General features: G+C 41.4%; 14 protein-coding genes and 1 long non-coding RNA gene across 25 annotated transcripts in view; 9 read left to right on the forward strand and 6 right to left on the reverse strand.

The window, feature by feature from the left end:
• larp4aa (La ribonucleoprotein 4Aa) overlaps window positions 1-6,467 on the forward strand; it is a 12,910-nt gene extending 6,443 nt beyond the window's left edge. Inside the window, exons 11-17 of one of the 2 annotated variants that reach the window (XM_071476088.1) lie at window positions 302-343; window positions 2,312-2,548; window positions 2,675-2,729; window positions 2,835-2,993; window positions 3,106-3,245; window positions 3,354-3,558; window positions 3,890-6,467. In XM_071476088.1, the coding sequence (XP_071332189.1) occupies window positions 302-343; window positions 2,312-2,548; window positions 2,675-2,729; window positions 2,835-2,993; window positions 3,106-3,245; window positions 3,354-3,558; window positions 3,890-4,282 (1,231 nt within the window). In that variant the 3' untranslated portion in view covers window positions 4,283-6,467. The remainder of the gene's footprint in view (window positions 1-301; window positions 344-2,311; window positions 2,549-2,674; window positions 2,730-2,834; window positions 2,994-3,105; window positions 3,246-3,353; window positions 3,559-3,889) is intronic. The other variant, XM_071476089.1, reaches the window with a different exon arrangement.
• Window positions 6,468-7,574: 1,107 nt separating this feature from the next.
• asb8 (ankyrin repeat and SOCS box containing 8) lies at window positions 7,575-13,228 on the forward strand. 2 transcript variants are annotated; one of them, XR_011690826.1, is made up of 5 exons: window positions 7,575-7,805; window positions 9,348-9,524; window positions 9,617-9,721; window positions 11,087-12,038; window positions 12,090-13,228. XR_011690826.1 is itself a non-coding variant. In XM_071476091.1 (4 exons), the coding sequence occupies exons 2-4, from the start codon at window positions 9,396-9,398 to the stop codon at window positions 11,720-11,722; spliced, it is 870 nt and encodes a 289-aa protein (XP_071332192.1). In that variant the 5' UTR covers window positions 7,575-7,805; window positions 9,348-9,395; the 3' UTR covers window positions 11,723-13,228. The 2 variants fall into 2 exon arrangements, 1 of the variants encoding a protein (XP_071332192.1); XM_071476091.1 differs by having other exon boundaries at window positions 11,087-13,228.
• Window positions 13,229-17,511: 4,283 nt separating this feature from the next.
• atf7a (activating transcription factor 7a) lies at window positions 17,512-34,472 on the forward strand. Of its 4 annotated transcripts, XM_071476095.1 has the most exons (12): window positions 17,512-17,590; window positions 22,761-22,832; window positions 26,113-26,209; window positions 26,458-26,570; window positions 27,017-27,181; window positions 27,449-27,597; window positions 28,075-28,168; window positions 28,263-28,382; window positions 29,534-29,683; window positions 29,999-30,187; window positions 30,645-30,750; window positions 31,445-34,472. In XM_071476095.1, the coding sequence occupies exons 2-12, from the start codon at window positions 22,785-22,787 to the stop codon at window positions 31,675-31,677; spliced, it is 1,464 nt and encodes a 487-aa protein (XP_071332196.1). In that variant the 5' UTR covers window positions 17,512-17,590; window positions 22,761-22,784; the 3' UTR covers window positions 31,678-34,472. The 4 variants fall into 4 exon arrangements, with proteins under 4 accessions (XP_071332196.1, XP_071332198.1, XP_071332194.1 ...); XM_071476097.1 differs by lacking the exon at window positions 22,761-22,832 and having other exon boundaries at window positions 17,558-17,590; XM_071476093.1 differs by lacking the exon at window positions 17,512-17,590 and having other exon boundaries at window positions 22,719-22,832.
• A 2,164-nt stretch (window positions 34,473-36,636) lies between these two features.
• dip2ba (disco-interacting protein 2 homolog Ba) lies at window positions 36,637-79,484 on the forward strand. The gene is made up of 38 exons (XM_071476092.1): window positions 36,637-37,118; window positions 56,765-56,836; window positions 58,224-58,379; window positions 58,496-58,621; window positions 58,909-59,145; window positions 59,282-59,410; window positions 60,221-60,340; window positions 60,930-61,127; window positions 61,445-61,536; window positions 61,615-61,725; window positions 62,348-62,471; window positions 62,817-62,926; window positions 63,061-63,163; window positions 63,616-63,680; window positions 63,786-63,879; window positions 64,705-64,824; window positions 64,959-65,073; window positions 65,725-65,864; window positions 66,031-66,167; window positions 66,764-66,844; window positions 66,943-67,070; window positions 67,517-67,631; window positions 67,880-68,081; window positions 68,293-68,405; window positions 70,505-70,585; window positions 70,797-70,920; window positions 71,059-71,180; window positions 71,849-71,960; window positions 72,519-72,628; window positions 73,017-73,147; window positions 73,245-73,413; window positions 73,972-74,142; window positions 74,310-74,371; window positions 74,509-74,566; window positions 74,694-74,768; window positions 74,999-75,173; window positions 75,270-75,393; window positions 75,541-79,484. The coding sequence occupies exons 1-38, from the start codon at window positions 37,034-37,036 to the stop codon at window positions 75,791-75,793; spliced, it is 4,740 nt and encodes a 1,579-aa protein (XP_071332193.1). The 5' UTR covers window positions 36,637-37,033; the 3' UTR covers window positions 75,794-79,484.
• Window positions 79,485-81,593: 2,109 nt separating this feature from the next.
• On the reverse strand, window positions 81,594-87,784 carry LOC139620494 (transmembrane protease serine 11D). 2 transcript variants are annotated; one of them, XM_071476099.1, is made up of 5 exons: window positions 87,629-87,784; window positions 85,717-85,900; window positions 83,091-83,368; window positions 82,019-82,161; window positions 81,594-81,872 (listed from the first exon to the last, which is right to left on the reverse strand). In XM_071476099.1, the coding sequence occupies exons 1-5, from the start codon at window positions 87,768-87,770 to the stop codon at window positions 81,636-81,638; spliced, it is 984 nt and encodes a 327-aa protein (XP_071332200.1). In that variant the 5' UTR covers window positions 87,771-87,784; the 3' UTR covers window positions 81,594-81,635. The 2 variants fall into 2 exon arrangements, with proteins under 2 accessions (XP_071332200.1, XP_071332201.1); XM_071476100.1 differs by having other exon boundaries at window positions 87,672-87,749.
• A 150-nt stretch (window positions 87,785-87,934) lies between these two features.
• Window positions 87,935-134,584, forward strand: scn8aa (sodium channel, voltage gated, type VIII, alpha subunit a). The gene is made up of 28 exons (XM_071476098.1): window positions 87,935-88,777; window positions 89,237-89,286; window positions 92,676-93,009; window positions 97,895-98,013; window positions 100,072-100,161; window positions 100,871-100,999; window positions 101,880-101,971; window positions 105,674-105,895; window positions 106,178-106,241; window positions 106,409-106,550; window positions 108,483-108,689; window positions 108,780-109,061; window positions 110,031-110,345; window positions 111,911-112,046; window positions 112,283-112,521; window positions 113,740-113,913; window positions 114,117-114,473; window positions 114,598-115,071; window positions 115,776-115,893; window positions 116,684-116,838; window positions 117,389-117,562; window positions 122,066-122,188; window positions 126,993-127,277; window positions 127,637-127,690; window positions 128,299-128,436; window positions 128,537-128,641; window positions 128,786-129,056; window positions 129,178-134,584. Exons 3-28 carry the CDS (start codon window positions 92,731-92,733, stop codon window positions 130,335-130,337), a joined length of 5,904 nt encoding a protein of 1,967 aa, XP_071332199.1. The 5' UTR covers window positions 87,935-88,777; window positions 89,237-89,286; window positions 92,676-92,730; the 3' UTR covers window positions 130,338-134,584.
• A 2,582-nt stretch (window positions 134,585-137,166) lies between these two features.
• On the reverse strand, window positions 137,167-141,600 carry LOC139619931 (uncharacterized). Of its 2 annotated transcripts, XR_011690695.1 has the most exons (5): window positions 141,231-141,600; window positions 138,463-140,973; window positions 137,996-138,148; window positions 137,569-137,735; window positions 137,167-137,384 (listed from the first exon to the last, which is right to left on the reverse strand). It is a non-coding gene; the product is annotated as an uncharacterized lncRNA (long non-coding RNA). The 2 variants fall into 2 exon arrangements; XR_011690694.1 differs by having other exon boundaries at window positions 137,167-137,735.
• A 26,865-nt stretch (window positions 141,601-168,465) lies between these two features.
• Window positions 168,466-184,417, forward strand: fignl2 (fidgetin like 2). The gene is made up of 3 exons (XM_071476102.1): window positions 168,466-168,600; window positions 170,223-170,363; window positions 180,705-184,417. Exons 2-3 carry the CDS (start codon window positions 170,339-170,341, stop codon window positions 182,750-182,752), a joined length of 2,073 nt encoding a protein of 690 aa, XP_071332203.1. The 5' UTR covers window positions 168,466-168,600; window positions 170,223-170,338; the 3' UTR covers window positions 182,753-184,417.
• Window positions 184,418-190,335: 5,918 nt separating this feature from the next.
• On the forward strand, window positions 190,336-218,426 carry stat6 (signal transducer and activator of transcription 6, interleukin-4 induced). 2 transcript variants are annotated; one of them, XM_071476103.1, is made up of 20 exons: window positions 190,336-190,620; window positions 199,112-199,257; window positions 199,576-199,720; window positions 200,195-200,275; window positions 205,119-205,305; window positions 206,908-207,008; window positions 207,612-207,760; window positions 210,071-210,187; window positions 210,329-210,496; window positions 211,085-211,172; window positions 211,257-211,379; window positions 211,662-211,754; window positions 213,927-214,130; window positions 214,214-214,308; window positions 214,403-214,536; window positions 215,144-215,293; window positions 215,396-215,456; window positions 215,568-215,648; window positions 216,705-216,821; window positions 216,917-218,426. In XM_071476103.1, the coding sequence occupies exons 2-20, from the start codon at window positions 199,124-199,126 to the stop codon at window positions 216,975-216,977; spliced, it is 2,289 nt and encodes a 762-aa protein (XP_071332204.1). In that variant the 5' UTR covers window positions 190,336-190,620; window positions 199,112-199,123; the 3' UTR covers window positions 216,978-218,426. The 2 variants fall into 2 exon arrangements, with proteins under 2 accessions (XP_071332204.1, XP_071332205.1); XM_071476104.1 differs by having other exon boundaries at window positions 190,349-190,620; window positions 205,122-205,305.
• A 2,221-nt stretch (window positions 218,427-220,647) lies between these two features.
• mipa (major intrinsic protein of lens fiber a) lies at window positions 220,648-222,911 on the reverse strand. The gene is made up of 4 exons (XM_071476105.1): window positions 222,177-222,911; window positions 221,741-221,905; window positions 221,537-221,617; window positions 220,648-221,424 (listed from the first exon to the last, which is right to left on the reverse strand). The coding sequence occupies exons 1-4, from the start codon at window positions 222,534-222,536 to the stop codon at window positions 221,239-221,241; spliced, it is 792 nt and encodes a 263-aa protein (XP_071332206.1). The 5' UTR covers window positions 222,537-222,911; the 3' UTR covers window positions 220,648-221,238.
• Window positions 222,912-225,931: 3,020 nt separating this feature from the next.
• Window positions 225,932-230,095, reverse strand: ptges3a (prostaglandin E synthase 3a (cytosolic)). Its single transcript, XM_071476106.1, has 8 exons — window positions 229,910-230,095; window positions 228,843-228,956; window positions 228,285-228,354; window positions 228,096-228,194; window positions 227,712-227,801; window positions 227,564-227,620; window positions 227,432-227,459; window positions 225,932-226,897 (listed from the first exon to the last, which is right to left on the reverse strand). Coding segments are annotated over exons 1-8 (480 nt in total). The 5' UTR covers window positions 229,912-230,095; the 3' UTR covers window positions 225,932-226,877.
• Window positions 230,096-236,322: 6,227 nt separating this feature from the next.
• On the forward strand, window positions 236,323-242,696 carry dtx3 (deltex E3 ubiquitin ligase 3). Of its 2 annotated transcripts, XM_071476107.1 has the most exons (5): window positions 236,328-236,915; window positions 237,160-237,200; window positions 237,735-238,537; window positions 240,278-240,495; window positions 240,729-242,696. In XM_071476107.1, exons 2-5 carry the CDS (start codon window positions 237,188-237,190, stop codon window positions 240,802-240,804), a joined length of 1,110 nt encoding a protein of 369 aa, XP_071332208.1. In that variant the 5' UTR covers window positions 236,328-236,915; window positions 237,160-237,187; the 3' UTR covers window positions 240,805-242,696. The 2 variants fall into 2 exon arrangements, with proteins under 2 accessions (XP_071332209.1, XP_071332208.1); XM_071476108.1 differs by lacking the exon at window positions 237,160-237,200 and having other exon boundaries at window positions 236,323-236,915.
• A 1,822-nt stretch (window positions 242,697-244,518) lies between these two features.
• On the forward strand, window positions 244,519-249,921 carry LOC139620500 (probable E3 ubiquitin-protein ligase DTX3). Its single transcript, XM_071476110.1, has 3 exons — window positions 244,519-245,337; window positions 247,106-247,323; window positions 247,978-249,921. Exons 1-3 carry the CDS (start codon window positions 245,032-245,034, stop codon window positions 248,054-248,056), a joined length of 603 nt encoding a protein of 200 aa, XP_071332211.1. The 5' UTR covers window positions 244,519-245,031; the 3' UTR covers window positions 248,057-249,921.
• An 11,253-nt stretch (window positions 249,922-261,174) lies between these two features.
• rnd1b (Rho family GTPase 1b) lies at window positions 261,175-272,082 on the reverse strand. Its single transcript, XM_071476111.1, has 5 exons — window positions 271,834-272,082; window positions 271,223-271,310; window positions 265,025-265,134; window positions 264,768-264,902; window positions 261,175-264,199 (listed from the first exon to the last, which is right to left on the reverse strand). The coding sequence occupies exons 1-5, from the start codon at window positions 271,951-271,953 to the stop codon at window positions 263,954-263,956; spliced, it is 699 nt and encodes a 232-aa protein (XP_071332212.1). The 5' UTR covers window positions 271,954-272,082; the 3' UTR covers window positions 261,175-263,953.
• Window positions 272,083-275,643: 3,561 nt separating this feature from the next.
• LOC139620502 (voltage-dependent L-type calcium channel subunit beta-4-like) lies at window positions 275,644-284,809 on the reverse strand. Of its 2 annotated transcripts, XM_071476112.1 has the most exons (12): window positions 284,693-284,809; window positions 284,450-284,571; window positions 284,143-284,195; window positions 283,754-283,773; window positions 283,468-283,548; window positions 280,054-280,112; window positions 279,706-279,806; window positions 279,399-279,550; window positions 279,174-279,269; window positions 278,907-279,077; window positions 278,766-278,813; window positions 275,644-278,658 (listed from the first exon to the last, which is right to left on the reverse strand). In XM_071476112.1, the coding sequence occupies exons 2-11, from the start codon at window positions 284,482-284,484 to the stop codon at window positions 278,784-278,786; spliced, it is 798 nt and encodes a 265-aa protein (XP_071332213.1). In that variant the 5' UTR covers window positions 284,485-284,571; window positions 284,693-284,809; the 3' UTR covers window positions 275,644-278,658; window positions 278,766-278,783. The 2 variants fall into 2 exon arrangements, with proteins under 2 accessions (XP_071332213.1, XP_071332214.1); XM_071476113.1 differs by lacking the exons at window positions 283,754-283,773; window positions 284,693-284,809 and having other exon boundaries at window positions 284,450-284,533.
• Between the last annotated feature and the right edge of the window lie 2,258 nt (window positions 284,810-287,067).

Here is a 287,067-nt window from a genome sequence, read left to right on the forward strand (position 1 = left end):
TCCTTTTTATTAAATTCCTTCACTTCATATAAGTCTGGAGAGATGTGGATGTAAACTGCAACTTGACTGGTTGGCAGAGGCACATTTATTAATTTGAGGTTTGTTTTTTTTTTTTTTTAGTTTGCACCAAAGGCTAAGTTTGCTAAACATTTTCTAATTAGAATGTTTTACCACTGGTGTCATTGTTTGCATGAAGTTAAACATTGAACATCAAATCTTCTGCAATAAAGTTTTGTTTAAAGATAATGTAACCACACCAGGGAACTGTTCTTCACTCCCTGTCTTCTTACTGTCCCCACAGTGTTCCCCTCTATTCAAGAAAGAATGTAATAAATGCCTTCAGGTACTACTATTATACTGTACGATAAGCTTCATCGCTACCCTCATCTCTTACCATACTGCAGCGGCAAATGACTAAATCCATAACGGGGCCCATGCCTTCTGCCAGTCGGACTTTATTAGCCATAATCATTTTCATCACTGTGATAAATGTTTGTTGCCAGGTAATGGACATCCTGGATTTGTCATGTCATTTGATAAATGTAGGCTTGCCTACTAAATGACAGCAGCTGCTGTCTGATTCTGGGCAATTGGCTTTCTCCAGTTATCATCACCTTGGCTTCAAAATATCCTCTTTGCTTTTCCATTATTACATGTAACAGTTTCTCTCCATTACAACTAACCATCTACTGGATTTGTTCTTTGTTTTTATTCCCTTGTTTTACTGCTGCTTTCCTTGTCAGTGATTGTATTACCATGTGCCGTGTGTTATATGCCATAACAAAGAATTGCTGACAGTTTGAAGCTGGGTCTGTGTCGGCTGTTAAGCTTTAATCAGTATGCTGTAAATCTTGTAAAAAAAAAAAAAAAAACAAACACAAAAAACAGCTTCACAAAGTATTATCTCAGTGAAGTCAGACCTGATGATGAGATCATGATGCGCATAGAGGGAAACCAGGGAGTGTGGTGACTGGCTTTGGTTCTCTTTCTCCTCTTTATCTTTTTCTTTTATTTCTCTCTCCTTCATTCCTCTCTCTCATTCCCTTCCAAAGTCAGGTGCTTCACTCCCATCCCAATGAGCGTTCAGATTATGAGATCTGAGGGTCAAAGACTCGTGAGAAGATCAATCTATGTCAATCACAATTTTTTGACAAACAGTATCTGTCTCAAAGTTTCGTTAGTGGTTGATTGAGATAGCTAGTCTAGGTCTGTCGTCAGTTCTACTCAACGAGTTTATGATTGGTTGCAGATTATCAAACATACAGTACAGTCTGTTGACATTATAGTCTTCACGACTGCAACCAATCATGAGCACAAATGTAGTCCAAAACCCCTGCATGTCTACACATTTACCCTCAGGACACAGCATGCTGTCTCATCCCTCCTGCAAACAACCAAGTTTTCAATTGGTGCCACCAGTGTTTCCTTTAAACTCATTTAGCTGTTTCATCTGTTTTCACCTAAAATTGTTGAGGAACCCCCAAAATATATATATGAAAGATTTTAAAAAATATAGCAATTTGATTTTTTTAATAGGCTTATTACAGTCTGTTCTGGTTCCCATAACCACAGTGATTACACAAGCTCCACTTAAAGGACCATACAGTGGTTTAACATGTCATAACCTAATAAACTGGTTTTGGAAAACTGTGGTAGCCGCTGAACAATTTCTATAGCATTAAGATATTAAGAGTGTTCACACATATATTATTGAAAAGCATTAGGAAAGTAACCTAAAACATAATGTCAACATTTTGTGTGTTGTTGATACTCAGTTGGCAATTTATTAAGTACATCAAGCCAAAACAAATGCAGTCTAATGCGATAAATCCTCCACTTGTGAAGGTTATAATTTTCATTTTGTGTTGAAAAGGTTTCAGAGATGTTTATTAAACCTTATGATCAGTTTAGAGGCTGTAGCCTTTTGTGCTGTTGAATTATAGGTGCGTCTGTTATTTTGTCCACGCCCATTTATATCAATGAAGGTAAACTACATCCTCCAGAATTATCATACATTTGAATCAATATCTCTGAAACAATTTAAATTAAAAAAAAAACTAAACATTAAAAAATGTCAGGTAGTTATGGAAAGTATATGCATTTTTTTTTAGTCAATGGGCTTACGTGTGAAACCCACCAGTATGGTCAGTGTAGCACCTCCTGAAGTTTTATTCTGAAGTTCTAGAGGCCTAAATTATCCCCACAAGCAAAAGGCTGCACAGGAAACACTGGTAGCTAATATGTGATACACTTTTTTTTCTTTTTCTAAATACTGGCATTGCTCATCGTCACTTGTTCCCCACTGCAACAGAAACCATGTGAAGCCCCAGGTGAGGACAAACGAGGTGACCCCAGCGTCCATAACTCCTGTCGCCTTGGAGAGTCTGACTGGGCTGCGCAGCCCGCAGCCTCCTGCTCCCGTTGCCGCCACCACCACCACTAACCCAGTCCAGACCGTCTCTGACCTGAGCATGGCGTTCTCACATCTCTCCTCCTCTTCCTCCTCTTTGGACCCAAGTGATGACAGTGGCGTGTCTGGACGTGGAAGGTAAACCTGTTTTTGTCAATTTTAGTTACTGTCTGATTTGTGGCTGCTGCTCATGTTCTTGATTTGATCAGTGGCACTTGACTGATGTGGAGTTGCTGTTGATGGATACATTTAATTGCGTTTCAGACGGAGCACAACCTACAGAGGAACACGGAGGAGGCGAGAAGACGAACGGATTGCGGTAAATAGCACTTTCATGTTGTCAGAAAATCCTTGTTGTATCTAAAGCATGAACCATCATGTGATCTTTCTGTTTGTTGTTTCCATTTCCAATTTCCTTGATCAGAGGCCTGTACCGCTAGCAGAGGTCAAGGTTTCTCCACCCAAGTTTGACTTGGCTGCTACCAATTTCCCACCTCTTCCTGGCTGCGTGGTCAGTACACAGGGAGAGCCAGTGCTAGAAAACCGAATGTCAGATGTTGTACGCGGTTTGTACAGAGACAAGGTAAGAGTCCCCAGAGTAATCTTTGGGGTATATTGCACTGTAAGAGAGGAGGACCTCAGAAGAGATGGAATGTACATGGCCTCTTGTTTTTCTTTTTTTCTTTTTTTTTTAGACAGAACAGGCCAATAAAGAAGCCACTGTGAGTCAAGGTTCAGGCCAAGCCTCAGTTACAGAGGAGGCTGTGGCTGTCTCGAGTCCTGCCCTGCCAGCAGCAAAATCTGCTACACAACCACTTGGACCCTCAACCCCTGGGTATGACTTTTAAGTAAAGTAACAATTTAATTCATGATATTTAAGACCCAGGTGCTTGTATTAAACTTAGAATATTAACTTGTATGTCTGCAACTGTTGTTCTGACAGCAACACTCGTCAAGAGAAGAGGGTTGAACGGGCAGAGATCCCAGCTCCAAAAGCCACCCCACGTGCACCTGTCCAGACTACTGTCAACGCCTCCCCCTCCACACAGCCTGTGCCTAGCTCCAGGCCTCAGCCCTCTCCTGCCTCCACGCCAGCGACACCAAGCACGCCGGCCCCTGCTACAGCCACTATTCCCACCCCTGCACAGGTGAGAATCTGGTTCTTTGCAATGATAGCAGACAAAATCTGAGCACAGTTGTCCTGATGATGAGATCTTTTGCGCATAGAGGGAAGTGAGGTAGTGGACTGACTGGCTGTGGGTCTCTCCCTCCTCTCTATCTGTCACTCTCCTTCAGTGTTTCTGTCTTTCTTCTTTTCCTCTCTGACCTTTCCCACCACAAGTTTGGAACGTTCACTCCCACCCCAATGAGCGTCAAGATTATGAGATCTGAGGGTTTCACCAGAGGAAAAATGAATGTAAAAATGGGATTGCGTGCTACATCTTTAAAAATTGTGCTCTTTTTCCTGTCTCGGTTCAGGAGCCGCGAAAGCTCAGCTATGCAGAGGTGTGCCAACGACCACCCAAGGACCCACCCCCTGCAGCCCCTGCTCCAGCTTCCTCCAGCACCGCGTCGGGTCAGCCACTGCGCGAGTTGCGCGTGAACAAGGCTGAGGAGCCGGGCTCCAGCAGCGGTCCTGGAGACAAGCATGAGAAAAGCCACGACAGGGAGGGGGGATGGGAATGCAAGGAAAGCCGGCCCCCACGTGAACGTGACTCTCAAGGCTACTATCGCAGCAATGGCCCCAGAGGCACTGGGGGCCTCAAGTTCCGGGACCAGAGGCGCCCGCCTCCGGCCCGACGCAGCTCCCCCCAGGGAGGCTACAGGCACACTGGCAAAGAGCAGAATATCCCACCAGTATCGCCAAAGTAAAAACTTGATATGAATAGAAAAAAGATGTATGAATATATACATGGATATATATAATTATATAAAAATGAATAACATAAAAGCAACAACATTATGGTAGCCACCTTCCCCCCTGGAACTTGTCCAATGAAAAGCTTTTAAAACAACAATAAGACCGGGACATCCAGGACTAATGGGCAAAATGACACCTGAAGAACTTTGACGAGTGATTTGAAAAGGAAACAAAAATCTTGTTTTGGCCTCCAGCGTTATGCTTAACAGAATTTAAGTGCGATTTATCTGGAGGCCATCTCATTTATGCTCTGCTAGGGAGAGGTGGGATGCTGGGCCGCGTTAATGGCCCTCTACCTTTTTTGATTTTAAAGAATAGATGTTGGCCTGCAAGAACAATATGCACTAAGAAGAAAAGAACATGCATATTTGTCATGTACATATACAAAGATATCACTAACACGCAATGAGACATCAGTTTTTTTTTTGTTTTGTTTTTTTCGTGTGCTTAGGGTTGCAAGTATGACTGAAGGGTTGACTGATGTCTGTGTATGCATTGATTGTTAAACAAAATGATTGAAGTGTTACAGCGTGCTGTCGCACTGTTGTAATGAAATGGATGACTTTTGATTTTTACATCAGAGATTAAGAATCATTGTCCTGAAACTGGACAGTGTGGTCTTCTAATGTATATTAATGAAATGTGTTCTATGGTGGTATTTTGATCCTGGTTCATGATTGGCTACAGATGTAACAGTCAGATATCAGAAACCGTCGATGTACGCCGCAGTCAGATGTGTGGTTTTGTTTGAAGCCGAAATCCACTTTGGGGTGCTCACTGGCCTGTTAGCCACGGTGAATCCGCTAGCCTGGTCCAAAGTTTTTCATGTTAAGTTTTATCTTTGCTATCTATCTGAAATGTTTTGGGTGTACCCACTCCAATGGATTCAGATTATTGTCATGTTGATAATCAGTCAGGTTCTCTGTTTACATGTTTGTTTGGGTAGTAGGGTGACGTATTTCATGAGGAAAAAAAAAAAAAACGAGTAGGTTAATGGTAAGATTTGACTGTTCAGTGCGCCTGATGGTTTAGGTGAGGTTTGGCTTTTCTACATCATCACAGGATATCCAGGTTAAGCTTATATCTGTGAATTGTTCTTAACAATGGCATAGTGTCAAAAAAAAGAAATAGACTGAGGAGTGCTGTTAGTTAAGGATGATAGCTACATAATTTTTGGCAGCCAAGTCGTGGGTATAAAGAGAATTGGAACATTTTTCACGTGCTATGTGCCAGCTGCCTACGATCATAGTCTGCTAGAATAAAGTTTTGATTTTTATTGACGAGGTCTGCTAAATAAGGTAGTCTTGGGGAAACTTTTGGCCCAGTGAAACTGGATTTTGAAGAAGCTGTAGCAGTGTAGTTGCCTATGCTATATTATAATAACCCTTCACTAGAAACGTGTGTGGGAGAATGTAATTGTTCTAGTTCTGAATTTACAGAGGGAGGCTTTTGACAGCAGGTATCCACCAGATTGTTTTGTGCTTTTAGGGTGAGTTTGCTTTTTTTTTTTTTTTCTTTTTTCTTTTTTCTTTGTTTTTTTTTTTTGTTCTTTTTTTAATTTTTAAAAAACAAACAGGTTGACTTAGAATTTGAAGTTTGACTCACTGTATGTATTGCTTTTTAAATTTATTTATTTTAATTCTGATGCGCAAGGCTTTTCTCCCAATCTTGGTAGGCTGGTTTCCCCAAAGTTGTGTGAAATCGCATTGGCAAAATAAAATCACGCATATGACATTTATATACTGTTCGAGATGTCAGCTGAAAGAAAATACTTGATGCATTGACTTTGGGTTTAGTAATGCAGTAAACGAGTAACCAATCACTGGGGCTGTTAATTCTTTTTCATTAATGAGTATGAGCAGCTAGTGATTTAGTATAATTAAATAAATGCACTAACTTGTTTTAAAAAGAATCTTACTCATCAGTAAGGTGAAATCATTTTAGAAGCATATGGTTGATGTTGACAGGCTTGCAAATACCTACAGGAATTGCTTCCCCCCTCCATATGTTTGGGTTATTTTCTGTTAATTTGGGTTGGGGTGGCAAAAGGAAATATAGTAATGGATCAACCAAGTGTTTGAGACACAATCCTAGAACTGTATGAAATGTCACCAAAAATAAATTATTTTGATTTGGCTTTCCAGCGTCACATTTCTTTCTGCTGTCTTGTGTTTTGTGCATAGACAAAAGTAATGTGGGTTGTAGTGTCAGGTTGGATTCCAATGATCTCATTTTGAATGTAATTTCTGCCTCTGGTCTGCAGCCATGTGTGAGATGTGTTTGTATTATGCACACAATACCAAAAGAGACCTACAAAAAATGAAAGTCAGTAATGGATGTAATAAAGCAAAAGTGTAGTTTTGGGGCTCAAATTTGACAGCAGCATTTGGGTGTGGTTGGGTTTCTTAAATGTTGGTGCAGGCCAGGCTCTGGTATCTTTTTATTACTCCTTACTGTGGCTGGTGAAAGGCTCACTGGGGACCTGCCAAATTACATATATATTATCAGTCGTTGCTATTTTATAATTTATTTTTTTCTATCAATTGACTAACATTAAAAATGCAAGAGATAAAAAAATAGCATCCGGGTCATGATACCTAATGACTAAAACTGCCAAAACCAGGATGCAAGTGGATAATGAAGGTCTAGATGTGAGGGTGTGTGTCCAAGTTGACACAAGTTCACAGGAATCATTTAGGTTATTTATCAAGGAAAAAACTAACATGTTTCCAGCTTTTTGCTTCTCAAATGTGAGGATTCGCTGCTATTTTATGTGCAATGTTTTCCTGTAAATATCATATCTTTTGGATTTTCGGTGATAAATCGATCAATCTGATGATGTTCACCTCATCAGACAAGCTGGCCTTTGTCGCTCTTTTCTGATGATATGTGATCCATTATATATATACACACACACACACACATATATATATATAATAATGGACTGATGAATCGGTAATTCTGAAAGATAATGAAAAGGTAATAATCGATCAAAGCTAATCGTCCGCTGTCCCAGACTACATATAAAACTATAACTTTGATTTGATCATATCGTTGGGCTCGGCTGTCCACCAGGGGCTGTCTCCGCCTGACCCGTGAGTCTTATGTTAATTTGTGAAGCCGCTTGTCCGCGGTGTGTGTCTGCTCTCTGTCCTTTACATGGACATGAGCTGAAGGCATTCGTGGTATGTCGTGGATGCCTGCGGTGCTGCCATTACGTTACATGCCTAAATTTGGAAAGTGAGTCCACTTGGCAAAGACACACCTTCCAGGCTGAGATCGTAAAAGCCAGAACCGACACAAAAGTTAGCGCTGTCCGAAGCGACGGTCGACCGGTTGGGTTTAGATACTGAGGGACGGGGGCTCGAGGAAGAGGGCGTGGAAACGCCGGTGACGTTGTCTGTTTATGTCAAACGGACTAGCAAACAGTCAACACGGCAGCCTGTCAGACCTTCAAACCGTGGACCGAAAACGGTACGTTATCCCATTAGCATCGGTCATTTATCGATGGTGGTTGCGAAGGGCATTTCAAGGAGTGCTCACAAGTATTTGATAATGGATGTCATTTGATTTTTTTTCGCCTACGAGTGTCGACTGTCCCTTGCAAATCCACGCTAACCTTAGCTCGCTATCTAGCTAGCTAGCTTGGTGCTAGCAGCTGGTGAAAATGTAGCAAGGGAGCATTTTTCTTTCTCCTAAACCAGCCTGTCAGCGTCTGCTTGTCGGCCAAGTAGCTCTTGTGATTTGTGTATTATTGTTAATCTGTTATTTTCAAAAAGCTGTCACTTGGTTTTAAATGTACATCATTGTCGCATACCGTGTTTGGTTTCTTTTGTCATCGAGTATGTTCTTTCCAAGCGAGCTAACATTAGCTGTCAGTGTCAGTCATATGTTTACGTTCGGTTGTTTACATGGCAGTCAGCTCTTGGGCGTCTTCATGTGAGTAGCAACAGCAGAACAACGTTAGCAATCCGGTCTCAGGTAAACAACAGTACAAACATGCACTGTCAAGATAGCATGGTCGGATCTTAGCGTCCTGACAGTATTTCATTAATCCAACATGATTATGATAACAGCACTGGAAAATCGTTCATTTGCTTCAATCTACTAAGCCATTATTCATGATTGTCATCATACACTAATGTATGCAATTTGGATCCTAACATCAACATGTACTCTCGAAATCACGATCCTTACCCACCTCATATTATGTGAATTTGAAACATAGGTATATTAGTAATAAAACTCTATCACACAATCAGATAATTCTGGACCCCGAATATTTAATATCACTTGTCACATCAAACCTGATTATATGCCAGTTATGTGTCAGATAGATAGATAGATAGATAGATAGATACTTTATTTATCCCCAAGGGGAAATTCAGATATCCAGCAGCTCATTATAGAGACAGACATTCCTCCAGTCATAACCACAAAAAACTAAATAAATAGAGTAATAAAATAAAGTAAAAAAGGCACAGTCCATCTAGGTTGCAAGGGGGGGGGGGGGGGGGGGGGGGGGGGGCGGCGGCGGCGGCGGCGGCTGGTGTCACAGAGGGCGTTAAAGAGTCTAATTGCAGGGGGGACAAAGGACCTCTTGAACCGCTCAGATCTGCAGTGCAGTGAAATTAGCTGCCTGCCAGTGCTGCTCCTCTGCCCAGCCAGGAGGCTGTGGAGAGGGTGTCTACTGTAAAGTTATTCTTACATTCTTACATATTTTTACATTCTTACAAAAGGATTTCCATGTGCATATTTATATCTACATTTGGGAAAGTCATTAACTTTGCAACTTTGCTATTCTGTGTAAAGCAACCTGTAATAACGAAACAGTCGGGTTACAACCCCCACCCCCCACCCCCCCACCCCACTATCTAAGAAGAGGTCTAACTACCAAAAGTAATTAAAAACATTGGAGGTGCATTTCTGTGATTCATTTTATTCTGGTCATTTTTTCTTAATGCTGAGGAATCTCCATTGTGTCCCACACTTCTCATATTCCACCTTGTATTTCAGTGTGCTGTAGTGTCACCCCTGCCTGGGTGCCATGGTCCTCTGTTACACATGAGCTCTACTATGTGGTACATCATGCAAAGCATTCAAAGTAAATACTCCTTGTCTGAGCGGCTCATCCGCACCATCGCAGCCATCCGCTCATTCCCACATGACAATGTGGAGGATCTCATTCGTAAGGTAAGCACCTGCTCATCTCTTCATTTGACTTTACATAAATAAAATCTCCCAGTGTCAACGGTTTTATTGACATCATTTTCCCCATGTCTAAGGGAGCTGATGTGAACCGGATGCATGGCACACTTAAGCCCCTGCACTGTGCATGTATGGTCGCTGATGCTGACTGCGTGGAGCTGCTGTTGGAGAAGGGGGCAGAGGTACGTCACAGATGACTCCTATATACACGGAAGCATAAGATTTTAGATTAATCTTCTACGTTCCAGACAGCTGCTGTGCGATATGAAAATCTACATGCAGCGAGTTGAACCTTGCTTATGATACTTCAGGTGATCCATCACACTGACAATAATGCCCAGTTTTATTTTTGCCAAGGATATGTTGTCTTTGTTAGGCAATTCAGGTGTGAGCAAGAGCAGTCTTTAAAATTTTTCCTGTGGGTGTGGTCAAGATGAAATCTGAAATGGAGTAGTGGGTTGCCAAAAAATTGATGCAAATGCTGTGTTGTTTGAAAATCAAACATGGAATTTAATTTTTGAGATAATGACACTTCAAAACAGTTTTTGTATGTCATGGTTGCTGTTACAACACCCAATTCTCAAGTGTTAGATGTGTTAGATGAAAAACAGTCCTTGTTCATAACCTACGTCACAATGCAAGTGCAACTTTGATAAAAGTAAAGCTGAGCATGATGTTTGCTAAAGGAATCATCCGTCTCTGCATGTCGAGTGTCATACTGTGCTGTCATGGCACAAAACCAGTGGCTGTCTGAAAGGTAGGACATCACACTCATTCATCTTAATAATGCTAGCGATGGTTAATGCTGATAGCTGGCAGTAATAAAAACTGTGTTTCGTAGTTATTGGGTGAAAATGTGCAAAACCACCAGTATAGTTCTTTTTATGGTCAGTTCAACCAAATTAGAAAAACAGTTCTCAATTACCACTGATGAAATACAGCCTTACAGATAGATCTGGTTAAACCCGTCAAGAATTAGAGATATCCATCTTTCAGATTTCCACCTATTCTCAAATAGCAAGGACGTGAGTGGAATGTAGTGTGAGATACTCGCAGTGTGAAAAATTAAGTAAAAATTCAAATTAAAAAATAACATATCTTTCCAGAAACAGTGTCCCTGTTTCTTAAGATAATCACAGTGAACAGTTTTAATGGGGATTATATCTTTGGTAGAAAATAGGTCTTTGTAATTTGGGTCAACCAACTGAGAGGGCTCATGGCAATGCAATGATCAGCTCAATGATCAACGTAAGCAACACTAACGTTTTGGAATTTCTGACCTTGAAACTGGCTTTGCCAGTTTGTGTGGTATCTTGGTGCCCAGTAACCACACACTCAGCTCTATATACCACTTCACCCAGCCCTTTGCACTTTGTGCTGTTGCACATACAATATATGAACTAGAATAAGAAGTGTTCTTGGGGATGCTCAAACAGTCTGTAAGCGAAAGACCTCCCACTTTGCAGTAATCATTGTATTTGTACAGTTACAAAGTGTTGTTAACACTTTAGCTTATGGCCGCTTAATATATTGACTTTAATTAACAGGTGAATGCTTTGGATGGATACAACCGCACAGCACTGCACTATGCAGCAGAGAAGGATGAGAGCTGCGTGGAGCTGCTGTTGGAGTATGGGGCCCAGCCAAATGCCCTGGATGGCAATAAGGACACTCCACTTCACTGGGCCGCCTTCAAAGATAACCCAGAGTGTGTGAGGGCCTTGCTAGAGAGTGGGGCCTGTCCCAATGCCCGGGACTACAATAATGACACTCCTTTGAGTTGGGCAGCAATGAAAGGCAACCTGGAGAGTGTCAAAGTGCTATTAGACTACGGCGCCCAGGTCCATGTGACCAACCTTAAGGGCCAGACCCCTATCTCTCGACTGGTGGCTCTGTTGGCCCGGGGCCTGGGCACTGAACAGGAGGAGGAGTGCCTTGAGCTGCTGTGCCGCGCAGCAGGGCGGTTTGAGATCCGACGGGCTGACGGCACCCTTCCCAGGGAGCTGAATAAAGATCCCCAGCTGCTGGCGAGGCTGACCAACATGGTGGCTCAGGCTCCCACGCTGCGCGCTCTGGCACGCTGTGCTGTCCGGCAGAGTCTCGGAGTGCAGTTCCTTCCCACTGCTGTAAAAGAGCTTCCTTTACCAGAGACTATCAAAGACTATCTACTGCTGAGAGACTGAGGTGATGAAACCACTGGCTGCTCATTACAGCTCATCACACTGCATGTATTGGCAAGGAAGTGTCTCCAGTGAGTTGTAGGATAGTGTCTGTCAGTGGCCCTCACTTATTAAACCCTCTTGCAAATCAATACAGATTCATGCACCAGGAGGGCTGAACAGAACTCACCTTGTTTCTGTTTTAAATTATGTAGTTCACAACTTCTAAATGAGCAGTTATTTAAGTACAGATTGATAAATTTGATCAGTTTCAGCTGTAGGAGCAAACTTCCACCAGTGCATTGTCTTCATGTTTTTACTCCTGGCTTGTTAAAAGGAAGTCTTGGTGCAACAAAATTTTCTCACCCCACTTTGTATGAAGTACAGAAAGAAACTATAACATCAGGTTTATTCCTATGATTTTGGGCTTCATCATAGGACTTCATCTATATGAAGCTAAATGCATCCCATTGTTCAGCCTTTCTCTGTATGTTTACAGAGACTGAGTTCATCTTTGTAAGCTTATTTATTTTGTGTGCAAAATTCACAACGAGTATTGAATATTAAATTTTATAACCTAAATATCAAAAAAACTAATATGCTCTAATAGTTTGTCACAGATGATGAGGAAAATCTAGTCAAATATCGAGGTTGGTGGTAAAATGAGGATGTGCTCATTGGAAGATTAGGTTTAAAGATTAGATTCAGATTTCAGAACTTAAATTTATGAATGAGGGCTAGTGAGGAATAATGCAATCTGCCCAGAGGATGCCATTCCTGAAGTAGTGGTCAGGAGCGAGTGTCAAGTAGTTTTTTACGACAGTTGGAGTGGCCATCTTTCTCTGAGTGACATCCCAGTGAACTCACAGTGAAGTCCTTTTACCACTATACAATTTAACCCAACTGCATTTTGATGAGGGGAAAAAATTAAACACACTTTGACCAGAACAGAAAATAATAGTTTTATTTTTCACGTAGAGGCAACAAAGTTTCAGAATGTCATTGGATTCACAGATCGGTTTCACAAAATGTGGCAGGCACATTTATCCTGCCATCAATTTCATCACTGATAAAAGTGACATCAACATGCCTGCTATGATGTGTGATTTAGTATTTATTCGTGCTATGTTTTAATGAAGGCTGCAGTTGCAGTTGCCAAGGAGGAATAAAATGTTTTTTTTGTTGGTTTTCTTTTTTTTTTTTTTTATGATGTGTGTTTCCAGTCTTAACTTGCATTAGTTTGAGTTTTCAAGGGTGCTCACTGGTCCAACATTTTGCTGCATATGTTAAAAGATTATTTTAAATTAAGTGTTTAAATGTTAGAACCATGAAAAGGCATGATTACTAAGTTTTTGTCCTTGCTTGCAGAATGTACTTAAGTTTGTTATGGTATTTGTCTAAACTCTTACCATTTTGTTTGCTTGTTCTGGAGATCTGTAAAAATGAACCCCTTAGATCATGTCTTGTGTTCACCTGCAAAAGTGCTTTTTTCTTTGTCAACCTAATGAAAGTAAATGCCTTTATATTCCATTCATTTTTTCTCACCATTGTTATTTACAAAAATTGTGAAATCTTAAATTGTTTAAACCGACAGAATACATTTATCAAATCATAATTACTTTAAAAGTTGAACTATACAGTAGCAGGCTATGTAACCCTACTGAAACAGTTCGCTGTGTCACATTCACATTATTGGCCAGACTCATTTAGATTTTATTTGCAGAGTACTTTCTCACAGCAGATAGTGTTAGTGATAACATTAACAATGACTGTTATATTCAAGTGACAGTGAGGAGCATCCACATTACCAGGACCCTGAAACAAAAGCACCTCCTTTTGATTACCAACCAAGTTGTCCAGGCTCAATTTGGGATAAGAAGCTGACATGCATCTGTAAGGGAAATTTAGGAAATTTTTGGATGTCTACGAAACTCTGTCTGTGATATAATGATAAAAACACACGCTGCTTTGTCACAAAATTATACCCAAATGTAATTATCCCCCGGGTCTAAAATATGTTAATATTCAGCATGAATATTAACTTCATGCTAATATTCAGCCTGGATATTAACGTAGTGAAGAAAAGGCTAGACCGCGATGTGACTGTGTGAAACTGCATCTGTGGTCAGGACTGAATGCAGCTGTGATCTCTTAGTGCCTGTGTAATTACAGTTTTACTGCACTCATTAGACTGAATCACTGTCATTACAATGAGAGGCCCAGAGGAGCTCAAATATGAGAAGCCACATAATAGATGTAGAGTCAGAACTGTATCCTAGAGCTGTGAAAATAAATAGAAAGACTGCCCAGCTTACTTTCTGAAGAAAGTTCATGGCATTGGTTAGCAGTTTAAAGGAAATCTCAGGCACTCTGATTATAAGTTAAAAATTCTTTCGTCAGTCATGGTGCAATTTAAAATACTTGAAAGTGGTCATATGACAAGGGGACATGGCATGTGAGTCAGGTCCACTTTAAGAGACTACATACTAGAAACTAGTGCAGGCAAACATAGCAAAAGCTCCTGTATGATGGTATACAGATCAATACACAAACCACTCAAACCCTCAACAGTACTTGTCAGAAAGCTACAATATAAGCTATAATAACAATATAGAAGTCCTCAACAGCAATACAAAACTATATCAGCAGTAGATAAGATAACAGATGAGTACCTGTTTGTTTGTGTGAGTTATTTACATCGTCCATAAACTAATGTGTAAAGTTGGAAAAGATTTAGTGAGTCTCCTCTTTTGCCTCCCGCTTTTCTGCGTTCCATCAGTATGTATATCGAAAATGGCATATGGTGGAGGTAAATAGTGTGTGAAATAAACAAAATACTACTGTAAAAGAGATCAGTTACTTAAATCAAGAGATTGTACATAATGTACAAGACTTTCTAGACTATACTGAAAGCAGCATCTCCACCTTCCACTTGTTGAAATTTCTTGCTGCTCGCTTTTGTTATTTTGCAACATATTCGGAAGGTGGCTCAGCGATAGCGTTCAATGCCACTTATAATGAGTTTTCCTGGAGGTGAGTTTAGGTCCCTGTGAAGTTGGGGAGGCAAATAAAATGTTGCTAGGGTTTTGAGGCAGGAAGAAATCATGTTCTTTGTCTATAATCCATCTATTTTCAAAAGCTGAGTCCAACAAGTTTGTGCTTCATCAGTTGTAATCAGCTCAGAGTTGTTTCCAAACAATTTCAAATACAAGGACAAAAATCTGCTCTAAGCTCCTGATGAACTTGTGATACAAGAGGGGACAATAGGCTGTTTGGCAACTAAACAGATTTCTTTTGACACTGTATAAAGTGTATTTACTTTGTGGAAATTGGGGTGAACTAAATCTTCCAAGGAAAACAGTCAGAGAAATGTCTTATGGCATCTTTATATACATCTCTTAAAAGGAGTACAAACGCTAACTGAATCCCATTCAGTTCTCAAATCCTCCTCTGGGGGTCTCTCTAGCCTTGTCTCTGAATTCACATGAATTGGTTTTCACAACAGCCGCTGAATGAGATATTCAGTGTAATTTGTATATTTGTGGACAATTGTAGTGTTAGGTAACAATTGTTATGGATAAGATCAGCTGGCTCATCTTTAATAATTTATTCATTTTCAAACGTAAAACATGACTTTAATTGGCATGATCTCGTGTTCAACTATCGTATATGCGTTGGATATTTTGGCCTATTGTTTTAGGTTTGCACACGATGTTGCCATGTACCACCACAGTCAGGACGTTCACTTCCAGGGGGAGAGAATAGGGTGAGAATATCAGGAAGGAAACAAAAAAAGCATGAGAGGAAGACGCCGCCTTTATTCTCTGTGTTCATATGCTCATACAATAGTTTCAACAGTTTACTTTTTTCATGTGAACTGGGAAATTGCATGCAACAGTAGTTCGAAAAGGGATTCTAAGCGGAAAGAAAATAAATATGATCTTAATCACTTACTGTAAGTTGACAAAGACAGAAAAATAACTCACACAACATACATAACACATACATAATATTAATAAGAATGGACATAACTTAAAAGATTATAAGCTCCAAAACAAATTGATATAGCTTTAATTTCTTATTATGTTCTATAATACAACTGAAACAATTTGCATGGACAATCACTTGAAGAAATGGCACACTAATAATATCAGATTTTATGTGGAAGAATACATTTTAAAGTTTTATATGACAACTTCAACTGCTTATGAGTCTGTGAAGAAAAAAGATCAATATCAATATATAATATCTACATCACTGACAACATTTTCTTATTCTGTATGCACTCAACTGCTTTTTAATTCAAATACATGTTTTAGCACTGAGGTTGTTTTGTACTGGACTTAAATATATTTAAAGGTGTTTCTTACACTCTGCCCCCCTCATGTAAGCAAATGGGGAGGACAAAAAAATTAGAAATACCTCTCAATAAAAGGTAGTCTACAATGGTGGAACATACTCCACCTGAATATACTTGCACTTCACCCGAGTATTCATATTTTCTGTTACTTAATACTTCCACTCAACTACATTTCACAGGCAAATATTCAAATTAGCTCCACCTTTACCAGCTGCAACAATAAAGTGATGTAATTCATCAAAAATGATAATACAAATAGTTACATTATTCTGAGATGGGCCAAAATACATAACGATTTTGTTTGGTTCTTTAACTATATTTCATGCTAAAACATTCGTACTTTTACTTAAGTAAAATTTTCAGTGCAAAGTTTTTACTTGTAATAAGGTATTTCTACACACTGGTATTACAACTTTTACTTAAGTAACTAGTAATAAACATACATTTAGCTGGCACTTTATTAAGTACACCAGCTAAAACTAATGCAGCCTACTACAACCGTCCTGCAGTAAATCCTCCCTTCATGAAGGTTATAATGTTCGTTTTTCATTGAAACTGTTTCAGAGATTCAGCTATGACAATTTTGGAGGATGTGTGATGTTGTGGTGCTGTTTAACTGTATTTATTTATACAGAAATATGTTTTGCATACCCTCATTGATATAAATGAGGTAGACAAGATAATAGAAACATCTGTCAGTATAGCACATTACAATTCTGCAGACTCAAAAATGATCAAAATGGAGTCAACACTTTTTTTTTAAACATACCTGAACTGAACATCATAAGTATTATGAAGGTAGCATTTATTGCAGGACTGCATTAGTTTTAGCTTGGTGTATATTTGAATTTACATATTACTCACAGTGCCAACAAAAACTGAAAGATTGGTAAAGATAGATGGCCCTGCTGAGGTGGCCACTGAAACATAGTGTTATGTTCTGTATAATGTTGTAAAATCCCTGTGAAAACTTCACAGACAGTAATTACATTATGATGAAAAGACAAGGGGTGTAAGGCCTATATGTTGAGATTTCAATTGCCGACCTTTTAAGTGCTTTGACTCTAATGAAATGCATGTGTTTACTAATTTCTACAGGTGTGACAGTGTGTGTATGAAAAGGGGAAGGGGACACACTGAGACATATATGCTGGGCTCACATTATTTTGTTACTCCACTGAGACAGAGTTACATAATTTTGAAAGCGACAGAGCAATTGTAGATTTTGACACATCTGCCAAACGCTGAGGAGACACTCACTGGCGCACTTTTATCCAGTGTTTGGATTGGCCGAGGTAATACTTCATTGCAGCTCCAATCTCCTCAAGATAAAAAAAGAAAAAGAAAAACAAAGGAAAGTCGTTCAAATTGCTTCCGAAAATCAAATCTCTGCTCTCAATGTCTAGACCATGGTTTGAACGTCTAGCCACGATAACCGACGTGAACTCTCGCGATAATTCGACGTCGCCGAGGGGAGTGTCAAATTCCAAGAGAGAGGAGAGGAGAGGGGAGCCAGAGAGAGGGGCGCAAGGGTGAGTTTGTAAACACTTTATTACCCTTGAAATTCTCCATAGATATGTCGACTGCACTAAACTATGGCAAAGTAGCACTCGCTGCGACAGTTTTCAGTGTTTGTTATTGCTAAAACAACGCATCTATTTAATTGTCAAAACTGTTGTGGCAGCTACTGCGCTTCATTCGGACCCACTGTCTCGATTTGCACTCAAGTGTCAGTCCGCTAACCAACCAACTGCTAGCTTTTTCCTACTTTCTGATTGTGGTTACCCGTAATGTCTTTAAAATACACCGCTTCACTTCTGGTATAGTTAATTTTGTGTTAATTTGTGTTTGCTGTCACCGCAGAGACTGGTAGTGGCGCTGTTATTACTCACTTTGAACCTGCACTCGGCCTGTTGTTAACGCTAGCCACGCCAGCTAGCCATTAGTTTTGCGTGGATACAAAAAGTTGATTTCAGGTTTGTAACCAATAAGATTCTGCCAGTGGATGTTATTGACAGGGTCTAAAGCTTTGCATGCATTAGGTTCTGTTGAGTGGCGTGGTTATAGCCAATTGCTGAAAAGAAAAGGCGGTCTTGTTACGGGAAAAGGCAGGGCTAAGTGTGCCCGTACATAGCCAGAGGGTAATGGAGGCTAAGAAAAACCAACTTTTTCAAGCCAGGCAACGTTGTCTGGAAGAAGGAACTAAAGTGTGCAAGACTTTGGGATTTCAGCCTGACACTGACCTTCTTTACATGATTGAAACCATAGGGAAAATATTTGCCTGTCTGTTTTTTGGCGGTAGAATATAATAGGATGATAAAGTGGGTCTGTAAGGAGAGCCTCCAAAGAATGCAAAGTCTCAAGTAATAATGATATCCATAGTATTGCAATTCGAGCTGCTGAACGCCCTAGGATCCGCATCCCCATGCATGTCAACACCTTCGTTAGGAATGTAGGTCATGTTTTTGGCAGAGATGTACTTCATTCCATCACATAGAGAAGTGTTACTCTAGAGAAAACTGCAGTCTGTTTAGTCCAACCAAACATTTTGACCTACACTCATGACATGCATTTGACTGCAACTTAAATGTCATCACATTACTTACATGATGAATAAATCTAATCTTACATACACGCACACACACATACTGTATATAAGTCATCGAGATGTCAGTGATTTACAGTCTCTAATTTTATTATTGGCTTGTTAATTCAGTATTGGACTGATAATGCTGTTGAGCATTTAGTGTACAGACTTAGCAAAATTGTTGGTGATGTAGCACCAGAGGCTGTACTGGCTCTACTTTAGTTGAGAAGTTCAGATCAGCACAGTATTTTTGATTTAATTTTAGAAAACTGCCCTGGGTCCATCCTGTATTGTCCTGCATTGTCTGCTGGTTTGGCATGGGTTTAGCTTTTAGGCCTTGTTAGTTATGCAGATATGGATATAGGATTTCATTTGTTCCATTTACCAAATCTCATGTTCACTTTGCTTACATAAATACATATTGGCTGTTGCACACACCCAGCTACAGCCTAGATCTCTGGTCTCTAAAGCTCATAGCCCATATTTACAAAACCTCACCTGTGATCTAGCAAATGCCCATGATCCTTCACTTGACCAATTGCTGACTGCGTCTTTCTTTCTTTCTTTCTTTCTTTCTTTCTTTCTTTCTTTCTTTCACTATTTCACTCTCTACTTCCCCCTCCTTTCCTTTTTTTCCTTTTTGTGGGGTCTCCCCTACCCTCTGGCAATTCAAGCCTCAGATTCCAGAGTCATGGCTGCAGCATGAGCTATTAATACAGTTTGTTTAGTCAGTTTCCTAGCAGTCTGCATCAAACACTGGATGGCTGAGGCTGATTATAGCTGGGACTCGTTCCTCTACACCTGCTGAGTCGGAGAAATCCAAGTTAATGGTGGGACTTTGGCAGCAGCTCAATGAGAGGGACAGGAATTAGGGCACTTTGAGTGCTTCCATGTCACCTTGGATGAAAGGAGGCGAAAATAGGTGGACTTGATATCCATGTCTGTAATGAATATCAGTGACGTGCATCAGGACTAATGTAACTAGCAGACTGATATATTGTCTCTCACAGAGTTGAGGTCTGAATGAAGCAGAGAATTTTACAATGTGCTGTAAATTTTTACACGGTCAACTCATTAATTACTCTTGGAGTCTATTCTCAGTGAGACATATCTGACGATCAAAGTAGCAAATTAAGAGTATCTTTTCCCTCTGTACAGAGTTGCAGTTTTTGAAGATGTCCTTCAAGGTAGTTTTACCACAAAACCAAGAAATAGATTTTAAAGAAAAGACCTGAACAAATCTGTCTTAATCACGTTAAGATATTTGTTGGGGCAGCTATGAAAACAAATGATATTTTCCACCCTTGTCATCTGGAATTTATGGTGGACTCCCCCAAGATCAAATCCCACATTTCATGTTGGTGCCTGCCAGCCAAGTTAATGTCTAGCATGTCTTTAGTAAGATGTAAACTCTGAAATCTGTTCCCACTCCTCACACCAGATGTGTACATTTCCCCACACAGTCCACACCCTCGGTATAACGAACTAGACGGTGTATCTTGTTTGCGGACGCATCTCAGCCCAAATAGACTCAGTGGATTGGAAGCACTTTGCGAGGGCCCTGGCACCGATCTGTTGTCTTTCTCCAGAGCATGGGAGGTCTGTAAGAAATCAGACTGCTCTGCCACATTGGCCTTTTGATCTGTGCAGAGAGTTTGCTTGCAAACACGATGCAGGCCTCTTTCCTCATAAAGACATAGAGCTGAGGGACACATCGGTTAGGCCTGTTGCAGGCCCAGCGTCATGGGAGAGCGTCGTATTCCAGCACAAGGCTTCAGTAATCATGTGTTGGCTCAGGGGCAGCTGTCCTCAGCAGAGGGAGAAACAGAGGGAGGAAGGAGGAAAATGTACTGACTTCAACACTGGGAAAACTTTCAGACATTTATGCCTCGCCAACATAATGAATAATCTGTCCCACTCAATAATGTTAGGTTACATGCTCAACCCATGTAGTTGGTACAACAGATTAATATGGTCAGTAACTCAGTAATATTACAATACTAAACATGTTAAACTGAAATTGCTTTGCAGTTTGTGGAAGCTGTATATTGTTAGTCTGATAAAGCATTAGCAACTTTTCCAAATGAACATGATTGCACAAGCTTTACAAACAAAACAACGCAAAAGGACCGAGTTCTGGAGGTTGATCAAAAAAGACATCTAAGAAAGAAATTTTGAAGGGCTAGTATTAAATCATTAAGGTCAGCCACTATGCTTGCTCATACCTTTTAGCTGAGTCCTACTGAATATTGCAATAATCAGGCTTTTGTTTATTGAAAGGTTTCTACTTGTATACATAGCAAGGTCCTTGATGCATGTTGGTAGTTGCTGTACTGTCAGTGGGACAGCATTGTGTAATAGCAGCCAGACGTCACTTTGGGCCAGCCGAGAGTGCTAAAACATTAATGTTCCCCGTCCATCGCCATCCCTCCAATTCACTGATTTAAATTTAATGACCAAGTTATTTTTCTAAACTTCCCAGTTTGTCTTCACATGGAGTGTTGTTCAGCTGTGCAGAGCAGTGCAGGGTGGGGTGGTTTAGTGGAGTTGGGGATGGGGCTGAGGTGGGAGGAGGGGTTGTGTGGAGTTATTCTCCTCTGTGGAGACAGCTGATAGAAGCAGTAAGCCTCAAACAGCTTTAGTTTATGTCACTTCAGCTTCGGGCACAACAGGAGGAGAAACCAAACAGAAGCATGTGCATACTTAACTCTTGACAATAGCATGTACTCAGGAGGGGAGGGATCCAGTATTTGGTTTGTAGTCCTGTGGAAAGCTTTGGAAGTGTTTCCAGTACATTTGAATTTCCACCAGTGCTATCCATATATATCTCTAATTTTACAGTATTACCAAATATGTATGCTGTGTTAATACCACGCCAATAAAATCCTGAGAATAAACAACAACAGCCAATCAACAACATGCAAGCAACATGAAAAAGGAACTATTATACATTGATATATTTTAAAATAGTTATAATTTTTGATCATTTTTAAGGTTAATGTGACAGTTTATTTTGGCATAGATTTTAGATCATACGGACATGGCCTTGACAACAAAGTTTTTATTGTAATTGACCTCAGCAACCAGCCACCAAAGGTAGATGTCAGGAATACACTTAATTACATAATGATAAAACACAACATATCGTGTGAAATTGATGTAATTAAAATATAATAATAATAGCTTAAAGTTGTCTCAAGCTGCAGTAAAGCGGGTACCATTTTCTAAACTTGACTGTATGTATTTTTTTTTTTTTTTCTTACTGTCATTATTGATTAATACTTTTGAGTTTATAAAATGACAGAAACTTATGAAAACTGTCCAAAGTCCAATATGACGTTTTTAAATGTCTTGTTTTATCCGACCAACAGATCAAATCCCAAATATATTCAGTTAAATATGATGTAAAATTGAGAAAAACAGGAAATCTGCTGATTTTTGTCAACTAATTGTTGCAATTTTACAAGTCAACCACTCTTAGTTTCTATATTATTCTATGAAAACACCACCGGTCACTGGTCACCACAGGATGATAAGATCATTTTTTAGAGTGAACCAGGACAACAAGTACAAGTGAGGTACAGTATAAGGTCAGTGTTAGTGTGCCCATTTCAAGATATTTGTGCTGTTGATTCACATGAGAGTGTGAAGAGATTGTGCAGAGAGGGAAGCAGCTAAATCAGACAGACAGAGAGAGAGAGAGAGAGAGAGACTGAATGAGGGGTACAAGGGAAGAGGTTGGGGAGGTGCTGGTGAGGTGAGAGGAGGGAGTGGTAATGAGAGAAGGAGGGATTGGAAGTGAGGGAAAATGAGACAGGGAGAAGGAGAGGGAGATGTCTTTGTGTAAACGGTAGCTGTCGTCCTCTCTTGTAAGCAGCTCCTCATTGGCCAACCAGAAGCCCCCCTGTGTGAAGGAAGTATCACCAGGGAAACTTCGTCTCGCTGCCTCTGTGCGTGTTTTCCTTTTTGCCAGGGTTATTTTTAAATAGCATTCGGCTTCCTGCTCAGACTTAAGACTACAAGCCACAGCATCCCTGTTTTGTTGTTTTCAGGATTTTCCAGTTCACAAATCAAGAAAAGCCGCAGCAATGTTCTCATCTTATCCTCTCCCACAGTTACATTGCAAGCTCTTTGCAAAAATGGGGGACGACCGACCTTTTGTGTGCAATGCTCCTGGCTGTGGACAGGTAAGTGTTCTCTCTCCTTGCCATGGATTTCAGGTGTGTGCATATGTGTGTGGTATGGAGTATTTTTGCGTTTGTGCAAGCACTCTACAGTTGAGTTGTTGTAACTACTTATGATTGAATGTATTTTCCTTCTGAAAGAAAATTAATTGTAAGCAAAAGAAAAAAGATATTGTACTTTACACGATACTTCATTTACATACATTATTTATATGGAATAATAAAGCTTCATGTATATACAGTGAGAGAACCTGTTGACCCCGAAAAGAAAGACTTCCGGTCTGCTAAAACACCGATACTCATTGCCAGAATGACCTAACAAGCCGTGATTTACCCAGCACTCTTAATGATCATCACACCAATAGCACTGTAGTTAGCACGCTGTCTTGTGAGACAATGCTGTCTCCTTTAGCCATGACTCACTGGAAGCTCCAGTGAGTAATCAGAGCACAGTTATTGTTTCAACCTGTCACTGTTGACTTCTTGCGCCTGCAGACACAGGTTTGAGCCGCGGCAGTGACTCAGCTGAGTGCCAATAGTGCGCTCACATGCCAGTAACGTGGTGTGTTGTCGGGGCTTGGCCTGATAACACAACAAAGTAAAATAAGTGTGTTCTAGGACTCAAGATTATCCAACACAAGAAAAATCATGTCTAATGTTGTGCGCAATCAGCTATCTGATGCTGTGTCCAGTTGGGTGTGATATCCTTAGAGAGAAAGAGACAGAGAGAGAGAGAGAGAGACAGAGATAATCTCTTCTGGGCTTTGGAGGAAGAAAGTGTTTATGTGGTTAAGAAACATTTGTGATTCATAAGCCCACCTCTATTCTCTGATCAGAAGTGATCTGCACAAGCAGTTTGCGGTTTGAACAGCAGCCATGTAAAGCAGTTAAACATGCGTGTTTTGGATAAATAAATTATTTGTTTGGTTGTTTTCTCCTCAGAACATTATGGACACCAAGGGATGCCTTCCCTGATAGAAAAGGACATTTTGAGCTTCCTTCGACATGTTTCTGTGGTGTAAATACTCTGCATATTTCATTTGTCGACATCATTATTAATTTAGTTGACAGCTAAAGCAACAGAATCACATGGAAGCTTTTCAAGGCACAGTGACGATTGATGATGGTGCTGGTCTACAGCTGTGCCACTCTCACTAGCTTTGTTTGAGTGTCAAACCGTTGTATAAACAGGTCTGGGATTGTAGTATGGTGTGATTGTGCTCAGTGTTTGATTTTGCTTTCACAACACCACCTTACTTTAAGAAATATACACGTTTGTCTACAAAACCATTTTTTATAAATTTACAATAGAATTCCAGATGTTAAAGTCAGACTGCTTTTTTTTTTTACACTTGAGGGCAGCAGAATAAATGTCAAACACAAAACTGAAGTATTTTCATATATTTCCTCTCTTTTAGCTCTGTTTTGGTCTCTGCCAACTCCTGAGGGAAATATCTGCTCAAGCTGTTCAGTCCTCCACTATACTTATGAGACAGCGTTAGTAACTAATTTGTGTGTCTGCAGTTTGGTTCTGGGCAGTGTGTACAGTGGATTTATCAGATTTTATTCAATGAAAAAAAGCTGGAATCAGGGTTTTTGAGAGCAGCTGGACTGAACCGAAACAGTAAAGTTGTTGGCCAGAAAACCAAAACAAGGAAAGAGACGAAACTCTCTGTATAGATGAGGGAAGCTGCACAATCGGGTGATAGCTCTGTGCAAGTTTGTCACTATAGGCATTCCCTTTCATTATTATACACAGTTATTTTGATCCATTGGTTATGTTAAAACGTTGATAAGTGCAGCTTTTGATGTTGTTTAAACACCAGCTGCCAAACATTTACCCTAAATAAAATATAGTCTAAAATGGGCAAATTCTTGATTAAATTTTAAATTGTCTGATCACTACGACACTGACCAGACATTTGATTACAAACTTTTGGTACTTCATTGTTTTCAATACTACACATTATGACAGTTAGTTTATGTATTGTTATTCAACTTGTTTTTAAGTCTTGACTTTCATTTATGAATGTTTTTTGCCTTTAATAAAGTCATATTTGATGATGATTATTTGTGTACATTTAGACATGGAAAATCCTTTATGTTACAAGTACCTCATGTCCAAATGCCATTTTACTGCTGCCCTTTACAAGCAACAGTTGTCTACCAGGAAAGTCTGAATCATGCCCATAATAGAACAAGTATGATTGACTCCTGGCTTCGCTCAGGGTTTTCCTTTTGCCAAGTTAACAACAACAACAACAACAACAACAGCCCCCTATTATATGATGCAGAGTATTTACTGTGTGGGGCAGCGTAATCCTAGCTGCCAGTATCTCATACAGGGAGATTAGCTGTAGATAGTTTTCTCCACAAGACCCAGCCACCTTGTTCAGAGGAAAGAGACATGCAGTTGTATTGGTGATGCTGCCTGGTAGGGCTAAAAATAAGTCCCATGACACTTGACTGTGTTTCCACTTCACTCTCACGACTGAACTCGCAACTGCAACGCGGCACCCTAAAATAAGCTGCAGCGAATGGTGAATAGGCTGGTGCCAGAGCCAAGATTATTCCTCCTACGTCTCTGACTGATTCACCTCGCCACTTCTCCAAAGAAGAAGTGGCGTGTCTCAGAGGAGGGGATGGCTATCGATGTTCTCTTCTGATGGTCTGATTTGCCAGACCTCCTGTAGCTTCCACTGTTGCGTCCACCTGATATTAGGCAACAGAACACAGTCCAGTTTAGAGTTTTACCAAGACACAACATCCGCATGTTTTACACACCAACTAGCTTGACAACAATGAGCTTTCTTTCTTTGAAAACACATTAAACTTGAATTTGCAATTTGCATCATTTTTTTTTTTGACATTTTAAACCATTGCTCATTCCCTTCATTTCAGTGCTGCTAAAATTATTTCAGGTCTCATCCATACTAGCCTTCTTTCTTTTTCCAGATAATTCTAATTGGTTTGAGGATATTTGAGCCCTTATCCCGCAGCTATATGGGCCCATATATGGCTTTTAAGACATGAGGAATTGTACACCACAGATACAGTTTTCTTTGTGGTTTGTTCACATAATGTATATGGTATAGGCTGCATGTGTTGGGATACATCTCCAAGAGATTATCTGTCTCTGTCTGTGATTATTGCAATATGATATCTGGGTTAAGGCACTATAGGCTGCTTCTTGAGTTCACCAGGAAAAAATAGACAGTTACCTCCAGGCTAATTCATATAACATTCTTATCTTTCCTTTTATCTTCTTGCTCACTTGCTCCAGAGGTTTACCAATGAGGACCACTTGGCTGTACACAAACACAAGCATGAGATGACACTCAAATTTGGACCACCCAGGACTGACTCTGTCATAATTGCAGGTACTGTTTGTCTACAAGACAAACACTCAGCTTTACTCTTCCCCTTTGTTGCATATCCTCTCCTGGCATTCAGATGAAGACTGTTAAGCATACCTCAGTATCAACACTATTGGTACAATCTTAAAAAAAAAAAGAAAAAAAAAAGCGGCTCCAAAGGCACATTTATGACACGGGTTTCCATATTCAATGCTAAGTGTGAACTAAGTGTGAAAGTGTTACCTATAGTTATCTCTGTTCCCATTTGACAGACCAGACACCTACTCCCACCCGCTTCCTAAAGAACTGCGAGGAGGTTGGTCTGTTCAACGAGCTCGCCAGCTCCTTCGAACAAGATGATGATGAAAAGAGGGCCAAGAACTCTGTAAGAAAGAGGGGTTGATGAATTTGTCTCCGTTTTAATCTATGGTGTGTTTGTGTATGACTGCACGCGTCACTGTGTACAGGAACCAAGAAAATTTTCTGCAAAGACTCCCATGAAGTGAAAAATAATTTTTTACTTCCTTCTTTCTTGTGTTGATGTAGTCAAAATTATTGCTTGTAGAAATTCCTGCCTTGTGCACTTTGTCTGTGTGTCATGACAGTCTAAACTAACTATTGCAACACTTTGTTAGGATGAGTTTATTTCAAGTTTCAGTGTTTTATTGCAGTTAAAATGGTGTTTCATAAACTGATGCTGTGGTTGTTTGGTTTGTCTGATAAATGCCACTTCCTTTTTTTAATGGACTGTAGTCTATGAGACAGATATCTTTGATAAGTGGTGTGAAGTTACTCTCTGTATCTTTCTCTTACTTTATCTGTCCTTCTCAGCTGCCTGCTGCCAACCCTGTGGCTTTGGACATGAGCCTGCAGACGCCATCAGACATGAAGGTGAAGGAGGAGGCACCTGTAGAGGTCGATTCCTCACCCCCAGACAGCCCAGAATCTATCTCGGGACAGTCAGACAGCAGCAGAGAGCCTCTGGTTAAAGGAAAGGTAGGGCAGAATTGGGAGAAGGGGGAGTTGTATGAGTGTGTGAAGAAGAGGGTGGAACCTTAATGATTATGAAAGAGTATGGATCATTATACATGTCATTATGACTTTTGCATTAATACATTTTAAGGAAGTGAATCATGTCATCTTTTTTCTTAGAGATGTCATTCCTGTCATGTTAAAAAGCACAATTCTATTTTTTTTATTGCAAATGACTGTAACATGTGTTCCAACTGTTAAACATAACTTCCCACACCACTGATCTCGTAGGACACCCCCCCCAGGAGTTCAGCCCCCACACCGACTATTGTGCGTCCAGGTTCCCTCCCACTGCACTTGGGCTTTGATGCCCTTCAGCCCACCATGCCATCACCGACGTCTGTCATCACACAGGCACCACCCTCCAATCGTACTCTGGGGTGAGTAAAGCTCTATCAATATCTTTCATCCTTCATCCAACCCTAATTTGCCTCATGAAATTTCCATTAAGTAGTCTTAAACACACTGTATGAAAGTATCACATGTATATTCTTTATCTGCTGGTCCCAACACAGAGCTGAACCTATATGATGCTTATAAGTAACGCCATCATATTCTTTGTGGGTGCACAAATTGAAATATGTCAGTTGGTCTGTGCATATTTTAAACATTTTCCATTCATTAAACTGACACATGCTGGGTCTTTAAAAAACTTGTGTTTTTGACTTAAGTGAAATAAATTGTTTGTCTGCACAATTTGGACTAGTAATGATGGATGTAAGTGTAGGTGTTGAAGGGGATATGTTTTCCTAAATGGTGCTACTTATTATGTTACAGAAACTATGGAGTTATAAAATTGTCATTTCTGCAAACATGACTGAACCTCCTGTTCCTGTTGTCCCTCCTTGTCTGTGTAGTTCGCCAACCAGCCACTACCCCATGATGATGCTTCCCTCTGGTCAGGCAGTGCCTTTGCTCCCTGGTCCTGTACAGATGCCCTCTGTCATTAATGTGAGTTGTAATATACTGTATTTTAATTTCATAGCTAAGAAGTTGCTTCAAGTTGGTAATACATGTGTATTTGTGTATCGTATCTGGTCTCCAGCTGGCCCGACCTTTGTGCATGGTACCCAACATTCCTGGGATCCCTGGTCCTCCTCTGGGAGGCAGCAGCAGCGGGTCTAACTCCCCCTCTGGCTACAGCATCCACTCAGAGGCCAAGATGGTCAGCACTAGATTAGCTCTCTATTTTTATCTCTTTATCTGTTCTTTTTGTCTCCATCTTCACCCTCCGGCTTTCCTCTGTACTGACTTAGTTTGTTCATCATATGACTTTTTACTGCAGTTACTTTATTTAACCCTTACACCACAATAGCAATTTGTACCGAATTTATGATACTATACAGAGCTTTATACAAGGATTCCACTTTTCAACTGTATTGCTAATGAAAATTAGTGTGTTCATAGTTTATTGTAACACAACATATCAAATATGCACTTAATCATAGGTGACAATAAAAGCACAGTTATATCTTAGCACCAAATGATAATCGTTAGAAGGCTGATGTCCTTAAATGTGCTGTTTACAAGTTGTACGCCTTTAGAGCCACAGTCAGTTATTTTCCAAACATTGTTGACAACTGGCTGATGCTCCATATTACAAAGCAGCATCATCAACATCAAGCAACATCATCTGAAAATTATTCCAGGAATATGCAAAGCCTCCAGAGCTGAACCCAATACAAAAGAGTTGTGATAGAACAGGATATCACATGAATGTGCTGCTGAAAACAAGCTGGAACTGTTTGATGCTGTCAGGTCAGCATGGGCGAGGATCTCTGAGTTGGAGCACCTTTTTAACATCATTCCTCAGAGAATCCAGGCTTTTCTTGAGGGAAAGGGTGGGGCAACCTGGAAAACATGAGATGTTGCAGAAAACATAGTCAAATAGATTTATCCCATGTAAAATATGCATACAGAGCAGTCTGACTGCAGCAGAATTTCACAGCACAAATATTTGTCACTAGAAATGGTGACAAATATTTGTGCATGTATTGATGCATCTGCTGTGTAAGTGTGATTGACAACTTACTTGAGGTTGTATATAAGATAAGTAACCAAGTTATAGACCCAGGTAACTTTGCTGAAACTGTAAATGAGTTAATGGCTTAACATGGAAAAAAATGATTAACATGGAAAAAACTAGGTGCTATCACCATTGAATCTGACCAGTATCAGTGCTTTTTTTGCTTTTGCACTGCTATGTAGAGCCTTTTCTTTTTTACTGAAATACACTGTTTATACTCTTGGGCTGGGCTGTGTATTCTGGTTCCTGTGCTTTTTAATTATATTGGTCATGTAATTGTTCTCCTTAAGCGTCTGAAGGCTGCGCTGTCCCAGCAGAGCCCATCAGGACAGAGTATGGGGATCATGGCCATGGGCAGCAGCCCCATGGTGCCTCAGAAGGCAGAGCAGAGCCAGTTGCTTGTCCAACAGCCAGATGCTCCGTCACCTGCACAACCTCAGGTACACTGTGTTGTCTATATTTGAAGCCTTAACTGTAACATGACTTTAAAGTCAAGTACCAATGTGATTAAAACTTGGAAAGTTTAAGAAATACCCAAAAGTAACTGAGATAAAGCTTGTTTAATACGTGGCTTATCACCTGTCAGTTACAGAAAATGAGGCTTGTACTTCTTGTAGTGAGATGACTATGATGTGCTCTGACTAAAATGATGAAACTATGACTCAAACTTCCCTTTTCTTTCTCGTCTTACTTCCGCTCCCCTCCCGTCTGTCGGTTTCCTTCCCACCCCCCACCCCCCTCCTTCCCCCCTCTAGGTATCTCCAGCACAGCCTACAGGTGGGCGTCGGCGGCGGACAGCCGACGATGACCCAGATGAACGAAGGCAGCGCTTCCTTGAGAGGAATCGGGCTGCGGCATCGCGCTGCAGACAGAAACGCAAACTGTGGGTCAGCTCCCTAGAGAAGAAGGCTGAGGAGCTCAGCACCCTGAACGTCTCACTGTCGGTGAGTGGGCCTGGAGTGGGTGGGCGGAGATGAAATGTGGCCTGTGGGCAGCCTGTGTTAGTGTGTGCATAATAACACTGACTGTGCCCACTTGTCAGGTTTTCAACAATTCTTGGAAGTTTCAGATAGGCAACATCAATGTCAGGGAATATTGGGTAATTTTACATGAGTCGAAACTCTGGAACCCATTACAACTTATTTGACATCCTCGTTGTAATATTTAGGCTTGCAGATCATTTTAACACCATGTGCACACTTATCCACTGCCAATTTTACTTTAGTGGGAAACCAGAGCAATTCTTAGCTGGAAAACAACAATAACATTACATTGGGGGGGTATGAAAGCTCTGACTGTTGAAATTATGTGACCCAGCATTAACAATATTTTTTCTTTGGGTTTCACTGTATGTCTAACTAAGAAATGTAATTTAATCGACCTGATTTTCCATGCTGTCAGAACGAAGTGTCTCTGTTGCGGAACGAGGTGGCTCATTTGAAGCAGCTCCTGCTGGCCCACAAGGACTGTCCTGTTACTACCCTACAGAAGAAGACTGCCTACTTAGGTGAGCCCTGTGCAATAATGCCATGATTCTCACCTGGTGGTATTTAAAGTTACCGTATCTGTATGTAGGAATATGGGTGATGTACTGTTCTAAGCATTTAAAGTTACAGAAAACATTAAGTCCAGACTCCAGGATGGTATGGGTCTTTCAGTTAGATGTAATTAAAGCCAAGACAACAAATATATATTACTGCCATTTTATCATTTCTTAGTAAAAACTCATCCATTGCTGAGTTTCACAATATTCCAACAACCAAAACTCTATGCTACTTCCTATAATAAACTTTATTCGTTTGTTCGGTTTAAAACCCAGGAAAACCAGGAAAAAAAACGGAACAGCATTTACATTTTTACAGCAATTGATGACATATCTAAGAGCTGATAATAAGACAAAATACATAATTAAGACCTTTTAAGCAACAAATTCATGATTTTGAGTTTTCTGTACCTTAAAAGTTCTTTACCTTTGTTTAAATAATTATTCAGGATAGAGCTCTTAAATTTTGGACAGGGATATTTTGACTAAATTCAGCTATGTTTGTTGTTCAGCAGTCTCAATTTAACTGCTAAACAACAATCGTCACGTCCAAAAATTCAGTATGGAAGGTATGGAGGGAATTCAAGTTCAAAAGTTAAACGTGTTAGCAATTTCAGTATAAATCTGTACTTGTGTTGTCTCTTTTTTTTCTGTATAGCTGCAGAGGAGAGCATGAAAGACACCTCAGAGCCTACAGGTTCTCCTGCCCCGGTGATCCAGCACAGCTCTTTGGCGCCCAGCCCCTCTGCAGGGCAAAATGGCCTGAGCTCAAGGGCAGCAGCGGAGGCCATGGCTATGTCTGTGCTGGCAGGAATGGGCCAGCAGCAGAGGGCTGAGAGTGGACACTCTCACATTATCATGGCTGCACAGTCTCAATCTGCTGCCAGATGATGAGCAGTGCCACCACGGCCAAGACTTGGCTCATCACTGAGGGGCAAAAAAGAGCAGCGGACACCCCCCTCCCTCCCAGTTTCCCCAATCTAGAAGTCCAAATATCTCATCCTCTGCTTCTGTGTTCCTCCTCTGCTCTCTCTGACCCTCCTATGGAGCCATCATGCTGTGGCCTGGAGCTCAGCAGCAGCCTTCTGGGAATGGACTGAGACTTTTGAGAGAGCTTCCTGTTAACTTTGCCATAGACTACAGGGGCTGGACTCCCCCCCCCCGTTACCCCAACCCGCCATTTCCCTCTATGCCTCCTCGCTCATCTCTCCTCACCCTCAGTCAAAATGATTCTTCACTGGACTGTAGGACTGCATCGCTCTGAGTGTACTGCCGTAATGAACTTCCCATGTGGACACGTACCACACACGTGCACAGTTTGAAACACAGGTGTTGCATAAACTTTCTAGATCAAATAAGATAGCAAACAATACCCAGGACTGCACACTGTTTTCAGCAGGGAATAGTGCCTTGTGCTCCTCGACTTTTCAGCCATACACACACCCACACATGCCATCATAGCATAGGTCCCTATACACCCTCGTCTCCAAAGATGCAGTAGTTGTCTAGACTTCAGTGACTTAGATCTCAAATATTCACATAAACCTTTTGTAAATGGTTCCACCTCAAAGTGATCTCAACATGGACCCAAAACTTACCTCATTTACACCCCTTTATGATAAAAATTTATAAACTGTGTGTGTGATTGGCTCTGTGTGTATATATTTATGTACATCAGAACATAGCAGTTTGCCTACTCCTGATCTGATACATTAATATTTAGATTGTTAGCATGTGACTTTTTCTATTAGGGTGTTATGTTCTTGATACAGTATGTGCAGCTATATTTTTTTAACTAATTGGCACATCCTCAAAGAGTAGTTCACAGAACCAAAATACATTGGATTGTCCAAGACAGAGTAATATCCTAAAATCATTTTGTTTGAGCAATATTTTTTTCTGGCCTGAAGGGAATTTAACCTCTCCTTCTCCCTCTTATTTTTGTTTCCTCTAAAAGAGGCAGTTTTGCTGTTTATTGGTTTGTAAGTGGATGCCTTTTCCATTTTATCTGAGACTATTCTAGTGACTGTGTTTCTCTGTAACTGTTGTTTTCACACTTCTCAGGATGGTTGCACATCCTTGCTGCTCATTGGAAGTGCGATGAACCCTTAGTCTCTTTGCTCTTTACCAAACCTGAACGAAGCCATAATGACAACAAATAGGATCTCTGAATCTCCAAAGACCACCTGGTACTAGTTCTGGGGCAGGCAGTCAATAGCCGGACTGTTATTTTGTGATTCAGAGGTCACAATGACACAATCTACAGTATATCACTGCTTGATATTTGCACTTACACTGTCTCACACACAATGTCTGGTAATTTTGCCTTAAGATCACATTGGTGCCTCCGATATCCCCACTTAAAAACACGCAGATTTGCTCGTGTGAAAATCAATGGAGCCTTAGAAAAATATATATGTTAATTTTGCCATGGAAAACAATCAACGAGGAACAAAAAGATTTAATAGCTTGATTCCTCCAAGCCTTTAAAATTAAGAGTTAATTCAATCATTCGTCTCTTTTCAGTGACATCAAATGATACAACACTTGTCTGTCATCTGGTGGAAGGACACAGCAAAGACATCTCCACATGTAGGAAGAAGTTCAGATGTCTTTTAACTGTTTTTGAAAGGCTCCCATTCCTCATAAATCCCACCAACATATTTTACACAGATATCAGTCTATTTTTACATAAACACCTAAACAAGCGATTATGTCCCTGTATATTTTTCTCCCTCTTTCATCTGATCTTATATTTGCAAGATGTGATATTTCAAAAACAAGATATCTGTCCATTAACATAAGGGCATGTCTTTATGCACTAAAATAATAATGCAAGTTTATTGTTGCTTTGTATTTCTGTTCATTTAAGTTTTTGCAGTTCTATTGGTCTTTTTTTAAAATGGTATTTTTCTCTTATCTGTACTGTATACATAAATGGGAATTTGCTCAGCAACCTTAATACTTTTCACCTTTGACTGAACCTCTTGTCCTACAGTCTCAATGGCGAGCCCGGCATTTTGTTGTACCCTGTTGCTGGCGCTATATTTGGCTGGCAGTCCCTTATAGACGATTGTTCATATGAAATGAAAATTCAAACTATATTTAGCTTTCATATTTTCATGTAATTCATGTCATTGGCACCTTTTCTGTCATTACTTGTTTTCTTTTGTTGTGTGCTATTTTCAGCACTACACAACTTTTGTCATAACGCTTCTGATTGTACTGATGAATATAGAAACAATTTTCTGTTAAAACACGGATTTCTTTTTTGTTTGTTTGCTCTACAGAAAAATGTCATTAGTCCTTTTTCAAAAAGAGATTTTATCCCTTTTGTTATATCCTTTGAGATGAATTTGGTTGTCTTTTGATGGTCCTTGTCCTAACTTATTTTTACTTAATTGGTTAAATAACAATTGTCATCACAGTCTTCGGCATATTAATGTTCCCTAGAATTGTTATGAGAAGAGCAACTTAATGAAAAATGCAACGATGTGAAAGTTGCACAGTAGTGTTTTAATGGTTTTTCACACTCCCATTGTTGGACTAGATGATTTAAGAAAAAATTGTCCTTGTACTGTACATATCTGTACTATATGAATATATTTACTTTTCCATGCATGTCCAAGTGGAATACTATGAACACTTACAGTGCTGCAGTTTTAATTAAAGAAACTACATCTTAATGAATATGATATGGTTTTCTTTAAATTACATGCACAGTGACAAAATATGTTTTCTGTAATCTTGGTGACAAGTGGAGACTCGCACATCGTGCGCGGTAAAATGTGATATGAAAGGCAGTGTATTTAATATAACAATATACAGTATGTAAGAATACTGTACTGCTTTGTTTGTATCTGTCTGTAACCAGTCTTTCCTCAGTCTTGCATTCTGGTTCTTGCAATTGAATATTTGGTTCATGTACTTCTAAGTAAATTCTAAAATTCTTAAAACTTTATTTTAAGCAGGGCCATAGTTATTATTGAGGACACTGACGTCATGCCCTCTGTATTCGTCTGGGACTTTGGGGCATGTAGCAATGTTTCAGCATTTTAACCTTGGTCTTGGGAAATAACATTAACAGAAGATTAAGCAAAACATTGAACTTGGAAAAATATGAAAAGTACACATAATTAGATAATTTTGAGTACTTCCTGTCTAGTGTCACATCCAGAGTTTCTGAGCAGCTGAGGGGTGTGTTGAGGAGCTTGGACTTGGAAAAAATTCTTGTTACAGTGCTGCTGTGTTTTTTGTGCATTCAAGTACTTTTGGAAAGGCAAGACTGACAAAGTAGCCTACAATTATACCGTTATGTTCATGTTTGCTTTGAAGCTTGTTTTCCTTCTAAGACAATGCCCATGTTTCATGAACATGATCATAACTTTTTGTACGCAGCCTTTAATTGCAGAGTAGCTGGAATTGTGTATTTATTTTTATAATGGTTACAGTCAAGCACACGCCACACTGGCCTTTTGAAGGTGACCCAGAAGTAACTTACTCAGAGTTTTATTCTGAACTTGTACTTGAGTAGTTTTTTTCCAGCATAAGTATCCTTCCATGAATATGGGTACAATTTAAAGTCAAGTGCTTCCTCTCATGTAGGTTCACGGCCCACTGTGGGGCCCTGGGTCAAAAATTTGCTGAGGACCTCGACCCATTCTTCTGACACTGTGCACTGTATATGTAGCATGTTCCCTTGAAGTACCTATCAAATGCTGTGTACTTAGCAGCCCACTGAAACAATTATTGAAACCATTATTAATTGATTCACTGATTCTAGTTACTAGAAACTAGAGACATACTCGGTTTCAGCTCATTGTTTAGCTGTCTGGCCTGTAATTGAACCTTTTCAGTTCACTCTTACCACTTTCATAGTGTCATTTTTAGACACAGGCAAAGATCTAAAAACTCAGCGTACACTATCTGCTAACCACCAAACAGCAGACAGACTTTAGCAGCACTTAGCAGTTAAAGAGCAAGACATTTCCTTTAGGGGGTGGTAGAGACAAAAAGAAAGGCAGTTCTCGCAGGTGCAAAAATGTTCATCAATAGGTAATCTGGAACAAGCGATTTGTTGCCAGTTAATTTTCTGTTAATGAAGTAATCAATTTATCTAATAATTTCAGCTTGAGAGTACAAGGTTGGTTTCTGCGTGCGTGGGGCAATAATGAAACTGCCATGTATGCATGTAGGATACAGACAGACAGGTTATGACACAATAAGCCCCTGAGCACACAGATGTTGTTAATCAAAAATATTATTCAAATCACAATATGGCCAAGTGCAAGATCCAAATTGTGACTAAAATCACAACTGCAATATCTGCCAAAAATAATCACAATATGATTTTTTAATTTATTTTTTGCATATCCTCCTCTGAACCAAGTGAAAATGCCTGTTCCTGCGTTGCTCGGATAAGAACACAGGCCTGCCAAATGGCCTCTTAAAAACAACCCATACCATAATCTTTGTGGCCAGGATGCATCTATTTTTAGTTATTCTTGTGTATAGTGTTTTGTTTTGTTTTTTACTTGATTCGCATCGGTAGTTGTTTTGTATCTCTTGGTAGTCATTATGTGTTTTGTCTTATTTGTTTTTTGTTTCTTTGTCTCTTTGTCAGCGTTTTTTATTTATTTATTTATTTATTTATTTTTTAAAATCTCTTTGTATTTGCTTTGCTTCTGTTTTAAGATATTGTGTCCTTTTGTTGTTTCCTCTTTCTGGTTGTTTTGCATCTCTTTATAGTCATTTGATTGACTTTCCAAGGAGAGGGAGTCACTTCCTACAGAGGCACAGCCACGGGGGACCCCTGACCCTTGGGCCCCTGGGAACCATTCAGTAGTTCATCCATGCATGTACGGCGTGGGTCAGTAGAACAACACATCTTTAACGTGTCTGAGAGATGCCAGCTGGTTGAACACACGACGCACGGTATTCCCACGGTGGGTGTGTTTCAGCCTGTGGGACGCCAGAGGGAGCGCCAGTGTCGGCGTGACTTTCGGCGGAGGATGCGGTGAATTAACGCACAGGCGAGGTAAATGTAGTCACGTGACCGCTCGTTGCCGTTGGTGAGTTTCTCCCATTATGGCGGAGCGGCCGGCCGTGCGGATGGACTGTCTCTCCCACTCTGATGCCTGTTTCGTGTCTTGAGGGGAGGGCATTGTATTTATAATTTTTTTTTAACATTTCCCCGGCAACAGCCCGGGTTGTTTTCAACTAGACACTCGTGTTTATCGGCGGAGTCATGGCAGACCGCGGCGTGGATTTGTCCGCCCTGCCAAAAGAGGTTAGAGACCAGTTGGCGGAGTTGGATCTGGAGCTGTCTGAAGGTAAAGGAGGCGGGGAGGGAGAGGGGGCTGATGGTGGCGGGGAGGGGGGGGAGATGTTATAGCAGATTTTCAAGCTAGCTATGTCCCTCAGCTGTGGGAGCTAACCGGCAGCGATTGTCTCGGTGGTTGTCCTCCTGTTGTTCCGCTCTCGGTCCGGGGTAAATTGAATGGGAGCGCGCGTCAGGCTGTGCCACCTAGCTCGTTTTGTGCTAATACAGGATGTGGGAACATGAGCTAGCCGGGCATGACGAGCAGCATTGTACTGGATGGAAGAGAAAGGGCTTTCATCCTTACCCCCGTGTTTCCCTTATCTCAAACCACACAGTGGCTCATTTGAAGCAAAAAAAAAAAAAAAAAAAAACCCGTCGGTTTAAAGACGCGTTTCTGTGCCAGATCTCCTCCAATAGCAGTCTGGTCTGCCCTGACACACAGCCTGCTGATGGCCGGAGGCAAGGTCTGGCTATCAGTGCTTGACCCTTCCTCTGTCGCCGTGCTTATACTTAATTTATATATTATGGCTTGCGTTTTGACTTCATGTTGTCCTTTAACTTGGGGTTTAAGCTCAAGTTCCAGCTCAAAGAAATGTTTTATTGCAGTAAAACTGTGAGTCACTGTGACTGTAGTGCTGAGATGTAATGACAAGGCCTTCAGTCATGATCTGCTCCGGTGTCATATGAAGATACAGCCTGTTATAAATGACTGCCAGTAATCCTCAAACCTAGGGTATGACCTCGGTGAGGTTCACTGGAGCGATCAACAAGATGTGTGCAGGGCCTTGTGCAGTACACCTGTGTAAACCTGCTATTACTGGAATTATAGGTTTACCTACCTGCGATGCTCACCGTGGGTTACACTGCCCTCAGTCTTGTGTGGGATCTGCTGTCAGGTGTATGCGTCTGCTCATGCAATTTGTTGTATTTTACACATATCTGGACCATTCATTCATCCAAAGCATATTCAAATCAACCCCTCCCCCAGAGCAGCTGTCCTGCTCTACAACCACTGACACACAGTATCATACATCCCCGACAGTATCCCTCTACCTCCAGCTGAGGTGAATCCGGTCGTCCTGAGCGCTGATCGGTCAGTGTAAAGTTTATCCATGCAGATTGACATTTTATTATTTAAGGGTTTTTATTTTGAACTGATAACCAGTGTTTTATATTTTCAGCTGATGTACATGTGTAGCAAACTCTTAGGCAGGTTAACAGTTTCATTCACAGCTGTAATAAGGCCATAAAGAGGAACATGGTAGTCTAACACCCCAATAATATGGTTCATTTGCATTTGGTAGTTATATGATGAGACATACTGTGATTTTACAAAAGCAAATATACAATCAAAGGTGAATTACTGTTAGTTATGAGAATATTGGAATGGCACAGTTGATACTTTTGACAGGTCATATCAGCCAGTGCTGAAAGTATACAGGTATATTGGTGCATCTGTAGGTATTTTAAGAGCCGACCTCTGAGGTTAATGCCTTATTCAGCTTTAAATCTAATAGTATATAGTGTGTTGGCCCCACCAGTTAGAGAGTTATACAGGTGGTTTAGGATGTTTTAACTACACAATTGTAAAGGTTTTATACTTTAAATACAGGCAATTTTACAAAGTCGTATCATAGGTCATTTTAGGGGTGGCTGATGTAACTATACCATCAGAAGATAGAAATTTGCCTACTACACTTTTTACACTGTGGTAACTGTTCCTATAGCATCTATGGGTGTGTTGTGGGCAGTGTCCTAAATTAATGATCAGGCAATACTGAACATTCATATGATTTTTGCATCACTTGGATGAAATACTTTGGTATGTCAGGTATTGAATTTGCTGAAACAGCCAGAAACAGATGTTTCCTTCTGATTCTCAGGGTCTTTTCATTGTTAAATGCATTTTTGAAATCCTTGTTTAAAATCATCTTGCACACACTTGAAACTTTCTTGCGGTGACCCATCACAGTGAAAGACATGTAAGCTTTATTTGTACAATAGTTACATGTGGTAATGCAGTTGTGTTAAGACTCTTCCTTGGTGCATTCCAGTGTTTGTGACAACTATGTGAGACTTGAGAGTTGGTCACCAGACAACATGCAAAATGCATTTCAATGCAAGAAACGACCAAATTCACAACATCCTGCCGACCATGTTTACTCATTGTTGGTCCTCTGCATATTAGTTGTCTGATTAGCCGTCTGACATAGCTTGTGAATGCAGTGCTTTTCCAATGGCAGCTCTCAAATATTGTAGTCCCTTTATGACTGGAACATGTGGTATGTCACCACCTTACAGGCTATTTTTTCTTGAGTCCACAACAAGCCCTCCTCTGAACCAAGTGAAAATGCCTGTTCCTGCGTTGCTCGGATAAGAACACAGGCCTGCCAAATGGCCTCTTAAAAACAACCCATTTCTGCTAGCCCCCTGTGACCATGGGGACACAATGAGGACCATTCAGCTGGTCTGAGCCGCCATGGCCAGGAACTCCACTGCCATTTAGGCCATTCAGCTGAACCCAGTCTTTGTGTGCACGTTGGAATGAGCTGCCTCCATAGGAAGAGAAGGGAGGGGCCGGTGACTGGTCATACTTGAGAAGATGACGTGTAGTGTGTACTTTTACTGGGAGAGGTTCACCCCTCTCACCCGGCCATGTCTCAGCTGGGCAAGGGGTAAAAGGTCGTGTCTGGCTCTTCCCTGAAACTAGCCTACCTGCTTGACATCCCCTGCCATCTGTCAAGTGTGTTATGCAGAAACCTAATGTTGCTGACACAAGCAAAATTCCACACAGATGAGTTTTTCGTCTGTGCACTGGTAGCTGGTGGTCCAGGCCGAGGTGCTGTTTTGACATTAAGATACAACTGGAAATGACTGGCATTTCCTCCCATTCTGCTTCTATGTTTTTAAACTCTGGGGTGCACATGTTTGTGCATATGCGGAGATGCAGTTTTAGCCTCTGTTTGCATCTCTGATCCGTATGTGGAGACTGAGAGTCAAGATTGTTGCCAGTTGTTTCCTTTCTAGGCCAATGATACAGTTAACCAACTAGCAGAAGCAGGCTGGGCTCATTTGTGTATTAAGGGCGAGGGCCCTCAGCAGAGGAGGACAGCACTGATATGGACCCAGTCTATATCAACCATCCATCCTCATGACCCTAGTCATCAGTGACAGCGTATAGGACAAAGCCTGATGGATCCTTGAGGAAGATGCTCCTCCCAGCCGGGAAGGAGGTCTGTGAAAACATATCTCTGCTCTCTCTGTATTATTTATGAATGGGATACACAGCAAACTGTTGTTTTTCTAAGTAGATAGGCAAAGTGCCCAAAATGAGACAGATAACAGATGCATGAAAGACACGTCCATCTGCGCTAGCATGAAAAGAGGAATGAGGACCTCTCACAGTGATTGTCAAGCTGAAGTCTCTGTCCAGGTTCACATCATTTCACGACTGTTTACTCTTGCATGCTTTTTTAACAGCTTTAACAAAAGTCATTGCACTTGTCCTACACATAGGAGTGGGCAATATTGTCAAAATAGATATTGTTGATTAAAATGTTAGCAAAATGTCCATTTATATGTCTTTTTAAAGACTATCAAATGATATTTGTTGCCTTTAAATGACAGTTGATGGTCCAGAGAGACAGGAAACAAAGGGGAGGGAGAGAATGAGGGGTGACGTGCGACAAATGTCCTCTGTCGAAGCGAATGGGGAACATCGCAATTGCAGACTACTTGGCTACTTCCTGTGGCACTATATACAGAAGTGTACCAAATGACATGTTAAAAAGCTGAACTCATGTTTATCCAACTGAGTCAAATAGTCTTCTAGTGTTTTTTCTGGAACACAATACTATAATTTTCTAAGAATGTGTGTTCTTAGATCTCATTGAAAGATTGACTGTGACAGATTTTGGTAAAGATTTAGTTTGTTTTTCATCTAGACATAAGAACCAGCAATATGATTACAAAGAGGGATGATAAACAATACAAATGATTTTATTACCCAGGTCTACTTGCACAAAACAACTTGGAACATTTCTCCACCATTTCTCACTGCATTTTGATAAGCTTCAAGCAGTTTAAAGAGTTTTCATATCTTGTTTAGATATTTTGGTAGTATATATTCTTTGGTTAGGTTTATATTAAAGTGCCCAATAGGTCAGAATCCAAAAGGCACAAATCATCTTCCTTGTAGCTTCAGAGCCAAGGCCTTAGGCCCAAGCAGATGGTTGGATACTCTTGGCAAAGGTCTTCCTTTATGTGTGTTTGTGTGTATACACAGTATGTTTGTATGCATGTGACATAATACTGTTTCTGTGAATAGTTAATGATGGCTGCTGTCCGTTTTACTGCTCCAGGCCTGTGTAGTAGGCTGAATTATTCACATGCTCTCATTAAATACCAGGACACCCTCGCAGAGTGGTGTGGGTGTGGGTAGGTGAATAGGTATGTGTGGTTAGTGAGCGTGACTTCATCATCCTCCCCAGGTAGATGTTGTGGCATGCACAGGGGAAAAAAACTCCTTTGAACTCGTTCCAGGACATATAGTGACATCCCACTCATCAGCCCTTAAAACCTGCACCTCTCTGGTGTGTGAAACTCTCTTTCTACAGTAGAAGATGCTTAACTCCTTGAATGCGCTCTTATGATGTCATATAGGGCGTGACAATCTGGCAGAAATCAGTAGGAATATTTTTTCAATATCCTACAAGTTCAATATTGGAAAATTGTGAATGCACACAGAAGTTTTCATTCATTTTGATGTTGAATGAAGTTAATTGTGTCCCACTGTAACTGCACAGTGGTGCAGTGGTTAGACCTGTTGACTCACATCAAGAAGGTTCTGGGGTCCAAACCATTTTGTGTGTGTACCTGTGGGTTTCCTCCTGAAACTCAAAAACCTTAATAACAAGTACATTTCGTTTTGTTTTAGTTATGATTTTCTTGGAATCATTAATATCGACAACAGAGTTTTGTTAATACGCTACATTTTACCTGTTTTTCACCACAGCATATCCTACTACATGTTATACTAAAGGATAACATGAGGAGATCATACTGTCACAATATTAGTCCACCAGTATGACCTCTGAATCATTGTCCAGGCCCAGTGTTAGGATGAAACTGTGCTGTGGGAGTCTGAGATGACACATGGAAGCCATGAAATAGCGAGAACAGCGTTTGTAGAGTGATTGCCATTGAAGACTTTGGTTGTGCTAGCAAGCATCCCCTCAGCTGAAATACCCTTGAGCAGAACTCTGCTGCTGAAACGGTGCTGTTCTCTGTCTGATCTTGTGCTCTTCCTGTGACCGTCCTGCAGTGGGAGGCAAGTTAATGGAGGTGTTCCCCATAGTCAATGAATAAAAAAATCACATTACATGAAGCAGCCTATCGATGTGACTGTAACAAGCAAAGCAAACCAACGGTGTTTAGAAATGGGCCATGTTTACAGATGAATCAAGCCTGAATTGTCTTGTTGTAGATCTGTGAGTCACTGCAATAAGGTGTGTCTTCTTCTCCAGGGCACGTCTGTCCACCACAAAGTGAGAGAACCTGTTTTAGCCTCCTGTTTACTGAGTTGAAAAGCGTGATGCAAACTGTGACTCATCATAAGGGAAGAGTGAATGGGGATTTTGTGATATGAGACCCTTGTGCAGTCCGCACAACACCCACCTTCATTCACCAACCTGTAATCTCAGCCGGGCAGTGAGGCATGTCTCTTGACGTTGCATTGTGCAATCTTCCCACTGACTGCTTTTGTGGCTCGCAATCACTTAGTCAGGGGCCCAGGCGGTGACACACCAGACGATGCTGACTAATGTACACTCTGATTTATGCTTCATGGGCTAAATGATGAACTCAGTGGTAGCAACACAGAAATCAAGGTGTGTTGCATTTTTCTGGCGTTGTCAGACTGGGAGCTGATGCGGAGCCCCTCCAATCTATCGCTAGGCTATATCCACTGCCCGGCAGGCCATGTGACTGTGCTAATGCTGAAGAATGCTCTTGTGAATATAAATAGACCTGGCTGGCAAGACAAATTCACTTTCATGCCTGAGGAGGAGAAAACAAGCATCTCTTTGACACAAAAGCCCAGCCATTATTGCAGTGGGGGCCACCCTCTAGAAGTCCCAAGGAGTCATTCCTAATTGTGTGTATTTCTTTCTCGCTCAGGCTAATGTTCCTGGCTAGTAAACAGCAGCCAGTGGCAAACACTTCCACATCCAACCAACTGGCTAGTTGGCTGCTACATGTGGGTCACTGTTACGCCCATGGGTGTGTGAAATACCATGGCCTGTTGAGAAGTGCCCTCCTCAGGCCAATCAGCCTGCTGTCCGACCCATGGAGAAAGTTGCTATAGGTGTGCTAATTGTGAAAGCATCATAGCAGTGGTTTTAGATGTTTTTAGCATGTTACCTACAAATTGTGTAAACTCATCATCATTGCTTACCAAAGGATGCCTTTTAGTTTTTAGAGTAATTTCCCAGCTTCCAGGTAGCTGGCTTTATGTCATGCCAGTATGAAAATCTGGTTCTTTATCACAGTGAATTGTTGGTCAGCTGGTGGTGTGTTCAATTGCTTGAGGGAAACATCGAAGTTCTGTGCAGCACAACACGACTGAGTTCACATTGTTCCTTTCACTTTGTCCATGTTTAACCAAAGGTTGGCTTCCAAATAAAATTTTCTGATCATTTAGCTTGTTATTGCAGTGATTTTTGGCATCTGACGTCAAAGCTTCCTTGAAACCACCATAAAAGAATAGTTTGAAAATATTTGTTGGTCTTATGAAGGCAACCCCTGTCCGTGCATATATGAGTAGGCATGCCATTTGGTAGATTTACATAAATGGATGACACCTTTGCATATAGCTAGCCACACACTGACAGCAGTACATAAGTGCCACAAAGCAAGGAGTCATACTGTATCTTGTACCGTACTTTTGGCTTGCTGAAGAAACTACAAACAAGCACCCATGGCGCAAGTCAGTTCATTTATGTCATTTTACAGGTTAGCTGTCAGCAATAGCAGTTTTAACAGTTCCAAAAACGTAGCTGTCAACATTGTTCGTGTTAGATCTGTAACAATGAGGTCCTTTTTTGACAGACGCAGACTGTGAGACTTGGAGGCTAAAGGGGCATTTCTGATATCTGGATCTTTAAAGACCACGTTTCTCTTGAAATCACCAGAACTTTAGCCATAATGTATCAGACTTCTTAATTGTGGTAGCGGTAGTTTCTCTCTCTCTCTCTCTCTCTCTCTCTCCCTCTCTCATTGTCTCTGTCTCTCATTTGGCCTCTTCAGCTCATCAGCCACAGCTGATCATTACAGCCTTTTGAAGAGGCTGTGGAGGACACAGAGTATTTTCTCAGCAGCTGGTGAGTTTCTATATATGAAAGTGCAGGCCTGCGTCACAGGAAGGGCTGATGGGAAACCAGAGCTCAGGGGTAAAGCAGTACTTCTTTATATGTACAATGAAAGTTTCCAAAAGGTCAAGCACTTCTGTGTCAGTCACTCATTGGGTCGTTTTTTTTGTTGTTTTCCCTTTTGGACTTGTGCCGTGCATTTGAATAGTTCTCTTCCTAATTCTTGTGCAGAGCCAAAGGATTATCAAAAATTCCCAGTGAGTAGAAGTCCTCAGGAAACCCCCTGAGCAAGCCGATGTGTATCTCCCCTCTTGGCCCCTCAGAACACATTGTGCTAGTGCTTGGCTTGTAGTCATGGACCCCTTTAATTCAACTCCCGAGAGAAAGAGGTAAAACAAAGGCCATGAAAACACATAGGTTGGGTGTGGCTTCAACCTCTTAATCCCTAACTGTCGGTAACACTGGCTTGTGGGCAGGTACTAACTCCCATACTGTATGTTTATTGCTTTGAATGGAAACACTGGATTAATATTGACACTTGGTAAAAGCACAGCTATAGTTACTGGCCAGGCTGGCCATAGTCATTTCCTGGAGATTGCTGGTTGCTTGCCTCCAAGTCCGATCTGTGTTGTTATGCCTCCTGTTGTAAGTATTGGACTAGTTTTTGTGAAGTTAGCATTGAATGAGTTGTTGCTTAAATGGTTTGTGGAGCAGATAGTGACAGTATATCAACGCACAGTATTTCTCACACTCCTATATCAGTAGGAGGCCCTGGCTCTACAGCAGGTTTGTGTGCTGTTACATACTCCCACAGAAAGTGACGACACATTGATGACTGTTGTATGGATGTTATCTAAGTGATTTGGCTGTGATTATGGTGAAACAGCCACTAAAACTGAAGTTGTATCCCAAGATTATCCAGCTAAACTTTCCCTTGAGACTCAAGACCATGTGCGTGCTTGTTGGCAAATATATCTTGACACACCTCAGGTAGATAATGCCACAAACCAGAAACTTCAGTGAGCTGTTGCCAGATGTGTGGTATCGCCAAGTTAGACTGTCATTTCTGGCTTCATGTACAGTTTGCCGGAAACTCAAAGACTTTCAGTTGTGCCTGCACAGGCCACTTGAATCAGCTTTAAGCCATTTTGGAATAATTGGTCTGTGCTGACATTGAAAGCGTCCCAGTAACTTAACTGTCATATGATTCCAAAAAATCATATGACAATTATTATCAAGTGTTTTTGCAAATCTGTTTTTACAGTTCACCAACACGACAGACTGATTTTCTGAAAAGATCTCTTTTTGTTTGACACTAACTTTGGGAAATTCTTCACCATTTTCTGATGGTTTATACACAAAATGCACACAATGGGTCAAGAAAACAATCAGCAGGATCATACCAGCTCTGTCAGGTCTCTCCTTTCCTTCTGTCACTACACTGTCACCTAATCCTCGACCTGCCTGCGTTGTAGTGAGTAGCTTGTTGCTAACATCTCCTCAATACCGCTCCCCTGTGACCCTGCACCTTCAGTTTGACGTGAAGTGAAATGTTTTCGCTGACACAAAGGTTTGTGTATTTTAGAGCTAGACAGGCATTCGTATAGCCTGTTTTTCACCACAGCATATTCCTCTGTTACATGTTCCTCTGGTGTTGGACGTTGTTGAACGTCCCCTACAGATTCAGAGCCATCGTTTTCAGAGCAGACGTAGATTCCCATCCTGATGACAGGCTGTTTAATGACTGTGAGCAGTGGGTGGTGAGAGGTCAGGACTTTGAGCTGTCCAGAGAGTGGAACGTAGGCAATAAGGCCTGTGTGGTTTCAATGTCAGCTGTAGACTCAACACCCAGGACGTGTGTGAGCGTTTCACAAAGGCCGCTCACGGCTTGTTATGAGCTTATAATATTGATTTAATGAGTCAGCTGCCTGGCTAACATTCCTCCTTCTGCATTAGTGTCCTCTTTTAACCCACCATCCATGAGCAATTAAGCATCATTTGTTCATTTGTCATCCAGAGGTGGGCTGTTGCTAAGCTAATCTCAGTTTATATGGCCCATGTTTAGCAATACGTTGTCCTGTGTACCCACTGACAGTTCAGCAGATGTCCAAGGCACAGCAAACCTCGGATCAGGTCTGCCCCTCACTTCTGACCCCTGTATCTCTCAACTACAGCAGCAGCCACGTTGAAACCTGACGCCTCTTGCTCACTTTCACTGCTCAATACACTCTGGTTACCCAGCAGTGCTGAGAACTGGTCCGCCATGCAGGTCGCCAGCCAGGACGCCTCTGTCTAAATAAGGCTCCACTCTGTCTTTCTTTTCTTTACAGTGTGCTGAATTAAGTCAGAGTCAGCCTTCATTGTTAAAATAAATGAGCTAGAAGAGACAGTGACAAAAGAAGTCCCACAGGTCAGTTTTTACCGCGGAAGTGTTCTTTTTCACAGCTGATGTTTTGACGTGTCGCAGCAGGAAAAGCACAGGCGTTAGTAATAATGATGAGGGCTGATGGCAGTGTGATACTCACCTTTCTTCTTTTCCCTGCACTGTATATTATTTACCTTTGTTATTCCCTGTGTATTTTTTTGATTGTGCAAATAAAGAAATAAGAAACAGGAAATAGGTTCTACCCCTTCGAGGGGTTGGGTTAAAAATAGTGAGCCAGCCAGCATTAATAGCAGGCACTGCTTTCACAAAGATGATTTAGTCTGGCTGGTGTCTTAATTTATCTCTTAGATGAGTTTAATGCGAGTTAGAAAAATAAAGCCTGACATATTTCAAGCCCAATCTTCCACCATACCACAAAGCTAACATGACTCATAATTTGCGGTTCGCAAACAATGTTGTGGAGCGAGCAATAAGGCAAGATAAGGAAAAATGGTTTGTTTGTCTGAGCAGGACTGGCTAGCAGAAATACCGAGCCCCACCACACTGAGAACACACAGCATCTCAGTCATTAGTTGTGATCCATAGCTGGGTCTGTCTTTGTGAAACCTGCCCCAGGACACTGGATGGGAAGCAGCTAAATGGAATTCAGCCGTCATGAAGTTTATTATGTACACCTGTGCTCTTTCCACTGATCAAAATGTCTTCTGTGAATGAATAGCAGTATAATAGCAGCAGTGTACAGATGTTACCTGTTTAACAAGATCTTATTGAAAACTGTGGTCCAGGTTTTTAAGTTTTGGAATGTGGACACACTAAAGCTTTTTGGTATCATCAAACAACCATAATTTAAATTGCAATACCACCATGTGCCTTTTTGCTACTGCTGCACCAATGTAGGTCGTGTTTTTGTGTGGATAAATGTCATGTTTGTTAGGATAATGATGGTTCCTTTGTTGACTTATCAAGTTTAACTGTGTGCCTTTCATCTCTAAAACAGACACACATAGTTATTGAAACAAATATCTGTGTAGTAGTTAGACCTGGATTTTGATCAGCACTTTCCTTTAACACAGCTGACATTCTGACTTGGCATAGCAGGAAAAACACGGGTTTTCCTGATAACTTTCATGTTGGCTCAGTTTTATTAAGTGTTCCATTATGTAATTTTAATGAGCCAGTAAGCACGATAGAAGTGAAAACCTGGAACTGACAGATGGCTGCTGTTGTGAACAGGGCCTATCAATAAACCGTCAAATTGTTGTGATAGTTCCAAATTAAATGGCATTTTAAAGCAATTATCCAGTTGTGCAATAACTCTAGGTGACAGATAATCCCCACTGTGGATGATACAGTAAGTGGCAGGGCAGCTCGCTAATCTGACCTGAAGTCAACCCGGGGGTTTGGTCTCTCACCTCAGGTGGTCTTGTTCATCTGTGCACCTAATGCCACAAACACACAGCCTGTTATCTAACTGACCGTTGCAGTCATGTTGTGCTTTCAGGCAGCCTAACAGTCAACCCACTTGTGCCCCTCTGACTCATCAATTAACCATGTACAGTTGCTCACCAGTCTTATCACTTTATGAAGTAATGTGCTCTGAATGTATCCATAAAACAGCTGGTCACTGCCAAGTTTTACGACATGCCTCTTATTGTCTTTAGGGAAACACAGTGACACAGAGGAGAGTGTCAGCTGCTGGTGAGAGGTAAATGAAGTTAGGAATCAATTACATTATCTGGCTTGTTCAGAAAAAAAAGGTTGTTTTCACGGTTTTACTATAGACCTCTGGAGAACGTTTTCTCGTTCTTCCGTGTGGCTTTCTCACTGAGCCAAAAGTAGAAACAAACTCTCAATGCTGCAACTGTCCCCAGCTCCGAACTCCACTGTATCACACAGCTGGATCAAGAGTCCGGTCTCTGCCAATATAAAGTGCACAATGTAATAGAAGTAATGGAGGAAGTAGAGCAATACTCCCTCTGCACTCAGACAGAATCTGAATGCTTTAAAAGCTTGGAAGGAACGTTTTAGTTTTATTTATTTTTTTGGCAAAAATAACTTGTACCTCAGTGACAGAAATGGATTGTGACTCACTGTTCATATTGGGCATAATCTTAATTTTGATCTGAGTACGGCCAACACAATTGAACTGAAGTGTTTTTTTCCCATACCGGAAGGTCTGATTTGATGAAACGATTAGGTGCTTGACTCAGGCAGGGATGAATTAGCCTGCATGTTTATGTGTGTGTGGGTGTGTTAGTATGTATGCACATGATTCGTGGGTATGGTGTTTGTGAGGCTTCACAAGTGAGTCGATGTGTGATTGCCTCACATTCAGGATACTAACACAGTGACTTTGATGTGTACATGTGTATATGTGCATTGTGAGCTGCTGCTTCTTTGCTTCTTTCTTTCTCTGTAATCCAATTTGCCATATTAGTGGTGGTGGTACTCACAGTGTGATGCCAGTTATTATATACCGCAAAAGCACTCTTCTGAGATCAGTATATGTCACAGTATCTGTTCAACTGACAGGTAATGGAAAACAAACTGGAGCTGTTGCTGCAAGCTACATTATCATTTCTTTAAGTAATACTCTGTTTTGGTTTTTTTTTCCATTGTTAATCTCCTAGTCCCTAATATTCCCAGTGTTCCCCTTATATTTATATTTAGGTAGTTTCAAAATTACACAAATTCTCTTTTGTCATTCTGTTTTGTTTGACCAAAAACCAAAGCGAATCTCTGTTTCCCGTGTTGATTCTGTCGAGACAGATTACATGTCCCCCAGCCTTTTTTTGCGGCTGGCCAGCGGATTTCTTCAGCCATGCAGATATCACTTCATCCTCCCTGTCTGCCTGAAAACCCCCACATGAACTCGCTGGGTCCCAGAGGAATTGTAGGCCTGCTTTTGCAATGGAAAACATTGGTCCTGGAGGTGGGAGGCCTTTGTACAAATGTTTGAATCACAACCCAGGCATGAAGAAAATACCCCCGGAGTAAGAACAGATAGCTTGTGATATTTAATAGCTGTGGTTCAACTGCTGATGCGATGAGAAAAAGCACCTGCACAAATCTACTCAGTCCTAAGGGTCCTAATTATCGAGCCCATCACCTCAACCAACCTTATACTGACTAGAGACTTAAATTATTATGCCAAAAAAAAAAAAAAAGTTCCATAAGGCACATTACATGCGTAAATCTTTCATTAGTGCTATCTGGAGGAAATTAGGATAAACCCGTGAAACAACCAAGCACGGGTGTGGACGGCCTGATCAAGACCATTTTTGTCAAAACCGTCTGTTCATGGAGGATTTTCATTATCATTTAGTGATTATTATCTCAGTTAACTGTTTAGTCTGTAACAAGTCAGATAATAGTGAACATTTCATAGCAATTTCATAAAGTAATTCTATTTTGTTACTCACTGGGTGAAGACTCTAAATTCTTGTCACTTGACTAACTGATTAATAGACTAATTGTTTCAGTTCTTAGTTCTCAGCGTAGTTCGTTCAGTTCTCAGTGTTAAAATGAAAAGTGAATTTAAACATGCTAAATTAGTCATGCAAAAGGAGAATAAAGATATTTACTATTTCTCTCTTCCCGTTTCCATTTTAGATCATGCTCTGTGGAAATGTGCTCCAAACATCTACTTTAACTAATGACCAGGTGCCATTAAATGGTCTTGGTGTCAGGCTCATTCATTTGCATTTCCTGCCAAGTGCTATTTACCCATGTTCTCAGCACAGCCTGCCCGTTGTTTTTGTGTTTCTGCTCCGAATCTCTATAAATAAGATCCTGTGGGTGACGTTAGTTCCTCTCCTCTCGGCCTCTCTGTTTATGTGTGCATTTACATGTAAATGTGTGCACTCGCACTGTGGCCACTTCCGAGTGTATTTCTGTTTGTGGTTGTGCCGTGTGACCTCGCTGTCATCCGCTCACCAAGACCCTATGGAAGAGAAGTCGTCTTCTGTCGGTCTCAGTTACTCAAGAGACAGTGTTGTATGTTCGCATCACATTTGTCACAGACAATAAACCACGGATAAACAAAGACGGCGTTGTGCAGATCGAACCAGTATCACTGGCTCGAAGCCCAACCATGACTTCACAGGGTTAGAAGACAGTCCTACATTTCAGGCTCGGACGCCAGCCTCAGCTCAGACATTTTTATCATCTATCCTTTTAACAAGTGCACACAAGTGTCCAGACGGAAAGATGTAATCTGTTAGGTTCAATGTAATCTCAGATTACAGATTAGGGTAGAGCCTACGATGTGAACGCTGGATTCTCACCATGTGGAGGGGAGGTTATTTTTACAAGCTGTGAAATCTTGGCTGTTGTCACTCATTAAAGTGTGTGTGTTTGTAAACAGTTAACCTGTGACATGTAGGCGCCTGTGTGCATATGCAGGGAGAGGAACTGACGCTGTGAAGCAAGAGGAAATTGTGGGTGACAGAAGCAGTCGTGCCACTTCCTCCCAGGCTAATCTGCCCGCAGTAATTACAGCAGCTCTCTCAGTTGGGGGGCTAAATATGTGTCTGCAAATAGGGGAGGGTATACAGTAGATGCGTGCTGTATTTGATGAGATGACATCAGTGTTGTTGTCACATCCTTGACAGAGAAGCAGAAAAACCGACTCACTGCCTGTTGTGCGTTTAACGTGGAAATGGGCAAAGCATGTACATACATGATCTTAGTCTCGTTGCTCTAAGATACTGGGTGCTGGGAGGCTAATCAGCTGATTCTTAAGCCACGCGGTACCCCCCCCTACACACACAGCACAGATCTTGTACCTCTGCTCTTTAACATACTGACTACTACTACTGACTTGAATGTGATTGTTCCTGTGAGTGTGTGTCTGTGTGTCTAAGGGGCAGGTTGGCGGATGGGCAGGAGTTGACTATCCAGCCCAGACTCTCCCCTGTCTGCTATCATCAACTATTAGCTCATCCTTCTGTCATAGAATAGGAAACTTTAGCCCAGCAGTGACCTCTGACTGTTATTGAGACCCCTGAAAGCTCTGCTGCCTGCTTGATTTTACCGCCTTTGTGCTTTTTAAGTCCTCGTGTGTTCTCATTATCTGGTCCCTGGGTTGCTGGGAGAAACATGTTCATGTACTGCCATCTTCATCTGTAACCCAGGGTGCTTTCTCTGTACTTCAAAAACAACTTGAGGCAGTTTCACACTTGCTTTTCTTGCTTTCTGAAACTTCCGACGGGGTTTTTCATTTAACAGAAAGTGCTCTGACAGGAGACAGATGGAAAACTTTGGCATTAAAAAGTGCTTCACTAGGCCTCTCAGGCAGACAGGAGCTTTTTCCAAAATTGTGAACTGTTTTCATTAACCACATAATATCAGTTAAGAAGAAAACCGTACAAAAGTTGGCAGCAGGTGTGGCTCTGATTGGATGAATAGCGGGGGAGCACACTGGCTTTGCGCTCTGAGTCTTATGAAAACATCTGAGACTTGAACCTAAGTGTCGTTTCCTGATAGTGACAGCTGGAATCAAACCTGCTTGTTCATATTATCAACAGAAACTGACAAAAATCCTTTCATGTCCTCTTCTAATTCCACTACATGACTAGCAAAAGATTTGTCCCACTTTGTTTGTGTGGGTTTTTTTTGTTGTGTGTATTCCCTCCATACAGTGTGCTCCTATAACCATAACCTCAACCTTTCCTTCCCTGTGCTCTCTGACTGCGTGCTGTTGTCCTACCACTATTCATTACTCATCATTTATTCACCGCTGATGTGGTGTTCGTGTTCCTCTTTAGGTTTATTTCAAAAAGCCACACTCAGTCTCTTGTTAATAGTAACGCAAGAAACTAAATGTTAAAGTGTGTCAGCTGCAGTCAGTGAGTCAGATGATTCATCGTACAACAAGACATTAATCTTAGTGCCCTTTAGGTAATATGGCTTCAGAACAGCCTGTATTTGTCCTTGATTCCTTAAATAAATGCCATAATCTGTATGTAGTGGGTTATTGGACCAAAGCTAAAGAAGGAGGGTCTCTGTCCTTGATGGATGTAGGCAGAAATCTACATCATAGTCACTTCCCATAAAGATTTAAGTGTTTAGATTTAATGACAAAGGGGCATTAGACTTCATCCTGTTGTTCACTAATGTTATAGATCCACCACTTAAAGCACTATAAACAGTCAGGGCTGTAGTTAGGTGCATCAGCCTGCTTGATTCATCTCCAAAGAGTAGCATTCACATCGTATCGTTTTGACTGTGATTTTGAGCACATCAGCCTCCTAGTTGTAATTATAAATCAGAGATTTCAGAAATTTCTGATAGCAGGGACATCTCCCACTTGGTGAAAAGAATAACAGAAGTGTAAGTGAACTGTCGGCTGCAAAGCCACCATCTCTGGCAGTTACATCTAAAATCTAATATAAACACTTATTTAAGTGAATAAGTGAATTTATAGGGAACTGTACACTGTTTTTTTTTTTTTAATATCTGTTCTGAATACATAACTAATTCAATATGTGTAACAGCTAATTAAATGGTGTAACCATCTTTGAATGACATGTTAACACTATGAATGGAGGTTTTCTTGTTCTTCCAATTCTGCTGATCATTCAAGTGCTTTACACAAGAACGCAAACATTAAAACAAATCAACACCAGCCTTAAATAAAGAAAACAGTTTCCCCAGATATAATTAAAATGAAATAAAACGTTCACAAAATAAGCAAATAAAACAATTCTAAAAAAGCACAAAGACTGACATAAAATGAAGTGGAACTAGGAACTGCAACTATAATTAAACTAATAAAAGGCTTTTTTAAAATACCTACCTACATGTTAAGAAGGAGTCTAAAAGATGATACTGTGCCCTATGATTTGTGATTCACAAAACATGAAGTGATGCACAGTACGCAGATAAAGCACAGATGAGCTGTAAGAACAGCTGTGATGTGCTGGATGAGAATGCCACTGCAGATTAGGACTGAAGTGGTCATTAATGCCTGAATGTATGACTTCTACTGTAAAAACCCCTTTACGTCAGAATGCACTTTAGCTCGCTATAATTATTGATGTAAACGGGAATGTTGCTTGTGTGTTTGTGCATGTGTGTGCGTGTGTGTGCGTGTCTTTTTTTTTTTTTTTATAGCGTCTGTGACCCTGCACTGTCATTTGTGACAGGATCAGCCCTCTGCCTGACTTGTCCTGAGGTCAGAGGTCAGCACCAGTTTAAAGGAAGAGTCAGAAAGTTACTGTCGTCTTCAATGAGCTCTGAAACTGCCGCGCTGGTCGGCTTGTTGACACAACTGTCCTCATAAATACACACTTTAAAAGCCTGGATGACAGGAGTGAGGATTATGATGATTGCTTATGAAAATGAGATGACCTATGCCACTGAATTAAAGCATCTAAGAGATATTTTTGTGCACACAGTTTACTTACACCCTGGCTCTACCAGAGTATGTTGAGCAAAAAAAACAACAACAAACAAACAAAACAAAAAAAAAAACACACACACACGGACCTGGTTTGACACACTGACACACATCTGACAGAGCAGGCCTGTAATGCCACTCTCACTCAGGGCTCACTCAGCATTCATTCCTCTGTGTACTGTAGCGCCCTTTAACCTGCACCAGCTGTGTATACACACACACACACACACACACACACACACACACATACACATACATTCGCTTCCTGCACCTCAGGGGAGTTTTTGGCCAGTGAGCTCGCTCTCCTGGCCAGTTGGCCCTCTCTGTCGGTGCGGCGCTCTCCAATCAGCACATTCCTCTTTCTCTAGACAGACACTGGGAGACGATTTTGGCAGTGCACACACAGGGTGGGGTAATGCTCATATCCTGTCCCCTGACCTCAGATTACACACACACACACAGTTACTGTACTGTTTTGCTCCTGCTCGCACTCAAAACACCACATTCTTGCTCTCTAAACATACAGCTTTTCCTCTGTTTTGAAGCAGCTGTCACAGTCACTCTTTCAACCCTCAGTGTCTCTGTGCCCACTGCCAGCCACAGAGCCAGTGTGGTCGTGCCAGTCCGCGCCTGTTGTTATGTCCCACACCAATACAGACTCTCCTCTGTCCGTGTTAATGACCTCCATCCCTCCCTTCCTCCCTCCCTCCCCGGCCCCACTTGGGCACCAGGACTGGGCTTGACAGGAGCCTGTCTCCAACAACAATGACGCTCCAGTCCACTACAATCAATTTGCTGTTGATTGCTGTGCTTGTACGTCTGTCTGTGAGTGTTCTCCTCTATATAAACAAGCCTGTAGCATGCCTAGGGGAAGGAGAAACAAAGAAAAAGAGACTGCAACACGCATTTGGTGCTGTGTTTTTCATCCCGGGTAGATTTTTTTTAAGCCAGTGTGTGTGTACCCAGGCATGAAGTCAGAGCTGAATGCCGGCCACCCCATTTGAGCTTGTTTTTATGCAGCGAAGGACAAAGCACGCAGCACTCAATCACACACTCCCTCTCTCTCTAAAACAGTCTCTGACTTTGTTTTGCTGACTTTTTCTCCGCAAATGTTGTGTACTCCCTCTGCTCGCTCCCTCTTCTGCAGTTTCTCATGATTTCACAGTATTGTGAAACCTCTAGAGTCTTCTGCATGGGAAGGGTCAGAAATACAATTCTGCAACCCCTACTGGTAATCTACATTCGCAATCCTAAGGGGAACTTCTTTTCTCATTCTGTTGTTTATCCAGGCAAAAGCCACACACCAGTGGATACTGACCAGAGTGTAACACATGGGACTCCCCACCCAGTGCCGGCTTATCCAGCCCACCACCCTCAAATCTGGTGTTGAACTCTGGCTCCCCCTCCTTCTCCACATTTTCTTTCCATTGTTGTTTCATACACACATCGGGCCATGTTCCCTCCCTCGCCTCCACCAGTGACTCTCACCATGTCCTTATCAACCCCCCCAAACTTCTCTTTCTCTCTCACTCCAACTTCCACCATCACTCTCCATTATCTTTGATTTTCTCCTTTTTCCCCCTCCTCCCAGTGGGCTGGGTGAGGGTCCCCTCATTGTCACTGCTTCAGTGTGGAGGAGGTGTCAGGGGATTGAGACTATGCAGCCCTTTGGCTCACTGCACTTGACATAGCATACAGTATTATCACTGGACATAGAGGAAGGGGAATAACTGTGAGTGTGGGAGATTGCAAGAGTGGGATTGTTTGTGTGTTCAAGGGGAGTGTCTATGTATGTTAGTTAACTGGATAGGGTGTGTCTTGCATGCATGTATGCTGCACAAGCAGAGTGTGTGTTTTGGGGTCCCAGTAAAGTTAAGTGGACTTTGTCCTGCCTCTGCTGCTCTCCAACAAACTCTGGTAGCAGTGGGAGTCCTGCCAGTCCAAGGCCGAATGAGGAAGGGGTGGTGCTGGGAGTACAGTGGGAAAAAGAGGGGGAGGTGGAGGAGATAAATGGTTGAGTCCCATGTGAAACTGGCTCACATGGCTTCCTCTTTGCTCTGCTAGCCTTCAGTTTTGCCATTGTTTTCTGCCTGGCATGGTTATCTGCTAGTTGGCGTAATCATATTTGGGTTTCGTAGCCAGGAGGAGGTTTTTGTGCACTCATCATGTTTGTTCACTGGGGCTAATGTAAGGCCAAACAATGGTGTTATCTCCTCGCCTTGTTGTAAATGGACTGAGCTGTCAACATGTGGAGTTCAGTAGATTTGGTTTAAAGAGGATTATTATTATGACTCAACCCCTGCAAATGTATTAGCCAAAGCAGGGGTTAGTGTGTGTGTGTGTGTGTGTGTGTGTGTGTGTGTGTGTGTGTGTGTGTGTGTCAGAGGAGAATTGTGTGCACCTCATCTGGTTCATGTGTGCGTCTGTGTACGCAGTTGTCTGGTGTTTGTGTGATAATTATGGCTAACATAACGGTGTGGTGTCGCTGTCCTCTCTCCTAGGTGACATCACACAGAAGGGCTATGAGAAGAAGAGAGCCAAGCTGCTGGCCTCCTACATCCCCCATTTGCCAAGTAAGACCAACTCTTCTTCTGCTATTGCTTTTTCTCCTCTGACCCCTCCCACTACCTTCCCTGTGTAATTTTGACCTCCTCTGTCAGCATTCTTGGTGTTGGTCACTCGGAAACTCAAAGTAATTGCATCAGAAGAACTCATCAAGTCATGTTTTCAGAATGCTGGAAGTTACATCTCAGATGGTTCTTCCCCATCTGTGTACCCTGAAAATAAATATGTTTTTTTATGTGGTTTCAAGTGTGAAGTGTTTTTGTTTTAGCTTCATAAAAAAGTAACTTCACTGTCAAGTGTGACTGTAATTCTCTTTGTCCAAGTTGTCCAAGAGAATTTTTGGCTTTCTGTGGCACTCTAGTGGCCAAAATGTGAACTGCACACACAATAACCAAGCATACGGTGTAACATGTAAAAACTTCTTTAATAACTGCACCAGTGCAGCAAATCCCCATAATTAACAAAACCACTGTGTGCGTCAGAGTTTGGGCTGTTGTCTGTTGAACTGTGGACACAGTTTCCTTTAACCAGTGTCAGTTTACAAGCAGTCACAGCAATAGGGAAGTACCAGAGTTTCACTGTATCACTATGAGCCAGTCACCTCTGTCCTCATTGGTTAGCCGATCTGTTCGGTTATTCTCAGTCAGCTGCCTCCCATTAGGGTGTGGTGTTTCCCCTAGAAAAATTGCACCACATTAACAGTGAGATGAAAAAATCCATCTTGATGTGTCAGTGGAAGCTGATTTTAAAAAGTGGAATACTTGACTCTCCTTCCTGCTAGTTTAACCTTGGTCTGTTTTGGCTTGAGCTTCCACATGATACATGTTTTGTGACGGGATTACACACACACACACACAGGGACTTAAAAGGACTTAATCAAATGAATACTTGAATTCAATTCCTATGGTTGTTAGTGCTTCCTGTTGTATTATGGGCAGTTTGCCCTGAATGTCAAAACACGTACTGGGAAGCTTTGAAGCTCCAAAGGTCACCTCCTGCTCCTGTACCCGTCCCCTCTGGCCTCCTCATCCCTCCAAACCATCCACCTCCACAGGGACTCTGTTGCTCAGGCCCTCTGGGTGGAGAAGACAGTTGACTAAAAATATATTTGCTTGAATCTAACCTAGTTTCATGTACTCTGTTAACAGTACAAGTTCCATCAGTCAAGTACATGTCCTTATTTCACTTCATGTTCAGAGGCTCTGTAGTGAGGCTATATTTAGGGAGCGTCTTGGAGTATCATTTAATATTCATGCTCCATGTAGCTGTAATGGCATTATGTAAAGAAAGAGTGTGCTCTTTTTGTGTGCAACTTTCCAAAAGCTCACATTTGATTGTAACATTGTCCTAGGTGTGCATTTATTGACACTGCACATACCTGCTTCTGTTCTGTAGATGTGGATCTGTCTCTGCCAGATGTACAGCTTTCCCCAGGCCACAGTGCCGACCCCAGCCCGAGTCCTGAGGCCCCGGGCCCCTCCACCTCTTCGGCCTCCAGACACCACCGCGCACACCGCAGTGGAGGGGCCAGAGACGAGCGCTACAGATCGGGTACACATCATATCAAACACTTTAAATAAACTCTGTCCAGCTGTAGTGGAATAGCTTTTTAAAAACATATTTTTTTCTTGTTTGTCTTACTCTGTTTATTCTTACTGTTTCTGTAGACATCCACACAGAGGCTGTGCAGGCAGCACTGGCCAAACACAAAGAAGAGAAGATGGCACTGCCCATGCCAACCAAGAGACGCTCAGCCTTTGTCCAGTCTCCCATAGATACCTGCACACCTCCAGGTAAACCACATTTCGCACACTCAGTGGACAGTTGGTTGGCGTAATGATTGCGGGGCCTACTTTTCAGTCAGAAACCTTGCTTCAATCCCCCTGTACAGTGGGTGTCCACACTACTGAAGTGCCCTGGAGCAAGACTCTGTGTCCCTACCATCTGCAGGGCAAAATGATAAATATTCCCTCTGGGGCTAAATAGAGTGAAAAAAAAATCTAAAGAGACTCCCAGTGATTAAAGAATGATTCAGGAAGACTTTGTTCCACTGATGTGCGTTACTTTCTCTGTCTATCAGACACGTCTTCTGCATCAGAGGATGAGGGCTCACTGCGCAGAAAGGCTGCTCTCAGCGCAGTGCTGGCCCAGAGCCTGCAGAGCCCTGATTACTGGATCAACCGTTCCGTCCAAAGCTCGTCCACGTCCTCGTCTGCTTCCTCCACCCTCTCCCATGGAGAGCCCAAGACCCAACCACAGCCCCAGCTTCAGCCTGCTGCTTCCTTATTGGCTGATGTACTGGCACACACACGCATAGGTAAACTTCTCTGCTAAATATCTTGAATATTAAAGCATATATATATATATATATATATATATATATATATATATATAAACCAGTGATGTCTGGCTGTTGTTCTTCTTTATGAGGCTCGCTTTCTCTCCTCCTCTAGAAAACAGTGTCCCCCCAGATGTGACATCCTCCACTCCCCAGGATAGAGGGTCCAGGGTGGACCTGCCTCCGGCGGTCAGGGGCATGAGCCGCGGACAGAGCCGCTCCAGCATGCTCGATACTGCTGACGGTACACTCACACTCACACAAGCCAGGATGTCTGTTAATGTCTGTTATGTATTCAAGCGTGAATTCTACTTTTAATGTCTTGAGAAAAATCTGTAATTTTCTGTTCCTGAAATGTGGTGAACTTGGTTACTGTCATCTGGTTCCTGCTTCAGATCGGGAGGTTAAACCATTTGCATGTTCTAATCACGGCAGTTGCTGAGTGACGTTTTCTGTTTTGGATTGACTGTGTGACTCACAGTATTGCGGTGACAAAAATGATTTGGAGTGTGTTCAAATCAATAAACGATGTGCCCATGATCATCCCGAGCAACCGTCAACATCATCCTCATTTCACTGTGTGGTGAATGCTGCTAATGACAGATATTTTGTGTTCTTTCTTTTGGGTCCATTAATCCTGTCCCTGTCTTGCCTTTCATTTAAAAAAGGAAAAAGAAAAGGTAATATAAATCGAAATCGGGGAATGGGAGGGATGCTGAAGAGGCCCAACTCAGCTTGCTTTCCAGCCTGGTGTTTGTCCATCTGTCTTCATGTTTGTCTCGTGTTTGTAGGTCTAGACGTAGAGAACCTCCTCTATTTGATTTTCCTATCGTCCAATCTGTGTCTCTTCAAGCACAAATTTCCCTTTCGAATCCTTGCTGCTGCTGATTCTGGTCCTGACTGTGTGCTAGTGCGTAGGGTTCTGCCTGTCTGAGGGTGTGTGATGAAGTAGAGATTTGTGTTAGAATAGATTTGCATGTGTGGGTGAGTGGTGTGTTTTTGGTTGCTTGTTTGCATATGTTTATGACTGTAGTTGTTCTTGATGTTTGTCCAGGCGTGCCTGTCAACAGCAGGGTGTCCACGAAGATCCAGCAGCTGTTGAACACACTCAAACGGCCCAAAAGACCACCACTCAGCGAGTTCTTCCTTGATGACTCTGAGGAAATTGTAGAGGGTGAGATACACCTTCTCAACAATAACAGCATGCATATAGATTCAGGCTCTGGTTCTTTTTGCTGGTAAAAGGAGGAACAGTCACAGAAATATTCAAAGGAATAAGCCCTCATTCACGGCAGCACATTCATCATATCCCATATAGTCTGTTCAACAATATCTCACAATTTACTGGATGGATATCTTCATTCTGACTGATAGTGGATGGTCTTTTTTCAGCTATTGTATTGTCAGATTGCCCAATTACTTACACAACTATTAACACAGACAACATAAATAGGAATAATGCTATGCTAAATAATGCTATTTATGTAGAATTAAAAAAAGAAAAACTGGCCAAAATAACCTGCTCTATTGTTTTGCACCAGCCAGAGAAAACTGTTATTTTAAAGCAAAACACACTGCTGAGAAATTACATGCAAATCCTCTTGGCTGTTGAATGGTTGGTGACTAGCTTATTCATTGCTTATACTCAGTTCTTGAAAAAGATCCAGATTCTGTTATGTTGCTCACAGTGTTATTGCTGGGTTTCAGCCTTATTTGTTGTCTCTTCTAAACATCTACTTATCTGTGTCTCTTTTGATGCTCAGTTCCCCAGCCGGACCCTAACACCCCGAAGCCAGAGGGACGTCAAATCATTCCGGTGAAAGGGGAGCCCCTCGGAGTGGTCAGTAACTGGCCCCCTGCCCTGCAGGCTGCTCTGGCCCGCTGGGGGGCCACCCAGGCCAAGAGTCCTGCCCTCACTGCTCTGGACATCACTGGCAAACCCCTCTACACGCTCACATACGGTGAGCAACTACTCGACTCGACAGTTTTTGTTCAACTTCTTAGTTTATGAAGCCCAAATATAGGTGTTCACATATTCATATTACTGTGTCCACCAAATGTGATTGTGAGATATATTTTTTTGCATATTATTTGGTTTAGCTGAATAAATATTTCACCGGTCTGACAAGAACAACACCTACAGTACATTTCCTCCCATGTGGAGCTACAGTGGGTTGTGGAGTTGAACTATCATGGATCAGTTATGCAACATTAATACTTGGCAAATAGACAATAAACAGGACATTTTAAAATCATCATTCACTTCTATTCTTCACAGGCAAACTGTGGAGTCGCAGTCTGAAGTTGGCTTATACACTGCTGAATAAACTGGGCACCAAGACTGAGCCTGTCCTACAACCTGGAGATCGGGTAAGCGTCTGCCAGTCACCACTCTGTATGTAAAGTGCAAAGGAACATGACAAGGAAAATAAGTTTTCTGTTTCTCAGGTGGCGCTGGTCTATCCCAACAGTGACCCTGGCATGTTCTGGGTGGCTTTCTATGGCTGCCTGTTAGCTGAGGTCATCCCTGTGCCCATTGAGGTACCACTGTCACGACAGGTAAAGATGTCACTCTATGGTCCTCTATGGTGATCACTGAGAAATACAAAATCAGATGTAATAATGATACTGTGTTGTCAAATAAAAGACCATACTGTCTATGAGAATGATGCAGCCAAACACTTTATAATTCAGTCAGGTCCAAAACGTATACCCACAATCTACCAGAAGCATGTAGTGTCACTCGCCAAACAGGCTCATACTTTTTTATGACTAATATCGGTCCCAGTTATCTTGGATTTTGTGCCACTTAATGAAAGATAAATAAGATTAATTATAACTGAGCAGCTGTTTTATTTATTAACTGTTATTAACCGTTTTTAGAAATTTGAAGCCTTCATTTTTAGATATGGAGAAACTTTTTTCACTATTTTGTGACATTTTATAGAATAAATCAGGAAAATAATCAGTAATAATCAAATTTATTCAGTAATGAAAATATTCGTTAGTTGTAGCCCTAATGTATGTGCTTCCACTCATCACTGTGTATATGATGTATACAATGCCTTATTACTCACATGTCCAAATAGACAATACAGATTTATTTACATTTATTTACAGTTATCTATATGTGCATCTCCCAGCGTGTCGTAAGTGTCTTCACCCTTGTCTCTCTCCGCAGGACGCAGGCAGTCAGCAGATTGGCTTCCTGTTGGGCAGCTGTGGTGTTAGTCTGGCACTGACCAGTGAGGTGTGTCTCAAAGGGCTGCCCAAGACACCAAACGGAGAGATCATCCAGTTCAAAGGTCAGCCAGCCTAAACGCACCATTGCCCATGCTGCTGGCTCAGCAGGAGTCATCTCTGTCTTAGTCTCTGAGGGAGCCATTAGAAAGACTCATTAAAGCAAATATACAGTGTGATGTTCAAAGGCCAATTTAGGAGCAAAATGTGTGAGTGGGTGGCTGTGTAATCACTCTGCTTTCTAAGTATTGGCTGCTCACCTTTGGCCTTGAAACCAGAAGGTTGCAGGGTGAACATCATCAATTTATGACCACTCCACATTAGTGTGCCTAAACTCTCTTTGGTTTTTTCTTTGTGTCAGCTAAAATATTTATTTGTGTTTTTTTCTGGTGTTGTGATTATGTCACCAGGATGGCCCAGGATGAAATGGGTAGTGACAGACACCAAGTACCTGACTAAACCATCCAAAGACTGGCAGCCTCACATCCCCACAGCCAACACAGACACCGCCTACATAGAGGTACTCTTCAACATTCTTCAACATTACATTTTTTAGTAGTAGTTGTACTAGTTGTTTTTTTCTGTTTTGGTTATGATACATTTTATTTGATTTTTAATTTTTGTGTTTGTTTTTGTGTGTCCCTTCCACCAAAGTACAAAGCGAGTAAGGAGGGAACAGTGATGGGAGTTGCTGTGTCCAAGATCTCCATGCTGACCCACTGTCAAGCCCTGACACAGGCCTGTAACTACTGCGAAGGTCAGAGCTCAGCACTTTGTGCAACTTGCTTCTCTCCTTCTCTCTCTCTCTCTCTCTCTCTCTCTCTCTCTCTCTCTCTCTTCTCTCTCTTCTCTCTCTTCTCTCTCTTCTCTCTCTTCTCTCTCTTCTCTCTCTTCTCTCTCTCTCTCTCTCTCTCTCTCTCTCTCCCCCTCCCTCCCTCCCTCCCTCCTACTCTTGTGCGTGTGAGGGTCAGATGGCGAGGCATTATAAACTAAGCATTAAAACAAATTTTACATCCGTGCTCAGCCCTTGAGCTCTTCAGCAGGACGTTTCATCGGAAGCCTGCCCTATAATTAATTTTCACTCTCTCCTCTTCAGTGAGACGCTGTCAGAAATGCATGGCATGAAAACCTCTGAGAAGATTAGGATTAGGATCAGTTATCAAGTGACTGCATATATCTTCACTGATGTCTTTGTGTTTTCTCTCTTAGGGGAGACACTGGTTAATGTGTTGGACTGCAAGAAGGATATGGGCATGTGGCATGGTGTCTTAACGGTGAGGCTGAACAATTTCTACAGTATATTCAGACCAGCTGATCCTCTTAAATTTGGTATGAAGCACAGTGTGACATTGATCATATGTGTATCTTTTTCCTTGCAGAGTGTCATGAATAGAATCCACACCATCACAGTGCCATATGCTGTCATGAAAGCCTGTCCTATGTCCTGGGTGCAGAGGGTCCACATTCACAAAGGTGCAGCTAATATCCAACCTTGTATAGTTTTACTATTTTTGCCTAGTTTTTAGCCTATGTACTGTTTTAGCCAATAAAAGTAAAGTGAGGATGCTTTCAAAAATAATACTGTAAATTGTTCTTATTTATCAATTAACATCAGTTGCAGTAAACAGAAAAAAACAAAATGACATCAGTATTTGGTGTGACTACACTTTGCCTTTAAAATAGCACCAGTTATAGGTACAGTTCTACACAGATTCAGTGGTACCCAGCAGGTAGGCTGTTTCAAGCATTTTGGAGAACTTGCCTCAGTTCCTCTGTGGATTTAGGATGACTCATTGTCTTCTGTTTTGTCATGTAATCTTAGACTTAGACTCCACGATGTTGAGTTCAGGGCTCCTTGTTCTTCATGTTAAATTTAGTTCTTTATGACTCTGGCTCTGTGTTTGGGGTCATTGTCATGCATTCTTGCAGAATGAACTTGGTACCAATCAGAACCCTCTCTGATGGCACTGATGATGGATAAGAATCTAAAAGTACACAAAAATCTTTGAACTGTACTGTATATGTATTTAAACTAATTACAGATTAAGTTAAAAGATAAACCATGGATTGTACACATCAAATAAAAACAGATTGTATTTGAAATGATAGAAAAAGGCTCATTAAATGATGACCACTTACTAGACCACCAAGATGGATAATGTTAGAAAATGACTAAGAAAAAGAGTAATGGAGAAACAATACAGCAAACTCAAAAATGTACACATAAGGGATAACACAATCTGTAAACACTGAATGTTACTGCACCTTATGTAACATGTCCCCTTTACCCTCTTATAGCACGTGTGGCCTTGGTGAAGTGCCGTGACCTCCACTGGGCCATGATGGCCCACAAGGACCAGAGAGACACCAACCTGTCCTCTATACGTATGCTGATTGTGGCGGATGGTGCAAACCCATGTGAGTCACTTTGTCTGCACTAACACTGTCCCTTTGTAATAAAGAATTATTACACACTATCATTTTGTTCAGTTGTGAACTTTGACTAGAACTGCTCCGCTGTAGTAATGTTTTCATCCATTGTTTCTTTTCAGGGTCTGTGTCGTCATGTGATGCCTTCCTGAATGTGTTCCAGTCTCATGGTCTGAAGCCTGAGGTCATTTGTCCGTGTGCCACCTCCCCTGAGGCCTTAACTGTGGCCATACGCAGGTACTACATCTGTATCCTCACATGCTCCAAAACTTGTGTAGTTTTGCCTGCAAACGGCAAGAGATACTTTGCACATAATATTATACACCACAACAATAAGAATAAGAATAATACATCTCTTAAGTGTTTCAAATGTGTTTGTTTTCTTGTTACTTTGTAACTGATTGCCCACAAGTCTAAGAAGACGGTGGGAGACAGACTCAGTGAGAGGAACAAACAGACGTAAACAGGGACTCATGGTTAGACGTAAACAGACTTGTGGTTTTGACACCAACTGGCATGACTCCTATGCTTACACAGCTGGTTACTCACAAAGTCACAGCTCCAGCCAACATCATACATCATACCACTGCACTTTGAGACTAAGGCTGCCTTCCTGTCTGGCTTGTGTTTTTTGTGACACCATCACTTCTCTGTTTTAAGTTGAAATTGTCATTGTAAGATGTCAACAGGCACAACAGGGATCTATAAAATTAAGTTCTTGTACCGAGGGACTCCTTAATTTGAAACACATCAAATCCACAATCAAAGGTTAAAATGTACAGTATGTAAAAATGATACATAGCATAGACTGTGAATAAATGAATATATGTATATGAATACAATTAAAACATGATAATTGAAAATACACAATATTTGCCTTCTCTGTAGGCCTGGTGCACGAGGAGCTCCACTGCCAGCCAGAGCCATCCTGTCCATGGGCGGGCTGAGCCACGGCGTGATCAGGGTGAACACAGAGGACAAAAACTCTGCTCTCACGGTTCAGGATGTTGGCCACATTATGCCTGGAGGTTAGCAACTGCAGTTGGTTTTAATTGACACAATTTAAGTGCAGCAGGTGCCACATTTACTGTGCATTATTGCTTTATCTGTGTCCACTGCCTCCTACACCATCAGAATGCAGGTTCCTAAACATACTGTATGTAATGTCAGTGCTGTGAACTCTGTGTGTTTCAGCTCTGATGTGCATTGTGAAACCAGACGGGCCTCCTCAGCTGTGCAAGACTGACGAAATAGGGGAGATTGTGATCAACTCTCGGGCTGGAGGCACCATGTACTATGGCCTGCCTGGTGTCACCAAGAACACATTTGAGGTCTGTCAAAGTTTAAAAGCCATGTTTCAGAACCGCCTGAATGACTCCCTCCTCATCTGTTCTTGATACACTGATCTCTAGGTACAATTTCTGCCAAAATAATGGCGCAGAGTGTAAAAACACGTAACATGCTGTGGTTGTTAAATAAGTATTTGGTATGACCCAAGAAATGTCAAACATTCCAACTCGAAAAGTTATTTTAACCTTTGAGAATGAACTTTCTGGTAAATAAGCTGGTTTAGAAAATGGATGGATGGGAAAGGAGCACTGACTTAAATGATCCACTAGATGGAGCCACATACATCATACCACAGCTACATTGTATTTATTCTCTCATTTACTGATAAGAGGCTTCATAAGACCCTGTTCACATATCGTACGAATTAATCTCCCAAGCCCCTCAGAGTGCTTTTATTCAATACCATTCTTTCTTTCACTTTTAATCATTGTGGACAATATACCAGCCCTAAACTACAGTAAAACATTAACTTCTGTATCTCCCAGTTCTTTTGGTATATTTCTGAAAACTAATGACAAGGTGAGTTTTATTTTGCACTTGTTTAAGTCCAGTTTTTAATGTCATTGCGAATCTGTAGGTGATCCCTGTCAACCAAGCTGGAGCACCCATTGGAGAAATTCCCTTTACCCGGACTGGTCTGCTGGGATTTGTAGGACCGGTAGGGAATACATACACAAAAATAAAGAGAGATACTAAGTAAAATAATGGTTGTGAGACTTGTGTTTCCCTGCTGAGTTAAATCTGTGCGCTCCACAGGGCAGCCTGGTGTTTGTTGTGGGGAAGATTGAAGGGCTGCTGATGGTGAGTGGGCGACGCCACAATGCAGATGACCTGGTGGCCACCGCGCTCGCAGTGGAGCCTGTCAAAACAGTTTACAGGGGGAGGTGAGATACTGACTGCTTCCTGTGAGCCAGTGTGTGTCTGTATGTACAATTTCAATTTCAAGGAAGGAAGGAGGAAGACCATTCCAGTAAATAAATGTTCCCATACAAGCAATGATACATTTGTGGTGTTTTTATTGGTAAGTGAGAAGAATAGCTCCAGTATATCCCTTATAACTGAATAATGCCTTTATAGGCGATCTATGACTGGGTCTTAAAAAGCCTCGGAAAAAAAGGCCATGGAAAGTTTAAAAAAAGTCGGGTTTTGTTTTTGTTTTTTTAACAAAGGTTTTGAATATTTTTTCTTGCTTGACATAAAACTTAATATTTAATCTTACACTTAATTCTGTGAACACTGCAGAAAACTCACCTTAGAGCCCTACAGCCTGTCTCTGTGTGTTAGACTAGAGTATGTGTTTGTGCTCACTCCTCTGCTGTCATCCATACAGGATCGCTGTGTTCTCAGTGACAGTGTTTTATGATGAGAGGATAGTGATTGTGGCAGAGCAGAGGCCTGATGCCAGTGAGGAGGACAGCTTCCAGTGGATGAGTCGAGTACTGCAGGTGAATTACACTTTAATTATGTCACGGATCAGACCCCAATAACTGCCCTCACTCCCTGTTATGTCTTCATGTTTGAAAATGTTATGTTCCTTTCAAAATCATAATAGATCAAATAAAAGTGCCTGTGTCTTATTCTCACTGAAGCTCACAAACACTCAACAGGATTTTCTCATAAGAAAATAGTATGGTATACTCTGTTAATTTTGCATTCATGACCACATATCACATGATGCATATTCCCTGCACAGGCCATCGACAGTATCCACCAGGTCGGCCTGTACTGCCTCGCGCTCGTCCCAGCTAACACCCTCCCCAAGACGCCACTTGGAGGCATCCACATCTGCGAAACCAAGCAGAACTTTCTGGAGGGAAACCTGCACCCCTGTAATATCCTCATGTGCCCACACACCTGTGTTACCAATCTGCCCAAACCTCGCCAGAAACAACCAGGTAGGTCGCCTCAGACCATATCTACTGGTGCTTCTTACATAACATCACAGCAAAGTGAATAATATAATAAATGTCAGTACGTGACATTCGAGTCCTTATTTAATTTAATCCAGTCACCAGTTTGACAATTAATCAATCAAACACTGGTGGGGTTTTGCTTCTATTTTGGAGTTTGTCACTGTATGACCCTGAGTGTTTTTCATTTATTCAGTGGATGTCGGTCCAGCTTCTATGCTGGTTGGCAACCTGGTGGCAGGGAAACGGATCGCTCAGGCTACGGGCAGAGAGCTGGGTGTGGTGGAGGACCAGGATCTGATCCGAAAGGTACTGAAATCATACTCACCACACTGCTACCACACCAGTCCTAGAATAATTATCAGACTCTTGATAATGGATGAAGCATCTTTGAGCACAATGTCAGGAAAATGGATCAGCAGTTTGAATTGTTAATATCTAAAACGATCTACGTCTGTGACTAACATTAACACCTGGACAGTGAGACAAAAATCTGTATTGATATATTTTATATGGTTGCTTTTATTGCTTAGTCACTATACTAATACCAGAGCTGCTTGATTAGTTGATTAGATGGCAGAAAATGAATCCACATCTTTTTTAATAATGAAGTATTCGTTTAAGTTATTTATAAAGCAAAAATGGCATCACCTTTTACTGTAGGAAACTGTGATGTTTTTATTGTTTTCTGATGTTTTATAGACCAAACAAATAATCAACAAATAAACCAAAATAATCAGGAAATGAATGGAAAAAATGAATTATTAGTTGCATCTGTTTACTATATGAAACATCAGCCTATTCAAATTAAACTGATGTATAAAATGTTCTGATTGGTTGCTAATGTCTTATCCTAAACCTCTGTTGTTCTGCCTTCACCTTGTTCGGGTTGGGCTTTAGCTCTGTATGTGGCCCACCATGATGGTAAGGCTCTAGACTGGCCCCCACTCGTCTTTGCTTCTGCTACTTCTGTCAGTCAGATGTGCTTTTGCAGCCGTGACAGCCTGATGGCCACCAGCAGCAGTTTTTGGCCCGACGCACAGAGATGACTGTCCAGGCTGGCTCCACGGCCAGCAGGGGTCCACACACCAAAATTAATATAATTCATTAAAAATGAATGAAAATGACATTCTCCATTTATAAGTGTCCCATAACAGACTCTCCCTGCCATCACCTTTTAAAATGGGAGTTGGCCGGCAGCCTAGTAGCTGTATTAAACCCAGCAGTAAACTGAGTGAGACTGATCGACTGTAAGTGAATGAAAGTTTACATTCTTTCACAAAATCTGCAAGTGCAGACTTCTTTTGCTTGAGGCAGGTAATGCACACTTTGAGCAAACAATTATACAATTCTTGCATATCACTAGTGAAAACCATGTAATCGTATATTGCGATGCATTAGGCAAATATCTTGTGAGTAATAATTAGGAACATTTTCACGTGCACCTCTGCTCGCTGTGTTCACTGTGATGCTCCCATGTGTAGCATGGCTTGATGAGTGGTCAGGGCAGCCGGTCTGCATGATGTGACTCCTGATTCATTGTTGACCAGGGCACGACCTGTCTGACTGAGAGAGTGGGTGGCACAAAGGATGCCTCCAGCCAGTGATTTTAATGGCCAGCAATGTGACACTGCTGTAAATTATGTTTGTATGTCCAGAGAACGTCATGGTGTTGCCTTTATTTATTTATTTAAATTTGTTTTTTATATGTGCTGCCTAATGTTCACTTGTCCCCTGCCTTTAAAGGACTTTGTTGCTTCCACCTTTCTGTCCCGTTCTGCCCTTTGCACTGGCTAGCTCCTCAGCTTAGTAACACTGCTGATCAAGACGCTAATAATGTGTTTTATATACCTTATGAGTTGAATCGTAAAAATAGCCAGGGGATTGTTCCCCTGAAGCCACTTTATTGAAGAAATAGTAGACTGAGGCACTAATCTGCTGTGGAAAGTTGTCATGACCCTTTGTTTGAAAGACCCAAAGCTTGTTAGTTTTTGACAGTGGCTCCAATTTGCCTCCTACCAGGTGCACATGGTCCCAGCATGACCCTACTCCTGGCAAAAAATATTCTCTGGACACTCCCATACTCCTGTTTTGTGCTTGTGTGTCTCTGTGTGAGAGGTCAAAAGTGTCACAGAATACCATATCTGTGATGCACCTTAAAAATGTTTGCTCTTTCCCGCTCCTCACAAAGTCTGTTCGAAATGAATAAATTTATCTGTTGTCACCGAGAAGACCATTTATTTGACTGTTCCCCCGCTTTCATGTGTTTCTATCTTTTGATTGTTTTTATATGGATATTATTTGCCACTGATGCACCTTTGTGGGATTTTTAATTGTGCAGTAAATGTATTCATTCATTTCACCTTTTATGATGATGTGATGACACGTTCCTCTCTGTACCTTTTCAGCACCAGTTCTTGTCTGAAGCTCTGCAATGGAGAGCCCAAACCGACCCTGACCATGTCCTGTATGTGCTGCTTAATGCCAAGGTAGATTAAACACACACACACACACACACACACACACACACATATGGACACATATGTAAATTGGTTAATAGTAATACTCGATGCATCAAAGAAATATACTGACACAAACGATGCATAATTGTGTTTTACCTTGGAAATGGTGCCGTGGTACCAGTGATGATCCATTTTGTTGGTTGCACGTTCAGCTGAACTTCCTCTGTTTTTGCTGTAGGGGGTGGCAGTGTGCACAGCCACCTGTGCTCAGCTGCACAAGAGAGCAGAGAAAATTACAGCTACCTTAATGGAGAGAGGAGGCCTCAATACAGGAGACAATGTGGTGCTGCTTTATCCCCCAGGTAAACATACACATACACCCCCACCCCATCATTATAGATGGACATCTTTACTTATTTTTCCATTTAATATACGTTGGAGAGACACCACTGCTTGTAATTTTAGTTCATGAGGTTCCTGTGTGTCTCTGACCTCTGCAGGTATTGACCTGATAGCTGCCTTCTATGGTTGTCTCTATGCGGGGGTCATCCCTGTGACAGTGAGGCCACCTCACCCACAGAACCTGGCTGCTACTCTCCCCACTGTCCGAATGATCATCGACGTGAGTACACAGCACCTGGACTGGGTCATTAAAATCAAGTATTTGATAAATAGTGTTTTCTGTTAGAAAATGTTTTATTTATTTATTTATTTTTATTTTAAACATTACCAGAGAATATTAGAATAATTGTCTTTTTGTGATGTTGTTGAACTGACTTTCTAAAGAAACAACTTCTCATTCATTACATATTCAAACATATTTTAGTTTTCACTGAACAATAAAGTATCTATCAAAAAAAAACAATTGTCCAGATTAGTTTTTTACCAGAACATTAAAACATAGCTGTAATTTGCCAATATTAGATCACTCTCAAGCACCAAAACATGTATCTCATAGCTCAAAAGGAATATGAACCTTACTTATACTTTTCATGCACCACTTCAGAGAGCTGTTACAAATATTGAAGTGCCCTCAAGCAAGTAACTGAATCCTATGACGCAGACTCCTAAGACTCAGTGAAGTACTTCTGCTGCTGACCCCCATAACTGATTTCCCTGGAGGGAAGCCAATACGATTGAATTTTACCTCAGGGATCAATTAAGTGTAACAATAATTAAATGCCTTTTATCTGAGTATCGCCTCAAATGGAGGATTTTCACTCGATTTTACTGTTAAAGCTTGGTCTTTTGTGTATGGTAGTGAACTTCTGTGTTTGCTGTGTGTCACAGGTGAGCAAAGCAGCCTGCATCCTCACCACTCAGCCTCTCATGAGGATCCTCAGGTCCAGGGAGGCGGCTGCCAGCGTCAACGTCAAGACGTGGCCCACGATCATTGATACAGGTGCTGGACTGTTGAGATCATCATGTTGGGGCATGATGGGAAGCAGCTGGACACAGTTGCTACAACCATGACATTTTGTACTTTACTGCGTTTATGACACATCTCTGTGTGCACACAGATTTAGCACAAAAACTCGAGACTGAAAAAATGTGTTCCACTTTTGGCCACAAGAGGTCCTGTTTGCTCTTTGCCTATCTTTGAAGATGTTGGGGGAACCCACAGCAGAATAAAAGCTGCTTTCTAGTCATAAATATGTTCAGCAAACATTCAATCGTTTCTTAAAATAATAGTGCAATTCCTGAGGGTTGCACATGAACAGAAAGGTACTGCATATTATACAGGTGGGATGGGTTAAAAATAAATGTATAGCTTTTTCAAAGTACAGGGAAATGGCACATTTACATTGACAATTATACCATCATCCCACACTGAACAGTTATCAGGTGGCGGCACATTCCTGATGGCAAACAGTAACACTAACAGTAAAACAGTGAAAGTGTGTGATTTATTTTGTCCAGTGAGAAAATAACGAGAATCCTTTTCCCTCTCGTCTCCCAGATGATCTCCCCAGAAAGCGGCCCCCGCACATCTATAAACCCCCCACAGCTGAGATGCTGGCCTACCTGGACTTCAGTGTGTCCACCACAGGCATGTTGACTGGAGTCAAGGTAAATTACTCTCACAAATCATGCATATCACACATCACATGAAGCAAATCAGTTTGAATCTCTTTAGCCAGATGGACTCTATGAGGCTGCTTTTACGATAATTTGCTGAAGGGTGAAAGTTTCTCTGTGCTCACCTTCAGTCTGAAGTTTAGACCATGACTTTGTGACAGTTCAAGTACTTTGGAAGTCAGTCCTGGTTCAAAATGCAATTTGCACACATGTGATGTGGAAATTTGAAGCCTCCAGTTCACATACACTGAGAATGGACTTTAAAGGGACATTTTATATCTAGTAAATAAACTTTGTTGTACACTTAAATTATCATTACTTCAGTTAAATTGCTCTTACTGTGTAGGTTTGACGACAATTTCTATACATTTCTCTCCAGATGTCTCATGCTGCGGTCAGTACTCTGTGCCGCTCCATTAAGCTACAGTGTGAGCTCTACTCCTCACGCCAAATAGCCATCTGTCTGGACCCATACTGTGGCCTGGGCTTTGTCCTGTGGTGCCTCTCCAGGTAACACACACGCACACACAGACTCAATGTCATATTTCATGTATTTTTAACCTGTAATTGTGGCAGTGTTGCTATATTGAATGTGTTTTTGCTCTAGCGTTTACTCAGGTCACCAGTCCATCCTTATCCCTCCCCTGGAGCTGGAGAGCTCGCTGCCTGTGTGGCTGAGCACGCTCAGTCAGTACAAGATCAGAGACACCTTCTGCTCCTACTCTGTCATGGAGCTCTGCACCAAAGGCCTGGGCACCCAGACAGAGATGCTGAAGGTCAGAATCACAAACACACACACACACACACACACACACACACACACACACACACACACACACAATCTACCACATGTGGTTCCTCTTTAAAAGGACTGCTCTGTCATTTCTGTCATCACTTTAATAACAAAACGGTGATAAATTCGTTTCTCACAGGAATCCTTTCTGCTGCGAAGGTGACTAATGAAAGCCTGTCCAATAATCCTAAAATGATTTTGTTTTGAAAGGTGTAATGAGAACAATGGAATTAGGCTATAATCATTCAAACAGAGCAAATAAACAAATAACTATCCATGTTTGCAAACCTGTATGTAACATACAAGTGTATGAAATGACACTGGTGTAGTGTCAGAAGTTAAAATTCATAGTACTGAATGAAATTGGAAGTGTTTACAGCATATGGAAGTTTACACGTCTCAGTTTCTCATCTTATTCTGTTGGTACTTTAGAGCACTTTGGATAAAAAAGTCCACCAATGCTGAGTGCATGTTTATGTCCAGCTCCATCTCCACTTCTCTGTTAAAAGTGTGAATAACCTTTCGCCGTGCATGTCTCCAGGCGCGGGGTCTGAATCTGTCGTGCGTGCGGAGCTGTGTGGTGATAGCAGAGGAGCGGCCTCGTCTCGCTCTCACGCAGTCCTTCTCCAAGATCTTCAAAGACCTCGGCTTGTCGCCGCGTGCTGTCAGCACAGCCTTTGGCTCAAGGGTCAACCTGGCCATCTGCCTGCAGGTTGGTTCATACAGATACACACTGCATTGTCTTTAAGACAATGTCTTAATTCAGATCAGTGTTTGATGCTGTTTTGTTGTATTAATTTAAAAACTTTAATCCAGACAGAAAATGCTTCAGGTTCAGTCCCGTTTTTCTGGTGTTTATTTTCCTCTCTGTGTCCTCAGGGCACTGCTGGACCAGACCCCTCCACAGTCTATGTTGACATGAAGTCACTGCGTCATGACAGGTAAGACTGGAGACCCTTATAACTAGTATAGAGGCAGCTACGGTCATCACTTGATGCTACATGGTGACAACAAACACGCTGGCTCGGTTGGATCAAACAGAATGATTGACAGGCTCTCTTTTGTCCGTGTCCCTCAGGGTGAGGCTAGTGGAGCGAGGAGCGCCACAGAGTCTTCCACTCATGGAGTCAGGCACTGTAAGTATTGATTATTGACCAGCAAAACTCATTTGTGTGCTGGTCACAGTGGCCACAGACCCAGAGAGGTAATAGAAGTGGTTGTGTTATCCCTAAAGCTAAAGCTCTTCTTATATTCTCCTCTAAGATCCTGCCGGGAGTGAGGGTCATCATAGTCAACCCAGAGACCAGAGGCCCGCTGGGAGATTCACATCTTGGGGAGGTGAGTAGGCAGAGAGGATCATGGGTCAATGATATTTGATCATTTTCTCTTTCCTCTGCAGCATTTGGACTGGTTTCACTAGCACAGAGTTAAGTGAGCACAGCACACTAATCAATTCATTTGACTTTGTATTTTAACCACATGGTTTTCTCCAAAAAGGGAAATTGGTTAGCTGAGATTTAAGGGGTTCACAAATATAGAAATACTCCAGCCTTTCTGTCTTTGTTTAGATCTGGGTGAACAGTCCTCATAGCGCCAGCGGCTACTACACCATCTACGGGGAGGAGGGACTGCAGGCGGATCACTTCAACACCAGACTCAGCTTTGGAGAGCCCCACACACTGTGGGCCAGGACGGGATACCTGGGCTTCATCAAGAGGACTGAGCTCCTGGATGCAAGCGGAGGTGAGAGGACATTTGATAGAAGTTAACCTCATTCTGAGCCAAGTAGGAATTTCTGAATTACTTTCTAATCTAATCTGAAATACTTTTCTGTTACAGATCGTCACGATGCCTTGTTTGTGGTGGGCTCCCTTGACGAAACATTGGAGTTGAGGGGGTTGCGTTACCACCCCATCGACATCGAGACATCTGTGTCCAGAGCCCATCGCAGCATCGCAGAGAGGTGAGGTTCAATCTGTTAATGTACCGGCCATGTGCGTAACGTATAGTTGTCTTTGCACACTTTTCTATTTACCTAAAAAGAGTTTAGTGCTAGACATTAACACAGGAAATGTAACTGAATTCGCTCCATGCTCTACACACTCCTCAGCGCTGTGTTTACATGGACCAACCTGCTGGTGGTGGTGGCGGAACTGAGCGGCTCGGAGCAGGAGGCCTTGGACCTGGTGCCCCTCGTCACCAACGTGGTCCTGGAGGAGCACCACCTCATCGTTGGGGTGGTGGTCATCGTGGACCCCGGTGTGATCCCCATCAACTCCAGAGGAGAGAAGCAGAGGATGCACCTGCGAGACTCCTTCCTGGCAGACCAACTGGACCCCATCTACGTGGCCTACAACATGTGAACACCCTTCACCAACTGATGCAGAAAACTGAGCCAGGCTCTGAGGACAGACATGAGGGAGAAGGAATCGGGGTGTGTTCAGTAGCAACCCCGATATTAAACCTCAGACACACATTCAAAACACCAAACAATGTGGGAATGCGAGTACAGTACCAGTACTGTAATGAGAACGTGCTTCCCTCTCAGAAACTGTTCCTTCTTTGCTTCCACCTGCTCGACTGCTGCAGTCCAGGTTCACTCAGATTTTCTCTCCTCTGAATCGTAGACACATCTGTCAACTGGAGGAAATTTGATCTTCATCCTCTCTGTGCATCCCACTTCTCCCTCATAGCTCTAATTCATGTTTTTTATAAGACATTTTGAATTACATCCTTTCATCAAAGAAAGAAATCCTACCCTCCTCCATTCCTTGGTTTTTATCCTGAACCATTCATCCCTGTGTTTTTTTGTTTTTTTTTGTTTTTTTTTACCCCCTCCATTCTTGAAGGCAGGATGGTGCACTGGAACTGCTGAGAGGAGCTGGAACTTTGCCCCCCTTGCACTTTGAAGTCCTCGCACCTCTGAGTCCACTTCCTGTCTCACCTGCCTCAAGGGGACACCCCCCTCATGTCTGCTGCTGTCACGAGAGCTAATCCACAACAGTATTAAAAAGTGCCACCAGCAAGTGCAGCCCACAGGGGCAGTCCTGATATATTACCTTCCTACCAGGTGCACCGTGGCTTTCGCCTCCCATCACATACTGTATTTGCCTGCAGACATGCTGTCGGCATTCACACGTTACAAAGTGGAAAAATAAAAAAATACACTTGAGTTATCTGTTGGTGTGGGAAAAGAAAGACTCGCTTCATAAACGTACAAAGCTGGATAGTAAAGATGAAACAGATTCTTCATTTTCGCTGTAAGTAGGCCTTGGTCTGTTAGATAGTTCTCATGATTGTGATAGTACTAATACATTTTTTTTAAAAGCACCAATTTTCAGAAGAACAGTTGAAGCTATGCCTGGTGTTGAGCTGTGCATGCTGGTTTGGAAGTCGATCAATGTCTACATATGGTCCAGAAAACAAAAATCTAACAAGCCCAAGACTCTCGTGTTAGAATGAAATGCAAGTCAAAGCACATGCATCTGTTTCTCTGAAAAATAAATTCTTTACTGCAATCTCTGAAACACTTAGAGGGTCTTTCAATCTTCCAATCATCTGGATGAGTAAGTACTGTTCCTTAATGAAAAACATTTTTAACCCTTTTCCCGTTTTGTATGGAAATATTAAATACTGAAAAGAAACGTGAATATTTCTCAGTATAACTACAATTTAAAATTTTGATTCATGTACAAATTGAGGAAGGACATTGTCATTTGGCCACTGTCATTGTTTGGATGATGTGAGAGAAGTCTTTGAGGATTCTGGAAATATCTTCAGAACAGTGATAAATGTTGATAAATAACTAAATAATTTTTCTTTTTTAATATAGCCGGGTATTTATTTTTTGGAAAATCGGATGCTTAGCTCTGACACTTAAATGTAAGGAATCAGCAGATAGCCAAAATAAATAAATTAAAAAAATAGAAAAAATAAATTCAAGGTCAACTTACGGGCTTGTTCGAGGGCTTTCGACTTTTGATTGAAAGCTTCAGAAGAAGTGAGTAAGTAGACCTTGAGTTGAGATTTTTTTTTTTTTTTTTGTCAAGGGCTGGCAGAGTTTCACAGGATAACTCACTGTCTCCTGGCTTGAACTGAAGTGAGCTGCGAGCTTTCAGCCTGTGTGTAGTTTCCCATCTCAAAGCAAAGAGCATCTTTCGTTTAAAGTTGGCCTCACAGTCGATTTAGATAAACGTAGAATGTCAGAAGGCAACTTAGTGCCTTTGTATTGTGACATTTACGATGATAGACTGATGAACTTCTAAAAAAAAAAAAAAAAAAGAGATATCAAGAATGAAGACAGAACTTTGCCTTACAAAACCTGTGGAACTTCAGTACTTTTTTACATTGAATCCCTCATTTCTGGCTGCATGATTAGTGTACTTAAAGAACTGTTCCATCATTTTTCACATGTTGAATCAGACCCCAGTTTAGAATTCAAAACACATTCATATCATGTTTTTTTTTTTGTTTGTTTGTTTTTTTTTTTAAAGGAAGGGGGTGTCTTGTTCTTTTTAAGTTTGTGGTCATGCCTTTCTCATTTCATCATCACCATATAAACCAATTCTTTCTGAATGTCTCTAACACTGAAAAAAAAGAAGTTACATTAAGAATGAACAGCAATCAGTGAGCAACTCGTGATTTTAAAAATTGCAGAATCCTCCTTTAACAGAAAGAAGGAGGTCATAAATGAGGGTAAGGGTGTTGTCTGTATACTGTATTTTAGAGGTCAAATACTGTATTACTGGTGTTAATGTGTACATGGAAATGAACTTTGTCGATTTGAAAAAAAAAAAAAAACTTGACTGATCTTTCATACTTGACAGCATTTTTCTGCGTTGTTAATTTAATGGTATCACATTGCAAAAGAGAAAAAAAGGTTTCAGATTATTTTGGCAGGAACAATGTGCACTTTCCCAATATCATTTTGTGTGTGTGTGTGTGTGTGTGTGTGTGTACAAGAGGGAGTGTGTGTGTGTGTGTGTGTGTGTGTGTGTGCATGTGTTCAGTTTAACAGTGATATTTGGCTTTTCTGGTGCAACAAGGTTTGTCTCTTGTAAGAAAATGATCCCAGAATATTAAACAATTTTTTTTATTTCTTCTTTTTTTCTTTAAATGTCGCCTCCACTGTATTTTTAATTCTTTTCACCCCAAATTGGAATTTAATATATTTTATAGAGGTTTCATCAATATTTTCCTGATCTAATCTTTATTTTGAAACTGCACAACTTCTGCAAACAGCTGGTTTTATTTAGAAGCAGCTTGACACACAGTACAGCACATCAATAAACCACTTTTCATTCAGTGACGGACACTGACGACATGTATGCGAGCCAGTATCTGGGACAAGTTAGTTACTCATGAATAACAAACTGAAGCTTCTGAGCGACTGTGTGATAATTGCTTTGTTGCTACTGTTTCACTCCAACAAGTTTTAATAAAGTTTTATAATTTCATGTTGCCCTTCAAGCCTTTTCAATAGACATTGGTGCTATTCAATAAGGGAAAGTTGACAGACTTTAATCCTCCAATGTCATTACAAACAAGGTTTCTTCCTGGATGCCCTTTTTGTGTGAAAATAAGTCATTCTTTTTCCATGCCAACATCTTCAAAGTTTTCACTCACTGCTCAGTTCTGAAATTGTTGGTCATCACCAGTTTTCATCAGCTTTGAGATCTGATGAAAAATCTCAACAGGCAACTCCACGAGGACAATGCAAGTCGACTTTTTCCATCTGAATATTTATTTCAGTTTTCAAGTTGTCACGTTGTGAGCAACATTTCAAACCTCCAAAGTTCTTCTAAGCACAAAATGTAAATGTACATGTGAGGTAATGAAATTAGGATCTTTCACACAAAAGTCACAAATCTCAAGGGCCCACAATGTATACCTCAACGACTGTCTGTTCACTATGCATCGTCGAGCTGCAGCAAAGACATTCTGAACTAGTCAATGGTGCGATAACTTCTAACAACATGTCTTACTTGACAAAAACACTGTCACACTGTCATTGGATGTGTTTCACGTCAAATAAAGAAAAAATGCTTTGTCAGAGTTTCTTGTGCTTTTTCTTCTCGCACCTTCCTTCCACCAGGTGTCAGTCTTAAAAAATGAACTAGCTGCATTTATGATGCCGTCACAGCTCAGTGTCATCTACCTCCTATTTAGAAATACCTACAGATGTTTTCATCTTTATCTTTTACTAGAATTTCTCACTTCATTCATTATTTATTCAGGGGAGATTGACTAAATTAAGCACTTTTACAGCAATGCCCTGAAATCATATTCATATGTTAGAATGATGTATAATATATGGTGATTTTGTGTTTTAAGAAATAATGAAGATATTTCTTTAATAACACTAAAAGGTATCTTACTACCTGGTTGACAGGTTCTTAACTCATACTAAAAGCATTAAAAGGACCTTACTAGTGAATTTTGTATGTTTTATTTGACCTGTTTTACAGTTTGAAACACAAACACTTTACATCACAACTGTATGTTCAAATGTTTAAGAATGTTTTTTTTTTTTTTTTTAGGCATCCATTCATTTTTATTAATGCAGATTTGGTGCACTGCTTCCTTTCCTTTCCCCTGCAGTGGTGATGGGACAATAACAAAAAATCACAATAGACTTTCTGAAGTTTTTCATGTAATTTTCATGCTGTACGGAATAAATGTGAAGCATGTCTGCATGGAACAGTGGTAAAAACATATGAAAATCTAAAATTATACAGCATGCATTTAAAAAAGGTAATGGTCCCTTAATAAGGTCCCTTAATAACATGATACCACTTTCTTGTGAAACCTCCATTATAAAGGGTTTATAAATAGTAAGTTTTCTCTTACCAAGTTGTGAAAAATCCCTTTGGCTGATATTCTTTCTTTTTTGGTAATAATACAAATATAAATGTTAGTAATGCATTAAGAAATGCTCATGAGTTTCTCATTTTCCAATCCGCCCTCCAACCTCCAGCTGCAAATGTTGTTAAATTGTTGATGAATGGATTTTGGTCCAGATGCTCTGAAAACCTTTCCAGAAAAATGAAGGGCACTGGAGGGCTCTTTCTCTTGTTTCTAAAAAAACAAATGTAATGCTTCTTTCACAGCAATGTTAATGTTGATCTAATAATGGCTTTTACCTGATCTATAAAGCATGAGTAAATTATTTATTAACTACCGATAAATCCATTTGTTACAACGTATAAGCCTTTTAAAAATGTGCCTCAATAGAAAGTGGTACCAATGATACCGCACATAAATATATGTGGATGTTTTTAATGTAATACTGGTCAGTTTTGGTTGTTGGTGAAAATATAATCCATTTACAGTGAACATGCTGTTTCCTGAACACAGGTTAGAGGTTTGTGAATTATTATTCTACCACAATAAAATATAAACATAGAATAATTACTCACCACTTTAGCTCCAAAACACAACATGAGTATTGTAATTAACATGTTACGTTTGTTATTTTAGTGGGAAATTACTTTTTTTTTTTAATTCCCATTCTTCTTTCCCTCTTTTCTCATTTGAGTTGAGCTTCTGTGGCTCTTACAAATAATAATAAAAAGCAATATGATCTTAAAACATTATAGAAATCTATTTAAAGAAACATATTTCAATCATCTTTTTTTATTCCCTTTTATCCACAAGGCTTTATTTAGTCACTTGACATATTTGTTATATTTACAGTGCTGTGCAAAAGTTTTAGGAGGTAAACTGAGGATGCTTTAAAAATAATGCCATGAATAGGTGTTAATTATCAGTTATCATCAAAGTGCAATTCACCTGACTACACTTATGCACAAGGTACTTGGCAGGTTAAGTTGTTCCCAGCATCTTGGAGAACTTGCCGTGGGCTATGATGAATGAAGATAAAATACAGAAAGTTCTTATGTGAAATAACCAAAACTGTTCTAACATTGGCAGAAAACTGTGTTCATGTTGGAGACCATCAGTCTAAGTCATAACACTGACTGAGAAAATTGATTTTCAAGGCCTTTGAACGAGCACTGGTAGATCTAACAGGCTGATCGTGCTGACTGGTAATGATGTTAAAACTAAAAAACAAAACAAAAAAATAAAGATTTTGAGGAAATTCTTCATGAGCTGATGGAGTGTTTTGTCATTAATGCAGATGGCTGGAAGACATTCACTGTCTCTTGTTCAGCAGTGATATTTATTGACGACAGGCTGGATGTTTCAGAGCAGCATCACAGCAGCACCGAGCAGAGCAGAGATCAGTCTTGTGTTCAGTCTGTGTGCAGCAGACACTGATGCTGTCTGACTTGTCTTCAGCCAGCCTGCAAACCTGCTGGTTCGTGCATACACTCCCGGCCTGTGAGGAAGTCCACACTCTTCCCCGAAGCTTGTCACTCCGACCACATAAAACCTCTCCTCATCCTCGCTGTAGCACTGCAGAGGACCTCCACTGTCACCCTGAAGCATAAACAGAAGCCATGTTGAACGGATCTGAAACTTGCAGCCTGTAGTAACTTTATACACATATATTATTATTATTTATTTATTTATATTATATTATTCTATTTATATATTATTATTGTATTATGCAGGAGAATCAGCACTTGACAAGTATCAGCCGCCCCGCCCTCCAGTCCAGCACAGATCATGTTATCAGTGATGAGGCCGTTGTACCAGGTGATCATGTTACATGTTGTCCTGTCAATGAGCTCCACCTCAGCTTCCTGCAATCTGTTTAACAGCCTCCCTACAGCACACACACACAGAATGGTACTTTACTTTTAATGGGCTTTCATGGTCAATAAGACATGCACTTAATACTTAAAAGCAATTATATATGAGAGCAATATTAAAAAAACACAGGAGGAAAAGGCAAGACTTTACTTTAATAATCACACTATATGATAACATGTTATAATGTTGTTGTATGCAGATATACGTGTATTTACTAATGTATTTGTCAACACCTGTAACTCCCGTTGACACCCACAAGTACAGTCAGATTTTCAACCAATGCTGTAATAATGTAGAAATTATGCCTAGTCACAAAAACTACTTTAAGAGACATACAATTATTACAAACTACATTATACTGTCTTATAAACCATTTATTTCAATTTCATTTACTTATATAAAGTTTATAATATATTTATATAAAGTTTATAAATAGGGGCAGTTAAAGTAAAGTGTTAACGAGGAGGATAAAATCAGTTCAAGTAGAATAAGAATCTAATAAAATACAGATAGTTAAACACCCAAAGTCACAGGAAAACAGGATATTTTTATTAAAAGTTTGACTATGTAACTTTTGAAAGAAGAAATTGCGCTTACTCCATGATTGCACTTACATGTGAAAAGGTGAATTCATAAGCAACAAATTGCACCTGTGTTCAAATCAGTGCAATGTTTTGTTTCTGCAGCCTGTGGAGACCGTGGAGTCCATACTGATGTGGCTGAGATGGAGAAAGGCTCCAGCTTCACTCAGAACTAGTTCATCTTCTCCCCTATGTGCAAGTAACTCGGTGGCTACATAGTGTTACACGTCTGTTTTCATTAGTGACCCGCTATACTAGCAGGATAATGTCAGCTAACATGCTATTACTGATATTATCAGTCAGGGAAGCCAGCAGTGCGTTTCATAATTATCCTGCAGAATCAGTGCATTTTTAAACCAACCTTTGTAATAGGTGCTCCCCCATCCAGAGATGAAACAGTGGCTGAAGTTGAGGGTGAACTCATGGGTCACATTATGAGGAGTACAGATGGGTTGGACATGGTCAGTGAAGCTGAAGGGTGAGCTGAGGAGCACCAGTGTCACATCATTGTCAGATGTGATGTCACTGTAGTCCTTGTGCATTTTGACTTCACTGATGGAGCGGATCTGGGTGTGGTGTCCAGGAGCAGATAACACATTAAGTCCTGCCACCACACGGAAATGGGCTCTGCTGATCCAACTGGACACAAAACAGAAGGGCAAAGATTAAATTAAGAATAAATTGGAGTAATTGCTTTTTCAAAGTCTTCGCCCAACCTGAGCCACGCCACACACAAAGGTGGGTCCCATCAGATCCTAGGTACCACAGACTGGCTAGTAGAGTAAAACTTTAATCTTTCTGAAAAAAGCACTTTGACTTACAAACTGTAGTGAGAAACAAAAAATGCACGTACAGCAATGAATCACAAAATCAATCGAGTGATTCAGTGTTCTTATCATCACGTGTCAACAAAACCATCTAGAGAGAGTAGCAAGACGAAGAGGCCAAAAACCAGGAGACATCCTGTGGCATTCGCAGCAGGTAACAGTGTTTTTAAAGCACCAACAGCTCATACAACAGCTCTCATTCACCTGTTAGTGCTGCCTCGAGGGAGGTAAAATCTCTGTCCTGATGGTAGCGAATTAAACTGTGTTTGCAACGGCTGCTGAAAGTCCAGCAAGGTGAGCTGAGCTTTCTGTGTCATGTGATCAGTCAAATTTACACCAATTCACTTCACAGCCCGCACTCACAGTGGGTTTTTGTTGATGGTCAGACTGAGATTACCAAACCAACAAGATTTTACATGGTAAATTTATCTGAATCACTAGAGGAAGTATAGAACATCAACTTAACAACATTAAAACATCTGATCTGACTGAGCTTCAAAGGTAAATTTGTCATCCAAGATGGTTCCAAATATTTGTATTTCTGGACTATAGTCACAGGCTCCCCTCTGATTGTAGAAGAGGAGATGAAAAGAAGTGGCCCTCCTGCTAAAGAGGTCACAGCTCTATGGTCTTAGACGTTCAGGTGTAGGAAAGACCAATAACACCAGCTGACACATTCCTCTACCTCTGTTTGTGTATGACGTGAGAGGAGTTAAAAAACAATAGAAATTAACATACATGTACACACACACACATACACACACACACACACACACACACACACACACACACACACACTTGCATACACTGACATAAAGAGTAGATTACAAACAAGAGATCTGGGAAAAAAAAAAAAAAAAGTCACCATGGCAAACACTGCAACAACACTGGGTCATAAATGCTGAATCACAGCAGCATCTCTCAGTCTACATTCATTGTGTGATTTATGGGCTCCTGGATGTTTAACCTTCAGTTTAAACGCTAACGGTGCAGATTTTAACAGGTAATGTGTGTTTTGCAGTCAATCTATTTATCGTTAGATTTAAGGTTTGTTCTCTCTACAACCCATAAAAGCTCCTTGTGTGAAATGTTGATACAGACAATAAAATACTGCCCTTGGATCTAAAATGGCCCAGTCAGGCACCTACTCATATCCACCACCCAACCAAACACAGCTTGTGCTATTCTTGCTTTGTAAAAAATCCAACACAGATAAACACAGATGCACCTTTAAATGTGTGATGTTACTTTAGTTTGAACTATTGTTCCATGTTTCTCTTCACATATTAAACATTTAAATATACATTTCTTCTACACATTCATATACATGTACACATACACACATACCTATACTTGCGCACACACACTTGAAAGACAATTACATTGAAACAAAATCGAGGTGCAAAAGCCTTTCTATAAAAATAGGTTTCTAAAAGTGATTTGAAAGATGATACTGATGGTGAGAATCTGGGTTCATCAGGTGTGTCAGTCCAGAGCTGAGGTGCCCCGACAGCCAAAGCTCTGTTTCTTTTAGTCTTAGACTTCAACATAGGAACTGTAAGTAGGTTCCTGCCTGAGAACATCAGACTGTGTGCAGGTTGATATGTTGTCAGTAATTCTGGGGTCAGGCCATGAAATTCTTTAAATGTAAGAAGTAAAATCTTAAAAACAGACCTTAAGCAAACTGGTAGCCAGTGTAAAAACATTCAAATGGAAGATGGCACTTTAGCTACCACATTTTGTACCATTTGTGGATTTGTGGATTGTTTTCTGATTCATGTCCATTAGGAGGCCATTACAATAATTATATCATATTAAATAAATATGAGGAAATGATAATGTGTATAATGGTCCCAGTGTCTCTAAATCTCAGATTTGGATGGACTTTGGCATTGACACTAGTGCAGATGCTGTTTTTTTTTTTTTTTTACCTTGGAGCTGTGAGTTTTATTGCTGGAAAATGCTTATAACTGAGATTTCACCTAATGTGTCACATTTGCATCTGTTTTTGCATGTTAATAACTCCTCTGGGGATCAAAGTTTTTCATAACGTGTTGACATTATTTTTTCCACTTCATGTATACAAATATAGATTGAGGTACATGTGACTGGGTGCAGCTCTGTTGGGTGTGTGTGTGTGTGTGTGTGTGTGATACTCACAGGTATTTGTAGAAGCAGTGTGTGGCAGTGAGCACCCAGAGGCTGTTTAGGATTGTCCCACCACAGTGGTGCCTGGACTGGATCTGGATGCTGACCTGCCAGGGCCACGCCCCCTCAGAAGCCTCCTGGCCCCCCATTATCCGAGACAGACCTGGAGGGGCAACGAGGGGGCGTTCCCCACAGCCTCATAAACACAAGCAAAAAAATGTTCAGGTCATTTTTTAAATGACATCTCGCAGTATTGTATCATCACAGTACATTATTGTGTAAATAATGTACTCTAATTAGTCAATCAACAAACTGAATGACTAATTGATTAACTTACATTTTCAACTATAAATCTTGTGCAAAAATGGCAAAATTCCTCAAATCCAAGTGTCTCAAATCTGTTGATCTGCTGCTATTCTCTGTTTATAGTATTGTAAATTAAATATCTTTGGTTTTTAGTCCAAACGGGGAATATGAATGTGTCACTTAGGTTCAGGGGACTTGTGATGGACATTATTCACATTTTTTTTGACAATTTCTTAAATAAACAAAAATCTTATAGAGATAAATAGATAAACATAACCATAGGGTTGCAACCCTTCTCTCAATGTCCAAAAAAAGATATTCTGTTTGTTAGGAGTCTAATCACCATGGGAGAAAAAGAGCAGAAAGTTCAGAATATCTAAAACTTTTGTGACCACAAGTGGCAATAAAGAGCCACAAAAAGTAAAAATACCGAATTTAAAACTGCATTTACATTTGTAATAACACAGTAGTAAAAGGTGGGTGGATATAATAGAAACCATGGTAATGATGATGGAAGTACAGGCACTGCCATAGTGCTAAATTATCATTGGAGCTGTAGTTTTTTGCACTATGGTAAATTAATTGTTGTTTAACTTTGTGTAAAAACTAGGAACATGTCTTGTTCAGAAATACAGTGAGAGATGCTAACAGTGAGGTGACACCAGGACCACAAGCAGGAAAAAACAAACATGTCTCCCACTTGGGTACAGTGTGTTTGCTTATTGTTTTAGTACTTCTGTGTTAAAACAATTCAAATTGTTTATTGATCACATGCCAAAATGCAACATCGCACTAGCAGTGAGTCATAAAATCGGCAGACGGACTCAGTTACTCAAGGTTAGCTAACATTAGCCACCACAAGCTGCAGGCCATACTAAACCAAATAAAGCTATGGAGGAAAAACTCCAACTGCCTATTGTTGCTACTGTGTTATTTCTTCTTTCAAATGTTATATAGTTTCACTTTACATACTACCCCATCAGCAGGGGTGGAGTATTAAGATCATTTCCTTAAGTAAAAGCAAAAACATCATAGCACTCCATTACAAGTAAAAGTCTATTCAAATGTTACTGTAGTGAAACGCATTATCAGCAAAATATACTAGTGTTTAAAGTAAAAGTATTCATTATGTAGCCTAGAAGCACTTTTTTCAGATTGTTCCACTGTTAATGATACTTTGTTTGATGATTATTTCATCTTGCATTAGTCAACATGTAGGTTAGACAGTGCTAAGTACTTTATAGGCCACATTACTGGTTAATTCAAAAAGCATTATATTTAATAAACTCATCATATGTTTTCTATGTAAAATCTTAATCTGAAAAGCAATTAGGAACAGCTATCACACAGTGTAAAAGGTGCAATATTTGTCTGTGAAATGTGGTGGAGCAAAGTAGTTCTAAAGTTGCATAAAATGGTACACCTACTTAGTCACCACTGTCAGTAATAAGGAAAAGTAACTTTCTTAAAAACTACTCAAATTACCAAATGGCTCATTTGAAGGCCTCTGTGAGCCACTTGTAAGTTAACTATGTCAATGATTCATGATAGAATAGATTCATGCCTGTTTGCCAAACAACTAACTTGCAGACACTAAAGAAGCTCCGGTTTTACTCACGGTCCTGTGGTGAAGTCAGTGCAGCCAAACACAGAGCACTCACCAGCAGCAGGGGCCCCTTCAACTCCATGTGGTTTAAACTGATCAGGACATTTTTTTGACCGAAAACAAAAACAACTACACGTCCTTCCAATGACGTCATTTGCACGCCCTGAGTCACAAGTGAAATAAACATCTGTAAAACACACCACATGAAAAAAAAATAAATAAATAAATAAATAAAAAAAAAATCAGTTATTCGACCTGAGATAATGTCTTTAAAAAATTACAGAGTTTCAATTTATTGAGAATCAGTTCGGTTATACTCGTTCACACGCATTACATAACAACACGAAGACAAGGGGGCAGGTCACCAGATTAAGTGCAGCCTGTTTGCATATGAATTTGTGCTATTAAAGAGCAGGGTGTATCAGTCCTGATGCAGAGGCTCGAAATGAAAATAGTTCACAACACTTCAAGGGGAAATAGTCCATATTTCAAAATGTGCTCCCACACAAAATCTGCCCAACATGTATTTGTTGTTAAGGTGAGATCCATCGGCCAAAATAAACCTTATAGTTTACTTAGACTATATGTTTCTAAACGCACGTGAAGAGTAGAAGCTTTTGTTGCAAGGTATGTCTAACGTTATTGTCTTATATGAATACATTTTGGGGCATTTTGTATGATTTGAAACGTATATTCATTTTTATTTTTCCTTTATATCGCAGACGCGCAGTGGTCTTCTAGAAGATGCCTCTGACTGACTACAGCCAATAAATTCCTGCACTACAAACTCACCACACTGAGCCCACGGTGAGCCAAATGCGTTTTGTCAGAAATAACCATGTGCACGTTTTTTTTTTTTTTTTTTTTTCCTGTGCACAGTCTCATCCGGGCTCACCCCTGAGCCCAGCCAGCTCTGCTCACAGTGAGCCGCTCTGGGCTTCCGAGGCTGCAGGCCTAAATGACCTTTACGATTTCGCGAAACGCACTTGCCGACACTCCCTCGCATTCTGCCGAGAGTCATCAATTATGCAGGGGAACTGCTCGCGCTGAGGGGGGGGGGAGACAGCAGCAACAATATGGCGACAACCGCAGTTTCTCCCCAATCTTTTCCACATCTGCAGTCCCGCAACGGCTTTCCGGATTCATTGTAACGCTTACAAAGTGAGTATCCCTCATTTCTAATCGCTTGAGAAAAGGGTGCGTGTGATGTTAGGTGAGGGTGGATTTTCTCTCCGTCGGTATCCTTGCGTAAATGTCGCAGAGCTGCACACTGCTCTTTTTTTTTTTTTTTTTTTTTTTTTGGAGCGGGATGGAAGAGGGTGTCTGCATTCGCTGAGCGTCTATCGGCTGGACTAGAGCAGGGGGGGGGAATATGTTTCTCAATCATTTGATATCGATGGCGAGGAATTTATCGGACTAACTATCTCCTCGAGAATCCGAGGCGTTGATTAAATTAGACCTTTGTGAGAGGAAATGTCTCGTAGGTTAGGCTTCAGGTAGGGTGCCGTCTGACTGATCCAGCCCCAAAAAAAAAAAAAAACCCCAAAAGCTACACATTTCTTTTTTCAAATTTTGGTCCCTATAATTGGGTTGTTTTTTTTTATACCCTCCGGATTACAGGATGATGCACCCGATTCACCACGAGGCTTCGAGAAAGGGGCTGATGCTATGTGAGTAGTATCCTCCTTCCATCATCAATAACCAAGAAACTGACATTCCTCCAGGTGGTTTGTGGTGTGGCAGCGCCATCAGCGCTCTCCAATGCTCGTATTTGTTTGTGTTTCACCTCATGTCGAGGGCTGTTTGTTGTGTTTTTTTGTTTTTGTTTTGTTTTTAATGCTGTTGTCTAGCTGCATACTCTGGGCTATCCTGTGTACAGATAGAGCACTTATTGATTTTGGCAGTCGACATGGCTTCACGGGTGTGGTGCGGATCCTTCAAGGCAACGCGCAAAAACGCACAGAATACCCCAACCCCCCCCCACCCTCACCAAAAAACAAAACATTTTTATTTTGCTGAATAACAAGAGGGACATATTGCACTGATTTATTGTGATACATCGACAGTACACTTGTGACTTTGGCAAACCCACGGTTGCGTTTGCCACAGCGTGACATTTTCCAACATACAAACCACCCACTGCAGCAACACCGCTTTGGCCAATTTTGGTTGTGGCGGGCCACTTCTCTGCGCAGTATAGCCTCCAGCCTCTCTCTGTGGCCGAGCAGGACTTTTCTGTTTCAAAGAAATTATATTATAAAACGCACGTAGACGCACACATAATGGCGTCTACGGGCCCTGCTTCTTCGTTAACAGCGTCAGTAAACAAGTCTCCATTTCTTACTGCGTCTCTGAAAATGAGAGAACGACCGAGAAGGTGCCAGAAGGTGCTTGTTTTCCTCTGCGGAAATGATTGCGTTGCCAAGCCTGGATGTAAGCAGTGTGCAGCCCACTAGACCCGAGACACAACAGGACGACTGCTGTCACCACGACTTGATAACATTGGAGGGAATTGAAGGATAAACCGCAGGCCTGAAGGCGTCGAGCGGAGAGCGCAAGGTGTAGGCCCTGCTGTGCAGCGAAACGCTTTCTCCAGACGGATCGGTTATGATTTTTCTCTCTCTCCATGAACCCTGCATGTATGCATTCGTGCATGTGCATACGTGTGTGTGTGTGTGTGTGTGTGTGTGTGCGCGCTCCTGTGGTGCTGAAGCGGACAGCGCCAGCAGAGCAGCAGAAGGCTCAGTGACTGCGAGGTTCCGGGGTCCATTTTAAAACAGACGTCTTGGCTCACAGGCTGCATGTTTTCTGTGATACCAGCCCCCCCCCCCCCCCCCCCCACCTTCCCATACCAGGACAGATAGAATGGAGTCTTTCCTGTGTGATATCCGCTTTATATGTCGAGCATTTTCAATTAGATTGTCTTATGCAAGAGGGGAGCAGGGAAGTGACGGGCCTTGTGTTTCGGATATGGCTGATTGTGCTGTTAAGGCTGCATCCACCTTTCTTTCCACCGCCACAGGCTGGATATCAAAGGTTTGAGAGGAATAGCAGTGGGTGGAATATGATGCAAGGGAAAGGAAGGATTATAATGTTAAAAACTCCAGTTGTTCAAGTTATTTGTCATCTTTCATATAGCCGGTGTGTCAGTTTCAGGTGTGGCTGTGTTTCCACTGAGCACTTCTTCCCTGTCAGCTCGCCCCTCTCTCCGTCAGTGCTGCCTCACATTAGTATGTTGACCCTGAAATGTCCTGCAGCTTGAGCAGTTGTCATGTAACCATCATACCCTTTTTACATCTAAGTGTGCTGGATAAAGGCTCCACTGAGTCATGCAGCCATTAAGTGTGCTGTGTTTTCTGTCAGCCTTTCCACAGCTATTCAAAAAATCATAAGGAGTAAAATCCTTAAATGAGTCTGTTGTCTTCATTGTCAGAGGTTTGGTGCAGGAGCCAGAACTTGTTTCCACCAGTGGGTAAAAGAAATTTGAGATCGTAATTAATCACACCATTAAACTGTTGGTGCCTGAACGCGAGACTGAGCATAACTGATGAAAATTATGTAAATTACATTATTTTTGTGTTTGTCAGTCTTTGCACAATGATAAGAATCGTGACCAGACAAAATATTTAATGAATCAGAAAAAAACTGCAATATATACCATACTTCCTAAAATGTATAAAATCAGCTATCAAGTATAAAAGCTAAAAAGGTGTGCTACTCATCAGCCTCTTCAAATGACCAACTATGTAGATTTTTAATATAAGCATATATGAAATATGTCTAATACTATGGACCAGTAAAATGTACTGTATCAGACATTTCCTTCTTTTCCAATTTTGATTATAAAATCAACAGAACTTATGTCACAGGAACAATTTCCTGCATGCATACTAGGTGAGATTTTTAAGGAAATAGAGAAAAACTGAAAAAACTGTTTCATTTTTGTTCCTATCAATCATTTGCACCCAAATGGGAAATGGTCCAGATTTAAAAATCTGAGAGTTATCCTTTAAGATGAAATGGGCGTCACCTCAGTCTAATCCTAAACTTAACTCGTCTCTTTATGTATGTGAACCAGACACTGAGCAAGGTTTAAGTACCTTGTTAAAAATAACAGAGAAAATATTCATGTACAATTCTGGTTTTATTCTGGTGCATCTAAGGCCCAACAAAAGTGTTCATGTTTCAGGCTTAAGCGTTTGGTTCCTTTCTGCCTTTACAAATAGTCTTTCTTCACTGTTAAAAAATGTATATCTGTACCCACAAAATATAAGATGTTACACAAGATGTACCTTTTTTTAATCCATTGTTACTGATAAAGTGAGTGAAACACAATTTTTTTCCATAAGCAGCAGTTTACTGGAGACAGACAACTGAAATATTGTTTTAAGTAACATTCGAGAGTCTCCTTGGTTGTTTAACATCTCAGCACTTGTTCTCGCTGAATGTGGATGACAGATACACAGACATTATACAGAACAGGACCATGGTGTATCTTGTTACGTGGTACAGTCAGTATCAACCTTTCTTTATCAAGCCGTTGTACTTGTTTTGTTTGTTTGTTTGTTTGTTTTTAACATTAGACCAAAGAAAAACAGCAAATTGTAAAATGCACATTTTGTAAATGAATAATGTGGTAAGGATGCAACATTGAGGCAGCCATTGGTGTAGTACTTTATGTGATCTATAGTCATTTCATCTGGAAGCAGTGGAATCAAATATGTGACACTTACTAAAATCTTTATATTGCATTCATCTGCTTTCAGCTCATATTTATATAATCAAGACTGTGTGTTTATGTGTGAACATGAATGCATCAGGGTGTTTGTGATCTTCCCTTATTCATTTTGCCACATGTTCTGAACCTCTTCCTCTAGATTAAGAAATATTCTAGGATAAAGATGTTTCTAGCTGATTTTAAAAAAAGAACCAAAGATATTTACGTATTCAACATATCAGATGTGAGCTCTTTTTTGAGAAAATAATGTGCGAAGTCATGAACTCCATGCAGGATGGCCTGTTGGTTGACTCTTCCTCTTTGTGTTTGCACCTCTTGTAGAGCTGCTACTGTGGATGGTACAAACCTAAAGGCCAAGTAGCTGCAGGATGAAAACATGGCTGCACCCCTTCTTGCACCACCAGGACCTGATAGCTTCAAGAAGTTTACTGCGGAATCTTTGGTGGCCCTTGAGCAGCGCATCAATGAGGAGAAGAAAAAGAAACCACCCAAGCAGGACAGCAGCTACCGCGACGACGATGACGAGAACAAGCCCAAGCCCAACAGCGATCTGGAGGCTGGGAAGAGCCTGCCCTACATCTATGGGGACATCCCTCCAGGAATGGCGGCGGTACCACTGGAGGACCTGGACCCATACTACCTGAATACTCAAAAAGTGAGTTTACATAGACCTGAAACACATACACATGCACACATTCACATATATGAGGGAATCAACTCAAATGGATTGCTTTAACCAAAGGATGTTTCTGACTGTGGCTGGGTATCAAACCTCAGTACCGACAACAATGTGTCTGTAGCATCCAAAAACTGGTCGGATTCCCAGTTTTTTTTCTGTATAGCAGTTTGTGTGTTTAGACACAATTTAACATTCAAGAACTTTGGTTTCTTTTTTTAAATTAAGTGTTTTGTAGAAAAACATATTCATACTTATCAAAGTAAGTACACTGTATGTCCTGAAACAAAGTAATTTTATGGACAGTATTGAATTATGTTAAATGATACCCAGTCCAGTTTATGGATGGTATTTTGCCCCCCTACCTCAGCCTTTCAAAATCTCAAATGACAACTATATATTCTACAAAACAGCACTAATATTGCGTGTCAACGTACAACACGATTACAATACTGCCACTGCTCAGCTGTTGTACATGGCATGTTTTGCCTTCATATCCTGTTTAAGCGCTTTTACCTTGATAGCAAAGTCAGTGTTGGTTGAGTTGTGGAAACCTCTGTGTCATTCATCCTTGTAACTCATTTTTTAAAAAAGGAGAAAATGATTGGCTGGTATCATCATGAACATTATTGAGAGCATTTTAAGCCCCATATGATTGTAACTTAAACAAGATTTTAACAGGAACACATTTTCATCGTGCTAATGGATCAGCTTACATTCTATGTTTGATGCTTAGCAGTTAAACCCAAACACACATATTACTATTTAACATAATGGTCAGTAGATCAGTAGCCTCATGACGTCAAGGTGAGTCATACATCATGGTTGGAATTCATGCGGACAAAACAGAGATGTTGTGTGGTTTGCGACGGTTGGCTTCCAGGTGGGCTGTGTTTACAGTTATTTTAATTTGGTGATTAGGTTGCAGGATGTAATTATGCTTTCCTCCTTGAAGACCTTTGGGGACTGTGAGAGTTAGGCGCTTGAGCTGTTGAGTGGGACGTTGGCGTATCTCTGATGTGCTCACAGGGCTTTGGGGAAAAGGTCAGATGCAGCAACTGTTGAAAGACTGTTGTTCCACATGACGGACTTTTCTAATTGTTGAAAATTAATCTGTGGCAGGAGAGAAAAGCAGCAGCGGCGGCGGCAGCGGGCTGTGAGGACTCCAGTTGTCTTAGAGGAGACACGTGTCTCTCTAGGGTTTCTGTCATGTCTAAAGCTCTGTGAGGACGACTGGGTGACCTTGAGAGTCCCTGAATATCACCATCATGTGTACCTGTCAACCAAAACCGTTAAAGGAGACTGAATTCATTTCACATGACTTTGTCTTGCCATTGTTGGACAAATCAGTCTCTGGATAAAAAAGATAGCATATATAGAAGCCATAACTTACAGATATTGATTGAGAGTGAAATGAGGGCTCAGGAAAGTTAAAAACTTCCTTGAAATTTGCAGCCATTTTGAAGAATCTGAGCCATCTGTGTACTGTAATGCTCCGGTATTCTTAAAGAGTGTGAACCTGTTTGTTACTTTAAGAGGACGCAAGAATACTTTATCATAAAATGGCTGTCCTTTACTCAAGCATTAATCAAGATGCAAAGTGTACTGAGCTCAGTTTAATGCTGGCGTGTTTATAACAGGCGTCAGCAGCGAGGCTAAAATCTCCTACCATGGTAACATCGTTTGTTGTCTATTTTTAACAAAGAATTATGTAACAAAATTGGCATTTTTATTCAAAATGGTCTCCTCCAATCACATATTCTTTTAAATACCGCTGCACTTTTGACAATAGTGTTGTGTTACTCTGCAAGTCCATACAGTATACAGTAAAATATAGCAAGTCCTACCTGAAGTCGTCATCGTTAGCTGAAGGGATGTGTTCAGATATTGTTTGTGTGTGTGTGTGCTCATTTAGGTGCACAGGATCTGCGTTCATACCTCCCTGTCTTTACTCAGTGCATGCTGATTGTTATGTAACGCATCAGTCCAGTGCACAAGGAGGAGACACGATTCAAATGACACGTGGCAAACATGTCCAGTGATACATGGGACTGTTCATAAATGAACTCGTTAGAACACAGCTCGCTTGTCTGTCATTCCACACATGCCCACGCGTTACTGCCACAGATGCATGCGAGTCATGCAAGCTCCTTGCCTCTGCACCTGCCTTCTCCAGCAGTCCTGTCAGCTCTCAGCTTCAGGCAAAGCTAATTATGGCCCTCGATCTAGTCTCGTTCTAATGCCAAAGGGAGCTGATGCTGCTTTGGATCAGGCAGCTGGAGCAGCCGTGACGTCAGATCAGGTGGTGACCTTGATGGGAGAACGTTGCTCTGTATGTCTTTGTCACTTAGAGGCGGCAGGCCGGTTCTGGATATGGTCGTTGCAGGGATCGGGTGGGGGGGGGGTAATCGTAAAGGAAGGCTATTCATCTTCTTCATCACAAATCTTCACCTGTGGCTCTTTTAGATTGTGTCATAGTTGAGACGGAGGGCTGGCAGGTTGGCTGGGTGATGACGCAGCATCAAGCACCCCCACCACCCCACCCCCGCCAACTTGCTGGTGGCCTGAGTAGGGCTGGGCCACGCTGAGCTGAGCCAGGCCAGGTCGAGCTCGGCGTCAGTGTACAAGGCCGGCGGAACAGATTATTTTCAAGGAGAGGGGAAAGAGAGGATGACAGAGGGAGGGAGGGAGGGAGGGACAGATGAAGTGAGGACAGGGATGAAATGGACGACATGTGCAAGGATGCATGAGTGCACTTACTCCCCTTCTTGCAGCAGCTAGGTTCACTGAAATGTATTTTTCTGGGGAAGACCTGAAGGTGAGAAAAGGAGCCATTTTTCACAGGCAGAACCTCAATGAGAGGGTCTGATATTATTTCATTTCTTGAAATGAAATCATAGAAATAAATGCTTTTACCCCACTGCCCCTGTGTATGTGCATCACATCTTACACACCTTCTGCTTATTTGTCTTCCTCTGTGTGGATTAAAGATGAATATTCACAGTGATATTATGTCAGGGAAAGTTTAATCTTAGAGAACATGTCAGTTTTTCTCCAGATTGTTTGCACCTTTAGATAAAATCCTATTTTCTCCAGCAAAGACAGACAGGTTTTTCTCGAAGAATGCAAATTAGGAGGTTAGCACCTAGCGTGGCAGCTGACCCCTAACCCAATTGATGTATTAACGTGTGTGTGTGTGTGTGTGTGTGTGTGTGTGTGTGTGTGTGTGTGTGTGTGTGCGTGTGTGTGAATGTGAGGCTCTTGGGCTAAAGGCACCATAAAATGCAGTCCATTTGCCATTTACCACAAGGGTTGAAAGAAGGGGCTCTTTGAATGGCTGCTGTGGCCCTCATGGATGCAGATGCTGCAGCCCTGCCTGATGGCTGTAGCCTCTGTCTCTCTCTCTCTCGCTCCCCTCGTCTCCCGCCCATCCCCCTCTCCCCTCCTCCTCTCCATCTTCTGCCCAGCTCCCTCGCTCTGGCTCCCTCTGCCCTGCTTCTCCTCAGCCTGCTGCCTGCCTGCCTGCTTCACTCGCTCTCCATCTCCCCTGTTTTCTGCCTTCCCTCTCCGCTGCTCTCCTCTCTGCTCAGCTCTGGATTATGAAATTTTCAGTAGCTTTGCAGCAGTTTAGTCATGCGTTACAAAAAAAGACTCCCTACATATATAGCAGTCGTGTGTGCATGTGTGTGTGTGTGGATGACAACATTGGTTGCTCATTTCTGAGCTTTGTGCACGCTGGATTATGTGCACAGTAGTTTATGTGTATCGGTCATGTATGTGCACACAACATACAGTATGAGTGTGATGATCGTATTTACCAGAAATGCCATGCTACTGGCAACTGGGACATTTCCAAGTGTGTCATTAAGGCTGACCATAGTGCTGACTGGGAATGTTTACAGTATATATGAGAGTGTTAGAGGAGAGGCTGCTGCTCTGACCCATAATAGTAACTGGAGAGTAAGATGATCTAATCATGTTGCACTGGACTGGCCTGATCTGAGTTGTCTGTAGATAACAGTCAAATTATTACCAGAGGGTCATGTGATAGAAGTGTGTCTCGTCCTCCAGGCAGAAATGCTCTTCGCTTCGGTTCCTTGTTTCTTTGAGATGCTTATGTTCCTTGTTAACAACATCTTACACCTCATTTCTATTGGAAGTGCACAGAATACAAATGTCACAGTCATGTGACACAACCATGAGGTCTCTTACTGTACGTCTCCCCTCCCTTTCTTCCTCTTTGTTCCTCCTCCTCCTCCCTCCCTCCCTGACTTCACCGTCTCCAGCCTTCAGCACTGAGCTGGTGACTCTGCAGGGCTTAATGTAGTGAGGGATGCCTTGTTAAAAGCACAAGGGCCCATATCACTTGTGCAAATGCTCAGAGTCTCATTAAAGTTTGATGCAAATTGCCATGTTTTATTTAAACAATTATGAGGTTATCCACAGAAAGAGGCTTGCAAACCCCCCTTGGTTTTGCTCGTTTCCTTCTCTTGAAACCACCAAGGCCGTGATGGGCAGGAACGCACTGAGTGACTGGGACAACATACCAACATTAGAAACATCCTGGCAGCCATTTTCACTCTGTTTAAATGTGTTTCAGTTCATTTTATATGACACAAAATGCACAGTGTACTACTTTCTGAGCAAATGCAAATTATCTTTTCTAAATAACCTCATATGTATATGCGTTATGTATACTTAGATGTATGCATGTAGACCATACTAGCAATACATGAAATATGAAATGATAGTTTGTAGTTTGTATCAAATCCAGTTGCTCTAATTACAATCTGTACTGTATGTGTATTTTAATCTGATTGTTATTTATTAATAATATCTCTTTCTCCTTTTCTTCTCTCCACAGACGTTTATAGTGCTAAATAAAGGGAAGACAATCTTCCGTTTTAGTGCCACACCTGCCTTGTACTTCATAAGTCCTTTTAATCTGGTTAGGCGAATAGCTATTAAAATTTTGATACATTCATATCCTTTGAAAAGTGTCTTAACAGCAGAGACAGAGAGAGCAGAGTTTTCTGTTCATGTGTTTTATTCATGATGATATGTTATGCCTTTCCGTTCGTACAGCTATTGATGTTTCTTGTGAGTGATGCTACAGGAGAGGATACAGACACTCAGCATGTTGCAGTCAGAGTCAGAAGACTTCCTTACATAGAAGGGAATGCAGGAAGCCATACAGTAGCCATTTTCTCATTAAACCAAAATGCTAGAACAAATGATGAGTCACCCTTAGCAGTAAACCAAGTTAGACCTCCTCAATAAGCCCATTATGGTCTAACACTGTGGCATACATCTCGGTACCCAGAGTGAACAGTTGAAGCTTGTACACCTCCCCTTTTTGTGCAGAGAGCTGCCAGACAAAGACTCAAGGTGGAAGGAAAGTTTTTAGACAACGAAATGCAGCTGATAGAAGAGCCATTTCCATAAAGTAGGTCAAATCTGTTTATTGATTTACCACACGGTGAAAATGACATTGAAACTGATCCCCAGTTGATACTGGAACACGTCCAGCAGCCGTCCACTGGCTACAGTCATCGAAATCGATGCAGCAGAGCCAGAGATATCATCTTTCTTATTTCTTTTCTTTTTTAAAATTTAAAAAAAAAAATTTCTTCTTCATTGTCATTACCCAATGGCAGTTCAGTCAGACATTTGGGCGTGTTATTCTAGTAGCAGCTAATGTAGCCATGAGCGGCTAGCCTTAAGCCGAGCTGAGGAGTGGGCTACAGAGGTCTGGTAAACTCACTGATTTCTAACTTCACACCAACAGATTTTTTTCTTTTGTTTACAAACCAGTAAGCTTTGCCCCCACCTGATGCTGCCTCAAAGTGACATCACTTGAGTCAGTGTATCAGCTTTCGCACTGCTCCCTCTGGAGCCACAAAGGCCTTATACAGTTTTCAGAGCTTCCCTTAATGTGATAGTTTGGTTTATTTGACTTGAGGTTGTGTGAGGTACTCGTACATAGAGAGTGAATTAGATTAGGATCGGCTCACGCAGTAGATCTCACTCCCAGTTTGGCGAGGCAGCCAGCAGCTGAGCGATGTACTGCTGTGGACGCAGCAACCGCAAAAAAACAATGTTTTAGTCACTTAAAAAAAAATGCTCACTGACAAAGCCAATATTAGTGTATGCTATATTTTGAATATTTTCACAGCTTCATCTTGTCAAACAGCCCTTTCCTTTGGCACTGCGGTTTGTGTACCGTTAAACTACTGTATTCCTACAAACAAGCACACCTTGAAAAGAATTTTGTTGAAGTAAAACACCAAAAGAAGATTTGACTTTGTGAAAGTGTGAGAAAATGATATGTGATTTTGAAATCACATATCATTTTCAATGTACTGTATATTTACAGTAAAGTAAAGCAAAGGTGTAGTAATGCGGTGACACATTTGCCAACATAAATTTATGTTAAGAACATGTTTGCTTCAACCTTCCACCTTGATAAACGTGCTTTTGTTGGCAGCGTGCAGCGTAGGCCATCTCCCCTTTAGTGATTGTCAGATACAGCAATACTGGCAAAACCCTTTGTATGTTCTATACTCAACTATACAGAATATTTTCCTGTCCATACATTTACCTATTTATATTTATATATTATATTTTCTGCCCACTCTTAGCCACAAGCCAGAGCTATAAGTGACCTCTCTGGCTGCCTTTAAAGCTAATTCTGAGGTTTCCCTTGTCTCTTTTGAGCGTAAACCTCTCTGCACTGTAAGCTTTAAAACCTACTGTAGTTTAGGTCATGCCATTGTATTTCCACTAAATATATACCATTTAAATAATTCATGGGTGAAATAATTGCCTTTGTGGCACTGTGGTTAAGTGCCAAGAGTAGGTTTTATGACATTAACCTTTTGCATGTTGCAGGGCTGACTTGACCAAAGAAATCCCATCACATGTATACTATAGGCACAGTAGATATGATGTACATTTTCAGTGAGGTTTGACGATGCTCATAATGTCTGTGATGTTTGTGACTGCCTCTATAATCCACATTTTCCTTAACCTGCTCCTCACTCTTTTCAGCATGATCATTATGTGTACTATTTTGACCAACTGTATATTCATGACCTTTAGTGATCCTCCTGAGTGGTCAAAACAAGTAGAGTAAGTACACTTTTAATATATTCACTTAATGGTAAAATGCATGCTAATATTCAGGGATCTTTGAAAAACCCAATCCTAAAGGCTCCTCTAACTACCTGGATGAAAATATGTTTGCCAAAAAAAAAAAAAAAAAGAAAAAAAAGATTTTTAATCATTTTCCCAAGCTGCGACTCTCTATGTCTTTGCTTTTTTGTGAAATACAGCAACATATCAACACATTATTGTGAAAGAAAATATATGACAAAGATTTTATTCCTATAAAACCAACATGGCTATATAGTGATGTCGGTCAGTCAGTCCATGAGATGTTTTGCCATGAAATTTTGTAAAAGATATTTTCGGGATCCCCAGAGGATGAGTCCTGCTGGTGACTTGACTTTTCCTGCAGTGACAAACTGAAGTTTTCTTTTGAAATACTTTGACAACTACTCAGTGGATTGAAATAATTTAACAATCCGTGGTCCCCTCAGGATGAATTGTTATCAAACTGTATTTTGTAATACTTTGTTTTAGGACCAAATAACTACATCCCCAGTAGCCTTGGCTGTACTTTGTGTTTAGTGCCGATTAACAAATGTTAGCATTTTTTGACACTCAACTTTGTCATTTCATGGATGTTTCAATAGTTAACGAGGGTGCAGACATTCAGATATGAGTGAGCTTTTATCCAGCCCAGTGAACTGATCCTGTCAACGCTTTTGTCTTTCAGGTACACATTCACAGGAATTTATACATTTGAGTCTCTTGTAAAAATCACTGCACGAGGATTCTGTATAGACGGGTTTACATTCCTAAGAGATCCATGGAACTGGCTGGATTTCATGGTCATTTCAATGGCGTAAGTATTTTTCTTGTGATCAAACTGTCAGTGGATGATGAAATGAAATCATGTGTACAAATATTGCCATTTTTTTATTAAAGTGGGTGGGTAAACAAAGTGAGCTTTCAGTGCTACAGGTGATTATTCATCCTTCTGTCTTTCTTTTTTCTTCCTTTCTGTCTGATAACCCATCTTCTGTGTTTCCTCCATTGATCTGAGACTCCTTTTGGTCTTTCTCTTTGGGAATTGAAGGTTTCCATCTGGCACTCTGCGGCCTCCCTGACAACATCCACACCTCATCTGACTTATCTTCCTCTTGTCATCTAACTCTCCCTCTCATTCACCGTTTTCTCTCTCAATCTGCCGGAGTCGTCTGCAACGTCCAATTTATGGCCCAGTATCTTCCCCCATCGACTCTATGTGACATAGTAGTTTATGCCTCCATATAATACATATCCAAAAATCATCGGCACCATGTAAAAAGCAACATCGTCATTGTTCGTAGAGGTGTCGCATAGCCCATCCCACCCATGAATTTATCTTTTCACCTCATATCTGCATGTAAATAACGAGCTGTTGTAACTGTGGTTTGATCCTGCAGGTATATAACAGAGTTTGTAAACCTAGGCAATGTCTCAGCTCTGCGCACGTTCAGGGTGTTGAGGGCATTGAAAACTATTTCTGTAATTCCAGGTAAGACAGGATGGGGTGGGGGACGGTGGGGCGGGGTCGGTGTTAGGTGTGTGTGTCTTTCTTTCCTTTTACCTTCCACCCTTCTCCTCAGTGGACAGGCTCTGTGAGTGGCGTCGTTTCCTCCTGGTTCGGTGGTGTTGTGCTCTTGGCGTGTGTGGTTTTTGTCATTGTGTTTGTTCTGTGTGTGATCCTTCCCCTATTTCAGATATATAACAGAGTTTGTGGACCTGGGCAATGTATCTGCGCTGAGAACATTCAGAGTTCTCCGAGCATTGAAAACTATCTCTGTCATTCCAGGTGAGACTCAGTTTAAACACTAAGGCTGATCCTCTCACCCTTTCTTTTCTACTCACTATTATGATTACGATTATGATTTAAGCAACAACTAAAAAATTGGAGACAACCATTTTTTGATTTATTTTTCCTCCAAAATTATCAAAAATGGTACTAATACATTTTTGATAGGCTTTGCAGTCTCCTCTAGGGCCATCCAAAGTGTCTGCACTCTCTTCTGCCCCAGTAGCACTCTCATTATGAGGCTCCTTTCCAAGGCAGCTGTATTTCTCTTTACAAATAGCTTTAACCCCCCCCCTCCCCCCCTTTCACCAGCTTTCAGATTAAAAATATACCCTTTTCCATATCAAAGAAAATTGTCAATAGAATATTCTTATATTAAGGACAAAAAAATCAGGTAATTATACTTGGTATATATCAGCTAAGAACAGATTACAGCTACTCAAATTTGACAGCAATCCTAGTTGTTCTATTACAAAATGAATGTGCAAGTGTAATTATTATTTCGTTGCACATTTGTAACGACTGATTGAATTGGAAATAGAGGATCCCATGTTTTGGGGATCAAAAACAAATATGGTATATGTTGATGTTCATATGAGAAATGACATAGCTCTTAGAGAGATCCCACAGAATACACCTATTATTTATGTATGAAGACTGCCAAGCCTAGTTTGTGAACATATCTCTTATGCTGCATGATGCTTTTCAGTCACTTGCTTTTACAATATTAGCCTACCAAGAGCTTGGCTGACAAATGGCATTGAAAGTTTGATTTGCCCTCTTTTGTTTTTAGTTTGATTATTGATTTTTTTTTTCTCTTTTTTTACAACCTACTTGAATGATATACCATGCAGAAAAGGAATTGGTGTACTCACATTGTAGAGGTTGGGGACGCAGATGGGATGGTTGAACGACCTATTGACCTTTTTGAGTGACACTGACCGCACATCTATCTATCTATTGATAGAGGATGTTGAACAGATGTCGTGCTTACTCAAAGGATCCCCAATGGATGGCTTGTTTTTAAGTGGCACATTCACTGTGAAATCTGAAAAAAGAAAGAAAAAGAAAACCTGGTAAAGTGCAAACAAAAAGTGATAAAATTTGGGTTGGACTGTATTTGTAGTGATAGTTTGACATTTTGGGAAATACACTTATTTGCCTATACAGGAGTTAGATGACAAGATACTGCTCTCATGTCAAAATCCACCTACTCGCACCTTTAAAGCTCACTGATTTATTTGTTCTACATAGCCCATTAAAAATAACAGAACGGCTTAAAAATGCCAAATCACAGTTTTATCAGGGGTTATGTGCCAGACTATTTCTTAGCTCTGAGCAGTGTTGCCAATTATTTTTGAAAGAGTTTAAGTTAGAGTTTAAGATAGATGTTGCTATGTTATGTTGCACGCTAATTTGCTAATCTGTGACATCATAATGTAGCTATTTACATACAGTTTATATACAAGATTATTTTAGAAATGAAGTAAAACTGAACAAACTAGTTTTGTAATAAGCTATTATTATTTTTGCTCACCACATAAGTATGTATCTAAATCTTGGACTTAGGAACCTTGAATCCAGACATGAAGGTGTCCAGTGTTTACAGCGTTTGGCATATCTGGACTATTTACCTGTGATATGGTCCAATGCAGCTCAAAAAGATTTGCAGATCAGTTCAGAATCGAGTGGCTCGTCTCGTCCCAAACTGTTCACTTAGACAGCATGTTGATGTCCTGGTTGATTCTGGGGGAGAGGCTGATCTATTAACCACCTTGTGGGTATTTTAAAACAGCCAAATTATTTTTTCTCAAGAATAATCTTTACTAGGCATAAGCACTATAAAAATAGTGCATTATAAAATAGACCAGAGAGTATGGATAATTTCACTCTTCCCCAACCTAGAAGTAATGCTTTTTGGAAATCTGTTCTCTAAAGGCCTGGATGGCATTCAGCGAAATGATTTACCAACATTTATTAGAGAATCCCTGAGTAGCCTGATGGGGTTGCTAAGGGGAATTTAAAAGTTGCTAAATCTAGCGACACTGGTTACCAACTATGAAATAGTCTGACACATAATCCCCTGTAAAATGGCAAACTGATGTTTACATGCTTATATTTTTATACAGATTAGAGCTGAGATATATAACGTGAATTAGTGAGCTTTAAAGGTGCTGGGAGGTGGATTTGGTTACCTTTCAACAAACCCAGGGTGGGTGCTTCCCCTTGTTTTCAGTCTTTGTGCTGAGCTAAGCTTGCCAGCTGCTGGCCGTAGATCAGTTCTCATTTGACTCGAATTGGCATATTTCCCAAAATGTCAAACTGTTTCTTTAACAATAATTCATCAAGGCGTGTAGCACTGGAGTGGAGGAAATTTAGCTTTTATATCGTAGTTTTAATCTAGCTAACAATACTTATTGTACTGTGGAGGGCATGCTTTCAGAAGTTCTGAACAGGTTATGGGGATGTTTTAATATAACACCCTAGTACAGCTGATATTTTAACATTTGTGCTAATTTAATTTACTTCACGGGACCGTCTCATGTACTTCTGGATGAGAAAAGTTGTTTTGATTTAAATAGGAGTAACTCTTTATCTGTCTTACTTAACTCTGCCAAGCTAATGGAGATTTTACTGAAATTGTCTGAAGGTGTAAATCTGACTATAGAACTTATTATACAAGAAAGGGTTAGGGATATGGTTTGGGGGGGTTCGGGTCATCCTGCTTCCATGTTTTAGTTCCTCGTGGACCCATGTGAATGCTGCCAGAGGATGCCTGTCCGAAAGGTAAACGATTTTGTCTTTAGTGAAACTGTGGATGAGACAGACTGCAGGGTCGCGGTATGGGGAGTCAGTGCTTTCCTAATGATACCTTATACAAGACAGTTCAAGAAAGTGCCCACACTGGCACTGGCATTGAATTGCTCCTGTTCAGCCTTGGAGTTTAAATGACCTGCATGTGGTTTCCAGCCCCCCTGCCTGTGCCTATGTCCCTCTCATGGCCCCTCTTTGTGCTGCTGTGCTCTCTTAAGGATTTCCTCTCACTTTTCTACAGTCTTCCCCCTCTTTTTCATTGTGTCTATCATTGGCAGTGAAATGCAAAATTCTTCTCTTGAAAAGCCAATAGTTTTGATTTGATTTCTGTAACAGTATTTTCCTCTCTGGATAAATCTAGAGAGTGGGAAGATGAAAAGAGTGGGAAGGCTTCTAAATATTTCCTGTTTGTTTTGTTTCTAGAGATGTTATGTATGTAATCTGTCAGTTTTGTCCAAAATGTATTACTACCTATATTGAAATATATATATTTATATAAATTAAAAATCTGATCCAGTTTAAATTTCATTCATATAAATTCCCCCCTTTGTTGGGATGTTCTCCTGCACAAGAAGTCATTACAATATCATAAATGAACATTTAGATATATTATTACTCTGGTCATGAAGTAATTTAATGAAGATATAACAGTATAGTTATATGTAATATGAAATCAGTACAATGTTGTTGCTCCAGCTTTTCTAAATCCAGTCAAAACTGGATATTTCCTAGTGATAGATCCTTAAAAGTGATTAGCATATTAGCAGTATTAGCTATAAAAGATCATTTCTAGTAGAAGTAGACACTTCAGTGATTCATACCTGGAGCAACAGCAGCTCCTGTATCACCTGCGTGGTTTGTGTACGTGTGTGCGTGGCTGCCCTCCAGGCCTGAAGACCATTGTGGGCGCCCTGATCCAGTCTGTGAAGAAGCTTTCGGACGTGATGATCCTGACCGTCTTCTGCCTGAGTGTCTTTGCCCTCATCGGTCTCCAGCTCTTCATGGGCAACCTGCGCCACAAGTGTGTGTTCTGGCCAATCAACACCACCGAGAGCTACCTGTCCAACGGCAGCAAGGGCTTTGACTGGGATGAGTACATCATGAACAACAGTAAGTAGAGGAGGGCTTCACCAACGGTGAGCTGGCAGTGATCTAGGGGTATGACTCAGCCCATATGCTGGAACAAGAAAACAATATGTCATTTTGGCACAGGATAGACAAAAGGAAATGGTTTGAAATTAAGTGCACTGAATAGAAAATGTATATATAAGCAAACTGAAGTCGGAAATTGGTCTGAATGGATTTATAGACAATTGCAGAATAAACAAGTGTAGATGCAGATAACAGAATGTGAGCGAAATGACTCATTATGGCTGTTTGTTTTTTCTTCAGCCAATTTCTACTTCCTGCCTGGCCAGGCGGACGCTCTTCTCTGTGGGAACAGCTCTGACTCTGGGTGAGTTGTCTTCTCTGCTTTCCTTTGAATGCCACTGATCCAAGACCTGTTGAAGCTCTTCTATCTGCCTGTTGTCAGATTACAATATAAGTAAATAGTGCTGAGTCATTTTCATCCGGTTGCCCCGTTCTCTCTCTCTCTCTCTCTCTCTCCACCTCACATCTCAGCCGCTGCCCGGAGGGCTACACATGCATGAAAGCTGGGAGGAATCCAAACTATGGCTACACCAGCTTTGACAGCTTCGGCTGGGCCTTCCTGGCTCTCTTCCGACTCATGACACAGGACTTCTGGGAAAACCTTTACATGCTGGTAAAGCCAATGTGTCAACAAGCTCAGCTTGTTTCATAGGCCTATACATCACACATCAATCACCAAATATTAGTACATATAGAGGTGTGAAATGATTAGTCGATTACCTTATTAGTCCATCAATAAATCACATTAAGTGTTAAGAGCTTCTCATATACAATGCTTTGTTGCTTTTTTCTTTTTTATATTAATTGATAATAGAAATAAGCATTAGCTGCAGCCCTACCACACAGAGAAAGATGAGATAAAAACAACCTTGGTTTTTCTGCAGAAAAGACAGATTTTAACTTTTGCCTGTAGATTTACGCTGGAGCTATGATTTGTTCAAAATTGCCAGTGCTCATTTGCACCATTTTGTCTGATAGAAACTCTGCTCCTCAAGTGATTCACACGGTTTATGTGTGTATTGTAACTGCACGTCTCAGACAGGAAATGGTGGATCAGTCTAGTTCCAGTACAACTCCATGTCTCTTCCCTGTTCCCTCTTTGACTGCATCCTGTGGCCCGGCCACTGCCAGTCTGTTGTCTGTCCGTCTGTCAGCCTATTCCTAACAGAGCTTCTCAGAAATGGTGGAGTCACTCCTGCCTCCACATATGGAGGCTGAGTGGAAGGAGGGAAGTATGAAATATTAACAGCTCAGGATTACAGTATATCCAATGAGAGAGATGAGACCTGATGAGAGCATCCAGGCTCATGCTGCTATTTTTGGTCCTATCTTTGAAATTCAGCTTCCAGCTACAGGCTCTCACTGCTATTGTGTAGTGCATCTTTAGAAAAATGATTGTGCAGCTGTGTTTAGGTTTGATGTTGAATATTCTTTGTCAGACATTCAGAAATGAAAATGATATGGCAGAGTAAATAGAACCCTGTTCACACTTCATCTCCAGTATCGCCACAGATGATTTTTACCTGCCCATGGACGGTTTTTAATACACATTAGATCTAGTGATCTGTGGGACTGGAAGACTACGTTTTAGACGCTTGATCAGTTTGTGCTTCTCTTGTTGGGAATGTTGTGTTGTATACACCTCTCAGCAACATGTCAACTACATTCATAATTGATGTGTGAGGGAAATTCACTTCTCTATCTCAGGAAGTCCTTTCGTTTATTTTTTGCACTGTCTCCCAGAAGACAATAGTTTGCCTTCAATAGAGGGGGACATTTGAATTAAAATCTGGTGTGTCTTGTGTTACACTAAAAACCTCTTAAATGCCGTGTGAACAAAACCAAATAAGAAATGTGTCTATTCACTTGTAGGTTTATCAAAACCCTGTAATATACCTAGATGAAAGTGAAGATAGAAACTGCATATTTACATTACAAGAGCAGTTTCTCAAGTTTTTTTCCAGAATTTACCAATTTTTCCTGCCGTGCCTCTGCAGCTCAGGCTCATCTCTACTGGGGATAGCATCCCAATCCATAAAAATTGTTTGGCTGTGCACTGGCTGGTATAGTGTGCATAGAAAGTAGGTCAAAATGTGTAACTTATGGCTCTCCTTGATGAACAACACAACCTTGGACTCATGCTGAGAACATTGACAAGCACAGGGTATAAGATTTTTCAGAACAAGAATAGATGGTCGTGTATCAGTTAATCGTTGTGTGACACTAATGTCAGTGTTGCAGAATTGAAAAGTGTTACAGTGTAAGTGTGTTTGTGTTCCCTTGTTAAATCTGATGTCCAGAGGAAGTGACAGATGTTTCTGCTGAGTTGATTTTTGCGCCCAGAAACGCCCAATCAGGCCAATCTGCCTTTCCTTTTTCCCCACCAACAGCTGACTGTGTTTATTTCTGATGAGTCACTGTGATATCTGATGAGCAGTGAGGTCGACACTGAGCTTGACGCAGGGGTTTAGGTCACGATTCAGATGTCTCTGTTCTTCTCTTCCATCCCCTCTTCCCCCACCTCGGCTGCACCACTTCCCAACAGACCCTGAGGGCGGCAGGGAAGACCTACATGATCTTTTTTGTGTTGGTGATCTTTGTGGGCTCTTTCTACTTGGTGAATCTGATCCTGGCTGTGGTGGCCATGGCTTATGAGGAGCAGAACCAGGCCACCATGGAGGAGGCCCAGCAGAAGGAGGAGGAATTCAAGGCCATGTTGGAGCAGCTTAAGAAGCAGCAGGAAGATGCCCAGGTCAGTCCGCTGCAGGATGGAGGCTGAAATTCTTCCTCAGTCATGATATATCATTGTTCTTACTTTACTCCTATGTTTGTTTCTTTACAGACTGCTGCCATGGCAACCTCTGCGGGCACAGTGTCGGAGGACGCGGTAGAGGACGATGGGGGAGGGCGTCTGTCGTGCAGTTCCTCCGAGATGTCGAAGCTCAGCTCCAAGAGTGCCAAAGAGCGGCGCAATCGTAAGAAGAAGTGGCGGCAGAAAGAGCAGGAGAAGGAGAAAGGCGACAGCGAGAAGTTTGTCAAGTCGGAGTCGGATGATGGCAGCAAGAGGAGTCGCTTCCGTTTCCCTGATAACCGGCTCGGTCGAAAGTCTTCCATTATGAACCAGGTGAGGAAAGCATCTTTCCTCCTTGTTTATTGTAAATACAGCATCATTTGAGAGGTGACAGGTATTTCCAAAACACAGATTTCCAATGTGAGGCTCAGTGATAATTATTTTTGTGAAACATAAAAAGAGACACAGAATTAGAATAGAGATGCTTCTTATATCTATGAAAAGAATATAGATGCTAGTTTTTTTTTTGTTTTTTTGCTGGCAGGTAAGGAACATTTCAGACTGAGTGCTGCTACTGTACATTGTGGTGTTGCATGAGCTCACGTACAGAGGAGCATATAGTGGCCAGAGATATAGACGCACATGTCCAGGTCTTGAATTATTCACAGCGATTACATGAATATTTCAGAGGGCGAAATCCTGCAGCTTTGTTTAGGCCTCACTTGGGCACCACTGGCTTTTTATATGATTTTATAGTGTAGCATTCACTAAACAAGATGAAAAGGCAAACTGGCCTTATAGCTGTGGTTAATTTTTACTTTACAGTCATCACCTGCGCAGCCGGAGGACTGTTGTCAAAAAATGTGATTTCAGCTGAGCTAGTGTGCAACTTTAATAATATTCGGATCAATACTAGCGGCTGCACAGACTGATGCTGTCATGACTCATGTTCCTCTGCGTGTTGTTTCAGCTGCCTATACCTCTGTCCTGTGTGTGTGTGTGTGTGTTTATGTGTGTGTGTGTGTGACCTTGACAGTGTAGGATATCACTGACCTAATTATGTATATCCCTCCTGTTTATTAAGTCACATGATTGCTCCAGCAGAGTGTGGCTCCTCAGGGAAAAGCGTCCTGTTTGCATTAAATTTCCCACAGATGTTGCCTTTCACCCTGACCTCTGGAACTGATGACAAACAGCATAAAAATGATGGTGCAATCAATTGTAATTCAGAAACACCATGGGCTACATCAGTCACACAAATGTCTCCTCTCCTCTCCTCTCCTCTCCTCTCCTCTCCTCCAGTCCCTCCTCAGTATACCTGGCTCACCTTTCCTGTCCCGCCATAACAGTAAGAGCAGCATCTTCAGTTTCAAGGGCCGCGGTAAGGACGTGGGTTCGGAGAATGAATTTGCAGATGATGAGCACAGCACAGTCGAGGAGTGCGAGGAGCGTCGAGGCTCCCTGTTCAGCCCATACCGGCGGAGCAGCTACAGCGGCTTCCACGGGAAAAGGAACAGCACGGTGGATTGCAATGGCGTGGTGTCGCTCATCGGCCCTGGGCCCGGTGGACGCCTTCTGCCTGAGGTGAAAATAGATAAGGCAGCTACTGACGACAGTGTAAGGAAGTCAATGAGTAGACCTATCTAGGCATGGCCCCCCTCTCGTCCGTTCCTTTTTCTTTCTGGCTCTCTATCCTCTACTCTGTCATCTTTGCAAGTCCGTATGTATCTCTTGGCTAAGCGCTCGCGCCTCCCCTCCCCCAGCCCCTGCAGTGTATGCTGCCCTCCAACAGTAGGCAAAGGATGGAGAAATAATTCAATTTCATACTGATTATACTATAGCCAACCCTGCAATTGATAGGTTAGTGTAACTGGGTCTATCAGTGACTTCCAGGCAAGTTTGTTGTCTGATTTGAACGATGAATGTCAATGTTTTGAATATGTTCCTATCAAATTTATTCATACATGCACAATACTCACAATATGCAGGCAATAATCAAACATGACATGATTCTGTAATTCTACTGCCTTCCCATTTGAGTTGTCACATAGATCAAACCCATCTTTAAGCTTTAATACACAGCTTTATGTGTGGGATATCATGAAGTTTAACACACTCAAGTAATAAAACACTTTTTTTTTTTGTGAACAAACAGCATATAATGATGAGTTAACATGCTCCAGTGTGTTGATGTGTTCCTCCTCCAGGAATCCAGGTCCTCTGCTAGCCTGTGTGGGTAGATCTACAGTAGGAGGCGGATGAAACAGAGGGGACCAGCACTGTAGAGCCACAGACATTTTTTTCTGCTTCCCTTATACACAGATTTTATCCCATAGCAGATACACAAGCAACACACACCATCCTACCAGGCTTTAATGATATAATTTAAGAAACAAAGGAGGGTTGCTGTCCTTGTCTGTCTTTATCTTTCTTTGTTTTCCAAACTCTCCCTGGTCAACAGTAGTGAATTAGTTGTGTCTCATTCTAGTTAGCATGGTAGATTTAAACCCTAAATTCGTACAAGCATGACAAAGACAAGTAGAACGATGGCTATGGTGTCTGTAATTTCCTCTCCTTCTCTTTGACTTGGAGCATGCTCGTGCATGACAACTGGATGGCTCTGAACTACCTGCCTCCATATGATCTCTTTACAATGCTCTTGATTTGATGGTTGCAATATAAGTTGTATGGTTTCAAAGTAGGAAGATACAGTAGCATCACTTTGCAAGTAACAGTAAAATGGCCAGATTTGGGAGACCTTTTGTAAAATAACCTAATGATTATATTGCAATGGCAGCAAAGCCTCCATTATTGCATGACAGGACTGAAAATGCATTCATGCAGAAGCAGTTCTCCTTGCACAGTATCTCACAATCCATTTATTATTTAATCGGGATGAGCTAATTACATTCAAACACAATTAGGTCAAGTAGCCCTAGACCACTGCTCCCACTTTGGCTGAGACCTGCATGCATTTACAGCATACACACATCTTCCTTGAAACCAGCATTGAGATAGAAAAGAATGAAACATGTCCTGACCCCTCTCCCAAAAATTTGACCCTCAACTACTTCTTCCTGCCAATGCTGTTGTGCACTTCCCTCCGCCGGCCACCGGTGGTGATGTGGGATGGTGTTCATGTCCTCTCCATGGGTGCTTGATTCTTCCTCTCCTCCTGACAGCCGACTACTGAGGTTGAGGTGAAGAAGAAGCTGTCGGGCTCCCTGATGGTGTCTGTGGACCAGCTCAATACCTCCTTTGGGCGGAAAGAGCGGGCCAACAGTGTCATGAGCGTCATTACCAACACACTAGTGGAGGGTACTGCCACTTTAACCCAGCTATTTAACCTGCTCTCTCATTATTCTTTAACTAGGGCTGCTCTCGTTGGTTGATTAGTTTGACATGAATTTCCTGCTTATCTGCTTTGCATATCCAACAGTACCAGATACATACAATGCATACAATTTTTTCTATCATTTGATACCATTGCATGCGGTATGCTCAAGCACGCAAGTATGTTTGGTTTTGATGTGTGATCCGCGCTATGTCTTCAGAACTGGAGGAGTCCCAGCGCAAGTGTCCACCATGCTGGTATAAGTTTTCTAACACATTCCTGATCTGGGAGTGCAGCCCCATGTGGATTAAGATCAAGGAGATTGTGAACCTGATAGTCATGGACCCCTTCGTGGACTTAGCCATCACCATCTGCATCGTCCTCAACACCCTCTTCATGGCCATGGAGCACTACCCCATGACCCCTGACTTTGAGCACATGCTGTCTGTAGGCAATCTGGTGAGTGGCAAATTTTCTGTTCTCTTATTTTTTATCTGATTCGCCCATAAAGAATCTCCTCTGCCTCTTCTCAGCAGCTGATAGAGAGGCGTTATTTTTGGGACCATAATTGGCAGATTTTTCAGAGCCGATTCAGAGATGAAAGAAATAAACAAACATTCTTAAACCCTCCTGCTGCTTCCTTGTACCCGTGTATTTCTCGTTTCTTCACATACACGCACACACGTGTTTCTTTTCTTCCCCTTCTATTTCTCTTTCTCTTTCTCTCCGCTGGCTGAGTGGAGTTGATGTTTGCTTCAGTGGGACCAGCCTGGCTGTCTGCTGGTTGGCTGACTGGTGGGAGGCCTGCGTTAATATTTCATGGAGCCTGATCGATGAGCTGCTCTAAAATGGTGCCTGAATCATGGCTTGGATAACTCAACTTGGCCTCACTATTGGCATTTTTAAGGAAACTGAGTAAATCTGAGTGCTGGCACTATGTTATTTTACATTTTGTAAATGTTGTGTCATTGCCCCAAAACTGAATGTGCCACAAATGACACAGACACAAGTCTAGATATTGCACTGATAAAATGCTCACTGTGTGTGTGTGTGGTGTGTGTGTGTGCTTATGTGTGAATGCATAAAAATTGGACAGGTACTAATTTACCACCTGGACAGCAATGTGTTATTTACCACTCCTGCTCCAGAATAATTTACCAGAAAAGGCCAATGGGTGGTACAGGTGGAAATTTCTAGGTCACCTTGATGCAATATGAGTCATCACACACACACACACACACACACACACACACACACCTACAAACCTTATGTGTACCCACACTGCATTTATTCATTACGTGGACTCTATGATTGAGGATCACCCTCAGTAATTTATTAGAGCTGTTACGAGGGCACAGAAGTGCCATTTGATCCTTACTGACTACAGAGCAGCTCATGGTCATGAGCGTGCACGCACACACACACACACACACACACACACACACACACACCAACTGGATATTCTGCTTCCCTAAATAATTGGATTTATCCTACTGGATGACATTAATATGCAGCAACTATAGGGGTAATTTATAACATGACAGATTTTTTAAAACATTTATCATGTACAGCTCAGATAATGGATCAGGTGTGATCTGTCTTTCACATTCTCACTGCTGAAAAACAATGTTGAACCAAATCTATTTGTTCAAATCTGTTCTCTCTCCTACTTGCCAGGTGTTCACGGGGATCTTTGCAGGAGAGATGCTTTTCAAGCTGGTGGCTATGGATCCATACTACTACTTCCAGGAAGCCTGGAACTGTTTTGATGGTTTCATTGTGACGCTGAGTTTAGTGGAGCTGGCTCTGGCTGACGTCGAAGGCCTGTCTGTGCTGCGCTCATTCCGATTGGTAAATGCTCATTTTAGCACCTCCCTTAGCAAAACCAAATAGAGATAACTTGTTTGCTTAGCATCTTAGCATGTGGAGCTTACATACAGACAACATACCTCATTGCCATTTTAACTTCACTGAAAGAAAGCAGCAGGTTAGTAATGCAAAAATGTTATGACTAAATCATATCCCACCCACTCTTTCCACCCACCCTACTTCAGCTGAGAGTGTTTAAGCTGGCCAAGTCATGGCCCACCCTCAACATGCTGATCAAGATCATTGGTAACTCAGTGGGAGCCCTGGGGAACCTGACTCTGGTGCTGGCCATCATCGTCTTCATCTTTGCTGTGGTTGGCATGCAGCTGTTTGGAAAGAGCTACAAAGACTGTGTGTGTAAGATCGCTAGTGACTGTGAGCTGCCCCGCTGGCACATGAACGACTTCTTCCACTCCTTCCTAATCGTCTTCCGGGTGCTGTGCGGCGAGTGGATCGAGACCATGTGGGACTGCATGGAAGTGGCGGGCCAGGCCATGTGTCTCATTGTCTTCATGATGGTCATGGTCATTGGCAACCTGGTGGTGAGTACATATTGAGAAGGTGACTGGTGGCCATCAGAGACTAGAACAAGAATTGCAACGTGGTCAGAGACTGAAAAAATAGCGTGCAGTACTCACTTACTGATTTCTTATTCTGTGTCCAAAGGTGTTGAACTTGTTCCTTGCCTTGCTGCTGAGCTCATTCAGTGCTGACAACTTGGCTGCAACAGATGACGACGGTGAGCCCAACAACCTTCAGATTTCAGTCATGCGCATCAAGAAGGGGATTGCATGGATAAAAGCGAAGGTGCGGATACTGGTGGCCAGTCTGCTGAAGAAACCGCCGATGGAGGACGAGCAGAAGCCTTTGGACGACATGTATGACAAGAAGCTGAACTGCATTGCTAATCACACTGGGGTTGACATCAACCGTGACCTGGACTATGCCAAGAACGGTAACGGCACCACCAGCGGTATAGGCAGCAGCGTGGGGAAGTATATGATCGATGAGGACCACATGTCTTTCATCCACAACCCAAATCTGACTGTCTGCGTGCCCATAGCTGTGGGAGAGTCTGACTTTGAGAACCTCAACACAGAGGACTTCAGCAGCGAGTCGGACAATGAGAACAGCAAAGAGGTCAGTGAGAGGAGTGTATATTTATTATCCACCTCCGATAGTTTTTAACGCAAGGGAATAACAATGAACAGACTCTAATCTGCAGTTTACATGTTTCCCGAGCACTTACATAATCTTTTCTTTTCTTTTTAGAATGCCAACATGTAAATACTTTAGGTGATGCGCCAAAAGGCCACTTATTGTTGTTTTTGTTGTTATAATCCTCAGCTATGTGCAATTTCCTTTCTCAAGACAGTAAAACCATGGGCATGGCTGACCACTCTGGTCTGCTCATACACTACTATAACTCCATTACTCCATAGAGTCATCTAGATTGGCTGCAGCAGGCAGGCAATGTGGGTGAAATGGATCTGCTGATGCATGTCTTTTGAGAAAATGCATTTAGAAAACTTTCAGAGCAGATGATCTGCCATCTGATATTCCATTTCAGTTCCGTCCATTTCAGGACGATGTGTGATGATCGGGATTGTTATGTTGCCTATTTCAATAAGAAAAAAAACCCCTCTGTGATCAGATAGTACTGTTATTTCCTGACAAGTCCCAGAAGGCCTCATGAGTGATCGATTCTTAGCTGTGACTGAAACTGAAACTGAAATGTTTGTGGATCACTGAAACTTTGCCCCTGTGTTTCTGTACGTGTGTGTGCGTTTATGCTTGCATGCTTATGTTTGTGTGCTTGTGCTCATACGTCTGCGTCTCTGCAGCTGGATGACACCAGTTCGTCAGAAGGCAGCACCATCGACATTAAGCCAGATGTGGAGGAGGTGGTGGTGGTGGAGACAGTGGAGGAATACATGGAACCAGAGCCATGCTGGACAGATGGTGAGACCACTGCTCCCATTGCACCCATTACCTTCACACCACAACACAGAGACTCCCCTGGGCTGAGTGGAAATGATAGGGTGGTTGGGAGGATAGGAAGGATGGGAAATAAAGGATCGCTCACCCATGGAAACTCTATCTGTTAATCAGTCAGTCAGTCAGCGAGTGAGTCTATCTATGATACTTACACTAATACACTGATACAAGTACATATAACTTTACAGATAACTTATATGTAAAGCCAGGGTTTTTGAATTAAAAAAGCTGAAATTCTGAATATTGGTATTAGTGACATTTTTAATGTACCTGTATATAGTTTAAAGGTGTAGCAATGAGATCAGCTTTGCTTGGTTCAATTCCTAACCCTTGTAAACTGGATCTGCTTAAAAGTGGGCAAATTCACTATTTAAATGTCTCCAGAGCTCTGGATAGCTGGTCAAAGTGAATACACATATGTGCTTTCTGGAAAATGCCAAATTTGTAATTGGTTAAAAGAAATGTGAGGCTATCAATACAAAGTATTAAACCATCAGCACTGGAGAAGGTGTAGCCTGTTTCTTCACTTTAGAGATGTTGCTCCGTGATCCCAGAATCATCCAGAATCGGAGCTAGGCTTGGTTAACATAGCTACTGCTCTTCACCCAAAACAATACACAGACTTCAAACCGCATGCAAAGGGGTTAAAAAAAATGCATCCACTCAAACGCAGGACTGGAATCTGCCACTGATACCAGTAACTTAATTTACTTTATCCTGTCAAATGTGTCTCTCTCCGCCTGTGTGTCTGCAGCTTGTGTGGCCAAGTATAAGTGCTGCGATGTTGATATCACTATGGGCTGGGGGAAGAGCTGGTGGTTCCTGAGAAAAACCTGCTACCTGATTGTGGAGCACAACTGGTTTGAGACCCTCATCATCTTCATGATCCTCCTCAGCAGCGGTGCCCTGGTAAGGAGGCCGGTGTCCTTTGCAAACACAGAAACAGATTAAACATGTTTCACTGCCCTGAGAAAGTTCAAAGTGGTTAAAGGTTAAATAAAGATAACTCATTAAAAATGAAGACACAGAGACGAGTGTGTGTTTAGTGGCAGTGAGGAGGTAATGCAAGTTAGTTAGTGATGCAGTCAGTTTGGTTGCTGAGTCCCAGAGCTGCTTGGTTGGGAGAGGGGCCAGGGGCGGCAGTGATTAATGGACTGTACCATTTATCAAACATGGGATCTATTCTGGGGATGGAGTGAGGTCTTGTTCTCAAGCAGGTCAAATGCTACTAAAATAAGAGCAAAGACTGCCGCAAATCTACATTAGCTGTGGAGTTATTCGAAATATTTCATGCAGAACAGATTTTTTGTTGTTGTTGTTGTAAATCATCGTTAGTGATCAGCTGTGAGTGAGCTGTACGGCTGTATACAATTTCATTAGCAGAATCATAAATCACCTGGTGTAATATTTCTTTTGCTGTCTTCTCTGTGGCTGACAGAAGTTTCCCGTTTCTCCACAGGCCTTTGAGGATGTGTACATCGAGCAGAGGAAGACCATTCGGATCATTTTGGAGTATGCCGACAGGGTTTTCACCTACATCTTCATCCTGGAGATGTTGCTGAAATGGGTTGCCTATGGTTTTGTCAAGTACTTCACCAATGCGTGGTGTTGGCTGGACTTCTTCATTGTGGATGTAAGTCCAGATCTTATTTCCTCTATCGTTCGTGGTAAACGAGAACAGAAGAGTAGTTACTTGGTCCTCAACCACACCCTGGTCCAACAGCAACACACCGGTACAAAGATATATACAGTCTGTTAACCAGCAGTGTTAAGGCTAATGTCTAAATATATTGTATGAATACCACATAGATACAAGATCTGATGTTTCTAAAACTCTATTGTTGTCTGTAGGGTGTGGTTAGGTTTGACAGGTCAGGTTATAAACTGAATATCGGCTTCATGACATGTGATAGGTGACTGGGCATATTGTGTACAATCAAGAATCATCTTTATTTTATTTCTTCGTGCTGTGAGGACAGTGTTTTACAGGACTGTACCGCCGTCTGTCCATATCAAGTAAACACATGCCCGTGTCGCCTTTTACAACTCCATCAAGCAACAATCCCAATTTTTACTTGGTTGATCACTCTGAGATGCTTGAATATGTACAGCAATTATTTGCTCATGAATCAAAAACACAATTATTGCTTTGCCACAAGCACAAAGCGCAAAAGTCTATTTTCTCTACTCTACTTCTCTATTTTCTCTAATTTTCTGCCAGGAACAAGTGATTCAAAACTGAATACACAATTATTTAAGCATGGATGCCGACACAAATTACAGTCAGCCAATCAATAACAGACCTTATTGATAACAACCATATTCAAGTCACGCTCAGAGCAATGGGACCTGTCAAAGATGTGTCTTTACCTGTGTCTCGGACCTGTAGGATGTTTGATATGTGCCTTTGTCCTCTCTCTCTGTGTACTTCTCTGCTCCTTGTGCCAGTCAAGTTTGAAAGACCAGAACAGGGAAAATTCTTCACTCTATTCTTTTGCAGTTACAAAGACTGTATTATCACCAGTTCATCTAATTTTCAGACATTAACTTAGACGGGGTTAGCTGCAGTTGCTGAGATGTCCGTGACAGATTTCAATTCTGAATGAAGGGGTAATATGCACTGAGTGGCCAAAGTGGATAGAAGAAGAATTTCCCTGACATCTGACTTTCTCCTTGAACTAACCACCTCTCTGCAGTGTCCAACACCTCAGCCAATACCTGTGAATGGACTCCTATCAATGGCCAGAGGTTGCCATGTTGATTCATTATAAACTCCTGTAACCCAGACCCCCTGCAGCAAACACACTCTTTACATACCACAGATAATCTACACTTTTAATATCGCATTTTACAGCAATTCATTTATCTATTTAACAATTTGTATGGCTTAAAATTACACATAGGTACTGTAAATGACTCCCTAAAGGAACAGCACACAGCTATGTTTAATTTATACTTTCAAGGTTGACTTGTACTGCAGCACACATAGAGCTTGTGGCGATTATAATCCTACCACACTGTACTGATTCTGGTTACTGCCATTGTATACTCCCTCCCTTTAGGTGTGATCTCAAGCCTGACACTTGGGACAGTGCAGGGCACTACATTCCCCAAGTTGTGAAAATGTTACAAAGAGTGACATCCCTCCTCCTCCCCTCTTTCCCCGTCCTCCTCCCATTCCCTCTTGAAAGTGTAACCTCAGGAATGTGGTGACATTGTGCTGAGATGTAATGATGGTGGGTGACAGGCGGCCGGCGGTAAGTTTGGTCTTCACTAGCGCTCCCCCTCAAAAAAAAAAAAAAAAAAAAAGACTTGTGCTTGATGAGTCTGATGACTCTGGGTTGTGTTGTGGCCTGACTGTGCCTCTGCCGTCCTGTGTTGTGGGGTAAAACCATTGCCATGGACTCAGAAAGGGGGGGCACCATCATTAGACCAGCCTGTATTTCTCTCTTTGTGTGAGTGTGTTGCTCCTCATTTCCCTTGTGTTACCGTATCTTTCTGTTATCCATTTGATATGTGTCTTCTTGATTTTCATTATAAGTATATATGTTTTGTATTGTATTATGCATTTGGCTAAAATGTCAGGGGCAGGAAATGTAATGTCAGAGAGTTAAGTCAGTCTAATGCTAAATCAGTTTGCTGCATTTTTGATGTAGAACGGCACCAAATATTTGCAAAGTAAATACAAACATCTGAAAATTTGTTGCTTACATTTTAGAAATAAGAATCCATATGTATCTAAATTTAGCTGTTGAATTTATGACAACATAGTTAGGGTAGGTAATTCTTGATTAATAGTGATACTGAGGTGTGTGAGCGAGAGGCTGATAGGTGTCATACTCCATTCATCTTTCTTTTTCACTCAGATTATTATCATTGTTTTGTTGTGTTTTTCCCTTTGTTTTTAGTTTGTTTTATTTCTGTGAGGTTCTGGTTTGTGCTGTCGTCATCATGGGATCACAGCCCCAGATGTCATTGGCCTTGCCTTGCAGAGCTCTGTGAGAAGGACGCTGAGGCACTGAGGCCGCTACTTCACAGCTGGCCCAGCAGGGGGTCAGAGGCCAGGCACCCCAAAGGGGGGCTCTCCAAGGGGTCAGGCTGAAGGTGACAATTACCCCAAATACTGTAGTTTAGATAAAGGCAAAATCTTTATTTTACTGTCTTCCTGCCAGAACAGCTGCTAAGTTACTCAAGGGGCAAGGTTATTGATTTGAGTAGGGGCTTTGTGCCAAACAGTAAGTACATGGAGGAATCTCAGCAGAATCTAAATAAAGGCCAGATGTTTGAACAGTGTCCAACATTTATAGTAAGAAGTCTGAATCTATGCTGACACCTTTGTAGCTGTTCTCTCCATAGTCTTAATGGATTCCACTCCTGAATGGTTGAAATGTTAATCTCTTGTAATCTATATTGATAAAGGCATCAGTCAAAATGAAGATTTTGCCTGTTACAATCCTCCCTCCGTGACTTTGGTAAGCTTTGGATGTTGTGTACTTCTTGCGGTGAGTTTGACCGGTTGGTGTCGGTGGCTGGTTGGAGGTGCTTTCACATGTGTTTACTGTTGATATTTTTCCTTATTTGTAAGGAACTGGTATTCCCCCTGTTTCAGTCCCTATAGCATCCAGACCGAGAAAATTACAGTTAGGAAAGAAAAAACAGGATACAATTCTTGAGGATAATTTACTCCTGTGATTGTGTACTAATTACTAAACAAACAATATTCTCTCTATTTGACTGAATTCATAAGACTTGGAGGCTTATTTTAACATAGCTGCCCACCCACATTTTGCATCTTGAATAACCTACATACAGCCAAAGAATACTTCTCTACAAATCTTCCCTGTGCCGCAGACAGCTTGTAATGGCCGCCTTAGCACACTTGAGGTGACTTCATCAAGGCTAAGTCATTCCTCTGCTACTTACCACCCGTCAAAGAACATTAGTGCAGCTTATTGACCACACTCCACAGTCCATTTTCTCCACCGGTAATGAGGCAATACTGTATATGTGTTCAGCTTAGATCAACTCTATGGACCAGAGCTATAGGGGATTTGCAGTTACTATAAACCATAACTCAGACCACTTTGCCTAAATTTACATTGATTTATTACAGTGATAAAAGCTCTGTACGTTCACAATCGTGCTGAGAATGGATGTGTATACAATTTGTGAAATAATGGCTTAATTTAAGGATTTTTGTTGAGAGTTTTAGCTAATGATGAAGCGTTCTTTGGCTGCAGCAATACCTTGGTGGCTGCTGCCGGACATGAGAGGGGCTGCACCAGTTTCTTTGAGGTTGTGTTCTGTTATTGTTAACCATTGTTAACTGTGTGTAACTCGACTGTACTCTGTGTATTTTTGTCCTTTCAGTGCCATCCAGTGCTAATAACTATATCTGGTCTGCCCTTAACCTCCATCCCTGTTTCTTGTGCGTGGTTCATGTGACTGTGGCTCTCCTATTTGACTCTAAATGCTGTGTGACAATTTGATGTCTGACAAAGCAAATGGCAAAATGACACACTTGTACATGTTTACTTGTATTCTTTCTCTTAGGTTCCATTAGTTTGTCTGTCTTAAATTATATGGGATTTTATGCCTCAGCCCAAGAGCGACAAGGAGAGACAATGTTAGAGGGGCAAGGGTAAGGCTCTCAAGTCTGTTGGGTTTTTATCAGCTTCTACAGGGTAACCTCTCTCCTTCCCTCCCTCCCCAACTCCTCTCCCAGTCCCTTCGCTTGTATCTTTACTAAATCATGTAGCACTCTTTTCTGCCTAATTTACCCTCTATTTGAGTCTTATGTCTCTATCTCCTCTCTCTCTCTCTCTCAACCACAAATTTCTTTGCAGGTACAAAGGACTTTTCACATCTTGTCAACTGCCCCAAAATAACAGACAAACAATCCCTATGGCCTACTGCTACTAAAAATACTACGCACATAAAACCTATACTAAACATTGACCTTCTCTCTCAGTGTATATACATGTATAAATGCAATATTATACATGCATATACATGCATAGATTTATGTGTGTATGTCAAGCAACTCTCCGCCTATGCCAGGGCCGTCTCTCTTCCCTAGTGAATATTCTCACTTCTAACAGTTTGGAACCTCTTTTGCTTCTCTGTTTTTGTGTAGGTGTCTATAGTCAGCCTTGTAGCTAATGCGCTGGGCTACTCCGATCTAGGCCCCATTAAATCACTCAGGACACTAAGGGCCTTGAGACCCCTCAGAGCCTTGTCACGTTTTGAAGGGATGAGGGTAAGATCCAAAGCTAAGCAGCTGATCCTTCCGCATGCCCATTCAACAGTTTAAAGCATGCTAGAACTGATCTAAAACAAACTATGAGGACAACAACAAAAAAAAAAAACTCCATAATATTGGGGGATTGTTTTTAAAACCAGGAAATGAAAGCCAAGAAGTCACCTTTCCATGCGCAGTCCTGTACCATGCCTTTTGTTAGAGCGAAACAACAAGTCATGATGCAGCTGGGAGACTGAGTAAAGTAACAGTGAAGTAATATTGTCAGCAGAATCACATGCATTTCAATTGAATTTCTTAAATGAACAAAAAAAAAGAAATCTACATACAAATGGATTTGTTTCTTAATAGAAAAATACCCAAAGAGCAACAGAAATATCTTTCACAAAGCTGCCTCATCACATAAGTAACAAACTAGAAATTCTGATTACCTCATCTTACTTTGTTTCTTCTTGATTGGCCAAAGTGAATGCGAAATTGGTCAAAGCTAACCAAACTTACATGCCATTTCATATAGAGCATCCAAATCAACAATTAGTTCTTCATTTGGCCTGATTCTCAATCACTGCTTTCAATTGAGAACCCCCCTCCTCTCCACATGCCCCAACCCCCCCCCCCCTTCCCTCCCTTCCCCTCCTCTGCTCCCATAACCCCCCCTCCCAAACCCTCTCCAGCTCACACCATCCTTCAATGCATTTGGCATCGAGAACAACCAGCAGGAACCGGGGAGTTGCAGGACACCAAAACCTCTGCCCAACCAGTCACACCAAAACTCTGCATGCAGGGCGGCTGCTGAACAACCACTCAGAGGAATCTGTCTTATTTGTAAGATTCAGTGGTTTGCAGAGCATAAATCGCTCGCTATGACGGCACCTCTGGTTGCTTCAGTCGTCTCTTCCTAAAATCCACAGGTCTGATTGGGTTTCTCTGTGACTGGTGGTAGCGATAGGTTGCACCTGGTTGTTGTCACCCGTAGTCCCTCCTGTCTTTTTCTCTTTCTTTCTCTCTCATCTCTCGTGATCTCATTCTCTTTAACTTCTCACTGTTCTTGGACTGGTTGCCTTGTCATCTAGTTTGAGCTTCTTCTCTTCACCTCAGACTCTCCCCTCCTCCTCCTCCTCCTCCTCCTCCTCAGCCCCACATGTGCAGCACTGTGCAGCACCCAACCCACCCTTCCCCTTCCTCCTCTTCTTCCACACCCCTTTATCCCTCCACTACTCACTCCATCTCGACCCGGTTTCGGCTGGGCCGGACCACTGGAGGGTCACCACACTCTCTCCTATTTGTCCAGGATCTTTTTGCATCAGGGACTGTGACAGAAACCACACACTCACTGTGTTGTGGCTTTGGGAGGAAAGTATTTGTTAAGCTTCTGTCAGTGTCAGCACCTCAGGTCATACCATCGGAGCGACTGATCTGCTACCAGTCTATTCTGGTAGCAGATTATCACTGTAAAGTTTTCTGAACATTGTCCATATTAAATACTTAGAATCATTTTTAATGCTCCTCTTTGGCAATGCACACAGAAGCTTAGCAAATATGCTAGGCTGCCATTTCACACAAGGCATTACTGCTGTCATGTCATGGCACCATATACTGTAGCACATACAGCAGGCCCTGGCTTCCTGTTGCCTTCCACTCCCACGGGAAGTGAAACTGGGAGGCAACAATAGGCCCAGTTCAACTCTGACTTTGAGTTCTGGGTCTGGGTGGGTGGTGGCCTATAGGTTGACTAGCACCACAGCGTTCAGGATAACACTCTCAACCCTAGACAGACAATGTGTCACCCCTCTTTAGTACGTCCCAAAAATGACAGACCAGCAGGAGAGGAAGGCCTGTGTAATCATTTAGTGGGTGGATTGGTTGTAGATGAATTTAATCTTAAAATTGGACTCACATTGGAGTCTCATTCATACTAATATCCAGCGACTAAAATGTGATGCCGTTGCTTTTGAGCAGACATCAATGTTTTTAGGCCCTGGATAGGCTTTATGGATGTTGTCATGAACGTTTCAGTGAAATTTTTATAGGTTTAACTGTTAATTTTGGGATGGGAAATAGAGCTGTCAGTAAGATGATGTCATTTTTGGGGTTGGAAATCATGGCACATTTGCTTTAGTAGAGTGTAAACATATGAAGTACTGATTGCCCTAAGAATGACCTCATTCACTGGGTGTATGTGGTAAGAGAGGTGAGGGTGGCCCAGTAATGCAAAGGGAAACAAACAGAGGAATTTGATCCTGCTGTACCAATTTTGTACTACAATGTCTATGCTCATCAATTGAGTCACCATTTTGTATGAACTGAAAACAGAATATTTGAGGTCAAAGCAATAAATAAATGAATAGGGAAGAACATGAATGGAGAGATGACACCGTATGAAAGAGATTCTGGAGAGTTAGAATAATGAGAACTTGTACATCCTCGCTGGTTGAGTCTTATGGCATGATGCATCGCAGAGGCCAAAATGTCTCAACAGCGCTGATCGAGCAGTGCTTCAATTGGACACATTGCACTGCTTAACACGCAATGATTATGGGCTGTTCTGACTTTGTACTTTGCTCTCTCTTTCTCTTAATGCTGCTTTGTAATCTCGGTCTAATCTACTTTTTCGAGTAATGCATTGTACAGGAATGTCTAGCCACCTTTACCCCACTTTCATTAAATTCCCTTTTCTCCTGAGGAACCTACTGAAGTTTAACTTACATCCAAAGATTTTAAAATGAAAACAATTTGGTTATTTTTGCTTAACAACCTATTAAAGGTATTAGTCATCATGGGGCCTTTGGATAAAACCTCTGATCCCCGCTCACTTCAGTGGCTTGTCTTCACTATGAGCAAAATATATTACAGATGTTACAAATGTTGTATCTTAAAAATCTCATATGGTGCTGTAGATATTTGTCAGACACCCAAATAACACGTCAATATGAGAATGGCTCGTCAGACACACAAGCAAGGCTTCAGCCATTATCTCTTTAGCCGCTATCTCTCTATCCACACATTTCTCTATTTATTTATTTATTGATTTGAGCAGTTCTTGAGATTGCACAATGCCATGTAACACGCATGTAATATAACTGCCGATGCACATTATGCATTTTTGAAAGCCATTTTCCCTCTTTCTGAGAATGCTTTCCACGCAGCATGGCCTAATTCTTTTTTTTAAACACTGAATTTTTGAAAGCAGTTCAATTGTACCTCAGATCGAGCAAAGAGTCATTCTCTCAGCGAGTGCAATGGCAACACTGTGTGTGGGACAGACTCAAATTATATTTGAAAAATATCCCAAAGTGATTTACTTTTAGTATTTTACATCTGAAGCAATATTTTAAGAGTGTGTCCTTGGTACACCACCACATTATGATTTCGTATCAACACCAGTCAGGCTGTGAAGGTCGTGTACACGTTGAGAGAATCCTGCTCTAGAGCTCCTCCCTGTCTGTCTATAATGAGGAGGGAATATGGCTCCACAAAACGAGTCTGCCAAAGACATGCATGCTCAGCTGTCTGCCTGAGAGCTGCTGGTCGGCCTGCCTAACACTGGTAGTGAGCGGTTCACTATGTGCTGAGCTTATTACTGGCTATGATTAATCTATGGGAAACCAGATTGATTGTTAGAAAGTACTAGGTTTTGGGGTGGTGGTGGGAGTTATACTATTTTTTGTATTGCTATAGTATTGTATTGTTTAACTTGGGATAGTTATGGAAAAGGATTAGTAAGATCTAGAATATTGACTGTCTAAGGTTGGGGTGATAAGAATGGACACTTCATAGTGGTATGGCAAACACTTGTGATTAACTTGTAAGCTTTATAAAGCAAACATACAGAAACAGACGCACATCTAGTTTGTCCAAATATTATAAATGGTATTTCTTACAACACTGTCAAATGCTCCCAATTATTATTTCATGTGTATTTTATAATTTTGTATTTACATAATTAATAACTAGAATTTAAATGTGAAATACTAACAGGAGCATTTAATGATTTTGTGAGTCCCTGGAGAGATAAAGCTCAAGAAAACAACCACTGAGAATGTGTGTGTGTGTGTGTGTGTGTGTGTGTGTGTGAGAGAGAGAGAGCGAGAGAGAGAGTGCATAAAGCAGTGTTGTATGGGTAACACTTTATATATCACATTCAATATCTGTTTGTGTCCATAGTACTTGTTATAGTTGCTGACAAATACACTTAAAGACTTAGATCTGCTTAAAACTACATTGTAATTTGTTTTTAACCATCTACTACATGTTTACATACTACTTGTCAATGCTAAATATGAAAGTGGTATAAAAGTGGCTGTAATCATGAAATCATTAGAATTCACAATATTATTATATCTTTTGTCTTTTAATTAGTTGGACATTTTATATCATGAACATGTGATTCTTACAGAACTTTTATATTGGTATTTGCCTTCGTACACGTGTTTGTGTGCCTATGTGTGTGTGTGTGTTTGAGTATCCCTTAAGCATTTCTAGCCGCATGCTTCAACAGATCAAAGAGCATCTCAGAGTCACATCAGTGCTGCTCTAATTAGAATGGGACTGATACAGCGCTCCTTCCCATTAATTCCCTACACTTCAGTATGCACATCACAGTGGTGTGCAGTGCTTATTTATCGGCAACATGAAATCATAATAGAATTTAACTATTGCTCTTAACGCCACCTGTAAATAGCTTTTCTAAGTATGAAGTGTGACGCCATAACAGTATGTAGTGTCTTGACAGGGGGGCTGAATGAGATTAGTCTGTTTCCTGGTTCTCACACTGTCATATCCTGTCTTCCCTGGTCTGGTCTAGGTGGTAGTCAACGCCTTGGTGGGTGCCATCCCTTCCATTATGAATGTGTTGCTGGTTTGCCTCATCTTTTGGCTGATTTTCAGTATCATGGGGGTCAACCTGTTTGCGGGCAAGTACTACTACTGTTTCAATGAGACATCAGAGGAATACTTTCCGGTTGACGTGGTCAACAACAAGACCCAGTGTGAGGCCCTCATTAAGGAAAACTTTACGGAGGTCAGGTGGAAGAACGTCAAGATCAACTTTGACAATGTGGGCGCCGGCTACCTCGCCCTGCTGCAAGTGGTGAGAGTGTCACTCCTGCTCTCCTCTATAACTGCATTTCTTGTTTCACACTGACTTGGTTTCTTTTCTCATTTTCCTATGCACTTTTCTGTTTTTTCTGTTCAGTTGTTGCTTCAAATTTCATTTACTATCACGGTACTTTGAGGCTGTCTATTGTCCGTGTTCACTCTGTATATTTGTATGTTTCTCCATGCCCTTTTCTTCATCCAGTTATATCTTTCCATGCACAAGCTCTCCCACAGGACATGCATCAGTTTCGGTTTGATTTTGAGTATTCTTTGATTTCAATTTAGAATTTTCTTGGCATTATTTGTTTTTGGTTTCTTCAAATGTATTTAGTCATGTTTCTCTTTTGAAAGGCCACGTTCAAAGGCTGGATGGACATTATGTATGCGGCCGTGGATTCAAGAGAGGTATATTCATTGCTTCTTCAATAAATATTTTCATGCTCATTTAGAGCATCTCCTTATATGCCAGGTTGTTAGCAAGCAGGTCTTAAATGATTAGTTGGGAAATATGCTCACTCACTTCTTTGCTGAGAGATAGATGAGTAGTATGAAGTATTAAGGTACTATCAGCACCCGGCAAATTTAATTTAGCATAAAGACTGAACTATTTCTTAGCCAGGACTAGTTGCCAGGCAACCAGTGGAGTCTAAATCAAGAGATATTTCAGTACATTACCCCCTTTAAAACTGAAAATTTGTTTTACATTTTGGTTTTTGTATGGATTAAACAAAATAGGGATAATTAGTGAACTTTAGAGGTGCTGATGAGCAGATTTTGTTACCTTTGGACAGAAAAGGGCTAGCTGTTTCCTCCTTTTTTGATCTTCGTGCTAAGTAAGCCGGCTGCTGGCAATAGCTTCATATTTATCGTACGAGTATGAGAATGGTATTGGGGAATGGTCTTTTCATCTAAGTAAGAAAATAAAAAAGTGTATTTCCCAAAATGTCAAACAATTTCTTTAAATTGTGTTAATAAAATACATCACTACTTTTAACATTGTGACTCCCTTCAAGGTGGAAGACCAGCCCGACTATGAAGTCAACATCTACATGTACATCTACTTTGTCGTTTTCATCATATTCGGCTCCTTCTTCACCCTCAATCTCTTCATTGGTGTGATCATTGACAACTTCAACCAGCAAAAGAAAAAGATAAGACCCGTTCTGTCTCCTAATCCTTTATTTTGCCTCAAGAGTTTCCATTTTAAGTACCAGAATATGATTATAACCAAATCTTTCTTTATTCCTTTACTTTGGAGGTCAGGATATCTTCATGACAGAGGAACAGAAGAAGTACTACAATGCCATGAAAAAGCTTGGGTCCAAAAAGCCACAAAAGCCTATTCCTCGACCGCAGGTATGTTTTTTAAATTTCTTTTAATATTTTTTCTTGGGGTTACTGCTTTTGACCAAGTGTTCAGATTGTTCAGCATATGATGCTGTTGGTTGAAACCACAGTAAATCTGGACTTCATTCCTCTTTGTGTCCTCCCACCTCATAGAACAAGATCCAGGGAATGGTGTTTGACTTTGTTACACAGCAAGTTTTCGACATCTCCATTATGATGCTCATCTGCCTTAACATGGTCACCATGATGGTGGAAACAGATGATCAGTCAAATGAAACGGAGATTGTCCTCTACTGGGTCAACTTCATATTTATTGTGGTCTTCACCATGGAGTTCTTGCTGAAGCTCTTTGCCCTTCGCCACTATTACTTCACCAATGGTTGGAATATCTTTGATGTGGTGGTGGTCATCCTGTCTATTGTTGGTGAGTGAAAGAGGTAGAAAACATGAAGCAGTGAGGATGTCACTTGAATATGTCACCTACAGAGGTCTGTTGTATCCTGATTGTATTCTCCTCATTTCTTGCCTGTTTTCCTTTCCCTTAGGTATGTTCTTGGCTGACCTCATTGAGAAGTACTTTGTATCACCAACCCTGTTCAGGGTGATCAGGCTGGCTCGTATTGGTCGTATCCTCCGTCTGATCAAAGGGGCCAAGGGCATTCGGACACTACTCTTTGCTCTGATGATGTCACTGCCAGCCCTGTTCAACATTGGCCTACTGCTTTTTCTGGTCATGTTCATCTTCTCCATCTTTGGCATGTCTAACTTTGGTTATGTAAAACACGGAGCAGGCATTGATGACCTGTACAACTTTGAGACCTTTGGCAACAGTATGATCATTCTGTTCATGATCACCACGTCGGCTGGATGGGATGGCTTGTTGCTGCCGATCCTCAACTACCCACCAGACTGCGATCCTAACTTGGAGAACCCTGGTACATCTGTGAAGGGCGACTGTGGTAATCCCTCAGTGGGAATCTTCTTTTTTGTCATGTATATCATCATTTCTTTCCTGATTGTGGTCAACATGTATATTGCCATCATCTTGGAGAACTTTAGTGTGGCCACAGAGGAAAGTGCTGATCCACTCAGTGAGGACGACTTTGAGACCTTTTACGAGATATGGGAGAAGTTTGACCCCACTGCCTCTCAGTTCATTACTTTTGCCAAGCTGTCTGACTTTGCAGATGCATTGGAGCACCCACTTCGTGTGCCAAAGCCCAACACTATAGAACTAATTGCCATGGACATGCCCATGGTGAGTGGCGATCGCATTCACTGCCTGGACATCCTGTTTGCCTTCACAAAGCGTGTTCTGGGTGACAGTGGTGAGTTGGACATGCTGAGGCAGCAGATGGAGGAGCGCTTTGTCGCAGCCAACCCCTCCAAAGTGTCATACGAACCCATCACCACCACCCTCCGCCGCAAACAGGAGGATGTCTCTGCCAGAATTATCCAGAATGCCTACCGCGCTCACCTCATCAGGCGCGGCATCATCTTCAAGCGCCACACTTTTACCAACAATAAGCTTGAGAATGGCGGGACCAACCAAGAGAAGAAGGAGAGCACACCATCGACAGCTTCTCTGCCCTCTTACGACAGCGTGACCAAACCTGACAAGGAAAAACAGGACGAAAACAAGGAGGAGTGGGCCAGGAAAGAGAAGGACAAAAACCAAAAAGATGAGTGGGAATCCAAGTGTTAGGGTTCAGTGACTCAAAATCCGATAAAACACAGTGAGATGAGACTCTGAGCCCAAACCCAACAAATGTAGAAAAAGTGATCATTTGCAAGTAAGAAAAAAAACATCAAAAACATACAAAAAAATGTTTACAGACTCAAATACTACTGAGGCAATGTGGTTTCTTATGTCGTCAAAGACAGCTGAACCAAACACAATCAGTTTACCGTGGAACTTTTGCTGCATAGTGATCGAGTTCATAGAGATGAGGAACAAATACAAAATGAAAAACAGTGACTCATAGTGTGCTGGCCAATGACACACACTTCTTTGGGGACCAACTGCCAAGGCACAGAAATCTCTGCTAGATGATTGGAGAATTGCAAAATCCCTGCCACCACCGAGTGTGGAACCCCCCAGCAAAGCTCCAATGCTACGGGACTGGATCACACAGATCCCACTAGAACTGTGTTAGCAGTCTAAAGGAGGGTCTGTAACCCTGAGTTTACCATCTTTATCAAGAAGAAAACAATAATCAACCAAGCAAGTTTAGCTAGGAAGGAAACACTTGCGAGGGAGGGGGAAACCCAGAACTGCAGACAAAGATTTTTTTTTGTTTGTTTGTGCTGAGTATACTTGCATCTTTACATTATTTGAGCAGCAAAAAAGATAACATTTAGCCCTTGTCACTAGTCTTTTCATCTCCTCTTTCTTATACTGACACTAAAAAAGACATTTTCTACATGGGCTTTCACACCGACCGGGTAGGGGTCATTAGTCATTGTTTTGACTTGGGCTGAAGGAGACTTGCTCAGACCGAGTTCCAGATAAATAATAATTATTGTGCTCGTTCAATGCATAGAAATGACTTGCATGAAGGCATGTTTTGATCAGGAATCATGCATGAGTAATCATAGTCCACAAGACACTAATTCTCAGACCACTGCAGTGGCTTGACTATAGGTTTGAGGCTGTCCACTGGGAAAAATAATGAGAACTATAAATGGAAAATGAAGATTATGGATAATGATATATAGAATATTGGGGGAATGATATTCGTATGATCCTGCCCTTCTTTAGTTTTGTTTTTCAACTGACCTTGATCTTTTAATTCAGCCCTTCATTAAAATTTCAGGTGAGTGAAGGATGTAAGCACTCAGAGGCAACGTTTCAGTCAGATCAGCCAACAACACAAACTAGAAAAGGTTTTTTTTGCTGCTCTGAATGTGAATAGCTAAGAAAGAGTGTGGAGTGTCTGAGTATTAGGAAGCAGAGTATCCTCATGTTGAGGATGCACAGATTTGGAGGGCCATGTCAGTAGTCCTAAACCAAATCTGGGGCTTACATCTCTTTGTCTTTTCCATTATACAGTCACTTTCCTTACTTTCCTGTGGTCCCTGTTATGGCAATGAGAGCAGATGATTTTTCACGCCAAGGAATCCATATCTGGCACCAGTAAGGATCTGGTGCGCTGGCTCTGTTAATAGGTATCCCATCTACTGCTGTACTTCCTGGAAGGGACAGAAATATGGTTTTTATTTTCTGCTTTGTTTTGATAATAATTTTGTTTTGGGCAAGAACAGAAAACCACATGGTTCCTCTTTTGTACAGATCCACATCAGAATTTCCCAATGAGTGATGTCTTAGGTAGTGTTTTTTGGACAATTTGAGTTGGGAGCTTTAGAAAAACAAAAAGCCTTGAAGTCCTTCTCTGATGTCCTTGTGATGCAATCATTCTCAGAAAAGGCTTCGATCAGTGAGCGTGACACTGACCATCTGAAACAGCAGAGTTAGCAGAGAATTATCACAAGGACATGCCTTGTCGTGCCTAGCATGTATGGAAGGTGGATGGCCATGAAGGGCTTGTGGTTTTGTTTGCAGAATCAAATGGATTTTGTTTGATATTACAGGGAGGTGGATGGGTGATAAATAACACAGCATAAACGTGGACCAATAAATAGGTAGAGCCCCTCCCTTCAGGGTTTTAGACTGACTGCCATGAGAACAAGAGAGAAACACAAGAGCAGAAAAAGAGAATAGTGCTTTGGTCTGAGTGCTGAAAGTCCCATGTTTGTCAGTGTATCATTGTGCTTTTGTGGGACCTCTTAAACACTGTGTGGTGTTGGACCCGGGCTCGCACCATCTTTTCACATACTTGCAGGCTTTCAAACGCTATCACCCGCTTCAAAAATAATTAGTCAGAGATGGAGGTAGAAACCTAACACTTGCCGAGATAAAACATCAGCAGGCCTCACATCGACGCAGCTATGTTGTATAATAAGCGTTGTGGGTGTTTTTCATAAAACAAAAAACAAAAAAACCTGAGGCTTTGTCAAGTGGTTGACAAGACACAACTGCCTCCTTAATGTGTTCCTGCCATTTCTTTTCTACACAGGAGTGATGGTCCTATTTATAAGTGGATGACTGGACATAAATCTGGCATCCATTGTCACACCACTAATGCCATTTGGTGTGTTTAACACTGCCTGTACCAGAACCCCCTGTCTGTAACAATAACTGAGGTCTGTTTACAATATGAGGTCTCCGAATCAGTTTGGCTGCTGCACACTGAAACCAAATACATTCCCAATGAGAACCACAGGAGGAGTGAGTAATGTCATCCAATTTACCCATGTTCATCTTGGATGTAATGTTTTAGAATGATACATTCACACTTGAAAAAAAAGAGAAAAAAAAAACAACAAAAAAACAAAAACAAAAGAGAAAACACAAAAACATATATGTGTACAGTGCAGGCTATGATGTAAATTGCACAATCGCTGAAAAAGAACGAACTTTTTGAGAGAAACTATAAATATTGTATTATATTCTTTTATTTTATCGGCATGCTTTGTTGTGTTTTTTTGTAAATACGGAATTTTAAAAATGTTACTACTAATAATCAAAAAATGAATAATAACAATAATATAGAATGGCTTCCAGCTATGCCCTTTGTCACATTTGTTACCTTTTGGATTTTTTGAGACACTTTTCACTTTGTTGACAGAAATTGAATGAAATATAGATATTATATAATACAAAAGATATATACATGTATACATATATGTCTATATGTATATACATAAAACAGAAGAACACTGTTTGTCACATTTGATTTATGTGCAACACGTTCAGTGGATGTCTAAAACTGGTTGTTTCCAGCACCCTTCTATGTTGGGGAATAGCTCATGTGCGATGTTACTGGAGCTGCTTGCCATGGATTGTAGCCTGATCATGATGAAAGGATAATGTTACCAGCACATTTCTCACTTACTGTCATATCTCTCACCTTCACTGAGTATACAGGACACACCCACAGTCACAGACACAAACACACACACAGGTGACCCTCCTCTCTGCCCACCAACTTTACCGGTGATCTCTCCCCCGAGGACGTCAGCTGGAGTTAAGTGACTGCCTCGTCCACCCTGAGACGGTACCAACCCCAGCCCCCCCCCCCCCCCCCCCCCCCCCCCCCCCCGACCCCCCCTACACACACATCAGTGCCATTACAACTCAACGTGCATACAGTCATGTACTTGCTTCTCATCCTCACATTTCTTTTGATGAATGGTTTGTTTTTAGTGTTCCACTCAATGGCATGTGCCTTTTTTCTGCTTTTTCTGCGAATTTGGATGTCGATGCCACACTGAAAAAAAAGAAAAGAAAAAAAAAAAAAGAAAAACAATAACAACGATAACAAAAAAAAAAAAAAAGAAACAAAAAACATGTTTCCAAACTGTGGAGGGTGGGGATTTGAGGGTGAGCACAACATTAATCAGGGATGTCGAGTCAGAAATACTGCCGGAGGATCATCCAGACACCCCACTTCATCTTAATATTCAACAATGTGTGATGTTAACAGAAAAACAGCTAACTCAAAAATGTCCTGTTCTTAGTGCTATGTGTGTCACCCACTTGGCTTGTGAAAAAGCAGCTTGCCTTCTATATTTCTGTTTTATTTCTTCTATGTTTCTGTTTCCATCTGAAATTTATTTTTGTATCAATATTTGATTATAGGACTCATTCTTTTTTAGCATGGTTTATTATGGGCGTTTTTTGTTTGTTTTTTTTTTTCTTTCTTTTTTGCTGAAAAATTAAAAAGTGCTTTTCAAACTGTTGTTATCATTTGACACCGTGATAGAGGATATACAGTACAATATGATGGTGTGTTGCACAACCACTTGGACTCTTGGTAAGAATATATGAAAGATTGTCTTCATTTGAGCACGAACCTTTTTATTACCAATAAAGCAGCCTTCCAGTTACAACTTGTGTTTGCGTCTTGCTGAAATGTTGACTTCTGAATGTCTTTTTTGCCTTTTGTCTTTCCTTCAGGCGGACTTCAGATTCACTGTGTCCACTCTAAGTAGTGGTCACCATTTTGTGTGGATTATTTCACTTTTGTGGTGCTCTAAGAGGATGCAAGTGGATTACAAAACATCCTGTGAAATGGAGCTGAGTGCCGCTGTGGTAACAGGGTCATGAAAGGCAGCCTTTCAAATGTAATGGACTTATGGATTTGTTAAGAGCCCTGTGTTAACACCCCCCTCACAGGCAGAGGATGGACTATAGCCCCATTATTATGCAGTCCATCTGTCCTGTGATGCTCCTCTTTGTGGTCCACCATAAAATAAATAGCTCAGAAGTATGATATTACAGTTGTCACCCCCATAACCTCACAGCCTTCTGAGCTAGCCATCTTGGGAGATATTGATCTGTTTATGTTCTGTTTTCTGTTGGTTTCCCTAAGGTGGAGGAGGGTAAGAAAGTCTTTTTGGAGAGTAGGTGGAATTGTATGTAAATGATGCGTGGAGTTGTCCTCGGGCAGTGCAGACACTGAATAGATGGCAAATTCTCCATCCCCTTTCTTTCCTCCCTTTTTTTTTTTTAATTCACATTACAAAATTTTGTCTCCCTGGATACTTTCTCTCCCTGAAGTCACATGGTTTCTTTTCAACTCCCAGTTATCTCCCTCCCCCTCTGTCATTCCTCCATCTCCCTGGATTTTTGTATGATTTTTTTTCCAGATTTATGTCTCTCTGTTACCTATCATCTAGGCTACACATGCAGGGAGTGAGAACCTGCTCCTCATTGACCATCGACCCTCACCTCCTGGCTTCACTGAAATGCTCCAGGATACGTGTGAGAGAATGTAGTGAGGTGGAGAAGAGGGAGGGAGGGAGAGAGAGAGAGAGAAGGAGTGAGCCAGGAAGGGAGGGGCGAGGTAAGGAAAAGAGAAGGGGAAGGGAGGCGGTGGAGCACTGCAGTGCAGATAAATTAATGCAGCAGTCGAGGCTGAGTCAGCAGCACACTCCCAGTTTGGCCCAGTACCTCCATCGGCTTGTGCCCATGCTGCCAAGGAGTCCGGCGCTTTACCGGCTCCCCCTCTTAGTTAAAAAAAAACAAAAACAATCACACCAAAATATGGACATTTCAACCTAAAATCAGGCTCGTTACCGGCATCGGAGCGCGGTAAAGCGCCGCCGGCAGCCGTTGCTGCTGCAGATTTTACCGCAAAGACGAACAACCAATGCCCGGGTCTGAGGCTCTCTGGGTGGGGCTGCATCGGACAAGGGCAACGCTGACGGGCGTGGAGCGAAACCATACCATAGAAATGTGCTCGGTGTGCAGAGGAGCTCGACCTAATTCGTGGACAGCCACACCTACACTCCCCTCTCCTCATCCTCCTCCTCATCATCCTCCTCCTCCGCTCGCCTTCCTCCCTCCCTCTGAAGTGTGTTGCCACATAGCATGTGGTTTCTCTGTGGGTGGACCTGAGCGTGGCTAAATATAACGATTAAACGTGTCACAGTATTTTCTTTGCCATGATTAGTTTTTTTTTTCTAAGGAGAAGCTTTGGCTTTAATACACGTGTTGGTGACACTGAATGTTATAACAGTCCCTTAATCACAAATGAGAGCTATACATCATTTACAAGGGCTCTTCATCCATGACGATACAATGCCTGCATTATATTTCTGTCCCAGTCTTTTTCTTCCTCTGTCCCATTTTGCTGCAGTCCAGCTGGTAAGTGTCAGTAAGTGCACATAGCTAGCAGGAGAAGGGGGGTTTTCCTACTATCTGATCCCATTTCAACCCTTGACTGAGATCAGAGGGTTGTGTTTGTGCTCTTGTGGTGTTCCCTCCCTTTCTCCTTTCCACCCCCTCCCTCCTTCTCCCCTCCTCCCCTGGTCTCCCTTTGTCCCCTGCGACTCAGACCGAGGAGGGAGGATGGAGCCCAAAGAGGGAGCTCTCCATAATGGCTATGGCCAGAAGCCAAGAGCCCCCACCACAGCTGCACCCTCATATAACTCTACATTTCTCAATGAGAGAGGAGGCACACACACACAACTCACCCCCACCCACCCCCACCATCCAGGCCATTCCCAGCACACACATACACATAAAAACCTACACCACCATCACCACCACCACCACCACCAGTTATAGCCATCAGTTTCTCACCATCTACTTGAAATCAGCCAGCCCCTCCTTTTCACTAGACATTAACTCCATTAGCTACTGTATTTTCTCCTTGCACTCATTGCATAACTTCATTGTGCAACAATGTAAATTTGTGTGCTATATACAGTCTGCACTGCAAAAAGAAACAAAACAGATGCCTTTACACCCACACGCAGTCTTTTTTAAGATTTCCCAAATCAGCCTGAGCTGCTTGGCTGCCTGATTTTTCTGATTTGCTGAACAACAGCACCCACCTCTGGTCAGCCCCATGTATGTATGAAATGTGTTATTTTAAAAGAACACAGGTGACTAAATACTGCCTCATGTAATACTTTGGATAACTTTGACAGTATCTATCATCAATCTCTAATTTCAATCCAAAACACGACTTTTTAAGATTTTATTCTAAAATCTTAAATAGTTTGAAAATACATTTGTGCGCATCACAACATCAAAGGCATACAGGTGAATTAACAATGCATTAAAAAAAATAAATCTTGCATCTTAGTTCATGCTTACTGCAGAAAATCAAAATAAGATGCAAAAAAAAAGCCTGCTTTCTCTGTAAGGTGCGGGTATCTGAACATGACTGCGCAGTTTCTTCTGAAATTAAAAAAAAAAGAAGACATTTTTAAATAATAGTAAGTCTGTAGATGAACTTAAACTTTGAGGGAAATAATCCTGACATTTCAAAATAACAAGAAAGTCAAAATAAAAAGTTGAACATCTTGATTATTTTTCTTCATTTTGTTACTTATAATGGAAAGAACAAAGTGCAAAAATGTACCTTTTATCTGAGAAAACCTCAGAATAAATAAACTGAGCAGTATTTTCTAGTTTGTTGCAGAGGGCTCGTCTTCTTTGATGCTGCTGGCTGATGTAAAGCAGTAACAAGCATACACTTTATCTGGAGTGTCTTATACTTCTGGGATGTGGAGCATGTCTTCATGACACCTGTAAAACATATACGTAGAAAAAATAAGGGGAAGTCAAACAAAACCAAGATATAGCCAATCTAAAATACTGACACAACCTGTGAACATTTTTTACTTTGATCCAAAATTAAAAGATTTCCGCACAGTTATCTTGAACAGTTAGAAACTGTTTTAAAGAACTTCTCTCCTATTTCTTTTCATTCTCACGCTACCCTCAGTCACGTACAAACGAAAGCTTTATCACCAAAGCCTCGAGATAAATGTTGCTTTTCAGCTTACCTCTCTCGTTTGGTGCTGGCCAGCCACTCCACAAAATCCTTAGCCTTAATCTTATCAAGATAGTGGGTGAAGTCGCTGGTGAACGTCCCATCTGCATGCCTTTTTAGGTTTTGGATGAAATTTTGTCCTTTTTCCACCTGATATGAATGCCATCTAGGAAAGGAAGAGCTGATGAGTAAATGTTCTTAGTTTTCAGTCAGTTCCGTTGGTGAACATCACGTTGCATATTTCATACACAGCTTCACAGTAGACCAAAAATATTTGTGACATCGGTATATTTATTTATTTATTTTTTTCAGCAAAAATGAGACTAAATTTACAGACACTGAAAAACCTGTCTCAAACTATCAAATATTGATATCACAGAATATCTCTATTTTGCTCAATCATACAAAATTAATAAGTGCTGGTAAGTGTTCGAACATACACGTATCCAATAATTAAGTAGAACGAGACTGAAAACATACCTTGCTGGTCTGGTTTTATCCACAACCATCTCTTTACTGCTCGAACAGAGGAACAGGACCAGCATACACCACATGAGTAGGCTCATCCTTAAGTCACCTAGTTAACACATAATCAAGAACACAGACACAATGTTTATCTTGCTTAATTATTTAAGAAAAGAAAACACTGCATTTCTTAGGATAGGTTTAGGTCTGAATGAACAAACTCACCTTTGGAAACTCTGGCTTGCCTCCAATGAAGTGCTGTACTTGCTTGTCTGGTGCACATGCAGTGTAATATTGATGAAGAAGCCCCTCTACAGCTTGAAACAACACCTTGAAGATACACTGGGAGTGGACTAAACAGCAAGTACTGATTATCTCTGGTACTTTCTAAAGACAGCAGGTGTCCCAGTGTGACATGCAGGTCACCTCCCACAGATGATGACCCTCCTCCTCATTACGGTGGTCTAAGTCATAGCTGATCTGAGCTAGAATGGCATGTAGTCACCACAAAGGGCAAAGGTCACAGCCCACTCTGACTTACTCAGACAGTAGCAGGTGTGAAGAAACATTGTCGTGGTATGTGACATAAAGAATATGACTCCTAAACTGCATTGTTCACTTCTTTAATATTTTATATCTAGGCCATTGAGTGTAGTCAGTTGCAGTGTTGCAGTCTTCCAGGAGTTGATACTAATATTTGGATGAAAATTTGAGAATACTGGGGTGGATATTTTGATCTGGCTTTGCAACATAGAAAGAACTTTTTATGAAAGCATAAAAACAGACAGTGATGGATGTATATTTTACAAGTTTTTCTTTTCTTCTCCACCTTCACCACGTCACCTGTAAATGCATCCGTTCAACAGTCATTTGTTGTTTTTCCCAGAATGTATCTGTCCTGCATCTGTTAAGTCAGTGTAAGTGCAATATTTGCAATATTTGACCCATTGAGTAACACTGACAATAAATTAATGTATTATTTAGACTGTATAAGTCAGGGCAGCAATGTAAGTTATAGCAATCCAAAAACTGTCCCAATTGGCACATGTTTACGTGCAGGCAAGAAATTCCATAAGTGAACAAAGACATCAGCTGTCAGCTGTCATCACCTCTTGTAACTTTATCACACAGATGTAGTTGGTTGTGTTGAGTTAATGTTGATATAGCTAATTCACAAACCATTTATGATAACAGCTTACTACTAGTTGTGTGGAAAACCAGAACAGCTGTTTTGAGGTAGGTATGTATAATATATTATCTGCATTTAAATGGGTTAGAGTTCGGGTTACGCAAAACCCATTACTAGAAACAAATTATGCTAAAGCTAACGCTAGTCAAAAAACTTTAAATTGCTTTGGTTTCAACCAAGATCACCTTTAGACTTACCAGGCAAGGATTTAATGAGCAGAATCTAACACTGTAAAACAGTGAACCACATTCATTCATAGCATAAAATGAAATAATGAAGTAATACAATTAAAACTTCCACAACATCTTAAAATATAAATATTAATAAAACAAGGGGTTATTTGAATTTGTAAGTACTCAGTTTAAATTGCACTGATCTCTTTTCATGGTGGCCGATGGTGCAGAACTTGGTATAGATTCTGGCAATGGGCTCGGTTGGTTATCAAGTTCAAAAGGAGCTGACCACACTCACCTACAATCAGCTGGACTTTTTAATTTACAAATGTGGGTGTGCACTTCTTCACAGATATACGAACAACTGAGATAATTTAACAAGGTAGTACTGCCCTTTATACAGATCCACAACAAAAAGACAGAGGTAGACTGTGCTGATACACAGAAGTGAATGATATATGCAATCAACTGTACTCAAAAAACAATGTTCATTTGCAATCTCCAATCACTGGTTGCAACCAGATCAGCCAAAACAGGAATTTGGTTTTTGTGGAGGCCTGAAGATCTAAAATTGTCCAGCAACGTACTACAAAAATTGGAAAAATAGGAACCTCTAAAAAAAAAGAAACAACCCCAACAACTGTGTAGCATTCTCTCATATCTGCCACCCCTTGTGGGAGGTCCAAACCCCTAGGTTGGGTCTAGTCCATAGACCATTTATCATTGCATAACATAGCATAGCATAGCATAGCCAAACTGTGGTTGAACAGTACTGTTCACTGTTTTGAGATTCCTAAAGAAGACCCATCTATTAACAAGGAACATTTTTTTGTGGTGTGCAAAAAAGATGTTTAACCTGTTGCTCTTGTATACATCGTAGGATGGTTTAGGATGTTGTAATTTGCTTAATATTACAGTTGGTACAGTTGGTACAAATCGTACCCTACATTCAAAACCAGGCACCAAATTTTAGCGTATTCTCATGTAAATGACAAGTTAGCTATGGCTTTTGAGTTTGACTTTCATTTCATTGACTTTCTTTTGGGCTGCATGATAATATTTATTATCGATTTGCATGTCAAAAACCCAAAGATATTCAGTTAACAAATATATGAAAAAGAGAAGCATCTAATCCTCACATATGAGCAGGTGAAACCAGCAAACCTGTAACAAACAAAATGACTGAAACAATTAATCAGTAGTCACTAATTAATTTTCTGTAGATTGACTAATCAACCAATAAATCAACTGATCGTTTCAGCCCTAATTCTTACATGCTTTTTTGCTAGTGTTATCACATCATGGTTTGATCTATTTCAACTTTTTTGTCTTGCAGCAAATGGAATATGAAATTATATCATTTCAATCTTCACAGGTAACAGGTTAGCCTGTGAGGGTGTTTACTACACCTGACTACTCACCTTGAAGACGTGACCTTTCCCATCTCAAGGTAAGATTTTCTTTAGTCCACAAAAACTTGATCCTTCAGTTTGGTCTTATTAAAATTAAAGGGTAGTTGTTCAGATCCTGGACAGGCACTCCTACTCATCGCTCTCCCTGATTTGTCACATACTGTTGAGGATGTGACACCGTCTAGTGAACAACTGCAGAAACTTACCAACACCAGGAGATGGTAGGAAAAGGCTGAAGATAGTCTCTTTGTTGTCTCTTGATTATATTAATACACACGACTTAATGGCTATAAAGTTTTGCCTTAAATGTTTGCCAGTTTCTGTATGGTGGTGTAGTTCTAGGCTTTGGCCACTAGGTGTCAGACTTGACCACACAACAGTGGCGTGGTCGCCTGTGCTCTCATGTTGAGGATCCCATCACTGTTATCTCCACTGTAGAGTTTCTCAGCCTCTTTTGGACCAGATTCTTAGGTTTTAACAAATTAACAAGTCATTATCAGGTATGTTCTATTTTCAAGGGCACGGAGGGAGCTGCAGATGGATTGTACAAAAATGCTACACTAATACACTTGAAACATTTATTTTACTTTTGTTCGAAAAGAAAACTAACAGATATCCACTAAGGAAATTACTGGGAACTTATCAAACTTTTCAAACGTTTCTCTATGTGTGTCCCAGACCTAAAGCATTCGTAACTGTGCTCTTGTATTTGTAGTCTTAAAGCTCCAAAGACCTGCTTTGTATGGGCCTTGATTGTAAATTGGACTTTTAGATGCCTGACATACTGAGATACATGAACTGATGGAAAAAGCAAATATTCAGTTTGGTCTGTCAAAGAAGCTCTGGTAGCATGGATGGTGCATGGTAGCAGGATAGTGCAGTAATGTAGTATTCATGAGAAGTGTGCTGGATCCTTGGAGAAATATCCAAACATCTACCTTACAACTCATGATCACTGTTTTCCTCTGGCATTACCCCTGGGGAAGGAAGGTATAAATGTTTGAGTCTATATTGGATATATATTATCAGGGAGTTCAGTGCAGGGATCATATAGCTGAGGGTCATGCTTACAGGGGCTGCAGTTCTGTTCTCTCTGCTGCTGCTTGATAACTTGGTGCTGATTGATACATTAATATTGCATTGATCTGCTCCTTCTCCTACACACAGGGGCACTCCTTTACAAAGCATCACTTAAAGGCTATCTAAGGGGGAGACAGCATCAAGTTTCCCCACTGAGTTTAGTGTTGTTTTGTGCTTGATCTTATACATTTTACATGTATTATCCCAACTGTTTTTTTTTTTTTGTTTTTTTTTGCTGTACCTCATTCAGATGGTAACTCTAGTTATGAGACAGAAACAGAAAGAAAGTGGAGGCCATAATTAAAAACGTTGCATTTTCTCATTACTTTTTTAATTCGAGGACATAAACTAAATGTGAATGAAAAGAAAAAAAAAATGTGGTCAGCGTCAGAGTGGATGTTACATAAGGTGTAAGACTGGTTTACATTGAAGAGAATCTCCCACACAGTGCTCTTATATGGATTGTGCCTCACTTGGGGTTTGAGGTTGATGTGTGTGAGTCACAGTGGACGCTACACATTTGACAATTTATCTGCAACAACAAACACCCTCTCTGGCGAAGCGGAACAGTCTTTGAAACGCCACAAGAGACAAAACAATAAGGCTATCACCTATAAACATCACGACTGAGGGCAGCGGTTTAGCCTGGGTTTTTTCCTTCAATTTATTTGGGCTGTTAATGATAGGATATCAGATTCCTATCTCCCTTTCCTGCTCTTTCCCCTCTTGTGCTCCCCGCTGTAGCCTGGAGGACTGTTTTGGCAAGCATCTGGAGAAAGGCTGTTGAATAGACTCCATTCTTGCAGGGCCCTGTGCTTCAGCGAGCGCACTCAGGGCACGGAGGCTCGGCCACGGTCCACAATGGAGGCAGAGCCGGTAGTGGGGGCGGGGAGGTGGGAAAAATGAAAGAAAGCCTGCAAAAACATGGCAGCTTACGTTAGTTGCAAATTTTCTCTCAGTGCATTATTTGCACTGCATTGCCACAAAACAAAATGTTCTTTTCTCCTTTTCTGTTCCTCCATCTTTTTCATTTTCCTGCAGATGAAATGGAGGAGAGGCCTGGTGGTCCCGTGCCTCCTCAGACCAGAACAGGAGGCGTTTGATTTCTTTCTGCCTCATAACAGGATCTTAAATCGTGAACAATGCTCTGCAGCACGGACTCAGGCCTCATCTCCACGGGGGGAATAGGTGGAGGGGGTGGTGTGGCAGTCAGCTTGGGTGAATGTGGTTGTGGTTGTGGAAATCTATTTCCAGCAGATTTTGGAGGATGCTTGTGGACAACTGCGGTCTCAAAGCTCAACCACCAAGTGATTGCCTTGTACCCTTTCACAGCCTCTTGTCATTTCCTTGGGGTAAAGAAAGAGCAAGAGAGGTGTATTTCAGAGTAGTTTTGTGTTTATTGTGTTTACAGTGAATTTAAAAGAGGATTCATTTATTGATTCAGTCTTTATAATTTGAGGATTTTGAAACATCTGCAGTAGGAGGTTTAGTTAGAAATGGTTCATTCTGTGTCATTAGTCCTCATGCATCAATGCACCAAAAATATTTTTGTAATCTTCTCTGTCTTTTGAAAGCAGTCGGTCATAAGTAAAATCCTCTTGCAATCTGTGATGACAAAATTTGACTGCTCTAACTCGACCAGATTTGCTTCACACTTCCTTACCTTATTGATTGTGTGGCTGTGAATCTGGGACTGCTCGTCTCTGCCCTTGCTGTTTGCTGGTTCAGGTTCTGGATCAATGTGTTTGTGTCTGTGCAGGGAGGCACTGGCTCAGGCCAGAGCTGATCTGTAGAAGGTAATGGGATTGTAAGTGTCTGGCAGAGAGGAGCAGTGGTAATGAAATGAGGGGCCAGGACTGTCAGAGTGAGAGATTTTAACTGACAGGCACGCGCATCAGAGGATACACACGGTCTAGCGTGTCATTTGTGTGTGTTTCCTCGTATGTGCATACGATTACATGTGTTTATGCCCATGCAGACACAGTGCCTTCACAGATTTGCTGCTTCTGCTGACAGTCAGACAGCCAGACAGGATCACATGAGTTAGTGTTTGCTAACTGTCATTAGCTCTGTGGGTTTCTAGCTCTGCCACTGTGGTAGACATAAACCTCAGAATGACAACATAACTACAGCATGTTACAGCAGGCAAGGCGTGACCAGCTCCTACATTTCCTACTCTGCTGATAGTTCTTATCTCAGAAGGCAGAGAAATAGGGTAATGCTGTCCCTGCAGCTGTCAAAACACCCATTCTCTGTCTGCTTACTTGATGCATGTTCCTGGGAGATAGAGCTCAGCTAAGCTGCAAGAAAGAGGTTACGGGTTGTCATAGTACAATTTGTACTGGACTCTTGTAGGAGGTGGTGACCATTTGGGCTATCTAAACTAAACCAAAATAAAGCATTTCATTTTGTTGTGGTTATATCATATCCCTGCCAAATCCTTGCAAATACTCTCCTGGCCATTCTGTGAATCGTCCTCCTTCTGTTCATGCTTTGAAATCATCATATCAGTACATAAGCCCTATATGTATCCCATTGTGATTTGATTTGGAGAGCAGAAATGGCAGATTAGTCTTAAATCCGCCCAAGTAGATTATCCACTCATCTCTAAAGCTCATGCATTGAGGGTTCCTCATAACTGCTGCTTGTGGTTTAGGGGGCAGGAGTGCCCAGCTTACCCACGGTCGAACAGGCCCAATCTGCTTCCTCATTGCCATCAGTGACTTCTTATTAAAAGTGCAGCTGACCCTGGTTTTTTCCCCCGTGCGCTTCTTCCTATTGTGTTTTGTCTGATTGATGTTGACTGGGGTCACCTAAGCCTTTGCGGGGGATCATGGAACTGTGCGCAGGGGGCTAAATGTTTACATGCATTCATTTGACTTTACCCAGGGGTCTGCTGGCCCAATCCGGGGTTGTCCCATGGATGGGCAGACTAGGCCATATGTCATGCTTTTCTCCACCACCGGACTGAAGGTCAGACCCACCAGGTTTGTTAAGAAGAATAAATACTCTTTGTGGGCGGATCCTTACCTTGTGTTTTGGCTCTGAGCTTTCAGCTGTGACACCAGACATGGCTCTGAACATGAGTGGGTTGAGGAACATGTGTGACACTAATGTAGCTTCACTGTTGACATTAACCTGCCAGACATGAGAGAGAAATAGGCCTGTATATTGTGTTCAGCGCTTCAGTTATGCACTTATCTGGAGCCAGGGGTGACAGTGAAGAACTGAGATAAATATACAGTAAATAGTTGAGCTTGAAAAAGAGAAGACAAAGAGCTTCAGGGATAAAGAGTCAGACTGTGAAACAACAGGACTGACACAAACAGTTCTGATCTCAGCAGTGTGGGCAGAGGTTTAAAGTCAGTAGATGATCCTGCTGAAATCACTGACCACTAACATACAAAAATATTAAACACATAAATATAATATCATAATTAAATAAAAATAATCTATAAAATAATATCAAATAAATAATTGAGGACAGTGATTCTTCTGAAGGAAGGTCAGCCTCAGAGTAGGATTGAAATCGACCAGATGTAGTTTTATTTAAATATGAGATTAATGGCACACATTTTCAGACTGTCCTTCTGTTCTTGTGTTTTTAAGAAAACATGTCCAAATGTGCAAAACAGGAACAAATGAACCATTGTGTTGTGAAAGTGGTGTTTTTGTTTTTTATTTCATTTGTCACTTGTGTTTTCTTAAATTGAAGTGTTGTATTTTCCTGTTTCGTTTTGTGACTAAATTTTGATTATAAAAACGCCCTCATAAAATATTTTCCATTGAATGAAAAGATCTTTAAAGCAAAAAGAATCATATAACAGTAGGATGCTATGTGCTATTGATTCTTGCTTTTCTAAAAGTTGTTCTAATAGGGTGCTATAGTGGTGAAATTACATCGAGATTGCTGGGCATCTTGGTGGCCCGCAGGTTTAAGGTACTGACGAAGGAATAGTTTTATTTTCATGTCTGACCCATCCCACATGAAAAGATTCAGGCACGTTAAACAACTTCAAAGCAAACCATATGTATATACATACATACATACATTCCCATATGTATAACCACCACCTTAATTCGGAGAGTCTCCTGTTGAAGTCCATCCTCTGGTTTCATTTCCTGTAACCTCTCCAGATTGTGTGTAGCATCTGGCAGTGTGAAGAGTATTTTGCTTATCTGTGGAAGTTGCATTTATATTATTCATAATGACCTGCAAGTGTCTCCCACTAGTGGCATGTAGCTGGTGGTTTTGTGATGATGCAGTGTTTAGTTTGGGGTCAGGTCAGCAGGGCTTCAAACAGTACAGCAGAGAGTTGCCAGGTATTACAGCTGCAGCTACGCCTCAGCTGTAATACTCAGTTATAATTCACCAAATGATTTAACAGCCAGCCATTGATCAACCTGGTAAACATTTATTACTTTCAAACAGATTTTCCACTCCGTTTAGACATCTTTCTCTCTCTCTCTCTCTCTCTCCCTCGGTCACTCTCTCATGCCTATGCATAGGAATGTGAGTGTGTGTGTGGTGTGTGTGTTTGAAATGACTGTTAACAGGCAGGCGGGGGTGGGGTAACTGCTGGAGTCTGAGCGAGCAAGCGTTGGCAGAATGTGGTTAAGACGAAGAGAAGAATAGGACAGAGAACAGACAGTGTGGTGGTAAGGCATAGAAATGAAGGATTGTCTGCTATTTCTCTCACCCATTAACCAGACAGGGCTATTGTTGCGCTCATTTCCCACTGGCACACTGTTGCTGTGACTGACAGCCTGACAAGCCGCCTCTGTAGGTCTGCCACATGGTGGGCTGCTGAATGGGGAAGGCAAAATGTCAGTGCTTTGTAAAAACAGCTTACCTCAACTCTTTATGTTGCGAAAAGCTTTCACCTGCGCTTCACTTAACACTTTAGTAATTGCTTTTGCCTTATAGCCCTGAGGCTAAAATAAAATGTGAATGCTGTTTTTGAAGACATTCAGATAATTACAAATGCAATTGATCTTATTTTGATTGATTTCTAACTTGGTGAATGTCAGATTCCATGTAGTGGTCTTGGTGACTTATGTAGTGTCAGTGTATTTCCTTTTTGTGCATACATACAGCTGCTCTGTCTCTACTAATGAGGATACGTTCATACACTCACATGCACACGTCTTGGCAAGTATCATCAATGAAGGGCCTGTGGGAACAACGGTGTCTAGTAAGTATAACTTCTGGCACCCCACTAAGAGCCCCTCCTGAGAAGCGTAGCCCCAGCCCCACCTTGAGAGTCTATGTACACACCCACTGGTCCGGCATAGCCAGGGTGGCGGCGGGGAACGCTAGAGAACGGCGAGAGACGAGGCGTGTTGAACGACACAGACGGAGGCCATCTCATGGAATTCCAGAGCCGGAGCAGGAGGCAGAGAGGAGGCTGCCGGGGAAACAATGGCCAGGGACATCTGTCATGCGTGGCTGCACTCCCCTTCGCTTACAATAGGTCCGGGGGACCAGCCAGTGGTGGCTTTCTTTTCTCTCCCCTCCTTTCCGGGGACACTTCTGGCCCTTACAATGGGCCTTTTGTCCCCTCCCCGCTTTTTGCCAACGTTTAACCCTTCGAGCCTGCTCCTTTTTCTGCCTCTTCTTTCTGTCTCCACTAGAAAACAAAACATAGTTGAAACCGCGACTATTCATTCACCTCCCTCTGCTTCTGTTTTTCATTATGACTTTTGGCTCCGTCTCTGGCTGTGCACTGCAACTCTTTGCATGAATGTGTTGACACCCTTTTTATTTGCTATGTGAGAGACAGACAGAGGATGGATGCTCATCCCGGTCAGCAAAGGTATAGGAGTAAAATAAGAGCCTCACAGTCCATCGCTCTCTGAGCACCTCCACAGATCTGATTTCGCCACATGAGTCCATTGGCTTCAATACAACATGGCAGTAGCCTCTGGCACCTGAGACACCCTACCGGCTCAATATGCTCCTTAACCTCAATGGTGTCCTCTTCCAATCAGCCCCATTGTGTTTCAGCCAGGTAGCCATGTTTCCAGGAAACTAGGCCACTAAGAGGTTGTCATCACACACTCACTGCCCACTGAAGCGACACAAATCATTTCCCCTGAGTGATACCTCGCACTGTGCTGAGCAGTCTGTGCACATGAACGACAGAAGTTCAGGTAATGTGAGTCCTGCTCAGTACCACTGATTATTAAACCCATGATGTTGTTAGGGCCGCAGCTCTGCACTGGCTGGGATGTAATTATACTTGGATCCTTGGAGCTGTCTCTTTCTTAGTGTTTTCAACACTCATCAGCCTGATGTAAATTGCAAATTGATTTTTTCCCCAGCCTCTCATTCTTAAGGACTTAAGGGGTTCAAGCTGGTCTACAATTGATTGGTCAGATTGCTATTTATTATTGCTGTCAGCAACAAGACTTTTCAAGGGGAAACTTGGCAGTCCACTGGGTAAACTGAACTCATCTGCTCTGTTGTGCCAACTTGGCAAAGCAAAAACCAGCTGAGTATGAGGACTAACATCTCAATAATTGTATACACAGTATCCCCTGCAGCATAATGTGAGTTTAATAAACATGTGTGCTGCTGACCATCCTTACAATGTTGCATAGTTAGGTCTGCATGATTGGGGAGCAGCAATTCCGCATCTATCAGAGATCTAATTTACAGCCCCCAGCACTTGTGAGTCCACTCCCATGTTTCACTCGACCCTGCACAGTAATGGACTGACTGGCAAGCTGGACTGCTGTGTCCTGTCCTGGCAGCTAATTGTTGCCAGCTGCCGGAGGTCGGGGGACAAAGGGCTGTTTGAAAAGGTGATCTGTTGATTGGAGAAACTGTCCACCCTCCTTCAATGGGATGTGCATCACATGAGATGGGGCATCTGTGTACAGCACTGCCTCGTTCTCACACACACATGTCCCCGGGGCCCAGCACACTGTAACAACACCAGCCCATCTGTGTTTTGTAAAAGGAGAGCCAAATGAACTCCAAGAGTGAACAACAGTACTGATCATTTTGCGGGGTTGGAGAGAGAGGCTGGAAGGTGTGTTTCACTATTGCCGCGATTCCTGCCTTGAAATTTTTGCAGTCATGTTATCATGTAGGTGGTTTCTATTAATATTCACAACACCTGATGAAAGCAACTGCATACTTTTGGGGTCATCTTATCTGGGTTTTCAATCTTCGCTGGCGCACATGCCTTTTTAACTAGCTCTAAGAGGAGGTGGAGAGGTTTTAGGGAGCAAATATTTCATGTGAGTTAGAGGACGTGTTGATACGGAAGCACGTTTTGTTGGAGATAACATTCTTGTCTTTTCTCTGTCAGCATAAATATTTAAGTAAACCTGTCAGTGGTGCTCCCTCCCTCCTAGTGCCCTCTCAGAGGAAGGAGAAAGAAAGAGAGAGAAAGAAGGGAAAAGAGACACAGGGAGAGAAAGATAAAGGCCCCTGAATGATGGCTGTCTGTCAGCAGGGCTGTACTCTGTGGCTATAACCAGGACCACGCACATGCAGACAGGTCCTGTGTGTGTGCCTAACACCTCTCAGAGCTGTCTGTCTGATCGAATGGCCCTCCAGGCGTCCTGTTATGACAGCTCTCTCTCTGCCTTGAGAGACCTCATCTGGGGCGTGTTCTGACAGGGCGGCCGCTTGGAATAGCTCTGATGAGAGGCCAGCACAGACCTCTATCATTTTGCTGCTGCTCCCTGTCACTCTTGCTTTCTTTGGTTCTTTCTGTGTGTGTATGCGTGGATGCTGTTTGTTGGTGAGAGTGAGTGTATTGCTGTATTATAGAAATAAAGCAACTATACAGTAACAATGTTTGATATATTTTTTATTACATATTTATAATAATATAATATAATATTATACATATATATATATATATAGTAGCGATAATTAGATAATATATAATTATAAATTATATATAAATAGATAATATTATAATTAAAATAAAAATTATTTATACAGCTGAGACAAATCATGGTAGATGAACTGCAGTTAAGCTTTGTGATTTACTTTTATTTTTTATTAGTGTATTACAGTGAAAATGATGATGATTTGCCAAAACCATAACCATAAAACATGCACTATAACATGTAGGATTATGTCTTCTTATGTTTCCCTGCCGGCTTATTATAAGCCTGAACTTTGTGTGACATCGCTGAATTACTTTCAGCCCCTGGGCATTCTGGACCTTACTCTGTATAGGAAGTTGTGGCTTTGAAAACCAATAAAACAATTACTGTGGTTTATGATCAGTAAATTGGAGTAAAGGTGTGGCTGTTACAATAATTGTTTTAAGAAGATGGTATCTACTGTCACTAGATTTGAATATCAGCCAATTCATAATATACATTTGTATGGTGCTGCTGTTGCACAATAACTACTCAGCAAAGAAAGTAATACAGAAAATAGAATGAACTACACATAAAGCCATACCTCTGCAGGACTTGTTCTGATTGACATTGTGAGGGTGAGATAAGGAGATCAGAGCAGGAAATATGTCCTTGACAGAGCTCTGGCCTGGCTGTAGTTAACAGATCAACCAGCACCATCTGTGACAACCCTAGAAGCAATTATCCCCTATCACATCCTCACTGACCATCTATATTAAAACCTGCTCACAACACCTGAGATTAACCCATGCTCGCACCTCTCCTGCCATAATCTTGCTTGTCCGCCAGCCCTCGTTGTTCTCCTGCGTGGCCGAGCCAATCGTGTGGGGGCTGGTTCAGGGTCAGCCTGCACCTTGTCCTATTCATGCATTGCTGCTGCTTCCACTGGCCTGGTCCACAATCATAGCTATGGCTGTCATAAAATGTCCTATAGCTGAAAATGACTATAACATGCTATTACAGGCAGGGATAGAGAGAGGAAGGGGGGCTTTGGCTGTAAAAGCAGCATCATGGACTTGTCCCTCAAATGGCACCTGAAGGTCAGTGGCCAGTTGTTTTCCAGTTGTGCTCTAACACCATCTCAGAAACACCTACCTATTGTCTTTGCTTTGCTTTCCCTATTTATGCTTGATGAATCTCCTTATTTACACGTCATACAATGCCAAACAACTGTATTTAGCTCTGTATCTAACTGTATTGCATCACTTCATTCAACCTTATTCTACACTGTTCTCCAAGTACTTTGCACTTTGAGGGAGTTTAATTAGCTATTTAAGTGTAGTTTACATTTCTCATAGTAGATGGCCTTTTATTTTCTTTGACCCTGAAGCTGATGTTGTGTACAGGTACAGATGTGTCCCTGCTCTTTCCTTAGCAGGTCTTGCACCCCATCCCTCCCATCACGTCAGAAATGATGAATCTCGTTCCAGTAGCAGGTTTCAACATTTCTTCTCGAATCAAAGGTCTTTTTCACATCGGTTTTATTGAATCGATGTTTGTCAAGCCTTTTTGAAGTTGGCTGAGGTGATTTTGGCAGATGCTACCCATACATAGAGACTTAGAGGTGTTCAAGGCATGACTGTTCAAAAGGAGTCCGAGGACATGTGAGAGAGAGAGAGAGAGAGACTTCCCAGCTGGCCCAGGAGCATACAAAGACCCTTTGGAAGTACTGCAGGATTTAGCAAAATGGGCTGATCAGCCTGATTGATTATCATCCAGAACACTGGTTCTTAAAGCATTCACTAAGCAAACCAAGTGTAAATGACGCCCTGATTAGATGTCAGTAAGAAAACCAGCAGAACTGTGGTATCTCTGGTCAAGGACTGAGAGCCACTAGTCTAGAAAACAGTTGATTGGATGGATTGGCAGGTGGGCAAAGGCAAAGAGTGATACATGTAAGATTTTACTTTAGTAGAGTTGCACACAGGAGCACTTGAAATAAATCAATACATCAGTACTTTATCTTTAGAACATTTCAAAGGCATGTTTTCATGTCTTTCAGCACAGAATATTGCAGCCAGAAAGCTTTTCATTCCTCTTCAAGCGCAGCAGAATCCCTGCTGTCAGATGGAAAGATCAGTGTGTGCATGGCGGCTTTCAGTGTGCTGTGCCTTCAGCCTAGAAAATGAACAGACCTTCAGAGGGCCACATAGACAGCATGCACGCTTGTGATGATGTCAAAGTGAAAGGTAGTGAAATGGCACTGATAAAGAGCAGAGCTGCCGTGACTCAATGTGAATCAGAGGTGAATAGGGAGAGGGAATTGAGTCCAGGCTCATGAACATGGCTTGATTGTGTGAAATGTTTGTTGCTCACTGCTGGACAATGCTCAAGGCTGGCCTTCTCCTTTTGCATAGTCCTTGTGTTCTTAGGTGCAGCCTGTGAAAGGTACATTGAGCGGATTTTACTGAATGACTGACTTGGATGAAAAGGAAGTCAAGGTATCCCTTCCACAAACAGAATGTGCTATGCCACATTGTTTCATCGCGACAAACAGGCCCACGCTTTGGGTCTCGAAGCTCGTAGCCTGAATGACTTGACCATGAGTGCTAGAACTTAAAAGCTCCCTGTCTCTCAGAGTGTGTTGTCCTTTTTTGTGGGGCCATTAAGCTATCAAAGATGTGGCCTGTGAAGAAATGAAACATTGTCCAGAGCTGAAGAATTCCTCTGAGCTGGGGGAGGATAGGGAGGGAGAGTGGTGGTGGAGGTGGTGTGTGTGTGTGTGTGTATGGTGGGGGGATTAGAGGAGGTTCGGAGGTGGAGGAGAGGGGAGACGATGATGATGGACAGACACGGGGGAGCCCCCCCAGTATCAAAGCAGGAGGAATGTCGAGCGGGCTGGTAGGACCTGGAACGCTCCTCTAACCCTCTGATCTGATGTGATGTGTGAAGTGGAGGGGTGAGTCTCAGCAGTGCACACAGCAGCCGAGATACAGAGCAGGGCCACAGACATACAGCTGGTTACCAGACTTGATCCAGCATTTGACAAGAAGAAGAAGAAGAAGAAGAAGAAGGAGAAGGAGGAGGAAGAGGAGAAAAAAGTGGTCATTTGTTTTGCTATGTGGATGTGTTTTGTTATATGAGCATTTGTTATGCTTTGATGAATGTCCTCTTTTTTGTGTTTTTGCAAAAAAGCACAATACGCCTCAAAACGTCAATAAATCTTTTAACCTTGTGGTACCTCCAGCAAAATCCAAATCCCATATCTATTTAGCCGGAAATAACACCCGTTGGTCAGTGATATTTTCTATTTAACCTGGCGTGATGATCAATGGGAACCTTCCTCCTGCGTCTCACTGGTGTTTGGTTTTTAATATGTATGGAGGAATCAGAGCTCTGCTGCTTAATTGACCGGGGCACCTCTACATCGCTGCACGGGGTCATGGGCGGGCTGGAGACTCTGCACCTCCACACCATTTTATGCCCCACTAATAGACAAAACCCAGCTCTTCTTCCAAGTGTTCAATCACTATGAGGGAGATACACATAGAGTGTATCTCTTTGACCTGACTTATATCCCTGTGAGCAGGGAAACATAGACAGAAACAGACGGAGAGAGGGAGTACAGTGCTGTCTGTGGTTAGCCATTACAGAGATGCCTAGAGCTTTTACAGTATCAGTCCAATTATGGCTATGCATCCGCCTCTGCGTAAGTCCATTTGCTTTTACTTAATGCCCCAACTATTCCCTGATGCTTTGTTCTTTACTCTAAATACAAATCGCTCTCTCCATCTCTTTTTCTCTCTCCCCTTTCATGTGCAGGCTGAGTGGCTCCTTGCCCTCTCTCTCCACCTCTCAGCTGAACGTGTAAGCTGCTTCTCTCCACCGGCTGCAGGGTCATTAACTCACCGGAAATTTTGGCTTTGTTTCTCTTGTTTCTCTTGTTTTTTTTTTTTTTTTTTACTTCGCCTGGAACAAAGGGAGAAACATTCAATAGTTATTGATTTGGAGACATACAACTTTTACTGGAGATCCCATTTAATCACAAAAGCTGATTTATTGTAGGCCCTCTGACAATCCCATTAAATTGCTGTCTAGCTAATCAAGTCCATTCTTTCTCCTCGAGGACTAATCTTTTATAGGGCCAGCAGAACAAATCCCAGCAGTAACAGGATTGGTGGGGAACAGGAAGGTTCAGGGCTGCCTCACCTTACCGTAAATGAAAAAAAAAGAAAAAAGAAAAATCACAAAAAGATGAAACATATTCACCCTGAGTTTGGCATTGTTTATCTACTCTGCTCAATGATTTGATTTCACTAGTAAAACAAACTGAATACTAGGGATTCTCCTCAGGTGGTTCTGGGTGATACAAAGTTTACTACATATTTCAGCCTGATAGATAGAATATTCATTATTCCAGCGACAACTGTGAAGTACTGCCAGTAATTTGATGAACCTGACAGTTTGACAAGTTTGTGCAAACATTGTTGATGTTTGCCATCGTCAGACTTAAGAATAATCCTGCTTTGAACCCCTGCTGGGGTTCATTGCATTTCAGGCTGATCTCACCACTGTGTTTTTGTGCTTTTTAAATCTGCATGAACTGTAATTTGGAAAATTACCACTATGTATTTATGTGCAGGTTTTATCTTACACATACATTTAATAATATGTGTCATGTACATCTTCCTAGACATGGCACACCCTAAAGCGTCTCATTATGAAATTGTTCTAGTAAACCTTTATGTTTTTCCCCCATGCATGTTTGTGTGTTTACATCCCTACTTTATGAGTCACTCAGTCATTGGGCTCCAGCCCATCCACTAAATGAAGTGGAAACCCAAAAGAAATGATGATAGAAACCTGGACACACATGACTGAATTTTATGATGTGCTGATAAAATTTCACTAGCTCTTTTCTCATTGGATAAGTCCAGAAAAAAGATACGGCTGAAAATGTTATTGCTTTGTTTTCTCTCATTTCATTTTGACACATCCAAGCTGTCTGCGTTGATATTACATCTATCTTTAAACCTTGTGTATTTCACCTTTGCATAAATTCAACATTACACTAAGTACAGTACTTTCCTTGTTGTGTGGTGCAGCGGTGCATTGTGTTGTCATTTTATCTGTGAGGGAAAATGTCATAACATTTCCATTAGAACAAAATGATGTTATTTCAAATAGCTTGTGATAGAGAGCTGTAATTGCTTACTGTTGCTGTACCTTTAGGAATTCAATACTGTCAATAGAGTGCAATTCTATGTCAGTCACTATTAGTCGGGCGAACATGTTCTATTTGATTGTCATCTGCAGTGAAACGCTAACTGGGCTGCAGGGTATCCGCTGGCTTGGTGTTCTCAGTAATGCTGCTGTCCCTTCAATATGATGAATTCCTGTGTGGCCCCATCCTTGTGTATAAGTACAAGTAAACAGAGAGATCTATGCTTCTCTCAGCCATTCATCGATCCCAATGTTAGAAGAACACTCTGGCTTTCTTATACAAATAATACCATGGCCACATTCCTATTTGAGCCAGTGGATATTGTTTCTGTTACCAGGGTCAGGTGTTTTCATACATGGGGGCATATTGTCACTGAAGACCCCTGGCCTCAATAAGAAGATATCCTGTGTAGATCCAGGCCTGACACACCCAAGACACACACTGGACAGAGTGCTGCCTCTGCAGGCCAGTCCAAACGTCCACCTCAGCACCTCTGGACCTCAGTGTAGCAACCATTGATTTGATCTCCTCACTTATTCCGTCATTGACATAGATACAGTGTGTCAGAGCTCCTTGACAGAATAAATCTTAGTCAGTCTAAACAGGCTTATTGTCAGCGGACATTTTAAGGTTTTTCCTTTGGTGTTTATGGAGATTTTCAGCTCCTAATTCAATAGGAGCACTGCTTAGCTTTAGATGGCGATTGCATTTCTTCCCTCTCATTTGCATACTAAGAGTGGGTTCCCACTGAAAAGATCAAGGCAATCTATGTGTGGCCAATGCTGGGCTGCTGCCAGGAAGACTCTGTCGATTCCATTAAAGGTGGGGCCAGATGTTTGTCATTACCTTTATTGATAACCACAGGGTCAATACTGTGATTTATTCTGCTGGGATAGGACTAAGCTTTAGTCACAAGTTGCACCAGGGCCTGATCAATAGTACACAATGGACAAGTACAACATGACCACACATGAACTGAGAGCATCAGCAAAGCTGTAAATCTATCACAAAGTTTTGCGGTCAGCTGCACATACTATCTGCAGAGAAACTGTAAAAACCTCTGGGTGTGTTTCATTTCTACCACAGTGTGCACAGCCCTTGACTTACAGTACAGTCACTCTTCATTGTGAATAATTATACACAGTGTGCAAAGAGGGCTGTTTACATGAGTTGTGTGTGTTCTGTTCTGACACATGGGTCCTACCCATGTGTCACATCATTACTGGATAGTCTTTCAGTGCTGATGCTCTTCCAGAAAAAAGCCATTTAAAATTGAAAGTAAACACCACAACATCACTTTCCTGCTATGAGACAGATCTGTTGCACAACTTGTGACTGTTAATTGCTGAGGAGCTGCTGTAAAGGCTCATATGTCTGTTCCAGCCTGCCAGTTAGAAAGTGATATAAAGCTGAAGCAACTTGACTCACTGCTTTCATTTAGGATTGGTGGTTGTAATGTAATTGTTAATTTGTGAGTTGTCAGATGAACCTCAGAGCTTAGGAGTTTGTATTTTTCCAGTAGTTAATTACTGGATGTAACATGTTAAACCTGTTCTGTTACATGTAACATGTAACATGTAACATGTAACAGAACAGGGTCAGTGTGTGAAAAATTCTGATACAGGGAAGTTTTTAGTTTAAACATGAGAGCCCCCTGCTGTGGCCTGTAAAGTGTAGTGGTGCATTCAATAGAGCTATTTGTCTACAGCAGTGTATCCATAGCTGGACATTCCTCTGGTGGTTGTGGTCTATAGGAGGAGGGCACTGACAGCACCCTCTGAATAGACGCTGAGTCGCCGGACTGGACCAAAATGTAATTACCTCTCCCTCACAATGTCACACTGCAGACCTGAGCCTGACAGCAGCCTCAAAGTGGAACGCGCTGGGATTGAATTAACCTCCAGCTGGGAATGGTGTTGTTGTGTGTGTTGGTGTGTGGGGTGAGCCACACCTACGGCTTTTCCATGCCTGCAACTCACAGAATTTTCTTGAACTTACACGGTCACACTATTATGTAGCGCAGAAGCAGTTATTTAAAATTGCTTGGGCAAGCAGCTATGTTTTGTGGCATTTTGTGACTTTTGGCCCAACCAGCCAACCACGGGAATCGGTCAGACCACTGACTAGTGTAATACACCCTCACACTGACATACTTGGCTTTGTGGTAGTGAAATCTGGTAGCAGTAACACCAAGAATATTCTCCCTCCCTGAGCTTCAGAGACTCATTGCTATGATAAGCCAATAGCTTCAATAGCTCCAGAGCTATTAGAGTCACTCTATCCCTGTGAGTGACAGTAATTTGCTGCTCCCAGTATAAACCTTTGTCATAGTCTTTATTATCAAACAGATTATGTGCTGTCACTTATTGAGATTGATTAATATTTTCATGATGTGATTTATTTGCTGAGGAGTGTACAGCATGCACTGGCTGAATGGGCTAATGTAATGTAATGGGGACTTAAATGAGCCATTAATCTGGCAAACCCAAGGGTAAAGGGACAGCACAACTGAGATTCAGGGAGCATGATGTAACCAAGAAGTGTGGGGGCTGCAGGTGATCAAGGATTATTTGTGATTACCTACTTTAAAAAGAAAATCTGACTGAATAACTGATTTAAAATATATCTAAGTGGGTGTTTTTTATGCAACTAACTCTTCCTTCAAAGCATTATATTAAAAAGCCTTACAGCACATGTACTGTGTGTCACAACTGGGCAGAGAATTTTTTTTTCCCTCAGAATCTTCCATCAAAAGCAGTTTATTCATAACACAAGGGTAGGGGCAAACTGAGGCTTTTAAAGAGGACACCAGGTGCTTCAAGATCGGAAATTGAAAATGGAGATAACACTGTGGAGGAAAGGGAAGCGAGGTGGTGATACACAATTATCTGTGGGAGGCGTTACGTATTATAAATGACCCTGTGAGACCAGAGAGGGAGGTGGAAGCCTGTGAGCTGTCGGGGGCTTCCTGGCTGTATAATTGAAAATCATTCAGACAGCTGTACAGTTTAACCTTGGTGGACCATGGTCTTAGTCACTAATTGATGGGTTGGCATGCACTGGCAATTGAAAAGTGAGGTGTATGTGGGTAGACATCAAACCTGCATGTGTGTGTGTGTGTGTGTGTGTGTGTGTGTGTGTGCGTCTTTATGGACATGCTGTGCCTCAAGAAAGCTTTATAAAACACCCATAAGAGATGCTTCATAAATATCTTTCTGATGGCCCTTGACATTTTCCTTGAATCTCTTCCATCATACAACCACACAACACATTGCAACATCGATACGTGGGCAGATATCTGAACATCTCTGTTTGTCTTGAGCAACATTTTCAGCTCTGCAAACCACCCACCACCACGATACTGTCTGATATAACATAATAATCCCATTTTTAAAGTAGCTTGTGTTTGGGAGTGATACAAGCCAGAGAGGCTAGTGAGTGATCTCCAGGAAGTAATAGATCTCTCCGGCCAGTCGGAGCAGAATCCTGTCTCCTTCCTCAGTGCAGAGGGCTGGAGCAGTGTGGTCGTCTCCTCCCTTATGGAACTAGATGCATTATTGATGGATGGCTGATTGGGAACTCAATTACACAGAGATTACTGGGCCGGCAGACACTGGGACACCGCTACACTGTCAGAACGATTGAATTAGAGTGCAGGAGAGGAGGGAAAGTGTCCTTCAGAGACGCCTCTCCTCTCTCTGTAGACCTCCTGGGGATGCCAAACGGCCACAGCCTAGTTCAGTCTCTGACAGATGACCTTCCCAACAGCTGTAGCTGTAGCTGGACAGCCTGCTGGCAGGACAGTGCTGCACAGAGCAGTGAGGAGAAGCTTATTACAGGTTAACCAGTGACCGGACAGTGTGGTGCAGTTGTACATTTCATGCCTGTGAGTTAGTGTTTGTGTGTGTGCACGCACATGTGTTTGCATGTTCCTCAGTATAATTTGATGCATCAAATGACAGCTGCTCTTCCTTTAGTACTGAGGGAGATGCTATGATGAGAATGCGAATGTATGTGCATAAATATTGGCATTTCACCAAATCTCATTCATATAACATGGCCCACCTGAATGAGAATCGTGCCTCGCAGGGTCGCATGCTATTACAAGTTTAATGTGAAATCCGGATCGAAGAAGATGAGAGAAGGGGGCCTCGGCATCTGAAATGGAAGCATTCATCTTCCTTTTCTGTTGGTCAGCAAATGTGTTCAAAGGAAAGGAAAAAACGTGGTGAGAAAAGCTGATCTGGAAGAAGAGAAATCATTTTATACCAGACCACACAGTGAAGCCTATTTCACCCTTTGGTCTGGTACAACTGGCTACCCTAGGCTGCTGTTTATTGCATTCATCAGTGAAGATATGGAAGGCCGATCTCAAGTGTCCAATGCTTCACGTTTCTGCCCCCACAGCTTTTTCTTATAGGAAAACTCAATTTATTTTAGACAATCATGTACAGATGCAGGTTTCTTCCTGTATCATTTGTGAAAGAAGCACATGTGTGCTCATGGACAAGGTTTTCCATTGCTTGTGTCTTCTTCTATTGTTGGTGTGTCAGTGTGTCAGTGAAGAGAACAACTCTTGAAAGGGACCATTGTTCGAGTTCGCGTTGTCAATGGAGACGGGGCCATAGCTAGGATTAGGTGGACAACAGGCAGCTTTCACCAGGCTCCTGCTTTGTCCAGGTCTTCTCCAACAGGGTGGACTCTTTAGAAAGGACACCCCGGTGAGCTGTGCCCCGCTCCGTTGCCCCTGTTTCTCTGAACACTGGGCACGAGTTAGACCCTGGAGAAAAGGTTTAATAAGGAGAGGAGAATAGCCATTAGCTCCCTACCAACCTCTGTTGATGGAGGAAAAAATAGAGGGACCAATAGACCAACAGGAACTATTGGAGTCTGTGACAATAACGAAAAGGGGAAACTAATTCCCTTTCCAATATACTACATCAAAGACTTGGCCTCTCTCATTACAAAATTTAAGAAGCCAGAGTGTAAAGAAACCTGAAGTGGTCATTCATCCTGTCGCATTCAGCAGATGGATCCTCACTTATTAAGAAATGTGTGTGTCTGTGAGCTAACTCATATTGTGCCTTTGCTCATGTCTCTGCCAGACTATGGAGCATCCACATGCACACACATGCACATGGATGCACATGCACATACACAAATTACCATTGTCTTATTTATAAAACTCACACTTCCTATATTTCTTCTTTTCTTCTGTTTTGCATGCAGATGGCAAACATTGATTTCCCTCACACCTGCCCTGCATATATGAATTGTCCTTTCAAAATTAAATAAATTTTCAATCAATTTTCTGAAACTATTTTCTGCCACAAACACATCTATCAATAGCTACTGGTTTAAGAGGATGGTGATTGAGTCATCATTAGGTGAGATCTTATTCACACATAACTGTACCACTCTAGGTGCCTGATAGAGGTAGCTTGATTGATATCTTATAAATAGATTTATATAAAACAAGCCAGAGGTTTATCTCAGTTGACTGTGATAATTGACACATGACTGCACCAAAGAGAGGTAACAAGTTGAGAAAATTGTTTCAGAATCAGCTTGCCATTGTGTGGCTACTACTTGCAACAAACCCCAAGGATAAAGTTCCTTTCAACGAGCTGAGTAGGCTGAAAGTGCACAGTGTGAGTCATTGCTCAGTTTTATGCCAAACGGGAAAATCCACTGGAAGATATTTGAAATAATGAATACGTTCATGCAATTTGCAGCTGACCTGTTCATAGTGAATAAATGCATGCCATCATCTAAGGAAATCATCTTCATTAAGTAAGTGTTTTTGCAAATTAATGTCAGCATCAAGTTACGACTTGCCCCAGTAAGCAAGGTTTTGTAGGACATGAGAACAAGTGGGCTTCTAGTTTATGTCATAAGATATATCAATTATTTTTTACTTGATTAAAAGCATGTCTCTGTAGATTCAAGGGGAAATGGTAGCTATGCATCACACACAGACACACACACACACACACACACACACACACACACACACACACACACACAGTGTGAGGGAGCTCTGAGGTTAAATCATGTTTAGAGTCTTATTGATATTAACTTGTGTTAGGCGGCAGGTAGTGGATTAGCTCACTGTCTTTAATTACAGTTTAAAACTGGCAGTGAGAAAGGATGCACACACACACACACACACACACACACACACGCACACACGCACACACACACACACACACACACACACACACACACACACACACGTACACACACACACACCAAGTTTAAATCAATGTTAACATTAAGGAATAATCCCATGAGCAGCACTCACTATCTACACTCTGTAATTGTTTTCCTGTGCCTGTTATTTTAGTTCTTTTCATTGTAAATCGACATGAGATGCATTAAGAGCTAATGTCCAAATGCCAGCAAATCCACTGATCCACAGAGCCAATGTAATAGTGAAGATCTCCACATCTGGATTTAATGTTTGACTGCACCAGGACTGGGTCTTGTCAGCGCCTTCTTTCCTGGTTTGATTGGCTTGTTTTCTTTTAGCCACAGGAAAAAAAAGGCTGAGATGCCTAAACAACACAAAATGCTCATGCAGATTGTAATTTGAAACAACTAGAAGCCCATTTGAAATCTAAATTCAACTCCCTGACCTCCATATGTCCACAGACCTGTTCCCATGCCCTCAGACTGCATGTCTGCATGGCGTAGAAAGTTCAGGTTTCCCAGTTTCCAGTGTCACATGTCCCTCTCCAGATTAACAACATGCATGGACGTGACCAGGGACCCTCCGACAACACAGGCTCGTGCCAACAGTGAATGTAACAGAGAAAGTCTGTGTGTGCACAGGATGCATTGAGAGACTGCTGGTGTTTAAAGACATTGTTTGGCTGGCTTTCTCTTTAGTTCCACTGTTATACGTCATGATTAGCAGCATAAAGGCAAGGTGGCAAAACATTTCTCTGTCAATACAACAAATACAAGAGACTTTAGTTTGTGTTTGAGGCTTTGGAGGCACATATGTAGCTATATGTTGAAAGAGGAAACTCAAAAGAATTTCAGCTAAATTTCTAATTATTAGCAGCCAACTAACAGTGTTCTGTTTTTCAAACACTCACCCACGTCTGAAGTGTGAAGCTATTCATCAACCTGAGAAGTGTGTGAGTGTCTTATCACTTCAGGGCGGTAAATCTGATGTGTCTGTTAAGTTTTGGGAATGACCTCTGTGATGTGGCGTGTGTGTGTGTGTGTGTGTGTGTGTGTGTGTGTGCGCTGCGTCAGTATGTGTGAGCGCTGTCAGTGCATGGAGCCATGCCAAAGGGTTTAACCCTTCTGCATTGATCCCCAGGTTACCCAGGGCTGCCGCCTAATTCTCCAATTTTCAGCTGTTAGAGATAGAATTGGAATAATAAACAGCTGAACCTCCCACTAATAATCCTGCGGACCCCCCCCCCCCAACACACACACACACACACACACACACTCCTGTCTGTCTCTTTCTTACACACACACACTTTGTCCCTTCCTCCACAGCTTGCCTGGGGTAGAGTTTCTCTCTCTGCCCTAATCTCAGCCAAAGCCCAAGCACTCGCTCCTCTGCACTAATGAAATGATATCAGCCAACCTTGGGAGCCTGGAACTGATTATCGCTATCAACACACACACACATACGTACACATTTGTGGATTATTTGTCGACACATCAAGGCACAAATAATCCTCGCACACACTCCTCAGCGTAGGCAAATTGTGAACTCTCAACTCTCAGCTGTGTCATTGGATAGCTTTTCTACACTGTTTCCTTAAACACTAACTTATGCCTCATTGAGCTTTGGGATGCTGTCACAGGAGGGGGAACTACCGGAAATTACATGTTATATGCGTTTTGAAATACAAAATGTGTCAAATTTGTTTCGCATCTTTTTCTGCCTGCAGGCCTGTATGTTTGAATTTGGGGGTTTAGTTCCCCTTAAGTAGTGCTTTGGTCCAGGACAGTCTGCACAGTCCTGCAAGCAATTAGTCTCCTGAGGTCAGACCTTAAGTCTCATACCTGAGGTCTGATCCACTGAGTCCATTTAGCTGCTCAGAGCCTCTAGATTCCCATGTCTTGAACCTCAGTGGCTATCTACAGTGTCAGTTACGGTGCCTGTGGTCTTTAGGGTAACATGCATTTGTTTTTATGTCTTCTGGGAAAATAATTGCCATTTCAACTTGATAATCTTGCTCTTTCTAGGCATCTACAAACATTTTTTTGAAATTTTTTGGTGTTTAGTATTTTGATGGTCAACTAGAAGACCTCTCCATGGAAATATTAAACAATCATATAGACCAGACTTTTTTCAAATTAAATAACATATTTTAACGTAAGACGCAACCAACAGTACATATGGTGGTGAATTTCCAGTTTTTCGGGTTGTATGAGACATCTAATGTGACTAACTGAAAACATAAGTATTAACAGGGTTTTTCCTGGCTGAAAACGAGAGGGATGTGATACCATCCTAATCATGTGCACACACGCCCATGATCGCATCCAACTGGCTCACATAAACGCTTTTTACAAGCAACACATTTTAGGAGTTCTTGTGAATCCAGAGGAATTTCTAAAAGGATAATAATAAACTAGAACAATTTAAAAGATATCACCTTGTGCATTTTTCACAATTTCACGACATTTTACAGACTAAATTATGTAATCAATATTGAAAAAATATATAAATGATACAACAGATAATCAAAAGATCAGTCAAGAATGACAATAATCTTTTCTTTCAGCTCTGCAACAAACCTTCGCTGTCTTTGTGTCACATTTACAAATTCACTTTTTTCATATGAATATCTCTAGATTTTTTTCATCTGTACTAGTTGCATCTTTTTCCAGATATTTGGATAAATGAGAAAATGTTCTATGTTTTGTAATATATTTTGTTTATGCGTTTGTCATTTCTCCAACATTGAAGTAATTTTACTGTGAAGAAAGACAAACACTGGCCAAATGTCCACAACACTAAATTTTGGAATTTTTTTTTCTTACCTTGTTGTTTTTATCGAACAATATCCGAAATACATAAACTGTAATTATTCCAGGTCTCAGGAAAATGTCTAGTTTGAAATGTCTTTGGGGAAGATGACTAAAAAGTGGCAACTGAATGCCTTCATCCCGTCTCCTCATCCCGTTTCTGATCCTCTCCATCACTGGTCCCTTCAACTTCTCGTGGTTGTGCATTACTTTCAAATTTACTGCACCTCATCAGTAACATGAATTATTACTTTTCAGTTTCCTTTAATAATCAGGTGATGTCTGCACTGTTTAACCTGCCCTGAAAGTAAAATGGTGGTCCTACGTCACAGAGGTTCAAAGGTAGTCTTATGACTAAAGATAACCTAGGACCAAATGACGTCTAAAAAAATGTGACTGCTGCTATGACCTACATCTACCTACCAGCCATAGGAACAGTGCATGAAATGGCGCACTTACAAACGTGTTGATTAGCTCCACTGACGTATACTAATGACGTTTTATTCTTGTACATTGCGTTCTTGCGTTGTAGCCTACAATTCAGTAGATTCCATCATCGTACTACATACAGATACATACATCAAAATTAGATCCATGTTGCACAGTGTGTCTTGCTGAAATCTCAGTCTGTAGGTGCTTGAAGGTGAGTGAGGGCAGGTCTTTCACAGTGGAACTGCAGCTTTGACTCCATGTCTCCATGTACATATAACTGTTCAGCATAGTATCTTGCTTAGATAATCACCCTGTGGGCCTTTTTACATGCAGATTTTCATTTAACCAAATCAAATATACACTTGATTCATCAGTTTGGCTTGATGAAACCAGCTGACACACTAACACAGTTCATCGCTGGGTGAACAACCTGCTGAATGGAGGTGTTGAGCTGACATGCCCCGGAGTATGAGGTCAAACACTAGCGCATTGACCTGCTGCCTCTGTCCATTCAGGAGTCATTTTCAGCTTGCCATGGCTTTTTTGTCTGCTTCTCATATCTCTCCATTAACCTCCAACCACCAGGTACCTACGCACCGTCCTGGTCCTTACAGTAACCTGTGTCCCCCACTGTCCACTGGACCGAATGTCCTCTGAGCGTTTAGGGAGCCTGAGCTGACACATGTGTGCAGAAATATCTCAATGCGAGTCAGAGAAGGGGGCGGGATCTTTGTGACTGACACCTGTCAGAGTTGCTCATGTGGCACAGGATCTAGTCTGTGCATGCGTACCTGCTCTGTCTCACTCAAACGCTCTTATTTTTCTCTGTTTTTGGCTTGTCTCATGTCCTGAGGCCCTGAAGTCTTTGTGCTTCAGTAGTGCTGGGCTCAGCATGCTGCCTGTGTCCACACACTGCTGCCTCAGCACTAATAAGGCAATAGAGTGATAGAGAGAGCGCCAGAGTTGTCTGCTTTCAACTTCCCTACTCAACCGTACCCTCACCTAACCCCCCACAGAGACACCATTAGCATCTATTGAGGATCCCATATTAGGGAAAACATTAAGGAGTCTAATTGTGGTTCTGAACTGGGACTCACTGGGTGTGTTAAGTTTTGTAACCACTCTAATGAGTGTTTCCTCCAATGGGTTTATTGCCCTACATTCCAATTTGAGCCATGTCACTGACCACTGGGGCATCTCCTAAAATAGCTCAACCCACATGTCTTACAAAAGAGGATTCTCAGAGGCCATGTGTTTAAAGGGTAATTACGGTCTATTACAACTCAGGTCTTGTTTTCAAGTAATGTTCAGTAATGTTTTCATTACTGATATCTGTTGTAACAGATAGGCATTGATACAAGAAAGTCAGACAGAGCAAGAAACATGAGCAGCCAGGTGATCAGATGGGTTAAAAACAAGGCTGCATCAAACTGTGGGTTTGTGCATCCTAAACCACAGTACCTCAAAGTTGAACCAGGAAATTGGTCTGTAAGTTGACAGATGTTTATAATGCCTTAATTTCTTTATCTCTTTCACATAAGTTTGGCTTACATGGGGGTTTAGTCATCTGTGTGATCATCTAATTGCTAATATTTATTTTATCCCAACAGATCTTTATAATGATGTTGCTGCTTTCTCAGCTCTCAGCAAAAAACATGATGATTATAATGTAAACATTACTGTTAAAAATAATGACCAAGTTGTTATTTAATGATCATTTAGCTATAAATGTGGCAAAGTTATATTACTGGACAATACTATGAACTACTAAGCTACAGCACAGGATGATTCACTTTGTGTCCGTAGGCCTTCGGGCGCTGGACACCAAACATATGATCACAATGTCCCTCTCTATTTTCAGCTGGTCTGCTCCCTCTGTGTGCTCACTTGTGATGGACTGTGTGTGTGTGGGTGGTATCCTGTAGCTTGTGCGGGAGCGGCAGGGAGCACCGGCTCCATGTAACAGGAGGAGATGACTGGAACATGTGGCCCTCGGTGTGGCGCTAAAAACAGCCTGACAGCTGTGTGTGAAGATCGAGTGAATGAAACTGGGACAGCACCTGACCATGAGATAGATGGAGCTCAAAAACATTTTTGAGTGACACGAGTATAGAGTCATAAAAATGCCAAATATACTGAACCCTGTTTATTGTAAAGTTTACTAGAATTATTTCATGTTTCTTTTTTGCAGGTTTTATTGTGAATGACAGAAAACAAATCTGCTAAGGAAAAGTATAAGGGATTACAACTTGAAATGAATAAGATATCAGCTACTAATTCCAGCCTTTACTTCAACTCTTTTGGGGATCAGCTTGATTGCTGTCTTGCCAGACGTTGGATGGGAGGTTGGTCAGTTTCACTCAATGGTTGTCTTATTTGCATGTTTTGTCCTCTTATCTGACTTGATGGACACTGGTGAGCCTACATTCAGCAATCACTGGCTTTTGTTTTTTGGGAAACTGTCATAAAATCCATTATGGGCAGGCAAGAAGCTTTAAGTAGGAAAGAAAATGTCAGGCAGGTGTAAAGTGAAAAGACACAAATTACCACAACCAAGATAATTCTCATTCATGAAAGGAAATACAAACCAATTAGAATAAAAGAAATCGTGCAGCATTATGTCCTTGCTAGGGGACTGTAGTGCACTTTGTGCTGCAACAAGTGCCCAGAAATGATATTACAACAACGCTACTGAATAAAAAGGTGGTCTTCCTCCACCAGCGGTAGCACTGAGCACACTGCAGAGATGTCTTTTGTTATGACTTCTGTTGTTACTTTGCACCAGGCTGCTGCTGCTGTTTTTTCAGTAGTTGTGAAGATGTGCCTATTCTCGTTGAGTTTGTATTTCAGCATCCTTCCTGTCATGGATTTTATGAGCCACTGTGCGACTCAAATGTCTGGGATCTGGGAGAGCACCATCCTGGTCCTGGATCAGGGCTGTGTGAGGACAGGACTCCTGCAGTGCCGGTGACTGGACTGCAGTCGACAGGGGTGGAGCTAGCTATTAATCAGTAAATACCTCCAAACTGTAGGCTGGCTGCATGCTGGACACATTGTCTTGTTTTCGCTTTCTAAACGTGTTGTCTACAGAAGATGTGACATGTGGGTGTGGCAGCTTGAAAGGCATCTCCGACAGAGCTGAGCGGAGAAACAAAAAGGTGATTTAACAAGTAATGCCACATTGTTTCTGCTTTTGAGCAGTTAGTTAAGTAATACACTTACTTTTAAATGAGTAATTAATCACATTTTTCAAGTAAGTTGATCATCATCTGTTTTAGTCAGTCAGAGACTGGTCCTCTGTGTGTTTTCACTACAATCTGACCACTGTTCCTTCAGTTCTTTCTTAATCCTCCTGAGGCGAACCAAATTTACCCTGGTCATTTCCCTCCAACCAAAAACTCTCTCTCTCCCCACTGTCCTCTGTGTTCAGGCCTCTGTGTGATCACCCTCTCTCTCCTTCAGAGCAGGATTGGTCAGTCCCCCACCCTCCCTGCTGCCCTCCCCTCATTCTCCCTCTCTCTCTCCCCACTTAAATACTTTTAGCATAAAAAGAGAGAAGGAGGGGAGGCAGAGGGGGATGGGAGATCCATGGGGGAAGGGAGCTGAGTGCTCACTCTGTTGTCACTGGCCAAAGCGAGAGAGAGAGAGAGAGAGAGAGAGAGGGAGGTAGAGAGAGGGAGGGAGAGAGAGTGTGGAGTTGTGTCCCATATGTTGAAAAAAAGCATAGCAGTGCACACACACGGGTCTGGTCTACTCCAGGGATTATCCTACCGCTTTCAGATCTGATGGAGGACATGCAGGCATGAATAGGTAAGGCTGCCTGTCTTCTCTGCATCTCTGTGTTGATCTGCTGTCATAGCCCGCTGCTCTCCATGCTGTTTGACTTGGCTCCGCTGAAGTTGGACGAGGACCGGAGCTGAGTGTGTTGGAGCAGCTCTCCTCTTTGGCCACTGACCATGAGACATTTCCGTGAGCAAACCAAGCCTCTGACTCTGCCTTGTCCTTTCAGCCTCTCTCTGAACTGTGCAAGGACAGAACTGTGTTTGCCTTCAGTGGAAGCTGTGGTTTGCTGCTGTTAGTGTAGTTAGTTATTCTGGGCTGAGTGTTTAAAGTTGACTGTCAGTCAGAGCAGATGGTATCGTAGTCGGAGACGGTGTTGTATGTGAAGCCTGTTGGTGTTTAGAGGCAGCTGTGTGCTCATTGCATAATTTGTCTTCCATATGAATAGTGCATGAGTGAATGTGCACCGGTAACTGCCTTGCTGTTTGTTTTTACACAAGCTAAGACAGATAGAGTCTCTGTCACTACTGCAAAAGCAGTGAATATCACAGTGTTGCATTAGGTAAAATACTGGTGTCTAAAAGTTGTTGGATATATTTTAGATTTTGTGATGTTTTGGTTTGTTATGTTGTTTTTTTTTAAATAGCTATAATAGTGTCATTTTACTTAAAGATGGAGTGTATATTTACAGAAGCATTTATATGTGGGTTTGTGGATGAAAAGTTTTCAGATTTTAAAAACTGACAGAAGAAAACAACTGGAAGAAAAAGCGGCTTAGCACCATTGCGGATAACAAATTGCACTTTGGTGTCCACAGAATTGAGAAATAATACAAATGGCTGCAATGAAAAAACAAAATTTTCAGACAGTTGTTTCAATCTCATGGGTCTGCTCAGAGAGGTGCTTTATATCAGAATACAACAATAAAATCTGGAGGATTAAACCGCCTTTAATCTGTGCATGATTAAAATGTGACATTTACAACCCAAACCAGAATACAGATTATTTTACCTCATTTTTGAAAATGGACAAAAACAGTTAGTTTCATTAATTAATTTCCTACATTTTTAAAAATATTATTTATTATTAATAATATTTTTACACCTCACACAGTATTATTTTTTAGATACATTGAAAAGTGAAACAGGAAGCTTTTTTTTTTCCTCTGCATTTTGCTAATGCAGCTCCAAAAGTGTTTGGTGTCCTAAGAATGCAGTCTTTATTGCCCCAGTGCACAGAGAAATGGTATGCATGAGTCTTTTTGTGAGGCAGATTTAGAAAGCCCTCTTTAGAGGCTGAACACAGCTTCACAATCAGCTTAATGCCTGCCTATAATGAATACCCTTGTGTGCGTCAATTTGGCAGAGTGTGCGTATTTGTGAGATTGTGTGAACTCTGTTTTTGTTACACTGATAGCGTTCTCAGGTTGGTCAGTAATTCTATCATACTCTGAGTGAATTGTGTGTGTGTGTGTGTGTGTGTGTGTGTGTGTGTGTGTGTGTGTGTTTAGGTTTGTGTTGCCGTGTGAGCTTGTGTGATTGGTCAGTTGACATGTGAGTGTTTGTCCAGACATTGTGCAGCAGCCTGTAACTGCCTCACCTTTCTCTTTCTCTCTCTCTCCCCCTCTCTCTTTCTCTCTCTCTCTCTCTCAGGGTTGTTCTGTTGTCAGTGCGAGCTTATGCCAGTGATGGACTACAGCCGGACGGATGCTAACCTTAGCTGGCATTCACAAAACAGCATTCCTCCTTACTGAGACCAGCTCCACAGAATGCTGAGTCCTATTGTCCCCTATAGTGAGTACACTGCTCCCTTCTTTCTGTCTACACAGCTGCATGTCACACCAAACAGCCTCACTTGACTTAGTTGGACTTTGCCTGAATCAATGAGCCCCTACTCAAAAAATAAGCAGGAGGGGACACGGCGTGTTTGTAGTTCGCAAACAGAGAGAAAAATGCACAGGTAACGGTGAAAAAGTGCATGCCTCAGTGCAAAAACTTTTTCCTTGACGTGCACGGTGGAAATGCTAAACCCTGGCCAGTGGCCCTGTCTGAATGTTTCATCATCACGCGGAAGACACAGACGGGGGAAGGAAGAGGGACAGAGGGAGGCTGGAGGGCTGATGGTCTAAGCAGCAGAAACCCCTCAGTACTGCCAGTGTCGTTTTACCAATACAGCTCAGGACCCACCACCACGCTGCCTCCTGCTCTCCCTCCTTTTTGTCCTGCTCTCTGCTTTCTCCCTTCAGTGCTGACCTAATAACTGACGTGTCCAGTTTTGTCACCCCCCACCTCCTCCACCCCCCTTGCACCCTCCCACCAGGTTTCATTTGAGTCCAGTGCTCTGGCTCTCCAAAACAGCATTGTTTGCTGGCCAGCATGGGGCTGCCTCTGTGGCCTCAGCTTCAAGAGCCCCTTTGCCCCAGCTCTTTAACTTGCCTCAAAGGAGCATTGTTGGCATGACTGTTACAAGAAAAGAGGGAAATCCCACAGAATGGTCAATTTAAAAAGTATTACTTCATAATTGATGGTAAAATCTTTGGTTTCTGAAAAAAAATGGGATGCAGAGGCAGTGTAAGGCAAGTGTGTGGGTGTGTGAATTCAAACTGGACAAAACAGCTTGATCGAAGCAGCATGAGTGGATGTTTTGACAGTAACCATTACACTTTGTTTGCATTTTGTAAATTTCACCCTTGAAATAGCCAGTGTTATTATTCGACCACTCATCAGATGAATGGAATTCAGAATTGTTGCCAGCTGAATAAGTAGTTGACCTTATGTGTTGTTATGAATCATGTCCTCTCACAAGTGGCTCTTAATGTCAGCTCTCCTAGAACATGTTAAGTTTTTTCCCATTAAATGATGTTTATAAGCTACAAATCCAATTACGTTGAGTTGCTCAAATAACACTTATAGACCATTAATTTTCAAGGCCCTGCAAATAATGCTTGTGTTGCTTCTCACAAACACTTGTCTAACTAGCTGTTCCATCAGCTCCCTGCACCCTGCTAGTCCATACTGTCTGAAAGCACTCAATGCTGCTGCAGTGGACAGCACGTCCAAGAATGTCACAAACGGCTGGTGGAATAGTTAGCATGTCTTCAGAGCAAGCACACTGCTGCTCCTTCATGGGAATCTTCCACTACTTTACGCACCAGCCTTTGTGTGTGATTAGCTTTTATGATCAGGACACACAAAGCTGGTTTTCATCTGCTCTGTCCAACAGCTTGATGGTTTCTCGTGCACAGAGTAGCTCTGTTCTGCAGCACTTCTGCGGGGTTGAGATCGTTTCCGAACAGCCTGCTAGTGTGAGTGTGTGCAGACAGAGGGATCGTATGAGCGCACACAGCAGTGTTAGGTAGTCACGCTGTTTATTCTCAGACCAGTGACACACAAACACACCCCTCTGCTTGTCGGTGACACTGCAGCTCACTGTCTTTAAGTTAAAGACTGCAGTCATGATTCAGCTGAGCAAAAATCTGACTGTGAGGGACTTTGCATATGTGCAGGACATGCGAATACTCTCACCTCCATGTTGAAATTCCCTTTGTGGGAATGTCGAGCATTCCGACATCCCAACCCTATTTCTGACTCTTGCTGTAGGCATTTCTGCCTCTGCACACGGACTGGTCACAATGTATGACTGTGCACGTGGTGACACAGTTCGGACAAGTACGCCCATCAACACACTTCACTCTTTGTTATCAGGACTGCTCTAACATATCCAGTGGGTTTAGATCCCGCACTCTGTCATTGTGTATGTGTGTGTTTCATTCTTCCTTGGCGTGTCCGGCCTTGGTCTTCGTCTCCGGCCAGTCCGGAGGACTTCAAGCTGGGGCGAGCAGCCAAGGCTGGACCTGAGAAGAAACCCGAGAGAGATTCCAGGGGCCATGGATACTCCTGGAGGGATTTGGTGCAAAGAATCTGTAATCTGCACTTCAAACACACTCTTAAATCAGTCCCAGGCCGCCAACCCAGGAGTGCCCTAACTCTTGTTGCTGGGGGCCCCCGCTGGTGTAGCGATACCTTTTCTTTTAAAACAGCACACACATGCACACACACGCACAGGGCAACTACACACAGGAGTCCAGATCTGGCAGTTTTTATAGCTCTCCTCTGACTGACCCCTCTCCCTCTCCTTTCTCTTTCTGGCCCTGTTTTTATGTTTTGTAGTGTCTTTGTGAATGACTCGGCTAAGTCATGGAGTAGTTTGTATAGAAAAAAGAAGGAGTAGATCTCATCCTGGCCCCTGAAGGAGCAGGTTGGAGGGCCATGCAAGCGTCTATCCCTATTGTCGGCAGAGTGGTATGAGTGGTGCAGTGGAGGGGCCTGCGAGGCGCTTGAGTAAACACACAGCCTGCTAAAGTGTGTGTGAATAAGAGCTGGGATCATTAGTGTAGGGTGTGAATGGGCTCTAATTAGCCCCCAGTGTGTATATGTGTGTGTGTGTGTGTGTGTGTTTGCATGCCTCTGTATTCACAAGAAAAGAAGGTTAGGGACCCAGGGCCCCGTGAGTCCACTGGCCCTCTGCTCTGTCTCTCTGAGGGTTCATCAGCTCATTAAGGAGACCTCAGCTCCCGTTAAGGGCCCAATTAAGAAGCAGGGTGGTGAGGCTCATTTGGATGGTAACACTTCACTGGATTCCTGAGGCAGCAGAATTCAGAGCTCGACAATGAGACACAACGTCTTTCACACCAGCACAGCTAATTAGTAAATGACTACACTTGAGAAATAACATACTTAAATCGTTATGCCATTAGGTGTTTGTTGTGCGGTGATCATAAAACGCACTGCGATAGCGGGGACTGCGGCTGTTGAATATATTGAGCTTCCTCTAATTTGTGTGTGTACTAACAGAAAACAACAAATCCCATAGCTGTCCATGTGCTGAGAGCATAAGCTGGGAGCACAGAGGGGCCAGGGGATTTGGACCGACAGAAGGGAATGCAACATGGTCACTGGGAATGGGGGGAAGAAGGGAGGTGGAGAAGAAGAGAAACAGGGAAAGAAGGAGATTGCAAGGAATAGAGGCAAGGAAGGATAGAGCTGAATAGGGTGAGATAGAGCAGAGATTGGGCGAGTGAGACAGATGGAAGGGGTGATTGGTCATCACAGAGCCTAAGGACAGCTGTTCTTTGATATATTAGTGGACACAATGACCTAAAGCCAGCCTGCAGTCACAGAAAATAGGAACCCTGTTTTTCTTGAAGGGGGGGGGCCTTCCACCATTTGTGGACGTGCGTTAGCAGGCACGGGGGATGGGGGAGTTGTTTCTAAAATTACGAGCATGAAGTGACGCATCCAGCAATTATTCTGGAGGCTTTCTAGTTTTGGAGAGTGCTGAGAAAAGGGCTACAAAATGAGCACGCACTCAGATGGGAACTTGCTTTTTTGTGTTTCTTTCGACTCCAAACACGTTTGTCAATTAATCAGTGTTTAACAAATGCCATCAAGCAGTTTGGCTGCTGCTCCTCTCCATCCACTCTACAAAACAGCAACTTTTAATGACGATGTGTATATTTGTTCCCTGCAAATAAATAGGAGATATAGCACATATAGGCTTGTTTCATTTTGCATGTTTATTGATTGCTTTTGAAAAATAATTGTCATTTATTCTAAGCACGTTTTGTTATAGACAAAGGTGGTATAATTATATTATTCTTCAAAATGCACAGGACAGAGTTGTCATATTGTCCATCTCTTATAATAAAACCATATTAGCTGTACATGCTGACAAAAACTATTCTGACAACTATTCTGGGCCGAAACATTCCCAGAGGGGGATGAAACAAGAAATAGAGCAAGTCAAACTGTCATTCTGATACATGGAGTACAGATAGCTCTATCCACAGAAAGAGGACGGCACAGAGATAGGGACAGAAAGAGAAACACACACCCACATAGAGGACATCCCTCAATGCCACTGCAGGAGATGGGCTTCTTCCTCCTGGGATTGGACTGGTGAGGCGTATTTGAAAAGAGCTGCGTCTGCTCGTGCTCTGGGCAGCAGGTGTGAAAACTCCCCACCAGAGCTCCCGCACTCTTCTGTTATTACATCTTTTTAGGGCCATGAAAGAAGGAGCAGATGAGCCAGAGGGAGCGACAGGCAGAGTGGGAGTGTGGGATTGTGTTTCTTTTGATTGATAGCAGCCCTGTGACTAACGCATAGATTTATAATAATTTTCCCTAGCAATGCCCAATTATGCATGGCTGATAAATTATGATCCCCGTTGTCTGGTGTGTGCATTATCTCTGTCTTAAGTCAGTTTGGTAAGGGTCCCAAGGACTGACCTCGCACTTCCTTTAACAGCTTTTTGGCAATACCCCACACGATAACAGAGGCTATTCAGCATCTACCGGTGAATATTGTACATGATAACTGGACATTGTGTAACATGAGTGTAGTACAGCATACATAAGCCACAATATATGTGAGGAATTCATCATCATTTTTCAGTAGGTTCCAACAAACTGTGCAAGAGCTGATAAAATGTGTATTTCATACCAACGTGAGAGAAGGTCCAGAGACAATTTTCCTCTGTCTCTACCTGCCAGGCTGTGAAATGTGGCCAGCCTCTCAGATTGGTGTTTTTATGACAGTCCAGGTAGTATGCAGCGGATGGACGGCCACAGCCTAGTGAGATTGTCCTGCTTGATATTAGTGCCATAAATCACAGTGAACTTGAGAACAGAGGACTTAAGGGGCTTCAAGAGTGAACAACAAATCAAGATAACAAACTCTGATAAATAACAGATTCTCGGTTGCGTCTTGCTTTGCACACTAAATTAAACTCTTTATCATTCATAACAATTCTTGTTTAAAGCAGTTAACTGGATATGTTTGGCCCAAATGAACAGAAGTGCTTAAATTGTCCTGAAGAAAGAGATAATTTCTTCTGCATATTAATGTCCAGCAAGCAGGAGTTTCATCCAGCTCCTCATTGATCAGCTTGCGCTTGCAGAATACATAACAACTGATGCAATCATCAAAGCATCAAGTTTGTGATTTATCAGCACAAATATAGCGTCTGTCACACTCTGCCCTTCTCTCCACTTTCTGCCTGTCATTCCCCTCTGGTACGGCTGTGTGCTTTGTATTGTAAATGCATTCATTGCAAGCTTTTTTTTATTTTTATTTTGTTTTTTTTTCTTTAAAGTGTCTGTTTCTGACATGTTGTCTAAATTGAATCTCTGACATACTGCCACAACAGCCGGAGCAGCATTCCCAAAACAATTTGAAACTGCCCTCTGTGCAGCTTTTTGTTTCAAGGCACTGAAAGAATTTTCTTTTCAGCATAATGTAAACTGTTCACGTTGATGTCTTTTTCAACATATTTTACCTTCTTGTTGAAGGACAGAATGGCCTTTGCACTGTAGAAGCCATTGGGGTCAACAGTTTCATTTAGAGCAGAGTGAAAGTTTTAGCTTTAACTTGTTTAACTTGTTATTTTGCAGGTAAAATTCTTGACTTTAATTCTGGTGGAAGTACCTGCTTTTCTGTATATAGCATATTTTGTAAATGTGAAGCTTAGCAGCTTAGCAACCTTCTGCGGGTCTGCATCATGATAGCTCTTGATATTAATGTTTTATAAGAAATTATTAACAAAGTATGAGGAGGTTTTAGAGACACGGCCCTCTACCTTATCTATGTGTCTGTGTGGAGATGTACGATGGAGTGGAAGTGTTTTCTCTGGTCAGTGGTTGGGGGTAGAGCTCAACCCTGAATAGAGTCCTGATTGGATTGATCCACAGCGCTCTTGTTTACAAGCGGCCTCTTCACAATCGGCGCAGTTTAATAGCACACTGTCCCAGAAGGCTTGTTGCATCCATGTCCGTTTTGTTCCTCAGGGCAGGGAAAACAAAAGTGCCGGGAAAGGAGAAGGGGAAAGCAACCTCAGGGGAGCTGTGAAACGGCACTGGAGCCCTCCATCTCTGGGCCTCCTGCCAAGATAACGTTTCACCTCACCCGCTGATACTTCTTTTATAGGAAACCACAACACAGTCTAGAGTACTACCAGCCTTTATGGGCCAGAAGCTGCTTTGACTTCACCCAGTCAACATTAGATTCAGTGACTTTGTAGAAACTAAATTAGAGCATTCGAGGGCAGAAATCACAAATGAACCTAACATACTCCCCCTGAGCCATAAGTGGCCTAATTTTAATTTTAGGGCCTCCTCAAAGTAAAGCAGGTTTCTGCTGAAGAGAGTCGTGCCACTGTCTTCATCACGCACGCCTACAATAGGATGCAGCTCACACAGGTCCCTCAATAAATCCCAGGCTAACACAAAAGCTGTCAGTGGACTGCAGCTGAATAGATTAATAAGATTTCCATAATTAGACAGGCCCCTGACAATAGGATCCTTCAGGCTTTGTCTCAGGGCCAACTGGATTGTCCGAGCCGTGCACGTCTGCTGGACAGCCGTCCACTACAATGGCCGCACAGACAGTAAGGCGGTCAGCAGAAGAACATCTGTCTCTCCTGGGGCCAAGAGCACACACACAGAGACACACACACAAACAGTGGGAAGTTTCATATGCATAACACAAGGTTCTTATCAACCTCGCTGCAGCCAAGTTAAACCACCAGTCAATAGGAAAGCAGCCTCTGTACATATTCATGTATACTTATCTTGGTCACTGCAACCAGTTCTTGTAATTTTGTTTAATATGAATTTTAAAATGCCTCTTATAAATTATAGAAGATATTAAATATTCTTCCAGCCTCCTTGTGACTGGAGCAGAGCAGCTTTACTTATTAACACTGGCTACAAAAGTTTCCAGAGCAATTGGATGAGGACAAGATTCCCAGTTTCAAACATACCGATGTCCTGGTCCATGCTTAATACATGTGTTTTTTATCCATAATCCCCCTCTAATATGATTGAGACAGTGTTGATGGTTTGCAGCATGAAAGGGAAATGTCACAGTGTTGGAGCTGAAAAATGATAAAAGTAAAAACTGAAACATACCTACTTCCATCTGGATGACAAAATTCACAAATTATATTAGCACCGTATTATCTTGTTCCAATGTCATATAACATAATTTACAATCTAGCATCATAGTGAAACATATATTAAAGTTAATCAAATGATTGCTCTGCTACCCACAGTATGCCCACATTGTCCTGATTTCCTACTTCTAATCTTAGCTTTCTTTGTGTCCCTCCAGTGAATTAATCTACATGATGGCTCTGATTTAAGCAGAAGTGTAGATTAGAGCTTGCTCAGTTTATTGTGGAGCGCTACTGCTCTAAAAACCACAATCCAGCAGAAGGCAAGATCTAATTACATGGAAAGGGCTGAACTGCACTGCAACCCTGCTGTGTTCATCAGGGGTGAGTGGCAGCCTACCACTCATCAAACTCAGAGTGTACATACAGAAAGAATTACAGAGAATAATGCACTTTTTTAAAAGACTTATAGAAATTACTCTCAGATTGATGGACGGATCAGTTGGTTCCTCAGTTATTGGCAGCTGGTCATTACATCGTTCGGGGGGTGGGGGTGGGGGTGGGGGGTGGGGGGGTGGGGGGGGGTAGTGTGAGAGAAGTCCATTCTGTATTGGTGCTACTCTGATGATGGAGTAGACAGCAGTTAGCCCGCCTCACTGAGTCCTCTAATGTCCGCTCCAGTCCGCTAAGAGAGGACGAAGCGCCTGCTGTCCACTCTTTCCCCTCCCTCTATCCTTCCCTCCTTCCATCCATCCCTCCCTCCCTACCTCTCTCCCCGCTGCAGGTTTTATGAGCTCCCCTGGGCTCTCATCCATCTCTGTCACACACAGGCCCCATTATTGGGGCTGCTCACAAACTGGTTGGGCTGCAGATGGGAAGGGCCTGCAGGACATATATGGTTTCTGCAGGCTGGACAAAGACCTGCAAGTCCGACCACAAAAATATGTGGTAATCTGGGTGTGGACAAGCCAATGTCTTCAGCATGTTTGTGAAAATACAAGAGTGTGAGAATGTTCTTGTGCAGCTTGCTGTGGTGGGTGTGTGGCTGTGTGGGTTGGCTGAAGCTTAGGGAAGTACTTGAACTGGTTTGGCCATTGGGAACTTAAGGCAGTGGATTTGAATATGAAGGACATGATAATCCAACGACCATCTGGTCTGCTGGTCTCATTTGACTGAATAAATAACAGGCGTAATCTGAAAATACACATGGGGAGGTTTGGAAAGCAAGGAAAAAGAAAGAGGCCAAAGTTTAGGAGTGAGCTCGAGAGAGAGAGCAGCAGCAGCAAAATCACAGGCTGTGGATATTGAGATTTGATTTAAATGGCAATAAGAAGCCTGGCTCCACACATACAGACAGCCATGAATAATGAATCATCAGGCGTCCACTGAAGGGAAGGCAGAGAGGCCAGTAATGACAGCTTTTGCCATATTCCTTTTTACCTCCCTTTTCTGGAGTAGTCGTCACCTCAGGGTAAATCGTAGCAGTTCAATAATGCCAAGCTATGTGTGGAATGTCAAGCTTATACCTCAGCAAGATGTGGTGCTAGTCTCCATGAATCTATAACTATGATATTGTGATATATTTGGTTTATACACATGTAAAATGGCTTTAGTCATGTTTTAATCAAAAATGCCATTAGCTTTTTCTAGGATCTCACATATGATGATGTTTTTCTTTGTCTTGCACAATAGTGAACTAAATATATTTGGGGTGTTGATTGGACAGCGCATTTGAAGACCTTACCCTGGTCTGTAGGGAATTACTAGGGGGAATTTTTCACTGTTTTCTGCCATTTTATAGACAAAACAATGAATTGATTAATCAGAAAAACAAAAATTGATAATGAAAATAATTGTTACACTACCTGGTATATGCATGTTCCAAACATTTCAAATGCAATGCAAGTTGAATATTTTAGAGGAAAATAAGATGTTTTTAGGAGGGGAGGTGGAAGGAAAAACAATTAATGGAACAAAGTATCTTTTTTTTTTTGCCCTCTCTCCTGTTAGCTCGCCGATGTTCTCAGTGCGTAGCAGCCATGATCAATCAGACCTCGGCCTGTGCTGAAGTCAGCCAGAGGAACAGACATTCCACTTTCCCAATGTTCCATGGGAGACTGTGCTGATGAATAGCACACTATGCTGCAATTCCAAACCCAACCCCCCTCTTTCTTTCTTTCCTCCTTTCTTTCTCACTCTCTCTACACCACTGTCCACACACACACACACACACACACACACACACCCTCCTTCCCCTCTCCCTCCCCTTCTCCCTCCCTCTGTCCAGCCGGCCACTGGGCCTATGGAGCTCTGGTGTACGGTGGGTGGGTGGATTGGTGGGTGGTAGGTGGGGGTGCAGGGCGTAGAGAACAGGCATTCAGAGCAACATGCACGGGGAGATAACAATAGCTCCTCTGGGAGACCTGCAGATGCTAGCAGTATAGGGAATAGTAGTGGGATCTTATCGTTACTCCCACATAAACTGGGAAACTGCAAAACAACACATCCAACGTACCGATCTGCTTTCACTCTTTTTCTTTCTGCAGCTTTCTCTGCCTACGTCCACCTCCCCTTTACCTTCCTCTCCTTTTGTGGGAAATTTGAGCCCCCTCTGCTAGCAAGCATGAATGAAAAAAGATTCATTTTGAAACAGAAGAAAGGCCATTTCTTGTCACTGGCTGCTTGGAGTGCAGGAGCCTAGACCATGTGTCACTGTGCACATGATAATGAACAATCATGGAAGAGAGTCTAAACTTTTGTCTAGTTTACTTATCTATATTAGGTTGGTTGAAGGTGGTGTTTCTTACAACATTGTCATACCTGTCATTCCTGACCAAGACAAAAGCCATCAATCCAAAAGTTGATGAGTCTTTTTATCTGGCTTGTATCTGCTTCTATGCTGCGTCTGTCTTTTCCTGTGAAGTAGATTACAAAATGACACTTCAAGCATCTTATAAATAAAGCAAAAGAATATTGCACCAATGTCTAAATATGTAATTCTTCATTTTTGGCACATTTAAAGGTAAACAAAGTATTTTGATTGTGTACTGAGTCTGCAGAGTCTGCAGAGTCTCAAGTCTCTTTGTCAAATTCAAAATTTAAGGTGACTTTTTTCCTAGTTTTTGACATATTTGTAATTTGAAGAAAATTTTGACATGGTTTCTCTGTCTATTTCTTTTATCAGGTCTGTTGAAGATGCACTGGAACCCAGAGCATGCCCAGCCTCTCAGCCAGTGGCCTGAGCAGCACCTGGACGTCTCCTCCACCACCTCCTCTCCGGCCCACAAGTCGGAGATTTACTCTGGCCGCAGCCGCAGCTCCTACAACTATGCCTGGGCCAACGATGACATCTCTGCCTTGACAGCCTCCAATCTGTTGAAGCGCTATGCTGAGAAGTACGCTGGCGTGCTGGACTCACCGTATGACCGGCCACCTACTGTTGGCACCTACCCAGAGCCAGGAACATTTGGGGGTCTCAATGGCCCGAAGACCGAGCTGGAGCCCTGGCCACTGACGCACAGCACTGATGCCTCCTATTCCTTGGTACCCCCGGGAGGACATGACAGCCTCTCAGGTTCCAAGGTTGTAGCGACATCCGCAGGCCCTCCAGGAGTTAGCAGTGTGTCTGTGGTGAACAGTAACCTCTCAGACTCTGGCTACAGTGGCAGCAGCTCTTGCAGCGGCTCCAGTGAGTACCCCTCCAGCTACAATGGCACCTATCTTTCCTCAGGGTACTGTCCCCAACCCAGCGCAGCACTTCCCCCTGCCTCCCTGCACACTCTCCAATCCACCCCTACTCTGGTGCCCAGCTATAGCCCTCCCACACCTGTCTATAACTATCCCCCAAGCACGTACCCTCCCCAGACCAGCCTTGCCCCCAGCTACAGCCACCCCTCTGCGACCTACCTGCCCTCAGGTCTACCAGCCCCTACTCCAGTACCCTCGAGGCCCACAGTAGTAGGAGGCAGTTATAGTTACCAGAGCACCAACCTTGGGACATCTGAGTCTGGTGGGACATTAAAAAGAAAAGCATTCGAGATGACTGTAGAAAAGGATGAGGGAGGGGATGGCTCTCGTTACAGGAAATATAGCTATGATCCCTTGAAGGCTGGGGGAAACTCACCCTACAGTGTGAATGACAAAACGGAGTGCCGGGGAAATGGCTTCAGCACTTCAGGCAGCACAGACCCTCAAACCTTCAAGTCCAGTAAGCCCTCCTCCCAGCCTCTGGTGTCTCCTCAGTATCGGGCAACAGGGGAGTACAGCCCTCCAGCGGGTATGACAGGGGAGAATGGTGTGGCAGAGCAGGGCTTCACCCAACAGCAGCAACAGCACCGCTCCCAGGCCCACAAACGACCTCCACTGTGTGGGCCAACTGTTGAGACTATGAAGAGTCCAGATCCCCGACTGCTGGACCTTGTCAATGGGGAGTTATTGGACTGCAGCCCAGCCCTAGGCTGGGGTGAGCTAGCTGGGCTCACCCATGTCAAGACTGCCTTGGAGGAGGACCTGTTGTGGCCCGTGTTAAGGCCCAGTCCAGTGGTGCGGCCACCAAGAACCGTCCTGCTGTTTGGCCCCCGGGGAGGGGGTAAGACGACGTTGACTCGTTCTTTGGCTTCACAGTTGGGGGCTTCCTTCTACCGGTTGAGTGGAGCCATGCTGGTCTCTAAAGGGAAGGCTGAGGCAGAGCACATTCTTGGGTCTCTGTTGCAGGTGGCTGGGGCACGGCAGCCCTCAGTGGTGCTGCTCAGCCAGGTGGAGGCCATGGAAGAGGAGGGGCTGAGGCAGACACTGCTGAACACCCTGGAGAAAGTCCAGGTGGGGACCACAGGTCTGGTGATTCTTGTGTGTGCCACTGGCAGGCCAGATCTGCTGCAAGATGCAGTTCATCGGAGCTTTGCCAAGCGATATCACGTTGGCCTGCCAGATGTGGGTATGCGCAGGCAAGTGCTGCTGCAGGCGCTGTCGCCCCAGGGCTGCAGCCTGAGCGAGAGGGAGCTGAGCGCTGTGCTCCAGCGCACTGAGGGCTTCTCAGTGTGGGAGCTGCTGCAGCTCAGCCAGCAGGCGCTCTCCTCTGCGGCCTCCCCCACTGGGGCCATGCATGGCATCCCCACACCCTCCAAACCCCCAGCCTTCACAGACTTTGAGAATGCCTTCTGCAAGGTGTGCCCGCACACCACCACAAAAGAACTGGACACTTGTATAGAGTGGAGCAAGATGTATAGCCACTGAGAAAGCAGCCAGTCACTGTACTTGGACTGCACTACGAACCTGTCTTTGCTTTGACATGGCAAGCCTTGGGAATGTTTTGTTGTTGTTTTGTAATTACAGATTATGAAGCCAAAAGAGCCAGAGAAGCGCAATGATACAGGAGAGCTGACAAAGTTGTTTTACTGGCAGAAGCATGCCATGGTGTACTGTTTTTGTTTTGCTATGAATATCCGCAATATTTTATTTTTCCCAAAGAAAAGAAAGTTGATTAAGCCTTGCTGAGTGGAGTAGTGTATTAGTCGTTTGGCCAATGGGAGAATCAGATAGCTATTTGGATACTCTCAGAGATCCTGATTAGCCTTGGTCCAGGACAAAATCAATTATTTGTTGCTAGGTGATGTGGTCCAAGATTATGGATAATCAGGGTTTGGAAAATACCCCCTTTGACGGCTACTCTCAGGATCGTATTTATTGCCAGTCCATTTCCATGTTATCCTAATGTTGATTTAGTCATTGGATTGTCACTAATCATTAAGTATGAAGGGCTCGGGATCTGCAACCTTTCAGCAAACCACAGTTTTTGACCAAAAACATGTCAAACCAAATGCATAATCAGCAGTGCTGTTTCATTTATCAAAACAGACTGGTCCTCAAAATCACAATATATTAATATTCTCAATAGCTTGTTACCAAATCACGACGCAGCAGTTAGTCTTTACTTTTCTAGGAAAGAAAAGAAAATGTAATCACATTTATGAAATCCGACCACATGGCTGTCCCTTGCCAGGAGTTCAGTTGTTCGAGTGAAACCTTGCCGTTACACTTGACATGTTTGGTTGTAGAAATACTTTACTTTTATCTTCATTTGAATATATTCACACTTAAAATGGTACAATTCACAGACAGCTTGCTTTATTATTTTTGGATTGTTGTTGTGGACTTCCATATAATTTGTTCTCGATCTCACATTCCTCATCGAGTGCAGTTTTCCTGAGAATCACACTTACAGAGCAACACTTAACCTGCACACCCAGCTTCTCCTACAGCGTGTCTGTTTTCTATTTCACGTACTCCTTTTGTTTTCTTAGTATGTAGTCTTGTTTGAAATGCTCAGGAAGAATTTCTTTACCTCAGAAATATGAAATAAAGAATGTATGTAATCTTAGGGTCTTAGTAGGGAGTGTCGCAGAGCGAGATAACGGAGCGAGGAGAAACCTGACAGTCTTGTAACACCCACTGCAGCTGGGCTTTTACCTCGGGAGAGAAACTTGAATATGCTACAAAGAGTAACATTGAATGTAATTCAGGTATTTCAAAGGATATTTGATGCCATAAATCCATGTATTATTATATATGAGTATATAAATACATTTTCTTTTCTGTTCTTTTACCCTTTATTTTTATTGTAGATTATGGTGGAGTGATGATTGTCTTCAAGAAATGCTAGAATACAGAAAATATTCCTTTTTTTGTTGGACAAACTGCCTGCAGATCTCTGTGTTATTTAGCGTTTACATATCCTGTATATGCATGCCTGCTGTCTATAGTTTTACAGCTGCAAAATATCATTTGAAAATGTAAATATAACACACGCAATCATACATGTGCACTCACAGTGAACATCTGAGCACAAAATACCTTACAAAAAACAAACAAAAACACAGATGCAAAAAAAAAGAAAAAAAACTGTTGTTTTGTGTAGCTTTCAGCAAATCCCAAAGTCTAAAACTTCCCAGTTGATGTGTACATTTTGTGGATGAACCCAACATGTAGACAATCCAGACAAATCTCTCCTTTTCCAGCAGTGCTACAGTTCTGTTTTAACGAGCTGGAAAAACCTGGTCACTGGAGCGCAGGTACAGAGGTCGTTCATGTTAGACTGTTGCCATGGTCCTGAGGAGGTATACACAGAATGATGTAATATTTCCTCCCGCCCTTTCCTCTCCCTCTGTCTCTCCCTCCCTCCCTCATCATTCTTTTTCTCTTTTTCTCTCTCCCAAATGCAGTCTCATTAAATTGGATTGCCCCCTGGCCACGAGCCCCAGTGGCCATGTGCCGTTGTGTCCTCTCCCCGCCCCCCAAGCCCCCGTTCCCCTTCCCTTACACCGATTCCTCGGGAGTGGAAGTGGTCTGATTGATGTCCAGCAACCCTATATCACAGTGCAGCCTTCCCTCACCAGCTGGTGGCTTCAGTCATTCCATACTGCCAGATCAATCAGAGTGACCCCTGCTGTGCATACTGATCACTGTCACAGAAACTGAAAACACATTTACAAATTACAGAGCAACCCCTGCCTCAAGCGGCAGCGTCTAGATGATACGAACAATTATTCACATGTAATTACAGGAATGAAATAATAACGATGACTGAGAGGTACAAGTAGCTACAATATTTTGATTTGTCATTGTTCCCACTACTCCCTACAGTTTGTCCAACAAAACAAGCTTTTATTTTTTACATGTTTTGATCTGTTATTGCAGTAACTTTGTCCTTGGTTATTGTACATTTTCTGTAACCATTTCTACCTCATTTTTGCGGCATATTGTACATGAAAGTATTTATTTCATGTCTTTTTTGATGTCTGTTTTAAAAATGATAATAATGTTCTTGAACTGTAATGGTCTACCTCAGAAAAGACTGTATTTTAAGAGAAGAGTATCACACAATATTAAACAGAATTTGTCAATACTGCACTGCAGTTATGTCTTTGCTTTTTTTCAAGGTGCTGCAATTGACCAGAGTGCAGAAATGACCGGATGCCGGTGCTTACCTTATGTCTCTGTGTCTGTAGCCTGGCTTGACCCCAGTGTTGAGGTCAGCACGGTTACTTAAACTGATTGCCAAATCGTTTTAACGTATAAACACACGAGAATACATCATGAGGTTTTGGATTTGCTCTAACATCTGCTTGGATTGACTTCACGCTGTAGATTGTATTGTCAGCAGGTAAAGGCGGCGACATAATGGTTCACGTGAAGGTGCACTGATGTTAGTATTAAAACAAAGCTGTGTGTCGGGAGAAGATTAGAAAGAATGAAAGCCGTGTGTGTGTGTGTGTGTGTGTTAAAGATAAAAACAAAGACAGAGATTACTGTGTGCACATAAGTTAGTTGGCCTGCATGTTTGTGTGTTTTTATGTGTGCGTTGCAGTGTCCAGAACAGCAGCAGAAGCAGTGCTAGTACACCCCTGAGGCTTGAGGGCCAGCACCAGAGCACAGAGGTCCTTCATCCCTGTCACTGTCTGTAAACAACAGCCCGTCCCAGAGGCCTGCCCTATGCTATTTCTGGCCCTTCCTGACATCTTTCAAAGACTCAAAACTAACTGAGAGAAGAAGTAAATCTGAGGAACTCTGTGCGAAGAAGCGAAAGTTTAGCTGAATCCCGAAACTGGATTCATTGCTGCCCAGTTATGGATTGTGGTGTCAAACCAGAGTTCGGAAACATCTGTGACTGAATCCCAGTAGAGCAGTGGTGCTGGTGGTGTTGATGACAGAGTAATTAATTGTCTAATAATGATGCATAGCTCTGTTATAAGCACAACCTTGTGCAGTGGCTGCCCTTCATCCTCTGATGAAGGATAATCGTTTCTGCAGCTGTTTAAAAATTATATCCTATCTTTTCCTGTCACAAACTCAATAACATAATGCACGGAACAACATAACCTTGTGTAAGTAGAACAGACCATGTGGAAATGTGACATTGGAATATGAGGGGAGACTTATTTCACCACTTACATACTAATTTCACACTAGAGTTATTAAACCTTTGACAAGTAAAATACCTATTGATAATGCTCCAGCTGGAGTCTGAAAGGTGTTTTTGTATGAGCATCAGGTTGTGAAGGCTGTACTCCCACACACTGTGATGGAACGTGTTATTTTTCATTTCTGAAACATCCAAACAGTAGCTGCTTAGCTGCCTTTTATGTCCATATATACTTCCACGGTCTGACTTTGGGTGAGTCACTTCCAGTAAGAGACTGAAAACCCGTTTGTCCTTTTTGTCCTGAGTGATGCCTGTTCTCCAGGAAGTCAATCATTTTCTTCTCCCTGCTGATTGGAGGTAATTAGGCGAGCAGAGTTTGTAATTGGATAATAAAAGATGCTAATGAGCTGCTGTCCTATTTACTCATACTGTGGCAGTGAATAGGAGGACACAGCTCTGTCACACTTTCCTCACTGCAATACATCTCTAATAAAAAGTGATACTGAAAGCACATTTCGCCATAATTGAAAGATATACATGTTAATTATCAGAATAACACATCTATATACAGTAGTTCAGTTTATAAAGTAGTTAAGGTTATGTAGGAATTATTGACCTTATAGCGCATTTTGTATTATGTGATAATGTCAAATGTGTGCAGCTATAGGTTTGTAGTCAATGAATTGTACTGATGGATGCATTCATGATGACTGTTCTCTCTTTCTATATTTGCTTGTTTTGTGCTGCGTGCACTCAGTGTGCACTCAGTTTAGGCAGCATGTGATTGCATGCACTCGGCTTAAATATCAGATTTTCATGGTGTTCATGTTTAGTGTGTGCTGCATTCAGTGGTGCTTTGACAAAACTTGAAAGTTATTCATAGTTACAACCTTCATAAAAAAAGGGCCATTTTCTGAATCTCATTTCACATGGACACAGTCCTCCTCTCTACCTTTGCCGTGCTGCTGGCCCTCCATTGTCCGGGCCTTGATACTGACAAGGTTGACATCAGAGGAGAGCTCTGACACTGAGTGAGTTAGGACTGCCAGCTGTTAGCAATCAAGTCTATTTTGAAGTCAGGGACACATGGACCCCCAGGGCCAAAGCAGCAACTAGCCCAACCCCTCGCCTCCCCCCTGAACCCAGCCTACAACCTCCAAGCCCCCTGGTCCCATAGATAGCCAGCACAGCTGTATTGATTCCAGGTGTTGCAAGACTGTGGTAAGAGCCCTTTACCTAAGAGGACCCCAAAATGATGAGCCTGCACAGAGAATGGTAATGCAGCAAACAACAGTAACACAAACACTGTGCTAAAAATGTAATTCACGACCAAACCTGCAACCGACGCACCTCTAAAAAAAGATGGGTCTGTTGTCAAGTTCTAAATATCCATTACATTTCCTTAATCTAAAGGTTCTCTGTAATTTTCTCAAACGCTCGCCCTTGACACAGGAGGAGCTGCATGAAGGGATAGAGAAAGCACTACCACTGCAGACTGCTTTTAGAGAATAAGATCAATGCTGTTTAACATTAGATATTGGCTCTCTCTTTCCTGGAAGGTGTAGCTGTCATCACAAATATTGGCTTGAATACTAAAGAGTCTAATCTTTGCGCTCTGAGTCCATCAGGCTGGCTAGATGTGGCAGTTCAGAACAGACCTGCTATGTCAACCCTCTCCAGAGAACATGGAGAAAATGAATCACAATCATTAGAGGAAGTTTACAGCTCCAAGCCAGACAAATAAGCTAATCTAAAATCTAGATCAAGTGAGGGAAAAGAGGGAACAAAGGAAACTCCTCAGGTTCCTTGAAAGGAATGATCAAATCTTTGCAGCTGCATTGTTTCTGTGTTGGAGAGGTCAATCAAAACTTGCAGGAAATTGGATGTGACAGGTGGAATGTCTTGGTAAAATGTCTTGGTTGTCTTGGCCTGCCCCCCTCACTTGACAAAAAGGTAATCATGGAACATATAAAAGATAGATAGCTTTATATATATATATATATTTATGATGTTGACGAACAACTGAAGTTGAAAGGTCACTGTGAGAACAACAGCAGAATCTGATATTGATGAGATCAAAGTGTTAACATGAAATTCTTCTGCAAAGCCAGACTTACTTCAAGTTGGATAGTCCACAGATAATCATGTGGGATCTTGCTATGGTGGCAACTAATTTCAAACAGACCCCTGAGCAAAGAGAAGACAGACAGGTTTTGTGCAGGTCTATACCTCCCTCATGTGGCCAATCCAAGAAAATGCCAAACCAGATGAATCCGCTCAGATTACACCCTGACAGGCAAAGCCACATTCAGCTGAAATTTTGGAGGGACTTATTTTGTTGTAAAACTTCTGCAAAATATATGGATCTAGTCAAAGTCCTGCGTGATTAATTTACTGAACTAAGTCTGGGGACCCTGAGCGCTCCCAAAGGAGACACAGCTTTAAATCCAGTGGCTTGGATTTTAAAATTATCAAGCACAACATGATATACTAGAAATATTTACAGTTATAAAATACGGCACATATTTGCACTGCCATAAAATACATACAAATAGAACGACAACAACTTCAAAACAACAAAACAGTAGCTGAAATGTAACATATGAAACACACGAACGCCACCTGGTGGCCCCACTTGGGAAACACTGAAGACATATGCCTTGAGAGGAAAATATACATGACGCAAATGCACTTAGAGACAGCACAACATTACCCAAGCAATTTCACCATAATGCATGCATGCATGTTTCCTATGCAATGACGATGTATGATTATTTTTAATGCATGTCCACATATGAGTTCATACAGTATAAAGTAAGTAATAAACGTATATGCTGCCTATGTATATGAAGTAACATCTTGTAAGTGATCATATGCGGTCCTATCTGGAAAATCCATGGTTGTAGTAGTTGAAGTAGCAGTTTGAAGGTTTCAAAGCAGACGGTCCATGTATTTCCATATAATACTAAAATATATCAAATATATCAAGCACAATTACGTAGTTGCATTTCACCCAAAATTCGACATAGTCATCCTGCACTGGAGTCATCCAGTCATTACAGAGTAGAAGTGCGAGTTTATGTGAGTTACTGAGAATGACACATAATTGCACGCAGGCCAGTGGGAAAAGATATCAAATGTATGAGGCCGTATTTAGACGCAAACCCACACAAAACAACACAACACAACACAACACAAAACAAAACAAAACAAACAATAGCGTCCAAAAGAACAAAACAAAGCAAACAAACCCTGACCCTAACCGTGAGGTTACAGACAGCTGAGATACTGAATAATCTGGCGCGCAGGCTACGGGTCGTGGTGTTTATTGTCCGCACGTCAGTGGATGCCGTTGGGAAGACGTCCGACTCGAAGGCACTGCCAACTGCAGATATGGTATCATGTGTCTCAGTAGATTTACTGGAAGTCACATCCTCTGGTGAAATGACTCAACATTACTCCGCCCACGTCTTCTCGTTTCTCCTGTTCAAGTTTGCCATGTCCACTACACCCAGTTGTACTTTCTGTTTAACATGCCGCAGACAATTGCCTGACATATTTATCCTTTAGTTAAGATTAATTTGTCAGCGTCGAGACATGACGAGGCTACAGGAGAGTGCATACTTCTGTGCAATCTATGAAATGTAACTAACAAGACAGACCACTGCACAGACAGATGTCAGCTCAAAACCAGACAGGGTACCCACTTGGACCGCAACATATTGTAGCTTACTGTGGAGCACGGCTACATGCAGTCTTCATACATGATCACATTGCTTCACAGCAACCCTGATTCACATAGGACACACACACACACACACACACACACACGGTGTCTTGGTCATGTGTGAACTTGAACGTGAGGGCAGGAAATAAAGCGCGCTCCTCCGACTAGTGGCACATTGTGCGTAACAGGGAAGTGAGCCTAACCCACTTTCTAGGCTGTGAAAAGTTGTCTTCGCCCTGTGTGAGCTGCTCGGCGCTCAAAAGTCATTTCTCCTCGGACAAAACGACGGTAAACATCCAGCTTTTATGGGACAACATCAGCGTTAAACCGAGTGATGGAGGGAGGAAACGTTCAGTAGGATCCTCGGACAGGCGGAATACTTATGAGACAGAAGAGGAGGAAGAGGCGACGGACCATAGCGCATTTCAATGTTTTGAAATCTCCATTTAACTGAAGGTAAGAGTAAATGTAGTTTGTGTTATTGTTCGGGTAGTTCTGTGTTAAACACTGGGGCCTGCGGTTGACGAGGCCTTGCTAGTTGTGCATCAGAAATTAAGCTGCCTGCGCCCCTGTCATGTTTTGGTTACAGAGAGAGAGAGAGAGAGAGAAAAAAACTAGGCTGTCGCAGGCCTGTGTGTCGGCCTGAAATGGCCTTATATCCTCCTGCAGTTTTACGAACCATTAAAGGGATTACGCCCGCTTTTTTTCACCGTCACCATCGTAAAACAAGGCTGCAGTTGTGCTTTTTAATCATTGTTTGAATTTTCCCGAAATGTAGCATAGACTTTTATATAGTGATCAAAGCAGCAGCAATATTGTCTATATCCACTTGTTCTCTCCCTCCGTGCCCTGTGGCCCAACAAGCAGTGCTATACTGCAATATCTATCCTGTACTGTTCCTAGAGATCCTGTACTAATTAATGTGTTGATGTGGCATTAAACCAGCACTGATGGGACTGATTTGATTTTAATATTGTTGGAAAGTACACAGTTCAGGTCATATCATAATATTCGATCCCCAAATATCAGATAATGCATATTATATCTTAGACAAACACTTAATACGTTGTGGTGCTGCACTCAGGGCCAGCTCTAGCAATTTTGGTGCCCTTAGGCGAGATAAGGATTTGTGGATAAGACTACATAGCTCTGTATCGTACAGTTTTCTTTTCCTCCTCTTCTCCATTTTGGATCTTGTGCACCTGAAGGCTTGGACCTTTTCATTAGGAAGTAATTTGAGACAATAATAATTGAATCATCCCACTGGCTGATCCAATCTAGCATTTGCTATCAGTCAGCCAGTGTTACATCCCGGACTTGGGCTGAGTGATGCACATTACATATCACACTGTACCACTTATCCCCCACTTTCAGTGTGCAGTGTGGACAGTACAAGTGCAGGTGAAAAACTGAGAAGAGGAGCAATGTTTATTCCATCATGTTATCAACTTGCGACTGACAGTTCAGGCGGTGCAGTATGTTTATTATTGTAATTCAAAGGCAGTCTTTGTTGATAATGTTAACTGTAACCATGATTTTAAAAAATGATTTTAGTGGCATTATTGCAGCACCCCCTGACATTATGTGCCCTAGGCAACAGCCTATGTTACCTATGCCATGAGTCAGCCCTGGCTGCAATGACCTCCATTGTGAAAGTAACTAACTCCGTGTTACTGTATTTAATGTGGGTCTTACACATCCTGCATGTAAGTGAGGCGTCGTTACCAACAACCATTTAGCAAGTAAGGGCAGCTGTGAAAATACCTGATATTCATAACTCAGACTGGCAACCATCCGGTTTTCACAGAGGAAACATGAATACAGTGAAGCTATTACCAAAAAGGTGAGGAGGGACATGACCACAGATGAGATGATTATCAACAAGACGAGAGTACAGTATTTACTGTTCTCAGTATGTGGAAACAGCAGCTGCTTTCACAGAATGAGGAGAGGCTGAGGGTTGACATAACAAAACCTGGTCAAACTTAAAACTCTGTAGGGCACGTAAGCCAGGAGGACCATGGAGAGACGCTCCTGTGAGAGAACAGAATCTGTGATGAAAATGTTTCAGATCACCAAATAATTGAACAATGACAAATGCTTCCTGAACACAGATTTTTAACTGACATTGAGCGGCCACTGCTGGTTCCCGAAGGGACTCAGCAATCCTAGAGAAATCCGTTTGCCTCACCACCGTACTGTACTGTACATTCCACACACCATGAAACAGTGGTGGGCTGGTCTTTTGCTTTCTCTTTGAAATCATGACAAATTAGAGTTTGTTAAATTAATTTTCAGTGCAGTTCAATGTTAATAATCTATATGTTAATTAAAAATCTACAGTACATATATTTACACTGAGAGAAAACAAGGAAACCACATTGTTAGTAGTGGTGTCAGATGTTTTCCCATTTGGTTAGTTAATTTAGCTAATATTGTTATTCTCTTTACTATTGTTATTTCGGCCTAAACTCTACATTCAGCATGTCTGTACTCATAGAGGAATATTTGTGAATTTGGGTTACATAAAGAAACCTGACTGGAGACATGTACAGTGCCAAGGGAGCAATTTTTGGTGATTATACCCAAAATTTAGGCAAGTTTATCCTTATCTGATAAAGTGTGGGCATTTTGTTTGTGGGACTTTAGGTAAATAAACAACTGGTGCTGTTTGTAAGGAAATGAAGAGATTAAAGTGAGTGCACAGCACTTTGTGTGGTGGCAGCCAGGTTTCAGAGGCTTAGCCTTAGTTAGAGGTGAGAAGTACTTGCAGAGGTGAATATCAGTCGGGTTGGTGTTGCATGTCAGTCTTCCTTAATTCTCCTTGGTAATGGTAGGGTTTAAAGGCATACTTCTGAATGGTGGAACTGACGTAATTTGGCCATGCTGGCAGTGTGCTGTACTTTCCTCAGTTCCCTTGAAGCAGTTTTACAGAATACTACATTTACTTTATCTGCTTTTCCAAATTAAAATCTATGTTGTGTTGACATATAGATAACCAGTCCTCACCACCATGAGGTGCTTTTGATTCAGTAAATACTCACTTGAATATGGCCGCAACTAGTGATTTTCATTTGGATTAATAGGGAACATTTTTCTACTAATCATTCTGACTATAAAATAACGGTAAGTAGTTAAAAATACTAGTCACAATTCCCACAGATAATTCCCCACAGACCAAGCTGATAAACCCATCCCGGCTAAACCAAGATTTTCATTTTTACTGTTATGTGTGACAAACAAACACACAGCAATAATCTAACCTCTGCCTTGGTCTCAGTAAGTCATGGTTGCAGCTAAGGACTATTTTGATTATTTTGCTCTTTATCATTCATTTAATTCTTTGGTGTGCCAAATGTCTGAAAATAACTACAAGTTCCCAAAGTCTAGGGGGAAGTTTACGACTTCTTTTTTGCTCAACAAACAGTCCCAAGCCTGAGAGAGTTCTGCTTCAAACATAATTGATTAGCAAATTTTCTGTTTCTTGGCCAACTAATTAATCAACTAATCACTCAACTCTGAATAATTTATATCTTAAATTATGTGACAGTAACTGAATATCTTTGGGTCACTTGTCTCTGATGGATGATTTTTCTGTATTTTCTGACATTTCATAGACTAAATAATTGACAAATTATAAGTGAAAAATGAATTGATAGTGGAAATAAAAGTTAGTAGATGTCCTATTTTTGATGATTGTGAGTAAGGAGAGGCATCTTCCTTTCCTGTATAATGTGACATTTAATGTGAGGAAAGGCTGGTGGGAAGTGAAGGTATTTGAAAAGGCTTGAAGGGCATTCATTCCCTTCATCTAGAGGAATATAAGGATTTAGTGTTTATCAGATATACCTGAAGTCATACCATGGGATTTTCTAATAGATAAAACAAACAAATTGGTTTTATATGGCAAGCATTCAAATATTCCCACAATAATCATCAAATTTGGAGACAATTCTTCTGTAGAAATGAGCCCACAGGTCGTCTGTGCCAGCAGCTTATGTAGACCCATTGTTTTGTTTTATTGTTAGCCCCCCTTTAACTGTTGTAGTAATTATGATGGTGGGAAAGGAGGAAATCAGGAGATGTAGCAACAGAGCAACAAAGTTCACTTTGGGAGGAAGATGTGTGAATAAAAAACATGACTTTCACATGGCATACCGCTGCTTGTTTCCAGTGTCAAACTGATAGTCAGTGTTGTTTCTTGTACTGTGACCGTTGCTTATAATTGTAACTATGACAACAAAGGTCCTTTAACCCAAAGATCTTCTCTTAAACCTAACCAAGTAGTTTTTGTGCCTAACCGAACCATGACCACTCCGTAGGCTTATACTCATGTGTACTGTTGTAGCCGTGACGACGGAGATATGGTGCTCCTGCTGCTGTAGGTACACTGTTTAGATGCTCCTAAGGGTTGTATCAGAGGGTAGGGACAAACAACCCATAGGTCTGTTTGTTCAGGTCAGAGGGCATGTTGGGAATTTACCCAGACTGTTTTCTGAGAATAGCAGTGGAAAATGACATCACAACATTGTGCACTGGCTTCAACTACACAACCTGACATTTGATTTTCCACCATTCCCTGTGCTCACCACTGCAGCTTAATTTGTGAGTGAAGATTCGAGAAGAAAGTTAATGTTTCTTCCCACTTCGTTGAAGACGTCAAGTCAGTCTTTTTTATTACTCTCTAAAACAAATCTGTGATTTTTGAGATACATAAATGAGACTTGACTTGCCGCTCTTTGTTAGAGACGGTGTACCTTGACATGGTGCCACGTCTGGATATGGACAATTAGATGCAATTAATGTTCTTCTAGAAAATGAATTCACAAGTTGTGTAGCAGTCCTGCATCTTTTGTGCCTGCATAAGATATCAGACACAATTGCTACTTTCAATTCTCCTTTTTGTTTGGATTTGCCAAGGAAATAACATTGTCATTGTAACCGAACATAGAAGCCTGACTGCCCATGCTTTTACTCCTTAGTCTCGTCATAGTATTGTGACCCATGCAGTAATCAGGGAACAAGGCACTGTGAATGTTACCAAAGGCTCCAATGTCACATACGTGTTGTTTGCAACACTGAACCAGGAGTTTCAGAGGCCTGACAATGTTGTGCCTCACCCTTGCTGCAAAAGACTGCAAGACTGCCATGGTTGTGTCAGTTTGTGTCAGCATTTGATTATTTTGACACAGTGAGAGCAGTACTGCAACCTCCATAGCAATACTGTGATAGAGAAACTGATATGACATCTCACATTACCCTTAAAATGGGTTATGGTGCTGTGACAGGAAGTAATCAGAAAGACACTCATTATTTGAATAACACAACATATGGTGCTAGCAACAGTTGAGGACTCCTTTCTGTCTATTATACTATTGGCACTGATTTGCTTATCCATTGCTTGGAAGGGCAGCCTTTGTGTACCCACCAAGGCAGGCTAATGTATTGGATCAATCGGCGTTGTGTTTTGCAGAGGCAGTGGTGTAGTTTCTTTTATTGGTGCAGAAAACAGCTCTCAGCTACAGCTTAATGGGCCCAAATGTTTTTGGAAAGCCTACAGATCAAATACTTCTCACTCACACTGGGTAGTCAGCCAACATCATCCAGAATCCAGCACAGCAAGTACAGCTACAGCTACAAGTACAGAGAAGTCTAAGCTTGGTTATAAATTGTTATAAGCGTGACCGTAATAGCCTATGGATGTGAACATCCAACCAAATATGCCAGAAATGTGTCTTCTACATTGGCCTGGGCCTGCCTGCTAATGCCAGTGCTGACTGGGGTGAAACTGTCCAACTGCCCAACTGTGTGCCACTAAAACCACTTTATAGAAATGCTGACGTAAAAAGTGATCACAACTTAACTGTGAGAGTGAATGCTGGTAGCAAGAGGATGACAGAGTTCATATTGCATGTATTTTAATAGTCAGTAGTGAATGCACGCGCTGGTACTTGTTGTTTTGGGACTAATCCAGCCGAAACTACAAAGGCTGTAATTTGTTAAACATTTAAAAAAAACAGATCTACATTTCTGTGTGCGGTTATTTTCCATCTCCTGTGGTTTCGTGTTGAAGCCTCTCTGCACAAGTGACTCCACACTGCCAAATTAAACTTTTTATTATACTATTGTATTGTTTTCTGAGCATTTTATCAGGAACATCTATACATCTGCTTATTCATTCAATTATCCAATCCACAAAGAGCATGTCAGGTTCTTAACTGGAACCTCTTAACACAAAGAGCATGTCAGGTTCCAGTCCTGTCAGCCAAGAGCAGAAATCTGCATCACATAGCATCAGTTCAGGCAGATCACCAAAATCGTGCTACCTGAGTAGTACTGGCCCTTTTTATTTATGCTTCAGTGTGACATTCATCAACTGCTTGGCTACTATGGCTGCACAATTAATCGAAATATTATTGAAATAGCAATAAGGCCAAGTTAATCCAGATCACATGAGCTTCAGTTTTTGTGATAAAAGTAGAATGTGTCACAATATACCATAAATGAAGCACTGTGGTCCTACAGAGACACCCTGGCCTACAAATCATTTTCTCCAGACTTAAAGGAACATGTCTGTTTGGCACAAGAATCAAGAAAAATCACATCATAATCATTTGTTTATTTTTTTCAGTGAAAATTAAATGAAAAAAATTACCATTCCAACTGAAATCGTGACTCATATTACAAAAGAAATCTATGCCAACAATATGGCAGTTATTGCACATTGTTCAGCCCTATTGGCTGACTGATGTGTCTGACTTTTATAACTGCAACCTCATCATTATTACACTACTGGTATGCTACTGAATTTATCAAGTTTGAAGGTGACATTACCTTGGGAAATTAGAAATAAAGGCATTTCTCCTATATAAAGGCAACTCTTTTTTTTCACTTCAGTTTTTGTACGTTAAACAAGATATAATGTTTTGATCAGTGAGCTTTAGAGGGGCTGGCAGGCAGATTTGTTACCGTTGGACAGGGCCATGCTAGCTGTCTTTATGCTAAGTTAACCATTTCCTGGCTCTAGCTTCATATTTAGCATACAGACATGCGAGTGGCATCAATCCTCTCATCTGTAATCTATAACTACCAGCAATAAAGCCAATAAGTGTACTTCCCAAAATGTGAAACTACGCCTTTGAGGGGGAATTTTTCTCAGCAGTTTCCTCATTACTGATTAGATTCTTAAGAGCCAAGCTATTTCCTACAAATTAACTACAAATATTCAAATCTTGACTGAGCTTGGACGTATTCATTGATTATTCTGGATTCCTGACCGACAAACAGGGTTTAGTTTCTCATCGTGGAAATATTTGATTTAGCTAAGCAACAGCCTTCCATTAATATGACAAGAGTTGCTGGATCCACACATGTCTTGTTCAGTCTAAAAGGTATTACACAATGCTGAGTTCCATTGGTGTGACTCAACAATTATAAACAGTTGCTCAATGTTACAGAAAGAAACCATGACTTGCGAACAGGATTTTCTTAGCTCTCTTCTCATCTTTCAGAGACATGGTGCTTAAACTGAAGAAAATTTATAATGTCATCTGTTGTGTAATTAAGTCAACATGAACACTAACTCAGATCAGGAATACGCAGGAAACCACTTTCAAGTTATATAATGACAAACACTCAGACAGCAAAGACATTTCCAAGATTTCAGATACAATGATGGTCAAAAGGATTTTCAATATAAGTGATACTGGTGGAATTAACGGTTTGACCTCCACATCACAACAGCAACACAGTGGTAAAGTGTTGAAGTTTTAGAGATGTGATTGAAGTGAATTTTTTTGGTCCTCTCCACACATTGGACACCAATAAATCCCACAGGATATGTGTGCTTGCTGCGGTGAACACCTTTTCCAAATGCTTATTTGTCCTTTGAATTCAGTTCTGTTTTTGTTTTTGTCAACAAATCCCATGAGAAGACTAAAAACAACAATGAATTGAGCCCACCTACAAGTGTCATATCTATATTCAAAACCTGATACAGCTAAATATGCTGTGCAACTGATCCTCCAAAACTAAAATATGTTATGAGTTATGCCATTTCAGTGCGTTACATGGTCCTTCACTTGGATGAACATGGGCGCTGTAGCGGATTTTTCTCATTGGCCATCTGAGTGCTACAGGTGATCACACCAAATGTACATTAATCTGTGGTTAAAATAGTCCCAAACAAATGAGCTATTTTTTTAGTTCGGAAAATTTTTACTTAAAATTTGATTGTGAGGCTGATTCAGGAAATTGCGGAGCCATTTTTTTTCCAGTCCTCAACATCCAGTTTTGTTTCATTTCCCTATAGCTTTAAGGTAGGAAAACTCATCTTATTCTACACTTTCTGACAGTTTCACATATATGTGATATAACTGTCAGCTTGTTCTGGCTTTAAACTTCAATGTTTACACTAAATTACACATTTAAACCCAAGAATCCATCAAGAATCATCATTATTTTGGTTCACTAAATACAAAATGAATAATAATAATGGAAATACTGTACTTGTTCATCACTTCATACACATTTCTTTCAAATTCATATTGACATATTTGGTATTTTTGAAAACTATAACAGTTATGTGGGTTTGAACCATGTTGGGCTACACAGTACAGTTTCTACTGGGTGTCTTGCAAGTGTGAAAGTGGGGTAGTAAAGGTTGAAAATGAAACAACATTTTTTTGAGGCATTTTTAAAGATTTTCATCTTCAGTAGGAATGAATGTGCTTGGGGCTGAGTGGGGAAGTGGGAAAGCATAGAAAGGACAGACAAAGGCATTTTTGCTCCTGTTCTTTTCATGTTGATATTAAGACAAACCAGCTTATTCTTTGAATGCCAGTGTGTTGTTTGATCAAAAAGATGTCCTGTTTGCTTCCTCAGTACATGAAAAATGTAGTAAAGATGAATAGTCATACATAATGTCATTTTCCTCTGACTTTTGTAGCCCTGCTCGATCATGGCCCAGTGGCTACATATGTCCCAGCTGATCCAGTGCCTGTCTGATGACACTGTCAACAGCCTCTATCCCCCGTCCGCCTTCCCCATTGAAGTCAGACATTTTTTAGCTGACTGGATTGAGAGCCAAAGATGGTACACACAAACATGTGCACACACACACACGCACACACACACACACACACACACACACACACACACACACTCTCTCTCTCTCACACACACACACACACACACATATATACACACTACACATATTTCTACATGTACCCACAAACAGATACACAGACATGCTTGCATACAGTATATGCATGCTGAAGTTTGAGAGTATTGTGTGTGCTGGCTCATACATGGTCTTGTGTGTGTGGGTCTGTATGCATGTGTTTGTGTTTACATGCACATATTTTATATGTACGTGCATGCATGTGTGTATGTGTACGTGTGCACTTGCAGGGACGACTTGGTGCCGGAAAAGGTGGAGCAGGAGAGCCAGGCCCGAGCTCTGTTGGACCAGATCATCAGCATGCTGCAGTCAATCGCTCAGCAGAATGCCAACGTGGTGGACAGGATGAAGCTGATGCAGATCAGCAGGAACATGGTAGGGGGACAGTGTCGCTCAGAATAGGATTTAGCTTCTTCCCTGACAACACAGTGCACAATGCCTGCAGTTTGTGTTTGCAGTCTCTTCAAGTCATTACATAAGCAGCTGCCAGGGGTCACCGCAGGTTTGAGTGACTGAGACCAATGACTGAGTTGTGTAAGACAGGAAGATGGACAGGAAAATGTTTGTGTGTTGTTTGTTGGGCTTTAGGAAATGTGAGAAGTGTCCACGACTTTCCTTAATCTTAAGTAGTGATGACCACAACATACCAAAAAAAAAAAAATTATCTTAGAAATTCATAATAACGACAAAAGCTTGCTTACATATGTTTGTCCCAACCTGCTACAATATAGATGCAGACGAGTTGCCACTAGAAATATATTGTCTATGATATCAACTGAATAAACCACTGCATACTAGTAGCTGCATGGTGGTATTATAGCCTTTTTTTATGATTTGCTTGCTTTACAGACTGTGTTTCAACAGCAGCCTCTACAGTTTGGCGTGATGGTCAGGGACATCCTCAGGAAGGAAAGGGTCTATCTTGGCACGGTAAGAACCTTATTAACAAATACTGTCTGTGTTTAGTTCAACTGGAGCACTCATCACGCTAATAAGCTGTGTGATCATTTTGTAGGAGGGGGTGAGGCTTGATCTCTGAGTGTATGTTCTCATTACAAATACACAGATGCACAGGTGCAAGGCATAACTATGTTTTGAGCAAAAGTCCTATAGACCAAAGGACTATAACAGTGGTTTTGCAAAACAAAAGGTATGTACCTTGCACTTGGTAGACAGAAAACATTACATATTTTCTAACTCCTAGGTAACCATTGGTTTTGGTTCATTTCAGTAGTCTATGAAAGTGGGTTGAAATTTGCCTGAGAAAGCTGTAACAGATAACACACACCCTGTTACATTTTAAAGCTTTTTGTTAGACCCAAAAGTAAGACTCAGACACAGAACGTTGAGTGGTGTAACAAAGGCTGTTTATTGTAGAATTTAGGAAAAATAGCTTAAGGCTAGGGATCACTGGAGAGCAGGACGTGCTGCAGAGTAGAGGACTGGAGAACGAACACAGAGCAGGCTGGGTACTGGATCTCAGGCTGGGGTGAAGGTTGTTAGGCTGGAGTCAAAAGCAACACAAGGAAACATGAACTCAAAACTTGGAGTTTGGCTGTAGCATGGTACCACATGAGTGATAGAACAATCTGGCAAAAAGTGGAGTGAGAAGCCAGGGTTTAAATACTGCAGGGGGCTTGTTGAGTAGATGAGATGATCTGAAGCAGGTATGCAGGTGGTTTGGGGTTTCAGGAGTCCGGAAGGCCAGACCGAACAAACACACAGACAATTGCAAGAAACATAAGAATCAGAATCAGAATCAGAATCAGAATCAGTTTTATTGCCAAGTATGTTTTCACATACAAGGAATTTTTTCTGGTGATTGGTGCAATTGATCAGCAACAGTGGGGCTCTCTAGCCTTGTTGATGAGGCTAATAGCAGATGGGAAGAAGCTATTTTTGTGGCGAGAGGTTTTGGTCCTGAAGGACCGCAGCCTCCTGCCAGAGGGGAGTGTCTCAAAGAGTTTGTGTCCAGGGTGGGAGGAGTCGGCTACAATCTTCCCTGCACGCCTCAGAGTCCTTGAGGCGTACAGGTCCTGGAGGGACGGAAGATTGCAGCCAATCACCTTCTCAGCAGAGTGGATGATACGCTGCAGTCTGTTATTGTCCCTCTCCGTGGCAGCAGCGTACCAGATGGTGATGGAGGAGGTGAGGATGGACTCAATGATGGAGGTGTAGAAGTTCACCATCATAGTCCTTGGCAGGTTGAACTTCTTCAATTGCCTCAGGAAATACATCCTCTGCTGAGCTTTTTTGATGAGGGAGCTGATGTTTAGCTCCCATTTGAGATCCTGTGTGATGGTGGTTCCCAAGAAGCGAAAATGCTCCACGGTAGCCACGGGGGAGTCACACAGGGTGATGGGGGTGGGTGGGGCTGGGCTCTTCCTGAAGTCCACTATCATTTCCACTGTCTTCAGAGCGTTTAGCTCTAGGTTGTTCTGCCTGCACCAGGTCACCAGACGCTCAGTCTCCCACCTGTAGGCAGACTCATCGCCATCAGAGATGAGTCCAATGAGAGTGGTGTCGTCTGCAAACTTCAGGAGCTTGACAGACTGATGGCTGGAGGTGCAGGTGTTGGTGTACAGGGAGAAGAGCAGAGGAGAAAGAACGCAGCCTTGCGGGGATCCAGTGCTGATGGTCTGGGAGTCAGACACGTGCTTTCCTAGCTTCACGTGCTGCCTCCTGTCAGACAGGAAGTCGGTGATCCACCTGCAGGTGGAGTCAGGCACGCTCAGCTGGGAGAGCTTGTCCTGCAGCAGAGCCGGGATGATGGTGTTGAAGGCAGAGCTGAAGTCCACAAACAGGATCCTGGCATAGGTCCCTGAGGAGTCCAGGTGCTGGAGGATGAAGTGGAGAGCCATGTTGACGGCGTCGTCTACGGACCTGTTGGCTCTGTAGGCGAACTGCAGGGGGTCCAGGAGTGGGTCAGTGATGGATTTGAGGTGGGACAGGACAAGACGCTCAAATGATTTCATGACCACAGAGGTCAGGGCAATGGGTCTATAGTCATTTAGTCCTGTGGGCCTTGGTTTTTTGGGGACAGGGATGATGGTGGAGGATTTGAAGCAGGCTGGCACGTGGCAGGTCTCCAGTGAGGTGTTGAAGATGTCTGTGAACACTGGAGACAGCTGATCAGCACAGTGCTTCAGGGATGATGGAGAGACAGAGTCAGGACCGGCTGCTTTGCGGGGGTTCTGCTTCTTAAAAAGCCTGTTGACATCTCTCTCCAGGATAGAGAGAGACGTTCCTTTGGTAGAGGAGGAGGAGGGGGGTTCTGATGTGGCTCTGATGTGGAGGTTAGTGTCAGGCTTGTCCCACTGTCTTTCAAAGCGGCAGTAGAACTCATTCAGATCGTTGGCCAGACGGAAGTCGTTAATGGAGTGGGGGGGTTTAGGTTTGTAGTTAGTGATCTGTCTGAGCCCTTTCCAGACAGAAGCAGAGTCATTGGCTGAGAACTGGAGCTGAAGTTTCTCAGAGTACAGTCGTTTAGCTTCTCTCACCGCTTTGCTAAACCTGTACTTGGACTCTTTAAACTTGTCCCTGTCCCCACTCCTGAAAGCTTCCTCCTTTTGCCTCCTGAGCTGACTGAGCTTAGCTGTGAACCAGGGTTTGTCATTGTTATAACTCACCCTGGTGCGTGATGGGATACAGCAGTCCTCACAGAAGCTGATGTATGACGTCACAGCCTCTGTGAACTCATCCAGACTGTTGGAAGCAGTCCTGAACACTTCCCAGTCAGTGCAGTCCAAACATGCCCGCAGATCCTCTATGGCTTCACTGCACCACTGCTTTGATGTCCTCGCAACAGGTTTACACAGTTTTAGTTTCTGCCTGTATGTGGGAATCAGGTGGACCATGACATGGTCAGAGTGGCCCAGTGCAGCCCGGGGGACGGCGTGATAAGCACCACTGATTGTGGTGTAACAGTGGTCCAGAGTGTTCCCCTCTCTGGTCGGGCAATTAACAAACTGTCTGTATTTGGGCAGTTCATGACTGAGGTTCCCTTTGTTAAAGTCACCAAGGACAATAACTACGGAGTCCGGGTAGGTCTGCTCCACACACAGTATCTGGTCGGCGAGCGCCCGCTGTGCCTCCTGCACGTTGGCCTGTGGTGGGATGTAAACACCGACCAGGATGATTGAGGTGAACTCACGGGGGGAGTAGAAGGGCCTGCAGTTTATGATGAAAGTCTCCAGGTCAGGAGAACAGTGCTGCAGGATCACTGTCACGTCTTTGCACCAGCCACTGTTTGCATAAAAGCAGATTCCTCCACCTTTGGTTTTGCCGGACAGCTCTGTGTCGCGATCCGCTCTGAAGAGTTGGAAGCCGGCCAGCTCCAGCGCAGAGTTCGGAATCGATCCACACAGCCACGTCTCCGTGAAGCACAGGACGGAAGATGAGGAAAAGTCTCTGTTCTTCTGCACCAGTAGCTGAAGTTCATCCAGTTTGTTGGGCAGTGAACGCACGTTGGAGAGAAAGATACCTGGGAGAGGTGTGCGGAGTGCGCGCCGGCGGAGACGCGCAAGCGCACCGGCACGTTTTCCTCTCCTCCGGCGTTTCACTGCGAGAGCAACGGTCAGTGCACCTCTGACCAAAATGTTCAATAATCCCACAGATGAGTCGAGAAAAGTAGGAAAAAAATCCACTGGAGTTGTTTCTCTGATATTAATGAGCTCTTCTCTGGTGAAAGAGCTCCGGAAACCAAAGCAGAAAACTGGATTTATAAAGAAAATAAGGCAAAAAAATGCGCACCATTTTAAGGAAGGGGAAAACAGCAGGAACGCAATGGAGGGAGAAGCAAAGCTTGCACATCTGTTTCTCTTCTGTGTGGTATATGTGTACAGATCCATGAAGACAACATACTCCCAAAGTTTTGGGGGCATGGGGTGAAAAAAGTGCTAATTTTTAAACTGTTTTGTTTGGCAGTATTTTTCCTCCTGCAACTGTTAGTCAGTTAGAGTCAGTTTTCTAAGGTGGTCAGTAGTTTTGTTAAGTGACTCGCGCTTTAATATCTCCAGTCAGCTGTTTGTTTGTTTCTGATATTATTGGTTGAGCAGATTCTTTAATGACAATGCAGTTACATCTGGCTATACAAAGCAACAAAAATTGCACACTGATTCACAACATTTGTTGAAAAATCAAACCTAGGGGACAAACAATAAGCCAACATAGATGTTATCAGAATGCTAATATGAACAACAGCTGGATCCAGAATGTCAGAGCATCTTGGGAAAGGGCAAAGTTACATAAAGCAAGCCTGATTTGATTTCCATTCTTCATTGAAATGAGCTGCCTGAATAGAAATGTTTGGGAATTGCGAACTGAAGATTTACACAAATATGTCTAGATCCAGTGTAACTTACTTTTCTTGTCCGTTGCTAGTAAAGGTCCATAAATCCAAATAGAAATCATCGAAAAAAAGATGCTCCTTTGTCCAGAACTTGCCTGGGAAGAGTCATGTTTTTAAATTTTCTTCAGTCGCTGAGAAATCCAGTGATAGTTGTTTGTATATCTATGGGAAAACAGGAACTACTAATAGCTAATTCAGCATGCTCGCCAATTTTTCAAGTGTCAATCCATGGCTGACTAACTGATTCCATGGAAATAAAAGGCTTCCTGCTTACAACTCCCCTACTTCTCAGGGAGAAATAGATTGTTTTGAGTTGAATTAGTTTTTTAGATAATTTCCACTATTAATTTATTTTTAATAGTGTTGTGTAAAGCAGCAGCGACTTCAGCACTTACAATGCAAATTTATACTCTTCCATGTTAGCAGCCCGCTCAGATCCCCACCCAACCACAGTACCAACAGTACCCGAACAGAGAGACCGCGTTCCCCAACATGCAGGATGTAGACCACCTGGTTCTGAAAGTGCTGGAGGTCCAGGACATCCGACAAAAGATGCACCAGCTGCAAGAAGAGCTCAACTGGGAGAGACAGAACTATGAAGGTTTACAAGGTGAGAGAAACACGCACACACACAAACACAAGGTAGACACAGAGATTTTCTTCAGAAATGCCCTGCTTCTTGTACACAGTTGTACTATGAGCAGCTTTGTACATAGGGCCACATAGCTCTAGTGACACAGCTAGAGCTTACATCTCTTACATCAGCTCTAACCAACAGAGAAACTGGACTAAGGTTAATTTGGTTCCTCTTTCAAAATAAACCGTAATTTCTATATGAATTTGTGGTTTCACTTTATTTTCAGTTTAGTTTTCTAAGATTTTTCAACCATCTCGGTTTTTCTTTAGAAACCTACCCAAAGTAAAGTTTTTGCTCAGTTTGGGGAAGGAAAGTGTACACATACACAACACTGGGCGCGCTCACTCCTAGAGCTGAAATGATTCATTCATCATTATTCCATCAGCAAACTGCGATGTGAAGTTTCAGCTTATAGCAATAGTGAACAGTGAAAATAATTTTTAGCTGCAGCCCCATTCAGTTTATTATTTAATTATCATTTTAATATGGCTTCTGATTGGCTGCATTCTGTTTAGCCAAGGGACATGCTCACTCACTGACATGGCTTATGTGTCTCGTTAAACTCTTCAAAAGGACAACAGGAAACTCAGTACCGATCACACAAATTTTATTCTTTAGATAACAAAGAGCAACCCCCCTCCCCTACAGAACTGTTGCACATTCCCCGAGTCATTGGCACGCATTTTTGTATTGTATATATTTATATTTTCTATGATATTTTTTTTTTATTAAGTGAGCTGACCTGCAGCTGACCTGTTTTATCTTTGTTTATATTGTTTTCCTTCTTAACTATGTTGAAAACCTACCTGGCAATAAACCAGATTCTGATTCTGACTCTAAAGTCCTGTTTTGCATATTGTGATATCAATTCACATGTGTAGTCAGAACGTGATGTGCTCACTTATTTTTAGAAGACAGAATAAAACTGAGTGATCAGTGGTGTCACAAGCTACTACAGCTGCTACTACTCCCACAATAATTTTTGTATTCTTCCCTCTACTCTGACACTTCCTAAAAAAATGAAAGTGACTTCATAGCCTTTCCACTCAATACTGCTCACCTGGAAATCCCCGGCTCCTCCCACATGCTATAAACAGTGTCCTCCAATTTGCAAAAACATAAAAGGGATGTGTACATAAGAAAATCAACAGAAAACAAAGTGTTAACATTTCAGTCTGTTTCAATGTGACATACATGAACTATTTTCTTTTTTTTTTTAGATCTTTTAAAATACTTTTTCAATGTACATTGCAAGTACTGCGCTACTATATACTATATCAGCTGTACATATCTATGTCTGTCTGGTGTGGTCTTGCCTGGGCCTGTGTTTCTGGCAGGTTCACGTGTTGCTCAGTCCAACCTGTTCAAGTCAGTGTTTAGCAAGAAGTTTGTTTTTCCTTCCCTCTGTTTCTTCATTGAAAAATAACAGGATGATGTTTTTACTTTTTAATGGCCACTGTTTCCTCCATCCACATGCAGTAGAGAAAGTGTACTTTATATTTCTTTTTCAATAAATACAGTATTATCCTGTAGCACACAAAGGACTCACCGTGATATTCTTTGTTGTTTGAACAGGGCCTATCCAGCAGAATGGACTGGATCCCACAAAGTCAGAAATCCAGAAACTCCAGAACCACATCCAGCAGCTGGAGTACAATGTGAAAGCTATGGCCACGGTGAGCCTGGACATGACTTCTGCTGCCAGTGCCAACATTACCGGCACCTTTAAGGAATTTTGTTTGTTTTTTTACCATACATTTCTGAATTAAAGTCGTACAGTATTAAAAAAATGTAGACTAATTTGCCAAGTAGAAAGCCTCTCTAAGGCCAGAGCTTGATGTTTTTACTAGTCTGATGCTAATTATCACACTAAGGTAGAGGTTCATTAGGTATGTCTCTGGTAATAGCAAATATCTGTAGATTCTGGCCCCAGTGCAATATTTTTTCTTTATCTGTCACCATCTGCCATTATAAATTCAATCTCTTTAGGTTTTTTAAATGTTGCCCAGACAAAATAAACAAACGGTAGACAATAGCTTAGCTCTCCACATTTCAGAAGGTTGCATTTTATACATTTTACAGACAAAAAAACTAAAACAATCCACAGATAAATCACACAGTCTAATGTTAATTTGAACTAACTCGAAAATACTTTGTATGTATGGAGGTACAGTAAGTAATATTTCTCTTTGTGTGCATGAAGATTATCAGCATGCACTTTTATCCATGTCTGCCAGTGCGAGGCAGTTTGATGTGTTTTGTTTGATTGGTTGTTGCAGAAGCGTTTTCAGCTGCTGCAGGAGTGTGTAGACTGTCTGGACCAGTGTCAGACCCGCCTGCTCAGCAAGTTGAAGACGTGGAGGTGGGAGCAGCACAAGGCCACTATCGGGCATCCCTTCGATGAAAATCTTAACCCCCTGCAGACCTGGTGAGGTGCACCCCGCTCCACTTATTGCCGTCTGGACTGACTGCCACTGTGTTACATTGCTTTTATCCCTTCCTAGTAAAAGCACACACCTAATTAAACATTACACATTACACGTAACCAAAACAACCTTTGACACATGCTTATTATGCCTCCATGCCAGAAACAGCCATGGCTGGAGGCATTATGATTTCAGGTTTATGTTTTTGACTGTCCGTCTGTCTGTGGTGACATTTTATATCCAAAATTTCCATGTTTTGAGGAGGGGTTCCCGGCGAGGTTGGGTGCCCCCTGTTTTTCTGAATTGCTGGAGGAATTGTTTCCTTATAGATCTCTTCTTTGGTTTTCCCTGAACCTCCATCTGATTTTCTAGATTCATTGATCTGTACATCAGTCCATCCCTAGATTCTGCTGTCTCTTGTTCCTTGTTGTCCAGAACCGTCCTGGATATTGAGAGAGTCCAGGAGGCAGGACTATTCCTCACGCCTCTGGAGCCTTTCCTTGCTCAGGTCTTCTTACACCTGGATCAACTCTGCCTTAAGGCTGGAGGTTGCCTGTATTTGCTCTGGTCATTTTTGGCATTTTGACTTTGGAGGTTTCCCCAACCTGTCCTGCTATGCATGTCTTGGGCCTGTTGTGTGGTTGTCACTGTCAATCCAATGGCATAGTTGACCCAACAAGTCAAAGATATCGTCTGAGGCAAAGTCCTCTGTTCTGTCTCTGTTTTCTGCTCCCTCCTTTGTGTGCTATTTCAGTGTCCTCTCTGGAGTGTATAGTAGTCTGTTCCAGTGAGCTTCAGGAAGGCCTTCAAGTTAACTCCCTCTAGGATATTTGTGGTTCTCCAGGGGTTGAATGACTGAGGTCTTTGGCCTGGCATACATGCTTCTTCATCAGTAGATTATGGTTTTTTCCTCTCTCCCTCCATAGATGGCTGTTTTTTGGCTCTGGAGACTCCTTCTCTGTGTTTAGGACTTCACTGTCTTTGTTTCAGGAATGCAGGATGTTTTTTTTTAGTTTATTCCTTCCTGTCGTACTGTTGTTTGTTCCACTGGTGTTCATATTGAGATTTGTGTTGTTGTTGATCAAAGGCATGTTACATGTATCACATGAAACTTTGGTTTTCAAGTGTAGTATCTTGCCATATTTTGTTACATGTTGTTTTTTTCATATACATTTCAGTTAACGAATATACAATATATCTCAAAATATGGTGTGGTTCAGTTATCACAGCACTTTGGCATTAACGTGGAGAAATGTATTGTTTGGTAAACTGTTGAAATACCCTCTGTTTTGAATAGTCTTCAGACATCTCAGATCCTATTTCTTTTGTTGTTTATTGAGTAGCCAGGTGTCAATTTCATATTAGCCAATCAGAGATGAGTAGTGTTGGCAGTGGCAGGCAGTGTTGTGCATGAACACAACGAAATGAGTGCATTCATTGAACATGCTTATGTTTTTGGTGAATGGTGAAATGAGCATTTCTGTTTGCAACTAACGAACAAGAATGTGAGTGCTGTTAACTCTCACAGACTACAAGGTGGCAGTAACGCACCAAAAAGCTGTTTGCCAACTGTCAAAAATCATCAGAAGAAGAAGAATTGTAATTTTTTTTTTTTTTTTTACAGTGGCGCCTGAGGACACGTGTTATCTTTTTTTGCCCACCCGAGGTGGGCGAAGACTTGTCCTGTTTCTGATTGGCTTACTTTGATTTTCTTACCCTAACCATGAATAATAATCACTCCTCATGCCTAAATCTTACCAACCCAAACGACAAAGGAAATGAGTCCTAGAGTACAATCAGAGGCAGGGCAAGAGCAGGTCTTTCTTTTCACTTTTTGTATAATGAAAATGTATAGAGCTGAATTACATTTGTAATTTGTAATGTTTTCCTGCTTTATGACAGTCTTTAACATATACTTACTTGACAAATAACCAAGTCCAGTTGCTTTCGATTTAAAATTCCTTTGAGATACTATGACCTGGACAAATGAGAATATTCACAGGCTTATATACTCACTTGGTTTTTCTTGGCTTTTAAAAGTAATCTCTGTCTATGACTCTATAGTTGTATATAGTAGTTAATTTGCAGAATTAAACATCTACATTATTACTCATTCAGTCATTCATTCAGTGAAATAAAGCTTGAAAAAATAAAATGAATAAATTAATGAAATAAAAACTGTTATTAGTATAGCTTATCAACATATGAGGAAGTCAGATTATTAATGCAGCACAAAATCTTATGCTTTTCTGGTTCAGGTATTTTACTTTCTTTCTTACTCCCTCATTGTCTTTGCATATTTTTTCTGTTAGGTGTGAGCAGCTGCTCGGTGTGAACGGGAAGCTGAGACAGGAATTGATGTTGATAGTGGAACCGATCCCAGAGCTCCAGGAAAGGCTGGGACAACTGTTGCAGGTTCTGATTCAAAGGTAGGACAGTCACACTGTTTTCCTTTCTGTGTATTTTCATTTGGAGAACTGTGAAAGAAAGTCAATTCATTTGATTCACAAACAGTAACAAATAAGTTTCATGCATTTATTCCTCACATGTGTTACCGATGTCTGCTTCAGCTCTCTTGTAGTGGACAAGCAGCCCCCTCAGGTCATTAAAACTCAGTCAAAGTTCTCCACCACTGTGCGATATCTACTGGGGGAGAAAGTAGCTCCTGGGAAGCCTGTGGTGCTGAAGGCGCAAATCATTAATGAACTGCAGGCTAGGAACCTGGGAAGTGTACCCGGGTGAGTCATATAAACAGTACAACATGGTGGATTAAAGTTTCAGACTTGATCTTAATTGGTTTTAATTGTATTCAGTGCTTTTCTTCACCTGTAGTGCCCTTTATGGAAGAAAACATAAGTGTTTTTGGATTCCTTTTGGTAATTAATCCAGTTGTTCTTTAATTAAAGGTGAAAATCTGTGCCTCGAAACAGTCAACACAATAATCAGGGAATCTGAAATAAGTTGATGATGTGAAAGCTTCAAGATATGCATTTGATTCGGTCATTAAAACTGCTATTTACACCATTATCTCATTATAACTCCATTATCCTACATGATAATAAAATTTGGTTGTATATTGCTTGATATACAGGGACCTAAAAATAATTAAAATAAGGATACAACAGTAGTTGGTTTTGTGCAAAGATGACATGTTTTTTGGTATGTTTTATAAAAATAACATGGTGGCTCAGACTCAGTTCCCTGTATTCCTATTATACTTCTGAAAAGTATTTGTGAATTTGAGAAATCGTAATCTTACATCATGCATGACAGTCATACTTGTTGTTTTGTGTTTTGTGTTTTGCCATCTGTTATGTTGCCTGCAGTGATAATGTTGGGGAACTGATCAACAACACAGCCATCCTAGAACACAACACGGCCAGCAAGAGCACATGTGCCACCTTTAGGAATATGGTATGTACTTGTCTTGATTTACCAGCCTAGACTTAATTATTGCTCAACCTTGTTATCAAATGTAAACTTGTTTTGGTTCAACAGTCTATCAAGAAGATCAAGAGAGCTGACAGAAAGGGATCAGAGTCTGTGACAGAGGAGAAATTTGCTCTCCTGTTCTCCACAGAGATCACCATCACAGGCTGTGACACTCCCTACAGGATACAGGTGTGGCACTTTACATTGCTCAGCTTTACATCCTGTTGCTGTGTTATTTTGCTCCGAACACAATTGCATCTGATTTTCTCTCATATCATTTGTCAGCACACAAGATTTATTAAATGCCTACAGCAGTGATTGGCTGCACTGATCTTAAAACTATGCGGTCATATACACAAGATTTCAAATTTTGTAGCAGAACAAAATTGTAAACTTTATCAGAATGTTACGTGTAACGTGTATTTTCAGCAGGAACTTGACTAAGACAAATTGTTATGTTATTACTTATAGACGATCTCACTGCCGGTGGTCGTCATTGTCCATGGAAGTCAAGACAACAACGCTCTGGCCACCATCATATGGGACTGTGCTTTTTCTGAACCAGTAAGTGTCAGATTATTCTTGTTACTTTTTTTTTTTTTTTGCCTACCGTTACGTCCTGTCGTTTTTTATTACTTTTTATCACTGACAACATTTGTCTCTATTTTAGTCAGGCATTTCATGTGGAATAGACTATTATATGAGTGTAAAATATGTACAGCATTAATGTCCGTCTCTCCCCACAAGGAAAGACCAAGATCAGTGGGGAGGGATGATAATAGCGACCCCCATAGGGGAACATAGGTGAGGTGGGGCTCATGAAATGCAATATATAGCAGCAGCAGCAGCAGAGGCAGCAAGTGGCAGTGTAGCACTAATAGGTTAAGTGCAATGATGACAAGGGTGCATTGGGTAGAGAGGAGGATGGTGTGTGCAGTGGTCGGCTTGATTCATGATACGAATGCAATATACAGGTTCAGCTTGTAGTGCAGTTGATTCTCAAGTTGTTTTGATAATGATTTAAATTGAAATAAGCAAATGTCCTGTAGTCAGTTAAGAACCTGAAAAGAGGCTAGCTTGTTCAGCCATGAACTACTCCAAGAAACACAAGCTGAAGCTTTTGGAACGGCCCTTACAGTCTCACGACTTCCCGACTTGAACAAAAATCTGTGGGTAGATCTCAAACACTGCCATGTGTGCAAGCCAAGATAAAAATGTCTCCAAAGATGGTCTGCAGGAGGAGGGAGTCAAAACTCCCAAATCAACAACAGAAAGGGTGCTACAAATATGTTTGCAAGCTGCGATATTTGCCATACTTTTGTTTTTAAACATACCAATATTGAATGCAATAATAATAATATAATAATCATACACAGACAGGGAAAATATAAGGAGGATAGTGTGTCAGAAAAAAAAATGTGGACACAGTTGCTTAAAGACTGTAATTGGTATTTCAATAAAGAAGTATGTAACAATATTTATTGATGTTAGCATCACAAAGATGTTCGCATCACAAAGATGCAAACATCAATTGGAAAGAACATTGGAAAGAACTTTCACCTGAGCCTCCCTGAACGTCATGGAGGTCTAAGTGGTAAAGGGGAGGTGATGGGTTGTGTAAAAGTGGGTCTGAAAGACAGAATGACTGAATTGCAATGATATTTAAAGAACAACAGAATACACTGACAGTCACTGTCAGAACAGGAGCTCAGAGGTTTAGATGTAATTATGATAAAATAAATAGCAAAATAAGCTGACACCTAAATCCAGTGCTTTAAGTTGAAATATTTAGACATTTTAGGTAATATGCTAATTCTCTTTCTGATGGACTTAGATGAGAAGATCCATACCTCTCTCATACCTGTCTGAAATATGAAGCTACAGCAGAGTGCCAGTTAGCTTAGAAAAGAAAACAATAAACATTGAAAGTTAACACAATATGCATGTCGTACCAACACCTCTAAAGCTCACTAATTAATGTGCCATATCTTGTTTGTTTAATCTTTACAAAACCCAAGTGTAAAAACATCAATTTGCTGTTTCATGTGGTGTCATGTGCCAGATTATTTGCTGCAAATCCTGAGGTCTCTGCTGGCTGTAGTTTTATATGTGATGAACAGAAAGCCATATGACCATATTGTATCTCATGTGTGACATATAGGCCTTTGTCTAAAAGACTTTGACACAGCAGGAAAATCACGTGAAAATAATGATATCATTGATGGCTGCATTACATTTATCTGCTACAACTGCTACAACAGTGGCTCTGTTAGGTTACGCTATGACAAGTCCAAATGTCTGTTAATGAGTTTCCATAAAGGCAGAACCACAGTCATGCTTACATCCCATTATGTGGTGTTATCATCATACTCAAACATGAAAACTCATAAACATCTTATGCATAAAATATTGTTTGGAGCTTGATCAGTCTCCATTATTGAGCTGAAAGTGAACCACAGACTTGCAGTAATGTGCGCACAAGCTTTATGGTCCTGGATGAGTTTCCTGTTTATTGTTTTCTTTTCTCTGCCAAATCCAAGTGTCTGCTGGAATTAGTCTGATGTGGTCTGTCAGAAATAAGTAGATTTTTTTTGAATGCCTAACCACTCAAAACAAAATGACCAATGTCTACAATAAACATTTCTTCTCTTCATCCCTTTTCACTTCAGTTTCTTTTGTCCTGCCAGTGAATATCAGTGTTTTTGTTCATGTCAGCCTCTTTGTTGTTGTCATCAGGACAGAGTGCCATTCGTGGTGCCAGAGCGCGTGCCCTGGAGGATGATGTACAGCACTCTCAACAGTAAATTCACCTCTGAGGTACAGACACAGCACAATCTGGACCACTACAACCAGCACTTCTTGGCCCAGAAGATATTTGACAAACCTGACTTTGCAGATGACTTCAGCAACATGATGGTTTCCTGGGCCCAGTTTAATAAGGTACACTCAGGTGTATGTAGTTTTGCGGAAACCTACATATACTGACATACAATCATATCTCACAGTGGCTTTCAATCTTATAGGAGGTTCTCCCTGGTCGACCGTTCACATTCTGGCAGTGGTTTGAGGGAGTAATGGATCTGACCAAGAAGCACCTGAAAACTTACTGGAGTGAAGGGTGAGCAGATTCTACTGCTATTTCAGTAGTTAATATTAGAAACCTGTTACAGCATACAACAATGACAAGTATTTGCAATGTTTTGCTCCATTAGGCTGATATTTGGTTTCATTGGGAAGCAACATCTACACCTGATTCTCAAAGACAGGCCCAACGGGACATTCTTGCTTCGCTTCAGTGACTCTGAGATTGGAGGCATAACCATTGCTTATGTGTCTGCTTCTGAGAGTAAGTGATGGTGTTGCACCAGTTTGACTTTGATTATGTTTAATATTTTTGGATTATGATGAAGCTTAAGTACATACCCAGTAAATTTAGTGTTAACATGGTCATGAGGGAAATCACGGTCAATCATTATCATAAAGAAACTTGTAACTTTTGATAAGCGCGGTTTAACTTTTGATCACGTTACCTGATCTTGTGCCTAAATTAAAACAGATTTAGTATTTTTTTTAATCTTTAGACCATTGCAATACATGCGGATATAATTTTTTTTGTAGTTTTTATCATATTTTTGGACAGCCAGACATGTTTTAAAAGTAGAAAGACCATATATTTTTTAAATATTTTTTTAGTTTCTATATGTGCATTGTACCTGCATTAGTTTTTGCAACAGAGCATTATTTTTGAAAGTTAGAGCCTTTTTGGTTTCAAAAAATTCAAGAGATACATTATTATAACATCTTATGATAATAGCAGTCTGTTCTACATAGTGCTGATGTCCCACAGGTGGAGCAGTGGATGATAGAGGGAATATAAAGTATGAGTAACTCACTTTTCTCCCTCCCTCCCTCCATTGATATGCACTGACACATCAAACATTTTTTTCTCCTAGATGGGGGCCAGAAAATCCAGAATATCCAGCCCTTCACCAAGAGAGATCTTGAGATTCGTAGCCTTGGTGACCGCATCCGTGACATCAATCACATAACGCACCTGTATCCCGAATTTCCTAAACATGAAGTTTTCAAAAAGTTCTACTCAGGTAATGGTCTTCATGCACAGAGTCAGTTTTATGTTCTGAAGTTGAACAGGCAACTAACAGATGGAGTTCTTCTTTTTTTTTCTCTGCTGTTGTGTGAAACAGAGCCTCAACCATCATCCGTTGGGGGTTACATCCCTGTGTCACTGCATACTAAAGTGGGCATGTAAGGAAGTTTTTATTACAAAGTAACCATTTCATATGATGCACTTTAAGTACATTTGAGATTAATAGAAAACACTGGGAACATGTCATGTTTGTGTGTGCGTATGTGCAGGGAAGCCGGCTCAGCCACACCCCCGCCTCCCATGATGACACCTCTGGGTGATAACCCTCACAGCTCTGTTAACTTCCCTGTGTAAGTGTCACATCTACACATTTTTCTCATTCACTTTATTCCCATGGCATTAATCCTGGTGCTGTGTTTTATCAGCTAGGGACCAGTCTGCTACCACTGACAACATTTACGTTATGTTTATGTCTGCTCATTTATGTTTGTGACCTCCAGGATGCTCCCAGGAACCAATGAGATACTGTATTTAATAAAACTGCTGAAAATTTGTGAAATTGAGAGTAAAAGTGAAGTCCAAAATGTAGGAGGCAGTTTTGCCCTTATATAAATAAAATGCCAAAGTCCTACTTTTAAAGTCTATTGAAATGAAAACACTTAAGTATACCATTTATATTTATGTTACTTTTAAAAGTAAAGGCCTTTGTTCTTAATCACTTGGCGGCTGTTGCTCCAAACACTCTCTTACACATTCTCATGAAGCAGTATCATCATCTTTGAAAAGTTCTGGTTTGGATATTGCTCGTCTGCACAGCAATAGGCACAGTTTTTAGAGATGGACCTGTGAAGTTAAATTGAAATATTTCAGTGTTTGTTTTTTTAGAAGAATCTTTAAAGATTATGTTGCAGTAGTTGCTGGTACACATGTACTACTGTCTTACATTTAAAGTTTATTGGCTTGGACTTTGGTCATGCGTTACATTAACCTACAGATAGATAGATAGATAAATACTTTATTAATCCCTAGGGGAAATTCAAAATAGTAGTCCAGCAATTCACTAATGTATTCAGTTAAGATTTCATCGTCTGTAAAGTCTCATTAAATAGAGAATCTAGGTAAATCAAATATGTTCTTAATACCCAGATAGCAAAATTATGTTTAAGTAATATCTTATTCAAAAAAATGAAAAACAAAAAACAAAATTATTTTGCAGTTATTTCTTTGCTTTAAATGGTCATGAACAAAAAACATTACCCATAAATTTGACCAGTGTCAGTTTTTTACTCCACTTTTTGAGATCCAAAAGACTGAAGAACGCTTGTATCTCACACTGATACTGGTTATTAGTGAATCTACTGTAAGGACCCCAGTGGTAGTTCTCATATTCCTGCTGTTTGTTTCAGGCGTCAGTTCCAGCAGCCGTTCAGCCCACAGGAGTCCATCAGTCAAGACATAATGGAAACTGCAACTAATCCTGATGTGGACTTCCCCCCAAACACCCCTGTTGTCTTCAATGAAATGTAGGTTTAATTTTCATATCAGTGCATGAAATCCATGGCCATGTTGTTTGCATTTTCCAAAAATACTTTTACACAGTTGTTGTTCTGTTGTCCAGTCCCGCAGGTAACAATATGGACCTAGATTTGGACAGTATTCTCCAGACTCTGAGTAATTAAGAAGACTTCCCATCAAAGCTGTTTTTGGAGTACAAAGCAGACGTCGAATAAACACCAGAGTCAAACTCATCTTTCTTACTGTTATATGAGAGACATTGCCATTGTTTGTGCAGACATTCTTCCTTCGCTTTCATCATCTCCAGCCATTTACATCTTCTGCTGCTTTTGAGTATAAACTTTGTGGAGACAAATTTGATTTCTCTGGGACTCAGTGTGTTGAGCTGCTAAAAGCAGGGAATCCTTTTGAAGGCAAAGTAAAAACTGTCAACAAATCAGAGTGAAGAGTACTGTCATCGCTGTTCGTCGCGGATTTCTTTGTTTGGTTTGCCTGCATCTAGGAACATAAGTGGATTACTGTATAGATTACAGTGCTTTTCCAACAACAACCAAACATGTGGGACAGCAGACAGCCTGGCACTCATGGAAAGGTACAGGGACCCGGACATCGCCACTCAGTGCACAGTGAGCTAGTGGAGATTATTTTTTAGGCTGTGAAACATATTGCATGTTGTCCTTTGTGCTTGTTGCATGTTGTTTTTAGTCGTGATGAGGGAAGCCTATTTGAATGGCAGATCATTATTGTACATAACTCTTCCTTGTGATTGAAAAGCCTTGCTGATCCTCAGCTATTGTATGTTATACACTCACAGTAATGAACAGTTTGCATGGTTAATGCTTCATAACTCAGCAATGAGTCAGTCAGTGTTTGTGGCTCTGACGTGTTGTGTGGCGTGGTGAGGATGAGGAACATAAAAGGAACAATAAGCTTTTCCATCACTGTTGAGTGTGAAACTACACTTGATGGACATTTACAAAGGAAGTGGTGATCATAATGGTGGTGGGCAATGCTTATATTATGTATTATATGAGATATAAGTATGTATCCCAGTAATTGAGTGTAAATGTTACATATTCTATGTTTCAGATATTTTATTTCTCCTTTTAGATGCCCTAATGCAAAAATAATACTCTTTCTGTGACGTACTCTATATCTGTCTTCAGTCGAATAATGATCAAAAGATTATTCCCAAAACTATCTGTCATTTACTCTATTCATCTTCTCAGATTAGATGTTGTTTTATGTGACTAAATGTAGGTAATGTTGTTTGGAGACTCACATAACATGTCAATGTGCCTTTTTAATGTGTTGTGTTGTTAGAGCTGTGTAATCTTAAATATTAAAACAGCTGTTCAGAATTAAATGAAAAGAAAAGAAGTAATTAGCACTGCAGTTAAGAGGAAACGTTCTGACTGGAGATACATTACCTTTGCTTCATGGGAGCTCTATGTTTAATTTTGTTCTGATTTTAGCAGATTTTATTTGCATCTGAATATCTATCAAAACCAGTCCTCCCCATAAACTAATATTTTGGTTTTATAAGAAGCTTTGCACTACCTAGCATCACTGTCAATGTTGTGCATGTGATAATATAAGTGTGTTGGAAGTGATGTGTGTACCTGTGTGTTCGCTGGATGATAGCCTTTTATATCATGTGGATTGATGTTTGGGTAAATCACTCTGAGGCTACTACTACAATCCAAATTATCTTACAACTATGGTGACAAGTAAAATCTCAGTTTTTCGCAAAATATCAAAAATATTTTTGTGAATTTATTTACAAGAACTTATTTCCCTTAAGTCAACCTTGACAGGTTCACAGCAGTTTGTGGCAAACTTTCAAACACTGGTCATGGAGGAGTATGTCCTGTATAAGCAGTTGCAGAAAGACACTTTCACTGCCTCTGTAGTTTCACAGTAATAACCTTATCTGATTGGCAAATGTTAATGTAAATGGTTTCTGAGTTTAGTTCTCAGAAGTGAATATGTTATGATAACTGGAGATACTTTGGTGTAGGTCTCTCCTGTATGGTACCATCTATTTAAACCAAATATTTTCTACAGTGACTCTAAAAGAAAAACACACAAAAAAGGATTGAAAACATAAGAATTTTTGGATTTTTTTGACATATAAAAATAATAAATCAGTGGCATTGAGATTCGGAAGGTATGCCTAGTATCATAAAGGCTGTCCATTGAATGAGAGCATATTGGTGTAAAACATAACTGGCATCACTTCCATAATCGATCAGCCAAAGAGGAGACATTGCATAACTAGGATATTATATTTCCTATCCATCCAGTTTCAACAATCATGATTTTTTTTTTTTAAAAAAAGAAAACTTTACACTGTACATCACAAAGCTTTTCCATTAGAAACAAATTCTAATTTCAACATGCCACTAAAATGTAAATTCTACTCAACCACTGCCAGGGAAATCACACTGAAAAAAAAAAGGTTATGCAGAGGAAGCAGAAAGAATCAGCTTACATGTCTGGTTCAATAACTGCTCTGGTGAAATGTGTCAAAATGCTAACTTATCTCAGTGCCCTGTCCCCTTCCCTCCATCCCAGCAGCTTTAGATGTCCCCTCATTAGAGCAGAACAAGATGGCTGCCTCATAAACAAAGGGAGGAGGTAGGGTGAATGAAGGAGGGATGGAAGAGAGAGGGGACACCAGGCCAAAGCAGAGCTTCAACTTCAAAGTTCTTATAGACTGTATGAAAATAGAGGTGTACATTTATCACCCTGTACAAACACACTAAAGATTTCAGTCGCCTCGCGGTGACCTTCTCTCTTCTCCCAAACAGCAGAGAGGGGCTTGACCAATGAAACTATTTCACTCCTAAAGAGCCACCCAGGTCAGTGTAGAAAAGAGAAGGCACCAGGTGTTTGCCAACACCAGCAAGAAGCCACCACACCTCATGCACTCTTTCATTTCTAACCTCCGTTGATGTCACAAAGACCCTTCAGTCGTGTCAACACAATTCAACTAAAAAACACTTGTTCCTTTTGACAGCTTGTCAGGTTTGCTCTCCTTGTTTTTTCCATGGCAGACACTCAAAAGTAAAAGCAAACCAACTATCACACACCTGTACATGAATCAGTGAAAAGCGCTGCTCTAAAGCTTCAGGGACAAAATCATGTCAGAGAGTCACTTAAAATATAACTAAATGTTCTAAATGTGGTCAAAACCTGTACATTTCCCACTGATAAAGCAATGGGTAACAGATTTGGGGGCAGTTGTACCATTTAAATATTTGTAATTGTAACGTCATTGAAGGCTGAGCTCAGAAAAGACCAGATGGTTTTGTGTTTTGTGTTTATTTTGAATATAAATATGAATGTGTGTGTGCTTCATTAGATGAGACACAAATGCTAAACTGAATGAATTTGGCTTCAGGATTTGACTCAAAGGCACAAATAATTTTCATCTGATATAAAAAGGGGAGTACTCTAAACATGGGATCGGTTGAACTTGTGAATGAAACTTTTGCAGTATCAGTTAGGGCATGAAAAAAGGCAGCAACTTTCCCTAAAATAAGTTTGCATGATAAATCAAACTAATAATAATAATAATAATAATAGTAATAATAATAATGATAATAATAATTTGATACAGACAAAGGATTGTGGCAATGAAAAATAAATGATAAATTAAAACAAGCACACAAGCATACACATGCACACAGACATGCATGCACACTCACTCCGTTTCCCTCTCACACACACACACGCGCGCACACACACACGCACACACACACGCACACACACACACACACACACACACACACATACATACAACTAAAAAAAGAATGTGAGCCAAATAAATACTGGTAAAGTACAATACGTACATGTAATTTACCCAAAGTTCATGAAACAAAACAATGAAGGGTGAGATCACACCGGATCAAAATGGAAAAGCATGCAGAAGTCCACTGCTCTACTGTAGCTTCACTCCTAGCAGACTACAAAATAGGGAGAGAAACAGAAAAAGAGATAAAGGGGAGGAAAGATAGAGAGAGAGAGGCCCCTGTCCTGAGCAGTTATAGCCACCTGGTCAGCCAGGAGTGACTGACTCCCTACACCACAGGGCACAGGGTGCTTCCTTCAGTGGCAAGTCTTCTTCTAACCCTCCATCTTTGTCCTGCAGTCCAAGGGGAAGGAGGAAGAGGAGGATGGGTAGATGTGAAATCAGGAGAGATGGTCAGGGCTGTGGGTGCCCCTTTACTGTAATTCAGTAGGTCCAGCTCTGGATGCACAACAAAGAGTTCGGGATCTGTGTTAACATTTGTGGAGGTGGGGAGGAGGTATGTGTGCAGAAACACTGAGTGGGCTGAGGATGGACCGGGAACTGAGGGTGCAGAGTGAGGCATGACAGGTGCGGGATGAGGGTCAGAAAGCCAATCTTCTACTCCAGGCTTATAGGGCCTGTGTCTTGAGCTCGATGGGCTCTCCCCTGGTCTCCTGCTGGCCCTCAGCCTCTGGGGGCCGGATGCCCTTCAGTGTGGCGAGCCTCTCGGACAGACCACGCATACGGGGGAACAGCATAAAGTCATACAGCAGAGCACCCATGGCACCACCAATCATGGGACCCACCCAGTACACCTGTGATCAAAAAAAAAAAAAAGGACTAAGTGCAGAATGTGTCAATGAGTCTGAGGATGTCACATTACTATGGTTTGTACTGGAAAAAGATTTACAGATATGATCATCTTACCCAATGGTTGACAAAATTCCTGACCAGGACAGCTGGGGCAAATGACCTTGCGGGGTTCATTCCTGCTCCGGTGTAGTACATCTAAGTCAAAAACAGAGCGAATATATATGAGAGAATGTATACATATGATGTGATACAATACTCAGATCCTTGTATGAACTGAGTAAGCTGTTCCAAACTTCTTGACCCTAGGTTGGCTCTTACCCCAAGAAGATGCCCCATGAGCACAGAGAAGCCGATGGCAAGGGCAGCAGAGCCCAGGCGTCCGTTGCGCCTCTCGTCAGTCACAGCAAAGATGCAGACAACAAGCTGCAGGGTGAGGAAGATCTCCATGGTGGTGGCCATGCCAAGACTGACACCAGGCTGCAGCTGAAAGATGGAAGGGGGTAAAGAAAGAGTGGTTATATTAATTTTGTCAGTCAATAAAATAACACGCTTTTAAATTTGTTGGATAAGTGATAAATTGTTGTATATATAATGCAGATGCAGTTCTCATACACATCGTGATTTTTTTCCTTTGAATGACCTTATGTTAGACTTCTCAGGTTTTAGACTTATCTAAGGAGCTGGGAGATGGAACCAGTCTGCTTACTTGTATTTATGGACATAGAAAATTCCCACAACTGGCAGATGATCTTACCATGTTGATTGCCAGGTTTCCTCTCATGTTGATGGGTGTGACCCCATAGAGCACGGCAGCACCAGCCAGTGCTCCGAGACACTGGGCTATGATGTAGAAGAAAGCACGGAACAGAGACATCTGGGAGCCAATCAGGTAGGCGAAGGTAACAGCTGGGTTGATGTGACCTCCACTGATGTGGCCGATGGACTGGATGAGGGTGGCAGCCGCCAGCCCAAAGCAAAAGGCAACATGGAGGACATGATAGGGCCCAGTGGTCCAGCGGAGGGCTGCCCCCAGCCCAAAGAATACAAAGAACATGGTGCCATAGAACTCAGCGAACACCGCCCGCCAAAAAGACATAGATCTGAATTCCCACATGGTCAAAAAACAACCTCTAAGCAATGGAGGGATGAAAAGTCAGAAGAAAAAACAAACTAATCAACTACAAGGAGATCCTGCCTCTCCACAATAATGACTGTTTGAGACCGAAAAACACAAAGCAAATGACAAAAATTTACCCTCAAACAGAAATTCCCTCTCTAAAGCTAAATGCAACAACACATAAACTGCTCAACATGGAACTGTGAATAATCTGCTGCTCTGCCTACTGAAATGATTTCTGTCATAGAGAGCTCCTGAGTGGAGCAATACGCCAGTCTCTGTGCATCTATGTGCCAACCCTGCTGGTTGTTAGTAGAAGAACATGGATAGACAAACGTTAAGCATGTCCTGCAGACATTCAGCCTCTTTACCAGAGCAGGGGGAGCTCAGAAGCCTTTTTATAACACCCCAGGGCCAGAGTAGCCCTGCTGATCCCAGGGGAGGGGCCAGCGCACAATACTACGAATCAAAACAAAATCATTTAACCCTTCTCCTGCCCTGACCTCCCACTGTCTGCTCAGAGCAGCAATCATTATGATTCTGGACTAACAGGCTGCAATTTCAAAAGCCTCAGAAATAATCAAAGTGGAGCTTGACAGCACAGTTAGTTTAAAGGGTGCTTTTGAAAGTAGGACTTGTGGTTGACCTTTGGTGGTCAGGGCCAGCAGACAGGTAAACAAAAATGTGGTTGGTGTAGCAATACTGAAAAAAGAAAATGTTTTGCAGCATCTTACATTTACAGGGGGTTTCCCAGCTTTTCAGGGGTTCCACTAGACCTCTGCTGTTACCGGAGGAGGTGGAGAGGTTGAGATGAATGCCACTAACAGCTTGTTTGAAGCACTAATACCAAGAAAGTAGAAAATCCCATTCATAACACCACTGACTGAAAACATCCCTTGAGAAACTGCACATGACTTTCAAACCTGAAAATAGAACAGCAGTGGGCATATGGTGGGCTGCACCTGTAGTGCTGGTAGTAGTAGAGTGCAGAGGTAGTTTTGGTTGTTTTCTAATATTTTTTTTTGATATTTTTGCGCACATAGTATAAATGTAATTGCAGTCTCAACCTTTCACTCAATTTCCATCTTCCTTTCACTGTCTCTGCTGAAATGTGCAATCAACACTTCACATTCACTCTAATCAAAGCTGTGATCGCCAAAGCCCGAGCAATTTCTCAATTTCTCCACTTGTGCTTTGGATTGGTACAAATTAGATTTGTGGCAGCAGAACTGATTAGGCTAGAGTTTTACATTGTGTGTGCTGGACGGGTTTGGAGGCTCAGGTCAGATAAAGCAGTGGAAAATCCACGGTTGGAGAGGAAGAGGGGAGAGCAGGGCCCAGCATTGAGCTTCTGCACTGGAGCATCATGCTGACCAGAGCAGCCAGAGGGACAGCCACAGCCCTTTTGAAAGGATTATGCTGAACTCACTGCTTTTCTCCTTTATGCAGGGAAACAAAATGCTGGCAGTAACAGTTTCTGCTGGTTTCTATGATCTGTTTGTCTAGCTGCCACCGTTGAATCTGTGAATTCCCTTTCCCATTGGGCAGTCGGTCTATATATATATATATATATATATATATATATATATATATATATATATATATATAGTCTCTGTGCCTTAGATACTGCAGAGTCGCATTGGAAAAGCATCAGGAGAATTCACAAATACAATCAGCATACATTTTCATGCCTCAGGGGATGTAGGTTGCCTTTAAAGCTGTTTAGTTCAGCGTGATTTCTTGTATTAATCTCACAGTATCCTGACATTTTAATCTTTTAATGTTTTTTACCTTACATTCCTGGTGAACCGACTCTACCACCACCTCGTGATGGACAGTGTTGGTTATCACTGAAGAAAATATCATTTTTTCCTCAAAAGATAGTATTTATCTTGTTCTGATGCTGAAAGTTTATTAGTTTGCCAGTTTGTGCATCTCTATTGTCATGAGTATTGTGTCCTTCTCACCACTCCCTCCATCAGTGGTAAACCACCTTTTGTGGGTTTAAGCCCACAGTTTAGTTTTACAGGGGGAGGGTGTTGAAAAGTTGCTTGCATTGTATTTTTTTGTTCCCTGGGTCCAGACTGCTGACACACATACATGATGCAGCCCCTAAACAGCTCACAGTGGTGTACAAACTCTGGCCCGCACTCACCACACTGTGGTGAAAACATGTATTGCAGAACACAGGGGAGATGTGACTACAACAGTTTTACAGAGGTTGACATTCAGAGCTGCTGCAAACATCCTCAGTAGGAGACACTTCTTTCAAATGAGCCATTTACATGACTTTTATTCCAATAACCTCTGAAACCACAGATCAAGCGCATTTCTTATCTTATTATGATTGACAATAATCTATGGTTCTTATGGTCATAAATGACCTTTGGCCTTGACTGGTAATTAATTTTAGCATCAGATGGGCGTGAGAGAATTGGAGATTATATCTTTGCTAACCACTTCTGTGATTGCCCTTTAAGCATGTACAGCAGTTGCCATGTTTTAAAAGATTACACAGTAACATCTCAAACAATTTACACTGGAAATTTACAGAATAAAGTTATTTCAGGTTTCCATTTCCCTATTTAGTCTCAGTGTAAAATGACAGAGAAGATGGGAAGCCCCTGAAATACCCTGTATAATATTAGAGAAGTGAGAATACAGTGCTGTGAAGCATTAGCACGACGCAGTGGTTACAGCGTGACATTTCATTTTCTCAAGACTTTATGGTCTTAATGCAATAGTCACATGCCCTTTTGTAAATATAAAGTGCGATTAGTTACTGTAATTGTTTCCCCTTTCCATACCAGCCCTGACGACATCACTTCCTAACACAATTCCAAGGTAAGAGATAAGGGACAAAGGCTACAGTCCTCATTCAGGTGATGGCATTCTAAAATTCTTCTGAAGCTAATTTGAGGGTTCAACAGTTCAAGAGGATATTCCAGTCCGTTAATACCAAATTTCCTTTGTGTTACTATCACTCCAGCACAGGTCAGTGAGGACACAGTGTATGTGGAAAAACGGAGAAGGAATCTTAACAGGAGTCACTTTGGGAGATAACCTCTGTTGAAGCACCATATTAGCTTGGTTTAATTTTAGAAAACATTTCATGACAGGTGGTTGATAATTGTCTCCCATCTCTTATGCTGAAATTGTTCAAAATGAATCTCTTTGCGGCCAGTATGGATATGAGGAGCAATTAAAGTGACCAATAATTCTTTAAAGGTACACTTGGGCATGTCAGTCTTGTTTTCAGACTACAACTTTAAACACTGTTTGAGAGCACATTCCCAGAATAGTGAATATTCATCCCTTCCACAGTTAATTGTATCTCTTAACTTCATTAATGGGTTAAACTTTATTGAAAAAGTGATGCTTCAATAGTAAAGTCTTGTATTCAACAGTCTTAAACAGTTTATTAGAAATTTATACCCAAACTCCCGCAGCATAAGACAAATGCAAATGTGTTCAACACATACTGAATCAAACACTCAAGCCTCCAAAGCATAGTTCTATTGTATGTGATTAACAAACTGTACCATTTTTAATTACTTGGGAAACTGTTGGTAGACTACATAGGATGTCTGCATTTACTGCAGTATGCATATGGAAGAAAATTAACTTGTGTAACCTGCTACAATGTGCAATGTTTTGTACTGGCATCTTTGCAAAGGTGTAACTATATGCAAAGACTGTACCACTCTACTACCATAATCTCAACACAAGCTGTAAGTTGCACAAGCATATTGTTTATTTTAAATGCTGAAATGTTTAAAAAAGGAAATTATTGTTAAATATTTGTAGATGTTGGCATAGATTGGAAAACCCATTTCAAGCGGAACTCCTGCTTTTTAAATTAACAAACATAAGTGCAATTTACAATACAAACATTAAAGGGGAAAAATCTGCCATTAAAAAAATCTACTTTTTTGGAAAATAGGCATTTCTGAGTTTGTTTTATCATTAGAAATCACAATGTTCAATACATAACCTGACATCGCAAAAAAAAAAGGAAAAAAAAAAAAAAAAAAAACAGAGAGAGAAGGTGTAAGACATCAGCACATCCCATTAGTCAATGAACAATAACATTTTCATTTGAACAGAATTCTCCATGCAGAACAGAACAGCAAAGCACAGCACTGTATATCGCTATGGATCTCTGTGCATGTCTGTATCCAACAGTCACTCCCTGTCACTCCCTTGAGGGGTTTCGCTTTGGAAACTGCGTAGAGAGATGAGGTTTCTTCTCCAACGTGGCTGCCAACTCCTGCCTAGTCTCTCTTCAACCGACTTATAACTTGCTTTGTTTACTACTGGGGGGGCTTCTGTATTCATCTATTCAAGGTCAGGCATTTCTGGAACAGAGACAAAATTGAAAATGTGAGCATTAGATTTAAATCTAATCATTTACCTACTCACCTATAATAATTAAATGAAAACTAACACACCAAAAACAAACAAAAAAGCCATTTAAAGGTAATTAAAATGAATACGATAAAATTGAAGGTCTAATTAACTTTTTGGATGGATTGTAGCCGTATCCAAACTAATACCCAACATACCCCTTTGTGATTTTATGGCAAAAGTTAATCTCTTACTTAGCTCTTAAATATAGCCATTTTTGACTGAACAAATCAAACAAATCAATTCTCCTTGCAGGACAAAAATAAAAAAATCAAGCCCTTTCTAACATTATATCAACATGACCATACTACATTGCATGATGTCATCTTTTCCACAGGCATTTTATAGCTAAGTTAACAGATCCTGATTCATCTGTATGCATTCGGCACTGCCTAGCATTATGACTGTAGTATTCTCACAGCATGGGATCAAGTGACTAGTGACTACTGATTATAAAGACTATAAAGATTTGTAATAGTACTTACTTTCATCGTCGCTGTCTGCAGAATCATGCTGCAAAACAAAGCAAAAGCAATAATTATAATACACTGCTTTACCTTTAAAATTTCACTGATAAAAATTTCTTCAAAGTATTGTATGTATTGAAAAAAAAGTACCTCATCATCTGCACCATCTAAATCAGGTAGATCATCGCCTCCCATGCTGTTCATCATCTGGAGAAATCCACATGAATCAACTTGTCAGTACTACAGTACATCTGGACATACTCACACTTCAGACACCGTGCATGTTCAATGTGCTTACCTCTGAGAATTTGTCAAAACTTGACAGGTCCTCATCTGAGTCATCTTCCCAGTCTTTCCAATTATTAAAATCCACACTCAGCCAGTTGCACTAATAGATGATAGATTCAACTGTCAATATTTGATATGAAATCACTCAGCAGTTTTTTTCAATGCTGATATTTACTTTCATAATCATACTGCCAGGACAAAGCAGTCAAATGCAAATTATATCAATCTGTAAAATTATGATATGTTAAATAAATGAGCTAACCAGGATTTATTTTTTTCAGATTGATAGCAATTTAAGTGGCAGAACCTATTTTGCAACAAATCTACACCTGAAAAATAACAAGTACCTGTGGATTAACAAGTTTTTATTTTCTTTATAACAAAATAATATTACCTTTGTCTTGTCTTTGGTGAGTCGTGGCCATGATTTCCCAGCCTCTGCTTTTCGTAAACAACACAACACAGACCTGTCAGTGCGTCTGTGTTTGGATTCCTGCATGTAACAAAGAGAGTTAGATGAAGGCTATAAAAGGAATAAAACACATATTAGAAATACAACTATGACTACAAGTGACAAACGTACTTTGGGGTCGATCTCCCCGAAAAGTTCCACTGTATTCTGGTGCTTGATATTATCTGTTGCACTGACACAGCTGCGAGATGACAAGAGATCATGAAATTTCTGTTACAACTACCAACAATAGGCGACAACGATGACATGATCTGTATTTTGTGTTCATACACTGTACCATAGATCAGGGCCCTGTTTCCAAAAAGCTTCTTTAGGCTCATCTTTTCTTTAATCAATCAAACTTTCAACTCCAGTGCATAAACATACAGAGAATGGACTTTTCAGTGAAGTAGGAGACATCTTATGTCCAGCAGTTAAGTCTTTAAAAACAATACATATTTGCACATTTATAGCATCTGGATTATTCAGTCAGGGAGCATGAGTAAATGTAACTATGAATTTTTACAAAGACGTTGATATTTTGTAGACAAAAATGAACAGACCAAATTTTTGAAAGCAGAATTTCTTTTTCTGATTTCTTACAACATGTCTGGAGGGAATCCTAAAGATGCTTCTGGTAAACTGGGCCTTCATCAATTAGGTCTAAGGCATGTCATTAATGGAGCTTACCTGAAATCAATTTTGGACTGGTCAAAATTCACTTGCACATCTTTACTGTCCTCCACGCAGAACTCTATAAAAACAGAGTCCCGTCTGTCATACCACTTAGCTGTTGCAGGCTGCCTATTGACAAAGAGGAGAAAGTAACTGAGACAATCCAACGTCATCCATGCTTCATTCTAATCTGCCATGATAATTGTTAAAAAAAAAGTAAGAGCGTCCCGTTTGTTAATATTAGTCGGGCACATCATTTTCACAGCCACTGGTGCTCATTGTGGTCTGGTGGTACACGTGAACAGGGGTGCAGCACATCTGAGGTCACGTTTGAATCACGTTGACCAAAGCTTCACTCATTCATTCCAAATTAGCATGAGAGCCTCTGAAGAATCCCTTTATCCACCCCTTTATCTAAAAGTAATACCTGCTCTTTTGAAACAGTTAATATAACAAGACTCAACCCAAATGACGCACCTGCTAACATTACATTACAGACAGCACACATGCATTACAGCAGCAATTACATTATCATACCTAGAAGGAGTCGGGAAATGCTACATTATGCTACAGTAAGCTGTGTCGTCATTTGGAAGTGAACCACACTTAAGAAAAATAATATTTGACAGGGATAGGACAGCTTGTGTCAGGTGAAAAGCCACTGACGAACGTATCTAAGTTGGTGTTAGCTTATGTTAGCTGAAGTAAAATCTTCCAAGCTAATCATGACACCATGCTTTTTCAGCGCTAACATTATTCGTCCTATTGGTTGACATTAGCCTGCTAGCTAACTTTAACTATGCTGATATAAGGCGCGTAAACAAAACTAGCGAGGTGCTTACGAGTTAGTGGGACACAGTGATGTCAAATTATGTTAGGCCGGAGGAAAGTTAGCTGTGGGTGGTTTTAACGACGTGCTGTGCCTTTTACTCTTGACACCCGTGTAACCGCTGAGGCTAACTCGTGTGCTAGCTCATCTAGCTACTGTTAGCTGGCTGATTCACTGTGTACCACACCACCGCTAAGACTTGTAGCTAGTTAGCTACGACCATTACCGATTGCATAGTAACTTCAAAACTTACATCTTCACTGTTTTAGCAATTAAAATCCCTCGTTGGACCAAGATATAGATAACAATGTTATCTAAGCTGTGGCGCCCGGCAAAAGACGATCACTGAAATCTAAACAGTTAACTAACTCTAACGTTTACAACAGATGCATCGGTGTCTCTACAAACATCGCGTGTTTTCGTCGTCCTCTCGTGACGTACCGTTCATCCGCAGGCACTGAGCGTGGGCACGGGCCGAAACCATTGCAGACAGTTCTAGAATGCGTGTGTTCGGCGTTCCACGGCAGCGCAAGAGCTCCACCAGCAGCATCTTTCCAAAACTGACAGCATCAAAACATATGTCTCATGATGAGGGAAGTGACTTCCCCATAACAAGACTGGATTACCGACTGGTTCTTTATGTAGCCTATTAAGGCGGGCACCGGCCAAGGGGGTCCCAAAACCCCAGGTGTACGCCGCATCTTGTGGGTCTGCATAATTTAATTAATCACAGATTTGTTAGAAATTAGAACCACTAAATCAACCAGGTCGAGTCCGCCATCTCCATCTTGTGGCCTTTGTCTTCTATAGAGGTGTGAAAATCTATTTTTAAGACTTTAACTGTTTTAGTTTGTATGGTTTATTATACATTTGGTTATAATTAGAATTGGCCTAATAACAATAGCCAATATAATAAAAACGTTTATTTATAGAGTACTATTCTTAGGTTACAAGGTACAGAAAAATCTGCAGATAAGACAAAAGCGAATATAAAAGAATAAAAATAGATTGTAGATCATAAAATACTAAAGGAAAAAAAGAATCTAAAACTGTAAAATAGGGAGATTGTGGTGATACAGCCCAGAAACACATTAAATATTGAGTGTTTATGTTTTCTTATAAAATGATGTTTTAAGAAGAGCTTTAAAAGACACTAAGAATGTCTTTAAAACTAAGATTGTAAGGAAAACATGAATGAGACATCTGGTTCATTTGAGTGCATGAGTAACAGGGGGTCACCAATCAAAAAAGATAAAATAAAAATGCTGCTGATTTAGTAAATGCACTTTGACAGCATCATTGGCATTTCTGCATGTGACAATGAAAACGACGCAGGATTCTGGCTTGTGGTTATTTTCTCGACAGAAATGAGCACAGATGTAGTGGTGGAAGCCAAAGTATCTCTCGTCACAGCTTGCTTCTCAGCCGGGTTATTAACAGATGCCTCTTAAGCATTGCTATCAGTCATCATATCAGAGTGAGGCTCTGCTTATTGGTATAGGTCCCTATAGGGCTGGAGGCTGTCAGATGCACCTGCTGGTGCAGGTTTGGTGGTTTTCTATGTTGGCCAAAGCATTCAAGCTGTAGAAAAGGACCTAGAAAATAACAGATAATTTTAAGGCATACAGGGAGGCTCTAGGTGATTTCTCTTTGGGCTCCCAAAGAGAAATCACCTCCTGTCCAAGTTGTTGGACTTGGACAGGAGATTGGCGGATAGGCTGAGAGGCAGTATTACCACTATGAGGCTTGGCAGCTGCTGATGGAGCGAGTGAACCAATAACCAAAGCAAGGAAAGAGAGAGCAGCAGCATCAGATGAGTTGGAAATGTTCACTGTGGATTGAGCCACAGATGACACGGATGAAGCTTGGATAGAATAACAATGCCAGGCTGCTTCTGCATGTGTGAGGCATGAGTGGTGATGTTAGAGTGGATGGGATGTGTGGAAGGATAGTTGTGTGAATTGGATAGGAATGGCACATTAGAAATGCCTGGTGCAGCGGAGAGTTCAGTAGGTTGATATGCTGTAGGTAACTGGTGACAAGTAATCCTTCTTTGTTTCTAACTTGAATCACTTTGTGCTGGACATTTGCCTTCCCAAGAACAAGAGGAGAGTGAAACGAGTGACAGGCCTCATGGGAGATAGGGGAAAAAATTAGGGAAGGTCAACACACTGCAGGTGTGGAACTGGAGGTTGTTGATAAATGGGTGTTTTTCTTAGCCACATGGAGGGCAGTGTACACAGCATAAATGCTCAATCCCAATATTTGGTCAAGAGTAAAATGCAAGTTTTAATGTTGAGAGGCCTGAGCATTACTTGAAGGATAACATTATAAGGGTCATTTGGCAGCAAGGTCTGTGGATTTATTCCTTTATAGTAAGTGTCAGCTGTGGATGTTATAAACCTGCTGGAGATCAGAGCAAACCAGCAGCATAAGTCAATAAAGCTGATTAATCTCTTTCAGTAATCCAACATTTAAAAACCTGTTAATCAGCTCACATTTACATTATACATTTTTCCAAATATAATTGTGTTACTGTCCTTGACAGATTCCACCTGTAGCTACCTTAAAGCCAGTGAAGACAGAAGCTTTACAATGAACTAGTCTCATGAATTAGTCATCATTAAAGAAAAGAAAGACATCAGTGAAATCTGAATTACCTCCTGGAGCTTTCTGCAGCCGAATGTGATTTGAATAGGCAATTAACAATAGCTTGCTGTGTTGCTGGGGTTTTTTTTCTACTAGTCTAACTGGCAGATAATAAACCATAATTTGGATGCATTATTGTGATCTTAGAACCTAATTCCCTCCTTCACTGTGGTCCAGTTGACAAAAGGTTGCCTATTGGCCTGATTATAATGGTTTCATTTAAAGAGTTGGTAACAGAGTCCTGTGTCTTTTTCACATACAGAAATGCCAACAATACTGTCAAAGAGCATTTTCTAAATCAGCAGCATGTGATTAACCAATAGAGATACGCGCTCACAATTGTTGTACATTTTAGCAGTTGTAATCTAAAATGTATACATTTACTCTTTAAAACAGAAAAGTATCACAAACTTCATAAGAAAACATACAAATTTACTAATTACTATATCACTGACAAATGACAAATTGTTAGTTCTAATTAAGAAGGAAGAAGTTTAAAAAAAAAACCAAAAAATGCTCTGGTTTTACTGCTCCCCCCTTCTTCCAGCCATATTTTCACACAGAAAATCCACCCCAATTTGCATTATTTCTGTGATACTTTAAAACTCTTTACTTGTCAAGGTTTAATATGTAACATCTTCCCTTTAAATAGTAGAGAGACAAGGCTGTGATGATGTCAGCCAGACACAGATCCTGGAGCAGCTCTGTATGCAATAAATAATGGAACAACCCCTTAGACACTATGACTGCAGCCATGGGAGCTTTACTGGGATATGACTTCATTTTCTGATTCACTGCTGGGTGTCCTACATTCATGTAAAACTCGTTTGATGCAATATCCGGAGAGAAAAAAATCAAGCAGCAAGCCCTCAGCTTCAGTCTGCATAAGTTTCAAATGATGACAACATTTCATGTCCTATGCTCTGATCTCCAGTTTAGGGAGGAACTGTCTGTGTAGGAAAAAAATTGCTTTATTTTCCTACATCAGTAGAATAGCAATGTAATTTATTTTAGGTTTTATTTCCCCTCTGTGTATGGCTACGATGAAAGAAATGAATGTTAGAGAAGTTTGTATTTGTAGTGCTCTCAGAAAAAAATATGATCAAAGATGTAATAATCTCAAATTAACATGTATAACTATTACCTTTTATGGAATCAAAATCTTATACACTTATACAACATATACTTTTACAACATAAATAGATATGTTTTAGATCAAGAAAATGTCTCTTGTCATATGAAGTCACTTTGATACAGAAGCTTAGTGAAACTCTGGTTTATAGCCCTGCATTAAGTAAAACGCAGCAGGATGGAGACTGTGTTGGTAGGGGGAAAATCCCTGAGTTTCCAATACTTTGTTGGGACAGCCCAATCAAATGGATTTGCTTCCACCCTAATTTTATTAGTATTGTCAATATTATTTGTTCCTTTCAGAAGTCTGTGTGAAAATAAGATGCACGCACTAATATCATGTTTGTCTGAGAATTCATTCATTCATTACCGGATGCTTTTCAGGTAGGCTACTCTTATTTTTGGTCAAACAAAACAGGCAATTTTAAGAAAACAATCTTGCAACTTGGGATGGGCACAGGAATTGACATTTTATAGACTCAACGATCAGTTAATTGATTGATCAGTAATGAAAATATGTTCAGCCAGCTAAGGTTTAGTAAAATAACCATAGTCAGATACACAAACGCTTGAATAATAATCAACTAGGATAAAATATATTCCTAGAATAGAAACTGAACTTAAAACCAGGATCAACCAGTGTTGTAGGACTCAAGTCCAGGACTCCTGATTTTCAGAAGTAGTGGCTCGACATGGACTTGAACATTGACTACATCAGAACTTGATGTAGTCAATCCAGTTGGAGATGAGGATTCTGACTTACTTATTAGTTTTTGTAATGGGCCATAATAATTTGGCCTAGGGAAACGATAGCTATATAAATAGGCTACTGTTACATAAGACTCAACCTCGAAGACTCGGACTGAGATTCAGGTAATGGGGACTTGACTAGGACTCAACTCAGACTCTTCATTGGTGACTCGGACGTGGACTTTGACTTGAAAACAGAGGACTCAAGATTTGTCTCAGATGTGAGGTTTAGTGACTTGACTACAACACTGGGACCAACTCAAGTATTGTGAATGACTTGGACTCAGACTCAGGTAATGGAGACACGACTAGGACTCAACTCTGACTCTTCATTGGTGGAAATTGTATATTATTATTATTATTGTTGTTGTTGTTTTTGTTGTTAGCTGAGGAGGTTTAGACAAAGAAGGAAGCACCTGAAATACATGACAGGTACAAATAAAGAAACTGTTTGATCAAATATTTGTTGGGAAGTGATGTGAAATGTATTGCGTGATGTTGCTGGCCTAAGCTCCTCAAGCAGGGTGATCCAAAATCTATGGGCTCTGACAGCTAGAGCCAACTGTCACATCAGCAAATCCTAAATCTAACCAAAAACCAAAATAGAAAGGGAAAGAGATTATACCGTGGTTTCAGTGAAAGCCTTGCTGGTGTGTTTTTGCAGATTAGAGAGGGACTTCCCACTTGTTTGATGTCCTTGAGTCACCAATATTTTTAAAGGAAGGAGGAAAAAGTGATCAACCCCGTCCATGCACTTCTTTGTCTATTGAAACTTGAAACTAAGTGAAAGAAATCACAAGAAATCAGTGATTTCGAACGGCTTAATGATGGCTGGCCCATTACCGAGACCGATATGAATTAGGCTCAGGAAATTCTTTGGACGTTCTTGTTATCATTAATTTACAGGTGTTGAAGGTGTTGAGATACGGCTAGTTATTTTAAGGTAGCCTACAGTATATTGCACCAATCATTGTGAATCAGTTTTAGATCAAGAAAATGTCTCTTGTCATATGAAGTCACTTTGATACAGAAGCTTAGTGAAACTCTGGTTTATAGCCCTGCATTAAGTAAAACGCAGCAGGATGGAGACTGTGTTGGTAGGGGGAAAATCCCTGAGTTTCCAATACTTTGTTGGGACAGCCCAATCAAATGGATTTGCTTCCACCCTAATTTTATTAGTATTGTCAATATTATTTGTTCCTTTCAGAAGTCTGTGTGAAAATAAGATGCACGCACTAATATCATGTTTGTCTGAGAATTCATTCATTCATTACCGGATGCTTTTCAGGTAGGCTACTCTTATTTTTGGTCAAACAAAACAGGCAATTTTAAGAAAACAATCTTGCAACTTGGGATGGGCACAGGAATTGACATTTTATAGACTCAACGATCAGTTAATTGATTGATCAGTAATGAAAATATGTTCAGCCAGCTAAGGTTTAGTAAAATAACCATAGTCAGATACACAAACGCTTGAATAATAATCAACTAGGATAAAATATATTCCTAGAATAGAAACTGAACTTAAAACCAGGATCAACCAGTGTTGTAGGACTCAAGTCCAGGACTCCTGATTTTCAGAAGTAGTGGCTCGACACGGACTTGAACATTGACTACATCAGAACTTGGAAGTTGGAGATGAGGATTCTGACTTACTTAGGCCTATTAGTTTTTGTAATGGGCCATAATAATTTGGCCTAGGGAAACGATAGCTATGTAAATAGGCTACTGTTACATAAGACTCAACCTCGATGACTCGGACTCAGATTCAGGTAATGGGGACTTGACTAGGACTCAACTCTGACACTTCATTGGTGGAAATTGTATATTATTATTATTATTATTATTGCTAAAGACAGAATTTTTAAACCTGTGGTACTGAATTGAAAAAAAAAAAAACATGCAAAGCTGTAGTTATGCCCAACAATATATCAACAATTACCTCCTTGCTGTCAATATGTCCGTGTACCCTGACAGACAGCTTCATTTGCATCATAACTGAATGAGTGGGTATTCCCTCGATGGCGTGTAGGATGGACTCGTGTGCACTTATGTGTGTTGAGCACTGCGTGATCATTAAAGCAGTTAATCACGACAAAAAGTGTGATTCACTCGAAGCATAAACACACACACACACACACAAACACACACACATATACATACATACATACATACACACACAGACCACCATTTGTCAGCCAATCATGTCAGCTCAGTGACGAACTTCCTGGTCACATTTTCTCGTAGGTCCCAGTCCCCTCATTGGTGATGGGTATGTTTGTTCCCGTACAGCAGTCAACAGGGAGGACACGGTTTGAAAGCAAAGACAGAGACTCAAAGTGAGAGCAAAGAGCCAATTATCTGTCCGGAGAAAGCTGCCACAGAGCAAGCGTGGCCGCAGCCAGATAAGAAGAGGAACTACAAATGCTTTTGACTCCGTGTTGCGCTGCTTAGCCCAAGGACGTACGAGGAAAGCAAACACAGGCGAGACTGGGGACGAGGTGCAGGATTCGGATGGCATTCACCCGGGCCAGGGAAAGGCTGCGGAAAACCTAAAGCGATATGAGCTTGGAATATGTTTGGATATCATGTCTTGACTTCAGAAGACTAATTATCTGCGGATAAACTGTAGCGACACGTCAGAAATAAAGGCCTCCGCCGATGGAGCACAGTGCTCTTTAATCCAGCCAGAAACCTCCCTGACAGGCAGCGACGAGCTACGGCAAAGGGTGAGGTATCCGAGTGATCCAGAGGGGGTGGAGGGGGAGGGAGGGATGGAGGGGGCACTTAGCTTCATGTTGACATCAAATGTATCAAAGGCAAAGCTAATGTTGCGAAATCGCAGACTCTCCCCTTGCTGTTGCTGAGCATGGGTCAGTCTAATTATCGCCGAGCAGCTGTGATAAGGTTTTTTTTTCCAGTCCTTCAGTTTTTTTCTTCCCCTCTCTCTCTCTCTCTCTCTCTGCTCAACAGGACGCTTTATTCGCAATTGAAGGGATTTATGGGATCGCAAGGTAACCTTCCGACCTAAAGAAGTGTCACTCTTGTGTTTGCATGTGCCTGTCAGTGGGCTTTCATGTTTTCCGCGTGTTGCGGGGCTCAGTTTCCTTTGTTTACAGTCTGCGTTTCTGAGCAGCTGATGCGTCCTCAGCTATGCCGCGTTACTGCCTGTTGTGTGTGCCTTTGACGCGCTGCAGCCACTGCAAGTAGTTGGACGTGTAGAGCTAGACAGACTACATTTACTTTGTCATGCACAGATACATTACCAACAAGACAACTTAAGACACCATATTGCATTTTTATTTGCACTGCCTGATCTGTTCAGCTATGTAGAAAAGAAAGTAGAGCCATCATAGGCACTCTTGTGGCCGTGTCTGGGCAAAAGATAGCATCATTTGCCATAATGCATTTGAAAGTGGCAATATTGGCTGGTGCATCTGCCTTTGGGAGCAACTTCTGTAATTGTATTTATGTGCACACCAGTGTAAATTGTGCTTGTTTGTTAAAACACTGACGCTCTGATGACTTTTGTGTGTCTCTCTGTGCAGTTTCCTCTGATGAGATGAGTGTGCGTGCTGGCCAGGGCAGTGATGAGGTGCTGGTTTCTCAGGCGGTGTGGGATTACCTGGCTGCAGCTGGGCGGCCCTGGCTCATTGACTTCCAGCAAAAGCAGGGGATGAGCGCTGGTATCATTAGGCGAGGAGAGAGGGGGGGCTGCTGTGCCGTGAGGCTGCAGCCGGTGGAAGGCTACAGGACCACTGGAGCTGGGGTGATGGATGGACCCATCTCCAGTGAGACACGAAAAGCCTTCATTGACTTATGCCGCTGTGCCCGGAAAGAAATGAGCAAACAAGAGGGGGGAAACAAGAGGAAGAGGGTTCTGCTGCCCTGTGTGGGAGTCTTGGAGCCAAATGGTGAGGGGAGCCTGCTTCAGCCTCCACCTCCCCAGCCCCGGCGCTCCCAGAGACAGCAGCAGAGGTTCAGGAAGCCTGCTGATGAGGAGGCCTGCGCCATGCTTCACGAGGAGGCACAGAGGAAGGATATGGACTCCAGCTTGGCTTCCCACAGTGAGGCAGAGGACAACAATACATGTTCAATCTGCATGGGGGACATAGTGGCGAAGACCACCCTGGAGAGATGTGGCCATTCATTCTGTCACTCTTGCCTGGATCAAGCCTTTAAGGTGAAGAAAGCGTGCCCTGTGTGTCGGCTAGTGTATGGCCAGTTGATTGGAAACCAACCTGCAAATGGTACAATGATCGTAGAGAGAGATCCTGATCTGGAGATTCCTGGCCACGAAGGCTATGGGTGTATCTGCATCATCTACAGCTTCCCTCCTGGCCTTCAAGCGGTGAGTAGACAGAGAGCATGTAAAGATGCAGGTGGTCACTCAGTGTTACTGGAATTACTTCTGATAATCATCTATGGGTGTAATGAAATTCAACCCACAGTTGTTTGGTTGCATAGAAGAATTAAGAAGAATTAATTAATACATTTATATGTAATATGGCATAAAATCTAATTGCGATTGTAGGTAATTCATGATGAGATCTTATTAAACAGTCACGGCCCTGTGACCATGCAAGTCTTCATTTGTCACTGACTGATAACTAGTTGTTTTACACTTTAATAATCTTTACCTGCTCCTGTGTTACATCCGACCCCTAATATTCAGTTTATGAAGTGATGATCTCAGATCAAATTGAAAACAAAGGAGTCAGCCCCACCACAGAAATTCAAAACAGGATAAGAATCTGCTGTTACTCTCAAATGAATTGACATTTTTGTAAAACAGTCATAGAACAGGCAAAATTCATCCCGTCATTTGTATGACAAACTCCTCAAGTATGTGGTGAATTAAGTTCAGATTTATATGGTAAAAAATTTGATATTGCACCTTTAATGACCCCCTTCAATGAAAATCAAGTTTTTAACATTGTTAACATATCCATATGATGATATATCATGAGTGAAATAAGCAGTCAAGGCCATGGCTGCGCAATTCCACCTTGTAACTGCAGTGAACCAATGATAGTCTCATAAAAACGGATGCAGAGAGCCAGGGTTTCATACGTCATATAACTAAGGAACCAACCCTGTCAACTTGCGAAGTCGAAGGGTGGGCAAAATAAACCTGGACATGTGTCAGTACAGCGACTCAGAGTTTGCGTTAGCACAGTAGCCACTGCCAGTTGTGTGCTCGCAAACAGCATAAGCAAATGAAAGGTGCCAACTATGCTAACCGCTCTGATATGTCTGCTAGTCGCTAATTTTGGTGCACAACACACTCCTCATCTGAGTCTGGGTCTGACTGAGGCTCAATCATGTAGCTGAATCTTTCTTGTAACACTAACCATCTTGATACGTGCTGCTCCTTCACTGGTCACCAAAACCCTCTCAGTGCAGAGAGCGAGAGTTAGCGTTAGTGCAGCCACTAAAACTGTGTCTGCCACTTCCAGTTACAACAAACAACATAACCAATTACCTTTGCTTACCGTTCTAATACATCTTCTAGTTGCCAGTTTTGGTGCACAATAAACTCCCCAAAAGTCAGTCTGGGTCTTACTGAGGCTTATACATGTGGCTGATTCTCTCCAATATTTTCCCTGCTAATCATATTGATACATAATGCTGATTCAAAAAAAAAAACAATAGGGTTATAGTTTCTCAACTTGTAAAATTCCCTCCCCAGAGACAGCATTATAAAACTGTTTAACAGGCTGAGTAGTACTTCCTCTAACAAGCAAACCTATATGTGTAAAATCAGCGGACTTCCCGAACAGTTTGCACGTCTCCTAACTTCATAGACGTCAGAAGTAGCTCATGTCTTTTCTTGACTTCATGGTTGAAAGTTTTTTGTATTCTTTCCCAAAAGAGAAATGTTTCTTGGATTGAAGGGCCTGCTGTATAAAAACACTTGATAAATAAATGTAAAATGCATTGCTCACAAAAACATGTAGCAAACATAGTTAAAAATACAAGATAATAATTGTATCCCAGGCCCCAACAGACAATCAATTGTTTTAAAGCCATTTATGCCCCCTGAACATGATCCTGTTCTGATCTTCATCCTCCTCTTTATTGCCCACAGCCAGAACACCCAAACCCGGGTGTTCGGTACCCAGGAACAGACCGCGTGGCCTACCTCCCTGACAGCCCTGAGGGGAACCGTGTGTTGGGCCTGCTGCGCCGGGCCTTTGAACAGCGCCTTATCTTCACCATTGGTACCTCCATGACTACGGGCATGCAAAATGTCATCACATGGAATGACATTCACCACAAGACCTCAATATGGGGCGGGCCCCGCTGGTATGTATGGGCTTTTAGTTGGAGGTGTATGCCCATGGAAATGTGATTTGGCAATGGTCTCAACAACTTTTCTAGGAGGTGCAGTAGCTGAAAAAAGGGTTCAGTAATGACTGACAGATGTAATTGAAGTTCCTGACAAGGAAATGCTATCAGTTGATGTCCTTGGGTCGATGGCACTATTGCTGTCTGAGCTCATACAGATGCAGTGATGGCTTTTTTATGTCTCCTGACAGTTTTGGCTACCCAGACCCCACTTACCTGGTACGAGTGACAGAGGAGCTCAGAGAGAAAGGCATCATGGCGGACTGACATCACGAAAGTGACAGACTCTTCCAGGACTTTGTAAGACTTTCCGAGTGTCTTTGTCCTTGCGGTGGACATGACTCGGCTCCAGGTTGTGCTCTGAGACTGCCCGTCCCTTAAAGGATAGCTGAAGACAAGGCCCTCAGCAGACGAGCGTCTAATGCTGCAGCAGAGCCCACATCACTCCACTAGCTGTTCCTCTGTTCGTTCATTTTCCTCCAGAGTTATGCTTAACCCAGTGCTACATGTGGAAGAAAATACTTTGAGTGCAGTGCATTCTTGTATTACACAATCCTCTACCTGTCACATTTGGCAATAGGACCGATATCTGATGCACTTATTTAAGAGCATTGGGGGGGTGGGGGTGGGGGGTGGGGGGGTTGGAATTCATGGTACGTATATATTATTTAGAAAATCTAAGTTTAATGTTATAAAGACAGTTTATGTTATATCAATGTTTATTTCAACTCTGGGGATTCCTTTATTTCTTACAAGCACACATTCTTGGTTTTTTCTCCCCAGAAATGTTTGTTAAGTAAGTCTCTAATTTGCTTGTTACTAATTATTTGTTGTAAGGATTATATGGCAGAATAGCACTGTTTGAATAGAAAGAATTCAAGTAATTGCAATCTAAAGCACTCACAGGCACTTTGGTAAGGTAGTCTGTTTTTCAGAAGGAGTTGTGGTTTTTGCTTCCTCTATGTGGGAGAGTGCTTGAGGCAAACAGCGTCATGCAGCCATCAGCTATTAGCTTGATGACAACAAGTTGATGTAAGTTTCTTGGAACTCTTTGTTTGCGTGTGATCTTCCTTTTTTTCCTCTCCATTTTTACGTAAATGGGAAGAATGTTAAACAATGTCTCATTGCAGCACCTTTTATCACATGCATCAGGACTTCCCTGGGTTTTTTTGCCATTGGTCACTCCTGTTATTTCAAGATGTCTCCCAGGTGTTGAGCCCATTACCTCAGCTGTTAGTAATGTGCTCATCTAATTATACCAGATTTAAGACGATGTCAAATGTAAAGGGCATATAGATCACTTAAACCAAATCAAAGGCACAAAAGCTCTTTAAATATCTATGCCTCTGTCCCTGTTAAACTGGGAGATTTGCCTGCTAATGTTCTCATTCAAATGAGGTAACTGTTGTAAATTTATCTGAATAGATAATCTACAATACACAGTGAAACTATAACAAAAGAAAATGTTTCGGGAACAATTGATCTGATTTAGGGTGGGTGGGATACTGATTTTGTTGTGCCTTTCTTATATTCACTTTTGATAAAAAAAATAAAAAAAATCAAGCATGATGTTACTAATGAATGGTAAGCAGTTTGGGCGAATTTCGGTGTTATTTGATAGGTAAGCAGCATTTTGTTTGTAGCTATACTATCTGGCTTTAAGTACAAATACAACATAGTTCATGAAAATATGTATACTAATGTGTATTAAATTAGCACCTCCTTCATAAACATTCTTGTAGTCCAAATGCTGAAAAACCCCTCAGACAGATAAAGCTGTATATGTCAAAGTGCTTTGTTAAGTACAGTAACCTGCTTGGCTAATGGCTAAATTTGACATTAATTTGACTGGTCAGATCCATAACTCAAATACCCTTTTATTATGTTTTCATCCCCTTTGTATTTTAGTTAAGGGACCAACTGAAATATTTCTGGGACACAGGATTGTAGTTTACTAAAGCTACTGTGCAAACATTTCTATGCATAAAATGATTGAGGAGAAGCCAGGAGAATGGACAGTAGAGAGATTACACATATTACAAACTGTTTGTTGAAGAAAAGTTGGAGTTTTGATTTTCTAATTGTGTTGATTCGTACTTTGTTGATATTCAGAATAATGTGCTTTACATTTTAATACTTGAATAAAAAGTTATGTTTGGGTTTGTGTTGGATATTCAGTGTAGGCCCCAAATAAACTAGGTGCATTGTAAGCAACTGCATATCAAACTTGTGTCCATTTGGAAAGTGTCCATTTGGAGTGTGTTCAGGTTGTTGCCTTGCATTAAGATATGATCTACACGATAATAATGTAGGATAATCCAAAGGTTCTTGTTGCACCTTAAGACTTAATTCGGCTAGTGCACTTTGTGCCATCTAGTGGACATCTTCATGACTGAGGAGTCAAAATACTGTACCTGATATACCCAATTTTACCCTATTCTGTACCACTGCTACCTTTGGAAATTGGTCATAATATGGCCTATGTTGTAAGTTTTTAAAACATATTCATGAGTAGTCATGGCTGCACTTTCCAGCTTGTTGGATGTGTAATTGTAAACATCAGTATGGGCGTCGTGGTGACCAAGGGGCTAAGATGTGCACCATCATGTACCACCAACACAACAAGCTGGTCTGAAAATGGCAACATTTCCAGCCCCTCCTAATATCAGTTAAATCGACAATAATCTTCAAATAATGTAAGGTATCCTATGCTGCCATAAATCTCACTGTGGAGATGCACACAACTGAAGATGAGTGTAAGGGATTATAGGTTATAAATGAGAGAATTACTCAGAGACGCACTGATACATCACCATTTGTACCTTGTGGGCCAATACATTCCCTGTTAGCACTTGGCTGATTGAGTATACAGGAGAGTATACAACTAACCTATTCAGGTGCATTTTGTAATTAGCCATTCCTTTAGCAAATTACATTTTTCAGCAAAGTATCATTTTTACAAAGAAATGAATTGCAAAGTGGCCTTCAGTTATGAAACAGCTATAGGCTTTTCATGTTAGTTTGCTTTGAGCCTCTTTATTGAACAAACTCTCAGAAAGATTTCTTATGTAGAAGAGATGTAACTCAAAAGAGCACCACGTAGTTAAAGATGAATCATTGGTAAGGACATCTTGTTTACCCTTTCAGCATTATTACTGAAACTAAGTACCTGTCTTCAAAAACCTTCTTAAAAATTTAGCTTGAGCAGTTTTATAAAGGCTGCAGATGGTAGCAGATACTGTTAGTCATCCTGATTTTCTTTCTCTTGCTCACAACTTAAAGCAATAATTTACCGGCTAATGATCACAGATTGTTAGAGAAAACACTAAAATTCTACAAAATAATGGTAGAATAATTATTCTACCCTTTACAAAATTCCTAATGTACACAAAATGGCAGTAGTAGTTAATATTAGATGAGTTAACTGTCTGGTGTTTGCGTATTAAAAAACTGCCAGCCAACAGATAGTAGATTGTAATATCACATGAGTTTGAGTTTAAAGATGGGTCAACAAGTAGTGGAAGTATACAGTTTACTTACACAAAAGTAGCAAGATCACAATGTAGAAAATACTCAGTAATGGGCAAAAGCATAGCATTTTGTAAATATAAGTAAAATATAAGTAAATATATGTAAGAATATTATATATTAACAAAATGTACTTCAAGTTTAAAAGGGTACAAGTGCTTACTATGCAGGCAAACTTACCTCTGTCAGTGTTTTGTTATACTATTGGATTATGATTAGGCCTACTGTTGCATTCAGCTGGCTGTGGTTCTCATTCAACTTTACTTAACACCCAGATCTGCAAAGTAACTAGTTACCAGCTGTCAGAAAAATATATATATAGTGCATATACATAGTGGAGCAAAAAGTACAATAATTGCCTTTTGACAGAGTGTAAGTAGGATATAAGTAATGAATAATAACTCAAGTAGAGTAAAAACACCCTAGAACTGCAAACTAAATGTACTGAGATATTCGCCCTTTTATTTACTTCTGGTTCATAAACTGTGCCTTTAATGTCAGTGACAGGGAGACTGGAAAATGTTCAGGATAACTTTTCCCGTTTTATTCATCAATATCAATATCAATATCGAACCAATCACAGATGTTTCTGCTCACCACTTCCTCACTAATAGATTTGTGTGGTGACACCCACAGGAAATGAACAGACCTCTTGAGTCGAAGTTAGTTTTCCCTTCACACAGAGCCTCCTTCCCTTAAGAATAGATGGCGCCACCCTCCCTGGTTGGGGTTAGAGACGGTTTGGGGTAAATTAGGACAGGGCGCAGCAGAGATAACTGGTTAAGTTAGGAAAAATGGTAGCGGTTAGTTTTAGACTTTAAAGGAAACGTGTATCGACGGCGAAACAGACTTCGACACAACACCGGTACTCTTTCTCTTTCTTATTTTTTTATTTTTTTATTTTTTTTTTTACGTCACACCAACTCGCTTGCACCCATTCACGGAAAGGCAGCATACCGGAAAATAATGGAAAACTCCAAATACAGCCACTCTAATGTGCTCCTTAAAAGTACAGAGGACTGCGCTATTTGCTTGGACAAAATCCAGGAGAAGAAGACATTAAAGTGCCTCCATTCTTTTTGCTCTCAGTGTATTGACTCCGTTTTCAGGGTTAAACCTGCTTGTCCGATATGCAACACCTACCACGGAGTGTACACGGGGACCCAGCCGGAGGGCACGATGGCGGTGACGCGCAGCTGGCAGCGGCTGCCCGGCTTCGAGCACTGCGGAAGTATTGTCATACAGTACAGTTTCCCTGCAGGGATACAAGGGGTGAGGCTAACCTTGTTAACGGAAGCTATAGAGGACACATGCAGGCTACACAGTTGCACCGTGACTACATCTTTTAGCCGCTTTTAACATAACATTTGTCCACCAGAGAGCGATGTTTGCTTCTTAATACAGTTCGACAAGCCCTGCATGGACGCGTTAAAAGCATCTGGATTAGGTATCATAACAGTGGGGCGCCACCCCAACCAACATGCTCGTTATGTCCTCCTTAGATTAAGTCTGGCGTGAGCAGCCTCTGTTGTGAAACGTATATGTTTTATAAAATACAGATGTTGGTGTGGGAATCCAATAGAGGGGTGATTTAAGAGGCGCATCCCTCTGTTGCCATAGAAACATTGTAGTGGTGGAGGAGGACAGATGTGCTTTGCCCACAATTCAGTGTATACTTCCCCCTCAAAGTGATAGCAATGTGCTTTGAAAAAGTTAAATTCATTGATGTTCTTTTTATTATTAACACCCATACAATATCTAATACTTGTTTTTGGAAAGTGACGTAGGGTAATTCACACAGGTGTATGAAAAGGTTTGGGCACCCCTGGAAGTGAAAAGAACCCCCAAATAAATAACAGAAAAACTCTTAGCTGCTGCAAAGAGCATTTGCAATCTGCAAAAGTTGTAGCACTGTTAGTTGAAATACTGACTTAGGAGAGAACCCAAACTTTTGCACATGCTCCAATTACTTACTTTTTCTTCATTTTTTAAAGTTCCTGAAATAAAAAAGTACTAGTGCATTAATATTTGAAGAGAGGCTTATTTCAATGTCTGTTTGCTGCAGAGGATGTATTTACTTCTTTTTACTTAAAGATTCAACTAAATATGTGATTTACCTATTAGCATAAAAGTGTAGCTTCCATATACTGACAAAAAAACTAGACAGCTTGCTGTGGTGGGCTCAAACCTAATAACTGTTGTGGGCTAAAACCTAATAACTCTACACTGGAGCAGCAATTATGATGGATATTTTATTCTTGATTAATTTTCTTGATTAATCAATAATTGTTTAGTCTATGGAAAAATATTAATCACAGTTTCCCAGAGCCCAAGGGGATTTCTGTGAATGTCCTGTTTGGTGCAATCAGTGATTCAAAACACAAAGATGTTAAGTTTACAATGAACAGACAACAGCAGCAAACCCTCACATTAGCAAATGTGGATCCAGGTCAATGTCAGTTAACTGATTGTGTGATTAAATGTGTGTGTGTGTGTGTGTGTGAAAGAAGCAGTGCAAACATCATAACATATGTGATGTAGCGGGAGGTATAGGAGTTATCTTTATCTCAGGTGCACAAAAAAACAAAAGAACAACAACAAAAAAAAATCTAAATTCAGAAGATAGCAAAGAGAAACAATGTGTGTGTGGGAGCGGGACAGTGTGAGAGAGGGCTTATATTTTTGGATGTTGTGCAACAGTGAAAGCATGAAGTGTCCGTTGTGTGAGGGAATGCTTTTTCTGTTTTTATTTTAGATGCTGTATCAAAGTCAACTAAAGAGTCAAGGACTGCTTCCCAGGGGCTGGAAGTTGGCTTTTATTTATTTATTTATTTATTTTTACCAGATGTGATTGCAGACACAAACCAAAAATTCTTCCTTGTTTGGTTTCTTGTACGGAGAATGAGCTCCACCTCCTATTCTATCATACAGATATCAACGTCTTGGTCATGAAAACCTGAGTGAGCATAATTCCTAAAAGGAGAATTTTCATCTCTGAGTATATATATAACAGTATATGCTGTTGTTTACCCTGTTACAGCCTGAGCACCCGAACCCTGGAGTGAGGTACAGCAGCACCTCTCGTACTGCCTACCTGCCAGCCTGCGAGGAGGGGGAGAAAGTTCTGAAGCTGCTGAGGAAAGCCTTCGACAGAAGACTTGTCTTCACTATCGGACAGTCTGCCACCACAGGCCTCAACAACGTCATCACCTGGAACGACATTCACCACAAGACCAGCGTGGGAGGTGGTCCACAATGGTATGCACATTATTGCTGTAGGAGAATCATTTCTTTCACCCATGAGTGAACAGGAAATTGTCTTGAAGGCTGTAATGCAGGATATAGGAGCTCACAGGGTGAAAAATATAAAGTTCAGCTTCATTTTATGCTCCTCTAATTAGATGTCATTCATGTGTGTCTGTGCCAGAATTTATGCTAACCCATCTGTTGATGTTGAGATATTTCACTGGACAGGAGCAAACTTTGACCTGCTGGTGGTGTTAGAGGAAAAGTCACGGGATCACCGTTGTTGTAACAATTCATCCAGTGGTTGTTGAGATATTTTAGTCTGGACCAAAGTAGTGGACTCACTGACAGACAGACGGACAGGCTGACATTGCCATCCACACTGGTAGTGTGGCAAAAAATAATTTAGGGACATGTAAGACTATATACTAGTTATTCTAAACACCGGCACTTGATGGCTGCTTGAGTAACATACTGTTGCTGTCCGGGAGAAACATTTTTAAGTCCCAGTTTTACACATTTAGTAGTCTTCTTTGGGGTTAGGAAATTCTATAACCGTCAATATTGCAACGCCTTTTTCAAAGCTAATTTAGCTGGATGAATTTCAACTAGCAGTTATGACAGCAGTTACTACATTTTCTGACTGCTTGTGTTTCTTCATTCCAGTTTTGGATATCCAGATCCTGCGTATTTGTTCAGGGTTCAAGAGGAGCTTCGTCTTAAAGGAGTGACAGAGGATGACTAATGGGTGACGACATCCTTCAAAAAGATTTAATACTGTGTATTGTAACAAAGTTACGCATTTCAAGTCTGCACTTTTTGCAGTCCTCAAACAGGGAGCTTCATCACTGACACTTTAAGAGGTTTTGTTTTTCTGCAAGGTGTTTAAATAGATTTAGGTTTGTGGCTTTTCCCAAAGATTTTCAATTGTTCATTTGAACTGACTATGCAAATAATTACTTTAACCACAGCCTATACAGTAAGTATTACAGCTGGCTATACTACTGATCATCAGATAATATTTAAATAATGTAAATATGCCATTTCCTTCTTTTTTAACATGGCATCACATAGGATCACAAATTTGGTGCCGAAAGGCAGAACAGGTGGTAAAAGCAGTATTCTCTTGATCAGGCTCATAGTCGGCATTAAGAAAGCAGTCAAAACAGGCAAACTAATCCTGAGGGCTAAGGCCAGCAGGACAGGATAAAGACAAAGAGTGACTCCTAGCTGTGTCCTATGTAGACTGTGGTGAAATAGACTGATGATGATTTGACCAGAACTGTAGAACTCTGCAGTTTTGCATCCTTTAGCTGTAGCACATTTCTGAATGTAACTGCATGTACCAACATATCATTACTGTTGTATATGTCCAACCCACACTGTTATGGACAATGCCTACTTTACTATTGCTTTACTGCTGCTGATGTTTGAGTGACTGCTTTGATGTTGTTGGCTATCATTAATTGAGACTCTGTCCGCTCATTCAACCAGTGAGGTCCATGCAGGAAACCACTGCGTACATGTGATAGAGATGACATTTGTTAAATCTGTAGGTAAAGTGTCTCAGAGGAAGATGGAGAGGAGAGGATGATCTATGTGTCATTGTCATAGGGAGTGTGTTATGTTTAAAGTCTGGTGATATTCTACATTTCTCTTCCTGTCAACAAATCCTACGAAAAGATGAAAACCAACAATGAATCAATCCTACTAGCAGGTATTGCTTACGCAACCAAAGCCTTTAAATTTCTGTACTATCTACATTAAGATGAAAGGCATTGTGTTTTATTTTGAGTTGACCCTCATTACACACATCTTGAAGTATTCCCCAACAAACGCACTTTTCTCCTATTTGAGGAACCTTTGCTAAAAAGCATCGTCCAGCTGTTTTAGGAAATTGTTTAGCATTTTGTTTAAATGAAAATATGTATTTGTAACACTTTTGTTAAAAAAAAAAAAAAAGAAAGACATCTTTATTTGGAATGAATAGGCTTGGGGCTGAAACACAAATTGGCTGGAGAAGTTGGGGACTGTTAAGTGTTATTCTTTACCATGATAAAACATCGGGCGTACAAAAAGCGAATTCATCAGGTAACACACTGTGTTCACAGAAGCGTTGAATAAAACCAGTGTCAAACAAAGTGTCAACAACGAAGTGCCCTGAATTCTCCAGTCCAGTCATGCATCTACTGATCTTGATAGTTTTTCATCTTTCCTTTTACCCCTCTGGTCCACTAGAGGGTGATGCTCACCTCAAAGAGGACTGTGTGATGGCGTCTGCTTGGTATGCAGCTGTAACATCATCACAAACCCACAGTCCCGCAGCACCTCCCAAACCTCATTGCCCAAAGTCAGTGAGAGGAGCAGAGCATCTGCTGTAGATGATGAGTCATGTGTTTCTATGGTGCCTGGGGCAGCTTTAGCAGCAGCAGCATTTACTGTATGTACGACGGAAAGAAAGGATGTCGCTCTGTGTTTGACCACATTGAACTGATCATCTGTGGATTTCTGATGGCACTGGAAATACTGTAAAAGACGAGCAGTGGCAGTTACATGTGCAGAGAGAGACAGATACAATTTGAAAGGTTAATAAAGCCAAAATAATTTGTGGCTCATTTGCTATACTTCTTTTAAACTGAGGTGATTTGCATGTCTGTACTCGTGTTAAATGTGTAACAAGTGTCTTACAGTAGCCATCACTAACTCAAATAAATCTGAACATATAAAGTAACCAAAAGCATTGTATATCTCAGATGTATTTAGATGTATTTAGATGCAGCAAAGCTTGACAGCTGATCTCTTTCTTGGTGTCAACAGCACTGAGTTATAGGATGAAAAAAAAACCTTTAACCTATATTTCTATCAGTAAAAGTGCACATGTGACTGGGTGGAGTTATTAGGCTCGTTCTCCTCGGTGCTCTGGTGTTAAGCGGCTCGGGGCATTTCTATGGCCTAGGATCTCAGGGCATCTGCTGCTCTCACAAAGCAGACCAGGACCCATCTGGTCAAATGTACCACTGCCCCCACCTCCCCCTTCTCGCCTTTTCTCCCATAATTCATTCAATCCAGTCCAACTATTTCTCATCGTCATCATCCATTTTCTTCTCTTGATCATTTCGTATTGTTTAATCTGCCACTTCTTCTCCTTCCTGCTGTGTTGTGTAAATGGAAACTATCACCTGTTGTAAGTTCATGAATATAATTACATGTTTGTGCAGATCATTATTTATTTATTTATTTATTTTTGGTAATTTTATCACTATCACTTCACTATTGTATCGCTGTCTCTCTATTTATTTGCCATTTTAACATAACTGGAAAATTATCTTTCTAAGCGGGCAAAGACAGGCAAAGAAAAACTGAACATAGGCTACATAATATATACATACATATAGGCTACAAAACATATACATAACATAATATAAAAAAATTAATCCACTTAAAAAATTCACTTTCAGTTCAGTACATGTAACCTACATTTGAACATAAAATATTCCATGTGAAGGACTGAGGAGTGTCTCCATGAGCAGACATCCTCCCAACTGACTATTTCTTCAGGCGTTATTGTTTAAATGCAAATTATATTCCTGGTTAAATTGAAATAAAATGACATACAGTATTAAAATTCAGTGACTCTTTTGTCCCTCTCTGCAGGTATTTCCCTTCCCTGTCAGTGTCCATCTGGACATCTGGGAATAAGGGCAAAGAATTCCGGAAATTTAAGACAGCTATACATATGTATTAATGATAATGCACAGCACAATTGTGGGTGGTTTAAACATACAGCAACAAACATTATAAAATAAATTGATGACAGAGTGAAAATGAGCTCACAGTGTATGGATTAAAATGGATACATCTGTAGCTGCTTACATTCATTTCCATCAAACACAGCTCTACAGTGTTGTGGCAGGGCGACATGAATATTCCCCTGTCAGGCACTGAAAATAGCACCAAGACTTTGTTGATTTCATGTTTCTGGGTGTGACTAGACGGCTGCTCAGGGGGGCGCTCCCACGAAACACACAGACACACATACCCATCAGGCGAGAGATGTGCAGTGTTTCCTGTACTAGAGATGATAAGAAAATCATTATGTGACAATGCAGAGCTGTTGTTCTCGCCCCCTCTCCCCACTGTGCTCCTTAATTAGAGTGTCTCTGGCTGTGGGGAAAACCCTGGCACATCGCCTGCCTGCCTGCCTGCCTGCCTCCTCATCCTCTCATCCTCTGATGCTAAAGCCACCCAATCACAGCGATACCTGTCTGTCTGGGTGCAGGGCACGCTACTCTTCTTCTCCCTTCACTGTAATGAAAATCAGCTCCTCCAGATGTAGCCTACTTTTGCATACCCTTTGAAGGTATGTGTTTTTTTTTATATATCTTCACCCAGTTTCCTCTTTGAATGCCTAAGTTGACGGAAATAAAGGTTCTCTGGATTCCCTGAATTAAAAATCTCTATATTTAAATCATAAAGGCCAAACAAGGGCATTTGAGACTGTGTTTGTGTGTTAGGTAAATGGACAGGAGGAGGCCGAGGAGGCATCTGTCTCCACACACACTCTTTGTGTGACAGAATGTCAACCCACACCACTGACATGCTCATTCAGTGTGCCTGAGGCTGTTTGCTTAAGAACAGCAAAATAGAAGGTGGATGTGTGGGTGCTTGTGCTTCTGTGGCTTTTGTCTGTGTGCCCTTGACTGCATCTGTGCATACAGTAGGTAGGAATATGCACTAGTGAATACATGAACGCGTGTGTGTGTGTGTGTGTGTGTGTGTTAGTGTGTTTGTTGAAGCAGTTTCTCGCATTCTGTTCTCTGATTCATAGCTGGGGCTACATGGCTTTTTGTCTGCCTGATTTAGCAGAACAGACCCTCTGCTTTTCTTAGTAATGCTGACAGATTTAGTGACTTACTTTGCCGACAGGACGCAACAGCAGAGCTGGCAGCTATTGGGGTCTTTGGCTGGGTTGTCAGCATCACAGATTGAAGGCTCTGCTCAAGCTGTTCTTCATTAGCGAGCGCCGAGTTTCTCCACGATATGAGGATAGTAGTTTCATCGTCTGCCCTCCGTGATGGAGATTAAAACAATGTCCAATAATTGCCTCTCCAAACTTAAATTAGGAAGAATGACGTTATCAAGTGGTTATCATGCTCATGTGATAGGTATTTTTGGTCATATCGAACATAATAGCCAGCCTCAAAATTTCATTGATGTGAAACTGTAATAAATGGATGTGCAGCAACATGAAAATCCTCAAAAGGACCTGAGCAAAAAAACCCTGCAAATACAGTCTAGAAAATATTTTTTGGGTGCACTGAGGGATACCAAACTCCTTTGTTGTCCTTCTTGTCTGCATCCTCAGCCTTGGCCATCCCCTCTCAGACTGTCTCATATAAGAGCAATTAACTGTGGCTGTCATGGCAACTAGCATGACCTTTCTATCATTTTACAAACAAGAATCTCAACCAAGGCCTGTCTTTCTTTTGAACAACTATAAAAGATGGAGCTTTTTTCACATTAGTAGAAAAAGCTGACAGAGGCTGGCAGAAATTTGTCTTGGTGAAGTAACTGGACACATCATGCCTCCTTGGGTTAAACAGAGCAGGTCGTTCATTGAGATTGTGGATTTTGTTGAGTTTTAATGCAGCCTGGTATATTTTACATGGGAAGGTTGTATCCAGTGGCACCTCTACTGTATGTGAGCCACACTGAGACTTTGGAGACACATGTTGTTGTACTGCTTGAATAGTAATGAGTCCTTGATCAGTTTGGAATACCACAAGCTTAAGTGAATGGAAAGGATTATTTGCTAAAAATTACACATCTAAAAGGATCTCCTCTGTATGTATTTCACCCCCATTTATGTACACTGCAGTAGAAAGATCAAGTAATTAGTGTTAACTAGTTGTTTGCCATAAAATTAGCAAATTGGCAAGTTCACAGAAAAAGCATTGTGATTATAAAAAGAATCAGGCTCAGGCACATTCCTGTGTAAACGTTTTTAGGGCTTCACAAATTGAATATACAGAGTAAATATAACTATGGATCTGCTCAAGAAAAACTGTGTGCTTGCACAGCTGTATATTTTATATTGTTGTGCCAAAGTGTAGGCTGCTGCAGCTGAGTGCATTTGCTGGTAGAGACTGTGAGCCACACAAAGATTTTATTTAACAATATGTGATGTAACTACTTCTTGTACTATAAGCCAGAGTGAGCATCCATGCAGAGACGAGGCTCAGATTCAAAGAAAATCACGATTAACCTGTACAATTATCGTGAGAGGCGAACCAGTGCTTTTTAAATACATTAAGGTTAAGTGTGTGAAGGCAGGGAAGTCCATGCAGTTACGAAGTGGGCACCTTCCTTCACCTGTGGTTTGTTGATGTGGAGATGTCACACTTACAGATTGCTCAGCAGGAGTTCTTAGAATTAGCAAATGGAACAGCTGCACCTTATGGCAACAAACAACTCACTAAGCAGTTTAGACGTTGAATCATAAAAGCAAACAGAAAGCTTAATCATGTCGGATAAGATGTTGTGTGAGTAACTATCCCCGCTTCAGTTTGTCCTTGTACAACACATAAATCGGTGCGAGTCATGAGGTACACTTTCATATTCACTCCACTGGTGTCCCTATTTTCACCCAGAATAAGAGGGCAAAGACTAGGACAAGATTATACTAACAATCCAGTAAAGTAAAAGAATTAAAGGAGCCTTACCAGCAAATATGGCATGCCTCTCACAAACCTAACAGAACAAATACCTTTCAACAAAAGGATAGAGCAAATGGGTTAGTTTCCTGGCATACATACTGTGCATGTCTAAATCAGCAATTTAAGGCCCAGTCTTTAATTTCATGACTGAAAATATTTGTTTTTTTATTTTCAAACCAAATATTACAAAACATTAGCAAAATGAGGATATAATGTAACACGATGTAACACATTAGTTAAACACAGTGTAGATCTATGAATATTTTGTCTCCACTCAAGAGCGCTTCTGAATATCAAAAGTCATCTTAGCAATTAGAGAGAGATGGAGAGTAGGGAGAGTGCGAGCATTTAAATATTGCCAGTGTAAAGGCAGAAAAGATACCAGCTCGGAGAAAATGCATATTTACTTATCAAAGACTACCTCACACCAGCTGTGAATCAAACAACCCAGGAATATGCACGTCAAAGAAAAGAGGAAGAAGAGAAAAAAAAGAAGAAACAGCTTTGGGAGGGAGGACACAGACAGAGGGCGATGAAAATCCTCCACGGGAATGTCTTAGGAACTGATGTGTTGCATAGTAACAGACTGCATTCCAGTATCCAGACAATGTATTGATTAAAAACTTATCTTTTATCTCAAAGTGCTTTCTTTTACACCTTTTAAAAGATATTGATATGTACCCAAATAGATAGGGACAACAAACAGGATCGCTGACGGGCATTTCTCTTCTTTAATCTGTGAAATATTTCCATCAATTCAACCCCCCCACCCTGGACCACCAAATTTTAATCTCACTTTGTCCCAAACAGAATGTTAGGTAAGCTATGAGTTAAATATAGAATAGATTTAAATGAAACCATTCATTCAACTGGATTTTCCAGTCTTCCACCTGTGAATCTGCAGGAGGTCAGAGGTCAGAGTTTTATTTTTTGAGTAATACATTTGTGGATTTGTTATTTGTATCATTCTGAGGAGAAATAAATGAGATTCACATGGAATGTTTGCAGATGCTGGCACAAGTGCAATTGTTGGACAGATAATTAGAAATGTCATGACCAGCCAAAAGATGAGCAAGTACACTGACTAATTGTGTTGGCAGAGGCTGCATGGATGCTTAGGTTGGGAGTAGGCTAAAGGCCACATCCACCCAGAGTCTGGCATGCAGGACTCATGTCTACTGTATCATAAGGTTGCTTCAGTATTTGTACTGCTGCGAGTCAGTTACAACAAAATGCACACTGCAGTTAGATGGTAAAAAAGGACTGGTACATTTTCTTTGAAAAGGCATCTCTCCAGCTCCACCGCCTCCATTAAAAATCCATGGCTTGTACGTCATCCCCTTCCTTTTGTCTAAAAAAGAAAAGTAAGGAAACATGCTTTTATTACAGATGTGCTACCTGTTGTTGTCATGACAACATACCCATGCACTGAAATTGTTGCAGATTGCAACAACTTCAAATGCAAGCTGAATTATAACATTGATAACAAAGCCTTGTCAGCTTTCTCTGTAAGAAAGACTGACCACAGAAGCCTCATGAGGTTGTCCTTTTGATCTTAACGCCTTTGCTCCAACTTGGCCTGTTTTAGTTTCCTGTGGATGCTTTCCAGCCAGAAAAGACCACTTCCCAATGCAGTGCTTATGTAATCTGCATTGGCTCTATGCTTCAGTTCCCCCTTTGAGTATGTACATGCAAGAACATCCCTCTAGTGTGTGTATTCTCAGTGCTTTAACAGCTCCCTTGTCACTAAGAATCAATGTCATTGCTTGGCTCAGTGTTTTCTCTTAGATCTACCCCTCCTTATTTAACACTTCAGTGTGTGTAGCTGTTGCAGCAGGACAAGCGTGTAGCACGTCTGCTCAAACTCCACTTCATTTTGAGATAAAATAGAGATGAAGTTTAGTCTAAAAGATATTGAGTGAGTGAAGATATCCTCCCCTCTCTGCTCTCACCCTCCCCCTCGGCCTCTACTCTCTCTCCATCTTATTTCTCTTTGCCCAACCCCCCCAAGCACGAGAGCAAGAGAGTTATTGCTCAGCGGGAGGGCCCTGTGTGCATCAAGGACTAAGCCGAACACACACCTCACACGGCCTCAAACCACTAAAGGCACATGCTCCCGCCTGTAGCCATGGTTCCCTAAAGAGGAGTGGCTGAGACAAAAATGAGCAGAGTGCTGCCTGCAGTACCCTCGGCCTCCCTTTTGTCTGTCTCCCATCCTTCCCCCCACTGCTAATACTTCTCTCATAGCTGCAGGGACCCAAAGGATAACAGTTGCACACATGCATGCACACGCATGCAAGCTGATCACCGATGGAGACGGCCTCTCTTTAGAAAATACACTGCTCCTTTTAAGGGTTGCTGATATTCCCCCCCTCAATTACAGAGCAGGTTCATCCAGCAATTTAGGCTGCCAGATTTGGATTCAATGCCTTGACATGTGCAATTAAAGCAGAGCTCATGCACATGACAACAGAGTAAGAAGTAAAATGATGGTGGTGAAACACAGCAGAGACACAATATGGTGTAATTATGGAGTAATTATCACTGATGTACACTCAGTCTGCTGCAGCTGACCTAATCTAGCATTTTAATCAGCATGAAGGACAAAAGCATTGGACACTGCTTATTTCTCCACTGGTGCATCCGAGGGGATGGGCTAATGGCCACTGTACTGGATCTCTCCATGTTATTTTGGCTTGTGCAGACACACGCGGGATGTGGCCCTTAGCCAAATCCACTGTGTGTGTTTCTCTGTGTGTGTTTGTGTGTGTGTGTGTTCAGGGTACAGCCCAGCGTTCCTCCTTACCCTCTCGTACTCAGACAGTGTCACATTGTGCACAGTAGAGCACGCCTCGGCCTTTGTGTGCGGTTGCCCAGTGATCACAAAGAAAGGCAGAGAGCATGTGCATGTTTTGTGTGTGTGTGTGTGTGTGTGTGTGTGTGTGTGTGTGTGTGTGTGTGTGTGTGTGTGTGTGTGTGTGTGTGTGTGTGTGTGTGTGTGTGTGTGTTTGTCTTTTGTGTATATGTTTTGGATGTAAAGTTTAGATTGGCGCATTAATTGGGGAACATTTTCTGTATAAAACATGGACAATTCAGCCCCAAACACAACTTAATAAACAAACACACTTGTGATATTTTTCTATAGGCTATCATTTATTTGCAGTGAACCATTTACTAAATGAAACATGAACATTGACGTATCTCATCAGACTTTTCATCTGCAGTTCTATACACGAAGCACTCAAACTTACAGAGCTCTTGTTTGATATGAACAAAATTAAAATACACACTTTTTTATTTTCTACCAATAAATACATGTTATTTCATATAAACAACAATGACTACATTTGCTCAGCAGGTAGACATATACCAGAGGCAATGCTTGCACACACAAATAGTGTATAAGGATGAGAATAAACAGATGATTACTCATCCAGCCTGCATGACTTGTGCCATAGACACTCTTCTGCCCCATCCCGGTTAATGCATAACGATGTATCCTAATAACAACACAACAATTTCTCGATTCCTTTGAAAAACAACAGTCAGTGTCAGAGGAACAACTTGTGCTTTCCCACTGTGGCCACAGGGAACATTAAACAATTGCTCACATTTGACTGAGCTCATTGGTGGTGCTGCCAGGGAAACACAAGGTCAAGAGAGAGCTCTAGGGGAGCCATAGGTTTAGCCACAGGAGGGAGTTTAGGGTCAGGGGTCACACACAGAGAGGTGGGGGTGCTGGAGGGGCGGCAACATAGTGTTTAGTCCTCAGTGAGTCTGAAGATACAGAGCAAAGATCTGTTCAGGTAGACAGCTGCTGCAGCTGCCGTGTGTGTAAAACATATGGGTATGAATGCGTTAGTGGTCATGAGTATGGGTGAGATGTGCTTGGGCTGTGTGTGTATATACTTTATATTTATTTTTATATTTATGCTGCTAATGGATTGCTCCAACGAAGTTTCATTGTATGACCTACAATGACAATAAAGATCTGTCTATCTTAAATAAATGATTTTGATTTCAAATGATTTTATTAAAGTCAGCAACAAATGAAATGATGATATATTGTAGAGAGAAAATTTTGACTTTTTCATGAATCCATAGACACTCATGCCTAAAACCTCAATCCAATATTCACTCTGAGACTGTGCATCTGGGGACAGCATCATTTTCAAACATAAATCTGGATTTTAGTGCTAGCCTTTGCAGAAGCATGTATAGAAATTGTGAGGATAAAAGGCATAATAGGGATGTTGTGATCATGTCCTGGTAAATCCCGTTATACTGCTCCTTTTGTGAGTGAAACTGGTTGAATAGGAAACCGATGGGTTTGGATATTCTGGCCCTGCCCTGCACTGCGGCAGAGGCAGAGAATCTGGTGTCTGTTTGTCTATAAGAGAGAGAGAGGGAGCGGGAGAGAGAGAGAGAGATAGAGAGAGAGAGAGAGAGAGAGAGAGAGAGAGAGAGCGCACACATACTGCAGGACTTGAAACCTCATCACACCTCATCAGTAATCAAAGCTTAGCATACAGTATATCTGCACAGATGCATGTAGATGGATACACACAATTCCTGCTGTTTTGTTCACAAGCACCGTTCCTTTTTTGTTTTTGCCGTATGTCAGATTTGAATCTGCGCACAACAAGTGACAGGTTACTTCTGGAATATGCTGTTGTGTTGTTGTGTCCCTGCAGAGAGTTATCTGAGGACCCAGGACATGATGTTAATATTACACAACAGCACTGAGGGCTGTCTGCTCAACGCGACATAACTCTCCTCAGATCACCCTTCGTACACCACCGTCCAAACACGCAAAAAGTCCAGCCTCAACTGACTCATTGTAATAAGCAGTCAGGTCACTATTTTATTTATTTATTTATTCTTTTTTTTGTCACACATTCATTTAAAGTAGAATATAATCTATATCTATCTATCTTTTAATCTACAAAGAATGGGACAGTACCTGATGATGCATCCTCCATCATCAATCTAGGTTTTAATGAATTGATTTAAATGTCACCAGGAAGAGAATGATGTTACCACTCTTATGAATTTAATTTTGTGATGTCAATTGATATTCTGATTAGCTGAAAATGTGTGTGAATCAGAATTAATCCACCGTGTTTTTACAGCCCATTAAATTGGCTTTGTGTGAGTAAAATGCCCTCCCTATCCAGCTTTTGTCCGTGGCAACACAGTAATCCTTGGTCAAAGTGACCCACTGTTTGTGTAGCAGACAAAGAACTTTTCTAAGGTGGCTGTGTATGGCAAAGTTTGAACAAAATGGCAGGGTTGATCCTGAAAGCTCACTGGACTGTGCCATGATGCCAGTTCTCCTTAACCGAGCCCTCGAGGTACAAGCCACAGCTGAGCGGGCAATTGAACTCTCTGTGCCTGTCCAGATGTTGGCCTAATTTACTATGACTAGCAGCGTATGTGGCCCATTTACATGTCCTCACACTCAGTGTGTGTGCCTGCATGTGTACAATGTCAGCCTCTACCTCAGGTGTTCCAGCATTCAGCTCACCCATGACTAATTTTGTTTTTAGCAGCGGAGTGTTTTTTAGCAAAAAGCAGCAAGAGTTCTGCTTTCAGGACAGCTCATGTTCCTCACACCAGTCTCTTAATGTACGGTTTCATTTTGACGAGAACAGTGTTATAGCGAAGGTGGAAAACACATTGAAATCTTTCAAGATATATTTCTTACAAGTAACTGTTCAGGTGTTCAACAACAACACAACTCTGTTGTAAATCCTGAAGAAGTTTGCCTTATCACATAATTTGGTGTCATACCAATGGACAGTTTCTTTCAGAATCATCTGACAAAGCATATAAATATCCAGATAAATGTATTTAGAATATTGGTTCCCTTACTGACCAAGGACGATTACAATAAAATAAATTTCATTTTGTGAAAATGTTGGTGAAAAGGTGGATGTTAAGCTTAGCAAGAGTTACTCGTCATAACACAACCCCTCAGAGTTGGTGGGGGGTAAAATGAAGCTGAAAGGAGACTGAATATTGGACTTACATTCATTGGATAGTCAGAAACATGACTCCAAATGAATGATATGTTGCTTTGTAACTGTTGGATGTATAAGTAAGCAACTGTTTGCTAACGTGTTTGTCACCAATTGGTCATTGTTACATACACAGTGCCATTAGAGCTGACTGGCACTCGTTAGAGTCTAGTTAGAGCATTGGGAGAGGAGGCAATGTGAGGGCACATAGGCTCGTTGGGCTGCTGGCACCTCTGCCGCACTCTCTGGCATCAGGCCAGTTTTCGACATCTCTGCAGCTGGCAGAGACCAGATGTGGTGTGTTTGAAGACAGATGAGAGCAGCAGTCTTGAGCATCTTCAGAAGTGTCAGTGAAGGCCTTAAGATTTCCAACAACCTGTAAGGCTGAATGTGTGCCAAGTGCTCTATCTATCTATCTATCTATCTATGGTTTTATTATTTCATTAATCAAAGTAGGTGTTTTAGTTTTGCAAGTAGTGCACATTAAAATCTTCCTATGTATCAGCCTTACTCTGCTGTTCATCATTTGCCGGTGACACATCTGACTCTGATATGACTCCCTGATCATCAGTGATTGTGAACTTACTGGTTGAAGTAACAGATAATGACAGTAATCCCCCATCCATCCTGATCTGAATTTGCTCCATCTTTAATGAGACATGCTCTGCATGCATGCAGTGACACAAAGCTTGTTAAAGGAATTATTAGCATTATGATAGAGTGAAAAAGATAAGCACCTCACTTCCTACAGAGATTATTGAAGTGATACACTGCTGGAGACATCTGTTCATTTTCATTACAACATTCTCAGAGGTATGTGAGCAGAAAAATGTCAGGAGGGTATGAACTAAATGAGCATCACGGTATTTTACTGTAACAGTTTTTGAAACATGTAAAACTTTTTGATCAAGCCCATACAACTGTTTGATGACAGTATAAATCAAAGTCAATACAAGGACGTGTAAAGGCTGAAGGTGAGAGAACAGGTGAGAGACAGTCAGTGATATCTTATTGTAAGAGGCATCTCAATAACCAAATGCAATATGCTGTATTTTCCAAGAACAGTGAAAACAGTGAGAGACTCACATGGTTTGTGATTTAAGTTTTAAATGACAGGAGAACAACAATTCAAGGGTGCCGGACAGGGCAAGCTTTATTTAACACAGCAAAAAACAAACAAACAATCAACAAAAAAAACAAAAAAAAGAAAAAGAAAAGAAAAAGAAAAAAACAAAAAATTCCAAAACTGATCTTAAACAAATGTACATGTCAATCAAAAAAAAGGCAAAAATAGCTACCAAATAAATACTCACATCAACAATATTTTCATGTGACATCTTTGAAGATATCTTACAATGATTATAAAACAAGAGACGGTATGTACAATCATACAACTTTAATAGGACATGCTTAGGAGTTTGACTGCACCATTGTACCACACACTGACTACAACACAAAGGCTGCATATTAACTGACATGGTCCGTGAGCCGCCCATCAATCCCGCCTTCAGAAGGCCTGGCATCACATCCCTAACCCAAAGAAAAATATCAAGAAATGTATTTTTTCTTTTCTAACCAAGCCTGGTAACAAACATATAACTGATGCTGTAATAACAAATGTGGGGATGTCTGCTTGTGAGCCAACCGTCTCTGTCTACACAACCATACCAAGAGCCAGTCTCTGTGTTTCCTACGTTGAATTGTTGCTAGGCAATGCTGAGGAATTTGGTGTGTGACCATGAACTGGAAGCCTTTGTGCAAATCACCACTTTAAGTTCCTCCGACTACCAGGGGCAGTCCACAGCTCCATAAAGACGCTACAACCATTTCACGGAAATATTTCCAAAACAACACTGGGACTCACATCATGCTATTAAATACAAAAAAAACCCAAAACAAACAAAAAAAAAGAATGGAAAAATAGCTTTCTTTGGACAGGGCCAGCCTGTGCATTTTCATTACTTGTTCCCCTTAGTCCCACATCATTTCCTTTTTTCCACACGCTAGCCCTTTTTACAAGATGATTGCGAGACTTTTGAAGTATACTTTCCAATTATAACTCACACAAGCAATTCAAGCGAGTCCTGCTGCCTCAATTCTTTTTTTTTTTTATTATGATTATGTAAAATTGACAGCAAAGTCTAGCATCTCCAACTCAAAGACCATTGTTCCTATTATTCACAAACTCTGATCTTTTTCCTGGCACAACGTCGCCATTGGTTATTTTAATATACCAGTGGCTACACGGAGGAGGAGGGGCAAACACACATCAGCAGCCTCTTTGTACAGCAGAGGTGGTTTCAGTCTATAACATGGATGTCCATGGAGCACTTATAGCATGACAGTAATCACAAAGCTGCGTCTTTATTGCCACACAGGTTACCTTGCATCACAAGCAGTTAAATCATTATTGCTTTATGGTTAGAAGCACAGAGATCAATGCTGCACACACACATAACCATGAAGCCAAAGATTTAAGCTCAGAAAAGGGTCCAATTTTTGCTTGTAACCTACAGTAAGTGCTGCTTATTGGAGGTCAATAGATTAACAAGAGGGTATGACACAAAAACTAGAGTCATGTTGGAAGAGTAGTCAGGTTGGGAGTGCTACATTGGATTGTTGCAAATGAGAGAAATCCACAGGCATATTACAGTAGTCAAAAAAAAAATCTCAGTAACTTCTGGGAAAATGATATGAAAGGCATTTTTCAAAACTGCATACCATTTGAGAATTGCTGAAAAACTCAACAATGCAATGCTACAAATCTTTCCAGGTATATTTGAAACTACAAACCAGATTCTCTCATTAGCAGTGAGCTTGAATTAGGTAGGCGTTAGCTTATGCTTTTAAATATGCCTCATAACACTTTGACTAGCATCGATAACCAGCCACAGCTTCTTTAATAACACCCCACAGCTCAGCGTTGAGCCGTTTGTGTTTCTGCTTCTGGTCACAACAACAAAAAGTGTCTTTTCTCATCTGTTAAAATGTGTCTGTCCCATCACCGCAATAGTATTTTAAAATAGACTCCAACTCTGGCAGCTGAGACACCGGAAGCACATCTAAACTTCCCTTTATTTTTTGTGTGTCCTCATTTCTGCAGTCAGTTTGTACACACAGCCTCTTCAGCCTCCTCCACTTAGTCCACTGAAAGCCTGTGGAGCAGCGCTGTCCAGAGCTACACAACCATGCATCAACAATCCATGCAGGTTGATATAGTCTAGACTGTTGTCTGCACAGCAGCCTGCACTCACAGCTCTTATCACTGCCCTCGTCATCACCGAGACAATGAGAACAGCTCTCTATGTAATAGCTCTCACTGTGGTTTGTCCCACTACTCCCTCTACGTCTCAGTGCTTTGACAAGCCTAAATGGGGACAACAGCGACAAGCTATTTCACACCTCACACACCTTACTAAGAGGGATGTACAGGATTTTGCTAATTCCTGACGGTTTCATGCTAGATTTATTGTTGCACTTAGAAAAATATCCATTTAATTGTCTGAGAGGCATTTACATCACAAGATTAAACGTCACACGTTGCACATTTCCAATTTGGACAAAATCAACATGTGCCTAGAGATAGTAAAATCAGACAGATGTAACACCATTGTAGTTGCATACTGTTTACAGGTGAAAAAATGATAGCTCGATGATCAAACCTTGACTGATATTGTTTGTTTGAAAGCAAGATAAACAGTAGTGGGAAAAGATGGATGTGCGCTAAAAGGTTCAGGAGCAAGTGGACAGCGAGGTGTCCACCTCCTCTGAGCGGTGTTTGGTTTCCGGGGGGGTGAGGGAAGGATTCAGCAGGAAGCCCCTGATAAAACCATCATGCCCACCCCCCCTTCCCCGAGACCAAAGAGGCAGGGGCTGGGAGTCGCATGTGAGGACAAGAGGTTCCACTCACATGACCGAGCAGCTCTTGGCCTTCTCCTTCTTGAAGGTGGAGGAGAGCAAATCCGACTTGCTGGGCAGGTGGAGAAGTCTTTTGGAGAGGCGGCGGGTGGGGCTGGGCTTTGGGATGGGCTGCAGCTTGTTGATGCAGGCCATGGCTGCAGTGCGGAACACACTGTGGATGCTCTTCTCTGAGGTGAACGCCGAGCACTCCAGGTAAGCCTCTGCACCCAGCTGCTTGGCCATAGCAGAGCCCTGCAATAAGTGGAGCGATGAAGGCTGCTGTTCATAACATCCTTTAATAAATTCTCATTGTTGACTATTTGCACTAGCAACACTATGTGGTGTGAAGTTGCCCTTGCAAGCCCATAAAATGGCTGTGAAATTAAAAACGATGGAGCATGCCATCACTGACTGGGTGACAACAGGTTACTCACTATATTCTTTAACCTTTGGTCATCATATGTCAGCATACATAGTATGTAAATTCTAACTACCATTGTAATCATGATGCAACCTCATGAGCAATAAGTTTTGCAAGCTTAGAGTTAGATTCCTAAAATCATTTTTGAAATCCTTGAGTGTCATCGACAGCTCCTACTGAAGTGTACTGACATGTGAGAGATGTGATGCTCAAAGCCTAAGCAGATATTATGATACGTATCAATATCAATAGGTTTGCTGCTTATTGTGATATTTATTTTCTTTCATACTGCAAAGCCCAAACATAAAATACAACCAAAAAATGAACTGTGAATTTTAATTCAGCATGGACTACATTCCTGAGAAACTATGTGTTAATGTGTTACTTAATGTCTCTCACCTGCTCATAGGTGATGGGAGTCTGTTTCTGATTGGACAGCTCCATCAGCGTGCAGACATCTGTGCGCAGGTCAATCTTACAGCCAATGAGCAGGATACGTGTGCTTGGACAGAAGTCCAGGATCTCAGTTTTCCACTGTGGAAACAAAAGGATAATTTCAGCGGATCAATTTTGTGCTCAGTAAATAATAAGCTGTAAATATACAGCATACTGTCCAACACTAGGGAAAAGGAAATCACAAATTTAGAAGCCATTACCTTCTTCAGACTGCTGTCCACAGTGTCAGGGCGGCTGATGTCAAAACACAGCAAAACCGCATCTGAGTCACTGTAGCACAGGGGCCTCACATTATCATAGTATGGAGAACCTTAGAGGGCAGAAAGGAGACAATCGTCAGTCTGGATAAAAGACATCTCTGATTATGAATAGTTCCATGTACCATCAGTGACATTAATGTGCCCCCTTTTGACCACAGGAACTTTTCCTAGACAATTAAAATGCACATTTCAAATGGATGGGGTTATGGAGAATGTTTTCCTCGTCTTCATCGTGAAATGGTAACATGTAGTTTCCGTAGTTTGTAGGTTTAAACGTTCTCGAAGTTTTTTTGTACTAAATGTTTGATGTTTTTTTAAACTGCAGGGAACTGCATATACTGTTTTTGTGCCACATTACAAGGTATATAGCTATACCAAAAGTACAGTGGTCCAGCCCAATTTTGCATTGTAAAATGTGTAAGGCTTCATGAGTCCAGCTAATAATCAATTCATTTTAAGTGGAGATTGTTTCTGGTATTGATCGCTGTGACAACAGGCAGTTGGTCAGAGCAAAAAAGTGTGATAGAGACAGAGCAGGAGAATACAGCTGCAGGGATTATGTGAAATCGGCATCACTTCTCCTGCTGAGCCTCACTTTGCTGTCCCTTTGACTGCTCTTTTCCCTGCTCCTATATCCACCGCTGGCATTTCAGAGGGAGAGAAGATGACAATCGAGCACTAAATCCTCATTGATCTTCTCTTGCAGTAGATTACGCAAGTGGAACGGTGGGGCTCCGGGCAGGCAGACGCTCCCACTCATGCTCAGAATCCTTAAGTAAGCCACCCACCCCCCTAAAAATCCTCTGCTCTGCACTGATACCTCCAGTCCCTCTGTTACCACAGCAACAGCCTTGGAATCCACCGTCTACATCAGGCGTTCCTCCCACCTCTCCATAAAGGCTCGCCTTAACTGCCAATCAATCATTTTACACAGCAAACTGCCCACCCACCTACTGTTGGGGACATTCCTCTGCTACACAATGGAGATGGGGACCACAGACATACGCCCATCACACCAAAACACACATTCACACATGCCAGCACTACGCCTAATGACACCCAGACTCATTATTCAAATTTGGCAGCAGCCAGAGGTGATCCCAATCTGTGATAAAAATGAAACAGAAGAGGAGCAGCTCAATAGGATTAACATGTTTACTTTAGGCTCCGTGTGATTCCCAAAAGGCCCTCAGTGTTCCCCTTATAGCAACTGATAACAAAAGCAGTCTGTGTAATCACTCATTAGGTATTACACAACCACCCTAATTGATTTACAGTGTAGAAAACAATGCATCAGAAGAAAAATATATGAAAAAGCACACACAACATGGATGTTCGCATTTAAATCAGTTTCATGAATACTTAATGATTTTCCACATTATCAAAGGGTAAAACTGAATTTGCCAGCTGCCGGGCGCTGTGAGTGGAATAATGACAAGCTGTGATGAAATTCCTCAGGGCTCAATGTCCTGAAGAAAGTAAACATCACTGCAAAGGAACAAAGGGATATGCTTTTTGTGTTATAATATTGTTTCTATGCCTCTGGAATGAAAAATTACTCCGTTCTCCTCTTTAATTGTAAATCAACTGAAACATCCTTATTAAAGTAAATGATTTACTACGACTCTGTTCTCAACCAGAGGACAGATGTCGCCACCTACACTTAGGGCTAGAGCAGGAAAACTACACTCATATGTGAAACAACTTAACATTTGCTGACTGTGAACTTTGACACACATTCACATCACAACAATTAGCACCACTGGGATGATGAGTCTCTATATGTGTGTCCGGTCTTTGAGGTATCTCATAACAGAATCAGGGACAGGGCGCTCTTTAAATCTTCTCAATCTCCCGCAAGGGGTTATCACACAGCCGGGAACCTGGGTGTGATTCTGCATTAAATGGCCACTGATCTAAATGCAGCAATCAATGGAAAGCTGCACAGAAGCTGTGCAGGGGGTCCAAGAGCCTTTGCAATTAAAGCTGACAAATTAGTTACCCTGCCAAGAGGCAGGGGAGGTGGTGGGGACATGAAGGGTGGTTGTTTTTTTTTTTTTGTTACTCAACCCGCCTCTGAAATTGATTTTATCTCCTGTTTTGGACAAAGGGTTAGTGGGTGTATTTATTCCAGGAAATAAAAGGAAATAAATAAAAAAAATCATATGATTGTGTAAATATTAGTATTTAGAGCTCCTCAACATGCTGTTTGGATACAGTAACAGCCTTGGCAGCACTTTCCCGACACTCCAGGCCCCAGTTTCTAATCCTGGAAGAAATAACAGTTTCTATTGTGGCAAGAAAAAGCCAGGAGGAAGAGAGGAGGGAAAGCAGGAGTGTATCCTACTGAGGCGGATCACAAAGAGCCCTCCTATGCCATTAATCCTTCACCCCCTGCAGTCTGATATCATAGGTTACCAGTCCCTGTCTCTTTCCCTCTCTTCCCTCCTTCTTTTCATTGCAACAACCCAGAGAATGCCTTGGATAGACAGATCAATGCACATGCAGTGCTAAAGCATGGCCAAAATGTTTCCTTTCTTCCTTTTTCGCAACAGCATGTCTCTACAACAGATGGAGAGTTTCTGAGGCATGAAACATGGAGAGTGAGGCTGAGTAACTGGCAAATGGAAGGAAAAGAAAAGAACATAACCATGCGGCTGAGCTCGACTCCATCCGTCTTGATGGTGCCGTGCCCAGAGCAAAGTGTTGAGGTGGAAACTGGGCCAGAGTAGAAGTAGGTTTCACAGGCCGAGACGACGGGCCTTGTGTTGGAGCATACAGGTGGGGGAGGGGAGGATCCAAATTTCTGCGTGTGCACGAGTGAGCGTGCGAGTGTATTTCTGTGCATGTGTGCTAAATCAACTGAGTCGCATAGCCTGTCTTCATCATTAGCACACTCCTCTCTGACAGTGAGAATACAGGGGTCAGACAGATTAATGATCCAGCGTTGGGATGACTCACAGATTTGGGGATGAGAGTAGCCCTGCCCCTCCACCCACACTCAGCCGGCTGGGAACTGCGCTGCTGCCACTGCTGCTGCAGCTGATAACTATGGACTTTACAGATCGGCCCCAAAACAAACCACATTGCATCAGACGGTTGTTCCCTGGTTTCACATGCCAGAGCCAGTCAGAATCAGTGCTGAGCCCCCCTGCAGGGAGAGAGAGGATGGTTCTTTGTTCCTGAGCACCACCGCGTCTGAACTGCTAACGAGCTTTACTTTGTAACTTGACACTGTCAAAGCTGATCACTCTGTGGATTTTGAAGCTGAGTCAAACCACAGACTGTTGTTGACTGATGTGCATTCAAATAAAATGGTACTCTGAGGTAATCTTTTCTATTTTTTACAAATTCATAGTCAGAGGTAAAAATCAACAAGCGTTTAAGCTAAGAGGAGAAAATTTTCATAGTCTCACTTTACTTTAAAACTCTATACACTTTAATATATTCTAATCAAAACTAACCTAATGCTGAAATTATCAGTCAGTTCTTTTAGTCAATCAACAGAAACTACATCGACAACCATTTTGTTAGTTTGTCAGTTAATCAGTCAAGTAATTTATAATGTAAAAATGCCAAACATTAGATGGTGCTGCTTTTCCTGTTTCTATCATTGTTAAATGAATATCTTGTGGACCATTGGCTGGACAAAACAGGCAATTTGAAAATGTCATCTTTTAGTATTTCCTAACATTTTATAGACCGAATGATTGATTAAGCATAAATATTATGGCTTGATAAATCGAGAATGGATATAATCATTAGTTGTAGCCCTAAAACGGACTGAACCTTAAACATCACTAAAATGACTCAAAGCCGAGTGGCCATTAGAAATGAATGATATATAGCCATTAATAATGCCTCTTTTTTACAGTGATACAGATTGTTTCATCAGCTTAAATGGATACTGGGTTCGTTCCAAATCAATCTCATTTATCTATCGTATAAGAAATGATTTTATATACAGTATCCTCTACAACTCCACGGCTTTATCAGCAAGAGCATTCAACCTGAAATAAATTACCCACTAACACCATAACGAGATTCATTATTCACTATTCATGAGTTACAGCCACTGGATGGGGTTCGCCTTCCCCTATTCCTCTCTTCCCCCGGCATGTCCGATCAGACCAGGCTGATTAAAACGGGTGGATTGATTTTGGTCTGTAAATCCATGGCGGAGCTGGGAGAAGGAGCTGCCTGCCATGTGGAGCCGGCGATGAGGTCAGTCTAATCAATGAAGGGGAGTCGGGATAATGAGGAGACCCTCTCGGTGTGGTGGGGCCGCAGCAGCACAACTCCACGCAATTAGAGCAAATTACAGGAAGAAGAGGAAACTGTACAGTGTGACCAACAAATTGCCCCTGTGCCTGTCGTCCATCACCAGGAGATACATGGGATAAAAAAAAAAAGGGGGAGGAGGGGATGATATAAGTTCTCCTCTCAGTGGAGCAAGAGAGTGAAAAGTCTTTAAATCAAACCTAAAACCTGTGATAAATAAAAATATTCACATCACCATGAATTACTTTCACCGTAGCCTTTTGAGGCCAGCTTTATCTGTTACTGTAATTTACACCTGTCTCTGATGAATGTGTACTGTACAGAATATGTTGTACTCTGTTGTGTTTTCTATTGCATTGTGCAGCATGTGTTTGTTATTGGGTCTGTTCATTGTTCCTCATGTCAAGGGGGTGACATATGCAAATTAGCCAGAAACTGAGTGGTACAATTTTGGATTTTGCATAGATAACAAGAGAGCGACAAAGAAATGCTTCAACAGAGGGAAGAAGAGAGTTAAAACAAAAATGAAGAAAGTGTAAAAGGGGAAAGAAAAGCTGAAAGAGAAGAGAAAGAAAATACAAGTGACAGAAAGAAAGAAAGAAAGAAAGAAAGAAAGAAAGAAAGAAAGAAAGAAAGAAAGAAAGGAAGAAAGAAAGAAAGGAAGAAAGAAAGAAAGAAAGAAAGAAAGAAAGAAAGAAAGGAAGAAAGAAAGAAAGTGGCTTGAACTCATTGGGTCAGTCAGAAGGGGCGGCCCTGTGGTCCTATTCAGTCTTAATCCCTACATCATGCTGTTTGAGTGGGTGACCTAGGGCAGCATATGGAGGCGAATGCAGGTCACCAGAGTTTCTGAGCAGCCTCCTGCCTGTCTGCTCCAGAAAACCTTCCTGCTCAACAGGATGTCTCCCTGTGTGCCCATCATCCCCAGGCACCAGGCCCACTCCTGCTGGCCAGACCGAAGGTCCACAGTCTGGGATTAAAAAGTGGGATTTGGTCTGGGGAGAGAATTACACTCACTACTTTCCTATTGCTGTGTTTGGATAATGGGGGGGGGGGGGGGGGGGGTATGAGCACACGGTAAATACTGCATCGTCTCATACAAGTGGGTCTGTTACATAAAGGATTTATTGTAACACACATGCATAAACACACACACACACAGGCACGAGCCAGGTTGCTCAGCCATTGTGACCTAGTGAAGCCACAGAGGCATCCGGCACGAGTGTGGATGTACGAGGATGTGGGCCAGGGAGAAAAACCATTGTGCAGTGAGCATGAGGGGAATCAAACAGGTGCCGCAGACCCATGTTCACGGTATTCAGGTCAACACACTAAACAGCTGATACTGGCGGAGATCCACACTGACACATTGACCCTCTTGTTCACGCTTTGTGTAAATGAACATATGATGCACGAAGTCAGCAATAACAACAAGTGAAGCAGAATAATCACTGTCTTTCTGCCTAGTTTCCAGTAAAACATAGGAACAGAAATGTACTTATAGATTTGTCAATCCTTTATCTTGGAGCACAAGATAAAGGAATGACAAAGGAATAAATTCAGAGATTTGAAAGATGACTCAACAAGTGCAGATTCTGTGTGCCCAACGGATGACAACACTGAGTATGAGGCCTGGGCATAAGCCATTCATTCAGTCATTAAACACCACTTTCCTGTTGTCTCCTTCCACAATTAACCCCCCCCCCCCCCCCCCCCCCCTTAAAAAAGGAGAAAATTGTAAGGAAGACAGTGACAGGCGCGGCTTTCCTTTCAGCTGAGGCAGACGGTCATTACATTCACAGCGCATAGCCTCGTATCCCAGTCTCAGGCCAGACAGACAGAGGGAAGGTGATCAGTTACCTGAAGTGTCCCACAGGCTGAGCTCCACTCGCTGCTCCTCCAGCTCCAGACAGGCTGTGTAGTTTTCAAATACCGTGGGCACGTAGGTCTGGGGAGCAATTAGCAACATGGTGCCATTAGTGGGGAGGTGCCAGCCAGTCAGCCAGCCAGCCAGCCAGTCAGTCAGTCAGTCAGCTACAGGTAATGGAATTTATTCAGCTTATCAGTGCAACACCAAATCACGCAGGACCGAGGACTCAATCAAACGATGGAGCAAATCAAATTTCCCCTCAATTTTATGGTATTTCGGATCAATCAATCACTTGAATCACTGCAGCTGCAGCAGAAAAAAAAATCTGCCAATAAAATGAAGCTTTCACAATCGCATGGAGAAAAGACACTGATCGTGCAATTAAATTAAATGCAATTAAAAGTATTACGGCACATGAATAGAAAATAAACCAGAAGGAGGAATTCTGGTGAAAATGCGCATGCAAACTGTCACTGCCTGCAACAGACGCACCGATTTTCTTCCTGCCATATTGAATCATTTTATGAGAACTTAACACTATCTGACATTATCTGATCCTTTAAGTTCATTTTGCACATGTATGAGCCACATCTGAGCATACCTCCGGGTAACAGTCCTTCGCCAGGACTTGCAACATCGCCGTTTTTCCGCATTGAACGTCTCCCACAAGAACCAGTTTACATCTCACGACCAGCGGTTGTGTATTTCTCCTTTCCTTCATGATGTTTGGAGCGGTCCAGTTTTTCTTTGCGGAAAATGTTCAGACCAAGCAGCAGAACAGCCCAGAAATCGTCCCAGTGAGATGAAGCGTCCCGGTGCCCGGCTCTCTCCGGATGCCCGCAGTTGATCTGATTGAATTTGCCACTGCGGCTCTTTATACAGGCGAGCAGCAGCCAATAGGAGCTCACCATTCCACAGGCTTTCTAACATCCCTTCACTGCACTCAGCGATCAAGATCAGTGTCAAGGATGATAGGACATCACTGGCATAAACTGGGATCTCTTTTTTTTTTTTTTTTCGATTTTCTTCAGAACATTGTGCAAAGACACCCTGAGAATAAATTACTTTTATTTTTCACAGCAAACTAAGCAAACATGACATTATGGGCATTTTTTTTTTTCAGTTTTCTCCAATCCTACAATCGTGTTTTAGGGCTTATGAAATACAGGGGTCAGCGGTCAGTGACTGTTTTGTCACCTGTGGGTCCTGTCACTTGGCCTGCTGCAAATTGATTGATTGCATTGACTGGATCAATAGCACACTGGCTGAGTACAATGGGACTGAGGGACCAATCCACAGTGGACTAATTAGTTTACTTTAATCTGCACTACAGAGTCAAGTCAGTAATCTAAACAACACCGCTTCTTCTGTTTCAAAATGCTCTCCTATCTTCCACAGCTGCTCTGAAATTCGCTGACTCAGATTTAGCAAAGTATGTGGAAGGTACGCCATTGGCTCTGGAGTCTGGACTGAGACAAATTAGCGCTGAACTTCTTTAGTCTGTGATTGTTTATTTAACCGTGATGTTTGATTTCTTCTTATATCCAGCAGTGATTTTGTCAGCCCACAGACAGGTAAGATTTTCGAGAACTCTTCAGTGAATGTTTGCCGATCAAAGGGCAGGCTGACCTGTGTCAGTGTGGTTCAGTGTAATACCACCATGCTGACATGTGGTGGGACGGTGTGAGGCCCCCTGATAGGTGACAAGCTATCAGCTGCCCACAGGGTCAAGTCACAGGTCTCTTCTCTCACACGTGCTGCTGGTCAAACCCCTGGAGACACACAGACACTGACTTTCACACCCTGAAGGTTATTTCTGTATGGAAATGACATCTCATTGTTAGGAAAAGGAGAATTAAAAGATAAAAGTCAATTAACTGCCTTCCCCTGTGTCTGGCAGCTCACTGCCTAATTTGCTTACTGTTGCCCCAGTGGGTCAAAGCAATTTGCCTTTGTTCACAAACAGCCTGCATCATTCATCCCCCATGCTGAGACCTGTCTGTGCTTTACAGCCCAACATGTCTTGTTGTCATCATACACAGCTCTGATTTTAGGGGCTGGGTCTGCAGGTCGAGGAGGACAGGTTTTGTGTTGCTACTAGCATTTCATTTAACTATTTAAACAAGTGCACTTTTTTTATCTTTATTCATTGTATTTCTCTATTATAGGAGCATGTTGTGATTTCACACCTATCTTCCACGTGAAGGCTGTAAAATAATACTGCTCTCAAAACAAAGGAAAAACAGAGGAACACTGTTGTAATATCATTTCATGCTTGGGTAAGTTTTGTATAAATAGAAATAGAGTTTTTAAAATGTATCCTGCAGGATGGACAAAACAGTTCAACTCCAAACACACTTTGCTCTGATATTGAACTATAGATGAAGTAACTCATAAAAGTGAAGATGTTAATAGAGAAAACAAAGACAGGCAAAAATAAGGGAACCTGGAGGGGTGGGGAAGGGGGGGGGGGTTCTTCTTCGTTCATAAGAAAGGAAATGAACTCAACTTGCAAGATTTAATTGGTATGTAACATGGTTGGTTAGCTAGTATAATAATAGTTAGCATGCTGATAAATGACTTAAGTTTCAGAAACATTTTTATTTTTTCTTCTTCTTTTTTTTTTTTTTACTTTACAGTAGCCTACACAATTATATGGGTAGTTTCTGAGTAATGAGTGAGGAATCAGTAACTAATCCCTTGAGTAGGGGCCAGAGTTAGAGGGCATTTTTAGGTTTGCCGTATACTCAGGGTATAAAGAAGACCTAAACCACTGTCACAGAAATTATGTTCTACACTGTTCTCAAACATCAGAGTGAAAGGCCTCATACCTTAATTTAAGTGTGTAGAGAAAAGAGAGCTGAAATGTGCTGGGATTTGAGACGGTGCAAACTTTTCTTCATGAACAAATACCTTATAAGCACTTCACTGCTGATCACTTGAACAGGTTTGACAATGTGTGTATTAAAGAGTGAATGGGTTCCCTGAGGCTATATATGTACAGAGCCCAGATTTTTTTTTGCTACACTGCTAACTGCTAACTCGAGCACAGCAGCGCATACAGGAAGACAGAAACAGTTAGGAAGAAAAGTTGCAGACTATGAACTCTTTCCAACCCTTCTAAACTAACTGCAGTGAATACATTAATGCCTGTGCAATCACCACAGAGCTCCTCTGATGGGACAGGGAGAGACAGGTGGCTGTGAATAATCATCAGGCATAAAGTGACACCTTCCAATATGGCTGATAGAAGAAGATGAGGAGGAGGAGGAGGCTGGGGACAGTAGTCTACACAAGGCCTCAGGAAAACAGACAAAAGCTGAGTCACTATCTCTCTCACAAGGTTCTCAGGCGGCTAGAAACGAGACCCGGGAGACTTTCTTATTTTGCTGCCACAAAGTCATCAGCAGGTGGTGTTGTAACCCAGCAATTAGCATCAATTTCACATGTGATATTCCAGATTTATATGTGAAGCAGGAATTTACACATTTTTTGTGAGTGTGTCCAAGAAAACGTTATATTATGTTATGTGACAAAAGATGTGTTAGAAATGATTTGAACAGATTTATGTACTGTCGCTCATATGTGGAATGATTTAAGAGATTATGACTACGTCGCACATTCCCAGTCCTCACATGTTGGGTTATGACATCTCTAGAGGGATGTCATAACATTATAGCCCTGCATGCATGATGGCATTGTCACGTTGAAACATGTTAGAGTCTCCATAAACTGTTTAAACAAAGTTAGAGGTACACTACTGTCAAAAATATCATTGTATGCTGTAGCATTATGATTGATCTTAATTGGAAGTAAGTACAAGCCCCAGATGAAAAGTACACAAAAGTAAATGTTTGTATGAACTGTTTATGTTATCAGTTATGAGGACACCAACAATATATTTTTTAAATTTAGGTTTTAGGTTTTTGTGTCATTTCTCCATGTTCAACATATATTTACAATATACATATGCATATGCACATACATATACATATATCTCATATACATACAGTATATATAACTCAAACAGAAAGGCAATGTGTCTTTCTAGAAACTGTGTCTCCTGTTACTATAAAATATAGAGACAATAGGCACTTTTACTTGGCAGAAAGTAGTTCCAGGGAAAACTGTTGACAGTGAAGTCTTCTCTCACAGGCAGACATCTAAAAACCCTGATCAAACAAAACCTGCATTCACCAGAAGCACAGTGAGAAAAATATGTTTTTGGATTGTTTTTATATAGCAGTTTTAAAAAATGTAACGAAAGTCGTCACTATAGGGTATTTCTGGTTAGCATGAGAATTACTTTATAGCTGCGGTACAACCTGAAGGCACAGACATCCCACTTCTGCCCTCTGTTGGTTGTATTATGAATTATTGAGAAGAAATAAAAACAACAAACACAGAAATGTTACTTAAATGTTGTTGTTTTATTCACCCCCTCTTTCAAATGTGCTATTGACAAAAGATGCACCCTGTACACATCATCATCAGACACTGTTGGATATCATTTATCTTGTCGACATGTCAGAAACCACAGGAAATGTTGACGTCATCATTAGACCAGACAGCTTATTCAGTATTGGAGGTGGGTACAGCATAACATTTAGTGCATTTATTGCATCATAAAGCAGACATATAAATGATAGTAGTGCAATTATACCCCATCGTAACTGAGGAGATATCTTGATAGTCTCAGCTTGTGTCTTGTCAATGCTAGACTTTGTATTGCATACAGAATTTAGGCAAGTGAAACGTAATAGGAAATGATAATTGTAAAAAATTGTGCTTTGGACGTCCAAAGGATAATTCACCTTTTGTAGAAATTTCCTGCATTAAAAATTAAGCAAACAGGAGGAGCTGATATATATATATATATATATATATATATATATATATATATATATTTTAAATCGAAAGAAGGTACTGTGCTCTCTGTGTTTCATCAAATAGAAGTTAAGTATCTCAAACCTGGTCCTTCAGAAATGAATGTGGGTGTCAGTGGAAGCAATCTTTACGGTGGTCCTAAATAACTGCAGTGCAGCATTCTAAAAAGAGAGGAAAATACATCTAAACACATGCTTTCTGAGGCCTTGTTTACACATTTGTGTACTGTGACTAAAACCCTTCTACTTCCTGTCAGCATTTGCTGTTTCTGTGCAATTTGATAATAATAATAATAATAATAATAATAATAATATCTGCATATTGAATATACAGTATGTACAGCCTTGATAATGCATACATGTGACTGGTTATGTTGATTTACTCTGACGGCTCATGTGAGGATGGTCCTAAAAAGCCCTTCTGATGAAAGAGGAATACAATATGTCATGCACATACATTAGATTATTTACATATGTGGTATGTTGTTAGCTGACTTCTATAGTTTTACATGATAGAAGCAGATGCATTAATGTAAGAATTTCAGTGTATGTTACGAAGCGTTGATTTTTGTGAGTGCCATAAGACATGAAATGGAGGCAAACAGATGCTTAAATAAACATAAAAGAGATTACTGATGGCTTGGGTGAATATTTTTTGCAACTGCAACCGAGAAATGTTAACTGGTCTTGTGACTGAAGATTATACATATTCTTAATTGTGTTGATGCATATTTAATGTACATCCTGCATGGGCAGAGAATAAGCAATGGATACAAGACCTCTAATAACATAAATACACCACCAGAGGCCGCCCTCCATGTACTTATTAAGCCTGCGGCACTCATGCTGATTTTAGCTGAATATGCCAAAAGACAATGAAATAATTCAATAATTTAATGGGGCTTATTAGGAAGAAAGCCTTTGCAATCTGTCGATGTGCTCAGAGATGAAGCTGTTGCACAGTGGTGTAGTGGAGGGTGGGTGTAAATGTACACAGCACACATCTTTGTCACTGAGCAGTTTACTTCTGAGGCTCTCAACCAACCGACAAAGGAGAAATGTGGAGTCTACAGTCCACCCACTTCTTGAGCTATAACTACACCAGCGAGCAGCAGTGAGACTGGAGCAATGCTTCTGTCCTCTATTGGAGTAACTTGCACATGTATCAAATATCAGTGAATCTTCTGATATCTGGTTATGCTACAAATTATATTTCTGGATGGATCAAAATGTACAATGTAGAAGAAATTTAAGTCATTTCTTTGGGATAAAAAAAAAAAAAAACATACTACAGTGCAGTAACCGCCATACAGTATGATCATTTTTAAATGATTAAATGTGAATGATTAGAATCACATTTGAAGCCAAATGTGAGGTTTTTTTTTATTGTAAATAATCCTTCCTAAGTCAGTGGGCCAGCATTCATACATTCACAGCTGTGACAACAGATGCATATGGATTGTTGATGTGCAACTCTGTGCTTGTCATGCATGGGTTTTGCATTACTGTTGCATACAGAGATGTGATCAGCTATTCTGAGAGCCAGGATATGAATTATAGATAGTAGTGTAGTTAGTTACTGTAAAAAAATAACTAAAGAGAATAATTTAAAAGGGCGAGTGGAAAAATAAAGAGAGTAAATGATAAAGGAAGAGGAGAGTTTTTATTTTTCTTTGGTGTCCCATGGTTGGTGACACTATGTTGACTGATAGAAACAACTGTGCCTATGAGGAGATGTTTGGCTAAAGTGGAATGACAGCTCATAGAGAACTGTAGAGATGGAAGACATCCAGAATGGGCTTTCTGTTAATCTCTGCGCTCTTTGGCCGGAGACGGAAGCCAGGCTTATCAAAACCCTAAGAACTTGGTAAACTATTCATGTTTGTGTTTTGTGTTACACTGACAGCCTTCCTATGCTACAGTATTGTATGCTAACATACTCTGACTTCACAGGTGTGCAGTTTTTTCTACAATGTGAACTGAATCAGCCCATCTGTGTCTGCAATGGCCACTTCTGGGTGTCTGAACACACATGGGCTAGCTCAGCTCTGCGGGGGGGGGGACTTCCAGTGTGAAAGCAGGGATTTGGGAACAAGGTCAAGGTCAGGGTGGGAGGAGTGGTGAGGGAAAAGGGAAGGTGGTGTGCAGTGACTGCTCTGCTGTACTGGTTTTTGCTACCAGTATGCATGCAGCTGTAGAAAGCGGCCCTGAGTTGTCGCGTGGCGGTGGGAGCAGGGAGCTTTTGCCGAGGGGGCAGCAGTGAGGTGGAGGTTCCTCTGTCTGTTATGGCGCTGGTCAAATCATCCTCCTCTACCTGCTCTCTCTGTTTTTGTTCCTCCTCTTCCTCCAGATCACCAGCCCTCTGCTCTTTCCCTCTTGAGGGATTCTGCTCTTGCTCTCTTCTTCACCCCAGGTGTGGCCAGAGAAGGTGGTGGCTGGCCTTGGAGAGATGGGGGCTGCTGCTGCCCCCTGGTGGCGCCCTGGTCCCTGTGCTCTATGACTTCTAGTCTGACCCCAGCCGACAGCACAGGCTGCTCCTGCTGGGGAACAGAAAGTACATTTAAAGAGATAAAACAGTAGCAGCTCGAGAAACCAGTAGTAAAAGAGACAAAGACTAAGTAAAAAATAGAAACAAATTTCCTCTCACCTATGGCCGGGGTAGTGATCATTCTATCAACTCTTGAGTCTCAGAAAACTAGTGAATGGACACAGGAAGCAGGAAAGATGTGAGTAATAATGCAGCTACAACATTTAAAAAAATGAAGAATTAGTTGAATATTTGTCTTACTTGTTGGCTGGAGTTTGCTGAGGGCGGGGTGATCACGCTTTGGTCCAATAAGGGGTTGACAGGGGCAGAACAGGGGAGATGTGTAGCCCGCCAGTAAATTTCCAGATACTCTGCAAGGTGTTCACATGCATCATCCAGCTGATTCTCATCCAGGATGACATCAAACATCTCCTAGTGAGTCAAAGATAGGAAAGAAAGGTTATACCACTCTGTCCATGAAAGATCCCTGTATGATTTTCAGGTCTTTTTCTGAGCAGAGAGACATACAGGTGGGCACTGAGCCAGCTTGTCCCCAGCCATCATCTGAACATTGAGGTGTTTGCTTTGCGACTTCCCTCGAGATTTGATCAGCCTCTGGAGAACCTGTGGGATGAGCCAGAGACAACGAGAGTGAATCAGTAAAAAAAAAAAAAAAAAAATTCAAGGTTATCAAAATCTAAACACAAGTCTTGAATGAATTTCTTTGTGCAGTTTGTGTGTGTTGTGCTTTACTTTAGGTGAGGACACTTTGACATAGACGATGATGGGAGCCAGAGAGGTTTTGAGGAGCTGTGCTGGGTGGTTGATGGTGTCTGCATCCAGAACGACCAGCTGAAGAGACTTGGCCAGCTCAAATATCCTCTCTATCTCACTCTGGACCTCAGCTGTGAGAAAACCAAAGAAAAACAGGGAGGTGTATGAGACACAGTAAACAATTTTAGCGCAGACTTGACATTAAAGAAGGAAGAGGCATCTATTTTTTTTTTTAGCAGGTATTAATCTTTATTTAGAAAAAAAACATCAAAGACATGTCACTCACCAAGACTGGAGCGAGTGTTGGATCTCTCCATTATTGCCTTCTTGTTCAGCACTGAGCGCTTCGCCAATGACAGATCAGCAGTCACCCGTGTAATAGAGATCCTAAAGAAGAAGCGACTCATCACAGCACATCCACAACTGTTCCATTTCAAAGGATAAGATGAACTTGTACTCCCTTGCAGCTAAAAATAAAATCATTATTATCATCATCATCATCATCATCATCATGTGTCCTATCGACCATGAAAATGTGATGGGCAGAATCCCATGAGCAGCTCTGTAGCTCAGTCACAGTGTTGCCGTACACTGACCTGCAGCTGTAGAGAGCAATGCAGACAGCCGTACCCACCTGCCATCAAATCTGTGCTTTAGGAAGTCAAACAAGGCTTTCTGCATCATGTCTGTTACCTAGGTGACAGATAGGAAGAAGGAAGAGTGTAGAGAAGTTAGGGGTCTATACACCTATGCACTCATACTTTGCCCAACATCATCACTTACATTTTCATTTGACTTTTTTGATTTTGGTAACACTGTAGCCTAAGTCCCCTTATTTAGCATTTATGAGCACTATATAAACATTTACTTAATGGTTTTTAACACATTGAACTGCAACATTGGGGCCAGCCCTATAATCTGGAAGGTCCCTGACTGAATGACTGACTGACTGATCATATTTCCACCACTTGTTAACTGAATGCCTCGTCTCCAGGTTCTATTAGGAGGGTATAAACCTGGTACATGGATGGAGGGTGTATGGATGTATCGGGGGCTTAGGGCTACACCTCTTGCTACAGGTAGTCACTCCAATGTACTGAGCGTCCATTACGACCAATAAACTACTTCAATAGATACATGTTCTGTTATTACTAAAATAGGCAGAGGAATAACTAAAAATAAGACACACCAAAAAAGTGAGAGCAGGAGAGTGGGAGGGAGAGAGAGAAGTCATTGGTAACTGCTAAAGAAACTAGCAGATCTGAATAGCATGTAAACAAGAGAAACACCAGCAACCAGAGATGGGACAAAACGCTTACTGTAGCACTGCAATGAAGAAAGACCACTGAAACTTTGGTGGGCTTTTAATTCAAAATGATTACAGGAAGTGTTGAGTTTGTATTAACACATAATGCAGCAACTTTACACAGCAAACAGGAGCAACTGAAAACAAGGCTTCATAATGAAATAAGGCTATGACTAACTAGAAATAAAGACCTGCCTCAAATAAAAGTCTGCCACATTCTGGATTTGAGTTAAAAGCTAAACTATTGTGGATCTGAGACACAGGCTGTCCTCTGTGTGAGAGACAAAATAAAAAAGATATTCTGTCACTTCTAAAATACAGCTAAAATCACAGCACAGTCTTTGACCTTAATTTTGTGTTTGGAGATTTTGTCAGACGTCGCAGTTATAAAATCAGGATTAGACGATAGGCGGTCTAGCCATGTACTAGATTTTGACCTAGTCATGTTTAATCTAGAGTTTGTGTCAACACTTCTCTGAAGACATATTTTCTATTATTGCAAAACTGTTTTCCTATATTGTCATTCATTATGCATTTATACCTAAGCATCCATTTATGGTTGCCTCACAGGAGATGTTATAGTTGTTGACATATACATTAATAAACACTTACGTCTTATAAATGTGAACATACTGCTTATGAATACTAAAAAAGAGAACTTAAAGCAAAATGCTGTCTCGACCTTTGAGCATTAGACAGAACTAATCATTGCCAAATTCATATGATCTCTTCTTCAAGAGTGACTTGGTCAAAATGGCAGCAAAACAGTCACATGAGAACATACACAATCAATTTAGCACATTCACATTTAGCACTATATAACAGGGCCGGAAATACATCAAAGTAAACATATCCTTTCATTCCTCATGAAGGACCACAGCAGACACTCAGTGCAGATAGTAATGAGCACCATTAAGGAGGACATGGATAGAGATAGTGTGTGTTTGCCTGTGGATGTGTACATGTGCAGTGTGAGGATGAAGTGAATCAGTCTATTTTCAAACAGCGCTGAAAAATGCATGGCCTTCGGAATAGGGGATGAAGCGCACAGTGGCGTTGCTCCTCTACGGTGTAAGAGAGAGATGGAGAAACAGTGAGAGGGGAAGAGAGAGGCTATGTTCAAGAACAATGGTGAGCAACTAAAAATAATATGTACAAGGAAGACAAAGCAGAGGGAAAGCGAATAAGAGGGGAAGAGATGGAGGCAGGCTGATGTTCACCACTGGAGCATCCCCAAAGCCCATCACCAGAGTGATACATAAATATTTCACACACACAAAATAAACGGCTTGGCACACAGCCTGTGCAGTCACAGAGGAGAGAGCGAGGCAGAGAAAATGTCGAAGACATTCTCTTCAATTACACGCCTCACATTTCAACATGTTCGTCTTCAGATTCATTCGAAAATTGACATTTTCTGAGATTAATTGTGCTTCAGTGCAATGTGTTTTCACACATCTCATCCTATATGCATCACATAGAGTTTAGTCCAGGAGAATATTGTATACAGTAGCTGATCTAAAGGGGCATACATGCAGTTTTGTATCACAGATACAGAAAATGGATCTAAGATTCCTGCTGTGTGCTATAATTTCATCAGGATGTGACTGTGGTGTTTTGTATCAGTGTTAATGGGATAATGGAGCCGAGAGTGATTCCCTTTAGATCACACCAGGCAAGTCCATACTGGACCAGAAAATACAATCCAGATGAAACTGGAACAAACAAAAGCCATACAGTGAAGCAAATAAACAGACTACACTGAACTGTGTTAACATTTTCATTACTCATTTACTTTTAGTTTTTTTTTTAATCTCAACAAAAATGACCACAACATAAAGCGATATCTTAAAATTGCTTATTTGTCTTACAAAGAATAAAACAAGACACCTCTCGCTAGCACCTCTCTGAAGCTGGATTTAAGCATAGCAGCACTATGGGCTACATGCAAACATCAGCATGCTAACATGCCCACAATGACGATGCAAAAGATGTTGATGTTGAGCAGGTATAATGTTAAATCTTATTTTAGCGTGTTAGCATGATAACGGTTGATAATCAGCACTAAACTAAAGGCATGACAATCCATCCAGTAGTTGTCGGGACATTTCATTCAAAACTGTAAATGTGAACTTCATGGTGGCACCAAAGGAAAAATCAGGAATGACCAAAGTTAGTAGGATTCATCCTCTGGGCACCATGAATGTCCAGGGCAAAACTCCATGTCAGTGTATCCAATCAATGCTGAAACATTGCAGTCTGGGCCATAGTGGTTGACCAACCAACAGATGGGCATCCCTAGAGCTATACTGCTAGCTTGACAAAAAGGATGAATTTTTAGCACTAGATATTTAGTATTTTACTTTATAAGCGACTTAAAACCATGAAGTACAGGATTTGAACATTTCTAATGTAACATTCCAGTGGTAGTTTCCAAAGAGACACTTTGGCTGACAGCAGTAAGCTCCAATACTCCAGCTGATCTGACCCAGAGAAACAAGGATGAACGGGCTGAAACGCTGCAATGTTTTTCAGTGATATTGAATAATTTTTCTACAAACAAAATGTGCCTGGGTGCAAACAACAAATTTTATCAAGACAATCATAGGTCAATTTTCTTTTGATTGATTCATTGATTAATTGGTTGATCATTTTAGCACAAAGTACATCCAGGTAATTACTCCACACACAAAGCAGAACCAATCTATACTAACTGAGGAGCAGTATTGAAGGTTGTCTCACCTCATATCCTTTCAGTGAAGGACCCACCAGCACCACCGGCCGCATAGAAGGAACCACATCATATGGAGGAACATGTTCAGTCTGTACAGGCCACAAGCACAGACAAGGTTTGTAGGTGGAAAATATAAAACATGTTGAAGTGAATTAAATGGCTGTCATTGCTTGAAGAACGGCTACTAGTCACTCTGCATTTCACTAGCCATATACAGACCCTGCATCCTCGACAGTGTTCTTAGATAAATTGTAAAAATGTAATGTGGTACACAGAAGACATTGACAAACATACCTGTTTCTGCTTCTGTTTGGCTTTCAGAATAAACAGAATGAACATTAGGCAAGAAGGAGAAAACCTAACAAATTGGCTCTGGCAATAAGTTATTACTTCAGCAGAAAATATTTGAGTTTTGAGGAGTAGAAGTGCATTAACAAAGAAAACATGTATATCATGCTGGGCCTGTAAACTTGATACTGGATACATTGATCTCAGTTCAGTGGTTCTCTCATATAACCATTAAGTTTAGATTGATGTAAAAGGCAAAGTTTGCTGATAGGATGTTTTCCAACACGTATTACTTGGTGAAGGCAACATTTGAGCCCAGGAATAGTCACTGTATGTAAATCTAACCCTGTGAGAGCAGACAGACGCAGCAGCAGGGCTCCTCCTGTCTCACTTACCTGCAGATGGTGGGGTGGACCTCCAGCCTCCGGATGAAGCGTTCCCTCCTTTCCTGTGGAGCAACATAATGCAGAGCTTCATTATGCGTGAATCCCCTCAGGAGGCAATTTAGAGAGAAGGACTTCGAAAACAGAGCAACACATGAGCAAGAACTAGTTATGTCCAAAAAAATGTTCAAAGGGTGTGCTAGACAGGAAGCTGGTAGAATCAGGGCAGTGGAAAGAAACAGACAGTCAGAGACACAAAGACAAGTACAGGAGTGATACCAGAGACACAGAGATCTTTCAGAGCTGTGTGACCTCTGACCTTGCTGCTGCTTTCTGCTCTTGTTTTATCCTCATAGCTTCAAGTTTGACTGGGCTTGGGATGAAAGTGATGTCTGCCCCTTCCTTCACCAGCCGACCAATCCACCAATCATTGTTGTATTTCTGCATGACAGTGAAACACAGCTTACTGAGAAGTTATGATGCAAACACGATAGCAGTCTATACTGTATTTGCAGGTGGCAGTGACAGTAATGTAATAATCTTAATGCTGAAGGCCTCTCACCTCTTTTATGTGCAGGAAGTCTTTGGTTTCAAAGTTGATAGCAGCACCTTGGACTGGACAATCTTCATCAAGGGCTCCACAGTAACTCACATTGGTTTTCACTGCAAATGCTACTGGTTTAGACTGTTGAAAGACAAAGACAGTCAGTACTTTACACACTGCCCCTCAGGAAGTGAAGGTGAATTTAAAAGCAAGCTTTGACATTTGACCCTCCGGCTCTCACCTTGGCTCTTTCCAGCTGCAGCTGAGCCTGGCGCTCGGCTTCACGCCGAGACGCCTCCTGGTCCTCCTCCAGGGACAGGTCGGAATCAGAGGGTCGACTAGTGTAGGAATCGGCTGAACCCTGAAAGAGAGAAGAGGAGAGGAGAGGAGAGAAATAACTATTACAGCCAGAGAGCAGTTAAATCCCCCTAAATACAGTACCTAACACCTTGTAGCAGCTGTTCAGAATAACTCACGATATAGTAACTGTTGTGTTATAATAGCTCTGATGCAGCTCCACCTACATCTCCCTCTGGGTTCTCCATGTCTTCCTCCTTGTTCAACCTGTCTGTAAACCTGACTGTCCCTTCCTGAGGCCATGTGATCCAGCCTGCAAGTTCCTGCTGCTTTCCAAAGCAGCCCTCCCAGGGGAACATGTGCGTGAGCACTGCAACAACACCAGCAACCAGTGGAGCACTGTCGGTTATTTATCCACTCACCAGATGTTGGCAAAAGCCCAGTCTTCAACCAGGAAAACAAACTACAACACAACTCTGACAAGAGTATTGATAATACAAAATAATGCTACAAAATCCAGCTTTCAGTCCATTTTCTAGAGCCCAAATTAGTCTGGATCAACAAAGGATGTGGTATAAGTTGTGTCACTTGACAAACCAAATGTGTGTTTAATGTGTGTTTGTGTTCTGAATTCTGAGTTTGTTTATCAATGAGTCAAAATGTTGTAATTCATATCACAATTTAAAAAAATATCAAATGCATTTATTTGAATTTGCAATAACATCAATTTCAAAGTTTCAGCCATATGTCAGCTGACATTTGTGGCATACCAGAGAATATAATTTATAATTAAATAAAATGTTAAGTTTGTTCTGGCATTTAAGAACATTTAAGAACAATAATTATAAATTCAACTCCCTTTGACAAGAACATAAAATTTCTGAACAACATTTAAAAAACTACAAAGCTATCTCATTTCTAGGAAACACTGTCATAGAAAATAATAAAAACTTATCATCTTTCTGAGACTTACTTTTTATCAGACAGATACAGAACCTGTCACCCTCTTACACTTAATAACAACCACTTTACTTATAAAGCACATTTAAAATCACAGTTACAAAGTGTTTTACAGTAATCCACATGTAAACTCCCAGTCTGATAAAACTCTCATAAAGCTCACCTCACCAGTTCCTACAACTGTCCCCTCACTCCATCAGCAGCTGGCTTCCCCCTAGTGGCTACACTCCCAGCTGGATGCAGGGCTGGAAGACTCCTCACATACCAAACAGGATCACCCACATAAGACAGCCAAATATAGCTCCATAACCACGTCATCCTTCTTTTACCTTTTTTTCCCCCTCAACCTGTCTCCTACTCCCTCGTCTTTTCCCTCCTCCCCACCAGCTCCATCTCTCTTTGCTTTTTCTGCCTTGCCCTCCAAAAAGCTTTTTTTATCTGAGTGTGTGGATATCATTTAAACATCAAAGCCTGCCAGAGGTGGAGCAGAATTCAAAGGGGCTACCAGCTAGAAGAAACAAAGCCTAATTAAAGCTCATAGAGGCCTGCTCGTGGATGAGAAGGAAGTGCAAGGAAGGAAGTATTCTGAAGTACAGAGTCTCTCTCTGGCACAAAATATCCATACATTGTCTTTACTAATTCTGATTGCACTTTTATATTGTTACTTAATGAAAAAGCACAAAAATCATCAAATCAATCATCAAAAATCCCCTTGTAGATTAAAATAATCACATATAAGAGAATACAAGAAAATCATCCTGAAGCACATGGCCACCAGTCCCTTTCTCTTTGTCACTGTTGAGGACCTAAATCCTGCTAAAGCATCACGCTGCTCTGCTTAAAACTGGATTCCCAAGGAGCTTCAAGGATGCAAAATAGTCAGATTTTCTTTACTGTCTGCTTTTTGAATTTTGAATCGTGCAAAACCTGCTGAAACTTCTGGGGTAGATGTTATCAAGGATAACAGAGTGGCCTTCACTTTTTTTGCATTACCAGATAAATGTACTGGACTGTAATGTGATTACAGTAGAGTCCGTTCAAATAACAGTAAATTCTCACATTAGTTTCTGTCTGTTGTCCCACCTCTGCTGACCAGACATCGATGGACATTTCTAAAAACTGACAAGTAATAAATC

The sequence above is a fragment of the Trachinotus anak genome, unplaced genomic scaffold (assembly GCF_046630095.1).
Source record: "Trachinotus anak isolate AG129_WGS33_773 ecotype Australia unplaced genomic scaffold, CSIRO_AGI_Tana_v1 ptg000004l, whole genome shotgun sequence".
Lineage (NCBI taxonomy): Eukaryota > Metazoa > Chordata > Actinopteri > Carangiformes > Carangidae > Trachinotus > Trachinotus anak.

What these genes read in the sequence shown, in the direction of transcription:
- ptges3a (XM_071476106.1), bottom strand. An exon ending in TCACCAAAGACAAGACAAAG is followed by an intron (nt 227,802 to 228,095) that starts GTAATATTATTT and finishes ATCATCTATTAG; the next exon opens with TGCAACTGGCTGAGTGTGGA. An exon ending in TAGATGGTGCAGATGATGAG is followed by an intron (nt 227,460 to 227,563) that starts GTACTTTTTTTT and finishes TTTGTTTTGCAG; the next exon opens with CATGATTCTGCAGACAGCGA.
- mipa (XM_071476105.1), bottom strand. Translation starts at nt 222,536, where the DNA reads ATGTGGGAATTCAGATCTATGTCTTTTTGGCGGGCGGTGTTCGCTGAG. An exon ending in GAAACCTGGCAATCAACATG is followed by an intron (nt 221,906 to 222,176) that starts GTAAGATCATCT and finishes TCCATCTTTCAG; the next exon opens with CTGCAGCCTGGTGTCAGTCT. An exon ending in GGAATTTTGTCAACCATTGG is followed by an intron (nt 221,425 to 221,536) that starts GTAAGATGATCA and finishes TTTTGATCACAG; the next exon opens with GTGTACTGGGTGGGTCCCAT.
- LOC139620494 (XM_071476099.1), bottom strand. Translation starts at nt 87,770, where the DNA reads ATGACGTCATTGGAAGGACGTGTAGTTGTTTTTGTTTTCGGTCAAAAA. An exon ending in ACTGACTTCACCACAGGACC is followed by an intron (nt 85,901 to 87,628) that starts GTGAGTAAAACC and finishes TGTGTTTATGAG; the next exon opens with GCTGTGGGGAACGCCCCCTC. An exon ending in GGGGAGCACCTATTACAAAG is followed by an intron (nt 82,162 to 83,090) that starts GTTGGTTTAAAA and finishes TGTGTGCTGTAG; the next exon opens with GGAGGCTGTTAAACAGATTG.
- rnd1b (XM_071476111.1), bottom strand. Translation starts at nt 271,953, where the DNA reads ATGAAGGAAAGGAGAAATACACAACCGCTGGTCGTGAGATGTAAACTG. An exon ending in CAGCCTGTGGGACACTTCAG is followed by an intron (nt 265,135 to 271,222) that starts GTAACTGATCAC and finishes CTGCCCTCTAAG; the next exon opens with GTTCTCCATACTATGATAAT. An exon ending in CTCCCATCACCTATGAGCAG is followed by an intron (nt 264,200 to 264,767) that starts GTGAGAGACATT and finishes CACTTATTGCAG; the next exon opens with GGCTCTGCTATGGCCAAGCA.
- stat6 (XM_071476103.1), top strand. Translation starts at nt 199,124, where the DNA reads ATGGCCCAGTGGCTACATATGTCCCAGCTGATCCAGTGCCTGTCTGAT. An exon ending in AACCTGGGAAGTGTACCCGG is followed by an intron (nt 210,497 to 211,084) that starts GTGAGTCATATA and finishes TGTTGCCTGCAG; the next exon opens with TGATAATGTTGGGGAACTGA. An exon ending in AGCTCTGTTAACTTCCCTGT is followed by an intron (nt 215,649 to 216,704) that starts GTAAGTGTCACA and finishes TGTTTGTTTCAG; the next exon opens with GCGTCAGTTCCAGCAGCCGT.
- dip2ba (XM_071476092.1), top strand. Translation starts at nt 37,034, where the DNA reads ATGGCAGACCGCGGCGTGGATTTGTCCGCCCTGCCAAAAGAGGTTAGA. An exon ending in TGCTGGGATTTGTAGGACCG is followed by an intron (nt 66,845 to 66,942) that starts GTAGGGAATACA and finishes TGCGCTCCACAG; the next exon opens with GGCAGCCTGGTGTTTGTTGT. An exon ending in GCATGTTGACTGGAGTCAAG is followed by an intron (nt 72,629 to 73,016) that starts GTAAATTACTCT and finishes ATTTCTCTCCAG; the next exon opens with ATGTCTCATGCTGCGGTCAG.
- scn8aa (XM_071476098.1), top strand. Translation starts at nt 92,731, where the DNA reads ATGGCTGCACCCCTTCTTGCACCACCAGGACCTGATAGCTTCAAGAAG. An exon ending in ACTACCTGAATACTCAAAAA is followed by an intron (nt 93,010 to 97,894) that starts GTGAGTTTACAT and finishes TTCTCTCCACAG; the next exon opens with ACGTTTATAGTGCTAAATAA. An exon ending in TACCAACACACTAGTGGAGG is followed by an intron (nt 112,047 to 112,282) that starts GTACTGCCACTT and finishes CTATGTCTTCAG; the next exon opens with AACTGGAGGAGTCCCAGCGC.
- fignl2 (XM_071476102.1), top strand. Translation starts at nt 170,339, where the DNA reads ATGCTGAGTCCTATTGTCCCCTATA. An exon ending in GAGTCCTATTGTCCCCTATA is followed by an intron (nt 170,364 to 180,704) that starts GTGAGTACACTG and finishes TTCTTTTATCAG; the next exon opens with GTCTGTTGAAGATGCACTGG.
- LOC139620502 (XM_071476112.1), bottom strand. Translation starts at nt 284,484, where the DNA reads ATGAGGATAAAACAAGAGCAGAAAGCAGCAGCAAG. An exon ending in CCAAACAGAAGCAGAAACAG is followed by an intron (nt 283,549 to 283,753) that starts GTATGTTTGTCA and finishes TGGCCTGTACAG; the next exon opens with ACTGAACATGTTCCTCCATA. An exon ending in CAGCAAACTCCAGCCAACAA is followed by an intron (nt 278,814 to 278,906) that starts GTAAGACAAATA and finishes TCCATTCACTAG; the next exon opens with TTTTCTGAGACTCAAGAGTT.
- atf7a (XM_071476093.1), top strand. Translation starts at nt 22,734, where the DNA reads ATGTTCTCATCTTATCCTCTCCCACAGTTACATTGCAAGCTCTTTGCA. An exon ending in TGACTCTGTCATAATTGCAG is followed by an intron (nt 26,210 to 26,457) that starts GTACTGTTTGTC and finishes CCCATTTGACAG; the next exon opens with ACCAGACACCTACTCCCACC. An exon ending in AGCCTCTGGTTAAAGGAAAG is followed by an intron (nt 27,182 to 27,448) that starts GTAGGGCAGAAT and finishes CTGATCTCGTAG; the next exon opens with GACACCCCCCCCAGGAGTTC.
- dtx3 (XM_071476107.1), top strand. An exon ending in TCCCTCCTGGCCTTCAAGCG is followed by an intron (nt 238,538 to 240,277) that starts GTGAGTAGACAG and finishes TATTGCCCACAG; the next exon opens with CCAGAACACCCAAACCCGGG. An exon ending in ATATGGGGCGGGCCCCGCTG is followed by an intron (nt 240,496 to 240,728) that starts GTATGTATGGGC and finishes GTCTCCTGACAG; the next exon opens with TTTTGGCTACCCAGACCCCA.
- LOC139620500 (XM_071476110.1), top strand. Translation starts at nt 245,032, where the DNA reads ATGGAAAACTCCAAATACAGCCACTCTAATGTGCTCCTTAAAAGTACA. An exon ending in TCCCTGCAGGGATACAAGGG is followed by an intron (nt 245,338 to 247,105) that starts GTGAGGCTAACC and finishes ACCCTGTTACAG; the next exon opens with CCTGAGCACCCGAACCCTGG. An exon ending in GTGGGAGGTGGTCCACAATG is followed by an intron (nt 247,324 to 247,977) that starts GTATGCACATTA and finishes TCTTCATTCCAG; the next exon opens with TTTTGGATATCCAGATCCTG.
- asb8 (XM_071476091.1), top strand. Translation starts at nt 9,396, where the DNA reads ATGAGCTCTACTATGTGGTACATCATGCAAAGCATTCAAAGTAAATAC. An exon ending in TGGAGGATCTCATTCGTAAG is followed by an intron (nt 9,525 to 9,616) that starts GTAAGCACCTGC and finishes CCCATGTCTAAG; the next exon opens with GGAGCTGATGTGAACCGGAT. An exon ending in TGTTGGAGAAGGGGGCAGAG is followed by an intron (nt 9,722 to 11,086) that starts GTACGTCACAGA and finishes TTTAATTAACAG; the next exon opens with GTGAATGCTTTGGATGGATA.